This window comes from Zootoca vivipara, chromosome 2, assembly GCF_965207765.1.
Source record: "Zootoca vivipara chromosome 2, rZooViv2.hap1.1, whole genome shotgun sequence".
In the NCBI taxonomy this organism is placed as follows: domain Eukaryota; kingdom Metazoa; phylum Chordata; class Lepidosauria; order Squamata; family Lacertidae; genus Zootoca; species Zootoca vivipara.
The window spans coordinates 76,851,003-77,139,360 of record NC_142584.1 but is presented as its reverse complement, the minus strand read 5'-3'; the positions used below and the strand labels follow the sequence as shown (position 1 = coordinate 77,139,360).

The following is a 288,358-nucleotide window of genomic DNA, read 5'->3' as shown; positions in this document are numbered from 1 at the left end:
AACGTTCAGTGGCTAATTCAAGTAACTGACCCAAGTAAAGATGTGTACTAAAACATTCTGTAAATCCCTTTATTTCACAATCACATTTTTGAAAAAGATATTTCTGGTTCTTGTACAGGCCACAAGTCCCATTTCTCCACATCAGCGAGGAACAATAACCTCAGCATTTTCTAAAATTGAGACTTTTTTTACATTCAACACATGCCACTGGATTCTATACGAGATATGCTAAGCATATTTTTGTATTTTGAATTCTAGGTTTAAAGTAGAATGTGAGTTGAAATGTTATCAAAACTGCCAAGTTTTCTTTTTTTCGGGAAGAGTATTGAAAAATAAATATTCCTCTTCACTTTCTACAACATACGAATAAGGAGTATGTATTCATTATATTTCTGGATATTTCTCAAGACTGTTTCAGATATCAGATCAAATGAAGCCATAAAGTGTCTTCTACCTCTGCCTACAATCATAAACAAGAAACAAGCTTGCACATGATCAAGGTCCATGCTTGCCAAATGGTACTAGATTACTCTGAAACTGACCCAAAAATGTCAGACTTTTCCTATAGTCTACGTTATCTATCAAGAAATATACCATTAATGAAAAAGAGTTACTATCCAATAAACAAATTTTCTGTAAGAACATAACATTGAATGTTTCAGAGATGGGAAAGCCTCTTCTAGTTTGGTTACATTAAATGTTAAGCATTCATCCGTAAAGGGGGCAGTATTGGAAGGGCGAGGAATGGCTTCTCTCTCATGGTTGCCAAATACACTCTCGGTTGTAAATGCACTGATAGCTTGCTTCATGCAACCTTTTGGTAGTTCTAGTCATAGAAGAGCCTAACTGAAGCTAAGTGGATAGAAACAATTATCTCTGAATGCCCCCAAATCCAACTATCCAACTATTCTGGACAACAATAATACAAGAAATATGCAAAATAACTAAGCAAGTATTAGAAGCCACTCCAGAACTGACCCTACTAAACATCTTCCAAGATGATAAAATCTCTTCCGCCCTAGCAGGAGTAGATGTTGTGGGCCCACAAGGCCTTCACGTGGGGGGGGGGTGAATGGTTGCCATCCCCCCCCCAGCCCATTGGTCGGCTCCCTGCCACGGCGCGCCCTTGGCTCATCCAATTAGGAGGTTCCAATAAAGTTGTGGCCTTCTACGCCCATTAACCTTATGCAATGTGTCCTGTGTCTTTATTTCTCTCGTGGAGGCATCAGGGTATCGCCACACAATGCCCACTCACATCATAAAGAGCTCGTAACCCACCTACTCTCAGCAGCCAGAAACATCATAGCTAGACACTGGAGAGACCTGTCAGGAGTAAGCATAGACCAATGGTATCAAATAGTATAGGAAGCAGCCTTATTAGAAAAACTAACCAATAAACTGAAACTGACACGTGGACAAATAGAAGAAGATGCCTTCACCCCAGTATGACTCCCCTTTATCACATCACAGCCCAACAAGACAGCGACAAGAATCCACCAACAGCATACGAATCAATATGGCTAACCTGATACAAAAACATCCACCCACCCCACTGACACATGAAAACAAAGTTCACCACATCCAACCACAAACAAATAAACACACCCTAGGCCAACCCCAACCTCTCTCACCACCAAAGGAACACAAGCAATGCTGACACAAAACCCCACACATACACTAAGTAAAATAGAAACATTGCCACCCGACCCGACCCCCACTCACCATGGCCCCCTCCACCTCTTCCCCCCTTTACTTCCTAATGTAACACTAATGTGTTCCTAATGTAACACTAATGTCTCAACACATGAAACTGATCTGTAGAAAATATAACTTGAAAAAAGAGACATTGCACATACTTTTGTAAACCAAGAAATCTTTAATTAAAAAAAAGTTCTTTAAAAAAGAAACAATTATCTCTCATATTCTTCTGGCTCTTCAAATCCAGTCTTTCATTTTCCAAGACAGTTGCTTCTCTCAAAATAGCTTTGGCCCACCAGAGGTGGCCGAGGGCAAGCAGCTGGTCTCTTTCCACATCTAGCATCCCCATCAAGTCTATTGGGTACCAGTCACACTGGGTGGTCCTATTTTTACAGTGTAGGACAGGGGTCAGCAAACTTTTTCAGCAGGGGGGCATTCCACTGTCCCTCAGACCTTGGGGGGGCGGACTATATTGGAGGGGGGAATGATGCAAGAGCAACATGAGCCCCGGTGGCTGCTTACCTGTGTCTTGCAAGCGGCAGGGGCTGGCGGCGGTGGAGGGGTGATGAGTATGGAAGGGCTCCAGAGAGGGGCTGCTTTAAATGGCGGCCACTCAAGCGCTGATGATGATGATGATGATGATGATGATGCTGGCACCAACAAAGCCCAGCCCCCTTCCTCCTCTAGGCAGGGCGGGGAGACGCCGGGAGGGAGGGAGGGAGGGAGGAGGCACCACTGCCATGTGAGGGAGACGGAAGGAGAGGGAAAGAACGTGCACGCTGGCGATCCACGCAGCAATTCCCAGACCATCCACGGGCCAGATCCAGAAGGCAATTGGGCCTGATCCGCCCCGTGGGCCTTAGCTTGCCAACCCATTGTGTAGGACCTGAGGATGAGGGACAGTAATTGGCTCAAAAGTGCCAGTATGTTTATGTAAAAACAAGGATGTGGTGCCAGGTCCAAAAAGGGCTGGAGCAGGGGTAGGCAACCTAAGGCCCGTGGGCCAATCACCTTCTAAATCCGGCCCTTGGACAGTCCGGAAATCAGCGTGTTTTTACTTGAGTAGAATGTGTCCTTTTATTTAAAATGCATCTCTGGGTTATTTGTGGAGCCTGCCTGGTGTTTTTACATGAGTAGAATGTGTCCTTTTATTTAAAATGCATCTCCGGGTTATTTGTGGGGCATAGGAATTCGTTCACACACACACACCCCAAAAAATATAGTCCGGCCCACCACATGGTCTGAGGGACGGTGGATTGGCCCACGGCTGAAAAAGGTTGCTGACCCCTGGGCTGGAGATTGCTTTACAATGAACCAGTTTTCATTCACAATACTTTGGCTAGAGACACATACTGAGATGCATCGAAAGATGTCAGGACTAGACTGTAAACCCCAAACCTTGATCTTGGTTTGGCTGGAAGATTTGAACTACAAACAAACTCCACACAAAAGCTAAATCAAAGCAGTCTGGGACAGTTTGGTTTCTGATTTCAAACCCTTACGTTCTCAAGTCCTTGGATCTGGAAGTTTTGGTGTGTGGTTTGGGCCTTTCCCCCATAAATTGCCTCCTCTAGGCAATTCTAGCTTTTGCTTTCCAAGTTCACAGCGATTTATCAAAAGAGCATTTACTCATTGTATTTTTTAAAAAATAGGAAGCTTTCAGACATTAAAGTACTTTTGGAAATCAAATGGAAGCTGCAGTTCTGATCAAGAGTGGGTTACAAATATTATATGACCAAGCTGTATGGTTCCCTAAAAGAGAATGTTGATGTCCGAAAAGAGAACAGTAGCATTTATACCCTTTCAAAGCAGCCCCAAATATCTCATAAACTGCCTCCTTCCCTACAGACTCTCTTCAGTTTTACAGATAAAGATTTGCTTTTTTAAAAATTATTGTTTGTTTGTTTTGTCAAGCTGAAGCCATTACCAAAGATAAAATACATAAAACAGAATAAAAACAGAATAAAATGCATTACACATCTAAAATAATTATTAAAATCGGACATACTGCCCGATAAGAGTTTGTTCCCCTGAGGAATTTAACTTATCAACCACACAAACATTTCTGCTCAAGTCCCTGCAAATAGGCACAATTTGGCTTGGTCAAATTCTTACAGCCCTAATTATTACGTTATTATGTGATAATGCCCTGCCACGCGTTGCTGTGGCTTAGTCTGTGAAATGGGCCCTCAGAGTCCCCCTTCAGACTCCCCTGTAGGCCCCACTGAGCTGTTTCATGTCGGTGGGGAGATCTCTGCGGAGGGCAGGGATCGTGGAGCTGTTTCATGTCGGTGGGGAGATCTCTGCGGAGGGCAGGGATCGTGGATCGGGCGAGATATGAGCGGAGGGCACAGATTGTAGATTGGGTAGGATGGTGAAGGCCGAGACCTATGAGGAGGGATCTCTGGGGTAGGTACCTCCGTGGCGGGAGGGGGTCCTTGGGGAGCGGGCTACTGTTGGGGTGGCCTGGTCCCTGGCACAGGTCTGTTCTCCAGGGTGGGCTGTGTCCCGGGGTGGTGGGGTGGATGGAGAGTGGCCGTTATTTTGCCAGTGGGCAGGATTTTGGGTGTATGTTTGATTTTGTTTGGTGGGGTGGATGGGGAGTGGGCGGGATTTAGGGTGTATGTTGGATTTTGTTTGGTGGGGTGGATGGGGAGTGGGCGGGATTTAGGGTGTATGTTGGATTTTGTTTGGTGGGGTGGATGGGGAGTGGGCGGGATTTTGGCAGTATGTTGGATGTTGTTTGTTGGATGTCCACTGGAGAGGACAATTTTTTGTATACAAATCCAGGTTTCTGCCTGTCCTAGGTGTGTGTATGGACAATGTAAGTGGATAGAGACACTCTCACATGTGCTCCCGACGTTGTGGGCAAATTTGAGGACGATCGGGTAAGCGATTGTGGAGAAAGGTTCGTTGGAACAAACATGCACCCTCTACATTTTTATATATATAGATTCATCTTGAGAGCAGAGAGCTTCTCGGAAGATAGAAATAGAAAGGAAGGATAAAGATGCTCCAAATTAGTGATGGGAAATCTGTGGCCCTCCAGTTATTACTGGGCTTCAACTCCCACCAGCCCCAACCAGTATAACCATTGACCATGAATGATCAAAGTTTGAGTCTACCAACATCCAGATGACCATAGGTTCACCATTCCTGTTCAAAATAAATATATTTCACTAGTATCTTGAAGCCCGTTAAAATAACGGGTGCTAGAGCAGACCTGTTGCTCTAGCAACCTCGGGGACATTCGTAGAGGCATCTTTGGGGCCTGATCCGGAGGCTAGGGGTTTCCCCGCTGCCCCGATTCTGGTGCTCACGATCCCTGCATCACACGCAACCCAAAGCCTCCTCCTCTTTGCGACACATTGGCTCCCTCGCTTCCCCGTCAGTGCAGAAGGTCCACCTCGGGAGCCCAAATGCCAAGGCTGCTCCTCCCTTCCCATGTGTGCTACCGGCGGAAGGGAAGCAGCGCCCGCGTGCCCGAGTAGCGTGGAAGCGCGGCCAGGGGCCTGTGTAGGAGTGGCGCCGCTACTTATGGAGTGCGTCCGTTTGTGGAGCCGGCGGCTGAGGCCCGTCGCGCTGCGCGTGTTCGCCTCAGGGATCTGCTGCTCCCCGTCTCCCTCCCGCCCCTGCGGTAAACCCCGTTTAGAACCAGCCAATGGCGAATAGTGGGAGGAGCGTAGGGGGGGAGGGAAAGAAAGCAGCCTTCTCCTCCTCGCGCTTTAGCGCAAGCACAGTGAGGCACTGTCCGGCTGGGAGCGGCGGTTGGTGGCCGCAGGGAAACAGTAGGCAGAGGGTGGGGGGGAGAGCACGCATGTGTGTGCATCCAGTCTCTGCGTCCAGTCCCTGTGTCCATGGAGCACATGTGCAGTAGCGCAAACCCAGGGACACAGGGACTGGACGCAGAGACACTTGGACTTTATTATATAGGATAAGCATGAGATATTTCATGCACCGAATGTAAAACAGAGTAGGCTGCTGAACCTTGAAGAAAGATGTAGAAGACAATACTGTATTTGGGACATGTACGGCTGGTAAAACTCCTTCATAACTATGGAAAGTAGTGAAGCAGAGACCCTTCTTGGCCATTTCTCCTTCTAGTGTAGTACTTCTATATTCTACATCCTCACAAGATCAGATGATTGTAAATGGCAAGTCCATGTAGCGGTTATGTAAGGAGAAATGCTTCCAGAAATCCAACAGAAAACAATTGCCCTAAGCAAGGAGCATTCTGTTATCTTGGCGATATTCTTCCATGTTAAGTATTTTGCACACAAATTGCAAAGTCTTAAACTAGAAAAAATATTTTTCCTACCTATTGCAAATTAGTACTTAATTTGGCTCTTATGGGATACTTCAAGATGTTTTATTACCACAATTGTTAATTGCTCCAGCTAGAGAACAACATTCTCTTTCCAGTGCATCCTAATTTCCAATTGCCCCGAGAACTTTGAGTAAGTGCCATATTTCTCCTCGTTTCCACAAAGTCTAATCATTACTGTGCATACAAAGCTGGGATTGTTTGGTAGGCCAGCTTATTTCATTTCACTTTGCCAGAGCCAAGCTAAACACCAGCTTTATTCACACAAAGTTGAAATAGTGGCACCAATGAATGAGGGAGAAAAATAGTTTCACTCCCTTGGTTTTACACTTTGCATGAGGCTTACATCTTCGCAGCTCTCCGTGTGCTTTGCAACGATTTTGCTTTCAGTTCGACAGTCTGGATTGCATTTGAAATGAAAAATGTCAACCTTCTAAAGAAAATGTCCGGGTCTGAGCAACAGGAGAACAGGTTTTTAAATCATTTGGTTAATGGGTTTGAGGAACGCAGCAACCTTGTGGGTTCCTCTGAACGCAGAGCTGCTCTGAAAACCTGCTAGGATACCCCAGGTCATATAGAGTACAAATAGAAAGTGGAAAGTCACTAAGTTGAATTCGCTGGCACTTAAGACTTATTCCTAGGCTCGCTCCTGCAGCTGAAACAGCACAAAGGGAACACCTGAGAGAAATGAAACCATAACCAGCAGCCATCCAATGGTGGCGTAAATGGTTCTCTGTCTCCTCATTTAATCCCCACAACAGCCCTCTGAGGTAGATTAGACTGATTGGCAGTGACTGGCCCAAGGTCACCGGGTGAGCTTCATGGCCAAGTGGGGACTGAACTGTGCTCTCCCAGGTCCTAGTTTAACACTCTAACCCAGGGGTCAGCAACCTTTTTCAGCCATGGGCCGGTCCACCGTCCCTCAGACCATGTGGTGGGCCGGACTATATTTTGAGGGGGGGAATGAACAAATTCCTATGCCCCACAAATAACCCAGAGATGCATTTTAAATAAAAGGACACATTCTACTTATGTAAAAACACTGATTTCCAGTCTGTCCACGGGCCGGATTGAGAAGGCGATTGGGCCGCATCCGGCCCACGGGCCTTAGGTTGCCTACCCCTGCTCTAACCACTACACCACACTGACAGAAGAGCCACAGGCAGAAGAATGGTCATCACCTGACTCTCCATAGGCACTAGCAAGTAGGAGCGACACCCACTTAAGGTATGGAAGAAAATTCAAACCCAAAGAGTGGAAGGACTATCTCACACAAAAGAAGCAAGAAATTCGCCTGGTACCTGCCTCTCCACTGGAAACATCCAGGGATATTTTCATTTAATGCTTACTGGTGGAGATAATAGCTAACACAGTCAGCCTGGGTTTCCTGATGGCAGTGTGAGCAGGACCAGCCCACTCATGAGGCAAAGTGAGGTGACTGCCTCAGGTGGCAGGATCTACAGGGGAAGCAGATCCAACCTCCAAGGAATGCAGCTGCAGTGCACCCCTTGGAGGCTGGATCTTCCGCTTCCTCAGCTCCCCACTATACTAGCTGCCTTACCAGCAGCCTCTCAGTGAATAGTGGGCATTGCTGGTCTCCTATTTGATATTGATCTTTAGTCTCTCCTACCTTGCTCCTGATGCAGATCTTCGCTCCCCTCTTCCCTGGTAGAGGCAGGGCGCCATTTTGTGGTTCACCTCAGGTGCTAAAATGTATTGGGCCGGCCCTGCATGTGAAAAACTAAAAATGAATTGGTTCTTCTTCAGTTTCTCTCTGGATGATGAAGTTAAACAGAGCAACTAGTCCCTGGGACCCCACTTACTTCTCTCAGACTGAAGGGTTTGGAACAATACCAGTCCAGCCTGAAGTGGAGCCAATATGGCGCACACAGAAGAACCTTGGTAAGGGCCAGTTCTTCAAAAAGCATTGCTGTAGCAGTGATTTTAGATTGATGCTGGCAAACCGCATCAGATAAAAAGCTAGCTATCAAAACCCTCAGCTATCAAACACAACGTACAGTGCTGGCAAACTTTCCTGTACGTCAGTATGCACAAACACGCATCCACAAGTTGGGTCAGGGAGACATTAGAGGGCAGCAGGTCACTACTGGGCTGGCCAGAGTTGGGAGGATCCTGATGGAACCGGTTAGAGCAGGTTAGAACAGGGGAGGCTGGTCCAAGCCTGAAGGGTCAGACCCAGGTGAGGAGAAAGACAATGAGAAAATGGCAGAGTGGTGGAAAAACCCCAGGGATCACGAGTTAGAGAGGAGGGGGATGTTTGAGGAGTGGGCAGGTGACAGAAGCATGATCATGGTGAACGTGAGAAACAGGGACTTCCCTTATGGTGGGTTTTTGGGGTGTTGGCAGGATGTGACCTATGCAAGAACACCACCTCTTTGGGGCTTGACCAATTGTCATTGGATGAAGGATGCACCTCTGGTTAAACATTGACAGTTCTTAAAATTTTCAATAAAAGGGGGCGCCTTTCGTTCTGGGCGACCTTCCGGATCCACATTCTGTCTCCCGCTGTGTTCTTTATTGCGATCTCCCCAGATCTCCCCACACATTGCTGCACCATTCAGACATTTCTGTGATCCTCTGTCCCACCAGAGTACCACTGGAAATTGATGGCTTCACCCTGCTACATGGCAAAGTCAGTCCTTCTTGGGGAACTCGATGTCTTGGGATGTATGGTTTACATCAGGCACCCCCAAACTGCGGCCCTCCAGATGTTTTGGCCTACAACTCCCATGACCCCTAGCCCATGACTCCCCAGGACCAGTGGTCGGGGAAGATGGGAATTGAAGCCCAAAACATCTGGAGGGCCGAAGTTTGGGGGTGCCTGGTTTACTTGCTGTATCTGAAACCTTCTTGACTGTTCAACAGTATTACCTACTCTGGCATCCCTATTTTTCTGGTGCTGGGCTTCTCAGGTAAGTGACTCCTGTCTTTTTCCTCCATGTTTTCTTAAATATTCTCTACGTTTATTAGGTGTAGTTTTTTTTTTTTAGTTTTTTTTAATGAAATCTAAACCTCGGGATTCCAGCAAGAGTCTTCATAAGAAAAACACTTTGGGGATTATGTGTGGCTTATTTCTTCCCACCACTCATGCAATCTAAACACCAATTAATAACTCTGCTTTCCAGGTTCATTTATTTAATAGTTTATGGGGAAAGGCAGAAATATTATATAGTGAATTGTACCTCAGAGATCTCCCTGCTTACAAGCCTTGCCTCCTTATGCAGCTGCATAGTAAAGGATCTTGCCTCAGAATGGGACCATAGGTGCCGGATTCTGGGGGCTAAGGCACTTTGCCCCCCAAAGCTTTTTTGAGGGGCATGCCCCCTCAGTGTTAAGAGGGCATTTGGCTTCACCCCCGGCTCTTCGTGATGTTGCATTTGCAACATCAGGACGTTGTATCAGGCCCTCTCAATCATCTTGAGAAGTTGGCACCTCTGAATGGGACTCTTATAGAATTGGCATCTTCTTGTTAGGCTGATGAGACCTAAAGCCACCAGCCTTAAATGGAACCTCCCCCTGACCAAATACAGTTTTTACAACAGGTTTTGACCCTTTTTATATCTCTTGTTCTGCTTTGTCCTTGACCATATTCAACGCTTAACCATATTTTCTGGAGGTCAACTGACTGGGTCACATGAGGGTCCCTTGACCACTTGCTACACCATATCTTCCTCCTATAGGCTCACTATCTGTATGACTGCATTACCAGTACTTGGAAAATTCAGTTCTAAAAGAAACTAACTCCAGTTTCAATTCACCCACACAAAAAAGGAATAAGTTCCCATTCTAGTTCACCTGTTCCAGAAAGGAATTAGTTCCTATTCAAGTTATCCCCATCCAAAAAGGAACTAATTGCATTCCACTTCAATTCACAATTCATTCACCTGGTGCTCAGCATGTTGTTGTTTTTTTCAGCTTTCAGAATTTTACAATCTGCTCTGCTGAAGAATATAATATATTTAAGAAGAAAGAAAACATCAAAACAAAACACACAGTGTAATGTGAACAATAGTTTTATTTATTTTTCACAACAAGTATGATATTTAAGGTTAAACAGCAGCCAGCATCAATTTTCAGATGGGTAAAAATCAAGCACAGAGTTAAGTTCAATTAAACTTCTTTGTATATATATAAATTGTTAAATTAAAATTGAATGGAATGGAATTTTAAAAAATCAAGTTCCACCACAAAAGGAGTTTAGTTCACATTCTGTTCACCTGGAAATTATAAGAACTACTTGCAGGTGTAATTCTTTATTAATCCAGGGAATTAGTTAATCTGAGTTAGTTCATTCTAATCACTGTGCATTACACATAGTGGGGAGTAGGTTGAATTCCATTCCCAATCAAAGTCAGCTCATAAATGAAAATGATTGCCATATTTACAAATACTACTAAAATGCAGCAAAACATATTTCCTTTGGACTCCTTGAAATAAAATGCAACTCATTTCCACTGACATATAGACATTTGTATTGCCACTGAACCATTTCTGTAGCTGGAGGGATATTTATTTATCAAGCATGTCAGAAATGATATTTAAAGGAAAGATTTGTTTCCATAAATAGTGATCATCTTGATGTTTTAATAGCCCCATGAAACATTCTTTAAACTGGAGTATGGAGAAACTGTGGAAAGATGGTTGTGATTTGTATCATTTGAAAAAGCAAATCATTCTTCAGCAAATAACGGTTACTTATAAGTGCCAACCCATCGTCTGAAATGGATGAAAGAGATTTATTTGAATTAATATGTTTTCATTCAGGCCCTGGAAGAACAAGGCTTGTATGCATAAATGTTTCAATGGATGCTTCTTCAGCAAAATGCTGGAACCACATGTTTCCCTTTAAATTGTATGACCAAAATTCAGTGTGTAACGTTGCTCACCACCTGGGAGAACAAATTTTTATTTGACACCTGCAGTGACATACTACAAACTCTTACAGAGGCCTATTCTTGCTTTTTCCACCGGGTCAAGTTATTTCATACTCCAGATAGGAAGTTGAACTCTAGAACTGGATGATGAGGGTGTACGATACCTTTGTGATTCTGATTATGTGTTCATCCATCCATTTACTTCCCATGAACTATGATGCTGGCACAAGTGGTCTTGGTTTTTCAGGTCTAGCTTAACCATGCTTATACCCAATATCTGCAGTGCTTAATGGATCTCCCTTTTGATTTTGGTAAATTTTCAAAGGATCCCTCCCTCAAATCAATATGAGTGGCTCACATAAAGTACTATTTGGTTCTATTCATTCCTTGGATAGCCCCTTCTCCCCACTACTGCTCTTTGTTAGGATAATATTGACATGACCCACCAGTGCCAGATTTACGTATAAGCTAAACAAGCTATAGCCAAAAAATTCAAAGGGAAAAAAACTGGATGTACATTTCCAAAATATAAGATAAAAATAAATAAATAAACCTACATACAGCAACAGTGTTTTGTGTTGTGTAGGCTCCTATTTGTTATGTGCAAATGACTTTAGATACCTATTAAGTTCATAAATTACCATATAGCATATATAACAACAAAAAACAGCGACAATTTGTTGTTGACAAAGGACAGCTGGGCATATAAAGGGCGCCATTACCTTCAGTGGCTTAGGGCCTCATCAAAACTAAATCTGGCCCTGTGACCCACTAATAACTCCCCACATGCAGAATTAAATTTGACGAAATGGCATTCTGTATGAGTTTACTATTTTCTGACTCACTTATTTATCACTTTCCACTTAAAATAACACTCAAGCAGCTTACAAAAACTAAGACAACACAAAAATAAATATATATAAAAGCAGCTGCCTAAAAACTCATCAAACAATTGCAATAGCATTCACATCATCTTATATTTGAAGTATTTATCAAATGCTGGGGTCAGGCTTAGAGAGGGAAGGTACCTAAAACTGCTGCCTTCAACTCACCTTTTCCCACCACTTCTTGTTTTGCCATTGCAGCCATCTTCCTGCCAGCAATTATGCAGCTCCTCCCAGTGGCCGTCAGCCATTTTGTTTTCATCTAGAAGTTCCTTCAGAATTGTTATGTGAGGCAGTGGTCGGGGGGGGGGGGGCATAGCCGCCATGAGAGAATTGCTGCTGTCAATAGATCTCACACACACACCAATTGTTAACCATTTTCACCATCTGTGAATGGGAAAATGAAATTGGTGGGTGCATTTCAGCTCAGCCTTAGCATGAGTGAACACAGCAGACTTTTTCCTGGTGCTTAAAGCACAGTAATGATAGTATCAGGCAACTTTTCCTGAGGAGGAAATTCCACAGCAGAGACTCCATCACTAAAACATCCCTCTCACTGATTGCTACCACCACCTGTTCCCACCACAAACCCATCATCAGTCTAGTATTCTTTCCTCGAAGAAAAAAGGGGCTGTTCTGGAACTTCCTAGCACTAAAGGGAAGTAAGAAACACAAAATAAAGGATTTGATGTTCATGAAACGTTCAGTCTGAAAGATCAGTAGCAATTTTCCCCTCTCCATACTAAAACATTTCAAAATCAGACATCCAGGCAGAAAGAGGGGCAGCCTCTGCCTTCATCTGAAATAGCAACTTAAACAAATATTAGGTAACTTTTTTGTATATAAAGGCACACAGGAAGCAGAGGAGGGCAGCCCAGAACAGCTGACCCAACCTCCCAGTTGCACTTTTGCCACAAGAAAAGGTTAAAAACCATACCCGTTTGGCTGTTATACAAATAACTTTGTTTCAACACAGTATGTAGGTGAATAAAAGAGACTGTGTATGCATGGGGGGAATAAATGTGATGTTAATTATTAATTTTGACAAGTCTGTATTTCTTCATAATTTTTTCTGCAGGGCTAAAGTTTCAGGAGGGAGGAGGAGGAGAAACCTTGAAGCTGAATGAGTCCCACTTGTGGCTTGGACTCTCACCACTCAGCATACAATAAAATGGGTTGTGTTATGAAAATAGGTTGTGACAGACCATGGTAAAACCATGGTGAGTGTGGTCTCATTTGTGTAATAAAGGGGCTTGCAAATGTGGTATTAAAACGGGGAATCTACAAATGCAAAGTAGGCTAGGGAGGCTATTATCTAAAGGTTTCTGTATGTTAACTAGCTTCAAAGGCACACAAGACATTTTCAGCTGGTACACCAGTTGTGGTAAAAGTGTGATAGAATTTCATGAGGTTTGCCGTTCAAGATGAAACCCGTGGTTTATTTTTGACAACCACAAACCTTTTTGTCAAAACCAGCATGAAACACACACAAATGCTGCTTTATTCTGTGTCTCCTTCCCTTGGGGAAGAACATTTGAGGACCCAACTCGATGCCTAGATCTCTCATCTCTTTGAACCTCCTTCAGCTACTGTTTGCCAATCTGGACCAGGACTGCGCCACTGAGGAATTTACTCTTTCCACGTGCACCATTTTCTGAATGAAAAACATCCCCCTGATATTTGGCCCTATTAGGGAAAAGGGTGTTACACAAAATGGTAAGCAGAGGATGTGATGGGGGACAATGCTTTCAGGGTCAGAGGAGGGACACAGAAGGCCACTTGGCCTGACCTTCACTCTCAGAGGGGGTCTCAAATTTAGGCATTTGTTGATTTAGGGGCATGTGATAAGTTTCACAACTTGTTCTTATGTCCATCAGACCAAAATATGACACACATTATCTTCTTAGAGCCGCACATTCAAGCAAATAAGATCAATAGGGATCATTGAGAAAAGGATGGGAAATATAACTGCCATTATCTAATTCTCTTATCTATGGTGCTTGGAAGACTGTGTGCAGTTCCGGTTCCTCATCTCAAGAAGGATATGGTAGAGCTGGAAAAAGTTCAGGAAAAGACAACTAAAAATAATGGAAGAAGAAGAAGAGTTTGGATTAGATATCCCGCTTTATCACTACCCAAAGGAGTCTCAAAGCGGCTAACATTCTCCTTTCCCTTCCTCCCCCTCAACAAACACTCTGTCAGGTGAGTGAGGCTGAGAGACCTCAAAGAAGTGTGACTAGCCCAAGGTCACCCAGCAGCTGCATGTGGAGGAGCAGAGACCCGAACCCGGATCACCAGATTACGAGACTACCACTCTTAACCACTACAAGTGGAGCAACTCACTTCCTATTCACATTCTCCACTCATCACTCATATTTGCCTAACCATTGAAAGCAACACACCTTTAAAGCTTTTGCAACCTATCAGTTTATCATCAAAACACACTCTTTCTGGTATCTCAACTATGGGAAGCTTTAAAGCAGGCAGCACTTGTAAGTAGATACAAAGAACAAGGTGAAGTTTTGCACAAATTCTCTTGAACGGACTGATACACAACTCCTGAAGTACCCATGAGGTGGGCCCTTGTTTATCCAGATGTGTGTCATCCTAATTTCTTCTATAGTAGCTGAAAAGCATTGTCTATCCTTGGGAGATTCAGACAGTCTGAACTAAAAGCTTACAGACTCATTAGAAACATTTTAAACTGAACCAAGAAATGTTTGAAGTCGTTTTGTGGCCAATATCTTTTTATGATAGATCTGTGGGTTTTTCAACTTAATCCCTCAAATCCCTGCTACCCCAGAAGTCATCTGCAATATATGCGCCAACTTTTCTATGTCCTCCCACAGCTTCCCACAATCCCAGTTATCTTTTATAGAAAGGAATTTGTCGTGAGTGTGTGCGTGTGCATTCAATTAAGGGCAACTGCCAATTAAAAAAAATTAATTGTAGTTAGCGAGAATCCCTAACATAACAAAATTATTAATTAGAATTTGATTTCTCTCCCCACACACACATTTTTGATCATAGTAATAACATATTCCCAGTCCCATCTGTGAAAAATATATTATAAATGAACTAAACGCATGTTCATCTTTCCTGAACAATGCAACATTCTTGTGATGTTTTCAATCATGCTTCAAACATGCTGGGAGGGGGGGAGGCTGCTCGGTCCATAAAATAAGCATGATTTTCTCTTTAAATATATTACATAAAGAAAAAGAAAAATGAAATCACAGGGGCCTGTGTGGTATGCATTAAGTGACTCATATTCAATTGAATTACATCCCACACATGAGGAAAAATGGTCTCCACTTGTACATATGAGCCACAGCTCACAATATTGCAAATACAGCTTCAGATGGTAGATAAATGTGTTATCCATTACTATGACATACAGTGCTGTTGCCATAGCATCATATGGACTGCAACTCTCTCCTTACACTATGGTGCCATTTAGGTCTTTATGATGTTGTATATTTTATTGTTTGTTAAAATTGTTGCATTTTAGAAGAAGAAGAGAAGAGTTTGGATTTGACATCCTGCTTTATCACTACCCTCAGGAGTCTCAAAGCGGCTAACATTCTCCTTTCCCTTCCTCCCCCACAACAAACACTCTGTGAGGTGAGTGGGGCTGAGAGAGTTCAAGGAAGTGTGACTCTAGCCCAAGGTCACCCAGCAGCTGCATGTGGAGGAGCGGAGAAGTGAACCCGGTTCCCCAGATTACTAGTCTACCGCTCTTAACCACTACACCAAACTGGCTCTCCTTTTGCATCTTTTAAATTTGTGTGACTCCCCTTGGGACTATTTTTGTGTAAGGTGTCTGCTGAATTAAATTAAAGAAATAATAAAATGCAATAGTATCACTTTTACTACCTGTCTGGCATCCTGGTGGCTTGTGCTCCTTTGCTTCGCTGCTTCAATTCCACTTCTCAGTTCATTGTTTTGGTCCCTCAGTTGCTGGAAACTTCTTCAGGGCGATGCCTTTGTCTGAGGAACGCCCTCAGAATGGTTGGATTGAGTAAGGAAGAACTGAGATAGAACCCTTCCGCTTCTCTGGTGCTGCTTGGCCACTATTCAGAATTCCCAGCTCACTCTCCAGGTTCTAAATCGACACCCATTAACAGGTGGGCTGCAGATGGCCTAGCAGTTAAGTGCGGCTCCTCGTGTACACCTTATACAGGTGTTTCATTTTGTTCTGCAGTTGTGCAGCCGGAAATCCAATACTGGAAAAAGCATCTCATTCTCTTTGAAAGCAAGGAGAAGGTTTGCTGATGCGCTTATCATTTATCTCTTTCTCTCCCCTCTTCAATTCTACTTGCAGCCTGCTCTGTAAAAATGGGCAAGGTGCACAAGACATAAAATCCAAATGAAAATAGGAAGAATGGACAACTGTGGAAGTTCCACATCCTTTCTTATATGTGGCCAACCTCTCTGGAATTGGCACAAGAGTGATGATATCCAGTGATTTGTCTCCAGGGAAAGTAGGAAGGTTAGGTGATGGTTAGAAGAGTCTCATCCAGGTTCCTCCTCTAGCCAAAGGGATAGCGTAAAAGAACAATAGGCTGGAGTTCAAGTGAAATGGCAAAAAACAGGAAGCTGAGTTTACCCCCTCTAAGCATCTCAGGGTGCCAGCTATGTCCAAAAAGCTGGTGTGGGAGCCCTGGACTTTGGCATGTTTGTGTGTTTGAGCTGTGTCACCAGCTATGTATATTTATAAATAAATGTGAGTCTTACCAAATGCTAATCAAATTCAGGTGATCTCCTTCTGAAGGAAACCAAACCAGGCTGCACCCCTGGATCTTCTGATCACGTGGAAAAACAGGGAGTGAGCCAACATAACAAGACTTACTCTTTACTATGCAAAGATGTGAATGACGCAATCAAAGAAGTGCCAGAAAGTCACAATCCAGCAAAGACATCTCTGTCTTTACAATGCACCTAGTTCTTTTGCTACCCATGCATGGCTGCTCCAAATAGATGATAGGTAGATAGATGATAGATAGATAGATGATAGATAGATAGATAGATAGATAGATAGATAGATAGATAGATAGATAGATAGATAGATGATAGAGCAAACTGATGTGCATGTGAAGCAAATTTGACCCATTCACCGATCAATATAATAGTGGGCCGTTTGCATTTCCATTCCATCAATTCAGTCTTCCAAAGGCTCCTGGGAATCATCAACACACTTGCGTAGTCTAAGAACATTAACAATTATCTTGCAGGATCAGGCCAAGATCTGCCTTCTCCAGTATTCTGTTTTTATTCACTCAACCAGCCAGCAGGTTGCAGTTGTGACTGGTTCCCACTGAGCCAGAGAGAGCAGAGGGCAGGGAGCCTAAACAGAAACCAGAGCCAACTGATTTCCCCCCCCCCCGCCCCCTCCCTCCTTGCTGAGTTCTTAAGAGCAACACGGAGACTGAGAAGGAGGAAGCTGACAGGCAGCACACCATCCCCTTGACTGGTTGCAAGTAAGAAGGCAGGCGGGGGCGGGGGGGACTGTATGAGAGCAGTGCCCCATTTGTGCTAATGGGCCAGCCTCCACTGGCAGGTTGTGAAGGTGCAGGCCCGGTGGTCTTCCCCTGTTATACTGCCTCTGTGCATGGACTTTCCATTTAGCTGTTGTGACTTGAGAGCTATTCATAGGCCCACCCTCCAAGGAAGTGCTTGGTTCTTTTTCCAAGCCATCTAAACTTGCTCATAAACAGCTTCCAGGACTTCTTTAACTCCAAGGTGTATATGTCGCCCGCTTCAAGGGAGAGACGAGATAAATGCTACTGTGGTTCCTTGTGCTTATAAATGGGCCATCATGTGATGAATGAAAGACACAACCAAATGCAAGGTTTGTTGTGAGGGAAGAGGCTGGATTTCATGTGGCTGGATTTCACTACATGTGGGTGCATTTATAAAAATGAGTCACCCTATGGGAATTGAAGGAAATAATGGAATATACTTATGCTACCACAGCACATAGCATTCTTGTTCCAGGGCCAAGGAGGCAACCTTTCTCCATAGGGTCTCTGAATCCATCACCTTTTATAAACAGTGAACACAATTTAAAAATAATGGAAATAAAGCAAATTTAAATAATTGGCATCCCGTTACATCCTCTCCAGCTGTATCACGAAGCTTGGAAGCTTGATGTGCTTTTCATTGGCTGAATTTGCAAACAAGCGACAATTATTTGCTTACTATAGTGGGAAGAAATCAGATTTTCCAAAAGCTAATATGTTGCCTGATGCAAAACAGAGTCCTCTTCCACAATGACTTCGCCAGCCGTCACTTTAGTCTCACGCGTAGAACTTGTTTCCACATTGCTTTGTTTATATTGACTTGCATTTATGATGCTTCAGAAGTTGCCAGTAAAATATTTCTTTAGCAGTTAAAGCATTCTGCAAATGATTTTTTCTGTCTCAAAAGATAAATATGCCCAGGCTGCTCAAATGAGACATTAGCGTGCTTGTTAAGGAAATTGAAGTTTGATTAAAAAAAAATCCTCTTGAATTACAAATAGCCATTTCTTTGAATTTGAAGTGGCAACATTCATTTGGAGAGATACTATTTATAATTAAAAGTTGCTCTAAGCTTAGAGACATTATGTATACTGCTAAATATACAGTCACAAAATCAAGCATAACAAAGGATTATGGAACCAGTCTGTAAAAGGAAATGTTTAGCCACAGTGGGCATGATGAATGGAGCAGTAAGTAATGGCTTTATTACAATACCTTTTTCTTAAAATGGCCTAGTTGAGTTTTTGCTTAGCTGTAGCACTATGGGGCTGTGAAGTTGTAGAAGTGGGGCTGAGACCAGCATCAAAGATGGGGATGCAGGAATGCAACTAGCCATGTTGCAAAAGATCTGTGATCAGGATCTCCCCAATCTCAAAAGTAATTAGTACCAGCCACAGGAGAATTAGATCAGCACCATGGTGCTAGGGAAGGACAGAAACCCTTTCTCAATACTTTTCTCCCTGTGAGAAAAAGCACTATGTCCCTGTAATAATAATAATAATAATAATAATAATAATAATAATAATAATAATAATAATACCCCACCCATCTGGCTGGGTTTCCCTAGCCGCTCTGGGTGACTTACAGCATATACAAAACATAGTAAAATGTTAAACATTAAAAACTTCATGATACAGGGAAGTATCCAGTTCACCAAGGTGTTTTCTGTGTTTCCCCACCCCCAAGATCACAAAAATTGTCCCCCCTCCTCTATATATATACATAAACACGAACATATATATATATATACACATGAACAATGGACAGCACCTTTGGGCTCCCCACTCAGAGGCCGTTATAAAATAGTGTCAGGGGAGCATTTGGATTTGGAAAGACAGCATGGAGGCTAATCTTCCCTTATCTCCACCCCCCACCACATCACCATCCTGATCCAATTCCCCCACCCCCTTGCAGCTTTGATCTAGTTTTAAATGCAAGAGATCCTGACTGTGGATCTTTCATGTCATGTCTAGTTTGGTTCCGGGACAGAATTCCATTTGCCCAACGTCAAGCTTGTTCTCATCACAGGAACAACAAAATGTTAGCCCATTAAAAAGAATGTTCAAAGAATGTGACGTAAGCATGATAATTATTTTCTCTTTTTATGCTTGAGTTCATTAGTTTTGACCTCAGAATCACTTTGTCCTGACAGCAGTTTGAATGTGAATGATTTTGGACACATGGGGGGAAACCTACTAATATCTCATGTATCCCTTGGGGAAAGAAGTGTGGTTGCTCTCCGTACGAATGTGCAGTCAAATTCCGTCTTCACTACAGTGGATGTGGTAAGATCATTTCGATATGGTAACAATAACCTTGGCAGCAGACAAAATTTTCTGTTTTCCAGAGCTTCACCATTTACTTTCAAGTTCCTTTTCCGCCATCACTCCTTCCTTCCTGCCCACCACTCTCCGTCCCACATCACTGTCCTTATCTGTCGCTGCCACCCACACAAAAAAAATATTTTCTTCAAGTTGGCACCTCTGAATGGGGTGCTGCTGTGGTGGCGGCGCTGTTGGAATGGAGGAAGGGGGAGACAGGCCTTCTCCACATCCTACCCTGCTCTGGTGCCTGAAGTGGGTGAGGAGGAGGCAGAGAGGGAAGATGGAAGCTCTTTTCCAAATCAGATTGAAATCTTCGCCAAAGAACTTTTGGGGTTTTAACATTTGCTTGTCAATGCAAGCTACTGAAATTGATATTTTGAAGCCAGGAAATATGAAATGTGATAACATCGCCAGCCTTAAATCCAAGACTGTGAGTAAGTCTCCTTGTGCTGCTTGATAAAGGCAAGCATATCCCTTGAAAATTGTAGTTTTGATTACTGGCAGCTGAATCTGTAGACCCGGCTCTTTTGAAAAGCACTGCTGTTTAAGGTGAAGTGAGAAGTTCTATTTCTGGAGGTCTGCATTGCCTGCTTCACATTGCCTGATAGGTGCTGCAGTCATCAAGTGGGGGTACGAGCTGGTGCTGAAACAAGCAGAGTTTTGTTTTTGCTGAGCTGAAAACATTCTCCTTTTTAACCCTGGGAGAAAACAACTTCTTCTGAACGCCCCTCCCTCATACTTTACCCCAGAAATGCAACAAATAATAATTTATAGCTCAGCTCTGGTTACTTAGGCACAAACTTCCTTTGGCGACGGTGAGAATTTTACATGAATAAAGATTTTTTCAGTCTGATCCATAGTCCATTCCCAAGAAATCTAGCGTCCTATTTCTAGCTCATATTTCAAATGTGACCCTTTGTCTATTGCACTGACTTTTCAGCACATTTTAATGGTGTGCTTCTCACACTGAAGCTTTCCCCTAAACCGAATATTATCCGATAGACTGTATAGTGGAGAGAGACTCCATAGGACAGTCAAGGTCATGTTTACCAAAAGCACACTAATAAAAATATCACTGGGAAAAGTGAGATATGTAAACAAAGGGTCAGAGAAGGGAATCCTTGTGGGTTTTGCATGCCTGAGCCCAAGAAAAATAGCGTCGGGCATTTTAAAAGGAAGGAAACATAGCACCGTGCCAAAGTCTTTGGTGCAAAATTGGTAGCCTCCAATTACAGGCTCTCTGGTTTAAAGGGAATTTTTATTTTAACCCAGCCCTCATGTAGCTAATGAAAAGTCAAATGCTGATAATACTTCTGCAGAAGCCTTTTTCTCCAGATATATGAAAGCATTGGGGATAGAATTAATGTTTGTTTGTTTTTTGAAGAAAATATCTTGATCTATCTGGCTTTCGCAGCTCTCCACTAATGAAGCGAATTGAGTGACATTGCAGGCTAATAGGGAAAATGTGTTTCAGAATTACCATGCTAGTTACATCACTTCATTCTGATGTGATTCAGGCACTTATTGGATATAGAGTATTTGATTGTCTACACTATATTTGTTGCTTCTGAATTTGTTCCACACCTGTGAAATATTTGCAGGAGCAGTTTTCCCCATCTGTGCCGACTTGACCATTGAGATCTGCAGAGGGGACTCCACTTGTGGTTCCATTATTGGATGATGCCCAAACAGCTGTAACCCAAAATAGGATATTTTCCATCCCAATGCCCTACCTATGGGACTCCCTGCCTCTGGAGTCATGACAGGCATCTGCAGTACCTAAGTTCTGATCCAGTTCTCCCTTGCTTTTGGAACGTAATAAGACCATATGGCCAAGAAGTCGATGTTCTGTTCTGCTGTTATATGATCATTTGTTTGAGCCACTCCTCTATTGTGTAGTTTGCATTTTGACTATTTCTGCATTTTATGTAGATTTTAATTACAGCTCTTAATCAGCCCTTTATCATTGTACTGGAGTGTTTTTCCTCATATAATTTTCATTGGACTTTTGAAATTATAAGGGGGGAAATTACAGAAGGAAAACTAATAAATAAAAGAGAAGTTTGCAGAAAACAAAAAACAAAGCATGGTGCAGGGCCAATGCAGACATGGAATGTGAGTAGAGCAAAATATTGTAGAGTTTTAACAAGTCCTTCTACATATTTGAAAAAGAAAACACAGAAATAATTACCAATATGTTGAACTCGAGGTGGTTCAAACAAAAATATTAATATTAATTCCCTTGCTTTCTTATCATGTGTGCACCATATGAATAGATATGTAATAAGAGTAAAATAAGATAAAATAAAAAGGCATGGGTGAGTTTATCTTGCTGATTGTATTTTCATGAAACTCATACTTTAGACTGGAGAAACAATTCATCCATCGGCCTCCTTATTCATAAATGATATTAAATCAGGCCACTCAGCAAAATCCCCCTACAGACTCATAGTTTATGGGATATTTTTCCTAACAAGGCTATCTGCCAGACCCTCAAGTACCAGTAAACCAAACTAACGCGCTCAAACATTTTACAAAACCTCTGAGATTTCTGTGAAGTGGAATACAAGTGAGAATATTTATTTATTTTACTGCTACTGCTACCTGTAAACTTGATTGCTCCCAACTGGAAAGTATTGTTTAACCCAATGATACCTAAGTTCTGCCTGTAGTGTTTTCAGTTGGTTTTACACAAATGACTCACTTGATGTTGTATTATTCATCCATTCATTTAAATTTATATCATATCCCTTTCTCCCAAAGGCAGCCATCAAGTATTGCCAGGCATATAGAAGTTCATTTCTGAGTTCCATTCCCTTGTGGGTCTCTGTGCACATTTATTTGTTTGTTTTAATATGGCGCTTCCCCACCCAAAGTCACCGATAAGGCTTGCATAGCTGTCTCTTATTATTTTGCTGGCTATCTGGACTGCCGGAGGTTGGCAAGGCTGTTCACAAGTGAAAATTATGGCCATGACTGTGAGGCATAATTGTGCATGGTTGCTGACTAACTGCCTCCAGTGGCCCGTGCAAAGGGCTTCTAGATAGTCAACAGACATGTGTTTTTGTAGTGCTAAGCTCCTTCCCTTATCATCTCAGATATCTCCTCCCACCTCAGACTTGATCGTCATTCTATAGCAGGCATGGGCAATCAGTGAACAGTCCCACCAGCCACTGAGGATTCTGGCTTTCTGCTTGGGACAGTGAATGAAGACCATGTGATGATGATGGTGGTGGTGGTGATAATAATAATAATTGTAGTAATGGTTAGATCCAATAACGAGATGAGACAAGGCTGAGTTCCCCAAAGGCCAACCCCAGGCAGAACTCGGGGGTCTGTATTTATTAGCAGCAGCTTTGACAGGTAGAACATTAACTCACGATGTAACTTCCAGCCAATCACAGAGCACACTTCATGCATAAACATGTACAGGTCACTTCCTGCCAACACCCCAAACTTTCCGCCATAGAGGAAGTGGTGGACTGCACATCCCACACATCAAGTACCTGTCACATGTCTTGCTCTCTAAACATCCCCCTCCTCTCAATCTTGTGACTCCCAGTACTTTTCCCCTGGCTCTACCTGCTTACATTGTTTCTCCCTAACCCAAGTTTGACCCATCCTGGTCTCCTCCTGTAAAACCTACTTCAGCCAGATCTATCCCAATCTTTCCAGATCCACCAAGCCTCACCCAGTACAGCAGAACCCATACCTTCACCTCCTGACCTGTCACCGTACTGGCTTGCCAGTATTACTCTTCCTAATCCTAGAGGATTGGCGGGTATGCCACGCCATGTTTCTAAATCAACCCCACAAATAATAATAATAATAATAATAATAATAATAATAATAATAATATAATTTATTTATACCCCGCCCATCTGGCTGGGTTTCCCCAGCCACTCTGGACGGCTTCCAGAAGGATATTAAAATACAATAATCTATTAAACATTAAAAGCTTCCCTAAACAGGGCTGCCTTCAGAAGTTTGGTAGTTGTTTTTCTCTTTGACATTTGGTGGGAGGGCATTCCACAGGGCGGGTGCCACTACTGAGAAGGGCCTCTGCCTGGTTCCCTGTAACTTGCCTTCTCGCAGCAAGGCAACCGCCAGAAGGCCCTCAGCACTGGACCTCAGTGTCCGGGCAGAATGATGGGGGTGGAGACGCTCCTTCAGGTATACTGGACCGAGGCCATTTAGGGCTTTAAAGGTCAGCACTAACACTTGAATTGTGCTCGGAAACGTAGTGGGGGCCAATGTAGGTCTTTCAAGACCGGTGTTATGTGGTCTTGGCGTCTGCTCCCAGTCACCAGTCTAGCTGCCGAATTCTGGATTAGTTGTAATTTCCGGGTCACCTTCAAAGGTAGCCCCACGTAGAGTGCATTGCAGTAGTCCAAGCGAGAGATAACTAGAGCATGCACCACTCTGGTGAGACAGTCTGCGGGCAGGTAGGGTCTCAGCCTGCGTACCAGATGGAACTGATAAACAGCTGCTCTGGACACAGAATTGACCTGTGCCTCCATGGACAGCTGCGAGTCCAAAATGACTCCCAGGCTGCGCACCTGGTCCTTCAGGGGCACAGTTACCCCATTCAGGACCAGGAAGTCCTCCACACCTGCCTGCCTCCTGTCCCCCACAAACAGTACTTTTCTCTTGTCAGGATTCAACCTCAATCTGTTAGCCACCGTCCATCCTCCAATGTAACAGCTCACTATATTCTGGACCTCCCACAAAAGGTTTTCCATATATATTGGCCCCATGTGTGACATTAAGCTGATTCCTGCTTCTCGTACAAGGTTCTTCTTCATGTTAGTGGTGCAGATTTTTTTTTGCAAATTATTAAAAAATTGAACTAGCACATGCAGATTGTATTCAGATTGATAGCACAAACTACTGGGTGAATTACTCACTCGGTTCCTTTTGATACAATTTGCAGAGTCAGAAGGCAGGGTGGGGTGTGCAAACAACTTGTGGCTTTTTTGTCTGCTTTCTTTGAAAATATGAAAATATGGTAAACTGTTCCTTCAAAGTACAAAAGTAAGAACAGAGTGATCAGGATGTCTATAAAACCGTGGAAGATGTTTCAAAGCAACCTGATAGCCCAAAAACTCTTTTATTGGCAGGTCTGAAGGATCAATAACCCTTGGAGTGTCTGGATGTGTTGAATCCACAGGCCTTATGTGTGGGGTTAGCAGGCAAAGGGGAAAATATAAGGTCAAAATCAGGCATCCCCAAACTTTGGCCCTCCAGATGTTTTGGACTACAATTCCCATCTTCCCCGACCACTGGTCCTGTTAGCTAGGGATCATGGGAGCTGTAGGCCAAAACATCTGGAGGGCCACAGTTTGGGGATACCTGGTCAAAATGAAGGGGCAACTTTGAACTTGCACAGCTTTCTCCAAATGAATTAGAAATTTAGAGACTGGAAAAGATAAGTAGTTTCTTTACTCTCCAATTCAACCCTATTTTTCATCTGCTCTGACCCTGCCTGAAGATTTATATGCAGCCTGCATAACAGTTGCACATCTATAGATGTGTATTATTGGGGAGACTGAAGACTTTGAAAGACATAATTCATGCAAGAAGGTTGCGGTCATGAAAGCATTCATTTAAATTGTGAGGCATTTGGGAATACATGTTACGTGCCTGGAAGAAAGGAGAAAACCTAGAGGTTTAATGAAGCATTCTAATAGAGTGACTCATTGACTACTTACAATGGTGTAGGTCTATGTAAATCAATGGGACTATGCTGGAACTCATAGTTAGTGAATGAGCCTAGATTTTTTCTGTGTGATTTTTTTTTAACTTTGCAAATAAGTATTAGTCATCTGAACTTTCCTTGATCAACTTTGTTTACTTTTGTTTCTTTTTATCTTGGCAGAATTTGTATGAGGTTTGGGACGCTCCACCAAGCATATTTTAGACCTGGTGTGTAGTCAGAATGGAAACAATTTGGAGAGAAATTAATTTTTGACATTGAATCCATAATTCTTCACATAAGTGGTGCTTAGAGATCCCTTGGGAGGGGGAAAAGAGGGGAAAGACCAAGATAAAGTTACACATTTCTGCTCCAGACATCCCTAACATTATCTGTTATGGACTTTTCCAGTGGCATTCCCCAACATAATCTTCAGTATAAATCAACGAACTTCTTTAAACAGCTTCCCAGATTGCAGCCTTGTACAAGAAATGCCCTACAACAAAATGTTGTAGTGAATCCCTGGGGTGTGTGGGGCTGACACATTTCTGTCACTGATGGGATTGGGAAAACAAACATTTGCATCCAAGACAGGATTCCCTGCTCTAACTTAATGTGCAAAAGGTGTTTCAGTTTTTGAACATTTAAAAGTCCAACCCATCTCACTCAAGTCAATCTAGCGGGAGGAGCAACAACAGTCAGCAAGGTAAGGAGGTCATACTCACCTGGCCAATCACCAGCTTCCTTGTGGCTTACCAAGAGGGGCAAGACACAAGGAGGTTGGCTCAGTGCAAACGCAGCAGCAGGAGCACAAGATTGGCTCCGCCAAATACATTTTTGTTTCCTTGTGCTCCAGCATGATATCACATACACAGCCCAACAAGACAACAACAAGACTCCCCCGACAGCATATGAATCAATCTGGCTAACCTGATTCAAAAATACACTCACACCCCGCTCACACACAAAAACAATTGTCACTGCAGCCAACCAAAGACAACCAACCACACCCTAAGCATCCCCCTACCTCTCTCGCCACCAAGGAAATACAACAAGTGAATAGTAAGAGAACCCTTACAAGTAACGCTGACACACACACCCCCACTAAGGAGAATAGAAGCATAACCAGCTGACCCCACCGCACCCCTCCACTCCCACTCCCACTCCTCTTCTTCCTCTTCTTCTTCTTCTTCTTCCTGTTTAAACCAATTCATAAACCAAGAACTTTGACCACTAATAATGAAACATATGTTTTTCCACATTTATTATGCTATTTTTGTGATATACAAATGGCATGAGAAAACTTGGTGTGCTTGTTTGTATAATATTATTCTTGTTTATAAAACCTAATTATAATAATAATAATAATAATAATAATAATAATAATAATATATTATACTGTTAAATCTGTTTTAATAATGTTCATGTGATTTTATTATTGTATTTTTACTTTGGTTGTAAATGGTTTGAGGACCTTTTCAGTGCAAAATAATCTATTTAAATAACCCTATAATTTTATAGAACTTGTAAACCACCCTGTGATCTTTGGATGACTATATAAATTGTTTGTTTGTTTGTTTGTTATGTTCGCCAGAGACTATACACACTTACTTGGGAGCATTGAACTCAATAAGGCATACTTCTGAGTAGACCTGTATAGAAATGCACTATAAAAATGCCATTATGTTCCCTTAAACACCCACAAACACCAACACCTTTTGGGCTCAAATTATATCAGTGTTCCTTAATAATGTAAGCTAGAAAGAAGTTTGAAAATCCAGCACTCCATCTGGCCAAGGCTGTGTTGACATTCCTGCTCAAAATGGTTGCTGTTGGTTTTACAGATGGATTTAATGTATTCTTATTTAGCTTTGCATTTTGTTGGTATTTGCTTTTTTGCTCTCTTTTTTTTACGCTGCGAGGGCGTTTTTTAATGGTGGGCAGTTGATAGATTCTTTAAGCAAACCAAACAAACTGCGGAGCAACAGCAACAAGGAACCCCGCCCGGCCTAGCGGAGAAGTCAGGTGAGAGAAGGAGGGCGCCTCCCGGTCGCGCCAGGTGAGTCCAGGCCGGGCCACCTTGTGCCAGCAGGTACCGTACCTTTCTGCGGGATCTCCCTGGCTGGTTTCTGCAGGATCTTTCTGCAGCATTGAAGACCTCCCTCCCCGACCCCGCAGGCCTCCGTCCCGGGAGCTCACCTGCGGCACAGGTGGCTTGCGCAACCGAAAAAAACTGGCCCTCAAAGACATCCCATGGCAATCGGTGTTAGGATGAGGAGGAGAAAGCGCCTCCTTCGCCGCTAGAGAGGCCCCATCCTAAACCTGCGCTCACACACATTACACGAGGCGGCCAAGGAAGATCGTGAGTGAGAAAAACCGGGATGTAAAGAGATGGTCCAAGCATAGAGCAGCGCATCTTCCAGAGCAGGCGGGTCCTGCAAATTAAAGCTGCTCCAATCTGATCTCAGCTGGGGAGGAAAGGACCTTGGGAAAGAGCCAGAAAGTCTCCTGTTTAGCTACAGGTAGGTAGCCCTGTTGGTCTGGCGTAGTCGAAACAAAATTTTAAAAATGCATGCACACGAAAGCTCAAACCAATGACAAACTTACGGTAGTTGGTCTCTGAGGTGCTACTGGAAGAAAAAAATTATTCGTGTTTAGCTGTTACTGTTTTTCCATCTTCCAACGTCGCTTCTCTTTCCTATAAAAACATACCCGAGGCAGCAACCTTTGACGTTGACAGCCCTCTAAATGTAATTAGGCTCCTTCCATCCCAGGCCTCAGTGGATGATGGGAGTTGTAGTCCGGCGACATCGGCAGCCTTGGGTACGTTTTTAATAAAAAACGAGAGCTATGGAGAGGTGTAAAATAACGACCATGAGGCATCCGTTGTCAAAACTGCTCATCGGCATTGCAAATGCCTCTGAACACCAGCAAAGATCAGATTGTCAAAACATCGTTAGCTGTTTGCAAGACCCTCTCTGCCTTAAAGGAAGCTACGATTTTCTTCGGTCCAGTGGGTTCAACTGGACTTTCTCCCATGTTCAGTGTGTATGTGTGGAACGAAAGCGGATGGGGAGGAAGGGAAGAGGGAGGGAGAAGGAGCCTTCAGTAGACCTCTCTGGGTTTGTTTTTGCTTTTTTGGCAGGCAGGAAATACGGAAAGAGAAGGTGCGCTTTTGCTTCTCTTCTGTTCCTTTGGTGAGGCTGTCGGCCATAACAAGCACCACTATAACATTCTGCGTTGATTATTCCCAGGACCGCGAGTGGCTACTGGGATTTGTTGCAGCCCTGTCGCTGAAACCAAGAGGAGGAAAGGCAGCTGTCAATTTCGGTGGGAAGAGTTCATGGGTTTTCAAAGCTACTTTGACAATGAAAGCGCATGCGGAAAAGCCGCGCTTCCCCGAGGAGTCACGAGGAAGGAGGGGCTTTTCATTATTCAGCATCACTCCTGCAGCTTCGGTCAGAACACAATGCAATACAAATCTGAGGTTCTGCCCTCCCTCAACCAAAATCCTGGCTACGCCCATGGTCATTACAATTAAAACAGCAGGGCACCAGTGCCAGCCCTTTCATTAAAGGCAGCCAATTCACCAGACAGCAAAGCAAAATCCCTGGAGTGGAGAACGTGCGCCTTAAAGCAGCGGTCCTGCTCTGCCTACTTACGCGAATACAGTATTAGCCTCTCGCGGAACACAATGGGGCGGAACTCGCGCGTAAACAGAAACACCCGCAGTCCTGGGAAGTGAAGAATCATTGAACTCCAGGAGACTTGCTGCTGCGATTGGGCTGCGTTGGGTGAACCCCAATAAGTCCTACTGAAGTCACTGAGAAATGCTGCCGTCCGTGTACATTTGCGCGGGATTGTGCTGCACTAATTTTCAGAAGAAGCAACAGGGAGGAGGGAGAGAGAGAAAAAGCAGACAGTTTCATTCGTCCAGAAGAGAAGGGAAGCCTTTTTGAGCTTCCCCTCGCCCACTCGTTCTTCCCAAAAGAGTGGATTTCTGTTCTATTTTTGTTTTTGTTTCTTCCTCGAACAAGGAATATAATTGCCTGCTTCCTCAGCCACTCGGTAATTTGATATGGAAACAGAAGTGGTGTGGGGAGAAAAGTAACACAAGTCCACACACAGAGACGCACCAAAAAGTCTACGTTGGAATACCTTCGTGGACAGCTGGAGATTTCGTCTGCAACCCGAGGGTGAAAACAATCAGTTTTGTGAGTTTGTTTTGGAAAGGAAGGAAGGAAAAGGAAGGGCTGACATTTTAAAGGGGTCCTGTGCCACCTACCTTGCAATGCTCATTTCTTATGTATTTATTTAATATTGTCCGCCCCTTCCATTCTGATCAAATTGTGCACCTTTCTGAAACACTCCAAATGACAACAAAAACAACCAACTTGCGTTCCCTTTTTGATTAGACCCCTCGGAAGGGATGTGCTTGAACTCTGGGCGACAAAGTCGGCCTGTGGGGTGGGAGTTTTTTGCGAGTGGGGCCTGGGAGGGAGAGCAGGGAAACTAGCATTGCGCGCAAAGGAGCGCGAGCGCGCAGAGAGCCCTTCGGTTCTAGCCTGAGAAGTTGGGAGCTGGCTTTGCAAAGATCTCTCCGCGCAAATGAATTATTGTTTGTAAACAAATTAATAATAATAATAATAATAATAATAATAATAATAATAATAATAATAATAATGGTAAATAAAACAGCTACCAGCCAAGGCTGACTGAACTCCTGGTTCGCCTGGCGGTCATGACTTGGAGGTCAACCCCATTGATACCACCACCGAGAAACCCCTGCATATTATAGAGGAGGTGCAAATCGGATCAATCTGGGTGGCGGATCAGGGAGACGGAAATAATACAGGCGCATTGATAACTCCAGTATGCAAGTCCAGATTGGCAAGGCTGGGATAGGCCTGCATTCTGGCGCGGAACTCCACTGTAGATGAAGCTGAAAGCAATTCCAAAGCAAAGCCACCTTCCCTCCCTCCCTCCCTCCCTCCCTCCCTCCCTCCCTCCCTCCCTCCCTTCCTTCCTTCCTTCCTTCCTTCCTTCCTTCCTTCCCCAACCCACCGTGCTCAGGACAAGAAGGCGGATGTCTCTCCTAGGGGACCATTAGCGAAGTTGACTGGGGCTGATGGGAGATGGAGTCTAACCGCATTTGGAGGGCCAGGGGGTCTCTCTCCCCCGGGCTAAGGGAACAGCAGCAGCCGGGGAACTGCGAGGCGACGGACAAAGGAAAGGTGTGTCTCGTTCAGGAGGACGCCGGCTTGGCACACGAAGAATAAGCACCAGTCCCTCCTCTTGCCTACTACTTGCCTCTAGGCCTCAATCACGCCCGGATGGAATAGGCGGGGTAATAGGTTCAAAGCTACCCAGAAAGAGGATCCTCTGACCTGAATGCTGGGGCAAGGATGAGGGTACTCAGCGGCGGCGGCGGGGGGGGGGATCAGTTCACACGTTCCAGGAATGGGCGTTAGTCCATTGAGCTCAGAGGGACCTAACTTCCAGCAGACACGGTTAAGATCTTGCTGTTCATATATTTTTGAGTTCCAAGGTTTTAAAGCGACTTCTGATGCCTCTCTTTGTTGTTCTAGGAAAAAGCTAGGATGGGATGAATAATAAAAACCAAAGCAAATAAAATCGAGCTTTGAAATAACGGACTGGCTCTCCCTCGCCTCCTTTCCTTTGCAATATTTTTCCCCTGGGAGTTGAGACTTCCTTCGCTGTTTAGTTTTATCAAAAGTTTGGGAGAACCAGATTTCTAGGTCTTGCTCTCCTTTTTCATTACTTTTCCAGCTCATCCGAAAGCAAAACTCAAGGCCAGGCACCAAGCCGACCTGGTTTCTTGGACGGCACGTGTGAAAAGGGAAGTTCATGGGATGGGAAAGAATTTCACCATTAAAAAAGAACTTCCAGGCAGGGTAGGGATTTAGCTTTATACTTCAGCCACGACCCTGGTGTGGAAGGTGATTTGAGACAGTTTTAAAAAATGCTGCCTACCAACGCGCAGCCGCAGTGAATTTCAGTGGAAGCCAACCAGACTTCCAGTAAACGTGTTTTGGTCCGGGTGCCAAAATATACCTAATAGACCTGCAGCCCGAATCTGTCAACAGCTGGTGCAAATATTCCACTGAGTTCATGGAAGAGTTCGTTGAAATAGCTTGAAAAAAATGTGCGGCTCACTGGCGCTTTTCCCCCAAAGTGGTTTGAACAATCGAGGAAATGCTTAGAGGAGCTCACGCCAGCTCCATCATGACTGTGGAGCGCCTCTCTCCAAAGACACCCCTGCGCAATCCTAAAGAAGCTCTCCTTGATTTCCCTGAAATCCGCTCCTTGTATCTAGGACTGCGACTTTAACCACTTTTTTTCTGCTCCAGGTGAAAAAGAGGCACTAGATCGTTGAAAGGGATTTGGAGATCGAGCAAACGGCCGAGATATAGTGGAATCGAGGAGTGGCAGTCTTTGCAGCGTAGGGATAAGTACTGAGCACATAAGGGGTTCTTTTGAATGGAGTGGCCGGGAGCAAATGCTTTGAAAGAAGTCGCCTGTGCAACGACCCGCCACTGCGCACTCGCCCAGCCTCTGCGCCTGAAGTCCTATCCCTCAGGGAAAGACTGCGTGCCCGCGCACAACAGGTCACATTATTTTTATTCCTTTTCCAACAGGAAAGACGTGTCATTCCCAACGCGAAGGCTAGTTAGGTTCCCCCTCCTCCCAAACACAGCGTCCTTCTGAGTATGATAGGCAGGTTAAAGTGTGAGGGCTCCATAATCCACGCTAAGTACGAACCTTGAGTGGGCGCCCTCACAAGTAAAGGGCTGGACACTCCGCAGAACTCAGGAGAGATTCTTTCTCCTTCCCCCACAGAGTTTTTCAGCAGTCCTGTCTCAAGACCCAAAAGCAGAAGCAATCTATTGGTCCATTCACAACAAAATAAGCGTCAACAGCATCTCAGTGCTTTGCCAAGGACTGGTATCTGAAGAAGTGTGCATGCACACGAAAGCTCATACCAAAATAAAAACTTAGTTGGTCTTTAAGGTGCTACTGAAGGAATTTTTTTATTTTAATTTTAAAAGTTTCCCGTTTCACAGAATTCTTCCTTAGGCTGGACAAAAATGAGGAAGAGTTCTGTCAAACAAGCAACTACTTTGGATCATAAGCAAGGTATTATTGCTTATGTTGTTATTCTTCGGGTTTTACACACCCGTCCAAGGACCAACATTGCACTTTTGTCTCCTTTCCTTTGGAGAACTGAGCCACCCACATGGGAACCCCAAAACTGGAAGTTTCACTTTCTACCATGTAACGTGAGGTCTTTGCCTAAGAAGAAAACAAAATCTCTAAACAGTGGGTCAGCTGTGGCTAACCCCTGATTCAGCCCACCAGACTCGCCGCCCCCAACAAAGTCCACCGATTTGGGCGGTGGCGGCTACAGTATTTTTTTTTTTAAGCGAGCATAGTGGCGAGGCGCACATCGCCCCCTTCCCCTCCGTCGGATGGCCCCTCGGAGAAGCGGAATGTGGGAGATAACAACCTCTCTTCTTACCTGATCTGCGCAGATCAGCTGATCCCTCTCTCTATATATCTTAAAAGAAAAAGAAAAAAAGATAGCCACCGCAGTGCTAGTTATGACCAGCACTCCCTTGGGCTTCTGCTGACTCTATCCCTGTTGCCTCGTCTGAAATCGATCGCCAGATTTGCCACCACGTTTTTGTTAAACTCTGCTGGGTGCCTCCCTGCGCAATGCGAAAAAGACAGATCAATCGCATAGAACGGAGGGACTATTGTGCAACTTGGACCCCTTTTTGCTCTGGGCGCAAACTAAGTTCATGAACCCGCAAGACACTTCCTGGGTCACATCATAGGACATAACATATTACAGGCAGGGCCTCACCGGGCTCTTCACCTTTGTCTTCTTCTCCACCATCAGCTGCTTTTGGTTTTGAGATGGTGGTTCAATGTCCAGTTTTGACGAAGAGATCTGTGAAACTCGAAAACACTGCTCCCTGACTTTCAGTTGGTTCCAAGAAAGCTGTTATATTACTGCAGCTGTTCCATTTATTTATTATTATTATTATTATTATTATTATTATTATTATTAAATAAAATCCGCAGTTTTAAGCTCCACCCCTGCTTTCACCTGTTCTGATCAGGTTGGCATCTGTTTTTGAAAGCCATCACCCACTCTCCTCAGAAGACGATGCCTGTCTCAACTGACAGGAGCCGGCCCTGGTTTTCCACCTTCTCCTTCCAAGGGCCACGAATCAAAGAAAGTCCTCGGATTCAGCTCGGATTCCATCACATTTTAAAGCGGCGGAATCCTCCTGCTGTAATCAGCTGCTGGCAGCATTTAGTTCCCCCCCCCCCCAAAAAAAATGCGCTAGATTGGGGCACTAGTTTTAATTAAAATCCAGATGTGCTGATTTTAGAAGTATTTCTCTGGAAGAACTTAATCTTCCGAAGCGCCCTTTCCGCTGAACTAAATGGGACTACCGAGAAAAATATGCTGGGGAAATCGGGCTGTAGAGACACGGAATTACGGTTTCCTATCCAGCACGGGAAGCCTCGCCTATGTAAAAGTCACCTAAAAGAGGAGCACTAATCTGACCTATGCACACTTACCTAGTAGGAAGTCCCATTAAACTCTGCGTAACTTATTGCTGTCGGGGCAAACTATTTTGGCAGCTGGTGTTAAATGTCTCCTGGTGCATTTTAATCATTGTTCCTTTCCTAACTAGTTTGTTTTTCTCATTCTGTATTTTACAACGACGTTTTTAAATGTTGTAGGCCGCCTTGAATCCCAACGTGGGAGAAAGGCGGGATATAAATATAGTAAATACACAAACAATAAAATTGCAGAGGAAAAGGCATAGTCAGGCTTCATGTCCGAATGGACATGAAGACGAGGCCCAGGAGCAACTACCACAGTCCTAGACACCTGTACTTTTAATTTATAACCAGGGACTACAGGAGTCAAGGCTGAAGTCAGGAGATGAACAGAGCATTGATGGCGGGTGGGGCTGCAGCGGTAATGAGGCGGGGCGGGTCTTAATTACTTTTATATCTCCACTGACCACTCTGATCAAAAGTCCTGGCTTTAAGTCGCTCTTGTGCCTGACGTACTTCTCCTTTTGGGTGTGCCTGAAGGCTAGGCTCCTATGAACAAGTCCATTCCTACACTTACCATGAATGCTGAGGCGAAGGGCAATACCACCTTCCCCCACCCGCGCCCACTCCACACTGGCACTGAAATCTTCCTGTGGGGCAGGAGGCCAACTGGAGGAGGAGCAGGGCAGCCAGGCTGCGAGGCACACCGCTCTGCCCTCCAGCATTTTTCTGCAGTTCACCTAAGGCCGCTCGCTCCCTCCCTCTGCCCAATGACAGGGCCGGGCAGTCCAGCGCCGTCCAGTCTCAATCCTACTAGGCGCGCTTCCTTGGGAATGAGCCTCGCCAAACACCGACCGGCTTCCGAATAAACACGTATGTGCAGGGTGGCCACGCACCGCCACCCAGTTTCATTTGGCTGACAAGATTTAACTGCAGGCCAGGCTGAATCCCACATGCACTCGGTTGGCAGCGCCCTATTGAGATGGCGGGGCCTGGCATCTGAGCTTTGGGTTCAGGCTGTTAAGGAGAAGCCGCGGAGTGGTTAGATCAGAGATAGGAAAGCTCCAGATTCAAATCCCTCCTCAACCATGAAACTCACTGGGCCATTCTTTCGGGCTAGCCTACCTCGCAAGGTGGTCGTAAGAATAACATGAGGGGAGGAGGCAATGTAGGCTGCGTTGCACTCCTTGGAGGAAATATTGTTTACAAGTAGAATTAAAGCCTTAAAAACGGGCACTAAAAGTAGTACAGCTCTGAGCAGCTCGATCCTGTACACTGATAACTGGGCTCACTCTCGGGAAAGAGGTTTTTTTTAAGGATCGCGTCCTCCGTTTCCCCCGCCCGCCGCCCGCCTGTAGCTGCGAGAGGTCCCGATATCCTTCAGAACTGGATTAGAGACCCTCTCCACAGAGCTCGGATTCCAGCAGGTGGGAACAAGCGACGGGGAAAGCAACTCATCCCTGCAACTCCATACACGCCCTGCCAGCCAGGAAAACGCGGCTCGGATTGCGCACCCCGCCTCCATCCTCCGCTGGATCCGACAGCCAGACCAGAGCAGCCCGCAGCCCCACATAGCTGACGGGCAACTCGAAACCTACGTCAGTTTCCAAAGCTGCGCAGACTGCTTTGGGGGAAGCTCTGAGCTGACAGTACTGCAGAGCTTAAAGAGTGTGCAAGCTAGAGCGGAGTATTCTTTAAGCAGGGGCAGCAGTTGTCCCGCTGGCCCGGGGCGTTACTGGAACATCCCAGACGCATCACATTTCCTGGGGCAATAAGCTCCACGCAGCCCCTAGTCAAAACTAGGACAAAGTAACATAGAATCATAGAATCGTACAGTCGAAAGGGACCCCAAGGATCATTTAGTCCAACCCCCTGCAATGCAGGAATAACAGAGTATTAAGCACCTTTAAATAATGATTAGCAGTGCGAGATCAAATTTTAGCCAAAGTTCAGCACATGGCAGTACCGCACAGTTCAACCCGCGAGCGTCCAGCGGGTGCTTAATTTGCGCCCACTTGAGAAGTTCGGCCAGATTTGGTGCATGTTCTACCAATTAACAGAAGTTCACAGAGCATGCTTCAGACATGCCTAATTAAGACCATAGCCCAAAATGTCAGCCATTAAATGATAGCTTTCTGACTGGGCTTTCTCATTTCTTAGTGTAAAAGTCATAGCTGCCAAGTTATCCCTTTTTTTAAGGGAAATTCCCTTATGCTGAATAGGCTTCCTCGTGAGAAAAGGGAAAACTTGGCAGCTATGGTCAAAGTATGCCAGCTTCAGGGTATCACAGAAGCCTGTGCCAAGCGGATGGAGACACCTGTGTGCCTTAAAGGTTTGCATACTGTTGCCTTGAAGGAAAAGACCAAGAAAATGCGTCGCTTCATAAGGGATCTTGGATCTCTATATTTAGTCAAGCTTGCTTCGCTTGATACCACTTGGTCAAAAACTACGCAACGAGCCTTTCTAGCAGGGAAGCTGCGCTGATGAGGCAGGGAAAACAGGAGGGAGCAATAACTCATTCGAAGAGGGCAACCCTTTATTTAGTCTGTCTTGCCCAGGCTTCCTCAAACACGGCCCTCCATATGTTTCTGGCCTACAACTCCCATGATCCCTAGCTAGCAGGACCAGTGGTCAGGGATGATGGGAATTGTAGTCTCAAAACATCTGGAGGGTCAAGTTTGAGGGTGCCTGGTGTTGTCGCAAGAGAGCAACGAAGAGCCATGTGGCACCTTAAGGACTAACGCATTTATTGCGGCGTAAACTTTCCTGGACTCCGATGCACTTCACCAGATGCATGAAGTGTGGGTTCCTAATCGTAAATCCTGAGATCTAAGCGAAAGGAAATGCAGAAAGCACACTGTGGCAATTAACGTTATTAACAATGGGAGCAAGACAGGAGTGCCTGGCGTGCTCTGGTCCATGGGGTCACGAAGAGTCGGACACGACTAAACGACTAAACAACAACAACAATGGGAGGTTTGTATTCTCGCGAAAACTGATCTGCGAACACTGTTAAGAATTGAGTTGCCATTCGGCTGTCTTTCCTGCAGGGGATTGCCTCGTATTACCGTAGTTGCCTGAGCGTTTCCTGCTCCCAGGAAATCTGCCTTTGCACAGATCCCTGGGAGTTAGCCCCATTGAACTGGGAGAGGATTACTCTCGGGGTAACGTGAGTTGTCCATTGACTCTCCTGAATCCTTCTGTTGGGCTAGCCCCATTGTTACTGGAATCCAACTCCCACGCTCTCTGGGGCTGCTGGGAAATTTAAATTGCGCAACATCTTGGGGGGCGACAGGGGCATGGGTGTAGCCAAGGGGGCAGGGGGCAGCTGCCCCCAATCAATCAATCAATCAATACAAATCTGAGGTTCTGCCCCCCCAACAAAAGCCTGCCCCCCAACAAAAGCCTGCCCCCCAACCAAAAATTCTGGCCACGCCCATGGGCCAACTTATTTGGGGGCCCAGGTAAGCCCCACCCCGCTTAATCAATCACATTATGTGGTGCACGCACACCACTTGAATTGCAATGCCCATCAACTTGGGGGAGGACCCCTCAAATAGTTCATGGGGGGCGAAGCCCCATTGGCTCCTAGGGGGGGGCCGGGGAGGCGCCTAGCTTCCCCATTCCTGGCCTCGACGATTCTGAGGAAATGAACGCATGACATTGCTCAGGCCAGTCGTCCATAAAATACTTTATTGAAATAAAATCAATATCTTCATGTTAATGGAAACCGTTTGTAAAAGGCGTCTGTCTGTCTGTCGAATAATTTGCGGGACCCCCACCCCAACCCCACCCCGTGTCTGAGACAGCGAAAGAAGAAAAGAGCCCCCCCCCTTCTGCCCAAATCCTTCTCACTCAACGCCCACCCAGCGCGAAGGCGACGTTTTCCTTACGTGTGCACAACAGGGACGGAGGCGGGGGTAGCTCAAACGCGCAGTAAATACAACGGATTCAACTGAGAATAATAGTCCACTAACCATTTTGCCACCCATCTTCTTTCACTTTGCAGCTTCTGAAAAACAAAGTCAGTAGCGCGCCCCTCGTCTGTTTTGTGCGCCGACTCCTCTTTACGCAATAGGCAATCCACTAGGTTTTTAAAGAAACCACGTACGCACAAGCGAGCGCCTCAGCGAGGACTAGTCGATTGGCAAGGCGTACAAGCCTGCAGTTCAAGCCGTAATGGCTGGAAGTTCCAACAGGGCGCGCGTGGATGCGAGAGGAAGGATTTCGAAGGCGTCGCGGATGGTGATCCAGCCTCTTAGGCCGCTCACTGGGGAAGCAAGGCGCTTCGGCCGCGGCCGCCTTTGCAGTACCGTAAGTCTCCGTGTTGCAAGGCATTCCCTCCGAGAGGCCTCAGCCTGCGACGCACCGTTATTCCTCTTGGCTGACTTGGCAGGGGGAGCCCAGGCTTTCCGCTTGTTTCTCTGCTTCCTTCGCTCGCTCTTGCTCGGTCAGCTGCTCGCTGGTAGGAATGGAGTTTTTCTTCGGGCGGCCTTTGGGCTTCGTGGGAGATTCGAGCCCTCCGCCTTGCAGTACCTGCAAAAAAGAAAAAGAAAAAAAACGGGAGAAGAAAGCAAGAAGGCCCGAGGAAGTTAGCCAGCTTTTGGGGGGGGGAATTACAGGCTTATAAGGAACCCATCCTTTTTATTTTCAATAGGGGGGTTAAAAGTAAAAAAAAAGCTCCCGATTTCTAATAAGCATCGGTTCCCCAGGATTTTAAAACCTACCCTGACCCTCCACCAGGCTTGCCCGATCCAGTGGGTCAACAGGCACAGGACTTCCGCCTAAAGGACGCTGCAAAACGTCCGCCAGTTTTTGCCAGATCTCTGACAGATGCTGGAGGCCACGACAAGAGACCCTCACTCCGTAAAAGGCAACCGCACTGCAATCCTGTACAGCAGGCATGTCAAACATGCGGCCCTCCAGATGTTTTGGCCTACAACTCCCATGATCCCTAGCTAGCAGGACCAGTGGTTGGGGAAGATGGGAATTGTAGTCCAAAACATCTGGAGGGCCGCATGTTTGACATGCCTGCTGTACAGGATCCACAGGGTTTCTTTCCGGTAGAATTTCCAGGATGGGAGACCTGTGGCTTCCCAGAGGTCGCTGGACTACAATTCCCATCATTCCTGTGGGCCACTGCCCATGCTGATGGGAGTTGGAGTCCTATGAGCGCTGGAAGGTGTACAAGGCTGCCACTTTATTCATAACTACTGCGCGCAAATGCAATTACAATGTGTGGCCAGGCTTTGTTTCCCTTCGAAGCGAGACTCCTTGACACTAACGAGAATGCCTCCTAGAAGCATAAAATGACTAGATGCCGGAGGTTCATGGACTGAACTGCCAGTAGCTACTAACTGTGTTTGAGCATATCAGCCGTGTTAGTTTGGTGCTGCTTTTCCATACTATTGTTTGAGTTCTGCAATGTCCGGGTGTTTTGACTACTTTGGGTTCCCTTGGGAGGAAAGAGTGGGATTTATATTTAATTAATTGACTGGTTCGATTTAATGGTGAGGTTTTTCTAAAACGCTGCGCATTGCCCTGCGCTCTTTCAGTAGAAAGGGAAGTACAGTATACAAACACAATTAATAAGGATTATTATTATTCCTTTACCCTTGCCTCTCCCGCTTTCCCTTTCCTCTGCGTGTCTCCCCAAGTTGTTTAATGTTCCTTTGTAATGCTCCGTGCACACTGATGGAATATGACTACTGTAATATTAAATCACCGTGAATGTGTGTCAGGCCCCACTTATTTCAATGAGTTTGTTCCCTGCATTCCTGTTGTGAGAATGTGGGTGTAAGTAAGATCAACTACCTATCTCGATTTTGAAGTTGCGATCAGGATCAGCGTGGGAGAGACTGGCTTTAAGCAACCCAAATTCAATCTGACATAATCTAGTTCAAGTTCCACGTGAGGAACAGGGCAGCCTCTCTGTCCCTTGAATATCCTAGGCAAGGTCTTCTTCTGGGATAACAGCAGGTCGAAGGCATCGGTGTGGACAAAGCTGCACCGATTACCATCCCGTTAGAACTCCACATTGAAATCCACGAGTAATCCATGGATCGATGCAATTCCACAGATCACCAGTGTCAGGCTTCCTGCCAGCAATGGGAGGTGCGGGTTCGCAGCGGAGGATCCTGAGTGTTTCTTATACATCTTGGGACCGAGGAAGTGGGGTCGACTGGCTCTTCCCCGCCAAGAGTACGTTTTGCCCGGGGAAGCCCTGAAGGTTTGAGTCGGGTTGGAGCAATAGCAAAGATACAGTCTTTGAACGTGCCACAATCCAATGAGATGGGCCCTATCGCTTTCCGTAGTGCTTGTTCCGGGCGCTGTATAGCCTACTGCAGTCCGCCATATGTACGGTAGCTGGACTACAACTCGTATCATTCCTGACCATTAGCCATGCTGCCTGGAACTGATGGAGTTGCGGTCTAACGTCTGGTGGATCGAGGTTCCCCTGGAAGGGAATCCCTTCTGTCTGAAGCCTAAGGAAATCTGTGGGTTGGGGGGTGTTTTATTTTTCATACAGAGGAAAGGGTTGCAATTGACTAGCATTTTCTTTCCTTTACGGCTGGGCTGGATGCGTCCAGGTCACACAAATGCTTGGAGACAGGCAGGAGGAGAGAAAACAAACCTTTGCCATTATATTCCTATCAGTGCCTAAAGATGCACGATACTGGCGTCTTCTTTCTCCCTTTCCTAGGAGGTCGAGAAAAGCCATTTGGCAATGGCTGAAACAGTGTTTTTTTTCAGCGGTTGCCTATCTAGGTACATGGGGTTAAAGGGGGGGGCACCGATTTAAATGGTTGAACTTCCAGAAAGCACACTTACTATTTTCTTCCATTTCATTCGCCTATTTTGGTACCAAGTTTTCACCTGTAGTTGACTCAGGCCCAGGGATTCCGCCAAATCTATCCTACAGGGAAGAGAAGAGACGGTGCGCGTGGCTCGAGATCTCTATCTCCAGATCCTCCTTCCCTCGCGCAAACTGCGCCGCTATCTACCCAGCATCCCTTTCCCTCTGCGTCCACCACCCACCCTCTTTAATAGGGTCAGGACCTCTAGTTATGGGAGCGCAGCATTTTCGTATATAAAGTGAGCAAATATGACGACCCGGAGAGGTTGGCTCGCTAAAGAAAATAAATAAATAAATAAATAAATAAATAAATAAACAAGCCATTTATCAGGTCCGTCCGCTTCATGAATGAGTAGTTATGTTGTTCTTTTCAGAAAGAAAGGTCATATATATGTATCTAGAATTCCACACTGGAATGTTTGGTGGATCACCCATAAGCAAAACCAAAATGAGCCATATTTGCAAGCTGGTGGCCTCCGCATCCTCCTGCGCACACAATTAAAAATTGCAGTGATGTGGGAAACGACCCTAGGTGCTGTCCTGATGGAGAAACGGCGGCCAAAGGAAGAAGGGACTCATTCCGGGTTTGGACCCCCGTTCCCATTGTGGGGAAGAAGGGTTCAGCGGGGGTCGGAGGCTTCTCAAGGTGGGGTCGCTCGCGGAGCGCCTGCCCCATCACCTTTGCGGATTTTGAGCTCTGGTGGGGACTGGGGGAACTGATCCTGACACCTGTAAGAGTCCCCGGGGAAAATTTCCCGGTCTGGTTTTCTCCGACGTGCGCTCTCCCGCTCACTTTTGGCAGGAAGGCAAGCCGATAGGATTCCCCTCAACCACCCCACAACGATCCCCACCACCGTGTACTGTCCGGCTGTACGCCCCGTCGGGGGGGGGGGCTGCCTCTAACTCCCACTCCCAGGGCTCCCGTTTCCTCCCTCTCCCTGGGCGAGGGCCCACCTGTCGGGCGTGGAGAGGTATTTCTGCTTCTCGAAGCGCTTCTCCAGGCCCATCAGCTGCAGCTCGGTGAAGACGGTGCGGCTCCGACGGCCTTTCTTGGCTTTGCCTCCCGCCTCCGGAGTCCCCGGCTCCAGCTTCCCGCGGAGGTGCAGCTCGAGGGGCAAGTGAGGAGGCCCCGAGCCGCCCTGGAGCCCGGAGCCCGCCGCTAGCAGCGCCGAGCTCAGGCCTGAGCAGCCCAGAGGCGCCAGCGGGAACTTGAAAACCGCCGCCTGCTCAGCCTTCAGCACAGCTGAAAAGAGAGAGAGAGAGAGTCAACAACTGGGGGGGGGAATCCTCGACGGCCAGGCAAGCTCTAGCACCCTTGCCCGACCCCCCCCCCCCAACTTCTGAGATAGCAGCGTTTGTAAGCAGGAAAGCATCAGGACAAAGATCCCGGGGAAGAAAGCTTGCTGTCGTGCCTGGTAGATTCATAAGCTCGGTACTCTCCGGCCCCTCTTCAGGGGATTTTTCCTTACCCACAGACAAAAGGAGCATTGTGGCGCCTTAAAGGGGAGCAGATGAATTGTTGCTTCCCGTAGCGCGACGGCGCACAGAGACATTGTCACAGGAAGAGCCCTGCCGGATCAGGCCCAAGGCCCAGATAGTGCAGCAAGCATCCTGTACCAAGAGTCTCCTTAACCAGCGAGCCCACGAGCAGGACGTGAGTGCAGCAGCAGCAGCACTCGCCCCGCTTGGGACGCCCAGAAACTGGTATTCGGGCATAACCACTTGGATCACTATACTGTAAATCTGCTCTCCACAAAGTTCTTTACTGCAGGGATTGCGCGGAGGCAGACTGTGTCCTTCTAAGACCTCGCTAGGTTACAACTCCCATCATGTGGCTGCCTGATTATTAATAGAGTCCTAAGACAGAGGTAAGGTCTCTCCAGGCCTCTAAGGTGGTAAAGAAGCTAAGAACCCGCTGAGATCTCGAGTCGCTTGAGCTATATATGTATTTCCTTTATTTGCGTGGCAACTTTTCTTAAGGGAACTCTGGGTGACCTGCGTGGCAGGTAGGTCCCGCATTTCATCTCCCCACCCAGGTGAGGTAGAATATTAGAGTCACTGCCTCCAGATCACCGAGGAAGCCTCGGGGCGGAGCGGGACCTGAACTCAGAACCTTGAGATCTAAGGTTGCGCTCCTCCTTCTCCTCCTGCTCTCCCTTCAACTCAATCTTGCAGGAAGAAGCTGAATGTGAAACGGGAAGTCTCTTAGCTAGGAGGTGTCCTAGAGTGCCAGCCAGGAGGAGGCAGTGGGTGAAAATAGGAGCAGCCCGGGTTTATAATAATGAACGTGTTAACTTGGCAGTTAAGCCGCATTTAACTAAACTGCATTACTTCCGAGTTAACAAGGTTGGGATTAGGCTGCAGGAGAGTCTCTCCCTGCGCGGGAAATCCTGCAGCGCGATCTTTTCCTTCGAGGGTGATTTAGGATTAAGTCCAAGCGTGCCTGATTTTGGCTTAAAGGTGAATAGGGGCAGGTTGCACGATTTGTCGGAAGTTTACTGGAGAGCGCTGGGAAGGAGAGCCGAGTAATGAGAGCACCTCTTAAAGAGCGGGGGAGATTGATATGAAAGGATTCCTTTCCTATAAACCCTATCGGTCATCCTGCTATTTCCATAACTAAACTGGTTTAAGTTTCGATCCTCAGCTGCTGTATTTATCCGAAAGCCATTTCCAAGGAAACTAGCGCCCTGGTGACTTCAGTGGCGTTGCCATTTCAATCGTAAACAAATTAAATCGAAACTTCCATTGATTATGACGAAGGTGAATTAGGCGCTTCCTATGCTGTAAATAGACGTCGATGACGTCAGTCGAATTTAGGTAACGTCTTATTTGGTAATACTTCGATTATGGGACTTACTCGCAAGTTGCGCTTGTTTGCATGTTATAGAATGGCACTACCACTGTAAAGCTTTAAGACAGCGGCAGAAATTGACTTACAGTATTTGAAAATGTTGCCGTTTTATTCAGCAGCTTGTGAATCTAGCATTCTGCTCCCAGTGATCATGTTTTATATTTAGTTTTCCCCGAGGAGCAGTAGAACATATTCTATCGTTTGGAAAGAAAGGGGAAATTGCTGCTGCTAAAATATTTACAGTATTTTCGAATCATATGAGCATCAGGAATAGGCTTTTAAAAGAATAAAGTAAAGTAAATAAATTATAACATTGGAAGCACAATACATGTATTAGACAAAAAAAGTCCCTTCGATTTTACCGAAACTTACTTTCAAGCAATGCGTCCAGCAAACGGGTGAAAACCTTTTCTTAAAGAATTCAAAACTACATGCAGCCTGTATATACTATTGCTCAAAAACTTTCCCCATGTTTGTGGAAATCTATTGTTAGTGAAGCAGTAACTCAATATTTCCCATAGAACAGGTAAATAGAGAATGATATATAGCCTACTGCTCTGCTTTTGGGAAGTCTTTTGTCTAGCAGCTTATGAATGTGATTTTAAATGTGATTTTAAATTTATTCCACTTTCACAGGCCGATTCTCAAGGCAATGGAAACGTAACCCGATATTTAGATTAAAGCTAGATTCTCAAAAAACACTTATCTAGGAGTAAATGCTATTGAAATCAATGGAACTTACGTCTGAGTAGACATGTGCAGGACTGAGCTGTACATAACATACACATTGATTTGCAAGCAAATACATTAAAGGGCGTGTCAATCAAGCTTCTAAGACAATGCCAGCGATGTGCATTTTTCTCCATAATGAAAAAAGTGAAAATAGAATAATGAAAAGATGTAAACAACTTTTGCTAGATTTGAGACAACCATTGTTTAATGCAAAAGCATCATAGCTTACACCCCCCAAAAAAACACCCAAACTAAACCAAACCAGGGACAGGATCCAAACATAATTAAGCACTGAGTGGAGAGAATTCAACATATGCTTAAATCTCCACCCATTAAAAGTAATGGCATACAGTGTTCGACTCTCCCCATCCATCTATATCTGTACAGCACCTTCCTAAGCATGTTTACTCAGAAGCAGCCCCCATTGAGTTCAATGGAACTACCTTCCCTATCAAGCATGCGGAGGAGACCTGCCGCCTTCAACGATTTCCTCGCAAAACCGTGGAGGAATTTTCATTCGCTCCATCCAGGCAGGAGGTCATTTGGGGGGCACTTTTTCATCTTGCCCAGGAAACTCTAAAGGCGGTGGTACATTTGCATCCGCTTGCGAGTTACAAATTCATCCGCACTCCGCATGCCTTGGGCATAGCTGTCAAGTTCTCCCTTTTTTTAAGGGAAATTCCCTTATGCTGAATAGGCTTCCTCGCGAGAAAGGGGAAAACTTGACAGCTATGACCTTGGGGCGGGGAGGGAAAAGGTGCTGGCAGCGCTCGAGAGCCAATGCATACCAGCTACAGGGGGGAGGGGATCAGTTAAAAATAGACTAAGACGCAAATCGCTTATAATTTCAGATTTCCCCCCCCCCCCCTGGCAGAGTAAAAAAGAGGCTCCCCAATGAGTGCCAGTTGAGCAGCTCTCCTGGACCCACCGGCCCCTCTCCGCGCTCCTATTTTCTTCAGCCTGCGATCCTGAAAGGTGTCGAGTGTGGCGCTTCACTCTAAAGGGCAAATCCGTAGTGCGCGCCGAAGCGATAGAATCCGCGCGTCTCTCTTTTGGAACATCCACGACGCTTCTCTCCCAAAGGAATCCTTGGACCCACCCTACTTCGGCTGAAATCGAGGCGCAGCGGCAGCGGCTTCCCGCTTAGCAAACCGAACCCATTCCGCCGCCTTTGTTGGTAGTTCAGTAGGTCGAAGATAAGAAGGGCCTTGAAGGCAACCGGGTCACCCCGCTGGGAGGACGAGCAGATCGAAACGAGCCGGCTGCCGCAACTGGCTTGTTAGGCGTTTGCGCACAGCGTTTACAAGGATCTAGTCCCCGCGGAAGAGGCCCCAAAATAAACAGCCGACGTGGGCTCAAGTGCACACTGTTTACCGGGCCAGCATGTCCGACAAGGATGGGTCTTTTGGTTTTGTTTTAGCAAGCCCATCCTGGGCCGCTTTCTCTAACGGTGGGACAATCTGCTCCTACCGAGTCGCAAAAAGAGCTACTCCTAGACAAAAAAAAAAAACCCAATCGCAGATGACCCTCTGATGTCCGGGGGAGCTGTACCGGATCCGAATTCCACTCCTGACATAAAATTAGACCTAAAAGATGATTTCTGAGGCCAGTGCTTGAAGACAGACATATTCAAATAAAAAAAGGGGAGGGCGTGTAAATTCAGCGAGCAGGGCACTTTTTGGCAATTCCATTGCTATCTTATGACTCTGTTTTGAAGACCCGTTGGTGATCGTGTTATGCTCGTCTTAATTGTGGGCCTCGTGCGAATCACAACCGGCTAAGAGAAAATAGCTGGGTTTATAAGGCTATGGATCCTTTGCATGTACACGGTAAATGTGCAGAGGGTTACCCTGTTAATCTGCTTTTTGTGCGCCCTCGGATCCTCGTTAACATTTTGTGGCCTATCCCTTCCCCTTCCCTGCAGTCATGGGAGATATAGATACTAAGGTATATTATACATTTTCCCACCGATCGCTCTTGCTATTCCATGTCAATTCAGGATTTCTTAAAAAGCAAAAGAGGCTCGGCCAAACGCAGTTCCATGAAAGGCCTTTGAAATCGATGGGCTTGTTCCCGCGTCAGCTCAGCGCTAGGGGAGGCATGCAAATTTGTTCAGCGCTGGAGTCCGAAAAGGGAACCGTTTTGCACTGAAGAGGGAAGGGAAAGTCTCTCTCGGAATCCTTCCGGCTTGAGAGCCTGGTCTGTGCAGGCCTCAGAGACCCACAAACCCGCCGCTCCTTCCTTCCTTCCTTCCTTCCCTCCTTCCTTCCTTCCTTCCTTCCTTCCTTCCTTCCTTCCTTCCTTCCTTCCTTCCTTCCTTCCTTCCTTCCTTCCTTCCTTCCTTCCTTCTCTCTCTCTCTCTCTCACACACACACACAGAGAGAGAGAGAGAAAGAGAGAGAGAGAGAGAGAGAGCCCCGCCAATAAACTGTAAGGTTAAAGCGTCTCGCCCCACCTGGTTTCCAAGCAAATTGCAAAAGGAGAGTAAGTTTGGTTCAACTTCTAGGAGGCCCGGGTGGGGAACCAGGGGCAAGAAAACCCGTCATCGGATGAGAAGGGATCCTCTCCTACACAGAAATATCACACACACACGTTTGTCATGTAGGCGCCATTTCAAGTTTGGGGGCACAGCGGAAGGCGAGAGCAAGATTGCAAGGTCCAAAGGCCCGCTCTACAAGACGGAATGGCACGGAAAGGAAACATTTTACGCATTTGGATGCAGTTACTTTAAAAGCAAAGCAAAGCAAAGCAAAACCACTCGTAGAAACATGGGCGATTGATCTAATACTGCTGAGGAGAGCGGGGTGGGTGGGCCTGAAACGGCTCTCCCTCGCAAGAAGGTCCGTTTCACTCCCCCCATGCTTTGTAGGGGGCTCAGGGTCGCTCTCTTCGGGAGCAGTGCGCTGCCACTCGAGGACCCTATTTTTGGAGGAATCCTTCCCAGTCTTTGGTGCTCTGGAGGATGACGACTGAGCCGCCCTTCTCCGAAAGCTTGGAGTTGGTCCGATCGGGCGTGAAGCGGAGCGAAGCAAGAGCTAGGAACCCAAGAGCTGGAAACCCACCCCTTGCCCAAATTGGCTCCCTCCGCCGGTTACCCGGGAGGAAGAGGTCCTAAACCACTAGGGAGTTAGTTCCGAACAACCGGAGACCAATTCCTTTCCCCTTTGCCCCTCGCGTCCAGGCCGCGGCTCTCGAGGTGCAAGCCTGGACTCTTTCGCTCCATGCCATTCCGCAGGATCTTGGGATCTTTTTATTGCAAGACCCACCCATAACACCGGCTCTGCTATCTCCGCCAGCGGTAGATTCATCTGGATACAAGGGCGGGGGGCGGGGGTGTCAAAGAGAGGCACGATCCGTCCCAGTTTACTCAGAAGTAAATGTCACCGAGCTCAACGGGCCTTCATAACCCAAAACGCATGTCCCCCCCCCTGCACCCCACAGCCCCAAAAGCTCAGGGAACACAAGACTGCAGCCTTAAATGCATTCCCTTTCCATTGATGCCATGCCAGTGGAAACAACTGCTTATCTAAAGGCATCGAATTAAATGGGTTGTGGATCGGGTTGTTTCCTTCTCCTTGCTTGGACCCAGCACAGATGAGCACGCCAAAACTCTGAACTTACTTATTCAAACCGATCTACTGTACTGTACATGGATCGGAATAGGAATCCTCCGAATTGTGTTATGTACGGATATACTGTAGGTGGTGGGACACGCTGACCCTCCCAAAGACAACAAACTTGCTCTCAGTTTCTGGGGCAAAGTTATTTAAGTAAAACGAATCAGCACTACGAAGCTTATGGGAGATTACTCCCTAGTTAGTGTATCGAGGACGGCAGTCGTTATGCCTCTCTGCAGTCTTACTCAGGAGATATCCCCACCAATGAAAGACCTTGCTGTGCCACAGGCCCGTCCATCTCTTGAGCTACAGCTCTGGCGTGCTAGCCCTTTGGGGAGCGGGTCCCCTCGATTTCCACGGAACGAAAGGCGCGCGTGTTTTGGGGATCGCAGCCCAAGGCCCTGATCCGTGGCCCTGATCTGTGAAGCCTTAGCCATGTTCGGCGGAGATCTGCCCCCTTTGAAAGAGGTGGGACTGGCCTCGACTCCTCCATACTCGGGGAGTCGGAGTGCTGAACAGCGCCCTCGAGAACGGAGTTTCACTGTCGCTGGCGCGCCACCTCCCTGCCCTGCGCCCACGACTTTAGCTTGAGGAGGCTGAGCCCGGCCCCCAAGGCACCCGCCCCACCGCCTCGGCCAAAGATGGAAGGAGAAGCAGATCAGTGGAGCTTCCAGGCGGGGAGAGTTGACCTTGAGCAGGGAAATGGGGGAAAGCAGCGTCCAAGCCGCTCTTTGCGCGCGGACAAAAGAAGGTCCACGTCTATTTATTTCCGTTTCAGTCCCCACCTTCCCTCTCCAGGGGGGGCAGCCGAGCTCTCCCGCCCCCCGCCCGACGCCCCACAAACAGCTCGATCCGGGGAGGGACAGGATTCGGTTCACCCACCTGCCCACAGACCTACCTAGGGGGCTGTGGTAGGGCCGCGCCGAGAGCAGTGCTTTCACGCCGAACTTGAGCAGCTCTCCGGCCGGGGCAGAGCCCTTGGCGTCCGGGTGGTCCGTCAGAATCTCCTCGATCATAAAACTCCGGTAGCGGTGCGATCGGTGGTCGACGAAGGGGTCGGCGGGGAAATAGTGCGCGGCGGCACCCAGCTCCAGCGGGTGCTGCATCGCTCTGCGCGGCCCCCGGAAGCCTGGTCCCTCCTCGGCCCGGCTCCGCTGCGCAACCCTCAGCGCGACCTCTCCCCGGACGCCTCTCCTTCCCGGACGCGCGCAGGCCTGGCGGAGGCAGAGACCATCCTCGCGGCCTCGGGGCGCCAAGCCCCTTCTTCGAATCCCACTCGGAAGGAAGCAAGACGGGGCGCGGCCGGTCTTCCCCGAGGGCCGCCCGCGCGTCTGCCCGCAGTTGCCGCCGAGGACCTCCCTGCGGAGTGAGGCCAGGCAGCCGAGCGCGCCGCGTCCGCTTGCTCGAAGGCGCGGCCTCCTCCGAGGAGCCCCTTCTCCTTTCTCCGCCCCAGCGCCGCTGCAGACAACAGCCTATTATAGGGCTGACGCGGGCTGGAGCGCGGAGGGGAGGGGAGAGAGAGATGCCCGGGATGAGGAGGGGCGGGTACCTGGGAATGGGCGCTTGATCCTGAGCCAATGCAAGCAAATTAGTCTCCACGCTGGACGGCTGGAGAAATCCAAGCCGTCCTCCCGCCCCCCCTCCCTGTCCAGCCACGAAAAAAGGTGCATCTGCCCTACTTTGGGGGCCAACTCCGCCTGAAGTGGAAACGACTCTCTCTCTCTCTCTCTCTCTCTCTCTCTCTCTCTCTCTCTCTCTCTCTCTCTCTCTCTCTCTCTCTCTCTCTCTCTCTCTGTGTGTGTGTGTGTGTGTGTGTGTGTGTGTGTGTGTGTGTGTGTGTGTGACAAACACACCCCTATTTTGGGAGCACGCTAGACCCAAGGCTGGCTCGCAGTGGTATCTTCACAGTGACCGGGACTCCGGGAGCAAGATTTCTCGCAGGCATTTGATCCAGGACCGCAGCCAGCGCAGGGCAGCCAAGCCGGACAAGGCGGCGACGGTCCCTGTCCAACGCTCTTGCCTTTATGGAGCTAAGCCGGCATTGGTTCTCAAAGGGGATGGCAGGAGGCGATGGCAAATGTGGAGGGAAGATTTCAAAAAACAACAACAACTGCAGAATATGGATAGAGATATTTTCTAAATCAAGGACTGTTAGAAGGCGTTTCCTTTTGTTTTCCAAGGTATTTCTTCTCAATTAAAAATTCGGTGTGGCGCAAGCAAATTTTTATTCTGAAAGTGTGGCCCAGAGAGAAAAGTTTGAGAACCACTGAGCTAAAGCATTTTCCAGTCGTTCCCACCTGAGGGCCAAAGGGTACAGGAATAAAGGAAATAAAGCATATACAGTAACCCTGAAGCCAGCAAGCAGCCCTTCCTCATTTCCACTCATTATCAGACACAGCAAAAGGCGTTTGCTTTTGGCTCTTATTGCAATGGTTTCTTCTTGCTTCCGTATCTGGGACGATATTTGTAGGCTACTGCCGTCCTTATACCGCATTTGCCTGGGCATAAACGTCATTCAGCTCGGCGGGATTTGCCCTTCTGAAGACACCTGGCTAGGATTACACTGCAGGAGAATCGGCATCCCAATAAAAGAGATTTTAACAACCACAGCCTCAATCACAATAGCAACAAGAGCCCTTTGCCGAGTCTCTGATTCTGAAAGAAACACAATGCACGGCGTATATGTGGCTCTCGAAAATACTGGGCTCACACATAATGATTTAGGCCTTTTATCTTTCTGTAAATAGGAATTATAGGACCTCTATACGTGCTGCTGGAAGAGTGATCAACTTAATGCAGATCTCATGTACCGAATGTACCCGCAATGCAAGCAATCCATTTTCTGTATTCCTCAGTAATAGGCCGCTTGAGAGACTGCCAGTGCAATTTTATGCGTGCCTATCCTAGAAGCAAAAGCAGCATCTGATTAAGTGGACTGCTCGTGCCCTCGGAAATAGGTTAATGCTTAGGATGCTACGTGACTCTTTGCTCTTTCGCTGCTGCTGCAGCAACAAACAGACACAGCTAACCCTCTGGAAATCGTTACTCGGGTGAAGACAGTGTGAAGTAAGTTGCTGTCCTCAGAGCGACTTGCCTCGAAGCAGACGGGCTTTGGAAACTGCTGAACTGCAGTCCTAGGCTCACATGTCCGGGAGTAAGTTCCATTTCCCTCAGTGGGGGCTGACTTCTCAGTAGTAGGCGCTAGACGTTTGCACGGTCGAGTCTTGAAAAGCAAAACTGAGTATGCCCCCCCCAATAATTAAATGCGTCAGTAGAAAAGCATCTCCAAGCACGGCAGGGAATAGTCGCTGCCTATAACCCTGGAGAGCCGCTGCCAGTCAGTACAGACGATACTGAATTCCATGGACCAATGATCTGACTCAGTAGAAGACATTTTCCTGAGTTTGCCGGGAGAATTCCGCAGATGAGGCCAACCAAGCCCCTCTCCCATTGTAGGCAATGGCGGAGTCATCCGCCCTTGGAATAAATCCCAAAGGAATTCGGCCTTACTTCGGAGTAATCGGAGCAGGGTTAACCAGTGCTTCATTTAGACTAGACGTGCCAAATGAGAATATCACGTTCATGTCTATAAAACACCTGACTGTATATCTTTACTGTTGCTTTATTGGAACAACCATTAGTCAACTGCGCAATTAAGAGAGTTTACCAAGAGTCTGCAGACGTTTTCTGCATACAGACGTGGAAAAACGAAGTGACCCCGTCTGTGGCTTGGGCTTCCAACATGATTTGGAGCCGGCACCGAAAACCGCCGAGAGCCCCTGGACCTTGTGAACGTATGGGGAATTGCAGCTGGCCTGATATACAGCATATCTGAACTCCAATGACTCCGGTTCGATGGCGTCCAGGTTAATAGGCGGCTATGTCCCGCCAAAATAAGCACGACGCCTAATAGCTTTGCAAAAGAAAATGGGATACTTAAGGCATTGCCAGCAACAACTGACTGATTTAAAGTCCTGGCCATTTTAACAGGGGGATTTCAGCAAGTGTTGAAGCCGCCATGCTTACTTGGAGTACCGCCCTGTTGACCTGTCAGTGGGACTTACTTCTAAATGTCACCAGCAACGCTTCAAAAAAGTGTTTAATATTGGTTGGACCATGTCCTTATTTCGCAAGTGGAGTAGAACTTTACTGGGGGGTTTTTTCGCCTTTCCTATTTTGGGGGAGGCGGGTAGTTTTGTTTGTGGCTGTTGTCCGTAGTGAAACTTATAAATTCAATAAATAATAATATTACTAGCGAAAATGGACCATAACGTAATGCCGATACGTCTCTGATTCCTTATCGGTGGTGAATGGCACCAAGCTGTCCAACCAGTGGCCTCTGTTTGATTGGCAAGGGCGCTCGTGGGCGCCTCTCCTTGAACTTGGGAAAGAAAGGATGTCCAGATTTGTATTCCTACCTCATTCAAGTTAGGGGAAACCAACCCTACGAGTGACCTAGGGCCGGTTCATACAGGTGTGCTCCTTACCTGGTGTCAAGGACACAAGGACCTGCCTTCTTACAGAGGTTTTGTTTTGTTTACACAACCAGGAGGTGTATGGATTTAGTCTGTTGTCTACACTGTCTGGCCAGGGTCTCTGCTAACACGGAGATGCTGGGGGTCGAACCTATTACCTAAGCCAGGGTCGTTCCCCTCTGAAGGGGTCGTCGCAGATGCAACACCGCAGACAGACCTTCCACAGGGCAGTCAGATGCAGTTTCCTTCCTCGTCGCCATTAGTTCACACCCTGCCTTGGCCAAACCATTAGCCCATCTTACGCAGCACTACATCAAGGGTAACCAACGCGGTGCTCTCCAGATGTGGTCTCTTCTTCCCATCAACCCCTGGGTCAGCATCGCCAATGTTCAGGGATGGTGGGAGCTGGCAGAGGAAGGGCATAACTCTTCGGGGCCTTAAGCATGAAAGACAACGACGGTCAATAATTTGGGTGGGGGTGTGTGTGCTCACCAGAGTTAGGCCTGATGGAGAAGAGGGAATAGTGGTGGATATAGGAACACATTGTGGATAGATATAGATATAGATTACGATTTCCTCTCTCTGGCACTGCAGCTCCGTCCCAGGTTACTATACTCATGTGTAGATCGCATTGGAAGGGACTCCGCTTACCTCTGACTCTCCTCTAGGCTTGCAGACATTACACTGCAATCATATGCAAATTTACTGAGAGGTAAGCCCCACGGAGTTCAATGGGTCTTGACGTCCGGAAAGTGTGCATAAAACTGCAGTTTTGCACTCAAGGGAATGGCTTTTTGGAACCGCCACTCGTGAGCTACAACGCTCGCTCCAAATGCAGCGTTATCTGATCTGGCTTGGTCCAATAACTCGAATGCGACGACTTCGGAGTAAAGGGGTCATGGATGGCAGCCAGGTCTAGAAGTCCATAGCAGTACAATCAACATAGCGAAGATTTGGAGTGGATCCAGACGACCGTTTTACCTGGTGATGATATATGGTCGTCCGGATTCACCCTGAACTTCAGAAGGGTTGGGAGTCAGATGTGGGCTACGAATATGCTTGTTGTAGGAATGGATATAGCTAAATAATAGATCCTCTCCTAGTGTCTAAATTGTGGGAATGTTCAGGGATGCAGGAGAGGATATATTGTTTTATTATATCCTTTCCAAGTTGTGTTAACAAGTTCCACAATTTAGCAGAGTAACATTCCCACAATTTAGGCACTAGGAGAGGATCTATTATTTAGCTATATCAATTCCTATAACAGGCTAAAGCCTATAAAATACGTTTCGTTGGCAATTTCCCATTTAGTCCCTCATAAAAAGATAGGCACAACACCCATAAGGAGAAGAGCCAAGAGAGCATCTTAGGCTGAGCAGATGTTGCTTCTTCAACGAATGTAGTCAGAGAGAGAAAGATGGCTGACCATTTTCTGCTCTTTTGTTACCTGGGCAGGTGAGGTCATGCCCACCTCTAGTCACATGCAGAGGACGTCTGTCCCAGCCTAGGAGAAACAGGAAGTTCCAACTGGCTGGTCCAGACATCCCCTTTTATGTCCACTCTAGGGATGTTGTACTTGACTGCTACAGTATTGTGTTTCTTTCACATCCCACATAAATCCATTCCTACACCTGTAACATCTGCTTCTCGGGATTCCTGCACCTCCAAGGCGGCTGCGATTAGGACCTGCCCGACTCATCGGACGACAAAGGAGGCTCCTTGCTTCCGAACTGTCACGCGCAAACGCAATCGACCCCTCGAATCATACAATTAAGGAATCGACTACGGTACTATTTCTTAAATAGGAGGATGGCAACATTATGCACATCCCTCCACCCCCACGCAGTGAGAGGTGTACAAAGCAAACGCGGCGTGGATAGGAAGCACAGGAGAGAGAAAACCGAATTAAGGAAGGCTCAGAGGCTTCCCAGTGGAGTCGTAAGGTCTGGGGGCCGACGCAACTCCGCCTCAAACTGTTCCACACAAGCACAGGGTAACACACTCTTGACTTGGAAACTCCTTAGGATAGGGAACCCAACCCTTTTCCCAGCTCAAAGAAGCCGCTGTTCCCACAGGGCGGACCATGAGGGGAGGTAGTCCCCATTGGCACCAAGAGTTCACCGGCGAGGAGGACGAAATTCAGTTTCAACAGAGTCGATGCATGCTTAGTTCGACGGAATTTAAGCGAGTGCCATTCCCAAAACATCGGTTCTGTTGGCCTGGATACCTCGGCTCGCCCGGTGTTAACCAAGGTAACACGTATCTAGAAAGACAGAATATTGTTGGGCAGGTATTTGGAGCAAGGTGCACACAGACATGAATTGCGATTAGAATTACACTAGATTCCACTTTTGTGTGAACCAAACTGGGGGGGGAGGCATAACTGACGGTTGCCTATGGCAAGACTGAGACCCACATTCCCTTTGGAGAGAGAGAGAGAGAGAGAGAGAGAGAGAGAGAGAGAGAGATTCTTCATTTCCATCTATTTATCTGACTTCATGTTTATCTTGGGCATTAGCCACGTCCTCTAGGCGCTTCGCAGATTAAAATCAATAACATGTAAAGACAATGAACCATCAACTCAAACAATCCAGGCAGAAGCAGCATTTGGAACCAGATTTGTTTCATAATCAAAATAGGCCAGTGAGAAACTTCGCTTTGCTTTACGCACATCAAAACAAAAACAAAGAAAATCCACCGCGGGACTGGATATAAAGAATATCAGATTTATTACAAATGGAATTCCCGGGGATATTTCCTCCCTCCTGAGTCACAAACCACAGCCAGATAACTTTGGGGACTAGGTAGAAGCGACTGCAGATTCGCCACAGAGTTCCTCTGAAAGTCGTGGCCATGCCACCTCCCAGTACCTCCATCAACTTCTAGACCAGGATTTGAGCACGAAAAGTGTTTTGTGGGGCGCGCGGGCAGGGAGCGCAGAATTCTGCGTGTAGTGAGTGAAACCCTTAAATGATCCCGCTGTGCCAGTAAGCTGCTGGGTTGCATTTTTTTTTAAGCCTTGTAGTGACCCACTTTGTAAAGAGTCAAAGGAGGCTGGCAGCTCCCGCGCAATAAATTGCGAAACTGTCTTTCGTTTATCAAAAGCCAACTCGTTCCAGGACCAGGTCGCCAAAGAGACCGGGCTTGCTTAGTTAGTAGCGCCCGAGTAGTATGTGGTTAACCTCGAAACCAGTCAAGGGAGAAATCCACCGATTTCAGTTTCCTAACCGAGTCTACTTTCCATTAGCGGCGAGAGATTGCCATGCATATACAGTCTAGCAACCCGATCCTAAGCGCATTTCCCTTGGAAACAGGGTCCACGGAAATCCCTTCTTAGTAAACTGCACACTTTAGGAAATGCAACCGAGCTTCGCCTTGAGATCTGCTGATCTGGGCAGGTTCGTTGAAATTAACGTAACTCACTGGAGGATGTGAGTTGGGGATCGAGATTGTCAGAATGTCAAAGTTTAGTCTCGCCTTCAGTAGGAAGTAAGCCTCGCTAAACCTGAACTTACTCCTAACTCATCGCTCTTCATGGCCTCTGATCAAACATCCGAGAACCCCGACGATCAATGAATGGACTTAGTAGTTAAACGCCATTGGTTGCCATGAAATTTACTTTCGAGCGAGAGTGCTAAATATCACTTCAACAGGGGAATAGCAAACAACGCCGTCAACTCCCAGGAAATTCTAGTCTTCTTCCCTTCCCTTCCTTTTTTATTTTCTTCCTGTTTTTTTTGTTCATCTGAAATGAGAAGCAAACACACACAGATAAATGATATTACTGTAACCACAATCTGATAACACAAAAAGATTGTCCAAAGAACAATCGTGCGCTCATGGAGGACTATTGTTGTCTTGCACTTCGTCGCAGTTATGTATTTATCCTGCATGGCATTCAGCCGATCCCTCAGCTCTGTAGCTCAGCGGCAGAGGACCCGTTTGACATTCGGAAGGTCCCAGGTTCAATCCCAGGCTTCTCCTGCCTCCTTCTCCAGCTGTCAGTCAGTGTAGACAGTACTGAGCTAAATGGACCATTTGACTCGGCTTAAGGCAGCTTCCTATGTTCTCGCTGAAGATCAACCGGGGAAATGGCAGGTTTTCTTTGGGGAGAGGAATGGAGGGCCATAAATCAGGAATAAACCAACAAGTAAGGGCGCCAATGGGGCCGAAGAGCCTTACAAGCTGTCCGTGGCGTTTTGTTATGCGCAGGCTTTTCTGGGAGAGGGTAAAGCGGGGCTTACTTCTAAGCGAGCATCCATAGCCGTCTGTTTTGCGGCTTCGGGGGTCGAGAGTGGCCTCTTGCGTTGCGCAGAAGTCCAAGCCAGTCATCTCATAGAATCATAGAATTGGAATGGACCTTGCAGATCTCATCTAGTCCAACCAACTGTATTGTGGGTCTATGGGCCGCAATAAAGACATTTGATTTGATCTAATCCAACCCCCTGCAATGCAGGAATACAGTATATCCAGCTGTGCCATACAGGGACCTGCGACCTTGGCATTATCAGCACCACGCTCTACCCAACTGAGCTACCTCAAGGAGCTGCCAAGGAAAAGCACTGAAGGAAGCCAGGAAGAACTGTCACTGTCTTCCAGGCCAGGGGCAGCCCAGGTGTCAGCCTTGCCAGATCTACTTCTCTGTGTGTGTGTGTTTTCGAAACTAAAAACCAAAGATTTACCAACCAGAGCCAGGTGAGAAAAAATACATACATTATATAATTAAAGAAGGGGGTGTGTCCCTCTGAGCATATTCTAATCCAGGGGAATCTCAGGCTACAAGGCAAATGCGGCCCTCCAAGGCTCCCTATCCGGCTTTCAGGCCCTCTCCCCTACAACACACCTCCCACCGCAAAGGTAATGCCTCTCATTACCGCACAGGTAATGCCTCTCCTTCGCATCTCCCTTTAATGTTTTTGCGTGTTTGAAAATTGGGTTTGAACTCTGAGAATGCCTCTCCTTTGCCTGGCTGCCGGACAGAGGAGGCGGTGAGAGTGCTGGTGGAAACCAACCTCCACTAGGAAAATAGACATTTTATGTTCTTTGTTCTTCTTCCTGCTTTCGCCTTAGGCCCCGCCCACCACGGGGATGTGGCCCCCGGAAGGTGCACAGAAGGGAATGCGGCCCTGGGACTGAGAAAGGTCCTTCCGCTTTGCTCTCTTTCCAAGAATTCGCCTACAGGACCGGAACTGAACCGAGTTCACAACCCTTTCCCCACAACATTAACTTTATTCACTCCAGCAGCCTCATTTAAGCTGGGAAAGTTGTTTTATGGTGCTGAACTGGGAGTCAGTCAGAAGCCCGCCTCGATCGACTGTAATCACCCAGAGATCTACTAGTAGGCCCCGATCCACCTTCTGCCCACCACCCTCGTAGAGTGATCTTTGGGAGACACACAGACACCCTGGAGGTGAAAGGGAGGGGGAAGCGTGTAAGAAACGAAAGCCTTGAAGAAGGAGTAAGAGGAGTTCGGCGACGCTCCTTGCATTTGGAAAAAGGAGATGGGCGAATTGACCCATCACCGCGTGCTTAAAACGAGCCTAGGGCACCTTTTACTGGAAATCAGAGGGAATATAGAAATCCCTTGAGAGTTCCAATGCGTAGCAATGTTGACTGTGCTCAAGTAATCTGTGTTTTGCATTGTTATTAACTATTATATTATTATTATTATTATTATTTTATTATTTAATCTGCCTCTCTTCCACGTAAGCCGCTTTGATTTTTTTTAAAGGAGAAAGCGTCGTATAGCAAACCTGTACATGCCTACCCAGAAATAAGTCTCGCTGACTGCTGCAGGAATGGGTTAAGATGAGTTTAAAAACAACAACTTAGGTTAAAAATAAAATAAAGAGTGAAGACTAAGTCTCTTGGGACCATAGCTGCCAAGTTTTCCCTTTTCTTGCGAGGAAGCCTATTCAGCATAAGGGAATTTCCCTTAAAAAAAGGGAGAACTTGGCAGCTATGCTTGGGACACATTGAGACTTACTTCGGTATAAACGTGCGTAGGATACCGCTGCATTTTTGCTTAGGATCTCAACTATTTCCTGCAGCCGGATCCTACCCATGTTTCCAGTCATTCCCCTGACCTACTCTCAAGTCAATTTTAGCAGCCTTTCAGCTGCGGAGCCTTTCAACACAGGGCGATTATTCCATCTCCTTCACAAACATCTAATTGCATTTTCTCCTTATCGTTCTTCTTCTTGCACTTGTATTGCTGTTGCTGCTGTTGCGTTAGAAAAAAAGGAAATAAGAACTATGCCTCTGAAAATAAAATAAAAGACAAATCATTTGGAGGTCTAAACTAACTCATACTCTGTTGAACTCAGAGGATCTTCCATCCCAGTAAACGTGCATAGGATCTGGGTGCGCATTTTTTCAGGCGCGCATAATCCAGTGTGCAGACAGGCATGGCTACTGAGTCAGAGTCAAGACCTACTGCTTTTATTGCTTTACAGTATTGATTTTCGAGGGGGCTTCATTTTGAGCACGCACATTTAGGATTGGGCCGCCTGGGAACTAAAGCAGTCAAGTTTTTCAGGGCATTCCTTTGGATGGAAACTCGTATCCAGCGAATATCTCTAGGAACAGGGAGGTGGAATCTGCTACTGGTTTGAAAGCCGGTGATCAATAATAGAAGGCTAATTGAAATGACACACCCGAAACTTCCCTCCGCCCACGCGTCACTTTCTATCCTGCGTAGCTCCGCTTCCTTCCACTCCAGGGGAGACACTTCTGTGCCCTCCGTGGCTGTAGGAGTTCAGGTCAGAAAAGGCAAAAAAGTTAATCGGGAGACGGTTAATCTTCTTAAGGGTGAAAACCAGACATCTTTAACAGATTTATTCCTTTCGATAAAACACTTCCTTCCCGCTTCTCCGCTGTTCTTCTTTGCTCCTCAAACACAAGGCTAGAATAAAATTCGACATGAGGTTTTGTTGTTTTTAAGAAAAACAGGGAGCCTATTTCCACTTTCCGCACCCATGAAGCGCGAGTTCTTCAGAGTAAATGCGCACGTTAGCGTTGCGCGGTGCCTGCAAAGTCCTCTCTTTTCCTACCGGGGCTGTGCGTATGTAAATGAATTCCTACCGGTAGCAGAAAATAGACACCGCTTCTCTCTATTATATGTCACTTTTCTAACCTTTTTACGAAGAACTCAGAAGTAACTATCTGAGCCTCGCCCCTTTTGCTGCCTCTGCTGAATTTTGGAACCGAAACGTGGACTCGTATTTTTCTCCTTCCCCATTATCTGGATCTGACCATTTCTTGCCAAGGAAGCGTGGATGGTTTTCTCATCAGAAACCGCTCCACATCCTGCGATTTATCTGAAAAAAGCACAAAGCGCACGGCGAGAACTGGAGAGCTGTCAATAGAGCCGACCTGGAGCGCGCAGCTTTTCACTCCAGCAAAGAAAGTCGAATTCCCGAGAGAGAGAGAGCGCTCAGGATCCGACCCTTCAGCCTTTGTAGAGAAGAGCGAGTTCAGCCCACTGGCAGTCCCTTTGACATCTTCGTCGATTTCACCCCAGCTGCTGTTGGAGAGGCGGGATCTGCTAATCCGGGCTCACTTCTGCCGCTCCTTAACAGCCACAAAATTCGCCCGGACAATTGCGTGATTACTTTTCACACACTCCCTCTTTTTCTCCTTCTTCTCCCAGAGGGCTTTTGTGCTGGGGACGCCTCCTCTGGATGACACACCCGTCTTTGGACTGGCCCCCAAACTGCTTCCCAACGGACGCCCCGTGCGCCTGATGAAAATGGCCCATTTGGAACAAAAGGGAAGCAATCTGCAGCCTTCCTGAAAACCCTTTGCAGATGCGAGGCAGGAGGAGCTGGAGAAGTCAGGCGGAGGAGGAGGTGGTGGTGATGATCATGGGGGCAGCCAGCAGCCCCACTTCCTGGCAAGGGAGTCCTGGCTCCCTGGAAACCAGGGGAAATTGCTTCCGAGTAATGCGTGCAGGATTGCGGGGCAGAGGCTCGACGGAGTCCAGACGGGGAGGAATTGCCCGACGAGATCTGGCCTCTAAGGAGAGGAATCTGGCCTCTAAGGAGAGGAGATCTGGCCTCTAAGGAGAGGATTACAGTCGGGGAAAGACGGAGCAAGTGAGAAATGCGGGGCGTGGGAAGATGTCCTCACCTTCCCCGCGAAGACACCTCGTCGCTGCTCCTGGTGCATTTGAGCGCGGCGGAACCGGCCAGAATTAAGCTATTTCTAAGTCCTGCTTACACGTGGTTAACAAGATAGTTGACCATACACAGTACTGTATTTAAATAGCTCAGGTCGAAAACTATGAGGGTTTTTTTTAAGTGCTGGACTTTGGCTGGATCGTTGTCATTTTGTTACAGAAAAAGTCAAGATGTAGCTCCTACATCCTTTCCCCGTTGCTTATTCCGAGCTGCGCTTCCACCATTTACCGACAGAGAACTATCACACCATGCATCTGCATTCTTTATATTTTTATCTCTCCGATTATATCTAGTGTGTCCCCTTTTTTAAAAAAAACCAAGCGGACACCGTGCTTCTTGCTGCTTTACATTTCACAGACCTTTATAGAACTGGTCGCGTGGGAGGTGAGGCAGGTCTAGGAACTTGGTGCAACGAGTTCACAAGATCTTAATGTCGCGACAATTGACATAAACATTACATTAGGCAGAGTTAATGGCCAAGGGGCACTACAGAAGAACGATCTGCCTGTCTTATCCCCAGCTACATCAGTGCTTAAAAAGACCGATGAACCATAGTGTAGAACAATAGCAACGCACAATAATTTATTTTTTATTTTATTTTATTTTAAAACCACATTTGAAGGGTTGAAGGTGCTCCATTCTTAGTTAGACGCATTGAGAAGGAGTCTCTGCAGATTTCAGTGGGGACCTCACCGCAAACTGCAGCGCGTGCTTAAGACCCAAAAAGCAAGATCCGTTTTTCCTTCTCAGACACGCGCGCGCGCTCCTTTACCTTTACTGCCCGCCTGTTCTGGCACTGCTTAAGAGGGCGGATCTGTGATCATATTCTTTCAGGGCAACCTTGTAAATGGATGGGTGGCTCTTCAAACTGCGTACGTCAGCGTGACTAAAACTCAGACGTGTGCCTTACTCCGTATTCACTAAATCCGAATTAAGAGGGTCCGAATTGAGTGATCACGTGAGCCAGCAGGCTAGAAGGCCACCAGGTCGCTAGCTGAACCCTTCCGCCACCTATCTCATACACACATAACCCCGCCCCCCGTCCCTTCCTGCAACCTAGAGATTTTCCAGAGAAGAAAGAAATCAAGTCAGGAATCGTCGACTACTCTGTAAGCTGGACGTCGCTCGATTAAAAGCTCAGCTTTGTCACTTGTACCCCTGACATCAGCTGGTTGCGGGAGAAGGGACCCCGAAGTGGGAAAGAGTTGAAAATCAAAGAATGTTTCCATCAACTTCTCACTTTCCCCTGCACAGAGCAAATGGCCAACTCCTGGGCCTCGGGAAGGAGGCGGCGAAAGTTGCAGCCTGGACCATTTTTGCTTTGTAACTGGCCCTTCCGGGAGGAAACGAAAGAGCTGTCGAGCAGGGGTAAAAGATGGATAAGCGGGCGGAATCTGCAACAGCAGCAGCAACGATAGAATTGTAGTTTTTCACCTCCTTTTTTAATTTAAAGGATAAGGGAGGAGGATTGGCATCCCTGATCTTAACAGAAGTGAGATAAGTGACGCTGAACTCTCATCTATGCAAACTTCTGCGAGTTTGACCGTCAAAGCGCCCATTGGACTTTTATCTATGGGCCTCAATTCACTGTTAGCTGATACAAACCTGAAAGAGCCTTTATTTATTTGCTTATTTGCTTATTTATTATTCTTACATCTCTACCCCACCTTTGTGCCTTGTCCTCCCCACTCTATTTCATCCTTACAACAACAACCTTGTGAGGTAGGACAGGCTGAGAAACTCTGATTGGCCCCAGGTCATCCAGTGAGCTTCATGGCCTAGTGGGGGCTAGAACCCTGAATCCAATGATATGTGGTGGTCTTGTAGTAAGGTTAAAGCTTACTGGGAAATGACATATAATGAATTAAAAAAGTTTAAAATACCATTTGTAAAAACAAACAAACCCACAACACCCCAGAAGCTTTCCTTTTGGGAATTATAGGGGCAGAACTACCCAAACTGTATTGAAATAATTCATGTATGCGACTACAGAGGCAAGAATGTTATTTGCCCCAAAGTTCTGATGAAAGAAGAATGGATACAAAAACTTATGGAATATGCAGAAATGGCAAAACCTACCGAAAAAATAAATCAATGAACTTTTTATAAAAGAATGGAAATGATTTGTTGAATATTTACAAACAAACTGCAAACAGATAAGAACCTTATTGTGATAGCCTGCAGTTTTATAAGGGTATACATTTAAAGTAGATGAGTAAATGATTAAGTTAACTTGGAATATGCAGAAAATATAAAATAAAATAAAAATAAGGAAGCGCAGAAAGAGGGGGAAGGAAGTCGAGTTCCGAAATGTTAAAATGATTGTAAAATTATTGAAATGTATAAAATTGAATATCATAAAAAAATTAAAGAGCCCTGGATCCAATGACGAACCATTGAATCTAGTGAGTCTGTGAGGGGCCCTTCGGGGAAGGGAACCTACCTAGCTCAGTAGGCAAAGTGTCTGCTCTGCATGTGGATGGTACCAGGTTCAATCTCTGGCATCTCCAGCTAGGGAGGGGAGAGATTCCTGCCTGAAATTCTGGAGAGCAGCTGCCTGTCAGATTAGGCAATAGTGAGCTAGGTGCAGCCATGGGCAGCTTCCGATGGTCCTAAACACACTTCCTAGGGAGTGGATCTCTGTGGAATTTGCCAGTCGGGAAGAGCAACATATAAAAATTAGGTCCCATCCCCCCCGCATTGAGACTTTTAAACATAGTATGAACTACAGCGAGGCTGGGATATTGCAGCTAAAAGAAGATCTGTATAATTGGGTGAACAGTGGAAGTAAATTGCAAACACTCGATTACATGCCTATCCTCTTCATCAGTCAAGAATAATCACCAGCCTGCTGGTTTCATACCAGCAACAATTTTAATCTTCCCTTTGCCCTGTCTAATCTCATGCCCACACCATCTCCTATGTTCTGCTGCTAATGGAGGGGGACTGCCAGCCAAGATTTCCAGATATTCCACCCAAACTGGCTCCAACCCCCAACCTCAGTCATTCAAAACTGTGGTTTTAACCACACTTTAGCTACTCTTGTCAGTGCGTGCGTTCATGAGCGCGCGCGCGCACACACACACACACACACCACATTCCAGGAAGCCTATGTAAGAGAGGGGGGTTCCCTTTTCCCCTCTCATTGTTGATTGGGCTGGGAGATTCCTCAGGCATATCATCTTAACTGTAGAATTCCAGATGTGTTCATCATTAGTCATCCTCAACCAGGAAGCTTGCCTGTCTTAATATTCTCACGAAACCCAGGGATTTCCCACCAAAATGATTCCACAGCCACATACCCTGTCTTCTTTTAAAGCCATTGGACTATATGAGCATGATACCAACTAGGTCAAGATAGGCCAGTGTGTGCATGCAGAGAGATAATGGCATCTCTCCCTGCTCCCCAGCCCCAAGCATAATTTATTTGATCACCCCGTTCAATAGGAAAGAGATGGGTTGTGAGCTGCAGTGCCACCTTCTCTCTCTCTTATTGGACAACCTGCCCCATATGCTGCCAACCTAGCAGTTTGAAAGCATGCCAGTGCAAGTAGATAAATAGGTACCATTGTGGTGGGAAGGTAAATGGCGTTTCTGTGCGCTCTGACTTCCATCACAGTGTTCTGTTGCGCCAGAAGCAGTTTATTCATGCTACATGACCCGGAAAGCTGTCTGCAGACAAACACTGGCTCCATCAGCCTGAAGGCGAGATGAGTGCTGCACCTCATAGTCACCTTTGACTGGACTTAACCGTCCGGGGTCCTTTACCTATATGCTGACAACAACCTGGGTGAAACTGTTTCTGCCCAAATTCCCTCGTTTTTGCCATGATAGTTCATTAGTCTTGTGGTATCCCCAGAAAGACTCAATAATAATATTTCTGGCAATCAGGACTTCCTCTGAGTTTGGGTTTAAATGTATAACCCAGGGGTTCCTTACGCAGTTCTTGTGGCCACCCTTAGGGTCCCCTTCCCTTGCTGAAATTAGGCTTGAAAGGAGCATTTGAGTGCCCTCGGTAGATCAGGTAGCCAACATAACTTCCCAGGACAGTTTGCAAATGCACCCATGGGCCCCACAGCTTGGTAACCTCTGGTGCCACTTGCTTGCATGGTTCCTGGACTGAGTCAGCTTTGCAGCATGTGAAATGAGTAAGAGGAGACTGAGCATGTGCAGAAAACCTTTTCTTCCCCAGGAGAAACCACAGCCACCCTTCCCATTGTGAGGATAGGGGAAAGGGCAAGACCCTCCAGGATCAGAGAGCCTGACTTCCAGGGGTGGCACCTCTCTTTTTGGAGAAGCAGAGCATAGCCCCGAACTCTCCTGTCATCCAGGAAGCTTCTGCAGAGCTGAATATGCCACATTTAATATTATGACCAGCTGCAGCACTACTAGGCAATGTTAGGAAGCCATCCAAGAAGATTCCTTAAGAGAAGATAGTTTTGCTGCAGCAGCTACAGCAGCTGAAAGGGATTTTTCCATCTCAGCACTGTGTGTGGCTTTTCTTCTTCTGCTTGTCAGGATCAGAAATAGGAAGTGTGAGAAAGAGAGGACCCCTGTCAGCAAAGTGGCAGGGGTGGGTGGAGGAACTTGGAGCCTAAAGCTCCTGGAGATCCAGACAGCCAGAGCTTCTAGCACGGAATGGCTAGAAGGTGCAGGCAGGAAGTAGAGGAGAAACAGAAACAGCAGGGCCAGCCTAGGATATTTTGCTGTCTGAGGGGGAAGGAGAAGATGGTTCCCTCTCCATTCCACATACAGATGCGGATTGGAACATAGGAAGCTGCCTTACACTGAGTTGGCCCATTGGCCCATGGAGCTCAGCCCTGTCCTTATCTTAGATTCATAGAATTGTAGAGTTTGTTGAACGTCTTTATAAATGACTTGGAAGAAGGAATTGAGGGGATGCTCATCAGATTTGCAGATGACACCAAACTGGGAAGGGTAGCTAATGCCACAGAAGACAGAATCAGAATTCAAAATGACCTCAACAGATTGGAGAACCAGGCGCAAGCTAACAGAATGAATTTCTATAGGGACAAATAGGCAGGAAGAATCAGGTGCACAAATATAGGATGGGGGACACCTGGCTTACTAGCAGTACATGTGAAAAGGATTTAGGGGTCTTGGTGGGCCACAAGCTTAACGTGAGTCAACAGTGTGATGCAGCAGTAAAAAAGAAGAAGCAGCAGCTAATGCTATTCTAGGCTGCCTCAACAGAAGTCTAGTGTCCCGATCAAGGGAAGTAATAGTACCACTCTATTCTGCCTTAGACCACACTTGGAATACTGTGTCCAATTCTGGGCACCACAATTTAAGAACGGTGCTGACAAGCTGGAACGTGTGCAGAGCAGGGCAACCAAGATGATCAAGGGTCTGGAAACTAAGCCTTATGAGGAGCGCTTGAAGGAGATGAGTATGTTTAGCCGGAAAAGAGGAAACTGAGAGGAGATATGATAGACATCTTCAAATATCTTAAGGGCTGTCACATGGAGGAGGGAGCATGCTTGCTTTCTCCTGCTCTGGAGGGTAGGACTCGAACCAGTGGCTTCAAGTTACAAGAAAGGAGATTCTGACTAAACATTTGGGAAAAACTTTCTGACAGTAAGAGCTGTTTGGCAGTGGAACAGACTCCCACAAGATGTGGTGGACTCTCCTTCCTTGATGGTTTTTAAGCAGAGGTTGGATGGCCACCTGTCATGGATGCTTTAGCTGAGATTCCTGCATTGCAGGGGGTTGGACTAGATGACCATTGAGGTCCCATCCAATTCTATGATTCTATGAAAAGAACCTGAGGATCATCTAGTCCAATTTCCTGCAATGGAGGAATGTGCAGCTGTCCCATATGAGGATCGAACCTGCAACCTTGGCACTATCAGTACCATGCTCTAACCAGCCAAGCTTTTGTAGCTACTACACTAAATATGAAAATATATGTAACTGGATTGTAGCCAATGTTAGTCTTACCCAGAGCAGACTCATAGAAAATGATGGAGGTGACTAACATAGACCCATTAATTTCAATGGGTCTACTCCAGGCACCCCCAAACTTCGGCCCTCCAGATGTTTTGGACTACAATTCCCATCTTCCCCGACCACCGGTCCTGTTAGCTACGGATCATGGGAGTTGTAGGCCAAAACATCTGGAGGGCCGCAGTTTGGGGTGCCTGGTTTACTCTGAGTATAACTGAGTGGGAGACAACTCACTGTAATTAATTATTAAATCAACCAAAAACACACACCCTGAAATGGTTTGATTGAGGTCTTTTTATCTGGATAACAGCTTCAAAAATATTACATGGGGGTTAACCCTACTACGTGCATTTTGCACCATACTAAAAATTATGCAATCTGATGGCTGAATGAACTTTTAATTCTTTACATGCTTGCTCAGAAGTTCAATGGTACGGACTAGGGCATTGTTGTACCTTAGCTTGTTGGGTACGAGGAATACAAAGGAAGCCTCATTGGGAATTGGCAGCAGAAGCCTATGTGGGATAGTTAGGAAGCGAAAACAAACACGGAAGCTTCAAGGTCAGGTGCAGGAGGGGGGACTGTTGTGATATGTCACTCAAAGCGTACCCTTTGCAGCAATCACATTAGCCCTCCACTTCCTCAGCATTTGTTGTGGTTTCATCATGCCAGTTTCAATATAGGGGAACATGGGGCTTTAGAGGTGATTGCAGGATCTGTGCATAGCGATTTGCTCTCGAAAAAGATTAAGTTACATACACACGTTGCATCCAAGTTGAATAATTAATTGAAACAGGTTATTTTTCTTGGTGCAGAATCTGGCAGACCTTGGGGTTTTGTGTTTTCAGGAGTATACCCAGCATTGTCTAGAACAGGGGTTCTCAAACTTGTTGCAGCGATGCAGCCCTTCACTTTAATATTTTGCAGCAAAATATTTTAAAATGATTTTTTAAAAAATGGTTACTGCTTATGGTACCAAATAACATAAAGCTGATCTTTTAAAAACTTGCCTTTACAGATCAGTTTTGTTCTGAATTTAACAATGTTACAACACACCATTTATTTAATGAGAATTATTAATGAAATGTTACGAGTGACAGGATGGGGGAGGGAGTCAATTACTGAGCAAGGGAGAACCAGTCAGAACAACTTTTAAAAGCAGCAACCTTGAGACATTGAAAAACCTAGCTGTCAAGCTCCTGATCTTCTCCTTTGTTTTGCTTTGTTTGCCATCCTTAAGGGGTTGGCCCTGATGGGAGAGAGTTCTTCTCTCTGTGTTGTTAAAGGAACAGCAGATTTCACCCTTCTGATCAATGGAAGGTGCAAAGAGGGGATGAGGGACCCCCATGACCAGTGCTTGAGCCGCACATTTAACCCAGTGGTGCAGACAGGACAGCATTGCTTTCCTAAATACAAGTCCCATAAGCCAGAACTGCCATGCTGACTGGCACTGATGGGAGCTGCTGTCAAATAACATGTCCTCAAGGTCAGGAAAGGTTCTCTAGACCATCAGACCCATCCGGTGATCTCTCCCCATATGCTCGAGTTGCAGCAACACATAGTACTTTTTGACTTAGGTTAAATTCCTGCCTTGACAGCAACCAGCTGGATCTGCCAGTGGTCTGATCCTGAACACATCATCTGCCATTATTTCTGTGGGATGTGTATTCAGAACTTGTAGTCCTGGGTTGCATGGGTTGAGTTCTGCTTGCCCCCTTTAAGGGTAAGGCCCAGTGTGTTGCTTCTTGTGTTATATAATGGATTCCCTGGGTGGGACAGGACCAGGACCAGCTTCTTCCTGTCAACCTTCAGATGTTTGTATTTGGTGGAGACCTTCATGCCTTGCAAAGGACACAGCCTCTTTGCCTCTCCCTCTTGTTTAGTCGTGTCCAACTCTTCGTGACCCCATGGACCAGAGCACGCCAGGCACTCCTGTCTTCCACTGCCTCCCGCAGTTTGGTCAAACTCATGTTGGTAGCTTCAAGAACACTGTCCAACCATCTCATCCTCTGTCGTCCCCTTCTCCTTGTGCCCTCCATCTTTCCCAACATCAGGGTCTTTCCCAAGGATTCTTCTCTTCTCATGAGGTGGCCAAAGTATTGGAGCCTCAGCTTCACGATCTGTCCTTCCAGGGAGCACTCAGGGCTGATTTCCTTAAGAATAGATAGGTTTGATCTTCTTGCAGTCCATGGGACTCTCAAGAGTCTCCTCCAGCACCATAATTCAAAAGCATCAATTCTTTGGCGATCAGCCTTCTTTATGGTCCAGCTCTCACTTCCATACATCACTACTGGGAAAACCATAGCTTTCACTATACGGACCTTTGTCGGCAAGGTGATGTTTCTGCTCTTTAAGATGCGGTCTAGGTTTGTCATTGCTTTTCTCCCAAGAAGCAGGCGTCTTTTAATTTCGTAACTGCTGTCACCAACTGCAGTGATCATGGAACCCAAGAAAATCTCTCACTGCCTCCATTTCTTCCCCTTCTATTTGCCAGAAGGTGACGGGACCAGTGGCCATGATCTTGGGTTTTTTTATGTTGAGCTTCAGACCATATTTTGTGCTCTCCTCTTTCACCTTCATTAAAAGGTTCTTTAATCCCTCCTCACTTTCTGCCATCAAGGTTGTGTCATCAGCATATCATGCGAAAGGCTGGAATGGATGAATCCCAAGCCGGAATTAAGATTGCCAGAAGAAATATCAACAACCTCAGATATGCCTCTCCCTCTGCAGCAGAGTAACTGCAAAGGGGAGATCAGCTGCTCTGATTTCTACCTTCCTTGCTGGTTACTGCGCTCAAACATCCAGGAGCATGTGAAATCATGCTCTCATTCATACAAAGCACCAGAGCTCTTGAAGGCATAATTTGGGCCTGAGTAATACACAGCATTTCATGGCTGAGTGAAATTTCGTCAGCTCCGAAACATGTGGCCCTCTTCCCCAAATGATTTTTCTGCAAGCACCTGGCCATCTCAGGCAGTTGCAACATGAGGCTATCTTTGAAAACGTGCAGTGAGATCACATAATTGGCATGCCATGTGAGCTACATCCTCCTGCACTCTGATCCTGTGATTTCCTCTCCAATTAAAATGGATCACCTTTTCACCACCATCTTCCTTTCCAGACACTCCAAATAAAGAGGGCTCAGTTCCTTCTACAGATTTCCATAGCTGTAAAAGGCCCAGAACCACCCACGTCTAAAAACTTTTGCAGCATCAACATTTGATTCTACTTTTGCTTTTCTGCCTCGTTCTCAGGGCACTTTAGAATTTCTTTTTAAAAAATTGTGTGTGTGTGTGTGTGTAGTTTAATTTTTCATTGCAAGGCATTCATGGGTAGTGTATATATCTTTCTTTCATGTAAACTGTTATCTAGCACTCTGCAGCCTCCCCAGCTGCTTGTGCTTTCTGGTCTGAACAAGCCCTATAAGGAGGAGCAACTCTGTGATACCTCCCCCTGGGCTTTGATGGAAGTGAGGTCACCCAGGAAGGCTGCAGCCTGCAGACCACCAGTAAAACAATTTGCAAAATGAAAGAAATCCACACACACCATTTCTGCCAGCTCAAAAATAGAACAAGTGCAACAAAGCTATACTAATGATGTAAACCCATTAACCAGGGCTTGTGGTGAAGGGACAATCATGCAAGGTAATAAGCTCTTGTCCTTGAACACTGCAGTCACTCACCTCATGTGTGTGGATATTTCCTGACATAATAATAATAATAATAATAATAATAATAATAATAATAATAATAATAATATATTTCCCCAGCCACTCTGGGCGGCTTCCAACAGAAAAATAAAACACAATAATCTATTAAACATTAAAAGCCTCCCTGAACAGGGCTGCCTTCAGATGTCTTCTAAAAATCTGGAAGCTGTTTTTCTCTTTGACATCTGATGGGAGGGCGTTCCACAGGGCGGGCACCACTATCGAGAAGGCCCTCTGTCTAGTTCCCTGCAACTTGGCTTCTCGCAATGAGAGAACTGCCAGAAGGCCCTCGGTGCTGGACCTCAGTGTCTGGGCAGAATGATGGAGATGGAGACGCTCCTTCAGGTATACTGGACCGAGGCCATTTAGGGCTTTAAAGGTAAGCACCAACACTTTGAATTGTTCTCATGGAACCAAAGTCAATGCCCGTTGCTGAATTTATGCACAGGTCAGTGAAGGCACACAAAAGTTCCAAAGAACACACTAAAACACACAATAACCTAAGATTATTTCAGATTCAAGGAAAGCTATTGATCTCAAGGGAGAATATTGTTTGTGTCATAATATTTAGGAAATATAAACAGTAGCTTCACTAATTGTTGATTTTGCCTCATGCAAGAAATTATAACCATTATAAGCTAGCATGGTGGAGGTAGAATGCTCTCTGTCTACATAAATCACAATACAAATTTGATGTTAGTATAATGTGCTGCCTTTGTTCAGATAAAATATTTGGGAAAAACCATGAAATTTTGAATGAATTGTTGTTTGGCTATTACATTCTGAACCTCATTTGCAGGTAATTCAAAAAATTGGCTGGAACAAGTAGTCACAGCAGTGTTGCTATTAAATTGATCAGTACACTCATATTCATATCAGACTCCATGTTGCAGGAGCATTTAGCGATTACGCTCAATCTCTGATCAGAGACCAAGTTCACAATCTGAGGGTGGAGACATTCAGTGGAGACTAACATTAATCCACTCCCCGTGAGCTGCATTTTCTCATCAGCAATTACTTACTGCTTGCTCACATGCAGTTTGTATCCTTTTCCTGCTAAATAAATAAATAAATAAATAAGATTATTATTATTTTTGCACATCTACAGTGCTGGCCAGTGACAGGTTTCTTACAGAGCCACTTGGAGGTGGAAGTAAAATGATGGTGGGCCAATTCCTCATGCCCTGAAACAGCCCGTCAGCAAATTCTGTTGGGAAGAAACCACAACACAGTGGTAGGATATATATTTTACAGCTAAAAGCCCCCCCCTTTACCCCCCATAATCTCCAGTTTAAAAGATTAGGTCACTAGTGATGGGACAGATGTCTTTCAGAGACAGGCTGAGCTAGTCTAGACCAGTGCTATTCAACCTTGGATCCCTAGATGTTCTTGGACTGCAAGCCCCTTCATCTCCAGCCAGCTTAGCTAATGGTCAGGGACAATGGGGTGTGTAGTGTACTAACATCTGGGCACCCAAGGTTGAAGAACACTGGGACAAATAGTCTGATCTGGTATAATGCTTCCTGTATTGTGTTGCTGCAGATTTTTTACTTCTATAAAGACAATTGGGAAAGGGGTGTGTAAGGGAGAGGGATTATAGAGAACCCCCCCTCTCATCAGGAGCAGCCCATCTCCAAGCAGTCATGAAAGCGCGGGGTCTGAAGGGGTGAGTCCGGAGACGGAGAAGGAGTGCCAGGGCTCTGGCAGCATTGGAGAGCCCCTGCTCCACAGGCAGGAAGAGAGAGAGGCAGGAAGGGTGGACAGGGAGAAGGCAGACCGTAGACCCTTCCCCCCAACACCGGTATTGAGGAGGAGGAGAAAGGGGAGGAGATTCACTGTCCCGAGGCTTTTATGTTGGTCAAAGTCGCGAAAAGGGGCAGTGCCGGATTCTGATACAGAATGAGAAGACATGAAACCGACAGCTCACTACACTGTAAATAATGTGCACCAATTAAGGCTTTTGAAAGACAAGTATGTGGAAGGTCGTTACTCAGGAGTAGTCTGAACAACCCTGACAGGGTGGGAGAAAGTTCCTTTTTGGTCAGGAATCGGCCCAGGGGAAAATCAGTTCCTGACCTTTAGTCTCTAACTATCTCCCAGTCTGTCCCTCAAAGCTGCTTTCCAACCCACTGTACAAGGCATTACCTGCCTAAGAGGTTATAAAAACACTACTTAGAGCAGAATTCAAGAATGATCTAACCTAATTATAAAGTGACCGGAGTTGTAGTGGCCCAAGGGGCAGTTACATGGGGGTGAGCCCTGCTGAACACAGTGGAACTTTCTTCCCAGTAAGCATGCATAAGATTGTCTGTCCCAACAGTGAACAAGTCCAACTGCTTTCAGTCGCAACTAACTTCAGCTGAATAGGAATAAATGTCTTGCAATTCAGTGTACCCACTTGCCTGGGATTAAACTCTATTGAACTCAATGAGATGTACTTCTCCTGAATAGCATGCATATGATCCCACTGTCACTGTTAGATATAAATGAATGAAAGAAAGAACATCAAATCCTAGGTTGCTGGGAAGACACATATCTCTTACATGGCTCACCCCCTCTACTCAGATGTAGAGAGCCTTAAAGGTAAAGGACCCCTGACGGTTAAGTCCAGTCGCAGACAACTCTGGGGTTGTGGCGCTCATCTCGCTTTACAGGCCGAGGGAGCTGGTGTTTGTCCGCAGACAGTTTTTCTGGGTCATATGGCCAGCATGACTAAGCCACTTCTGGTGCAACAGAACATCGAAACCAGAGCATCTCACGGAAACGGCGTTTACCCTCCCACCAGAGCGGTACCTATTTATCTACTTGCACTTTTGGGTGTGCTTTTGAACTGCTGGATTGACAGGAGCTGGGACTGAGCAACGGGAGCTCACCCCATCGTGGGGATTTGGACTCCCGACCTTCTGATTGGCAAGCCCAAGAGGCTCAGTGGTTTAGACCACAGTGTCATCCGCATCCCTTAGAGAGCCTTAATGTGGTTAGGAAAGAAAGGAAGAAAGGAAGAATCAGATGCTTAGAAGCACATTTCTCCAGGCTACTTGCAGAAAGATCTTTATTTGGAATAACAGCCACCAAGATACAACTGGGAAGCTTATATGTGTGATGTAATGGAGATAAACTCACACCCCAAAAGTTTCGGACCAGGGTGTGTGGATGACCACTTGCCTCATCTTCTGGGTGCCACACATTCTGAGGTCAAGTGGGTGGTGACAAGAGGCAGGATTTCTTACTGGTAGTGTCCTCATTATAGACTGCTCCCCCAGAACACACCTGCCTGGTGCTGACCTTATTAAGTGCAAGGTAAGGAAGTGAGAGCTGGACCATAAAGAAGGCTGATCGTCGAAGAATTGATGCTTTTGGATTATGGTGCTGGAGGAGACTCTTGAGAGCCCCATGGACTGCAAGAAGATCAAATCTATCCATTCTGAAGGAAATCAGCCCTGAGTGCTCACTGGAAGGACAGATCGTGAAGCTGAGGCTCCAATACTTTGGCCACCTCATGAGAAGAGAAGACTCCCTGGAAAAGACCTTGATGTTGGGAAAGATTGAGGGCATAAGGAGAAGGGGACGACAGAGGATGAGAAGGTTGGACAGTGTTCTTGAAGCTATCAACGTGAGTTTGACCAAGCTGCAGGAGGCAGTGGAAGACAGGAGTGCCTGGCGTGCTCTGGTCTATGGGGTCATGAAGAGTCGGACACAACTAAACGGCTAAACAACAACAACACATAGTATTTTATTTTCTCAAGTTCTTAGAGGATGATCTTGTAATGCTGCTTTATTGTTTTCTTTGTCACTGATGGTTTCAACGTTGGCCTCCTCTTCCTGCCATTTTAGTTTATTGCTGTATTAATTGGGTGCTTGTTCTTTTTATTGTGAGCCACATCGGAAGTAGTTCTACTGAAGCACAGGCAATAAATATTTTAAATAAGCGCCATTGTTATTTGTCTATAAAATCTAGCACAGGCACCAGGCCTAACACACAAGCCCTATGGCCCAGAAGGTGGATTGTGAGCCACCCACCCCCCACATGCCACAAGAAGGGCCCCCCACTTCATGAGCAGCAACACAGCTTGTGGGGAGGGCCACCTATTTCCTTAGAGGTGGAAACCAGCTTTTATTTACTATTGCTGATTCCACCTTCTAACTGCTGTCACCAAGTATCTGAACCTGTTTACTAATTCATTTAGCCGTATCCCAATAGCTCCAGTTGGAGAACAGCCTTTATCAAAGGTGTCATGGGCTTTGAAAAAACTCGATCTCAAGCGATTGCCAAAGAAGAAGGAGCTATGGTAATTTAGGCATGGAGTAATTTAGGCATGGAGCAAAACCAGCCAGACACATTTTAAAAACTAAATATAATAATGAATTTTAAGCTTTAAAGGTTGATAACGTGAACACCAGGTTTCAACTTTTTACTTTTAAGACTTGCATTTGGTATAATTAGGTTACAGCATATCTTTAAATGAGTTACAGAGGTTTACATGAGTCTGGCTGATAAAATTTAGTTCATAGTCCCAATTAACTCTTCCAGAGTCGATCTCACCACTACCAACGATAGACTTCAGTGGGCTTCCTTTGAGACAGGTTTGCAGGCAGTTCTCACTCTGGTCTGCTCCTCAAGTTCCTTGCTGAATTCTGCTCCACTGCTTAATGCGCTTATATGGCCCCACTGCCAATCTTCATCTGAAAATGTATTTGGTAGGGACATATGAGAGTGGTGTGGCAAAATAACAAAACAGCTTTCTGTTTCTGTTATTAGTATGTGCACGCCTAGGACCAATGAGCCAAAGCACTCAGGGTTAGCGGAAATAGCACCAGACTTTTTTCATAGGCAATACTGTCCTCTGCTGGCTTTGATATGCTTTAGCACTCAAAGAATAACAAAGACTTTTGCTTAGTTATGGAAGTGCTTGCAAGTGATACAGATATTGCCTTCCACACATTTCTTTATTATAGTTTTCCAGTCTCTTTATGTCAGAAGTATTTAAAATTTATTGGTATACTTATTTATTTGTTTACATATTTATATACACAGTGGAACCTCGGTTTACGAACACCTCGGTTTACGAATTTTCGGTTTACGAACGCCGCAGACCCATCGGGAACGGATTAATTCACTTTCCATTACTTTCAATGGGAAAGTTCACTTCAGTTTATGAACGCTTCAGTTTATGAACAGACTTCCGGAACCAATTGTGTTCATAAACCGAGGTACCACTTTATAGAATTCTTGGGCTGTGCTCCTGAAATGCCTTAAACTGGGCCCAATTCAGCCAAACTTAACACTTGGATATCAGTAGTTTCCTTATTGTAAGGAATGGATGAAGGCAATGGGATTTTTGTATTTTTTTTACAGTGAGATTTTGGAACAAATAACTATTCTAAATTGTGTGAAACTGTGATTTGCCATGAGACTTTGGGATAGAACAATCCTATTCACATCTACTCAGAAGTACTGTAAGTACCATTGAGTTCAAAGGTCAGGAAAGATCATCTGACCTTTCTGTAGCTGCTCTCTCCAGCATCCAGTTTGAAGCAAGGAAATCTGCCGTGTGAATGTGTGCTAAGTGATTTAGATTGCAGAATCAGATATGAGATATTTATTTGATGGCAAAATAGCTATTACCAAATGCAAGCTCCTCAGTGTTTTACAGAACATCTGAATTATGTGAATAGAGCATGCCTGATTTATCCTCAATATAAATGCTAAGGAGATGGAGCTTTTTTTCAGCAAGTTAGGAGCTTTTGCTCTACACTGAGGTGAACTGATAATTCTTTCACAAAACTTCCAATTCATCTGCTGCTTTAGTTGAGGATACAGTTGTGTTGTTGGCACCTTGTTTGCCATGGGACACAATAGAAGAGTGTGTCTTTGGGGGGTCAAAGTCAGCCGTTGGAGAGTTACAGTGCCTCCTGTGGCTGTAGAGACCAATACAGTACAGGTAAAACATGTTACACTGCAGCTGGAGCAGAGGAAGGCATTCTGATTTGCTGCTACAGGTTCACCACAGCAATTCTTCTCTCTGTGCTCCTCCTAGCAGCCATTCCTTCTCTAGTCACTGCTGCGGCTACACAGCCTGACTGTCCTGTTTCCAGGCACTGTGACCATAGGAGCCAACTCTAGAGGGCTGTGAGTGCTTGGGCACCAACCAGGGCCATCTTTAGCAAATGCACCACCGGGGTGCAAATATCCACCCAGGACCCCCAAGTTTAGCCGCCCCCAAATTAACTGTTATTAAGCTTTTTGGGGAGGGCGGAAGTCAAGGTTGTTGACCCTTTTTTAGGGGTGGCAAACTCAAAGTTGTCGAGCTTTTTCTGCTTTTGTTTCCTGACTCGTCAGGAATATTTGACGCAACCGAGTAACAGAGCGACAGAGGAGGGGGGTGGGGACTTTTGCTCCATTGCTTTTCACTGCTGCCGATTGAGATGGACTGGTATACAGTAGGTATACATTTGCCGCCCCCCAGAGGAAGAGGAGCCGCTGCACCGGCTGCCAGAATGCGGACATGCAACGTCACACGCACATGTCCGCATGTAGTGCGTGTGACAACACACACACTACATGCAGGCGTGTGCATGGAAAGTCACATGTCCATGTTGCAGCAGCGGGCACCCACAATCCTGAGGGCAAGTTGGCACCCCTGACTGCGATCATCTGCAAGGGATTCCCATACAGTGGGTTTAATGTTGCCTGTCTTTATGTTGCATTTGTAGACATCATTGTAATGCGGAGTTGGTCCACCTGAAGCCAGCTCCCCGTAGACCACATCCCTGGGAATCCTGCCATCTTCCATTCTGTGTACACGACCAAGCCAGCATAAATGTCACTGAGATAGAAGTGTGAACATGCTGGAAATGTGGGCTTGGGAGAGCATATCTTTGTTTGAGACTCTGTCTGGCCACCACTCGACACATCAGCATTGGCAACCATACACTTGAGGGACAATTATGTCTACCTGGGCCCCACCATAACCAGCAACCTCTCTGTCAATGCTGATCTGGACAGGCGTTTTGGCAAGGCAGCTAAGGCAATGGCTTGCCTCTCCAAAATGGGAGACTGTGATGCTTACTTCCAAAACCAACAGGCTTGCATGTTGAGTGTGCTACTACTTTATGGAAGTGGCGGGATTTCCTTTCTCAAAAGAACATACCCCAATTATCTTGCTTCTTCTATTTATTTTGTTCATGCATAGATGTAAGGAAGGCATATATGATATCTAACATTTTGTCTCCCTTAGCCGCCTGGGATAAATCAGGTGCAATCAGACATACGGTAGAAATTCCAAGGCGCATCTGTGAAGCCTTTCAGGTTGCACGAGACCGAGAAATAACAACTGTGGCCAGAAGAGGGCTACAGAACACAGTGGAATGGCAAAGGGAACACAAATAAAGTAGACTGTTCCCACACACCTCCTCCTGTTCCATTAAAAACATCCAGGATTCAACATTACTGTATTCACAAAGTGCCCCAGTATGGGCCAAACCTAACTTATCCACAGACTTAGACAGGCTGCTCATCTTTATTTCTTTATTTAGAACAAAAATATAAATGGATTCATTAAAAATAAAATCTCTACAAGAATAATATATAATAATTATCATGGATTAAATCAGTTAAAATATAAAAGTAAAAATCAATAACTAACTTATGAATAGGCTCGCTAGAATATATTATTATTATTATTATTATTATTATTATTATTATTATTATTATTATTGTTACCCCACCCATGTGGCTGCGTTTCCCCAGCCACTCTGGGCAGCTCCCAACAGAATATTAAAACATGATAAAACATCAAACATTAAAAACTTCCCTAAACAGAGCTGCCTTCAGATGTCTCCTAAAAGTCAGCTAGTTGTTTATTTCCTTGACATTTGATGGGAGGGCGTTCCACAGGGCAGGTGCCACTACTGAGAATTCCCTCTGCCTGGTTCCCTGTAACTTTGCTTCTCTCAGTGAGGGAACTGCCAGAAGGCCTTCGGTGCTGGACTTCAGTGTCCGGACTGAACAATGGGGGCAGAGATGCTCCTTCAGGTATACAGGACAGAGACCGTTTAGGGCTTTAACCCTATTTTTTTTCAATGAATCCGGGAACACTTTTCAACTTCCATGGATTTTGTCAGGGGACTGATTTGTAAATCCGGGGACTGTCCCTGAGAAATGGGAACGTCTGGTAACCTTACTTTAAAGGTCAGCACCAACACTTTGAATTTCAGTAGACATCTAAAACAATATATTGGGGGTGCCTGCCTAAAATATCCAGAATAATGTTTTTTAAACAGCTTTTTGGTTGTTGCAACTGTGATGTATGTGAACGGTTTGTCCACCTTCTCCTCCATGCACTGCATTGCTCCATCAGACGAAAACGGTATTTATATTATTCCATTTCCCCCCTCTCCCAACACACATTCATACTTGAGCAAGAGAGAATGAATGACACTGGCTCCTGGGGAGCTTTGGTGCTGAGCAGGGGATTTGAACCTGGGTTTCCCCAGTCTAGATCAAGTAGTATGATCTAGCACCACAGTGGTATAAGTCCACACCCACACCATACATTGATACCACATTAATGGTTGCTTGTGGTATAATCCTGGGAACTGTCTTTTCTTATGGATGGTGGGAATTGTAGCTCTGTGAGGTCAATACCCTATACCTGATTACTATTGAACCCAGTAGGGCTTACCTCTGAGTTGGCATACAGAGGTTTGTGCTGTGAAGATCCCTCTGGATGAGAGCCAGAAATCCCAGTTGGGACAGCCAGGTCATAGCTGCCAAGTTTTCGCTTTTCTCGCGAGGAAGCCTATTCAGCATAAGGGGAAATCCCTGTAAAAAAGGGATAACTTGGCAGCTATGAGCCAGGTGAATGAGCCGACCACGGTGCCTGCATATCTGTGGAGAAGAGGATATTTCTGCAGGTGCAGCTTTTCACATGTGGCAGATAATGTATGTATTTCCATGTTTTGTTGTGTTTAATGTGCCTGTTTTGGTTTTAATATAGTCCATGAGGCTAGTTGCCTTGGGGAAAACAGGGGTTAAGTGAAAATGTAACTACAGTACTTGGGAGTGAGACAGTTCTGGGGAGTCTTGCCAAGCATTGCCAAGGGAGTCAGAAGTTTGGTTGTGGGGGAGAGAAAATGGAAAATGGTCTCATGAGGAGGAATAAAGGGCAGCTGTGAGTTTGTGAAGCAGCAAAACATGAAGGAGGACAAGCAGGCCCCGAACTCCAAAACTGAACTCAAGCACTGAGTTGGGTGAGGGGGAAAAATGATACCAAGTATAAATGGTATGGGAGGGGGAAAAAACTTCAATCCATTTGTTGAGTACAAGGAATACAAAGGAAGCCTCATTGGGGACTGGCAGCGGAAGCCTATGTGGGATAAGGTAAAGGTAAAGGGACCCCTGACCATTAGGTCCAGTCATGACTGACTCTGGGGTTGCGCGCTCATCTCGCATTATTGGCCGAGGGAGCCGGCGTATAGCTTCCAGGTCATGTGGCCAGCATGACAAAGCCGCTTCTGGCAAACCAGAGCAGCACATGGAAACGCTGTTTACCTTTCCGCTGTAGCGGTTCCTATTTATCTACTTGCATTTTGACGTGCTTTCAAACTGCTAGGTTGGCAGGAGCTGGGACCAAGCAATGGGAGCTCACCCCGTCACAGGGATTCGAACCGCTGACCTTCTGATCAGCAAGCCCTAAGTTCAGTGGTTTAACCACAGCGCCACCTGGTTAGGAGCAAAAACTAACACAAAGGCTTCAAGACCAGGTGCAGGAGAAATGATAGTCTTGCAATGGTATTATATGCTGGGGGAAAGTCATTCCTTCCCTCATTTATAGTAAAAGCTGTTTTAACAAAGGTCTTTGTGTAAGCTTTGAAATGCTCTTGCTAGAGTGCAAACGTGGAGTGTGACTCTTCTACCTTTCCCATATCATTTGGCACCATGTGCCGCATATGCAACCACCACTAGCTGACATGCCCACTTTCTACACAACTGTTAAGAGGTGCAGGGGGCTTGTCCTTCCTCTTTTTCACCTTGGCACCCTGCCTTAGGGAAACTGCACACTCATGCAGAGCTCTATGGCACTCAGGTAAACACAGTTTAGTATTGACTTTGGTTAAAAATAATTTGGGATGACATTTAAGCAAATGTGCAAGTGACCTTTGTAGACACAATGGCTTCACGCAGCTACCCACCACCGGAAAGCATGCTGAGTGATAACATAATTAACTGTTGACAGTGTTGCCTTGCAACACGAAATCAAGTGCAGCAACTGAAGCTTCAAAGTGATAGACTGGTTTGCCATCCCCCTTTGGAAGTACAACATCGGTGGAACAAGCTGTTTTCAAAACACAGTGCCTGGCTCTTTGTCATTCTCTGTATCTGTAGTTCTGCATCTCTTCCAGCTGTTTTTCACAGGAAATGTCCTAGAACCTACCATAACCCATTGGCAGTCTCATTCTGAATGTTGTCCCTGAGATGAGAACAAACTACACAGGACATTAAATGTGCTCCCCAGCACTTTCTCTACATTTGGGGAACTCAGATGAATTTTGTGTCTCAGTTTAATGGCAGATTCAAGCTCAATGATCACAGGGACTAAATCCAAGTTCCATAGTGCAGCCATCAGAAATAGGCCATAAATATTTAAGAGAAGATGAATTGTGAGTTAAAATTGTCTGTAACTTTGACTATTGTTTTATTTTTTATAGATTTTGTACTACTCTCATTTATTCTCATGTGTGCATGTATGTACATCATGTGTCTTTTCTTGGTTGCTGTGGTTGTCTTGTTAGCCTTACACTGTTTTTGATGTTCATGGCCTCTAAACCAAAGAAAGTGAACTTGAATGAAACATGGTGCCACTCAAACATTTGATTCAATTTCCTCTCTGCCTCCAAAACATAGACAGTGGCGGAAGAAGGGGGCGGTGTGTGTGTGTCTGCCCTCGGGTGCCATCTCTGAGGGGTGTGTGACAAGAAGGCACCCCACGGGGGGCTTGCCCTGCTGACCCCGGGCGCGGCGGTGCTAGCCACCGCCATCCTTCCTCCGCTGCTGCAGCCGAGAGGATTCCTCCACCGCCTGTACTTTGCCTCCGGAGAGAGCAGCAGATGGTGCTCTCCCCAGTCCAGCTCAATCAAGGTGCATAGTAGTTTATGGCTAGCCAAGTTATTTTTGCTCCCGAGACAGAAAATTCCATCAGGGTCTCCATGGGAGTTTAAATGCAACAACATTAAATTCATTCTCCTGCCCTTTTATGAGACTCAAATTCATCTGCTTCAGGTGGCTACCTCATCGTGCCTAATGGTAGGACCAGCCCTGTCAGGGCCGGCCCTACGGCCAGGCTGGGTAGCGCAGGGCACCACGGCACCGGCCCGCCAGGAGGGCGCCGCGAGCTGCGCCCGCCCGCTGGCCGGCCTACTGCGCAGCTGCGCGCGGCGCCCACCCGCCCACCGCGCTGGGAAACGGGGCAGGAGGGCGCTGGGGAGATCGCGCTGTGCCTGCCCGCCCGCCCGCCGCGCAGCAGTGCCCGTGGCAGCTGTGCTATGCCCACCCGCCCACCGCGCTGGGAAATGGGACGGGAGGGCGCCGGAAAGATCCGGCGCACCATGGCGCCAGGGGCGCTTAAGATGGCCCTGAGCCCTGTATGGTGGGAGAGAGGGGTTACTGAACACATGCTGGTTTGGGTGGCAACCACACACCTAATATAACACCATTTTGACATGATTTGGGCTCTACATCCAGATTTTGTGCATATGAAGTTATTGCCTAGCCTAAGGAGATCCAAGGGGTTGCATCACAAGGCTGAGCTAGCTTCTGTTCTTTCTTATTTTCTTTTTAAAAAATACAGCTCAGATGTATGGAGAAAGGTGCCATTGCAGCCGTACAAATGGTGGCAGTGCCTATACCTTTGTGCAGCCCAGCTCATGCTGATACTTCTTTATGTGCTGCTGTACCCAAGAGAAAATAAATGCTCAGCTTGCCAATGTGAACCAACCTGATGTCTCCATAGCTGGACAGGAGGTGCAATAGCTGGCCTATATGAGAGGAAGGAAAGTTTCTGTTGTGAGAAGAAAATAGGAAACATCAAGAGTCATGGGACTGGGCAATGCAGGCAGGAGAAAATGCCTGGAATGGATCTACAGCTTTTGCCTGCATCTGTCTCTAGAAGTGGCAGCAGTGGGGTGATTGACAGGACTGGTGCTTCCAGAGACAGGTGCAGGCAGAAGCTCCATCCATTTTCTTCTGCTTGCATCTCTTTCTTCAGTTTTTCTCCTCTTGCCTTTCGCCTTTGTCTCTTCCCCATTGCTGATTCCTTGTGGGTCATGGCAGCTGAGAAAGTCAGGTTCTCTGTACTCTTTCCTGTCTCCACAATCCCTGTTTTTGATTTTTAAACATTAGGGTGTGCCTTGGCCCACACGAAACACCCTGTGTGCACTCTCAGTGATAAAGAAGATAGCATGATATTATTAAAACACTGTGACGCTACAGATGGTTTGGTTCTCATGAAAGCATTTTTTTTTACTTGCAACAATGGTTGATTAGGCCTCAGAGGGTTAAAATATTAAGTGCTGTGAGTTTACATAATGTTCACTCATAAGCAGATTCATTGAAAACATGGTAGATTTGCGGATTGCCTCCCAAACCTTTGGATTGCAGTTCATAAATGGTAATATAGTACCAGTTTGTTTCTTTGCATTCAGCTTTAAAAATAAATAAATCAGCAACTGCTGAAAAGGTAAAAATGAATCTGATGTGACCAAACAAAGGAAGGAGGAGTTCTTGGGGATTATTCATTCACAGATAGAGTGTATGATTATTTTAAATAAGAAGAGTATGGTACTTTGTGGTAGAGTCCTACAATATTAGAGAAATATTTATTATACAGTTTCTGTGGGAATGGCAGATCATAATCAACCAGTGTTGCTGCCTATCATAGGCTGTGCCTTGCTGTAACGGCTGACTAGCCTTCTTTTGTTCCGTTCTCAGTTTTGTCACAAACAAGACAGTTATTGTATAATGTGTGATGCGTCTATGTAAACAGGGTAAGTGAGAGGCCTCTAGTGAGAAGCAATGTTGTCTCTGGAAAGGCTTTTATTCACTTAGGTAAAGAGCAGAGATACATAACTGTTGCTAGTGATAAACAGAATTAAAGGAGAAATAGCCAGAAAAGGATGTAAATAATGTTCATAACAGAGTCAGAATGAATTGTGTGTTGACATTTGGAATTAAACTGCTGACAGGAACTGAACTAAATACTGAATCCCTGCTGGAGGAGCACAATTTACCCTGGATATAGTCTCTGGTGCTTGCTTTGGGAAAATAAGAAAGCTACATTTATTGTAGGAAATACATGCTTGATAGGAAAGACCCATCTAGACTTCTGGTCTGCCACCATTGCTGACTGGTGAGAGAATCCCAAGCTCCGGGATTTCCTAGTGTTGTGAGGGAGGGGGGAGCCGTGAGAGCGACGTGGACCCCCAAACAAGCCCCAGAGCGTTCTGGGGGATGTGGGGACTCAGCTGCACTGTTTTCCGTCTCCTCCTCCGCCTGGTAGCCCTAATAAGGGCGCTGAGAATGAGTGGAGTGGAGACGGGGTGCCTTGAGTTAAACTGCTACCCTCGCAATGCGAAGCTCCGTGCCAGCAGCCTGGAGCAGTGGATTCTTCTAAATTAGTTATATTTGAGAACATTGGATACCGTAAGTAAAGAAAAAGACTTTGAAATAATTTTTAATTGGATACGGGAGGAGATTTAAAGAGGAAGTCGATCTCCCCCATTGAGTGAATTAAGACGCAGTTAATTTGCCCAAAGCCGGAAAGACTGACCGGAAGCATTCAATTATCAAAAATTGGAGCTAAAACCTTCCCCCTAAGGCAGGTTAAAGGAGAGGGGGATTGAACCTAGTAAACACCCTGTAAAGATCTTTATTCTGGACTGGGGAAAGTCCCCCTGAAAGCTGGAGTCGGGTCCCTGGAGGGATCAGCGAGCCGCCATTATGACATCATAATAGAAAGTAATTTGCTTGCCTATTTGAGGCGGGAAACTGTCAGCAGTGAAGAGAGCACAAAATATAAGGCTGTGTACATTAAGTTGGACAATGCTCTTTTCATAAATGGACACAAGATTTTTAAGATATGAAGAAGAATTAAAAACGAGAGTTTGCAACCAGATCAGACATAACTTTTGTTTCTGAACTTTGGAAATAAGAACTACGCCATTTCCTGTCTAGTAATCTCTGCTTTCCCAGGAAATTTGAGATGAGCAGGATGTCAGTAGACACATCATCATCTGACTTGGACTTTCAAAAACAACTTCTGGAACTTATTGAAGATTTAAGATGTGACGTGTATAAGAACACAATACAGATTGCAAAAATGAAAAAAATAATTCAGAACTGTGTGGAAAATGAAGAATTATTCCCAACTGAGAATTTAAACAAGAAAGACCTACAACCACCAGTCCTGGACAATGCAGAATTAAAAGAAGAAAAGGAAGGTGAAGGGAACATTGTTCCCCCAGTGAGAGAGAGGGAACAAGATTCATGTTTGATTCCAAGAGCTTTTAAAGAAGAACCAATATGGAATAAGGCCCTCCCAGTGAGTGAGAGAGGGTGGAATCCATACTGGGGCCAGAGTTTAAGGAAAGAAAAATTGTGAAAGGGCTAAAAAGTGGGAAAGCAGTTGGATGGTGTCTTGTAACATTTAAAGAATTGGGGAGGCAGCAGGGGATGACCAAGCAAGAAGGGTGAATAGGAAGGGACAGGGTGGGAGTGGGGTGAGGAGCAATAATAGATGTTACTTTTTGATTGCTTTAGATGGTCCGAAACTGGAATGAGCTATGGAACTCGCTACTGAAGGAGTAGCGTTATATGTCAGGGATGTGTATACCTGTGAAGAGTGCCTGGCATGCTATGGTCCATGGGGTCATGAAGAGTTGGACACGACTAAACAACAAGCCTTATCCTCCATAAATTCGTCTCTCTTTTAGAACCACTCAATTTAGTGCCCATTACTGCATCTGGTGATAGTGAATTCACACAGCCCACCATTAAATGAAGCAAAAGAACACTCTGATCCTGTCCACTGACCACATATGCCACCAACAGCTATTATCAGCAGGGGAAGATCAGGTGGGCCTGAACTGGGTATAAATAAACACACTTCTCTGTGCTTAGATCTGGCCTTCAACTGCTCTCCTTCTTTTACCTTTCCCCTTCCTTTCTGTGTCTTTGTAAGCCTGGTGACAGTGCTTTGTCTCTCTCTCTCTCTCCTTGTTAATTGATATGAGTCGCTTGGGACATGATAATAGTCTGAAAAGTGGCGTTCAGAATAAATAGTTGCAAAAACACAGTTGGAACCCGGCATGAAGTGGCAGCTTAGAGATCAATTTGAAGTGAAGTGTTAGGCAAGGATTGGAATGAATTTAATGGCTAGCTGATTCTCCACTCCTGAAGCGGTAAGGAAAAGAAAATACATTTGGGTTTGTTATACATATTTGCAGATACTGTTTAGGCCATAAATTGACCCAAGAGACAGAGTACCGGCTCGGAAACCCTAATTTTAACTGATGGAATAAAGAAAGCAGTGTTCTTTCTTCATCTCTTGTGTTGACTTGCACTGTAGAGGAACAATGGAGCAATTCAGTATCCCAGCAACATTTTGTATCCCTAGAAGACCTTAAAGCTTGGCATAGTACAATGGGACCCTATTCCCTTCCTTCCCTTTTGACCTGCTTGCTACTGGGCTGAGGACAACAATAAAGTCTCCCACAAGGAGAAAAACTTGTAATTATTTGGCATATTTGTTGGGGCTATTGGGTTTCTTTCTCTTTTCTTGACTCGGGGAATTTCAACATCATATTTATTATTAGAGTTGATAATAAATAAATAATAAATAAAAATTGTATACAACTTATTGTACTAACCTCCAAGGAAATAATTCCAATCACACCACACATTAAATATATCAATAATAGACAGTTAAAACAGATACTTAAAACATTAAAAAACAATTAAACTCAACCATAAGCAAAATAAGAATTTATAAAAATATTTGTATACTGCTATACATAAAAATATATCTAAGCAGTTTACAGCAGTTAAAAACATAAAATGAATAGTCTGCAAACATTGTTTAATGTTCTTCCAAATGGCAAATGAACTAGGATGAAAACTGATTTGCAAACACAAATTTTCAGGGCATCAGTTACTTATTGAGCTTTCTGATTTGCCACATAGATTCTATGACATTGCATCAAGCAAATTTGTACCCCACACTCCCCAGTCCATTTTCTCATGACTTTCATTATTGCAAAAAAGGGTCCGATTTTTGTGTGCGGTGAGGGAAGCATGTTTTCACGCAACAATGATAAATCAACTTTTAATAGCACAACCTGAGTTTATATACACACAAACACATATACTTTTTATTATTTTTTTAAAAGGTTATACAAGATGCTGCAACCTTTTAAAAAAGGTTATACAAGATGCTGCAAAACATGTTATGAAACAGGATCTGGTGACAATTATTTATATGTAGTTTGTATGCAAATACTGATAGAAAAGACAACTAAATGAACCATGGCTATGTTAATATGTGGAAGGTAGCGACTAGAACTGCATTTTGCACAGGAAAGCCCTCTCTAGCTGTGCAGCCTCGATGCTGTGGGATATCTATCCTATAATGATGGTGATGATGTTGATAATGGTAAGAGCTGTTTGACCAGGGGTAGGCAACCTAAGGCCCGGGGGCCGGATCCAGCCCAGCTGCCTTCTAAATCTGGCCTGCGGACGGTCTGGGAATCAGCATGTTTTTACATGAGTAGAATATGTCCTTTTATTTAAAATGCATCACTGGGTTATTTGTGGGGCATAGGAATTCATTCATCCCCCCCCCCAATAATATAGTCCGCCCCCCCACATGGTCTGAGGGATGGCGGACTGGCCCACAGCTGAAAAAGGTTGCTGACCCCTGTGTTTGACGGTGGAATGGACTCCATCGGAAAGCGGTGGCCTCTCCATCCTTGGAGGTTTATAAGCAGAGGTTGGATGGCCACCTGTCATAATGCTTAAGTTGAGAGTCCTACATTGCAGGAGTTGGACTAGCTGACCCTCGGAGGTCCCTTCCAAATCTACAGTTCTTTGATTCTAAGGGCAATGAGGCCCACTTTAAACTTACGAGCGCTCTTACTTTTTGCCGTGAAGCTACAAAGCACCGCTGGACGAAGCGGGAGACAGTCAACCAAACCCCAACCCCCCCCCCCCCCGTGCCGTTTCCCCTCCAACAGAGCACGGGCGGCCAGCATCTGGCGCTGAAGGAAAGGCCTCCCTACACCCCTCCCTCCCCGGTTTCGTTTTTCCCGCCGGGCTGTCACCATGGCAACAAGCCCAAGCAAGGCCTGGCCTGGAGGGCCGCGCAGGCGCACCCGCAACGCTTTTTTTGTTTTTTTTGTTCGGAGGCCGCTCCTCTTGGCTTTGCCTCGCCTTTCCAAGAAGCCGCCGCCTGGAAGGCGGGACGGGCCCTCCCATCCCTCGGGCCTTCCCCAATGCCGGCCGGGCCCGGCGCGGAGAGGAGGTCCGGGAGCGCCGGATGGGGGGTTTCTCCGCCCCGCTGCCGCCTCAGAAGCCGACCGTGACGAGGTGGGTTCGTTTCCGCTGCTTCGCAGGATATGCTCCCGCGGCGTCCGCCCTCCTTCTCTCTCTCCCCCAAACCGGAGGGGGCGGCTCTCCGGGGAGAGGCTCTCCCCGGCCAGCTTCGCAGCTCCCCCGGTGCCGCTTCCTCAGTTTTCGGGGCCCTCAATGCACTCCCCCCTATAAGCTTTTCTCCCACCCCACAGACGGCTTCCTCCGCTGCCCCGGTGTGCTTCTCAGGTGGCCTTCAGGGATACTGCTGTGTGGGTCACTCACACGCTGCCTGGCTACCTGCCATGGATGCTCGAGTTGAGATTCCTGCATTGCCGGGGGTTGGACTAGATGACCCTGTGCTTCCCCTTCAAACTCTACGATGCTGTGATTCCATGACCCACCCACTCATCTTTCAGGCTGCTTCCCCACATTAGGCAGGGTTTGCCCATAGTTCCTAGGCAGCGTCTCACTCCAAATAGGGGGGCCCTCGCCCCTTCAGTGATATGCTCAAAAAAGCTTGGGGGAAAACCAAACCCAAACTAAATCGGGAAATGTGGAGACAAGAGGATGAGGGTTCCTCTCCTTCTAAAGAGGCACGGTGGCTGCTTGGACTCATGCACTTTGGCAATCAGGTGCTTCAGGCTTTTTGTGTTGTTTCAGAGAAGTGGTCACCAGATGACAGTGGAAAGTAAAAACCTTTTCAGACAACTTAACACTCCCAAAATACTGTCTCCTGTCTGATCAGAAGGTACTTCTTGTCAAGATGCAAGGGATGTAACTTGCATTAAACCTGGGCATTTAGTGTGGATAACCTAGGCATTTATGGGAAGTCTTCTACAGACAAAAATGCTGTGTAATCTTTTATGTGATGAAATGATAGGAGGGGGTACCTTTTTGTATTACTGTACTTGCAAAAATATCCAAGCACTGAATATGCAGTGCACTCCAAGGCAGGGATGGGGAACCTTTTTGAGCATGAGGGTTCCCTACCCTCATGGGTGAGGCTTTTGTGCTGGTAATGGGCAGAGTAACTAATATAAATTTACCTTTCTGCAGTAGAGTAGTTTATTTACATAAAAACATATGCAGTTCTAAGAATTTTGTTGGAGTGTTATTGTTTAGTCGTTTAGTCATATCCGACTCTTTGTGACCCCATGGACCAGAGCACGCCAGGCACTCCTGTCTTCCACTGCCTCCCGCAGTTTGGTCAGACTCATGTTGGAGTAGAAAACTTATAACTGCCTTGAAAAAAATAACTCTGATAATTACTGTTTCTTTAAACTTTAATACCTATGCATTTCTAGAGAAGCCAAGATAAATGTTATGGGTGATATCCAACTAAGTCATACTCAGAATGGACCTATTGAAATGAATGGACTTGATTAATTTCAGTGGGTCTACTCTGAGGCCGTGTACAATGTAGCCTTTGCAAATTACAGAGTTCAAATGTGATACAACACAGGCAGAACACGAAGGCACAGAAATAACCAAAGTCTAAATGTATTGACAGGAAATAAGGTGAACGCAAAGTACATGCAATACAGGGTGGGTCAGCAACGACGCGACAGACAGGTTGCCGGCGTTTAGGACCTGTTTCGCCCAGTAATGGGCTTCTTCAGTGGTATCTTCTTCTTTAATGAAAGTACAGTTTCTTATTTAGACTTAGGCCACAGTGTTTTCTTGTTAATTTTTCAAATTCAACATCTTGTGTTCTTTATATTCTTAGTTAGAGTAGAATATGGTGGCCTATATATAAAGATGTTTTGGCAGCATTGGCTCATTGTTTTGGCTTTGCAAATTACAGGGCTCATTTTCTCACAGTGTTCCTTTGTTGTTGTTTAGTCGTTTAGTCATGTCCGACTCTTCGTGACCCCATGGACCAGAGCACGCCAGGCACTCCTGTCTTCCACTGCCTCCCACAGCTTGGTCAGACTCATGTTAGTAGCTTCGAGAACACTGTCAAACCATCTCGTCCTCTTCTCCTTGCGCCCTCAATCTTTCCCAACATCAGGGTCTTTTCCAGGGAGTCTTCTCTTCTCATGAGGTGGCCAAAGTACATAGTGGTTTGCAATTGTACACACCTTCCTGTGATAGCATCATCTTAAATGACAGCTCCTATCTGTGTTGTTTGTACATGTTTTCAAACTAGTGTGCAAACTATTCCCTTCCCCTCATTTGGTATTTTAATTTAGATGAAACTGGTATATTGATGTACAGATGATATATATTGGTATACAGAGGCAGCTAATGGGAGGTGTCCTGAGCAGATTAAAAAACCAGATAGTGGCATAGCTGCCAAGTTCTCCCTTTTTTAAAGGGAAATTCCATTATGCTGAATAGGCTTCCTCGCGAGAAAAGGGAAAACTTGGCAGCTATGGATAGTGGCCACTAATGAAAAACAATGGGTTGTATTCAATGAAGTAGCCCTGCTCAGAATAGCCCTACTGAAATTAATGGACCTAATTTAGTCAATGTTCTTTAATTTCAGTGGTTCTCATCTGCACTTACCGGTAAGTTATTAGTCAGCAGGACAGAGAGAAGGGCCTCTCTAGAAGATCTCAATGCCTAGACAGGCTTGCAAGGAACAAGATGGTCCTCCAGGTAGCTGTTGAGAAGCCTTTGGACATACTTGGGAGTTATTTCTTACATGCTAGCAATTTAAAGTCATCTAAAAGCTATAGATAACTCTTGGTGGTTTTTCATCAGTTATGATAATATAACTTTTTTCCAGTTTATGAAGGAAACGGGCTTAGGTAAGGGAATTGATTCAAACAAGATCAGTTTTTACTTCTGCGTATTTGACAGCTCACAGCTTTCCTGGCAGTGTCAAAAGCCTGAGTTTATTTGTATCTCACTAATGGCTATGGGAAGTGTGTTCTACTTAAGTTAAAGCTTTTCCTTTACATGTCCACTGATTACACTTGTGCTTTTAAAAACAACTTGCATCTGCCCAATTCTGCCAGTAATGTTTCCTCTAGCAGAAGCTTTGTAACTTCAGAACCAATCGTGCTGACATTAGACATGTTAAAAGTCCCATGATTTCAGTAGGAGATAAGCATATGTTTTGTTCTCATGTTGAGATAAATTAGATTTAAAGGTAAAGGTAAAGGGGCCCCTGACCATCAGGTCCAGTTGTGTCCAACTCTGGGGTTGCAGTGCTCATCTCGCTCTATAGGCCGAGGGAGCCGGCGTTTGTCCGCAGACAGCTTCCAGGTCATGTGGCCAGCATGACAAAGCTGCTTCTGGCGAAACCAGAGCAGCACACTGAAACGCCATTTACCTTCCTGCCAGAGCGGTCCCTATTTACCTACTTGCACTTTGATGTGCTTTTGAACTGCTAGGTGGGCAGGAGCTGGGACCGAGCAACGGGAGCTCATCCCATTGCAGGGATTTGAACCGCCGACCATCTGATCAGCGAGCCCTAGACTCTGTGGTTTAACCCACAGCGCCAATCTGGATTGAATAGTACCGCTGTTTGGCAATTTTAACGATGAGTTACCATGGCCTCCCAATAGGGTTAGTGCCTGCACTGGTGGGATTTAGCAGCGCTGAAGTATTGTGCTTACTCAAATAAGTAGCTATGACCTAAGACACAGGGAGTACACATCTTGGATAAGCATATGTGGTATTATTACATAATAGCTTTTCTTCTTGAATCCTTACTTTGTTCTGGAATAAACCATGTTTTTCATTCATTGATATTTGTGTTTGTGGTATTTGAGCTCTTGAGGCTAAATGTTGTGCTTACTTAACCTAGTTTTGTTTGACAGAGCTTCTTAAAAATGTGGTTCAAATTAGAAAATAAATAAAAAGTGAGTGTTTTCACATATACTTTTTTTTTACTAATTAATAACAAAAATTAGTTACAGTATCTGGTTTTGGTTTCTGCCTTGATTTTTTTGCTGTTGTGCACATAATAACAGCAATAAAACTGATTAGCTTCCTAGCTGATTATGTGAAGCTAATTATTTTTTTCCTTGACTCCTGGTGCTTAGAAAGAACTTATTGTTTCTAGCAAGCTTTCATCTGTTAGTAAAAATTGGGCCCCAGGCCTGAGGGATAATTAATCCCAGGGTGATATATACAAGCAGTATATATAAGGTGATATATACAATGGCTTTTGAAGCAATTTTCTTTCCCTTCTCTCTCTTATCAACAATTTCTGTAAAGTCCTTTATGGTAGCAAGGGAATATATAAACAAGTGACGCAATGCTTCAAATTTCAGAATTGGCTGGATGCAACCAAAGTTCTGAAGTGCATTGTTAGCTCTCTTTTTTTAATCCATTTTTTAAAAAGTTGAAGGTTATTTCTGTATGCAGTTGACTGTTTTCATTTTAATATGTTTGAACTGCATAATTATTTCAAAGAGAATTGGCATGTTCAATCTTGAAACTACTGTGTTCTCTATGTGTGCCATATGCTTTGAAACAAACCACTTTGTCAGATTATTCAGCAGTGACAGTGACTTGCCTTGTCTTATTCAGGTAGCATTCTGTAAGGTTCTTTGCTCCACATAAAAAAGCAACCTTTTTTTTTTTTTACACAGTCATCAGCGTGCCTGATTTAGGACCAGCTGTTATTGTATAACATCTTAAGTTGTGTACATATACTACCTAACCACAGTCCCTATGTTATACCTTCACTGTTGGAGGCAGTATGCTTCTAAGTACTAGTAGCTGGGAATACTTTGAGACAAGTTTATATAGTTTTTGATATTGTAGTATAAGCAAGGGCTTCAGCTGGCCTCCATGGCATGATTTTGCTATAGCCCCAGATAGTAGCTTTAGACACTTTCCCCAAGAGCAATGGTCCTGAGACATCTTTTAAAAAAATTAATCATTTGTATATATTACAACAATTATTCAATCATAATTTTAACATTTCAAATTCTGACACCCCCCTATTTCTGTGGTTCTTTACATTTCTTTTCATCTTCCGGCATACTCCAAATCATCTCAACTTATTCTTTTATATATCTATTCCCGTATATATCCCATATACTGTATATATTGAAACTGCAGGTTTTTTACATTAATTCTGCCAAGGCCCTGAGACTTCATTGCTCATAAGTAGTTAAATGTACTTGGATTGATTTTGTTTATTGATTAAGGAAAATATAAAGCAAGAAAGATCCCTGAATTGTTTTTCTTCTAATATTTCACTTTCCAACATTATGCATTGCAAATGTATCTGAATACAACTACCTGCATAGTCATAGATTAATGGCCCAATACAGTGGTACCTTGGTTTAAGAACAGCTTAGTTTATGAACAACTTGGATTAAGAATGCTGCAAACCCGGAAGTAGGTGTTTTGGTTTGTGAACTTTGCCTTGGAAGCAGAACATGTTGAGTGTGTTCCATTTGTAAATTGAGTCCCCCGCTGCTATGTGAAAGCACACCTTGCTTTAGAAACGCTTTGGTTTGAGAACGGACTTCCAGAACAGATTAAGTTCGTAAACCAAGGTACCACTGTAATTTCTTTTTTAACATTTTATTTATAAAGTACAAAATACAGAACTGAAGAATAAAAGAAAAAAGTGAAAGAAAAAGAAGGGGGGGAGGACCGATATTTGATCACTATCCTGTTTAGGTATAAGTGCAATATAAGCAATGACCCAATAATTTCAGTTGCTTATAATCCCAGTGTTTTTTCTGGCCGGTCAAATATGTACAGTTAAGCATTTAGCTGACACACTATTTTCCAGGCTTATTTGCTGTTCAGGCTTAGGTCTTGGGCAGGAGTTGCCTCTAGAGCTTTCTTGCTTGCATAAATTGAATAGATATCTCCTCCTAAAATTCTGTGAATATATGTTACTTTATTCCAAAGAGAGTAGGCTATGGTGCATACAGTCGCAACTATGTCCTGTATCAGCTGTAGAAAAGGAGCAGACGGAAGGTCAAATAAAACAGTGCAGTAAAGTTCAGCCAGTGTGTTGTAGGAGTTCAGACTAGGACTGGGGAGACCCCAGTTAAAATCCCCACTGTGCCATTAAGCTCTTTCTGAGTTGCCTTGAGCCAACCACTAGCTTATTTACAACAAAATAAAAACATGCATCATCTTGGACCATCTTGATCTAAAACTTGGCCATTTTGGCTGTGAGTCCTGGCAGTCCTGCTCCATGCCTTGCAGACCTTTTCCCATCTGGCCTGGGAGAGCAGGGCCCTGACTGATTCCAGCTACAAAACCTGAGGCTATTGAACAGACTCTTGGGCTGGGGTCTTGTTTAGGGAGTTTTGATGGTTTTTTCAGCTATTGCTGTTAATTATTTGTATCTTTGTTTTAGATCTTATGATTTATGTGGAAATTGTTTGATTTGGTTGTGTATTTTTATATTTTATTTAGGGTTTATGACTACTTTGTTACGTTGTAATTATGTATTTTTTTCACATTGTAAGCCATCTTGAGCATGGGTTGAACTATGGAAAGGCGGCATGCAAATAAAATTATGTATGTATGTATGGAGACAATTCTGTTTTCTGAGGCTAATTTGGCTAATACCTGCTCTGTGTTTTATCTGCTGCCTCATATTGCTGGTGACGTTTTGGTTTTATTGTATATTTTACTGCTTTATTTCTTATACCACCCTGGAATGTAGTGAATGAAGGATGGTATACAAATGTTTTTAAAATAGAACAGAATGAATTAATTAATTTACCAAAGGGATGCCTTACAAACTTGCCTTAACAGATGCTGGCAGCTGCAGTTAAAAAAAACAAAACAAAACACTAGCCTGTTATTTAAGCAGCTGCTAGTAGCCATGAGGTGAGTGAGTGGGTTAGTGGAAAAGGGAGGACCCTTTTTATGCTCAACAGACTAGTGAGCTAGGCTCAGCTTTCTGCAGTCACTATTTTAAGGGTTAAACTTTTAGCATTGTTATATAATTAATAATTTTCTTTTAAATCTTGTTCAAAGCGACTTTTATACGTTATGCTCCCGGAAACTGTTTTTTCAAAGGGATCCGTTTTATTTTTATTTTTATTTTATTTTACTTCTAAGAGCTGGTCCTCGACCGTAATAATAAATAAATGCTCAACAGACTGCTGGAAGAGGGTCTGAGCTCTCCATTGCTCCTGTGCCAGCCTTCAACAGGCAAGTAACATTACAGTATAGGGATATATACAAAGTTGCTTTTACCATGCTCAACCTAGTTAACTTAGCTTTATCTTCCAAACTCTGTGTTTAAAAAGTCACAGGAGGAAGCAAAACACTCTAGAGAGGTAGTACGAAAACATAATCTGTTTTAATATAAATATTATATTATAAATATTAGAGTGTGAAACTATAATCACTGTTCCAAAGTGGTAAACTTCATTTACTTCTTAAGAATAAAGGGGTGCTTTCTAGATAAGAAAGGCATTCTTATTTCAAAATGGTTAACTTCATTTTCCTTTTCATTATTAACTTTTAATATAAGTGTTCATCAAGAAATGCTTGTCGGATACCTAAAATTGCTGAATTAAGGTGTGTATCTTAACTGGCAGTTTTGAATTAATTAACTTCAAAAATAACAAGGAAGAATACTGCATTGCAATGGCTTACTATGACCTGTTTGTTGAAAACCTATTTATAATATAGGCCAGACCCAAGAAAGCAGTATTTGGGATAATTATCTGCATAGCCCATTTAGTGGTCCGCATGTAGGTTGAAGAGAAAAAAGTAGGCTGCTACTGGCTCCTCCCAGATTACCATTTACAAATCCAATTAACAGCAGCAAAAACTGCAGCACCCAGCAGAACTCTTCTGTATTTCTACACTGCTGTTCTTGTGATTGGTCAAAACTGGTAGTAATGAAAGGATCAACTAGTATTACCAATTCTTTTTACTGGGTTACAGGTAAGGCTAGCAAGCTGCAATTACTGTGAATGATCTGCTTGTAAAATAGGAGGTTAACTTTAATTCTGGGCATTTGAAATGTTCAAATACAAGAGAACTGTAAGCATAGAGGACAGCTCTAAAACAACTGTAATGATAAAGCTATTTAATACATTTAATCATAGAACATAATGATTCTAATTCCCATTTAAAACTGGAAAAGGTGGAAAATGTCAGCTTTTTTTGTTTGTTTTTGAAGCAGTTAATGTATTCAGTTTTCCACACTCTTTTGTTATAGTTTTCTGTGTTAATTACTGGCTGGAAGCCTGTTCAAGATACTGTAAAATATCTGAAAATTGTTACGTTGCATCCTGCCATAATGATACTGACAGTGGATTACTTACTGCTAATTAATTTCTGTCATTTAGCATTCAAGTTTTTGCCGTTAATGCATGGCAGTTTGAAACACTGAACTACCATAGAACACCACGTATCACCAATTAAATTGACTGTCTTTATTCCTTTTGTCTGCATTTATAAGCAGCCCTGGCTCTACCTAAACATGGTGCTTACTGATTAAGTGAAAATCAGTTGTGACTAAAAGAGATGGTGAATGGTTTTCAGCAAATCAAAGACAATTTTCAACTTTTCTTCTGGTCCTTGTCTTACACATAGTGATTATTTTTCTGCCACCATCTCACATGATTAACCTAGATATTTAGTCTTGCACCTTGTCTTTCATCTTCGGACAGGGATTGTATTGTGGCTGGAATGTTCCTTTTTTTAAAAAAAAAGTTGGGTACATAAGCTTCAAGAATTGTAGTTTATGTACTTCCAGTTTTGTAACTGTGAGACTGAGGGGCTATAGCTGTGTATATAGAGCTTGGGTACACTGGTTCTTTTGCTGACCCTCACCTCAATACACCAAGATTTCTGCTCTAGAAATGGATTTTTCTGACAGATGTGGCACAACAACTATTAGCAAGCCAAGAAAAGGACCCAGGCAGTTCACGTTCCATTTACGTGTGTCCTAGTGACCTTTTGGCCAGTATTGAGCCAGCTATGATTCTTAAGCTCACTTTAACAGCTGGCAGGCAGCGTTGCAAGCGTGCACCTTTGGCACTTGCCTTATTTAAACTGCTGTTGCTATAGATGTATCACCATCTGCTCTTTCCATCGGTTGCAGCTGTATTAGCTCATATCTTTTCAGCGAATCTCTCTGGCAGCAGAATACTGTGTCCCCCTAAAACTCTGGAAGGCCTTCCAGAGCAACTTGAGAGACTTCTGCCAGAAGGAAAAAATAAGTTGCTGGGGTGAGAAAAGGCACCCGTGGATTCTGGCACTGGCTTCCCATTGCCTGCAGCAATGGTTTGAGGCATAGCTGTCAAGTTATCCCTTTTTTAAAGGGATTTCTCCTTATGCTGAATAGGCTTCCTCGTGAGAAAAGGGAAAACTTGGCAGCTATGGTTTGAGGCAGCCCTGGTGAGATGCCTTATGGTGGCTTCCTCCTTCTGCTGCCATGGCTTTGCTTCTCCCCATTTGCCATTGTTTCAGTGTAACTGCCCTTTCCTGCTCTGCTTGTCTACCCAACTGCTTGCTTGGTGAATGGAGCAGCTGGCCACACTGTTCTCTAGGAAAGTGGTAGTAGCTGTCTGGGTGCTCCACTACCAAATAGAAAATGGCGCTGGCAGGAGTCAGAGAACAACTCTGTGATGTGATCACATAATGCATAAGTTCCTTTCCCACTTCCTGTCAGTACCATTTGCGGAACAGATGACAAGTAGTCGGTTGCTTAGTCTGCAATATCAGTAAAACCACTATCTGAAGCTGTGCAGCTGGATTTTAAATTGCATTCCTTGGAACTTCATCACTTCCAAGCCGTGGTTTTCCTGAGATACTTAAGAAAAGAACATAACAAGACCAAAGGCCCATCTGGTCTAGCATCCTGTTGTTACAGTGATGAACCAGATGCCTATAGAAACCTGCAAGCAGGATAAGAGCCCCAAAGCACTCTTCCCATTTGTGTCTTCCTTTATTTTACTCAAATTAATACAGTATACACAAAACAACAACAACATGACATTATTCTGTGAACTGTCTTTAGACCTCTGGGAATAGTGAGGTATATAAATAATAAATAATAAATAATAAATAACATCATTTTACATAACCTTAGAGCATTAATAGCCAGTATAGGCTCTCTACAGACATGTTTGTGAAATTAGTGGAAGAGATTTGCTATCAACTTCCCTTATGTAAGAAAAGAAGGGGGACCAGGTTTCATCATTATAACACCTTTTGCTACCCTTCTAAGCCCAGTTAATCGCTCTGAAACAGCCACGTCCCGGATATTTTTGAATCAAACTGGGATTTTCAAAAATACACTATCACCAAATGTGCAGCCGTCAGTAAAAAGAAAATTAGATCTTTATGTTGAATAGTAAGATCAGAATCTAGATTTAATGAGAGCAGGGCTAAAGCTAGATTTGGCAAGAGAGGTTGTGTAGCAATTTTAGAAATGATACTGAAGACATTTGTCCAAAATGTGTGGACAAATTTACATTCCCACCAAGCATGAAAATATGTTCCCCTATTCCCACATCCCCTCCCACAAAGAGGGTATAAGGATTTGTTGATTTTTGCTAAGCAAACCGGAGTCCAATACCACCAGAGGATGACCTTCAAAGAAGCTTCTTGAAGGCGAGATGAAATGGTTCTTAAAGGTGGGGTCCTTCATATGCCTTCCCACTCATTATAATTGATTTCTTTGACTATTTCAGTCTCTCATACTATGTGCAAAGCTTTTGCATTCCCGATATAAGATTCCATGAGCACACCATAAATCAATGAAACCACATCTTTCATATCATAGTGGGATTCAATACACCTTGTCTCAAATGTCATAAGAGAACAAACAACTGCAAATGAACAACATTGGAGAATCTGGAGCCAATTGTGGTGCAGATCATTTCGATTTTCCTTTAACCTTTCTTTACCTATTGCTTTGCCTTTATAGAGTAAGTATAAACCTCTGTTTTTCCATTCTTTATATGCCAGTATTTATCTTCTTATTTAAAGGCAGGCTGGTCTAGAAATGGCCTAGGCATGGCGGGGGCAAGTTTGATATGGACCCAGGGATCTTCTGTTTGGTCCCAATCAGTGGGATTAATGATTTCATTTGAAATGCCACTTTATCTACAACATGCTGTTACATGTGTAGAGTTTGTGTGTTCTTCACACATGACCCTAAAACATTCTTATGGGAGACAGGGACTTCTGCAGGAGTCACAACTGAGTGCTGTTCAAAAGATCTGTTTGAACAGTTCATTCATACCACACAAAAGGTTTTTTGGATGCTCAAGAGAAGCTTCCATTTATTATATAAACAACAAAAGAAATAACGGTGCAGCATAAATATAAAATCACAGGTGTTTTTGAACCAATGTCTTAACACATTCATACTCTAAAGCAGGCATCCCCAAACTTCGGCCCTCCAGATGTTTTGGACTACAATTCCCATCTTCTCCGACCACTGGTCCTGTTAGCTAGGGATCATGGGAATTGTAGGCCAAAACATCTGGAGGGCCGCAGTTTGGGGATGCCTGCTTTAAAGATATAAGCAGCCCTAATCTACAATAGAAATAAAGCAGTGAACCAATTGCCCAACTCAGTAAAAGGCAGCTCCCTATGTTACTTGTTCTTCTATATGCTTGGGTTATTATCTGTTTGTTCCTATTTTACTAGGAACAGCCTGTCATTTCCTGGATCTTCCCTGGATCCCTTTTTTAAAAAATTGGTTCTATATTGGCCACTTTCCAATCCTCAGGTATGGAAGGTGATCTTAGGGATGTGTTACTTTAAGAACTCTGAGGATTTGTTCATTTTTAATTTGTCAGAAAGGTGAGAACTGCTTACTACTGTTTGCCTCAGTTCAATTCTGGCCTACGTTTTCTGCAGTGAAAACAGATGCAAAGAATTCAACCAGTTTCTGATTTTAGAAGTAAAAATTTAGAAGTAAAATAAATAGCTATGGCTATGGACTGGCCAGTACAGTTAAGCACACTTAAGCCCATTGAATTCAGTCAGTTTAAGCAGGCTTAACTCTGTGTTGGACTGTAGCCACTGAGACTTGCACCCAAGTCTTAGCAGCATCCCATGATATGACTTGTATGATAAGGCTGCACTGTTTTATTGCCTAGCTACCGTGTTTCCCCCTTTTTAATACGTAGTCAAAAAGTAAGCCATGGCAGGGTTTTTAATCATTTGAGAAATGTAAGACATACCCCGAAAATAAGACATACTTCCGCGACATGCAGAGCAAGACCACCAAGCGCCTCAGCCAGCTAGCGGGACCCAGCATGCCGGCCGCAACAGGAGAAGGAAGCCTGCCGGGTTGGGTCAGTGCCCGGAAGCGGCGGCTCCTGCTGCAGCGCCGATAAAGCGTGCAGCAGTGCCGCACGGAGCACCAAGGGCACAAGCCAGCAGGACCCAGCTCCTGCAATGCCGGCCGTGGCAGGAGGAGGAAGCCTGCCAGGTCGGGTTGGCGCTCGGAAGCGGCAGCGGCTGCAGCGCTGACAAAGCGCGAAGCAAAGCCGCACTCTGTGTGTGCGTGTCCGTTTCTCTTTCTGTGTATGCGTGCACGTCTCTCTCTCTCGGGTTGGCGCTCTCTCTGTGTGTGCGTGTCTGTTTCTCTTTCTGTGTGTGCGCGTCTCTCTCTCTCTCTCTCTCTCTCGGGTTGGCGCTCGGACAAAGCGCGAAGCAGCGCCGCACACTCTCTCTGTGTGCGTGTCCGTTTCTTTCTGTGTATGCGTGCACGTCTCTCTCTCTCTCTCGGGTTGGCGCTCTCTCTGTGTGTGCGTGTCTGTTTCTCTTTCTGTGTGCGCGCGTCTCTCTCTCTCTCTCTCTCTCGGGTTGGCGCTCGGACAAAGCGCGAAGCAGCGCCGCACACTCTCTCTGTGTGCGTGTCCGTTTCTTTCTGTGTATGCGTGCACGTCTCTCTCTCTCTCTCTCGGGTTGGCGCTCTCTCTGTGTGTGCGTGTCTGTTTCTCTTTCTGTGTGCGCGCGTCTCTCTCTCTCTCTCTCGGGTTGGCGCTCGGACAAAGCGCGAAGCAGCGCCGCACACTCTCTGTGTGTGCGTGTCCGTTTCTTTCTCTGTGTGTGTGTGCGCGTCTCTCTCTCTCCCCCCCCCTGTGTGCGTGTCTGTCTCTCTCTGTATGTTTGCGATCGCGTCTCTCTCCCCCCCCCCAGGACAGAAAAAAGGTGCCGCACAGGTTCCTCTTCGGCTCGTCATTCAGCCACCCCGGCCTCCTTGCCGAGAGCTGACGCCGCTCCCCTCACCCTCCTTCCCTTTCCCCCCTCCCTTCCCTTCCTTCCGTCGGTCCGTCAGTTGGGGTTGCGCACGCCAGAGGCGCAGACCCAAGCCTCGTCCCCCTCGCGCTTCCCTCACGAGTGTCTCGGAGCGGGACGGGTCCCGGCCTCCTCATTCCCCGGCCGGTGTGAGAGAGCCCAGGGAGCAGCCTCTATACCTCCGCGTACGCACACACCCGGCCGCCTCCTCTGAAGCCATGGCGGCGAGCGCCAAGCCGAAGCAGGAGGAGAAGCAGTCCCACCTACACCGACATGACGATGGGCAGCTTTGTGTATACCTCCTGCTCCGGCATTCTACGAGGTTTAAATCCACCTCACAGAGTGAAGTCCCCCCCCCCTGTGCACTGTCTCCTCTGCTTAGAAGCCTCCAAGGAAGGAGAACCCTTGACTCAGGATGGGGAGGAGGGGAAAGGGAGAGAATAGAAGAGGCAGAAAATGTGCACGGAAGAGAGCTCCGAGCGTCCTGAGCCAGTGGGACCCAGTTGTACCGGCACTAAAAAAAAAAAAGACACCCCCTGAAAATAAGCCACCGTGTGTTTTTTTGAGAAAAAAAAGTTGTAAGACGGTGTCTTAAAAAAGGGGAAACACGGTATATTAACAGCAAGGATACTCCTGCATAGTGCTAACAAATTAAAGCTACTTTAAACTTGATATTTGGAGATTTAATTTAAATTATATGGTTATTAATGGTAAGATAACAAGAATGGATTTTGTAAGTTCTTGCAGTAATAAAGAAGAGCCTTGGAGGATACATAGTTACATACCCAGCATTTATTACGCAGTGGTGGGAAGACCTTAATACCCTTGCTACCTATTTGGATGGCTTATATTGAGTTATATGTGTAAATTAAGATGGGTGTATTGAAAGTTATTGTATTGGTTTCCTTTTGTTTCCTTTTAGTAAATTTTCAATAAAAAAGCAAAACAAATTACTTTCTTGTGTTTTAAATAGTATCCCATATGACCTATTTTGATTTCTAAGATTGTGTGCAAGCATTTTTTTTATACTGTCAATGTGCCAAGTTTAATCACAGAGAGTAAGTGGAGGTATGTAGACTTGACCCAACCATGGAGTAAAAAAAAAAAAAGTAATGAGATTTATTTATTGTTTTATTTTCTTACATTTATTTCCCACCTTTCTTCCATCATGCAACCCAAGATAAAGTGTGCGTGGTTTTGAGGTAGTTTCCCAATCAGGCACTGATCAACCTCAGTCCTGTGTGGCTTCACCAAGGTGCCTTCAGACCATACCCTGAGAACATCATCATTCTTGTCTGTTATATATAACATCTCCATTATTATTACCCAGAATGTTAGAGATTGATAAATTGTGGATTTATAATTTGTTGAGATAATCAGTAGATAACTGAAAATAAATTCAGTAATTTTTCACCAGTTCCATTTTTGTAGGGTAAATTCTGACTCAGATGCCTTTCGCCTGCTAACTAGCACTCTCCTTGTGCGCCAATCCAGCCAGGTGCTCCATGCTTGTAGAAGCAGACTTCTGTGTTGTGCATCACTTGTAAGAGAGTTGTCAGCAGATGGACTGAGGAGGAATGGTGGGGATTGCATCCCCCGGACCTTCCTGAGAACAGGAGGACAGTATAGATTTACAACAGTGGTTTGCAGAAGGTCATAGTTCAGAGACTGCAGAGGGGAGAAGCTGGGAAATAATGGGAGAGGAACAGCAGGAAGAGTATGCACCAGGGGAGAGACAGCTGACAGACAGTGTCTTTAGAAAGCATTCCTGACCCCCCCCCTCCCAGGACCAGGCAGGCATTGAGAGTAGTAGAACAGAAAGCTCAGAGACAGAAAATTCAGATCAGCTGGCGCAGGGATGATGTAGAATAGAAGAGATTGAGGGGGTGGGACTTTACTCGGAGCAACACCATTATCTGAGAGAAACTTTTTTCTAAGAACTCTTCTTGTTTATCTGCTTCTTGGCTGCTACCGTGGGAGGGATTTGATTCCCTGAAACCTGACAAGAATTGTACTTGTGGCAGAGGAATTCAAACCCCAGCCAGGCAGGGGTGGGAGATGATGCAGTGGCATAACCACCACAGCATCGACAGCTGCACTGCTCATGTTGACTAGGGTGGAAGGCAGGGTAGGCAAAAGCCTGCTCTGGGCAACACCAGTCTGGAGTTGGCATAGTCATTGGGCCTGGTGCTGTTGGGTGAGGGCAGTGGGGCTGGCTGGGGATCAAGGAAAGCCCATACCAGTTCAGCCCCATCCCCGGGGCTTTCCCATAGGCTACTGCCAGTGGGAAGCCTGCCAGACAGTAGAGCAGCAGCTGGAATGGGGAGCAGGGAGCAGTGCAGTAATCCTGGGCTAGGTGGAGGGAGACCTCCACTCCACCCACATGCATTCTAACCCAGATGATCATGGTTTTGGATTGTAGCCTAACTAGATATTGCATCTGCAATCCGCCCAGTCTAACAGCAGAGCAATGTATACAGCCCTTTCAAAAAACCACAATTCTACTGATCAGGTCAATGGGTTGTTGAAAGTTCCCCCTTTCTGTGCCTAACAGCAGATCAGTGGAACTTCGCCTATAAAGGCACAATTCGGCTGCTCCTTGCAGATTCTGTTGCATCAGAGAACTGGGACACATGTGGACCTGCTCTGATTGAAATAAATAAAGCAAGGCAAAATAAATAGAGCCTTGGTAAAATCTGTCAATTTACAAAGACTGAACCGGAGTTTCCATTAAGCAATTGAGTCTTGAATCTTGTTTTTTGACTCATTGCTCTTTCAAAAAAATACTCTCAAAATTGTTCGCTAAATGGATGAGGGATAAAGAAGGAAGTGCTATCAGTAAAGAATTAGGATTAGAACAGTTGACCACTTGTGCCCCTGCTCAGAGACTCTTGCCTTAATATATAGGAACCTCTCAGCATCATTTGCCACAGAAGCAGGGGTAATCTAGGATTTAACATATAACCTCTTTAACTATTGGAGTGAATCATTAGTTTAGCCCAGCAGCCTATGCAAAACCAGGAAATTATCTGGCTAGGCAATGACGTTTAAGACCAATTGTTAAGAACAAAACAAACAAGGAGTAGTGAGTTCATTATGTTGTGATGAAGTAATAAGAGCAATGCCAGTGCTGTAATCTTTATATTGTTTGGATATTCATCATCAAGAATGATGAAAATAATCTGAAGATTGTAGATTGTCCAAGAGGGAGAACAGCCACCTGATACAAACTCTGTCCATTAATATGTCCCATTAAGTAGTTCCTAGGAAGAGAGCAACATGTTAGTGAAATGTTTGCTGAATGGTAGCCAGACACAAGCAGTGCAATAATGTTCTATTACAGGTGACACTTGGAAAATTAGAATATCGTTGAAAAGTGCATTTATTTCAGTAATGCAACTTATTACTATTTATTTTTCTTTAAATTTTTACAAATGCTTTCTTTTGGAAATTCCACAGTAATAAAAGAAATAGTTACCATAATACAAAAATAAACACAAATAAACATTGCTATTACATTTCATTAATTACATTCCATTTATAATTGACCCGCCTAACGACAAATAATTACAATTACAACAAATAAAGGCTTGACATATCTTGCTTTGCATGTCATGCATCTATCTTATATATTGGTTTCACCTTTTAAGATGCATTACTGAAATAAATGCACTTTTCAACGATACTATAATTTTCCAAGTTTCACCTGTACAAACCATTTGATAGTATGCTGTTTCTTCCTTAAGAATAGCACAATAGGTGCCTTGACCATATATGATGTGTTTGTTCATGAGGTAAATACGTAAATGCATATACGTATTTGTATGCTTTATTTCCATTACATGTGTTAAATCAACAATGCGGGGAGGGTGTGGTTCAAAGTGAGGTGACACGTTTCTATTTAACCATGCTCCCGAGATTAATGTTTCTTAACTGTCATGGCAATGGAGGTGCATGTTGCATGGATAAATGTAGTTGATCTGATTAGTCCAATAACCTGCCTATCTAGAGCCATGTGGCTTTATTAGCTCTGCAGGAGAATTAGGAACATGGCCTGAAATAACATGGAACATTGTTGTCTAATTATTCAATACCTTCCAAAATTATTTACATAAATATGTAATGAAACATTTGTTGATGCAAGCCTTTTGTTGGTAAATATAAATAATAGCTGTTTATACTCTTTCTGTTCAAGAAAAGACTCTTTGTAATGTTAAAAAAAGATACTTCATTTTATAATAATAAATAAATGCAACTTGCATTGATATCTTCCTGGCCGCCCCAAGAAACCCATCATCCCTCCATTTCTGAGATTGGGCTGGCACAGTCCATTTTCCAGCCACTGTATGATGTTCATAGAATTGTAGTGTTGGAAGGGACCCCAAGGGCCACCTAGTCCAACCCCATCTAATTCCCAAATCTCAACTAAAGCATCTATGACAGATGGCCATCCAACCTCTGCTTAAAAACCTCCACTGAAGGAGAGTCCACCACCTCTTGTGGGAATCTGTTCTACTGTCAAACAGCTCTTACTGTCAGAAAGTTCTTCCTGATGTTTAGTCAGAATCTCCTTTCTTGTAACTTAAATCCATTTGTTCAAGTGGGAGAAATCAAGCCTGCTCCATCTTCCATGTGAGCAGCCCCTTACACATCTCCTCTCAGTCTCCTCTTTTCCAGGCTAAATATACCCAGCTCCTTCAATGGTTCCTCATAAGTCTTGGTTTACGTTGTCTTATGCAGAGTCAGACTATTGGTTTTTCTAGCTGTATTCTGACAAGCAGTGGCTTCCCAGGGTCTACTGCACAAGCCTTTCCCATCATCGTGTACCTGGCCATTTACGTATTCAAAACGAGAGCTACCTGGACACCAAGCTGTATGTCCCCTACTTCAGTCTTCCCTTGTCTTGCCCTGTAGTAGAGGTTGTTAAGTTAGTGTTATTGTGTTAGCCCAGGATATTTTGCTGCATGAAGCTGAGTCCAAATGATGCCTCTCCTCTTAGGGCTAACACTTCACAAAGTCTTGCTGCAATATTCAGGCACTGGTTCTTGCCTGGATCTTTGTCTTGCCACCACTGCCACAGTGCTATCTGAGATAGGTTACTTCACCTTTCTGCATAACACGGCCTGCCCCTGAGCCTTCATGTTCTCCATCTGAAGAAATAAAAAATACCCCTCCCAGACTTTACTACCCATCAGGATTTTTCGATAATACTTGTATCATATTTCAGCTATGCGTGTTTGAAGAAATGTAGCAATTTTGACAACTGTTAGTGAGGATGAAACACCTTTATATATAGATAATAACTGAGCAATGCTACAAGAGGGGGGAATTGTGTTTCCTGACAATTTTTGATGTGGATATGTAAGTGAAGTTCTAAAGAGCTCTTGTTTTCCATTGTGATTAGTCATCGCACTTTCCTTTCTCATATAAATGCAGAGGCTGAGCATTACTCATAGTACAGAAATTGGAACTGACTTGACAGTAAATTCATCTCTCTCTCTCTCTCTCTCTCTCTCTCTATATATATATATATGTATGTATTTTAACCAAAACTTCGTAGGTTTGTGGAAGCCACTTCAGAATGACCTTAACAGATTAGACAACTGGGCCAAAGCAAACAAGATGAATTTTAACAAGGAGAAATGTAAAGTACTACACTTGGGCAAAAAAAATGAAAGGCACAGATACAGGATGGGAGACACCTGGCTTGAGAGCAGTACATGTGAAAAGGATCTAGGAGTTTTGGTTGACCACAAACTTGACATGAGTCAGCAGTGTGATGCAGCAGCTAAAAAAGCCAATGCAATTCTGGGCTGCATCAATAGGAGTATAGCATCTAGATCAAGGGAGGTAATAGTACCACTGTATTCTGCTCTGGTCAGACCTCACCTGGAGTATTGTGTCCAGTTCTGGGCACCACAGTTCAAGAAGGATACTGATAAGCTGGAACGTGTCCAGAAGAGGGCAACCAAAATGGTCAAAGGCCTGGAAACGATGCCTTATGAGGAACGGCTTAGGGAGCTGGGTATGTTTAGCCTGGAGAAGAGAAGGTTAAGGGGTGATATGATAACCATGTTCAAATATATAAAAGGATGTCATATAAAGGAGGGAGAAAGATTGTTTTCTGCTGCTCCAGAGAAGCGGACACGGAGCAACGGATTCAAACTACAAGAAAGAAAATTCCACCTAAACATTAGAAAGAACTTCCTGACAGTAAGAGCTGTTCGGCAGTGGAATTTGCTGCCAAGGAGTGTGGTGGAGTCTCCTTCTTTGGAGGTCTTTAAGCAGAGGCTTGACAGCCATCTGTCAGGAATGCTTTGATGGTGTTTCCTGCTTGGCAGGGGGTTGGACTGGATGGCCCTTGTGGTCTCTTCCAACTCTATGATTCTATGATTCTATGATTCTATGAAATAGCATTGTCTGCATAAAAGAAAATGTATGTTCAGGAGTGAGAATAGAAGAAAATAAATCCAAATTTATGTAAATCTTATTTATTTATCCCCTGCATTTCCAAAAGTGGCAAACGATACATAGGCCTAGTTTGCATGACCCAGTATGTCTCCTTTTACATAATGGGACGACACAGAAATGCAGGCTTCTGGAAGGGAGTTCATAGAAACTTTGCTCCCCCCCCACCCTTTTTCCACCTAGCCATGCTGCGTCTGTAACGAGTTGTCCGAACCAGGGTTTTTGGTTAATCTCTCTCCTGACTAATCATGACCTGCCCTCAAGAAGAAACCATAGTTTGGCTTACTGTGTTGTGCAAATCAGGCCAAAGTAACATGTGTAATTTTCATTCCAGTGTGGTGTAGTGGTTAAGAGTGGTAGACTCGTAATCTGGGGAGCCGGGTTCGTGTCTCCGCTCCTCCACATGCAGCTGTTAGGTGACCTTGGGCTAGTCACACTTCTCTGAAGTCTCTCAGCCCCACTCACCTCACAGACTCCTCCTCCTCCTCCTCTTCTTCTTCTTCTTCTTCTTCTTCTTCTTCTTCTTCTTCTTCTTCTTCTTCTTCTTCCAACCCATTAGAGAACAAACATGCAAAACGCTTTAATCAAATGTGTATTTTTCCATGGAACTAGTTGTCAGCACTGAGAAATGCACATTAAATATGATTTTGGGTATGTAAACTATTCTGGGTACTTCTACTGATTTTATGGTTTATTCACACCCATGCTTTTTTAATCACATGTGCACCCTTCCTTTCCTCCAGAGGAGCTTTCAAGTGCCTCTTCTTTGTTCTCACATGTATGTAAACGTGACAGAGCGGCTCTTAAAGAGAGCCTGCAAACTTGTTGCAATATAACGTGACTCTCTCAGTAGAGAGCAATTGACTGTGTTCTCCGCTGTGGGAAAAGCTTCCATGTGCAAGTCCTCTGGAGATGTGATGTTTCAGTTGACAGGACCTTTTTTTAGATGCATCTAGATCAGATCTAAAATTGGCATTAAATTTGCCTTCTTAAGAGACTTTATTATGCCTTACCATATTTAATTTGGAATCGCAGCTCAAACCTCACACTTTCTGAACTAGCGCAGAAGTGCTTCTTAACAGTTTAAGAACAGAGTGGTCATCTACTGCATTAAATTCATTGGCAGTAGATTCATGACTGAGAAAGTACTTCTTCCTTTAACACAAGTCATTTACAGTGGTACCTTGCAAGACGAATGCCCTGCAAGACGAATTTTTCGCAAGACGAATGCGTCTTGCGATCTGATGGTGACTCGCAAGACGAATTTGTTTTGCGAAAAATCCGTCTTGCAAATCACAGTTTCCCATAGGAATGCATTGAAATTTAATTAATGCATTCCTATGGGCAAAAAAAAAGAAATTTCAATGCATTCCTATGGGAAACCGCGATTCGCAAGACGAATATTTCGCAAACTGAATTGACTTGCGGAACGAATTAAATTTGTCTTGCGAGGCACCACTGTACGTGGTTTCACTCAGCAGTTTCTACACATTGCACCATCTGGTGCTTATAGTATTGATATGAGTTTGTAGGTGCCATACACCCATAATCATAAAAAGGTAAAGGGACCCCTGACCATTAGGTCCAGTCGCAGACGACTCTGGGGTTGCGGTGCTCATCTCGCTTTATTGGCCGAGGGAGCTGGCGTACAGCTTCTGAGTCATGTGGCCAGCATGACTAAGCCGCTTCTGGCGAAATCAGAGCAGCACACGGAAACGGCGTTTATCTTCCTGCCGGAGCGGTACCTATTTATCTACTTATACCTTGACATGCTTTTGAACTGCTAGGTTGGCAGGAGCTGAGACTGAGCAACGGGAGCTCACCCTGTCACGGGGATTTGAACCGCCAACCTTCTGATCAGCAAGCCCTAGGCTCTGTGGTTTAACCCACAGCGCCACCATAATCATAGCAAGTGTTAACAGCTAATCAAGCCAGGCTAGCTTCCTGACGAGGTAACCGCCTGGGTGATGGGTCATTAAGAGAACAAAGAAAAGAGTCCTCTGTGAAAGAGAACAAAGTAAAGAGTCCTCTGTGCCAGATGACGAATGGGTGGGGCCCCTCACCCAGTGCTTAGACCAGGGGTCAGGAACCTTTTTCAGCTGTGGGCTGGTCCACCGTCCCTGAGACCGTGTGGGGGGGCAGACTATATTGGGGTGGTGAACACTTTCCTATGCCCCACAAATAACCCAGAGATGCATTTTAAATAAAAGCACACATTCTACTCATGTAGAATCACCAGGCAGGCCCTACAAATAACCCAGAGGTGCATTCTAAATAAAAGGACACATTCTACTCATGTAAAAAAACACTGATTCCCGGACTGTCTACAGGCCAGATTGAGAAGGTGATTGGGCCGCATGCGACCCCCGGGCCTTAGGTTGCCTACCCCTGGCTTAGACAGTTGGAAAAACAAAGCCTGAGTCTTTGAAAGAAGAGTTGGCTGCGATGTGACCTAGAGGAAAATGAAGCAGGCTGGAAAGTCAAAAGAGAAAGTCATGGCTGATTTCTGCTGGAATCCAAGGCTGTGGGACCAAGACCCTTTTGGGGTGTTGATGCTGTGAATCTCTCCTTCGTAGGTTCAGGTTATATATGTGTGTTTAAATACCTTGTATCATAAAACCACCAGTCTCTGCTGTGCCTCATTCCAAAGGAGACACAGATCCTGGGTAAGCGCCTGGACCCCCTGGATCTTGCACTGCTCAGAGATTTGGGGGGGGGGTTGCAACAGTATGTTCCACCTTGGCTTTCCTCCTCTGGCTATTTTTGAAGATATGCAACAATCCAGAACTAAGGCTACTGTGGCAAATGTTGTTTCAACAGGTACTGCGATGGCTGCAGGAGTTATGTTGCAAAATGAATTACCCTACTGTTCTCTGGTATCAAGCAGTGCATATCTTGCAACCATGAGTTCAGGTAAGTGGGCTTGGGGGGAGCTATTCTTAGTAAATTAAAATGTGGGATAAAACAATGGGAAAACCCCAAGCTATTCTTGCAAAACCTAGATTTGAAGAAACTAAGGGCATGTCCAAATTTGAGCATTATTTAGCTTTCAGTTCATTTTCTCCTCTTCTTTATATTAAATTGGAGCAGGGGCTAAATTGCCATATCATTGAGTACCGGTATTGAAATAACATTATGATAAGTGTTTCAACAAGGTAATATACCGGTGAACAAAAGGTGGAGACTTAACAGCTTCGGGTGGGGGGGGGGGTAGCTCCTAGCCATAAGAAATGGCAATAAGCCGTCACATAAACCAGAAAACTCTTTCAGCTTCACCCATATCTTTCCACTTAGAGCTCAGCTACCTACTTATGCAGAGCCTGCTAATAATACAGGAGGACCCCCCCCCCCCATGGCTAGACAATCACAGATTCTGTGGCAAAGTAAACAAAAAACTGGAAAGCACTTATTTCTTCCTTTACACTCACCCCCACCAGTGAAAAAAAGAAGAGGAAGAGTTTTTATTTTCTTTTGCTGGTTGTGATGTTGTTTGTTCCCCCTAAATAGCTTTCCTCTATATTAAAAAGGAATGTTTGTTGTTTGTTTATTGGGTACTATATTTTTGCTTGCTTGTCCTCCCTCCTTCCCTTTGATAAAAAGGGAGAGATCGGTGGGATGAGGGCTTTGGGGGGGGGGGCTTCTGTGGGGCGGGAATGTTGGGGAGAAGATTTAGCTGACTGCCTTCTGCTAAAATGGGAGGTTGTATACTATGTGAGAATGATGGGGAGGGTGCTTTTCAATAAGCAGTGCAGGCGAATGCGTATCTACTCACAAGCAAGCCCAATTCAATGAGCCTTACTCCCAAGGAAAGTAGAAATAAGTTTAGTTGAATTCAGTGGGGCTTATGCAGACATAGATTCCACTGAGACCTCTTGAGTGGGAAAGCAGATGCAGCTTGACTAGTGAATCACTTAAACTACTCATAAATTAGTTGAAAATATATTAAATCTATTATATGGAAGTTTATTTAATTTTTTTATTAAATCTACTACTTCCTTACATTTTAAGGCCTTCCACCGCTGCAGGGAGCCTTGTCAAGGCCCTCTGCTGATGCAGGGAAGTGTGGCCCACCCTCTGTCACCATGAGGAGGTACGGTGGAACCTTCTGTCCCCGCGGAAAGGCCCAGCAAGGCACTCCACTGCCACAGATCTATATTGTGATATATCAAGATTTTGTGATGTTTAACTGGTGATATATCGTGATGTTGAAAACCAGATATCGCCCAGCCCTAGTCCCACACCCACACATAACTTGGATTTGTATATGAGAAGCAACATTGGTCTTTCCCATAGATGTTCCTATTTGTGTTTCCCTTGCTTTTAAATTTGTTGATTCTAATCTGCTGAACCTGGTTTAAAATAAAATAAAAACAAATCCCCGCCCCAGAGGTGTGCAAAAGTACACAAGTCAAGCAATTGTAAATTTGCTTCTGCAGTTTTCTGGTTTTGTACAAGTTTAGAGATATAGCTATAGATATTACCCAGTGGAGGAGGTTCCCCCTGTTTCTCCTCCGATACACTTCATAGGAGGGACTAGGGTGGAAAATTGGCAGTTGCACCAGAAGCAGTGCTAGAACAGAATGTAACAGTGGGATGATATTGACAATGCAGGATAACAAATGACCATTGTCATGACTTGTAATTCTGATTCATCATTTTGGCAGAGTGCTTTTAAGGTCAGTGAATTAAGAAAACAAAAGTTGCTGAATGTGATTAGGCCTTTTTTCTCATGTCCAAATCTCATGTTCCTAATTGTCAATAAATAAATAAAAAATGATCGGAGACCTGGGATGAGAACTCTCTCCACCTCGTTACCACAAGGAGCTACTTTGGATAGCACTGTGATCACTATTTGCTGTTTCAGCAACATCATGCCAGGTTCTGGGCACCTCTAAATATTACAAATAAATGTTTCTTTTAATGTGAAAGAGAGAGATGGTTTTGATTCTGTGGAGGAGTCTGTACCTTTTGGATTTCTTTATCTATTCTTTCACCTGATTTCTGTTCCTTCAAAAAGGTTGGGCAGGGGGAGAAATTACATAAGTAGGAGCTGAGGATTGGGAACCAGTATGGCTGCTCCAGGTTATGCATGACTTCCTACACATGGCTGTGCTGAGAGGGCCATTTGGGTTGGGAAATGTATAAACTGGGGTGTAGACAAAAAGGAAGTTGAAAGCTATGTGAACCAGTTGGCACAGCTACAAGATTTCCAGTAACTCCATTTGTGATCAAAATAATAATAAAAAATCCTTCCAGTAGCACCTTAAAGGTAAAGGGTAAAGGGGCCCCTGACCATCAGGTCCAGTCGTGTCCGACTCTGGGGTTGCGGCGCTCATCTCGCTCTATAGGTCGAGGGAGCCGGCGTTTGTCCGCAGACAGCTTCCGGGTCATGTGGCCGGCATGACTAAGCTGCTTCTGGCGAACCAGAGCAGCACACGGAAATGCTGTTTACCTTCCTGCCGGAGTGGTCCCTATTTATCTACTTGCACTTTGATGTGCTTTCGAACTGCTAGGTGGGCAGGAGCTGGGACCGAGCAACGGGAGCTCACCCCGTTGCAGGGATTCGAACCGCCGACCTTCTGATCAGCAAGCCCTAGACTCTGTGGTTTAACCCACAGCGCCACCTGGGTCCCAACTAAGTTTGTCATAGGTATAGAGTATAGGTAAGTTTGTCATAGGTATAGAGTATAGGTATAGGTATAGAGTATAGGTAAGTTTGTCATAGGTATGAGCTTTCGTGTGCATGCACACTTCTTCAGATACACTGAAACAGAAGTCACCAGACCCTTATGTATAGTCAGAGGGTGGGGGGCGGTGATGGGAATGGGAATGGGGCTGATAGGAATGGTAAACCTGTGGTTGACTGTTAACGACTGTTAATGACTGCAATTGGTCTTGCAGGAAAAAGCAAGGGCTGAGGTGCTAAAGAAAGCTTGATCATGTATAATGAGATAAGAATCCTATGTCTCTGTTCATTTGTGATGTAGTCCAACACCTTTTAAAACGACTTGTCCTGTTTTGCCGTTAAATTATAGTTAAGAACCTCAGTTGGACTAAAAGAATATGAGTGACTTCTAGTGGTTTCTGGTGGAAATATAAGGTATATTCACAGAAATACTCTGGTGGTGCAATGTGCTGTGACAGGCATGTACTTAAGAGTGCAGTCTGTTGTGTATCTCTTATGCATTGGGAACTCACAGTGTAGAAATTCCTGCTGGAGACTAAGTAAGTAAATGAATAAATCCATTTTTGGATTGCTGACATATTCTTTGATGATAAGTGCTCCCAGATACTGGCAGGACCTCTTTGGATTGCTTTGTTGTTGTTCATACAACGAGGAATAATTTTATCCCTCATCTGTTTCTTTCACCCTTCAAGTAGTATCTATACATTCTTTTACAGATCTCATAAATTAGCAGGATAACTTTTTTTGATAGAGTAGTGTTGCTTTTTATTCCTGCTGATAAAATACTTTACAGATCTTAGTGTTTCTTTAGAAAGCTTTATTTCTACACTAGCATTAAAATTAAAATGCATGATAGTTATTTTGCTGGGGAAATGAGTGTGTTATATAATTTCTCTCCAAGAAAAGGTTGATTCCCCTTTTCATCCTTTTACATAAGGCTCTCCACGCACTTCTGATTTTCATCTTCCAATCCGGCATGGTATGTTCGTTGACACCTTAGTCATGATTTCTTGAATTGTGTTAATTTCTGAGGTTTTTTTGTTTTTGTTTTATTAAAAAGAAGCCTCTTCTTGTCCTGGCTGTTGAGGTCTTTACTTCAAATTCCAGAAACCTGTCCTGTTCATGGTAAACTATTTGGGAGTCCTGCTCCAGTTTGGAATTATCTGCTTCAAGTGATTCTAATCCTCATCGGCAGTGGAACAGTTTGTCCCACACAGAATCAATGTATATGGAATTCAGTTGCCAAAAGGGTAGCTGCCACTAGTGAGTTCATTGTTGGTTTCTATGGAGACAGAGCAGCCTATCCTGAACAGCTATTAGATCATACAGAAAGATGCATGTCTCTGTGCAAGTTCAGTACTGAGCAAGTCAGACTTCTCATTCAGTTTGACTTCCTACAGCATTTCTAAACTGCTTCAAGTAGTGGGTGACCATGCAAGGCTCACCCAAAAGACGCTTGACAGTGAATATTTTTAGCAACTTTTTTCAGGGCCGGAGACATTCCTCCTCTGATCCTCTTCTCCGCATACTCCAAAGGCGACGGAGCTCTGTTGTAGAGGTCCTCTCGACTTCTACGCATAGAGTTATGGTGGCCATTTCCTCTGTAAGCCCCGAGGAGCTAAGTGCTGCTTTCCATGAGAAAAAAAGTAAAGTATTGGCAATTTCCTTTATATAAACCGGACGGGTTTTATAGCAATGTGTTGAATCTTGTTCTCATAACTAATCATAGATGAAGTTCTTGACTCTTAACTTACCAGTTTATATCCTCATAAAAGCTTAATGTTATTTTTCAGGCATTTTAGTTGAGAAAAAAGCATTTGCTGCTTCTAGATAATGACTGACAATTACTTTATTCAGGGGCTGCTACCGTACATACAAAGACCCTTGAGAGGGAAACGTTATGACAGAAGCCAGTTTCCAGCAAATGTTTTCATGATCCTGATTGCTTTGCCTGTTTTGAAATATATACTGCATACATTCATTTTTATATGATTAACAAAAGTTGTATAATGAAATATTTTACTTGGTCTTGCCTTTTGTGTTGCAGGAAGGTCTAGGCGTCCGACTGCGAAATACACAAAAGTTGGAGAACGCCTTCGCCATGTCATTCCTGGTCATATGCAGTGTTCTATGGCATGCGGTGGTCGTGCTTGCAAATATGAAAATCCAACTCGGTGGAGTGACCAAGAACAGGCTGTGAAAGGGCTTTACTCTTCCTGGTAATGTGAAGCAATTAGCTTCTACTAGAGTTCTAAAACTGTTGCTTTTAAATGTCAGAGGTTACCCAGAGTTACTTGTGAGCAAGTCCCATTGAATTCCACTGAACCTCTGAGTTAACAAGTTTAGAATCAGGCTCAACAGTCAGCGAAAGAGAACTAGTTTTATATAGATTTAGATACTTTATGTTTTAGATGTGCAGACCAGCTTAAATACAGTGCCAGTAATCATATTTTACATGAACTACATATGTGGAACAGGTAAGGTTCCTTTTGAATTCTGTGTCTTTGACTTATATTCAAAATGTGCATGTTAAAATGCTATTGGTAGCATTGACTTTTGCTTTTTGTAACAAACCATATTTTAATTTAATTGAAATTTTATAATTGAATAGTAAGATTTACATGTAATGATAGCATTCCCAAGCACTAGAGTGCTATTTTATAAAGCTGTTAAAAGAACATTTTAAAGAAATGTGTAGTTATTTTGTGCATGGATATAGAAATAGAAATCTGCATATTCTGTGCTACCTACATTATTATCACAGTATCTTGCATCATAATGTAATTTTGTTACATAACGTTTTTCAACTAGAGATAATAGACATTAAATGGTTTAAAAGCACATAGTTATGTAAGGTGGCATGGTTTGTTATTAGAAAATTACAGCTGAACACCAGCTAGGAAGTATTTTAACCCATAACTGCTCACTTCTTCTCTCCCTGCTCCTTTGCAGGATAACAGATAACATTTTAGCCATGTCTCGACCATCAACAGAACTTATTGAAAAATATAATATTATCGAGCAGTTTCAAAGGTAAAAGAAATAGACTGGTAATGAATTATTGCAGTTCTTACAGCTGTAAAGCTGACCTATTATTTCTTTTCTGCGTTGGTTTGGAACTGTTCATAACAACTCTGAAGTAAGAAGGAACGTTGGTGGGGATATTGATTGTGAAAAAGCATGCAGAGCTCAATAATGTGCCTTCTTTTTCTTTGCCTAAGATGTGGCATAAAAACAGTAATTAACCTTCAGCGTCCTGGAGAACATGCTAGCTGCGGGAATCCACTGGAACAAGAGAGTGGTTTCACCTACCTTCCTGAAGCTTTCATGGAGGCGGGAAGTAAGTTTGCTCCTGCTGTTGTTCCTTGTTAATTATAAAGTGTTGTGCTTACAGGCTGTTTCTGCCACCTACTTCTTGGTGGCAGCTAGCTGAGAAATGTTTGCCAAAGAAAATAACTTGCACCTAATGAGAAAGTTGAAGAAATACACCGCTCCACTATAGAGCATTATTGATACTAAATCTCATAAACAGCCATAAAATAAGCAGCTGAGAATGGATAGCTGTCTTTAGTATCCGCAGCTGTGCATTTCGCACATTGGCAAAGCAATTAATTTTGCATGTGGATTTTATTGCCTCCGCTGCAATCAAAAGACTTTCCCTTCCAACGAAAAGACACTGTTGCTCATTTCGGTAAGATTGACAACTGCTATGAAAGATGTCATTGAAAGTGGGATGCTGTTACTTCCCAAAACATTACGTTACATTGTTCGTGTGTGCGTGCGCGCGTGTATGTGTGTGTGTGCGCACGCACACACACACACACACCCCAAAATCCTTACTTGTTACAGGTTTGATATGCCATGTTTGTGTGAAATATCTTGACTAATTTGCAATGTGGCATTTGCAGTTCTCATAATACGACATACTAAAATGGAGGAAGACAAATACAGGCTAAAAATTCTGAAGAGCTTTCTTAAAACAGATCCTAATATTTTTGTTGCAATATGAATACTGTGTATGGTCTTTTGATAATAATGATGTTCTAAACTGTTTTTTCTAGTTTATTTTTATAACTTTGGATGGAAGGATTATGGTGTGGCTTCTCTCACTACTATCCTCGATATGGTAAAAGTGATGACTTTTGCCTTACAGGAAGGGAGAGTAGCTATTCATTGTCATGCAGGACTTGGCAGAACAGGTAAAAATGCTCAACTACAAATTCACTGAGAATGTATTGTTATAAAATGCAAAATAATGATAATTTAGATTCCTTGATAGATTCCTTGATACATTCATATAATGAAGTCTATTCTGATAGAAATGCTAGCACAACAGCCTCATTGTTTCAAAGGCTGCATGCATGCATTTTCCACAATTTTCTTCTCAGATGGGCCACACAACTCCCAAACTGGTCTTTGTGTTCAAAGGATTTGGCATGAGAGCTTTTGTGAAGGTGGGGATAGCATTTCTAGAGGCACTTGCTATTTAAGAAGCTTTTGTGCCAAATCCACGAAGTGCCTTTCCAACACCATCCCACTTTCCATGCTCATACTTTAAAAAACCCTACTTAATTATTTCCCAAAGTATCCCTCAGGCCTAAGTGTATTCATCTAGCCCTTTTTGTAAAAAACCCAAAATGTGGTAACAAGAACAAGGCCACTCCCTCCTTCCCCTCATAGGCATCAATGCCTTGCAATTTTTGCAGATCTTTTGCTTTGTTGTTGTTGTTGTTGTTGTTGTTGTTGTTGTTGTTGTTGTTGTTGTTGTTGTTGTTGTTAAGAACTGCTTTCTCCTTCCTCTAAAGCAGGGAAAGCACAACTAGAAAAGCTCAGTATGTGCCTTCCCTGAATTCCATTCATCCGCTAGTAAAGACCTATTTGTTTCCAGAACAATTTCCCAATTTTTTTCATCTCCCGTTTTGGGTGATGATGTAATCCTTAAGTCAATTTGTTGCCACCTGTTTAAGTGTAGATGTTTCAAGGTTGTTGGTTTCTAATAATTTTTTGTTTCGGAAACTGTTCTATGTTTCTATAGCAAATAAATGTGCAGTTCTTTAAATAAATAAACAAGTATGGTGCAGTTGGGGGGGGGGGGGAAATAATCTGGAAGAGCTCCTACAAGGCTGAATTGATTTTCATAACTTGTGTCAGCTTCGGCTAGCCTGCTTTATTGGAAGGAACATGAATCTGCATCTGTACGCTCTGTGCTATTTTGATAGTTACATTTTTATTTTCACCTCACAAATTTAACATTTCCTTCTTTTTTGTCCTTTACTTACCTTCCAGGTGTTTTAATAGCTTGTTACTTGGTTTTTGCCACACGAATGACAGCAGACCAAGCAATCCTTTTTGTAAGGGCGAAAAGGCCTAACTCTATCCAAACCAGAGGACAGCTGTTGTGTGTACGGGAGTTTTCGCAGTTCTTGATTCCTCTCAGGAATGTGTTTGCATCTTGTGAACCCAAAGCGCACGCCGTGACTCTTTCCCAGTACCTGATCCGGCAGCGGCATTTGCTCCACGGTTATGAAAGCAGGAACCTCAAGTATGTGCCAAAGCTTATTCATCTGGTTTGCAAATTGCTGTTGGACTTGGCTGAAAACCGGCATGTGATAGAGGAGAAACTTTTGGACCTTCCAGACCTGTCCGCTGAGATTGAAGAGACCGTTTCTCAGCTAGCTTCCACGCAGCTTGATAAAGAGCTGACAAGGCAAGACAGTAGTGCTTCAGAGCCGTTTTCTCTCTCGGGAGCCAACCCTCTTCATCCCAATGAACATGAGTGTGATCCTCTTTGGAAGAGGAGGAACATTGATTGCCTTCAGCCTCTGGGTCGTGCAAAAAGGCGCCTGAGCTACAGCAACTCAGATTTGAGAAGAGCGGTGTTTGTCTGTGACCAAGGAGAGACCCCCTGGTCGGTGCCTGTGCAAATGCCACTCTGCAACAAAACAAACCCACCGAACAATTGCCAGACTCTCAAGGTTGATTTAACCCAAGAACTCTTAGTCCGTAGTACATTTACTTTCTCGTGTCAGGACAAGACGCCTTTAGATGGAAAAGAAGCTAATTCTCCATTTTTCCATAAAAGCAGGTATCCCGGAGAAGTACAGCGTAGCCAAACTTTTTCTTCGGGCCTTTCGTGTGATCGGAAGGAAGAGGAGGCGGAGGAAGACGAAGAAGAGCTAAAAGCACTAAACTATAATTGTGGCAGGAAAGCTAATAGCTATGGCAAAAAAATGTGGTGCTCTGAGGACTCGGACTCTTCGAAAGCAGAGCCTGAGATCCGCAATATTCGGGATCTCTGTGAATCGATCCCCCATATTGTTGTGCAGTCAGAACTAAGCCTGGAGGCACGAAGAACGTTGGCAGCCAAGGCCCTGGCAAATGTGAATGAGTTTATAGGAGCAGAAGAAATAGAGCAAAAAGTGGAGATGTGGCAGGTATTTTTGTTTTGTAACTATTGCCCACGTGTCTAGTTCAGGAAAGCACCTCCATTAAGGGGGGGAGGGGGAAATCCTATAACATCTTTGCTTTCAGAGAGCATAAAGTCATACCAGTAAAGGCCATTCTTCCTACTGAAGCTTATGCTATCAAAAATATAAAGCTATAAAGAGAACATACTCGGGGATGCTTACTATGCCCTACTTCATGCCCTTCAACGATAAGACGCTATAGCCACTAGCTTTGTTATATTTGCTTAATCTAGGGTCAAGCAGGTGTTCTTGTTGTACACATGCAATTAATGTGCAAAGCTGGGCTAGAGAACCCGACTTATGGCATCTGTAAAAAGATTGCTGCTCTTTCAGTTGCGGCAAAGTGAGTACTTCATCAAACTGGTGCACACTCCCCTTCAGTGGTCCTTCATAATACTTGAGCAGATATTTTGAGGAACATGGGAGTCAGCTCTTTACCAAAACACAGCCTGAAACCAAAATGGGCATGCAAGTGCAAAAGGTTTTAAGCAGTGACAAACCCTTCGATTTTTGTATGAATGTAATGCAGTCTAAGGGCAAACCTCCTGCTTATGAGTCAACACAGGGTCCTAAACTCTCTGCTTACATTAAGTCCTAAAACAAGAGCAAGGCATTTGTAAGAAAGACTCCGTTTGAAGCAGCAGGTACTTTAACACATACCTCCTGGCCATTCCCCCCTTGCAATTGTTCTGGGCAGTGAGGTAGGGACTTGAAGGCCAGTCGTGGGCCTGTTGCCCACCAGCATTACCACTTTGCATGGGGTACCCAAGAAGGTAGGGACGCAGGTGGCTCTGTGGTTTAGACTAGGGCTTGCCAATTGGAAGGCCGGTGGTTCGAATCCCCACAACAGGGTGAGCTCCCATTGCCCAGTCCCAGCTCCTGCCAACCTAGCATTTCGAAAGCACGTCAAAACGCAAGTAGATAAATAGGTACTGCTCCAGTGGGAAGGTAAACGGCATTTCCGTGTGCTGCTCTGATTTCGCCAGAAGCAGCTTAGTCATGCTGGCCACATGACCCGGAAAAACTGTCTGCGGACAAACTTGGCTCCCTCGGCCAGTAAAGCGAGATGAGCGCCGCAATCCCAGAGTCATTCGCGACTGGACTTAACTGTCAGGGGTCCGTTTCCTTTACCTTTTACCCAAGAAGGTCAAGGGCACTGTGCCCTTGGTCTTACATGACTTGTCTCATCCAGGTCAAGGAAGCCTACTAAGAATGCATTGGCTGAAGGGAGCCCAGATCCTGGAACTGACACCACAAATGCATCCAGGGGTGTTGAATCTGTTTGCTTCTAAAGTGGACCCAGAAAGTGGAAGGCTTTGGGGAAACTAGTTTGACAATCCCCAACAAACGCTCTCTGCCCCATATCCCCATTACCCCCCCTCTCTCTCTCTCACACACACACACAGAGAGAGAGAGAATTTGGGACTACTGTACATAAGCTGCCTGAACACATTATTTTCCATACAATTGTAATCGCGTGGAGAAAGAGAGCAGGTCTGCTTCTGCTGCTCCTGTCACATTCCCAACAACCCCCCTCCCTGAAGACCACGGTTACATAGAGTTCTAAATCACAAATGGAACACAAATGCTCTTCAGACATTTCCTCCCCCATGCATGCGGGGCAGGCAGGCATTTGGGAATGGGACAAAATTGGGGGGTGGCACAGCCTTGCTGTTCGCAGAATTCTACCCTAACGTTACTAAAGCAAAGGCAATTTATAGAAAGCTGACAAGGATTTCTTTCTTTTTTTATCTTTAGAAAGAACTGAATTCTCAGAATGGAGCCTGGGATAGGATATGCGGCGAGACAGATCCTTTTATCCTCAGTAGTTTGATGTGGTCCTGGATAGAGCAACTTAAAGAACCTCTTCTAACCAAAAATGATGTAGATGTGTTAGCAAAAAACAACGTAGACCCTCAAGAAGCACTTAAATTATTAGACAAGGTAAGCATTTAATGTATGAAGGCAGTTATATACCACTTTTCAAGAAGACCTCACAAAGCATTTTGCATAAGATGACACAAATGCGGCATACACATCTCCTTGCCTTTGGTTGCTTCCAGACGTCATGATTTATTTGCACGTAGTTTGCAGGGAGTTTGTGATGTCAGCTATTTATTGAGCATTCATTCTAATTTGTTTGTTCAGAGGTTATACAATGTTGCATAAATAGCTACGCCAGTGCATTTTCCTGTCACTTTCCTTATCACAAAAAGTACAGCTTAACAAATGTACATTCACTAAGGCCTCTTCTTTCATGGTACTTGTATCTGTCCATACATTTCTGCTATCCTCTTTCATATTATCCCAATGTGGGTTCCTTTTTTATCTTTTGCATGACCCTTAAGAGTAATGTTTGCATTTCTCCTTCTCCTGTGTATGTCTACACCACTATGAAAATATGTCCACCCTTCATTTTGCCTCCTATACTATGTCACTCTCTGCCTTTAAACATGTTCATGTTCTCCTTTTACTAAGAGCTTTTACTTTCTTTTCTTGGTAACTTATAATGGCTAGGTAGGAGAGCCCTATAAGTACATGCTGTATTTCATATTCCTTACCTTACCCATTTCATATCCCTTACCCTACCCATTTTTTGCTACCGATCTAGAGGTCTTATAAAAACTATTTTTTGTCCAGTCTACTGGGTGGCAAATGTTAGTGGGGCAGTATTTAAGAGAAATGTTCTTTTCCATGTATGCTAGTCCCCTGTGCTCAGGATTTGTAAATTTTTGATGGGAAACCTTTTTGTTTGTTGCGTTTGAATACATAATTCAAGTGGACATAATTTACTGAAGTAGCCTATATTCAGGGCTGGATTAAGACCCTTAGAGGCCCTAAGCATTTAAGAGATTTTGGTGCCCCCATATATATCAAATTCAAAATATAAACCGCAGCAAACCATAAAATAAAATTTTATTTTTCAAAATGAAATGGAACCTACAGTAAGATGGAAAATAATGTTTATAGTTTTTTATATTTGTATAAATAATGTTTATCTTTGTTCAGATGGTAAATCTGGCAATGGGAATTCTCTGTGGTGCCCCCCTTCCCTTGATGCCCTAAGCATGTGCTTATTTTGCTTTATGGTTAATCCAGCCCTGCCTACATTTGCTATGTGTGAATGCTGTTGATAAATGGCACTGACATTAACAGGTTTAAAGAGGAGGAGCACCTGCGGCTCTGCAGATGTTCCTGGACTACAGTTCCCATCATCTCTGACCATTGGCCATGCTGGTTAGGGCTAATAGGAACTGGAATCCAGCATCCTCCAAAGGGCCACAGATTATCCACCCTTTTATAGAGGACATTTTGTGCTTATGCAGAAGAGGGCATTTCAGCAGGTGTAGTTTGCTCTTGCACTAGTGTCAATCACAAAGATGATTGTGAAGGAAAGAGTTTGCACTCTTTATAGAATTGTATAGCTTAAAGCGTGCCAAATGTTGTTGGATTATGGTTGATATATCTTCCATGTTGGTGTCTCAAAAATATTTCCTACCTAACAATGTTTTTCTGCTCCCCATCAGGGAAAATATCACACTATACTGTGCATTTTAAACTGTGTGGTGCAATTGGAGACCATACCAACGTACGTGGAGGACCTTCTCCTTGATCGTGCCATTAAAGCATTTACAAAGGCAAGTGGAATGTGAAATTGTGATCTTTTGTAACTCACAGACCAGCCTAGAACGCTGACAATAATTAACCTGATGATAAACTATTTCAAACATGGCATTTCATGCAAAGAATCTGAACCAAATGTACTGTACGCTGGAACCAATTAATGTGTGGGTGCACACCTACAGAGGGCTATAGAATTCTGGTGTCAATCAGTGTCCACCCGGAGCTTGCTTGCTTGCTAGGGTTGGACACCACAAAATGAGATTTATTTTGGACCTTGATCTGGTGATTTGGAAAGCAAAGAGATTCATCTCCGACTGCTTCAGAAGCCACCCACTTGGCCTCTGCTCCAAATTACAACCTTGCTTTTGGGGGAAATGAAGCTCTGTGTCTCCCTATTCACTATTATGGGAACAATTGGGGAAAACAACCACAGCTGCAACAATTTACTTTTTGACAAAATTGAAGGAAGTTGCACCCATAGCAGCCCATTCTGAGTGGATAAAGTCTGCCAAATCTCAGACAATTAGGTCCAGGGTCTGTTGTTTTTTGAGGGAGGAATTCAATGTTGCACTCTCCTGACCATTCCGGTAGGGCACACATTTCTGCTTGCCAGATGGAATGATCCCGCCTCTCCTCCCAACCCTCTAGAGCAGACTTGTGGGAAGAGTGAGGGAAGTTTCGTTGCACTAGTGGAAGGCCTTGCACTGGCTTCTGCTAGTAAGCCAGGTTTAGCTGAACCCAGCCCTTAGCTGCTGTAGTTGTTTTAAAAGGAACCTTCTATAAGGGATTTTTAGTATTAGTTTGGGCAGAATTGGATGGAATGTATATGAAAACAGCAAATACAACCCCCCACAAAATTTCACGCAGAAGTGTAGGTAGTTTTGTGCTACCTTTAAGGCCGAGTAGAGCAGAGTGAACTAAAAGGAATCCTCCCCTGCCAAGATGTTGTGGGCAATTGGTATGAAAATAGTGACCCCAGGTGAGTAAAATTTCAGAAGGATAAGTGCAGGAACTAAGGAGTTAGGATGAATAAAAAACACATTGAGCCTTGTTTGTTTTCTGCACAGAAAATGCTTGAATAGATGACAAAATACATGCAAGTTTACATTATGTAAGGCTTGTATACACTATATAATATAATGTAAAGGGAACCTGTTTTTAAAAAGATTCCCTTCTTTCCGCTGGTTTGTGTGTGCAGTGCATGACTATTTATATACAGAGAGAGTGAGAGAGTTAGAGAAATGCAAACTATGCTTGTAAAACATAGTTTGTAAAACACCCCAGATTCTCAGACTGCAGTGGTATGTGCACTTACCTGACTTTAAACCACACTGAATGCAGTGGGGCTTTCTTCTGAGTAAGCCTTCAGTGATCATGCTGCTAGATTCTCAGATAAAACCTCATTCCCCACCCCCACCCCCACCCACTCAAGCCAACTAGGGTACCATGCAGGCACAAGATTGCCCTCATCACTTTCCCCCCTCTGTGCTGACAATCACTAATGAGGATTAGAAGACCGCAACTTCCTCAATAAACAGCATAGGGAAAAACAAAAGAGGCAAATCCACTTTTTACCGACCCCCCCCCCATGGAACACAGATTAGCTAGCTGTTCAATTGAGAAAGTAATCCACATTAATTAGTCAAGCGGCCCACATTATGTCCCCCCCCCCACTCAACAACTAATTTCCATCCAGGGTTAGCCAGAGAACAGAAATTCTCTTTTCAGCCAAGCAAGAAATCAGCTACCCCTCTCCATGTCCTTTGGCTGAGATCTTCACAGCACAATCCTAAGCATTTGTGTTTGGAAGGAAAGACCACTGAGTTAATGAGACTGACTTCTAGGTGAATGTGCATAGGAAGACTGCAGCCTTAGGAAAGGGCCATAGCTTCTGCTTTGCATGCAAAAGGTCCCAGGCTTAATCCCTAGCATCTGGGAGAGCAGCGGCCTGTCAGTGTAGACAATACTGAGCTAGATGGACCATTGGTCAGACTTGGTAGAAGGCAGTTACCTCTCTTCCAGTTACCAATGAAGGGTCGGCAGGTCCAACAAGGCAAAGGATGCAAGAGTCCATTCAGAGATGCTCCAAATGGTGCAGGTGGATATCTGCAAAAACTTATTGTACCCAGCTGTGTATTTGAGATTGAGAGGCTTGTGCTCCTTTCCAAACTTACGTTCGCCTGCTGCAAAACCATCCTATATCCCCAACAACACAGCTAATACCAGCGGCAGAGGCTTTCTTCATACACACACACCTGGCCCCCAGTAGCCCCCCACAGGCTTGGAAAAAAATAATAGGGTGACGCCCTATCGGGGATGGCTTAGTAGTGGCAGGGATTGGAATAAATTACTTCCGAGGTACCTTCTTCTCTACATGATCTTTGCTTGCTCACTTCCTTCCATCTTCCATGTTTCCTGCACTGCTGGTTTGAGGCAAATCAGGAGTGGTGCTTATAGCATCAGAGGCTGAGCTGGGCTTCACCTGACTGCTGTCTTCTTTCTCCTTCCTCGGTCCCTCCTGTGGGAGTGGAGAACTCAACTTGGGCCGCTGCTGCCAGGCATTCCTCTGAACAGTTTACAATAGATTTGAGCAGCTAATTTTGCAAGCGCTGTTCTCTATTTAGCTCCTGCTGCTCCATTTTATAAAAGGGACGCGGGTGGCGCTGTTGTCTAAACCACAGAGCCTAGGGCTTGCAGATCAGAAGGTCGGTGGTTCAAATCCCCGCGACGGGGTGAGCTCCCGTTGCTCGGTCCTTGATCTTGCCTACCTAGCAGTTTGAAAGCACGTCAAAGTGCAAGTAGATAAATTGGTACTGCTCCGGTGGGAAGGTAAATGGCATTTTCATGTGCTGCTCTGGTTTGCCAGAAGCGGCTTAGTCATGCTGGCCACATGACCCGGAAGCTGTATATCAGCTCCCTCGGCCAAAAAAGCGAGATGAGCGCTGCACCCCAGAGTCGTCCTCGTCTGGACCTAATGGTCAGGGGTCCCTTTACCTTTTTACTCCATTTTATACCTGGAGAAGGAACTGGCAAACCACTCCAGTATTTTGCCAAGAAAACTCCATGGACATAAAAAAGGAGACACTTTGAGAAGAAAGTGAGTTTCCAAGGCATGCTCTGGTTCATGGGGTCATGGAGAGTCGAACACGACTAAGATGACTAAACAACAAACTCCATTTTATAAACTACATCTAATAGCCATTGTAGTTCAAGTGGTAAACTTTAGATATTATTCTAGTACTAGGTAAAATGAGACAATCTGAATTTCTATATGCAGGATTCTATATGTAGGATTTCTATTTCATTTTCTGTAGACACCATTGTGTTTTGAATTAGACAATATGTACAGTACTGTATTTTGATAAAGCCTGATATGTATGTGTTATAATTTTATTAACTTTAAGTTTGCTTCCGGCAGGCGAGTTCTGATTCGGAAGGTGGGTTGGACATTCTGAAGAATATTTTTAAACAGATATTGGAACACCAAAGACAATACTCCAAAGACCAAACAGAAACCCTCTTTTGATGTTTACGTGCTAAGCTAGTTTTCTGCAGCTTTCCAAGACTATCTTTCCTTTACCATCCATTGTTATATTTTGTATTCCTTGGTTCATGTTAACTAACAACGTTGGTTATTAAATAACCACAACTAATTCTATCTAGCTGTGTACATAAGTTGCCATTTTGTGTCTGTACTGTGGCATTTTGTATTTAATTTATTGATTTTAGAAACTTTATCATTAATAAGCTGTTTTTTTCACACTGAGCTATTGCCATAAATTCAGTGCCATGATACGCAATGGTTTATTCCGTTAAATGTTTGCATATTAACACTAAGTATACAAGATGAAGTTTACGACAATGGTATTACATTTTATTTTGTGGTGAGTAAACATTGGCTTCTATTAATGACTGTTGTACAACTGTACAGCTTTCCCTCTGTAATGCCAAAATAAACATGTAGGGGGAAATAGAAACTTGACATGCAGCACCAAGATAGGCAATCAATTGCTCATAGATCCTTTTTAGAAAATTGGGAATTTTGACTTTATAACACCATATAAATTTATAATTCTCACATTTGTTGGGAAAACTGAAATGTGAGACCTGTATTATAGTGTCATGGAGCCCAGAAGATAAATAAAAAAGAAACAGTTTTTGTTTTAAAGTCTCTTCATTTCCTACATAGATTATTGACTGGGGAGGTGGTAAGTGTTGCTGGTGACTCTTAAGAAAAAATTGTATGTTGTGAACATACAAATCAAATCAATCAATTAATCAATCAATAATAAATCCAGACCCTTAAAACTGGAGTATTCCAGGATATCTCATTCAGACTTTATTGAGGCAGAATAAGATACAGACAATTTTTAGCTATCCTCCTGTGGTTAGATTGCTGCTTGAGATTTTGAGAGGTTCTGACGCCTTGACTTAAAAGAAATATTGTTTAACAGAAGATGGATATTAACATGGACTGAAAGTTTTAAATATTTTTTTTTTAATGAAACCAGCAGGTGGAAAATCAGAAGTTTTCTTTTTGCATCTTTATCTAATGTCTGTCTGTCTCTCTCCCCCCCCTTTTTTTATTGTCCCTTTCCGTTTTCTGTTTTCCTTCTTTGTTTCTCTTCTTTTTCTTTCTTTGGAGTCCAATGTTTGGGGGTGGTAGATTGTTGATGGAGGACCCTGGGGAAAAGACAGGAAAATGTTGGTCTCCCAGTATGAGAAGCTGGGATGAGAAAGGAAAGATCCCAGGTAAGAGCTGGGAGAAGCTACTGTCCTCTGAGGGTAAAAGGTAAAGGTCAAGGGACCCCTGACCATTAGGTCCAGTTGTGACCGACTCTGGGGTTGCGCGCTCATCTCGCATTATTGGCCGAGGGAGCCGGCGTATAGCTTCCAGGTCATGTGGCCAGCATGACAAAGCCACTTCTGGCGAACCAGAGCGGCACACGGAAACGCCGTTTACCTTCCCGCTGTAGCGGTTCCTATTTATCTACTTGCATTTTGACGTGCTTTCGAACCTCTGAGGGTAGTAAGGACTAATAATTACTTTTAAGAGAAGACTCTATTCTACTTATTCAATTCCCACTGCCCCCACCCCTGGTTTTTTTGTAGTTCTAATTTGACTATATTGTGGGGAGAAATGAATAGTTTTTTGTGTTTTTTAAGGAGATCATTTTGAGAAGCTTTTAAAACTGCCACTTGTGTTTCCATGCTATTTTACTTGGCAGTGGGGGTAGGGGTGTTGCTGCTGCAGTGGAATCTGCTTATCATGAAAAATCATTGTGAGAAGGGTCAGCAGGCAGAGATTAAAATGGAGAGAAGATTATCGGGCATGGTGTGTTCTTATGTTTCTAAATCCACCAATCAGGGACTCAAGAACTTGAGCAGAATTGCCTTACCTGGCTGATGAAATAGCAAACAGACCCTGTGGCTATGATATCCATTGCTATGCTATCCATCCAGAGCAATCATTAGTGGTGAGGTGGGATTCAGTAGTCTCTGATTGCTGTGGGTCAGGGAATAAGTCAATTAAACTGAAGCAGTCAATTACCTCATAAGCAAATTGTATTTTTTTCAACTCTTGGCTATGGTGTGTGATTCTATGCCTTGCTAGATGGGTGGTGAGGGCAGGAGAGAGAGTGAGTTATATCTTCCCTTTGCTGGGAGGAAATGCAGATCTTCAATTCACCACCCCCACATCATCATCATCAGGACTTCAAAGCAAACATCAATTGTAAGTTTCTCTGCTGGAAATAAATCTAGAACAGGAACTCTTGTCAGAGGCAATGTGGTAGCTCTTTTACCAGACAAAAACAGCACCGAAACTAGCCCTTCATCTGTCCGCAGGCCCACTGCTACTTTGGAAAGAGAATGTACCACTAAGATGTTAACATGAAATTCATCTGACTTTACTGAGATACCGAGGTGAATTTAAAACTGCAAATTGATCAGTGCATCCTTCCCTTGTAAAAACTTTGGCCAAATAAAAACAAACCATTGGATTGTTTGATTGGATCTGTAGTCCTTTCTTTCTTACTGAAATCATGCTAAACGTCCCAGGAATATATTAAACTGGTAATATCACTACTGTACCAGAAAAATATGAATATTGAGACAGATTTAAATGGGAGGCATTTGCAAGTAATGTGAAATAATTGTTTTCAGCACTTTTGTTGAAGCATATGAATCTGCTGAACATGAAGCACCATCAGAATGACTTTGTTAATTCCCACAGAGGTTTTCTGACAGTATTGTTAACAGTGATGCTATTAATTTTGAAGGAGTGAAAATGAACCTTCGTGAGAAGGCCTTATAACGGTATTGTTGGCCGTTGCACTCACAAATTTGAAAACAGATTCAGGGAGAAACAATTCTGTTATAATAGCATCTTGCAAGCATTTGCTCCAGTATGGGAAATATTGAAATGTTAGGCAGACAACTGCAAAAAGCTAGGAAACTTAAATCCCGAGCTTGAGTTGGCCAAACTCCTTATTAAAGGAACATTTGCTGTGGATGAGCTGTGGATGAGCTCGCAAAACTTGTCTTTTGGTCAAGACTCTGTTGGCACTTTCAAACAATACTGCAACCATCAAAAGCTGCTTTTCAAAGTCAGTTTCAGGCCCACAGTGATGGTCAATGCTACATGATGAATATAAACCAATCTTGTTCTTTTAAGTTAATAAATTAAATTTGAAAACTAAGGGTTATGGTCAGTGAAGTCCTACTCAGAATAGACCCATTGAAACGAATGAACCTAAGTCCTGTCCATTAATTTCAATAGCTTTACTTTGGGAACAGCATTGGATGCGACCATAAATACTGATAGTTTTGTGTTTCCATGGTTTGGCAATGACGGACCACAATTCTCAAAGATGATCTGCAAAAGTGTGAAACTCTTGAGTTTATGTTGCTATGGAGCTGCTGTGACATGCCTCTGGAAAGGCATTCAGTGCCATTCTAGAACTTAAATGAGAATGTTGCTAGAAGAGAAGGCAAGTTGAGGCTCTGTTCTTTTGAGTGCAGCCATGTCATGGAGGCATTAGCACAGGTGCTTTCATGTTCGGTGTGCTTAGAGTTGTTCACTCCCCCTGTGCTGGTCCTATCCTGCGCTCACAATTTCTGCAAGAAGTGCCTGGAGAAGATCCTCATCAGCCAGAACTGTAGCCATGTCAATGGACAGTTCTCCTGCCCAATGTGCAGAAAAGTAAGTTAGAGAGAGAGCTTTGTTTTGCCCTCTGCAATCTGCTTACAGATTGCCCTGTCCGATGGTACGTGTGGGTTTCCCACTGCCCAAATTCACGCTACAAGATGAACGGCGAAATATTAAAGCAAAAGCCGGAAGTTAGAGGTATAGCAACTGGGCAGACATATATAGCAATAACACTCTCGCAGGAAACATACTGCCTCTGCAGATGGCGACATTCCTCATGTAGCAGTTCTAGAGCTTGGTGCAAGATCACAGGGATCTGTATGACTTTTTCATTCCTGATGGGTTGTGTCCCCTGCAGTGCTCAGGCAAGGGGGATTCCATGCGCCTCTCCACCTCACTTCAGACCCCTGGCATGCCCTGTGGGAGCAGGGATCAGAGAGTATTGGGCATGAGAGAAGTTTTTGGGGATAACAGCAAGAGCCATGGTAGGGAGCAGGGGACAGGGGACACCCCCTTGGGCATATGCTGCAGTGGATACAACCCAATATTTACAAATTGCATGTACAAAATATATAACCAAAGGCAAAAAAGGACCAAAAATAGAATCACATTGATCTCCCCACTTTGCATGCCCAACAAGCTTGTTTTAACTACAGTGGTACCTCTGGTTAAGAACTTAATTCGTTCCGGAGCTCCGTTCTTAACCTGAATCCATTCTTAACCTGAGATACCACTTTAGCTAATGAGGCCTCCCGCTGCCACTGCGCGATTTCTGTTCTCATCCTGAGGTAAAGTTCTTAACCTGAGGTACAACTTCCGGGTTAGCGGAGTCTGTAACCCGAAGTGTTTGTAGCCCGAGGTACCAGTGTAATACATATGCCAATGGCTACATTTTAACATATTATACAAATCTATCGTTCAAATAAGTCTATTTGAAAAAGACCACATTTCATGTCAAACTGGGATTGCCTTTAATTGGGCTAGTTGAGAGAGTGTCATTACTCCCTACCTTGTTCCCGATCATGGCATAAAATATTTTGTGTAGCCACTCCTGTAAAGATGGAACTTTACTTGGTTTTCCTGTGTTTTGCAATTTATATTATTGCTCCTGCTATCATGTAGATCAGGAGTTTATCTCTATTACCTTTAAACTGACCTCTCCAATCATTTATAAGCAACATTTAAGCTCACAAGAATTGGCAACCCAGAAGGATACACATACAGTAGTACTAAAAAGAAACTGATGTGCACACCGCATAGTTGCAGCATTTAATTTACTTTCACATTATGCCGATCGATAGAAAATCGGAACAGAACAATTATGTCATTTCCCCACATTAAACCTTCGAAGCAAAATGCTACAGGATGTATTTGATGATTTCATCTCACTTTCAGATCATACCCTTGAGAGGGAGAGGAATCGTTGGCTTGCCAAGAAATATTCTGGTGGAGAGTATCTTGGAAAAATATAAGTATGAGCTTGAAAATGTGCATGCCAAAGAACAAGACCAATTGTCCCAAATATGTGAAGAACATGGAGAGCGTATGAATTTGGTACTGTATAACTCCACCACTCCTTCCCCCCCTATTCCTTATTCCTTAACTGCAGTGCTTTGCTTTACTGTATTTTCAGTTGTTAATTTGGAATATGTATAAACTGCTAAACATTGCAAAATACCGCATCAGTGTATAACAATAAAACACATCAGATAATAAAAAGAAATGCAATTCTCTAAAGAGAAATCTGATGCTGGCTGATTAAAAGGCACATTTACTTCAAGGCAAACTCAAGATATTCTGCTGCCTGAGGCAAAAGACATTATGGCGCTTTACAATTTTACAGAAGAGAAGCTGACTGTTGGGGCACAGCTGGGCCTGTCAGCATTGTCCCCCAGTTTCTGCTGCCTGAGATAGTCACCACACTCTAAAAGTGGGGCCCAGCCCTGGTTAACTCTAAAAGTGAGGGCTTTCCCCCTGCTCCTTCCAATATGATGGAAATTTACATGATCATAGAATCATAGAGTTGGAAGAGACCACAAGGGCCATCCAGTCCAATCCCCTGCCAAGCAGGAAACACCATCAAAGCATTCCTGACATATGGCCATCAAGCCTCTGCTTAAAGACCTCCAAAGAAGGAGACTCCACCACACTCCTTGGTAGCAAATTCCACTGCCAAACAGCTCTTACTGTCAGGAAGTTCTTCCTAATGTTTAGGTGGAATCTTCTTTCTTGTAGTTTTAATCCATTGCTCCGTGTCCGCTTCTCTGGAGCATAGCTGCCAAGTTATCCCTTTTTAAAAGGGATTTTCCCTTATGCTGAATAGGCTTCCTCGCGAGAAAAGGGAAAACTTGGCAGCTATGCTCTGGAGCAGCAGAAAACGTTTCTCCCTCCTCTATATGACATCCTTTTATATATTTGAACATGGCTATCATATCACCCCTTAACCTTCTCTTCTCCAGGCTAAACATACCCAGCTCCCTAAGCGGTTCCTCATAAGGCATCGTTTCCAGGCCTTTGACCATTTTGGTTGCCCTCCTGTGGACACATTCCAGCTTTTTTTGATCCTCTAGGTTGGGTGAGAAACTACGCAAAACGCATCAAGCTGGGGAAAGTGTTCTCTGCCAAACATCATCCAGGCACCAAGGAATTGCTTCGGTTGTGGTCTATTGCATTTCTGCAGCTAACATAGCCACTGCTTTTTCAAGTGATGTCTCGACGATATGCAGGCATTGTGCCATACTGCACCTATTGGGTACTCCTTGTGACATCACAGCTCCTGACTGTGCCCATACAATTTGGTGACCTTTTAAAAAGGTGTCCTTGTTCCTTTAGAAGTCAAATGCCCCTGTAGCAGCCAACTACAAGGCATTTAATGGAAAAAGGGGGGGAGCATTAAACACCAGCATTAGCTGCATCCCCTCCCCTCGCAGCGAGTCACGTCATTTAGCGATCAATTTGCTTAGAAAAAGAAGAGAAGACTGTATTGAGCTAAGCCATAATCAGAGGAGACCCACTGAAATCAATGGACCTGGCTAACTTAAATCCCTTTATTTCAATGGGTCTTTTCTCAATATGACTTGGTTGGAGTCAACTCTTTATTTGAACTATATGTGCTTCCATGTTCAAACATGGAGGGTCATTTGTGCTTTAAAAATGATAATAAGTATCTTTCTGCAGCAATATTACAGGATATAATTCAGTGAGTAGTAGACTGATGCAAGAGTAAATGAAAATTAAATATGAGCCTTTTTAATTTTAACAACAGAAACAGAAGAAAGCTCCATTAAGTTCAGTAGGACTTATTCCCAGGTTAGTATGTAAGGATTGCAGCCTAAGATACAGTTAGTTAGCTCTGAGGCAATGTTCTATTTAGATGCTTTAAAAGTAGTGTCACTTTTTTGCTGTGCTGGACGCTGACATGACATTTGTTGCCCATTCTCATCCAGGTATGCCTGACTGATGATAAGCCGATATGCGCCATCTGCAAACTCTTTGGAGAGCATGAGTCCCACAATGTAGCAAAACTATCTGAAGTTTACTCAGAGAGGAAAAAGAGATTGATCAAAGATTTAGATTGGGTAAACCAACAATCTGAACATGCTGAACAAGCCAAGAAGGTGCAGTAAAATAAGTTTGATTTTTTTTTAAAAAAAACACACACACTCACCTGCATTAACAAAAACAAATTTTCATTTTCATGCTGAGTGATTTTTCCCCTTTACATTTCCAACAAGGCAATAATAATTTGATAGTCTTTTTTGGTTTGGCCCTGAGTTGTAGGACTTTCAGTGTTAGCTAGAGCTAGTATGCTATTTGTTCTTTTCCAAAAGGTCACACTTTTAATGCCTCTGAATGGATACTCGTCACAGATACCAGGTTAACAAGTTAATTTTAGTGTGCTGGGTAAAATTGTCCTGACTATTTATAAGAACAGATTTTAATATGTTCATAAGAGAGAAGTTACCTTCAAAGAGTATAGGTAAATGTGGCCAAGATTTCTCTAAGGCCACAAGTAGGTTATTGGCCTAAGTTGATGGAAAGCCATGGCTGCCACCTGGCCATTTAGAGCAATAACCAGAACTAACACCACACATGTGAATTTTATCCTAATTGGGGTTGGGTGTGTTATCATATCCACATAGTGCTCCTTTTGTGTCTGGACTGAGATTCACTTGCAGCCCTCACCCAGTCCAGTGCTGACCTATTTTCAGAACTCCCAGTGCTTCATCCATGTCCAATAAAAAGTAAAAAAAATAGAAATGGGTGACGTCAACGTATTTATGACACTTTGCCTAATTCCTCATACAGTCATACCTCGGTTTAAGTACACTTCAGTTTGAGTATTTTCAGTTTAAGTACTCCGCGGACCCGTCTGGAACGGATTAATCCACTTTCCATTGCTTTCAATGGGAAAGTTTGCTTCAGGTTAAGTATGCTTCAGGTTAAGTACGGACTTCCAGAACCAATTACACTCATACTTCGGGTTGAGTACGCTTCAGGTTGAGTACTCCGTGGACCCGTCTGGAACGGATTAATCCACTTTCCATTACTTTCAATGGGAAAGTTCACTTCAGGTTAAGTAGGCTTCAGGTTAAGTACAAACTTCCAGAACCAATTGTGTACTTAAACCGAAGTACCACTGTATCTGTATATTGCTTGTATGTCAGTTTAATTACCCTCACACACCAAGCTCCCTGCAAACCTGGAAACTGTAGTTTGGTGAGCCTGCAGAGAATTCGCTTTGAGAGATCTCTTCACAATTCCTGACAATCAATGGAGAAATGGAATGGTTATTTCTGGCCACTCCCAGACTTGCTATTTTGTGGGTGGAATTCAATCGCATACTGGCAAATTCGTGTTTCCACAATTAAAGTGGATTTGGCACTTCCCCCTAAACGTGAACTTCTCATGTGGAGGAAAGGGTTGGGAAATTGTACTGTAATGTGTGGGATAACAGTTGCTTGACATGATGCAAGCAAATCAAAAAGAACGCTCGATAAACAAACCATCTGGAAGCAACTGAAGTCTGTAGTGCAGGTGCAGCCCAGTAGCTCAACTCCCTCTAAGCCTCTTTGGGTATTACGCTCCTTGTATGATGAGAGGGAGAGAAGAACTACACATGCTAGTTTTGCCCGCTCTGTTGTGTCACTGTGTCCATCCCTATCAGGATGATGGTACCCCCCTGGCAACTGAAATCTGTGCAAATCCAGGTTTCTGTTGTTTTTGAAGAGTAATGTCCAAAATTCAGCTGTGCTCCAAAACAACTGCAGTAGAGTTCTGGTGCACTGAGAGCATACCTGCCAAGTTCTGGACGGAAAGATCCGGGATCGGCAGCCCGCAACACCGGAAGTTACGTAGACGCAACTTCCGGTGGCGCTTTGCCCTTCTATGGGCACCAGAAAATGGCGGCGCCAGCACCGGAAGTCGCTTCCACGCATGACCGGAAACACGTAAAAGCGACTTCCGGCGCCGCCATTTTCTGATGCCCATAGAAGGGCAAAGCTCCACCGGAAGTCGCTTTTACGCGTTTCCGGTCATGCGTGGAAGCGACTTCCGGCGCCGGCGCCGCCATTTTCTGGTGCCCATAGAAGGGCAAAGCGGCACCAGAAAAATGGCCGCCGGCAGAAGCAGTTTTAAGGGACAATATCGGGATAAAAAGCCTAACGGGACACCGCCGGGAAACGGTAGGAAAAAAGGGGTTTTCCCAGCGGAAACGGGATACTTGGCAGCTATGACTGAGAGATGTATCCAGGCTGGTGCCCTTAATCTGTCACTCCACTGCTTTCATGGCTCTAGCACCCACTTTGGGAATCTTCGCTTTAAGGTGATGCGCTAAGCTGGCTACAGGGATATGTAGACCCTGGAGAGGAGAGTGGCCATGCGATAGACCTCAAGGTAGCTGGCGTTGCTGAAGCCACACTGATTGACCCTAGAATCGTACAGGACTGAACTGACTCCATTCGCAGCTTCAGAACATTAAAGCTGAAAACTGGCCATTGAAAGAACTTGTCAACACCGCTTGGTGCCCGAGCTTGCTAGTTTTTGTCTCCCCTCTCCAACCCTTGTTCTCTCTGTGTCATGTCTTTTTAGTCTGTAGGCCTGGGGGGGCAGAGACTGTGCTATTCTGTTTTTCAAAATTGATTTGCAATCTGCTCTGGAAACTTTTCCAGCTGAAGTGTGGGGGGAAACATCTTTTGAATGAAAGAATGAATGAAATTGACTACAACTCTTAAGGTTAGTTAGGAGAGGAGGAACTGGTGAAACTGGATGTGGAAGAAACTGGGTGTCTGTGTGTGAAACTACAAACAATATGATTACATGATCATATTGTTCTAGTGATAGGGGGAGTGTACATTACCACATTTGTGGTTTGCGTTGGGCCAGAAAAGTGATGTTTCCCCCCTTTTCATATATAGTGTCATAGCGCCTTCATTAAAAGCCATTTGGAGTTTTGTTATGGCAAAATATCAACCCATGAGAAAGGTAATTGCTTTGCTGCTGCCCCCTTACCTCAGACCACCCCATGTGAGAGAGAAGCAAAACAGCAGTATCTGCAAAGCTAGGAGGAGGCTCAAAGCAAAAACGAAACCAAACTGGCAATAATAATAATAATAATAATAATAATAATAATAATAATAATAATAATATTCCCCAGCCACTCTGGGCGGCTTCCAACAGAAAAATAAAATACATTAATCTATTAAACATTAAAAGCCTCCCTAAACAGGGTTGCCTTCAGATGTCTTCTAAAAGTAGCTGCTTTCCTCTTTGACATCTGATGGGAGGACGTTCCACAGGGCGGGCGCCACTACCGAGAAGGCCCTCTGCCTGGTTTCCTGCGACTTGGCTTCTCACGAGGGAACCGCCAGAAGGCCCTCTGTGCTGGACCTCAGTGTCCAGGCAGAATGATGGGGGTGGAGACACTCCTTCAGGTATACTGGGCCAAGGCAATTTAGGGCTTTAAAAGTCAGCACCAACACTTTGAACTGTGCTCGGAAATGTACCGGGAGCCAATGTAGATCTTTCAAAACCGGTGTTATGTGGTCTTGGTGGCCGCTCCCAGTCACCAGTCTAGCTGCCGCATTCTGGATTAGTTGTAGTTTCCGGGTCACCTTCAAAGGTAGCCCCACGTAGAGAGCATTGCAGTAGTCCAAGTGAGCGATAACTAGAGCATGCACCAGTCTGGCGAGACAGTCTGCAGGCAGGCAGGGTCTCAGCCTGCGTACCAGATGGAGCTGATAGACAGCAATGCCATTGTTAGGCAACACCTTGGGAACATAGAAGTCAGCTTATTAAGGGAAGGGGATAAATAAAAGCTCTTGGACACTTGGACAGCTGTCAGGAAACATAATCCAAGTCCCTTTCTGGATTTTCTTGGGACTGGATATGAATAGGGATTGGTGGGTGAGGCATACCCACCTGCATCCATCTCACTGACCCAGTCCCGTGAGTCCAGGGATTCTTCCTAGAAGGCAGCAAAACACACTTCTTCTCTGACTATTCTGGTCTTTGAGTTAGAGGACAATAACAGCGGCATAAAGTTAAGATTTCTCAAATATTGGCAACTTTTCCTTCTCCTTTTGTGAAGATTTCATACATTTTCTGCCACCGTAAGCCATTCCCATATATGGGCAACCACATAGGGAGACTGCACAAAGTCACAGTTGACTGTAGGTGGCTATAGAGTACAACTTCTAAGCTTACTCATGATTGTTTTGTTAAAGAACAGCATGCTGCCTTTTCAGTAGCAGAATTTGAGTGTGCAGTCTTTTAGAGACTCATAGATGCCTCCAGAAAAGATTATGTTATTATATCCTCGATAGAAGCCAAAGGGCTTTCTTTGCAATGTATCTGGGGATTACCATTTACCAATAATTGCTTTGAATAATGAAGCCGCAGTAGTTTTAAAAATGTTTAAATTGTACTTTCTGAGCATTACTAAGAAATTTTATATCATACTTCAACAGGAAATTGAAATGCTGATCAATGAACTTACAGATACTGCTGCAGAAGTCAAGGTTGTTATAGATTCCACTGGAGCAGGCTTACTGAAAGGGATCCGACGGAGAATGACTGAACTCAAAGCAATATTAGGCAAAGAATATTCTATGAAAGTAGAAAATCTTCAGCAGCTGGCAAATGAGCTTGAAGTCCCAAGAAACCTTTATCACCAAATGAAAACTCTCCTGGAACAGCATTCAAATTCAGTGCATTTTCTCCAAGAGGATAAAATACTCAGAAGCAAGATAGAGAAACTTGCAAAAGGAAATTCCTTATACCCTAACAAAAAAGATTATCAGATTTCCGTTGGGCAATATTTTAAAGATTTGATCAAAGCCACCCATATCAACAACTATGTCTCCTCTAATTCCAGTGAAACACCTGCAAGGTCAGATGAGCTCCCTGACGTGTTCAGGCCAGAATGTCCCACATTTTCTTTTTCTGATGAAATGTCTAACGAGTCCTTCTATGAAAAATTGATGGATTTTTTCCAAAAAGCAAACGAAACGAAGCAAGATCCTAATCAAAATGTCTCCCATAGGGATAACAATAGTACACCAAATAAGAAGGACATCTAATTGGAAACAGAATCAATATCAAGGCAAGTCATGGAAGAGGTAAAGCTTTAGAAACAAGACCTCCAAGAGCAAAGTAATTTATTAAAAAAGAAACAGAAACAAATGTTCTTCTAATCGATTTTCACTACTCATTAGTAAATAAAATATTTATAGATGCAACCACATGGCATGGCATTTGACACATATTGTGTTGGGCCCTGCTAATTAATCATCATCACCCTTACATAATTATTTGAAAGTTTGAAAGAAAAGGTCACTGGTAAAATTCAAAAGGAGAATGCAACAATGCTTAAATAATGGGGACAAGATTGTACTTTTAATATTACTGTCGTCTGGCCTCACTAGTTAATTTGTAGACTAATTGTTAGAAACCCAAACACTCTACAACTCCAGTTTACTTTGCCTAGAAGAACCTTCCATAGCCAGGACTATGACCTTGAAGCTTCTACGTAGAAAACTTATTTTGACAGATAAATTTGAGTAAAGAGAATTCATTTCACATATGCTTTAGGACATTTCCACACAAGACTCAGTGTGATCTTAACGTGGAATGCAAAGTGGAAGAGATGTTCAAAATTAAAAGATAGGCTTGGGTCAGGATACACTTTTTATTCTCACCACACAGTGATTAAAGACTCATCATTAGCGGCAACCGTAGAATGCCAGATAAAATCAACTCTAAAGGAAATAGACAAGTCAGTCATATGCTGCAACATCATAGCCACACAACATTTTCAGCATTTCAACATTTGCTGCCAATCTCCCTTTGGGTGATCTGAGGCAACAAAATGGTTTTCTGTTAGTCTGTTTAGGTCTTCAGTGAGACAGATGTAGTGATTTACTGGTGAAGGGAACATTGAAATTGTAGTGAGCCAACTCATTATTGTCTCAAACATGTGGTGCCAAGGTTTTCAGGTGCAAATGACATTTTGAGGCATAGCTGCAGTCACAAAAATGCCACTGATGGTTATTCATACAGATGTCCTGTATTTCACAAAATGAAACCACAATTTAAAAAACAACTATTTCTGAGCATTGTATGAAAAACACTTGGTCTCAGTCCTTTCTTAACCACAGCGTAATAATTTTCAGGGGAAGAGGGGGCTGTTTTTGTGTGTGCACGATTGTACAAATCAGATACAGCATACATATTTCGTAAACCAAGCTTTGTTTTATTTGTACCTTCCAGAGCTGGGTCTCCTGTTCAAATACATGAATGCTGCAGACATGCATAAATTAATTTTCCATTTAAAATGCAATTTATATTTTCTTGATTACTACTTGCATGCATCTCAAAACTAGAAGTTGTGGTTTATACGCAAATGTGTCATTCATGACAAATATGCTGGTCATGATAAGACACAACTCTTATTCCCAAAATGTGGCAGAATTTATGGAAGTTACCGTTGACAGTAAACCTGATCTTTTGGCTAGCATTTTATACATAAAGCTGAAAAGCCTAGTTATAAATCCTACCTTGTCCATGGCAATGGACACACCATTGGCTTGGTTCTTAATATACCTTCTATGAATGTAACACAGTTCATGTTGGCAGAACAGGACTTTCCCCTTCTGCCCCTTACTGTTGTAGCCCCCTGCCCTGCCCTGCCCCAATTCCTCCCCAACCAGATCCTGGGGATCCAAGCCATTCTTCCACTTCAATTCTCCGCCCTCTACAACAGAGTACTGATCTAGTTCACTTGACTGCTGTAAGGCTGAAAGATTTATGGACTGCAAGAGCAGCAATGGAAAAATATCAAAATTACAAACATGGTAATGTTTGTAGCAGTAGTGTGGCCTGGGGCATAAAAATACTGAATTGAGTGGTCAGGATTAAAATAATACTATGGGGTTTCTTCCTTTTTGAAAAAGAATCCTTGGTCCTCTATTTGTAAAGTGACCACCTGAGAGATTATTACAAACATTGCTGCAACAGCTGCAAAACAACTGTAAAATGCTAGTTAAGCAATTAGGCATAACAGTGGCTGGTACAGTATCCATATTGAGAGAGAGAGTACCTAGGTTTTAGACAATCCACTCTGCCAGAACAGCAGATTCCATGTCAATCTGTGTTAGTACAGTACTTAGTCTGCTGTTTCATAAAAGCGAACCAAGCAGTTTTTAAAACAACTGATTTCAAATATTTATTTTAAAATTACTGAAACTTTAGTAAAACCCCTCAAATTATATGAGCAACTATATTTTAGAACGAAAGCATTACTACTGCAGATTACTTTATGACTGGGCAAGGTACAGAACAATGGTGTATATACAACAGAAATAGAGGTTCTATTAATTCAATAGTGACTAATTGTCACTCCTTGTTGAGTCAGCTTCCATTCATCTAATTGATAGGCTCAAAATAATATATTCAGTGAACAAAAATATTCCACTTCAAAAATATACTGTTACCTGTTACTCTATTAATACTGTAATTCTTTTTCTCTAGTTACAGGTAGGTAGCCGTGTTGGTCTGAGTCGAAGCAAAATAAAAAAATTCCTTCAGTAGCATCTTAAAGACCAACTAAGTTTTTATTTTGGTATGAGCTTTCGTGTGCATGTATCTGAAGAAGTGTGCATGCACACGAAAGCTCATACCAAAATAAAAACTTAGTTGGTCTTTAAGGTGCTACTGAAGAATTTTTTTATTCTTTTTCTCTAGTTCAGCATGTGATATGGTAACAGGAAACCATTTTCCTATTGTACCAATTTGTCACTGGTGCTATAATTTCATAGCCAAAAGATAATTTGGCTTATACTATCAGCAAAATTTACTAACATGCAGTAAAATGATATTGCTTAGTATATAAAGCATTATCTCTTCTCATTCTGGTACTTTAGTAAAACCCCAAAATTAGGTACAAATGAGAATATTTCTGCTTGTAGGTGTTTATAGTTCTTCTTAGCGTAAGGTTCAAGGTTCAAGTCTGAATCAGAATCATTCAGCTGAAATGATCAGAAGCTCATCACATCTAACCCAATCGATCCAAGGCATGATCCTTAATGAACAAGCTCTTCTCTACATGCAGCTACACACCTCTTCAGCAATATGGGACTCATGCTCCCTCTTGTGATAGAAAACAGAACTGAAGTTGCAGGGTACTGGTAGTTTGACCCACTCCTGCACTGACACAGCAGTTCATATAATGAAATGGTCCCAGCAGGGACACAAGAGTGCGGCTTACGCAATAGAACCAGACCAGAGTCTCACTCAAGACACAAGAATGAAGGCAACAATTTGTATTAAATTATATCAGGAGTGGGTATGGTCAGGTAGCCATACTCCTTAGAATCGTAGAATCATAGAGTTGGAAGAGACCACAAGGGCCATCCAGTCCAACCCCCTGCCAAGCAGGAAACACCACCAAAGCATTCCTGACAGATGGCTGTCAAGCCTCCGCTTAAAGACCTCCAAAGAAGACTCCACCACACTCCTTGGCAGCAAATTCCACTGTCAAACAGCTCTTACTGTCAGGAAGTTGTTCTTAATGTTTAGGTGGAATCCTTGCTCTTTGGTTAACTGATTTAGATGATTACCCAGCTATTTGATCTGATTAATAAAGACTTTTGGAGGAGGCAGACTTCACACCTACTGTGGATCACAGAACCCTCATACTATACTAGTTTTGTTCTCCCTTGCCTTGTATGCTGCCCCTAGGAGCTATTTCAGAGAAGTTTGTTTTGCCTGCTGATTCTTGCATCTATCCTCAAGGGTTGAGGCTATTTCCTTAAGTATCTGTTAAAAGATGCTCAGAATAGTAAATCATCCTGAAGTCCTCCTACAGTGTTTACATAAGTGGCTTTTTAAATGTCTTTTTCTTATCTGGTCCATGTCTTGGCCTGAGCTCAAATCCAGTCCTAGTCCTAAACTAAATCCTGCTGTCAATCCAATGTTTTCTGTTCCCAATTCTATATTCTTGTTTTCTGCAATTCTCAGCAACTCTGTTCTCTCAGCAATTCTGCAGTAGTGAGCCAACACCTCATAATCAATAAAGAAAATGCCACAGAACTGCTGGTAAGATCGATGGGGCACATTGAGCCTCACATGGAAATGACAGATGCAGTTCAGCTCTCCATAACCAGATAAAAAAGACGGACTACAAGGTTTCACTTTAATGACTCATTAACTTAAAGGCAGAGGGGAAACGGAAATTAATATATGGGGTGGAGGAGTGCACTTTACAAAAAAAGGGGAAGGAGGTAAATCAAGGAAGCCCAACCACATGTGTTCCCTCATGTGAACTTCTGCTTCCCTGCCCACAACATTTTGCAGACAAAATCCCATATTCTGGGAAGTGAGCTTGGAACTAAGAAATAATGTTGGTTTCTTTTGCCCTTAACTGTTGCATGAAGTAGAGCAGCGTTTCTCAACCGCTGTTCTGCGGCACACTAGTGTGCCGCGAGACGCTGGCTGGTGTGCCGCGACGTGCGGCGACGAGAAGGGCGATTTGCATTGTCACGTGCCTGGCGGCCGCCAATAAACAGTACTGACCCGCCGGAAAGGAACCCGGCCGGGTCACGACGCGGAGCGAGCGCAGCTCTCAACAGCCACCACCACGGGAGGGTGGTTTTAGACAAACTTAAAGAAGCTGGCTGGATGAGCTCAACCTGAAACTTGCTGAGCAAAGGATTGTGCTGGCAGAGAAATCAGTGGCTTGTGAAGCCTTATTACAGGAGATTGCAACCAACACAGCAATTGGCAAGTGTTTCTTACAGTCATAATTATATAGTCAATATAGGGCGGCACAGAGTTAAATTTTTTAACTTTTTTAATGGTGGTGTGCCTCGTGATTTTTTTCATGGAACAAGTGTGCCTTGGCCCAAAAAAGGTTGAGAAACACTGAAGTAGAGCACTGGCAGGAAGCATGAAATATAAAGCACAAAAGTCATGCGGTTCGAGGATGGGAAGAGCACCAACCTTTAGACTAACAGGGAGAATTGAGCTCATAAATATGATACATAAGCAGAGTGTCTTTACAATCTCCGAATTTGCCATGTATTAGGTAAGCTGTAGGTGGTGCTGTGTATCTTTTAAATACCAGGTGCAAAGAATGGACACAACAGACATCCTCCTCAAAATGTATCACGTATGAATGCTCAAAGTATTCTCTGCTGATTAATTATTCTCCTGCAATACACTGGCAGAGCTGGCACCCCCCCCCCCCGCCGTTGCCTTACAGATTAGGCAAGTGGAAGAGTTTATCCTTAGGCAAGTTACAACAGAAGAGATGGCCTGCAACCCCTCACCACCTGTGACCATTTAGATTCCTCATAAGATAAGATATCTTTATTGTCATTCTCCCCTTGCGGGAACAACGAATTACTATTGCATTGACTGCAGCCTAAGTGTCTTGCACTACTCGAAAGGCTAACAAATTTAAAGCTGCATCTCTTCACTTCTGATGAAACATGCATAGGGTCAAGGCTCCACGACTGCTTCAATCGAACTCCTCCTTAGCACAGCCGGCTGCCCAAAGCCTTTGTCAGTGAGAGCAAAGCTGCGGCGGCTATCAGTTCTGGCGCCTGCAGACTTGAGAGGAAGGTGGGCGGGTTTTAGCTCCGAGGAAGGACGCAGAGAGGACGGCGAGGAGGCAGTACGGTACGTGACTCCCCGGCCCGTCCTCGTCCCCTCCGAGTGAGCAAAGCCGAGAGCGCTCTCCCATTAGGAGAGGGCGGAGCGGGGGCTAAGGAATTTGAGCACCAACCAGGTAGGGTAGGGAGCGCGCTGGCTGACACAGGAGTCCCGACTCCTCCAATCAGAATACAAGAACTTGCACTAGGGTGGGGACACGGGCTGCGTACTCCAATAACAGTGGACAAGCGTGGGTGACGGACGGGTCACGCTCCTTCCCTTAACTCGGCACACGCCGCGGAGGCGGAGCTTTTCCCATTCTTCTGAGGTGGGGGGTGCGGCGTCATCAGTTTTTTTCCCGTGATCCACTGCGGGGAAAGGCGGTAGCGCTGCTGCAGGAGCAGCAGCATTGACGGCGGCTCTTCCATCCGGGTCTTCGGTGGCGCTGTCCCGGCTGGGTCATCCTTCTGCAGGTACCAGTGTGCGTGTGTGTGATAGAGGGAACTATGAGGGAAGAAGCAGCGGTCCTTCCATTGAGGGAGCCGGCGCTGTTCTCGTGCGCGCGGGAGAGGGAACAGCCCCTCAGTTTACCCCCGAGCTCCCCGCTACGGAGGAGCGGGAAAGAACCTCCGCATTCCCTGCTCGCGTTCCAGTCACAAATCCTCTCCACCCCCTTCTTGTCAGCTTCTCTAGCCCGCTTCCCCGCTCTCTTCCATTCTCTCTCTCTCCCCCTCCACCCCTCCCATTGCCGCCGCGCCTTCCCTGACAAACCTGAGGGTCCGGGAAACCCCGCCCACTAAGCGACCGCCGATTGGCTGCTAGGCGGTCACCCTCCGTTGCTGTTGGCCGAGGGTGCTTGGCTTGTACGTGTCGCGTCACTTCCCGTAGCAAGTTCGCAGTGGGCAAGAGAGAGAGAGAGAGAGACCTTGGCTTGTGAGGGCGGGATGGAAAGGGAAGAGAGAAAGTGGGTGGGGCGCGAGGTGATGCTGCGGCTGGGACTCCCGAGTAAGATGGGGGAAAGCCCCGCCCCATCTCTCTGCCTCTCGGCACCCCTTTTTCCCGCCTACTGCCGGCCGAAAACCGTCGCTGCTTCCTTCTCGCGCTCATCCTCCTGCGTCCCTCCCCCCGCCGCTTCAACGTTCCCTCCCTCCCTCCCATTGGCTGGAACGTTGGGCCCCGAGAGCCCCTGGGCGAAGAAAGGCCTGCAAGGCGAGCGCCCTCCCCCCCCCCGGCATTCTACGGTGGACGAGAGGAAGGGAGGGAAGCGGGGGAGGAGGAGCAGGAGGTGGGCTGTTTCTTGGCAAGCGGCTCCCTTACCACGAGGCGCGCCGCCTCTCCTTCCCGCGCGTTCTCCTTCCTCCCTTGTGCCTGGCATTGCAGGCTGAGGGCAACGATCGTGCGCCCGCCGGCTTACCTCCGAGTAAACCGCCGGCCTAGGGCCTCACTAGGTCAAAGGCTCGTTCTGAGACTGGCAGCAGAGCAGGGCGGGACTGCGGGCTGGTCTTCTGCATGTCCTTGGGGGCTGGAAGACTGTATTAACTTTGTATGTGTGCATGTATATTAACTTTGGAAATCGGGTAAGGTGAGTGGCTTTCCCATGCTGTGGCCGCTCTTTTGGTTTTACCACCCAGTTGCTGATGCTTAGGAGGGAGAAAGGGTAGGACGGATTTGGAAGGTGGCACCTCTGGCTCAGCTCAATCCCCAAATTCCCAATTTTAGATATTGGCTTATGGCAGTTGTTCGAGCTACATGTTCCAAAGCTTCAGACCTCTACGATATAGGGTGGATGTGTTTTGTCCCTTGCAATTCTGCTTCTGGCTTGCGTTCCTTGTTATATCCCGTTTGTGGGTAGGTAAAAAGGTTGCAAAGCGACTCATTTGCTTTCTCTGGCAAAACATCAATTACATGGTAGGAAAATATGACCATATAGATTGACCGTCTGTAATAATATCTGCTTCTTTACAGTTGAAGGAGAAACATTGGCCTCAGATGTGGTGGCTGGACTTGGCATTGAAGATGATAAAGGAAAGTACTTGGAAACAGTTTTATAGGGTTTGTAAATCCTTGGGGGTAGTTGGTTTGTTAAGCAGTTTGCTGAACTTCTCCAGCTGTCTTGTGTGTGGGAAAGTGGGAAGACAGAAAGCACAAAGTTTCAGGAGAACGGAAGGAAGCTCAGAGATGGTAGACTGCCTTCTGGGGTACCTATTAATTGAATAAACATACTGTAGATTGATAGAAGCAATTTATTTTTTTAGAATTTGATTTATATTTAGTTGTTAAAATTGATATTACCAAACTACGTTTCATTAATGGGCATTAATCAGTTGAAAGTGTAATCTGTGGTTAACATTAGGTCAGATAAATTTGAGTTTATGAATGGCATTGATAAACAGTATAGAGGAGCTAGTGATATATCTTTTATATACTTGATGCATTTTGTAGTAGTCCTCCACCAACCTGATGTCCTCCATATGTACCAACTGTTTCAGCTATAACTCATTGTCCCTGACTAATGATTGTGCTGTTTGGGGCTAATGTGCATTGAGAGTCCAAAAAATCTTGAAGGACACTGGGCTGGGGAAGGCTGCTGTAGTGCTACACTGCAGTAAAATTTGTATTTTGCTAAGATGCAAGTGCTGATCTATGTAAACATAATAAAATTGGCTTTGATGCTGGAGATGTTCATTCAGTTTAAGAACTTGCAAAACTGAATTTAGGGTGCTTGAGACAATTCCATCTCTGACTAAACAGGGTTGGAACTGACAAGAAGCTAAACAGAAGACTAGAGAATAAAGTTTGTATAGTTGGGTCATTAAATTATGTGTGTTTCAAGAAATAATAAACTAGTGCAAAGTACGATAAAACTATGTAAGGCAAAGTAGGGCCAAATTGTTACTTTTGATTTTAATGTGAATGACACCAGTGCTGCATCCACTGTTTCTTCTTGTCTGGTTCTTACTGCTGTTAAATTTCTTGGAGTAACACATTAGGGCGTTGTGGGAAATCCAAATGGTGAGTGTTTCACAGCCACTTTAGATTATTCCACTGCTACTGCCAATAAACCTGTTTTGGGTGTGTCTCCATTGGTATACTTCACCCATCTTCTTCCCAGGGCATGTGTGGCTGGCAGGAGGCATTTTTAGGTCTTAGCAGATCAGCGCCTCTTCTCATCTGCCCTGTGAACACTCCCCCATTTTCCTCTCTGCCATTAGAGTACCGACAGTGGAGGCCTAATACTGATAGTCCTCTTCGTAAGAGCTAGGAGGGGACTTTTATTCTGGGAATGGGCCTCCCTCTCCACCTCCACCTGAAACTTTTTATGGCTATCCACACAAAAATACATAATTGCTTTAAAATATTTTAGGTGCTATTATTTGAGTCAACATCAAGGCCCAGTGCTTCGATTTCTGTGCATGCCTAATGAAAACAATTTAAGAAAATGCACAAGAAATTGTAGATGTTTTAATTAAAAAAGCAGTTGTTTAGTAAGGAGATGTGACTGAATCATACTGTAAAATGATATTTTTAAAAGTCATTTTAACTGCATATGATAAATGCTTCCAGTTATTTTTGTTCCAAGTACTACTTATATGGAGTAGGCTTTTTGAGGTTTAGATACTGCTGTGATATAATGCTCTAGAAATTTTATTTTAAAATTATATTTCCTTGCTTTGAGGGTAGTGGGTTGCTTGTTTCTTCTGTGAATGGGAGAACTCCTTACATTAGTGCAAGGGATGAATATGCAGAGAAGGCTCCCAAAGAAGAAAGAGGAGGTAATTTTTTGCTGAGTCTTTGTAACCTCGCACCACCTCTTCCACTGTTCCAGAAGCTCTCTGAAAACCAGAATTTTGTAGAGGGGAATAGTAAAAAATCATCTTGCCCCCTCATCTTTCAGTGGGTGTATCCTGTGGATAGAGTTCCACTCATGGGAACTCTGGATCCAAGCCATTATAACTAATAACCCCCCCCCCAAATGAGATAGCAACATCATTCTATTCTCAGCAGTAAAGAGAAATTGAACCAAATTATACCTTCTTTTTTGTGCTGATGATTCAGCCATTCAGCCATGTGGGATGATATTTCCTAATAGCTTATCCCTGAGTACATTGAACATAAGCCAGTCCCCCCCCCCCCCCGAAGCCCTCCTTGGTATGTCATGAAGAGCTTCATATAGCAATCAAAAAATTTTTAATATTCAAAAGCTAATTACATCATGGAGATTTTTGGCTTCTTCCAGTAAAGGAGTAAGAATGTTCTTGAGTTCCAAAAATGTAGGGAACTAAAAAAAACAACTTGTTGCATTTAATTACATTCCAAAACTCACTTGTCAAATTCCGTATTGATTTCTGAACTGCATCTTCCTTTAGAATAAGCTGGAGGATTGATTTCCTGCATTACTTGTGTAATATTATGACACTTACCATATAGATGAAATTTATATATTTGGAGGGTTTTTCATTAACATTTCTTCCTCCTTTCAGGTTTGAGTGGGGAACAGGAAGAAGAATATTGTATTGTATTTCCTTTGCTTGAACATTTACAGTCTACTGAATCTTGCTATCCAGAGAAGTGTCTACGGTTTAACCATTCTTTTATCTATCAGCTATTTGTTTTGTGTGTGTGTGTGTGTGTGTGTGTTAAAAAGTATTTAAATGACTTTACCTGTTAGAAGCATTCAGGTAAACCTGTTCTTTTAAAGAACATAATCAACATATCTTAAGTGAAGATACCTGCGCTGTGGGATGAGGTAGTAGGTTGTATAGTTTTTAGGGTCATACCCACCACTGGGAGATAACTATACAGTCTACTGTCTTTCCTAAAGAGGCAGACAATCATCAGTGACATCTGTATGGCTTTGTTACTGGCTATATGATTACAACTGGGAGGCCATAATGATGGCTCATCAGACACACTTGTCAAGGAAATGTGGACTCAAAGAGTTGGATCCTGAGGAACATGAATGGAAAGAAACTTTTGGAAAGGGACTTCTATCATCTCCTCCCCATCTGTTCCTTCTTAGTCAGGGGGCCTCCTGAAAGGTGTGAACTATAATGTGGAGAGCAGACCTGAATTGGCCAGGGGCACCTTGTGCAAAGTGTGCCTTTACCCAATGTTGTTGTTTTGTCTTCTCTGAGCCCACTTGTGCTCTATTCTGCACTGTTCCGGATATCCTTCCAGAAAGGCTTTTTGTGAAGCACAGGTGAGAGGAGATGGAGATGTCCCCATCTGCAAGTATGTTTCAGGATCCAGTCCATGGGCAGGTAGACTCTGAACAAATTAACTGGAAATAGAACCCTTCTAAATACATTTCTCTTATCAGGTTGAGGTAGTAGATTGTATAGTTGTAGGGCAGTTATTTTGCCCTCTTCAGGAGATAACTATACAATCTATTGCCTTCCTTGAGGAGTAAAATTCTGCAGTGTTTTTGCTGAGTTTACCAGCAACCTTAGTGGGACCTCTCTTAATGGAAAATAAATGCAATGATTTGCACAGAAGATCTGTAACTAAATGAAACTCTATTTTTCAGCATTAATTTGATCGTTTCAGGTATCTGCATCTTGAAAATATGTGCTACTTGGTTTGAGCTGAGTTGGATAAAAAAACAAGTGTTTTGTTTAAGTTTAATTGGAAGGATATTAAGTGTGTATACTATTAATGATATAACAAAGGACTAACAGTGAATGGCTTTGTACTTACGTAGCAAGTGGTTTACTTCTATAGTAACTGAACATTTGTGATACAACATCTTGCCTTATGTTGTATAAAGTTTGTCTTTCACTACAGCTAATCTTTTTCTTTTCTTTTTTGAAGGATTGCTGAAGACGTGGTGGGTTCCTAGGAAGAGGTAGTAGGTTGCATAGTTTTAGGGCAGTGGTTTTGCCCGCAAGGAGTTAACTATACAACCTGCTGCCTTTCTTAGGGCTTTAATATTACAACAGGATGATATTGGCTCTTCCTCTACTAGGTTGTGGTTTAAGGTTTGGAAGACTTGCTAGAAAAGTTTTGTTCACTGAGTAAGCCAGAAAATGTGTGGAAACCTTGAGCTACCTTTTAGCCTACAGAATGTATCCTTGGCTTTTTTGCTAAGAGAATTCTATTGTACAAAGTATTCTATCCAAACTGAGTAGAAAAGAGAATGGTGTAATGGTTTAAACTCTTAAGGCTCCAAAGTGTCATATGTTTAAGAATTACTTAAGAAAGTAAACTAGGCTGCTCAATAAATTGCTTTGTAGTAGTACATGCTGTTTCCTGTCTTATGTTGCCTTTCTCCAACACCCCAGTAGATAAAACTGGAAAATGAGATTTTAATGAACAGTGTTGATTATCTAACTGTAGTGTTCACATGTGTCCAATTTTTGAACATGGCATTTTGGTAAGAGTGTGTAATTCTCCTTGAAGCAGCTATTCCACATAAGCTGTGCTGACCTTGCCAGGGCCTTAGAAATTGATTGTGTGGTCCTACCCCCACATTTAGGAGTTCTCACATGTCTGTATTGTTTAGCTGTGAAACCAACTTTGAATGAGGGTTTTGTCCAATGCTGCACCTATGAAGTTTTGCTCAGGCAATTGGAATTCCCTTGCTCTCCTGCTGCACTCTCAAAATCTCATCTGGAGCAGATTGAGAGTGTACAAGCACTTCGGTATTTCAAATTTCAGCAGTGCCCTGTGCAAGGTCAAAATTTGGCACCCCACCTCTAGCCTTCTCTTCTGCTCAATTCACTACTTCATAGTTGTGGTGCCCCCCTGGGCGCCCTTAATCTGCCTCTAATGCAAGGAGGCTGGGGGAAAACTTTCAGTTCTAGCAGAGCAGCAATGTTGGATACGACCTTGAGTGCTTTATCTTAGAAACTGAACTGAGGTGTACACTATGGTAGACTGGACCCATGTTATTTCCCCTCCCCCCCAAACTTCAGAAAATATTTACTAATCTGGTCCATTGTACACTCACATTAAAGGTAAAGATAAAGGGGCCCATGACCATCAGGTCCAGTCATGTCCGGCTCTGGGGTTGCGGCGCTCATCTCGTTCTATAGGCCGAGGGAGCCGGCGTTTGTCCACAGACAGCTTCCGGGTCATGTGGCCAGCATGACAAAGCTGCTTATGGGGAACCTGAGCAGCGCATGGAAACGCTGTTTACCTTTCCAACTTGCACTTTGATGTGCTTTCGAACTGCTAGGTGGGCAGGAGCTGGGACCGAGCAACAGGAGCTCACCCCGTTGCAGGGATTCGAACCGCCGACCTTCTGATCAGCAAGCCCTAGACTCTGTGGTTTAACCCACAGCACCACCTGGGTCCCTACACTCACATTATATCTCAGCATTTAGTAAAATTACTGCCATTTTCCAGACTGAGATGGGATTTCATGAAAGTCATGTGTATTTTTAAAGAGGAAGGAAAAAGATAACTGACCACCACTTAAATAGTTTATTGTTGATATAAAAACATCTAAGCTTGGATTTCACTGCATGCTTTTGTTTTCAAGTGGCATAAAATGTTATAAATCATACTGACATTTTGTCTCTAGATTACACATGGGCTGCATCATGTGATGATGAATTCACTTTAGAGTTAATTGACAGGCAAACAAAACTAACATGAGACTGTAAAAGGAGAGAAACAACATGTCTTACAAGTTAAAGCAGTATGCTCTTAAGATGTCTCCATTTCCAGCCACCACACCAACAATGCTCACATCATCACAAGCCACACTTCTAAAGCCACTAGGAGAGGAAAAAATATATAGCTCACAGTACTTGGCACAATTCAGTACTTAATTTAACTACTTTGACATATTGAAACAAACTCATTCTGTTTTAGTACGAGAAGTTAAATTGCAGGTTTTTGAAATATTGCAGTGATTTTTTTTATGTTGCCCTGCTAAGCATAGCCCCAGTTTTGCCCTGTTTTCAAAGCTGTTACTACAGTCTTTTTTAAACCTGAGTAGTAGGTTGGTTCTGTGTTCATTACAATGGAATTGGTTTATCCCTTGGCTGTAAGCTTCACTGCTTATAAAGATAAAATTGGGGGATGAGGAAAGCCATGGATGACACAGGCAAAAAACAGTGCACATAAGAAGAAGAGGAAGAGTTTGGATTTGATATCCCGCTTTTATCACTACCCTAAGGAGTCTCAAAGCGGCTAACATTCTCCTTTCCCTTCCTCTCCCACAACACACACTCAGTGAGGTGAGTGGGGCTGAGAGACTTCAGAGAAGTGTGGCTAGCCCAAGGTCACCCAGCAGCTGCATGTGGAGGAGCGGAGACACGAACCCGGTTCCCTAGATTACGAGTCTGCCGCTCTTAACCACTATACCACACTGGCTTTTATCTACCCCTCATGGTCAAACCGGGGAAATGATATGTTGAACTTTGTGTCAAGGGATCCAGTCATAAGGGAAAGCAAAGCAATCCCCAGAGCCTCTATATAATTCACATATCGCTGTCTTTAAACCCTGGCCCATAGCTCCTATGATGTAGTATCACTCTAGACTGATTTTCAGAAAGCAATTGAACTGAAGTCTTCCATATAAATACAGTTCAAACTAGCATTTGGGGTCACAGATGTACTTTTAGTCTCAAATCTGCCTTCTGATATAGATGCATTTAGCAAGAAAGTGATAGGTGCTCTGATCTTACTGCAATTTGAAAAATGTTTTAAACTTACTTTGACCATCTGTGGGATCCTCCTAGTAAGTGGTAGCGACCGTTCAGCAAAGAAGATTTGTTGTCATTTTTCCAGGAGTACACACGAAGTGAGAGGTCCATGGATGATGTGACAACATGAAAAGGATCCTGGTTGGGAGTGGGTGGATGCATATTAAAGCCTTTTAGTTAAAGAATATTTAGTGTAGAGAACAGAAATAAATAATAGTAGTAAGTAATAGTAACTGTATATACCACCCATATTGATGTAATAGAATTGTGGTGATCTTTGAAAGCCATTAATTCAGTTCCTGACAGAGTATATAATTTCAGCTCTGGTCCAGTTGCTAAAAGAATAGTTTGTTTGCCAAATCCTTTCATAATCGTCTCTCCAATCCGTAGTTGTGTTGGTAACGTGAAGTCTGCAACCTGTTGAGCTTTTCATAAAAAACATTTTAGCACTGAAATTTCTGCTCTGTTTACTGTGAAGAGTACTGCAACAGTGCTCACCAGTATATTAGTTAGGTCACGGTTCTCTGAATTTTGAGCTACATATTGTGTATCGAGAACATCATGCTGATTCAGACCAGTTCTGTCTACTGTGCTACTCTGGACAGGAATGAAAACAAGATAGGGAACACTGATTAAGAAAACAAGTTGCCTAAAGAAATAAATTTGTCAATTGGGTATTATCTGTTGAGCTTGACAAAACATGGGTATATAAAATTAGGGACATAGGAAGGCCATTGGTCTGTCTAGTTCAGTGTTGTCAACACTGGCTGGCAGCATTTCTGCAGATTTTCAGGCAGTTGTCTCTGCCAAACCTAAGTGGAGAAGTTGGAGACTGAACCTGGACCACCTACTTCCACAGCATATGCTCTAGCACTGAACTGTCCAATGCATTTTGTTATTCAGCTTTGACACAGTGCGGCCAAGTCCCTGCTTTCATGGTTTACTGTGCACAGAAAGACAAAGGCTGAAATCCCTTCCATGTCTATTCAGAAATAAGCCCCATTGAATTTAGTGAGCTTATTTGCACATAAGTGGGTAGTAATAATAATAATAATAATAATAATAATAATAATAATAATAATAATAATAATAATAATTTATTTATACCCCGCCCATCTGACTGGGTTTCTCCAGTCACTCTGGGTGGCTCCCAATCGAATATTTAAATCACAATACAGCATTAAACATTAAAAACTTCCTATACATGGCTGCCTTCAGATGTCTTTTAAAAGTAGGATAGTTGCTTATTTCCTTGACATCTGATGGGAGGGCGTTCCACATGGCAGGCACCACCACCGAGAAGGCTCTGCCTGGCTCCCTGCAACCTTACCTCTCACAGTGAGGGAACCGCCAGATGGCCCTTGGAGTTGGACCTCAGTGTCTGGGCATAAAGATGGGGGTGGAGACGCTCCTTAAGGTATACTGGGCCAAGGCCATTTAGAGTGTTAAAGGTCAGCACCAACACTTTGAATTGTGCTCGGAAACGTACTGGGAGCCAATGCAGATCTCTCAGGTGTTATAAGTCTCGGCCACTCCCAGTCACCAGTCTAGCTGCTGCGTTCTGGATTAATTGCAGTTTCCAAGTCACCTTCAAAGGTAGCCCTACGTAGAGCGCATTGCAGTAGTGCAAGCGGGAGATAACTAGAGCATGCACCACTTTGACGAGACAGTCTGTGAGCAGGTAGGGTCTCTGCCTGCATACCAGATGGAGCTGGTAGACAGCTGCTGTTGGAATTGCAACCAACATTTAAAAACATGCTGTTCCTCTTCACCTATACAAGAAAGGTCCACCTGACTTATTTCCTTTTCAATAGCAATTGAGTTCAGGATGTTTTCTGGATTGCTACTAAATAAAAGGATAAATTACCTTCTGCTACACAACAGTTTGAAGAAACTTACCTGTAATACTCATTTTATATTTAGACTTATTCTCAATGTGTATATCTAAGCTCACAATGTGACAATTCGTCTCTTCATCATGCAGTGCTGCTACTCTTGCTGGTTCTGCTGGTAACCAGCAGGTGTCAAGGCACTGCCCTCTGATCGGAAGAGGACTAGATAACTGTTCATCATCTACAGAATTAGTTGCAGAATGTGTATAAACCACCTGTTACATATACAAAAACAAGCATTAACACACACAAACTGGGATCCAAAGAGCTGCTTATGATATACTTGTATAGCCCAAGTGAGGATTTTCACTTTGGAATTTATGCAAAAAATTATTTTGAGCTTTGAATTACAGAGCTTCATGGCACATCACAAATGGTGGTTGATACTTCTTTCAGGATGGTAGTATCCCTACAGGCCCTCCAAGTGTCTTGCCACAGGGATGGAAGGGGAAAATGACTTTGCCATTGTGGGTCAAACCATACAAGGTTCAGCCTCTCCCATTCCCCATCTCTCTGGAGAGGCAGGAAGGGGAAGCTCTGTTAATGGGACATTTTTCTTTTGCCCAAGCAAAGATTGCTCGTTATGTGGCATGGAGATTTGAGTGGAGTTTCGTTGACAATAATAGCAGGTTTATGAGAAAAAAGAAGCCACAATATAGTGGTAACTTTGCTAGGACCAACTAAATGTCACAACACAGCGAGCAAGTTTTCAAGCTCTCCAGAACTCTTTAGGCTAGATGGGAAGCCTAAAGGTGTAACCTCATGGAAAGGGGGAGGGAAGGACACAAATACTAGGCAAAATGTTGACACACCAAAGTACAGTAGTCAGTTTGTAACGGTCTTAGTCCAAAAATGATGGGTTAAATCTAAAATTGCATTCAGCATTAAAGATTGTTTCCCTTTTAAATAGCCATGTGGAATGGTAGGAAATCAACACTGCAGCATGCAGGAAAGGAGGAATTTAACCCTTTCTCCTGCGCCACAATCCCAACTGAATCCCCACCACCACCCTGAAGTTGATGTCAGTCTCGACAAATGGTCAAATGCTGCAGCATAACAGTACCTTTGGTGGTAAAGCATTATCTGTAGGACGAGCAACTATCCATAGACCATTGGGTGAACAAAGTAATGAATCTATGCCACAGTTTTGGAACAGTTGTGTGGATGAAATTTGGCTTAAATCGGCAGCTGCTAATGTATAGAGTTTACCTCCTTCGGTGCCTACCTAAACCAAGGAAGGAAGCACAGAAAGTATAGTTAACTAGTGTCATTCAGCCCGTTAAATAAATGGGCGCTAGAACATACCGGTATGTGAGAGGAGCGGTGGGGCCGCGGCCTTCCCTCACTTTAGCAGTGGGCACTCCGCTGAGCCCAGCTGGGCAGCGGGAGCCCAGGAGAAGGCCGTGATTCTCCTGAGGACTGTGAGGGAAACGGTAGGCAGGGGGTGGGGGGGGAGAGCGTGCGCGACGCCCGCTTGCTGCTGGTCGCCGGGGTGGGAGCGTAGGGGGTGGGAAAGGAAAAGGAAGCAGCCTCCTCGCGCAGTGAGGCGCTTGTCCAGCCGGGAGCGGCGGTTGGTGGCCGCAGGTAAACGGTAGGCAGAGGGGTGGGGAGTGTGTGTGTGTGTGTGCGTCCAGTCTCTGCATCCAATCCCTGTGTCCGTGGGGCACATGCGCAGTAGCGCGGACACAGGGACTGGACGCAGAGGCACTTGCACTTTATTATATAGGATGATGATTATTTCGCAGCAACATGCAAAATATTCAACTGTGGATTACCAATGTCTGTTGAGTCTCTGATTGCTGGATTTCTTGCAAAAACAATGGAATAGTTCTGACCCAGCCCTGAGTTGCAACAACTTTAAAAACTACTATTCCATATTTTTAAGCAGGCTTTCGGTAAGCTAACAGGAAATTTGTTTCAAACTGTCAGTCATGCTGCACTTACCGTTAAGAATGGCTTGCTGTTTATTGTGTAGACAACCACAGAGCATGATGAGGATGATACTGAAAAGGTTGCAAGCTCTTCCCCTGTCTCTCCATGCCAGAGTTTGATTATCCCACGACAGTCTATTGTAGTCACCAATTTATATGAAGGAAATGTGGCAATGTTTTGCAGTCCATTTTCCTGCTGGGGACTTGACCAAATCTCTGTACCCTGTTGAAAAAATACAACGTTGTGCCATTCGTGCCTAACTTATTTCCAATTTATTTCCAGTTCTCTATTGTCTTCAGACCATTTGATTTAACACATCTGTTTTATGCATGGCTTAAACTGCAGTCTAACCCCATTCACCCAAGACCAAGGCTACATATGCTTCAAACCTTTAAAGCACACACCCCCACCTGAGAATTCTGGGAATTGTAGTTGACTTCTACAGACCTATACTTCTGAGCACCCTTAAACTCAACTCTCAGGATTCTGTGTGTGTGCAGCAGGGGGTACTTTAACAGTCTGGTGTGTATGTTGCCTGAGACCCAATGAAGTAGACATGGTCATAACTGCACAATAAGTATAGTGCCAACTTTACAGATTTTCAAGTATGTCCTATACGCCAACTTTTTTCAGTGTGGAGTTGGTAAGAAAAAAGAAAAAAAGGAAAATAAAACATGCTATAGAAAAGTTTGTGTATTTGTTGCTTTCTTTCACCTTTACCTTGTTGAAACATGTTCACTTGATTTATTTGCACATCAGAACATAATGAGTCAGTCTCCTTCATTGTACAGTATTTCAAAGTCCTGATCTGCAGCCAAAAATATCCTAACAGAATTCATTTCAAATCAATGGATGCTTCCTTTGTATCAGACTTTGGTCCTCCATATTGCCATCAATGTCATGCCAACAGCCTTTAAAAATGTGCCATGTCAATTTCCGGAATTTTAGTTTTCTTCCTTTCTGCTTTCATTGGGCTGCACCCAGCTTTGTCTTCCTGTGAACAGAAGCGCTTCTTCCAGGAAAGGGGCTGAGATTCAGCAGAGGCTCCCACTGAAGGACAGGAAGATGCAATTTTCAACCATACCCTCCCTTGCACTCCTAGAAGTCATGGGCATAGCCAGGGGGTACAGGTAATCAAGTAAATAAATAAAAATACTTACTGTAACTAAATGACCAGTTGTGTCGCAGATAACCAGTTGTGTCTGCCCCCTTAAAATAAATCCTGGCTGCGTCCATGCTAGAAATGCTTTTCCTGACTGCAGGTTCCCTTAAACCCTTTCTCCAGCAGGATAATTCCTTTCCCACCCATCTCTTTTTAAATATCTCAAAGCCACTACTGTTGTAACTTAAGTAAATAAATAAATATCAATTTGAGCTACCTGGGCTTTCCTTCCTTTTCCTCTTTGATGTAATTCTGAATATAAGTGTAATCTCACCCCTTGGCACCAGTCAGAAATATTTTCCTTTCTTCTTAAAATCCACCATTTATTTTTTACACATTCTTTTGTCCTACCTCTTGGACGTTCCATGCCCTGACTGTGCCATCGGAAGAAGTGGTACACACAACAGACTTGACATTTCCTGTTGCAAATGTGTGTTCGTTCTCTGATAGGTAAGCCATACCAGTTATTGTTCCTATAACAACATGAGCAGAATTTTATTTGGAATTTTAAAAAATTGAGCATAATTTCATCATGAAAACAACCATCAATCTAGTGGGTTTTCTGATACTGCAGACATGTGGCATATTATAAATCTGCAATAAACACTCAACATAATTTTATTTATTTAAAATCTTATTTTAAAAAAACCACACACATGCATTTATATCTCTATGCCCCTCATATTTTTAAGAAAAACCCTCAAAGCATGCATTAAATATATACTCAAAAACAGTGTAAAAAAATAAAAATGCAATAGATAATAAAAGCAACATAAAACAAGACCATTAAAATTCAGTATAGTTTCTACAATTTACACCAAACAATATCAATTGACAAATATCAATAATCTAGAAGTGATTGTACAGTATGAACAAAAAGGACTTCAGTATATGCCAAAAATGTAAACACCGTTGCCTAATCTTCAATTACAAAAGAGTTCAGGCACATGCAATATACCAAACAGAAACAACGGTTTATCACGTAACTCTAAAATAGCATCTTGAGAATAAAATTATGTACTATTCAAATGCACTATTCAATTTATTTCTCCCCAAATAAAAATAAAAGACAAGCTGCATATAATAATTATTTTAGTATACCATCATTATTCCATCCAGTCATATATTTCATAACTGTTTCATTAAACTCAAGTATTCACGATTTCAGCAGTGAGAAGGGATTTATTTTAAATACTTGCTTCATATGCAGATAACAAAGAGGGACCATGTTTTTCCTCCTAATCTTCCCCCCACCCATTTCACCTCCCCTGTCAAATTCGTAAGTTTAGGCATCATTACTGCATATAAAATCTTTTTTACCCACACCATTATGGTAGTTATTTTCAATGATTATCAAAGTAAGTGGAGAGGGAGTGATATGTGTTTCCTATTCTAGGAAATTAAATTACGAGTTTTTATCATGCTTATCCTACCTGTATGTCCTCTCATCGCTTTACATGTGTAGTCAACTGAAGGTCGTCCAGATAGCTTTTTATGCTCAAGATTAGAGCGGTGGAGATAGTACTTTTTCCATGTCTGCATTCCTGGGATCACTGAGATATTACAGAAGGCCCATCGTCTTAGACACATATTTCTATAAATTTAAAGAGTGGCAGATTTATCTTGAAATTTTAAAATCCTTCCTCCAGAGCAGTTTCACAGAAACGATTGACAACCATAATCTGTCGTCATTAGATAAAAAGCAATAGGCTACAAAGTCTTCAGCTGGATTTCATTCATTTACATATTTTTACAATATACGGCATGGCAAAAATCTGCTCCTTCCTCCCCGTCGCCTCTCAGCTAAAATTCTGATTCCAGCTCACGGCAGGTTCTGATTCCTGCCTTCCTCATCTTGAGCTTTCCTACATCCTCTTCAGTCCTTTCTCCTCAATGCAGAATTCTGCTGCCAAATAATTTATCCCTTTCATATCTAGCACAAACTCTTGTCTGCAAGTTTAATGCAGTGGCAGAGAACCTCAGGTCTGGGGTCAAATACAGCCCTCCCCCCACCTCTCCCCCCAAGCCTGATCCCTCACTGACCCTGCTGCTATGTATCTTGCCCTTCCAACCCATGTTTTCTGTAGCTATGTACACACTATACATTTTAAGCACATTTTAAGCATGTCCCCATCCCAAGAATCATGGCTGTAGCTTTGGGAAGGACAAGCTATAGTTTCCAAGATTGAGGAGTGTGTGTGTGTGCTTTGAATGTACATTAAATGCATGGTGTGTACCTATTTATCAACATTATCAGCTGTAACAAAGTTCCTCACGTCCATTGCCTACCACCCTTGTTTTGACTTTCCCCCAGATCTCTTTCTGTCTTCTAGCCATGTCCGTTGGGATCACCAGAGGGGACTTGGCTATGTTCTCCTTATCGATCTCTGCTGAGTTCCATGTATGCGAATGATGCTGTGTTCTCAGTACATGTAATAAGTAAACTGAATGCACCAAACCCAAATATTAAAATAGATAAGAAGTGTACTAACCTCCAAAGAGAAGAGGTCTCTGCAGCTTCATTCCATGTCTAAAAGGGGAAAGCAGGACAGGTTATAGAGGCAGTTCTTCAAGATTCAGGGGACTGAGTCACACTGAGTCACACTGTGCTTGAGCACAGGGCTTGGAGTTTCATTCAATCAATCAGTCTATTATTTGTCTTACCTCAAAGTCCCAGGTGACTTACAATAAAAGTAATAAAATACCCAACACACCACAGTAACAAGCAATAAATATAAAACAGAGCAATGAGGCTTACTGGGCATCAGATTGCAGCCTTAGGCACGTCTTACTTCAAAGTACTGTACTTAGTTGGACATTTAAGCGTTTGTAAACCCCCCCACCCCCCCAAAAAGAGTTCTGCTTTAAGCAATAATAAAAGTGATATTCATTCAGTAGGTGAAGTTTTTCGTGTCATGCAAATACAATGAAGGGGAAAGCTTTTGTCAGCTTAACGCCTGCTTGTCACACAGGTGGCAAGAGGCCCCGAAGAGGCTAGGGAAGGCGGGGACACACGGTTGCAATCCTAGAAGCTTCCTATTAACATCTGCAGAAACAGAAGCGCCGGAAGGACCATCGCTTGGATCAGCGCGGCTTGCGCTCTTACTGGCTGCATTGCCAGCACTGCAGAAACGTCGAGGGTGGGGCCGGCTTGAAAACAGAAAGCAAAGAGCTCCCAGGAAGCGCGCAGGCGCACGCGCCTGTCTTGTTCGTGGGATTTCCACATCGACCAGGGATACTGTTGCGCGCTTTGTTGAATCCAGTGTGTTGCTGCAGGATCTTCTCCCCGCTTTAATGACTATTGTGTCACGACGCTGGACGGGGACGCGCTGTCAGAATGGGACGTCCGGAATTCGGATCTCGTCCTCTACAGTTCGCTCGTTAATAAAAGCAAAGGGGGAGGGGGGGTGTACAACGGGGAAGAGGAAGAAGAGGAGGAAGCTGGGGGGAGAAGGGTTGCAGTGATTTGGGACGTTGTACATCCATTAAAACCGGAAGATCGCGCTCCAAGTATTTGAAGAGGTCGAGAGAAACTTGGAGCAAGCGCGCCTGCTACTGGCGCACCTGGCTCGGAGAGGTCGTTAAGGGAAGCCCTCTTTCCCCACTTCCCGTGATCGAAGTGGAGAAAGAAAGATGTTCTCTCCACCCGGGCGCTGCAACGCACCTTATTCACTTGGGCTGCTCTGAGTAGATCCGGTGGCTCCAGGTATGAGAACAGGTGGATGATGCAGTCCAGGGTCAGCGTCTCAGCGCTCATCTTCCCTCCGAGATCCCCCGCCACGCACAAGCGGAGTCCGGACGCTCCTCTTCCCTCCCCGCCCCTGTCCGGGCAGCCTGGTAACGAAGGCGGGGCGAGAGCGTCACTCACGTTCCGTCGCTGCTGGCCTGCCGGCTGCTTGTCAGCACTTAAAAGCAGGCGGGTCTGAACGCTGCTCCGCTGTTTTTGTCCCGGATCAAGAGGCATTAGTTGATTCTGGGCAACAGAACTCCTGGCACCCGCGCGCATGTCAAGGAAGCAAATATAAGGGTTTTTTTATTTAAAAAATCAATGGAATTTATTGTATAGTGAACGTGGAATGTTAATACTCAAGGAGGTTTCAGTCCTATATACACGAGGCCAGCAAGCCGTACGGGCAGGGATAATGGGAGTTGTAGCCCAACAACATTATCCCAGGGTCCCTATGTCTGCTCTACACACTTCTCTGGGAATAAAGCCAATTTTTTAAAAGTGGGACTTTTGAATAAGATTGAGCTGTACATCTCATAGAACTCAGAAGCTCCCAGTCTTTTCTAGACACGCATAGGATCGCGTTGGATTGGATCAGCTTCCTATGGATGGTTAATTGGAAGCAAGTCTCACTCTGCAGGGGAGAGACTATACCATTCACTGTAACTGCCTCGCACAATAATAATAAAAAAGTTGAACTTAGTTGGTAATTTAAACCAATCAGAGACAAAGATGTGTTTGTTCAGAGGGTTTTTGCATTCGTAGACATTCTCTGTTCCAGGTATCTTCAAGCTTTTCAGACCTAGTTACAGGTAGGTAGCCGTGCTGGTCTGACGTAGTCGAAACAAAAAATAAATAAAATTCCTTCCAGTAGCATCTTAGAGACCAACTAAGTTTGTCATTGGTCTGGTGACTTCTGTTTCAGTGTATCTGAAGAAGTGTGCATGCACACGAAAGCTCATACCTATGACAACTTACTTGGTCTCTAAGGAAGGAATTTTATTTATTTATTATTTTCAGACCTAGGCACTATTTTTAACCCAAACATGCATTTAGGGACTTATTTCTTAAACTTTTACCACGTGTTTGCTCCTGTGGCGATCCACCTTGGATCAGGCCGCAGCCCACTAGTCACTAGTGGACTCCCCGCCCCACTAGCTGAAGACGATCGTTCTACACACTATGGAGAACATCATTGTTTGAGACTCTGTCCTGCCATCTGATGCCCCCAAATCTTCCTGATGCAGCACACATAACGCTCTTCTATACAGCTACTACGGCGGTAAACAAAAGGCATGAGATACAATTAATGATGCCCAAAATACCGCACTGCAGGGGTTGGATCAGATGAGCTCTTTTTGGGATCGTTTCCAACTCTACTAATACAATAAAGCAGCACCATGATAAACAACCAAGAAGCAGCTTAGAACGAGCACGGGAGATTTAGCGATCATCTGAACTCTGGGCAATGTCCCGAGTAAGCAAGCGAGATCACCCCGCCTCCCCTGCGCTCTTTCGCCCCACGCGCAGAGAAACTTGCGAACTGCACCCGGGAACCGGAAGCATCGCAACACAAGCAGTGAGGCGGCGTCTCTGCCTTGTGCCTCTACGCGCCCTCCCTTTCCTCTCCCCGGCAGACAAGTGATTAGCGTCTCTTTCGACTTCTCGAGTCACCGAGGCCCGACGAACATTTGCCGTGTTCGCAGAGCATCATGGGAAGTGTAGTTCTTTGCCGAATCGTGGCGCTGCTTCATGCACCGAGATGTTGGGATGCTACATATGGAATTAAACATTTAGCTCTCGGAGAGTGTTTGCTTGGGTGCTTCGACGACCTGCTTCCTTTCTCGGTAGCTTTCAGAGCTAGGTGCCAGTAAGCTATTTTATAAGGCATCCCCGGCAATGGAACAATTTTGCATCCCCACCTACCGTGTTTCCCCCTTTTTAAGACACCGTCTTATTACTTTTTTTTCTCAAAAAACCACAGGGTGGCTTATTTTTGGTGGGATGTCTTACTGGTACCGGTATTTTTATTACGAGTCTGAGGGAAGGGAGGTGTGTGCGTCCCTGGTGCAGCCCTCTCTCCCCGGCCCTGGGATGTTCGCGAAGGGCTGCTCTCTCTCTCCTCCAAGGTGGGGACTCACTTAATAGCAATCTGCTACACTGGAGCTTCTTAAATCTAAACCAGTATAATGGAATCTATCTGTGTGATACAGTCCTAGCAGTAGCCTATACCTAAAGCAAGTAAGGATCTCTACCAGCCAGCTGCCCAAGACTGCAAGACTGTCTGAAGTTCCAACAACATAGCACTTTGCAGTGCTATCACTGATAGCAAAGAAGCTACCTGCTGAGAACAAAGAAGCCAGCTAAGCAGCAATTAAGATTGCTGACTTGGTAAATGGTAGCAATTGAGAAGCAATTGAGCCAGCGAGGTGAGGAAGCACGTGTTGTTAGGACCGGCAGTTTAACTTTTGTGTAAAGCAGCGTTTAGCAGCTCCTTTTAGCAGCTCGCAAACAGCGAAGGAAAAAGTCCTTAATAAATAAATAAAAGTCCCCAAGGCAAGGACTGCGATCCAGACTACTTACAAATCCTTAAAGGGGCAGCTCCACAGACAACCAAGCAGCATAAGGTAGAAAGAAAACTGCAGCAGGATTTTTAAAAGGCTGCTTTATGCCCGGTAAAAGCAATGAGACAACAATCAGACACGGGAGATTCCCGTTAAGAGGAAATCAACGTGCATTGAATGGAAGGGAATTTAGGGAAAGGTGGGGGGAAGCGAGAGGTGGGCTGTGTGTGTGTGTGTGTGTGTGTGTGTGAGAGAGAGAGAGAGAGAGAGAGAGAGAGAGAGAGAGAGAGAGAGAGAGACGCAGGGGGGGGGAGAGAGACAGACGCGCGCACGGAGGTCTCTCCCTAAAAGGGAAAACAGCCTTTGCATTCTTCAATCGCCCCTCTTTTCTTCCTCGTGCCTTCATCTCCTCCCCACCCCACTTTTCTCCCCTTCACCAAGTAGAGCTTACACAGCTTGGCTAAAAAAATTATTTTTGGATCTTTTTATTTAAAAAAATGCTCTCAGAAACGGGGAAGGGAAATCACAAGGCTTCGGCAGCCAGCAGCTACGGCTGTTCGGTGCATTTTTACAAGCTTTTAAAGGAAATACGTGTCTGTGGAGCGACAGCAAAATGGGGAGAGATTTTTAAGGGGGGAGTTGGCTGGCAGGAGGGGGGTTATTGCTAGTGGGTGAAGGGTCTATCAGTATGTCTTATTTTCGGGGTATGGCTTGTATCGCGCAATTGCTTAGAAATCCTGCTATGGCTTATATAATGACTACGTCTTAAAAAAGGGGAAACACGGTAGTGCTGTATTTCCACTTAAAACTGTCACGTGGCAGTGATTTTCTTTTTGTACGGCTCTTTATTTAATTACAGGAAAGAGCCATTGCCCTTTTCCTGAATGGCATGCAATCTGCTAACTTTGGCTACAAATTTACGGGAAAAGTAATTTTTTAAAGATTTTTTCCCCCGTCCAGTTTGGCCCCCGAGTTGGGACACCAGCACACGTGTGTGTAAATTGCTTAGTGGTGGGTCGTTTCAGAGTCACAGATGCTGGACCTTGTACCTTTTCCCAAACTCCACATTGGAGAACAATGTTACCAAAGTTCTAATTCACTGTCGATTTATTTATTTTTGAGGTTGCAATATAACCCCGCTCACTAGGGAATAAATTTGAATGAACTGAGAATTACTTCTGAGTACAGTAAACACATGTATGATTGCCCTTTATAGTATGCAACCCTATTCACTGTATTAAAGGCTATAACATTAAAACCTGTGTTATTTTTTCCCTTTCTATAGTGATATGTGATGGAAACAGGAACAGAATCAAGGTCTACTGATTTTTATTGCACTTAGTCATCCTCTTTGTCAGTGTAAGGTTTATTTGAGCTAAGTATATTTTTTCAAAGTCTTGAAGGTGTGTCTCAGTCTGAACGTTTTGGGGGGCGGGAATCTGAAAGTTCTTGGCATCCCAGCATAAAGTTTCCTTAAATAACTGCAACTCTCTGGAAGTACCCTTAGTGCTTATTGTGCATTTCTAAGCCAGTGCTAGACAATAATAAATGAGGCAAATTACATGCCAGGATGTGTTAGTGATAACTGTTTTCCACTAGAGACAGAAACAGTGAAATTTTCCAGCACAACAGCAGTACTATTTTCCCTTCTCCTCCCTCAGTGAGACAACAGTAAACTCTGCCTGGCACAGACAATCAGCTGCACCCCTGAGAATATTCACTGAATCTGATAACATCCTATTAGTAGCACTTGGAATGACCTAGCAGTTGAAGTGGGGGAGGTTCACCTAGGGAGGTCTAAGCATTTCACTTAATCTTTTCTTGTCTCTGTGTCCAAAAGGAAATCACATGTGTGGCATGAGCCTGACCCAGAAATTATTGCTGGGTGTAGGATATTTTGTGCAAATAAGGAAGGGCAGGGTCTGTAAGATGAATCACCAAAACAGCCATTATCCTGAGGAAAAACCTTTTGTGGGTGGATTTACGGTGATAAGTGCCCTTACAAGGTAACAGCGTGATCTGTCAACTCCCTTGAGCTGCTGGAAAGCCAAAATTCATGTGCTACTGTAGATATTAATGGGAGGGTATTTAAAGGTAGAGAGGTTCTTTCGAAGCCCTCATAATTCATATAAAGTTAAGAAGTGATTGCTGCTTGGAATTGTGTACAGAAAGCTAAAAGAGTGTTTCTGGAACTATTTTTAGGACCTTGCGCAGAGCAAAAATAAATAAGAGAGGCACTTGCTATAATGGCAGGAAATAAGCTCTTACCACTATTTAACTTTTGGCAAGGCAAAGCTGTTGAGAATTCCTGAATGTGCATGATGGTCTTAGATAAGGTCGGATCTCAAGGATGATTTCTCTTCCACCTGCCCCCGCTGAAAGCATGCGTAGGGGAGTCTTAGGAGTGAAGTAACTTAACAACCAAACACTTGCATTTCAAGTTCTTTAAGGCCAAGTCAGGATTTCAAAGCTGAGGCATGCAATAACTGGGAGATAGGCTGGCAGCATTTTGTTGTTGCTTTCCCCCTTTCTATTAGATAAAATAACAAATATTGCAATTTATGTGTATCCCCAACAGTATTACAATAATAATAATGTAAGAAACAGTTGTGAATATAACAAATACAAAGTAAAAGTCCAACAGAATTAGTCAACTGTAGCGATTGATATGAGTAAGATAAGGTAAGACAGGAGAATATATCAGGGTATTACAGCAGTTCTCATAATTTTCATTAAAAATACTGTGTCGAGTCTTGAAAATTAAATTTCATCCAAGAGAATGTAATTTAATTTATCTTGCATTCCAAGAGATGTCGTTTTACTTTCCAGTGCAGTTATTGTCCTGTTGTCTGCCTTCTCCCAGCTTTGTCAGAAAGAGGAACAACAGAAATAAGAGGCTAAGTGTCTCCAAATTTTTGTACAGTATGCTTAAATGCGGATCCTGATAGGGTTTAGGTCAGCATTTAGGCATACCAAAATTTGAAACTCTGTACCGCTTGTTTTGTCCTAGGCACAGATGTCAAAATGGGCTATCCAAGCCAGTCATCTGCTTTGGCTTCCATGATGAAGTCAGACGAACAGCGACTATATCAGTGCAAATGCTTGCGTCTTAAAATCCTTCCACCTATTATCTCCCTTTAAATGCAGAGCATTGTCAGGAGGTAGATGCATTTTTTGCCACAATGAAGTGCATCAAAAAATCAAATCAATAAAGGCCTCCAGAAGTCCTTGTTGGAGGTTGTCCTCTTTAGATTCTTTCCTGGTTTCCTTCCAATCAGCTTCCCCTGGATGAGTAATTTTGTTGTGTCCATTGTGATGTGTCTGGATCATTCAGTGACTTGTGCAGAGATTGTGGCAGAATAACCTGCCCTCAGCGGGGGTTGCACCCAGAAATGATTCATGCAGGAGCACAGTGGGTAGATTCCTCAGGCATGAGGTAGAAAAGCTTTATTTATTATGATTCATGAGAAAACTGCCTCTGTGAGAGACAGTGTGAGGTAGGGGTTAGAGTTCTGAATTAGGCACAGGAAGATCCAGGTTCATATCCTTATTCAGCTATACTGACTGTCACCAGACTGACTGTTCCTTCCTCCTGGTTTACCTCATGGAATCGTTCAGATGCTAAGAGGGGTGGAAGAAACATATGGGCCACCTTAAACTTCTTGGAAGAAGAACAGGATATATAAATTGGTTAAGCAGCCGAAAGTTGAGGGTAGGAATACATGGACGGTTTTCTGAATGGAAGGTTGTAGAAAGTGGAATCCTCCCCGCCCCGGCCCCCCGGCCCCAGAATCAGTATTGGGACCTGTTCATAAATGATCTAGAGTTAGGGGTGAGTAGTAAAGTGGCTACGTTTGTACTATGGTATCTTTTGCTATTTATTTTTAGAGTCACTTTAAAGGGTTGGTTATTCGAGGCATCTGGTACATCATAAATACACACACTCCAAATTTTAAATTACCAACATGGTAAAACTCAGGTCAGTTAAAACAGCTATTATACTATCAATCTCAGTAGAAATAAAAAGTTACCCATTATAAAAATGGTGCTCTAAAAACAATACCATGACTAGTAATAGTTTCCAGAGGATAGCTATGCTTACAGAATGAGAAGGTTGAAATGTTCTCCCAACTTGCTTTTACTATTTCTAATGCCAGAATTGTACATCCATTTTATTCTTTTATGTAAGGACTGACCTGCTTCCACTGGCGTAGCAAGGGGGAGGGCAATGAGGGTGGGCCGCCCCGGGTGCCACCCTGGAGGGGGGACACTCGGCGTGCCCCCCCCGTGACTCCCAAGCTGAGCGGCGCCGCTCCAGCGCTGTGCAGGGATGGTGCCGGGGTCCTCTGCTCGCAGCTGTAGCCGCGAGCGGACGGTCCCGGCGCTGTCCTCGTGCAGCACTGGAGAGGTTTGCCGGCACCGGCGCTGTGTAGCGCACATGTGCAGCATCACCACACCTGTGCGTTGCGTTGCGGTTTGCTGGCGGCAAGCCGCTCCAGCGCCGTGTGGGAACGCACAAGGACCCTCTGCCTGCAGCCGCAAATGGAAAATCCTCCGCTCGCAGCTGCAGCCGCGGGCGGAGGGTCCCGGCGCCGTCCCTGTGCGGCGCTGCAGCAGTTTGCTGGCAGTGCTTCTGCATGGCGCGTGGCGATGCTGCACATGCACGCTGCGTGGCGATGCCCCGCCCCTGGGTGTACACCCCTGGGTGCCGCTCTGGGTGCCCGACGGGCTTCCTCCACCATTGTCTGCTTCTCCTATGCAGAATGAAGGAAGGGACTGCTGGCAGACAACAACAACAACAACAACAACAACAACATTTTATTAATACCCCACCCTCCCCAGGCAAAACCGGGCTCAGGGCGGCTGACACCGCCCTGATTGCATGAACGGCATTGGAAGGTGATCAGGTGAATAAAAGCCTGATGTTGTCCCAAGCACTTAATATATGTGAGAACATAAGAAGAGACTGCAGATTCAGACATATTCCACCCTGCCCCTGTCCCTCTGCCACATGACCCTGCAGGAGAGTGAGTAGCCAAATGTGTAGATCCGGCCCTGATGTTGTCTAGCCTGCTTGCAAGCAAATCAGAGTGAGCGCTCATGGACTAGCCGTCATCTAGCTTCCCTGAAAACAAATCAGGACGAATGCTCAGTAAACATGCTGTTGAGAAGTGCCTTAAGTACCCCCTCCTCAGTGAGAGATGGATTCCAGAGCAAACACCATAGTTTGGTTTAGGCGGGTGTGGTAGTGTAAACCTGAAATCTTTGCAAGCAAAAGCCCAGATTGTTCTTGAGATGTATGGGAAAAACAACATAATTTAAAGTGATCAGAGGAGGAATAAATAAATTGAAACACTAGCCCCAAAGTCTCCTCATTCATCCTATTCCCTTTCCCCTTTGTTCCTTTCATTTTCTTTCTCTAAATATTCCAATTTCTTCTGAAGAAGTGTGCATAAAAAGCTCATACCTATGACAAACCTAGTTGGTCTCTAAGGTGATACTGGAAGGAATTTTTTCATTTCTTCAGACATTTTGGTGTCTGCCCAGGATGTGTTTTGCTGAAGCATTGCATAGGCTTCATGAGTAGCTTTTCCTGTGTAATATGTTTCACAAGCATAGTTTCATTGACATGAAGGAAAGCTCTCCAATGTTGAAGTTAGAGGCTGTCTGCCAGTATTTTGCTGTTTGACAGTCTTGACACGAGACATCAAAATGTGACACCTTTGTATCCTGATAACTGGTTAACCTTCCTTGCATTCTCTGAACTTAAAATGTTCTCTGAACCACAAAGGGGACATGCCGGTACTTGGTCTATTTTCTAAATATGGCATTAAACTTGACAGCGTTCACAATGATAGGTGTGATGCCTTTCCTTTCATTTACTCCTAAATTATAGTTTGGAAATATGTCTTTTGCAAACAGATGTCTACACAAGTCACACTTGGCATAAACAAAAATTAGCTTCATAGCTTCGTCCAGAATTTCCAAGACACACATACTTCGCTGACTCAGCAAGGCTTGCTTCCATTAAAGCAAGATGCTCATTTACCTTACATCATGGCATAAGCGTTCAATTATACAAAAATACAGAGTGCTCCTTTTATACCAGACATACAGATCAAAACTTATTTTGATTGTTTCTAGTAGCTGGTAGAGCTAGATCACTTAGAACTCCACTGCATGAGCGTACTTGTACCATATGTCCAAATATTTGGAAGAAAGAATTATATGGGAGCTGGATCTTTGACCTGGGCCAACAATTTTTCATGGATGAACGTCAGCTTATTGGGTGATATCCAAAGATGTCTGCCTCCTTGCACAACCTGATTTCTGGTTTCACTTCTCTTCTCTCCAATCTCCCATCCACCCCCTCCAAAATCAGTGCCAAAGAGTTGTGGGACCTTCCGGAGCGGATTTTTTTGGGGTGAAGGGGTAGTGGTGAAGAGGAAGCAGAAGCCTTGTTATGCCAGCAAACACCAACTCATGTTATATTAGATCTCCCATTTTTATTTGCCACACTTATGCCCACTTTTCCTTTTTTAAAAAATGTCCAAAGCAGCTAGCAACAATAACACAAATATAATGTGACAGTGGAGGCAGTGAGAGATTTTACTTTCTTGGGCTCCTTGATCACTGCAGATGGTGACAGCAGTCGCGAAATTAAAAGACGCCTGCTTCTTGGGAGAAAAGCAATGACAAACCTAGACAGCATCTTAAAAAGCAGAGACATCACCTTGCCGACAAAGGTCCGTATAGTTAAAGCTATGGTTTTCCCAGTAGTGATGTATGGAAATGAGAGCTGGACCATAAAGAAGGCTGATCGCCGAAGAATTGATGCTTTTGAATTATGGTGCTGGAGGAGACTCTTGAGAGTCCCATGGACTGCAAGAAGATCAAACCTATCCATTCTTAAGGAAATCAGCCCTGAGTGCTCACTGGAAGGACAGATCGTGAAGCTGAGGCTCCAATACTTTGGCCACCTCATGAGAAGAGAAGACTCCCTGGAAAAGACCCTGATGTTGGGAAAGATGGAGGGCACAAGGAGAAGGGGACGACAGAGGACGAGATGGTTGGACAGTGTTCTCGAAGCTACCAACATGAGTTTGACCAAACTGCGGGAGGCAGTGCAAGACAGGAGTGCCTGGCGTGCTCTGGTCCATGGGGTCACGAAGAGTCGGACACGACTAAATGACTAAACAACAACAACAATGCGACAGTGTCTCTAATGAATAAATTGTAGTAAGTATGTACATGTGTGAAGACTTTTGGAATATTTTTTTCTGCAAAAAGTATTTACATATCCTGCATAAATGCTCCCCTTTCTTCTATGGTCTTGTGGCAATTTACTTTCTATATCAGGGCTGGGATCCTAGCAGTCAGCTTCATCCTTGTCTCCTCATTCCCCCTGGCTCATATTTCGCGGCCGCCCACCTGTCAGTCACCTGACATCACAATGACACCAGACGACCAGTTTTTGCCTGGGTAGGTTGAACTCAAAGCAGTGCATGTAAAAGCACAGCAATCTGCAAGCCCCAGCAATCAGCTGATCACCGGGCCCTACAAGGCACCATGCACAAGGCCGAGACCCAACACCAGGTGTGTTGGGCGGGTGGGTGTGGCATGACCAGATTGGCCTCACGTGCTGATTAGACCCACAGGCCAGTTTTCCCATCACAGGTTTACAATTAGGCCTTTCAAGATACATTTCTGGTCCTAGGAGAGAGAGTGCTCTGAGAGTGATCAGCTTCCCTCGTGTCATGCTCTGGAGCTCCACCTCTAGATTTCATACTACCGGTATCTTTTCGTGGATTACTGACCTTTCCCACTTTTCTCTTCTTTCTGTCCTGCAATGAGGAAAGTTTGGCTTGATCCAGTCTCTTCAGAGCAATGTTACAGAGACATTAACAGACCAGTAAGATTTTTTTAAAATAAAAAAAAAGATTTTTCATTGCAAGTAACAAAACACATCCATACAAGGACCCATAAGATTTGTTCTTCTCATTTGCATTTCAAAAATCTCAAAACCAGACTGGCGTTCTTCAGAAAGTATACACACACACTTCTGCAGATTACGATGCAGCTTCCCTGAGTTGTGGTTCTTGCATTTTGCTGGTATGGAATTGAATATGGAATTGAAGCTCTGTTTGAAAGTATGTAATTTGTGTTTAGATAGGTGGTGGCGGAGAAATAATTCAAACACTGATATCTTCTCAAATCCTGCCATTGAAAAGACTTTCAAGGGTGGCTGTTATGGAGGTGTTTTGACAACAAAACAGAGCAGCTATGATTAGCTGGATAAAAGGGAGGGCTATTGATGGTATGTATGTCTAGGATCTAGTTACAAAATGGGCTTTTAACATTTGAATTCAAATTGTGAGAGGCTAACGTTCCTGAAGCCTTGTTTCGGGAGGGGGGGGGGAGTAGGTGTTGTTGCTATTGCTTGAGTAACCCTTTATACATATGAAAAATGAGACATTAATAACCCTGACCAGAGCCAACCATTGTGTGTGGAGGCATTGTGTAAGCTTCCTTGCTTCGTGCTGCCAGTGGATTTGAATCTTGACACTGAAAGCAAAACTGACTCTCAGTGAAAGTGGAGCGGCGGCAGACCGTCTTGCAGGCTAGTTTTCCGGTTCAGAAGTGGACTTTGCGGAGACCTCTTTTGTACCTTCCAATATATAACTCATAATTAAACCGCATCATTCGATGCTGACCTAACCGGGTACTAAACTGTCAGCCAGCCTTGCTGCAAAGGCAACCCTGATAGACAATTAACAATAGGAATACAAATGTGGAAACAAATGACAAATGGCTTTTTGGGTGTAGCTTTAGCCTGCTATCTTTGTTCAGGAGAAGATTGCTGCTGCTAAATAAAGAGATGGAAAGGCAGCCTCCTCCGGTTAGCATCTGGTGAGTGAGAATGAATATCTCACATTGGGAAGAAACTGTTGCTCTCCTTTGCAGCCCATCTGCTTTTTAAGACGAATAAACATATGGGAGGGCAAAACAAAGGAATTGCCCTGGTGTTCTACATTGCTGACTCCACACACCACTTCCTTCGGTGGTCTTGAGCAAAATTTCCTAACAACCTGATCTTCAAAATTTTATTTCAGCAAATGCCCCCCCCCTGCCATGAATAGGTACAAGACCACCACCATGTCAGGGGGGGGGGAAAGCATATGGTCATTGGGAGGCTGCTGGGCTCCAACTCCCATCAGCCCCAGTCAGCGTGGCCAACGGTCGGGGAAGGCCAACATCTTAAGGGCCACAGGTTCCCCAGCTGAGTTTTAAGTCCTTCCGATTTCCATGGGTTAAATAGGTGTTCAAATTTACCTCACTGATATGTGTTTAACTTTGATGGAATCAGACACAGTGAGATTTGCACCACTGTAAGAACTTGAAGCCTCTGACTGTATGACTGGGATTGGCCACCAAGACCATATAGCACCAGTCCCAAAAGACTTGCATTAAGGTTACCAGACGCCCCCGTTTCCTGGGGACAGTCCCCGGATTTACAAATCAGTACCCCAACAAAATCCATCTATTTAGTAGGAAGTTGAAAAGTGTCCCCAGATTCATTGAAAAAAAATCTGGTAACCTTAACCTACATTGTTTCCCAGTACATTTCCGAGCACAATTCAAAGTGTTGGTGCTGACCTTTAACGCCCTAAATGGCCTCAGCCCAGTATACTGAAGGAGTGTCTCCACCCCCATTGTTCTGCCCAAACACTGAGGTCCAGCACTGAGGGCCTTCTGGCGGTTCCCTCGCTGCAGGAAGTTAGGATACAGGGGACCAGGCAGAGGGCCTTCTCAGTAGTGGCGCCCGCCCTGTGCAACGCCCTCCCATCAGATGTCAAGGAAATAAACAACCATCTGACTTAACAACCAGAAGACATCTGAAGAAAATCCTGTTTAGGGAAGTTTTTAATGATTGATGTTTATCGTGTTCTTAATATTCTGTTGCTAGCCACCCAGAGTGGCTGGTGAAACCCAGCCAGTTGGGCAGGGTATAAATAAATTATTATTATTATTATTATTATTACTCCATCCTGTTCCACTGTTACATGTTCCGGATTATGATTCTAAGTCGTTTTTTAGATTTCCAGATATCGGGTCCTTGGGCAATACTGACAAGGAAGTGCTCTGGTGCAAGTGCCCTTGAAACGAACACATGCTTCTGGAAGGCCGTAGCTCAGTGGCAAAGCTTTGTGCTCAAGTCTTGCTTGCAGGGTTCCCATCAGCATCTGGGCAGCTTCTGTGTGAACTAGAGGGGCCAGTGCATGGGCGTAGGCAGGGGGGGCAGGAGGGGGCAGCTGCCCCCCCCCAGAAGCAAAAAAATTAATGTATTTTACAGACCATAACCAGCACTTTTCCCCTCCAAAAACTGAAGTGGAAAAGGCTTTGCTTTAGCAAGAGCAGCTAAGTCTCTGCTTGCTGGGGGGGGGGCACAGCAGTAACAAAAACACATCAAATAAATATAGCAAAGTGGCTACCAGTAGTTAAGCAGTTAAGACAATGGAGCATATATCCCCAGGCAAGATTTGATAGCTGACCATTTCACCCTATTGTTCTTAAGTGGGACTTGTTAATGAGCATTCAGGAGCATTAAGAGTTCTATTGGCGATTTAATGAGGGTGCAGACTCAGAGGATTCAATTTGACTAAGGTGGCTCTGCAAGGCTAAAAGGAAGTGAATAAGAAAGGGGGGGCTGTAGCTTTGATAGACACAGTGATGTTTATAAAAAGCATTGGTGTTCCAGTCTGCCCCTCCTCCTGCATCTGTATACTGTAAATCAGGGGTGGCCACCTCCCAAGAGACTCTGATCTACTCAGAGTTTAAAACTGGGGGTGATCTACCCCCTTTTGGGGAGTTCAGGTCAAAGCTGTTGAGTTTTTTTTAAAGGAAGGGAAGCCCTGTTTTTTTTGGGGTTTAGGTCAAACTTGTTGAGCTTCTTTTAGGAGGGAGGGAGGACCGTTTTTGTTTAGGGCTTCAGGTCATAGTTCATTTTTTTTGAGGGAGGAGGAAAATTTTGGGTGAGCTTTTTTTAGGGGTGCCAGTGACCTACCAGTGATCTACCACAGACATCCAGTGATCTACTGGTAGATCACAATCTACCTGTTGGACGTGCCTGCTGTAAATCAAGCAGAGAGAAAGCTGCTTACAAGGCTCCTGTACATGCAGAGTTCCAGCATCACAGCGTCACCCAGAGGCACCCACAAATATGAGTTATCCCTCTCTCTATTTCTTCCTTCCCTCCCTCCCTCTTCCATCCTTAATAAAATACGGGGGGGGCAGATAAGCCCCACATAGAAAACCCATCAACATGGGGGGATGACTCTTTCAAATACGGTATTTACCAGTAATTGGGGGGGGGGGAGGCACCTAGGCCTCTAGGAGTTGGCTGCTATGCCTAGGAGTAGGACAATTCAAGAAAGCAGAACGATGCATATGGTATGGTAATATATCAATAGAATCGTAGAATTGTAGTCGGAAGGGACCACAAGGGTCATCTAGTCCAACCCGCTGCAATGCAGGATTTTTTTCCTAAGGTGGGGCTTGAACCATGGTTGAAATATTATGCTGATATGCAGCAACGCCTCGTAGCTGTCGTAGCTGCGGCCATGCCTTGCCCCGCCCTCACCCGCCCTTCCACCCCCTCTCGCCTGCCCGACCCTCCTGTCCTCTTGCTGCAGAGTTCCAGCATCACAGCGTCATCCAGAGACACCCACAAATATGAGTTATCTCTCTATTTCTTCCTTCCTTCCCTCCCTCTTCCATCCTTAATAAAATACGGGGGGGGGCAGATAAGCCCCACATAGAAAGCCCATCAACATGGGGGGATGACTCTTTCAAATACGGTATTTACCAGTAATTGGGGGGGGGCACCTAGGCCTCTAGGAGTTGGATGCTATGCCTAGGAGTAGGACAATTCAAGAAAGCAGAATGATGCATATGCTATGGTAATATATCAATAGAATCATAGAATTGTAGTCGGAAGGGACCACAAGGGTCATCTAGTCTAACCCCCTGCAATGCAGGATTTTTTTCCTAAGGTGGGGCTTGAACCATGGTTGAAATATTATGCTGATATGCAGCAACGCCTCGGAGCCGTCGTGGCTGCGGCCGTGTCTTGCCTCGCCCTCGCCCGCCCTGCCACCCCCTCTCGCCTGCCCGACCCTCCCGTCCTCTCCAGCCAAGCAGGGTAGCCGCCAACGCTACCAGCCCCAGAAGCACAAGGTGGCCGCTGCTGCCGCCGCCACAATGTCATCAGGCCCGCTGGCCCTTTAGCCCCGCCCACTTTGTGGCCCCTCCCCTTCTGTGCCTTGGCCCCGCCCCTGAACGACCATGGCTTGCCCCCCCCTAGTTTTGATCCTGGCTACGCCCCTGGGCCAGTGGCATGAATTGTCAGGGTTCATCTTAGGTTTGTATGCATGTTTAATTCAGGTAGGGCTGAAAAAGAAGACTCTTGTCTGGAACCCTGGAAAAAACACTGGTGGTGATGACAACATTGAGCTGATTCTACTCAGTGTAAGGCAGTGTCCTTTGAGGGTGCCATTTGAATTCCAAAATGCTTTTCTCCTCTTGATTCTCTCTTGAATCCTTTCTAGCAAGGCAACATCCTTCTTGGACTATGATGCCCAGAGATGAACACATAACTCAAAGTGGGATTGCCCCCCCCCCTTCCCCGCGGTGCTAAGCAGAGCAGTGCTACAACCTCCGAAGAGTGGAGTCATCGGGGCAAGACTTTGGGGGCAGGCTCACAGAGCCCCATTCACAGAATGAGCAGGAGGGCCCCGAAATGCAGCAGGCCTGCCTTACTACATCTGGAACTAAGTGGCGTAATACTACCACCTAAAGAGCCCCCTCCAAAGACCATTAAGTCCAGAGTCTAAAATTACCTTATTGCATCGCTGCTTCGCAGGCTGTGGAAACAACCCTTCCATTGATGCAACCTAAAATGGTGGCTCCATTAGCTTTCTGGACCGCAAGATCACGTTTTACTTCATTATCCACCCGGACCTCCCCCCCCCCCTCCCAGCCCTGCTATCTAGCCTAGTATTTCCCATCTTATATTTAAGCATTTTCTGCCCTTGTCTTAAGCAAGGTTACTTTTCTGCTGCCTTCTGTGTAGGCTACAGCCTTTTAAAATCCACTTCAAGTGAGCTTTTAACTGGGGGTGGGGGGGGGAGGGAGAGGAAGAACAACAGCCAGATGGGCAGAGTATAAATAATAAATAATAATAATAATTACTACTACTACTACTACTATCGAGTTACCTTTCTATTAACCATGGCTGGAAACAGACAATTAAATGTTTCCCCCCAAAAAGCACAAAAAACACCAAACCTGATCAGAGTTCTACGTGCTAAGGGTTTATAATTCGAGGCATGAGCTCATCCAACCAACCAACCCTCTTTTCTACGATGACGGCGTTCACCCAAAGGTCAATTCGACCATTATTAGTTCATCCTCCGTTTACTGCCGTGGAACTCGCCTACCACTAGATGGCGCATTGACAAAGAAAACAGAGCAAACTTTCGGGCGCCTGATCTGCACCCTTCCTGGACTACCTGGCCAGTTTTTGGTTTGTTTTAATCCCACGTGGGATTTCTCTTCGGTGGCGGAAAGCGTGATCGCCCCACACCTCACACTCTCTGGCAAAATGTGGGGTTTGGATTGTCGCCTGAAATAAATTTGTTTTGGGAGAGGGGGAGGGGTTAGAATAAATTTATACCCTCCCGCGCGCATAATACATACCGTATATATTTATATATATATTGGATAGCGTTTAATGCACGTCGGACGAGCGGATCGTGGTCGCCCACTGTCCCCCTCCAAAGGAGGTAGCTCCCTTCCGAGGAGACAAGAGCGCGGGGCGGGGCGGGCGGGCGGGGGACCGACCTGCTGCAGTTTCATAAGCCTCCTGTTTTGGAATGTGGATTTCTACTGTAGTAAACAGCTCGTATTGCCCTCGAGGGATACAGCACCGCGCTCGGGCGTTTTGTCAGATCAGTGGAATTAAAAGTATTTGCAAATTGCTTTTCTACTCATAACTCTGTCAAATGTGCTAAGTGATATTTCGGATCACCTGTTTGTGCAGGGCATATGAGACAACAGCAGCGCTCTTTTTTAAATGCCTTTTTTGCGTTTATTATGATTGTTCTAGTATCACCGGCACCATCACGGTGATGATTATTATTGAAACCCAAAGCTGCTGCTGCGCCGTTTCCAGCACCGCCACCACACCCCTGCTGTTATCATTGGACGAGTCCTCCCTTGTGCGAGTGTGATAAGGGGATCATAATAAAACCGTCACCCACCCACCCCCGACCCCCCAGCAGTGTCAGGTCCCGCTGTTAGGATCACACAAAAGCCCTCTGCAACAAAGCTGGCGTGTGTGTAAGGGCAGGTGGTCAAGACACCAACTTGGCGAAGGCTGCAAGGCCATGGGTGGGGGGCAAAATCCAGGTTGGAGGAGGAGGAGGAGAAGCGATCCCGCAGCACATGGAATCTAGAGGAGAAGGTGCCCTCGCTCGGAATCGTCTCTCCCTCCAGACCTTCGCTCGGCACTTTCTCTCGACTGGGAAGGGGAGAGGTGGAGGATGAAACAACCAAGCAACTCAAAAGCACCCAACAACAATTCCCCCGCCCGCTTGCCTCCCCCGGGCCTTGCCACACACAACGCCCCCCTCCCGAAGCTGCAGGGCACCTGCCTGAGCACGGGGTGAGCAGCTCGGCCTCCTCCCGCCCCTCTTTTGTCCCGGAATAAATCGATCCAAAAGAAGTGGCGTCGCGAGCGAGGAGGGGCGCGGGGTGGAAGGCAAGCCAAGCATATAGGCAAAAGTGGCGAGGCAACAATGGTCTTTTTCTTTCGGGGGCTGCTGTCTGAGAGTCTAGCCTCGCCGTCAATAGCGGCCGATAGTATCTAAATTGTCCTGGGCTCGAGGCTTTCGCTACTGGTGCTGAACAAAACAGAGATCTATTTCCACGGCAGCCTCTTGCTGGCCCTGCCGCCGATGGAGCGCCCCCTCCCTTCCTCCCCGCTCCCCCTTCTCGCTATCCCGTTTAGCTGGGAGATGTTGCTCCTGCTGTGGCGGAGAGGCGAGGGTGGTGGCTTCTGCGTCTGGGGCCGTCGGCGCATCCCGAGGCAGACACAAAACACAAACACGCCGGGGGGGGGGGATTGCTAGATGGAAGGAAAGGAAGTTGGGTAGGCACCTCAGAAAATCCCTCTGGAGAATAAGGGGGGAATCAGCTGAATAGCTCAGTTGGCTAGAGCGTGGTACTGATAACACTGTGGTTGCAGGTTCGATCCCCGCAAGGGACAGTTGCATATTCCTGCATTGCAGGGGGTTGGACTAGATGATACTCAGAGTCCCTTCCAACTCGGTGAGTCTTGTTTAGGGTTCGGTATGTCAAGCACCCTGTCAGACCCAAGGGGAACGTAGGCTCCGATCCTGCCCCCTCCGTCCCCCTTGAACTGGGAACAAGCCGCACGGAACTGCGCGGGACCTGCTTTGGGCTAGACAGGTGTGGGACGCCAAGGTGTGTACTGCGGGCCAAGCGCGCTTCTGCGCGCACGAACCCTCCCCACGCGCTCCAGCAGGAAAGTTCCGCTCCGCTCCCTCCCTGACAGCGCGCGAAATCATCGATCAGGTTTGGGGACGGGGGAGGCGGAAAAAAACCACGCCGACCTGAACGGGCAGAGAGGAAAAACAGGAGCAACGAGGGAAGCGGAGCGTCAGAACAGGGAGGCGAGGGAACCGAGTAGGAGGTGGCGGCTGCCCTGGCGAGCCTCTCTGTCAAGGGAGCCTTCCCAATCTGAGCAAGTGGGAATTGATCAGGAATTGATCCTGCGCTCCGGACTGCCATTCAAATCGCGGGAGGTTTGCCTGCTGTAAACCCTCCTTCTTTCAGCGGGGTGGGGTAGAAGCCAGTCAGCTCCTGGAGGGATTTCTCCTCCTCCTCTCTTTTGGCAAACAGGTGATCTCTTTCTGCGTGCGATTCTTTATTCCCACCCCCTCCTCCCGCCGTCCCGTTTCGCCCCCATCCCAAACCGTACACTTCTTTCCCTTCCCACCCCCCACCCCAGCTGGACTACTCCCTCCTTTGGAGAACACGCCCAAGTAGGCTGAAGAAGAGAGAGAGAAAGAGAGATACACATAGAGAGATAGTAACATTGAACCTGAGGGGAAATCCTCCAGAGCTGCTGCGCGCTGCGAGAGGGAGAGAGATTATTGGAGCCTATACATGTGGTGTGTGGTGTTCTCTCCCCCCACCTCTCCCCTTCTTCTCTTCCCCCAGCGCGCTCTAAAGTGTTACGTGTGACAGGCATACAAATCCGGGATAGAGAAGGAGTGAAGAGAGAGAGAGAGAGAGAGAGAGACCCAGCGGAGAGGGCGATGGTGATTGTCTCTTGGGATTTACAAACACCCACCGCTCGCTCCGGGTGGCTCCGATCTCAGGAGGGTTGGACTGTTTTGTCTGCACTACTTTGACCTGGCGTTGCACTGTCTGAGGCACCGAGAAGTTAACCAGCGCGCAAAGAGTGTGAGGGAGGAATTACTACTACTATTACTACGGCTGCTGCTGCTGCTTTTATTATTATTATTGTAAGAAAAAAAGATACATAATTTCGCATGTTGATCTGAAACCCAACAACCAACGAGGAATATGAACAGGAAAACCAGGCGCTGGATATTCCACATCTTTCTGAGCCTAGGGATTGTCTATATCAAAATTGGGTAAGTCGCCGCCCCCCGTCTCCCCCCCCCAAACGCAAACACATCGTGCCAAACCTGCCCGGACCTGTTAGCATTCAACTGGCGGGGGGGGGGGGGAAGGTTGAGTCTGCAAGCGGTTCTTCCCTTTTATTTAAAGCCAGGGTAGGAATATGATTTCTGCTGCTGTTGTTCCCACATTATATACTAAGTGTGTGGCTCGCGAGGGGGGGGCGTGTTGGGGAGAGAGAAAACACTTGCTGTGGATGTGCGAGAGGCATGACCAGAATGGCAAGAGGCGGCGGGGAGATCTCCGCTGCCGCCGGGGGCTGGACCTCCGCTGCCCGCTGAAATCCATCCAGGCTTTGCTTTCTAATGCGCGGAGAGGAGCGCTTGAATGAGCTCAGGCGAGACAGGCAGAGAGAGCGCGCGCGCTACCTGCTTCAGCCTCCCTCTTTTCTTGGGCAGACCCAGCCTTTCTCAGAGCAAATTTATTTAAAGTGTTTATATTTTGGGTGGGGGCTAGGGTGAGTTGGCTGGGTTCAAAAACCCCGCCTGATCCCGGATCGATGGGTTACGTGGGGAAAGGAAGCAAAAGCGCTCTGTACATGCTCGGCAGCACGATATCTCCCAGGGCTGGAATATAACTTATAAATTCCAGAGCTAAGTCTGCGAACTTCGCCCGCGTTTTGGGATTCCCTTGATTTCCTAAATCCCTCCGGGCTCCGGCCCAGGTCAAACTCCCGTCCCGCAAACTCTTTGTTTAGCCCTTTCTCGGGATAACTGGCCTGTGGAATCGCAGACACCCCAACTCCTCCGTCAACACCACCGTCAGCGCAAAAAAGTCGGCGCTGCTACAGCCCACCGCTTGGTACCGCGCAGAAAGTGATGCTTAGGACGACGCGCGATCCTAAGCAGATGGACCTGCAGAAGGGTCTCATTCATTACATCGGAACTTGCTTCCGAATGTGAGGGCTCCTAGAGCGCAGATTGACGCAGGGCAGTAGCGTTCCCCCAATCCGGACAGCGCGCCTGAGATATGGTTTTTGTATTCAAAGAACCACGGAAATGACGTACAGTTCAGATCTGGCTTGTGAAGTTGGTGAGAGTTAGCCCATTATTGGATAATTCTCAGGTAGGTTTGGCCCTACTTGAAACTAGTAGGTGCGTTAACTTATACCCGTGAGTGTCTAATTGAACAGGAGTGCGCCACGACCAGGCTTCCCAAGGCAGCGCTCACGTGCACTTTGCGAGATGTTGGAAGGCGTGTGCGAGCAAGGCCGCTCGGGTGGGGAGCTTAGTTTCTAGACAGAAAAGCACCGTTTCAAACGGTGAAAGCTTCTTGATCCCGAGTCTGTGCGCTTTAATTTATATATCAGGAAGTTGGATTGCGCTCTGGGAAAAGCCCACGTGTTCCTCCTTATCCTTGTTTAACACTCTTATCTCCCGAGATCTCGATCTAATTATTGACCCAAATCGCTCCTTTGACTCTTTTCACCCGCAGGCTCCCCGGGGGACTGCTGGGGCGGGCAAGGCAAGCCGAGCCGCGTCGGGCTTGTCTTGGCCACGGGCTGGTTTAGCAAAATGATGTTTTCGGTTCTGCTCGAGTATGTGCCGCAACCTGCCAGTTGACATTAGCAAACAGCACCCGGAAGGGTTGGAGCATAAATGCTACGTGAAAATGCCTGGGAGAGAGAAACGGGAGACGGGCACGTTCGCTCTGGTTCGACGCCCCTTACTTAACCCGTGTGTGTGTTTGTGTGTGTTGGTTTTGGGGGGCTGGAGGCGGAAGGAGAGGGAATCGTACTAACCAAACTGCTAAGCGTTTGGCTTGGTGAAAAGTTAACACTGTGTAGCATCAGCTGCTGCCAGGCCTTGAAGGGCAGATCAGGGGCTGAAGAGGGCTTTAAAGGCATCCGTGTAGTACTTAGAAGGTGAAAAGACCTACCACATCCAGCTCCTTCAGAAGACCTGTGTAAACGATTGACTGTGGCACTGACTTGGTGCTGCTGCCGAGCTTGGTCCAGCCTCCACCTTCCTTCTCTCTCTCCTTTTCTCGTCCTAGGGGCTTCTCCTCTGTCGTGGCTCTGGGGGCCAGCATCATCTGCAACAAGATCCCGGGCCTAGCTCCTCGGCAGAGGGCGATCTGTCAGAGCAGGCCCGATGCCATCATAGTGATCGGAGAAGGCTCCCAAATGGGCATCAACGAGTGCCAGTTTCAGTTTCGCAATGGACGGTGGAATTGCTCTGCCCTGGGCGAGAGGACGGTCTTTGGAAAAGAGCTGAAAGTGGGTATGTTACCGCTTTACTATAAAAGCTGTGGCAAGGTGGAGCCTCAAGTCCACCGAAGAGTTACGAAAGGAAGTGTGTGTGTGTGTTTGTGTGATAGGCAAAGGGTGTGATGGCATCTGCAGGAGGCTGCTTAGGAGAACTGGCTTCAGCAGAGATATGCAAAGCCCTGATGTATACTCATCCTTACTAGGTATGTAGCCGTTACTCCACTCATAGGCCTACTCCCCTGTGGGAGCCAGTATGCCTCTGCTTACCAGTTGCTGGGAATCACAAGTGGGGAGAGAGAGTACTGTTGCAGCCAGGTCCTGCTTGCAGAGGTGGATTTAGGGGAACACGGCTGGTTCACTTGCACTGGGTGTGGAGCTCCGGGGGCGCCCCAGGGGATGCCACAACTACGATTTAGAATGGAGCATGAGAGGCGGGGAGGGGCACTGAATTTTGGCGCCGCTGAAATCTTGAGACTCCAAGGTCCACCACTGCTGCTTGAAGGCTTCCCATATGCCTTTGATTGGCCACAGTGAGAACAGGATGTCAGACAGCAGTGGATTGCATGGTGGGGCAATGGCAAATACTTGACCTCTAGTCAGCTGCATCACTGCTGTTTACTGGGTGGTAGAGGGCAAGGCAGTGGTGAGGTCAGCAGGGTGCAAATGGAGCAGCAGAGCGAATCCAGCCCTCCTATTGGTGCATTTGCACTGCACCCAACTCCCTGCCGCCTCACCCCTCCCGCTCTAACTCCCAGTAAGCAGCACCAAGTGACCTACTGGAGGTCAGGTGAGTTATAGCACCTCACCCCACTGTCTGTCTGTGGTTGTTGGATTATATAAAACTCTGGCCTGATCCAGTGGGACTTACGTTATGTTTTTATGTTATCCACGCCCCCTCACCCCCACACATATCACAACTGTTTCTACTGTAAGGCTGCAACCCTCAATACACTTCCTAAGAAATGTCTAATTGAAATCCAGATTTGTTTAGGATTGGGTTTCAAGTCTAAACCCAGTTACTAGGGAATAGGTTTCATTGGACTCAGTGGGGCTTACTTCTGAGTTAAGATGCCTAACAGCATGCTATTTAGGCATTTCAACTCATAGCACAAGAATATGCTCTTAACTCTGTTTCACAGTTTATTGTGCAATGTGCAAATATGGTGCATGTGGGATGGAAAGCCATTTTTTTAAAAAAAGCTGAGATGGTTTCCAGTGTGTGTCTAGGTTTTACAATCATGTTTCAGACCAGTTTAAGGTGGTGATAGGAAAGGTGTAAGCTCTGGATGTGAAAACGCAAGAAAACACTCTTCCACATGACCTGTCAGAGAGCCTCCCATGCACTGTATGGGAGAATGTGGTGGTGGTGGGGTATCTCTTTTAAAACCAAACGTTCATTCTAGCCAATGCAGGTTTTACATCTGCATTACCAAAACTGGTTTAAGAGTGAGGTGTGGAAATGTTCTAAACCCCATGTAAAGTGGATTAATTGCTTTTTGACACTTCTTTAAATCAACTTGTTTTAGTTGGAGTCAAGGTGGTTAAAAGTGTGGATCGTCTTGACAGTACCGATTTTGGTCTACTTAGCACATTGTACAGTAGTGTGGTCTAAGACAGGTCCTATGCATCTGAGAAGCTCACTTAGCCTCTTAACTATTCTACTTTTCTGGGCTTAGGAAGACATCTGTTCCTATGCTTCCAACTCAGAAGTCTTTGAGATTAGCATTTGATGGTGACTAGGAACGGTGTCTTCTGTGGCAGTGATTTCTGAACCATGGCTCAGCAGTCTGGACCCATCAATGAGCTGTGGAAACATGGTATGTGGGTACATTGTCTCTGGGAGGGGTTATGTTTCCAGGGTGTCAAAATTAGGTTCAGGTCAGATTATTAGAGCTTCACTGATATATTTAGGCTTTGAATAAAGAGGCCCTGCGGAGCATCCTGCCCCTATGGGTGGCTAGCCCCGCCCTCGCCCTGCCCCCATGGGCGGCTTGCCCCCCACCCCTGGGTGCGCTGCCCCAGTAGTCCGAGTGGCTTCCTCCACTGCTGAGAGGAAGAGCTCAGCCTCAGATAATCACATTTTGGGAACCATAGTTGTGTGGCATAGAAAACCACAGAGCCACTGTCATTGTTTTTAATCAATGAACGGCAAGAATAATATAGTCAGTTATGATTTATTACATCAGTTTCCCTGCAGTTATGGGTGTTTTAACTGATTTTTACATATTGAATCGTAGAGTTGGAAGGGACCACGAGGGTCATCTAGTCCTACCCCCTGCAATGCAGGGAACTTTGCTCCCTGTGTGGGGCTCGAACCAGCAACCCTGAGATAAAGAATCTCATGCTCTATTGACTGAACTATCCAGAAATGTGAACTAGATCAGAATGATATACACATTCCATGTTGAGCTCTCAGATGTGGGGCATCTGTGTTTTATTGTTTGATTATTGCGCCACTGATAGCTGTTTTGGACTGTGGTCAATCACTTTTGCATTGGATTTGAAATTAAGCTGTTTTATTCATGGTTAGTTTATTTACTTTTTAAAAAAAGTCCTAGCAATTCACTTATCAAATGCATATATATATATATATATATATATATATATATATATATGGATGTGCCTTGGTGTTGTGTTTGGATAAATGAGGAATCAAAATTGGAGAAATAAATAATACAAACTGAATGTCTTCCACAACACTTAAAATAAAAACAAAAACAAATTAACATTATTAATATGTTACCTTATTTTTGTGCTTGTATAACAAAGCTCCCTTGGGGGTGCATCTGAGGTAAGGAGTTATTTGTCAGAAGTTGTGTTGCTTTCTCTCCAAATGTGCAATGTAATAACTATCTTGCTATCCATGATTTTCATCCACTTTTCTCTCATGTAAGTGTAATAGACAGCAAGCCCAACAATATTGACTGGGAGCCCCTATAAGCACGGGGTTAAATATTGACTTTGCTTTTATAGCGATTTTATAGCCACCACCCATACAGTTTATCCTCGTGAAAAATGTGATTTCATGATGGCTTCGCTCTGGATGAAACTTTCAGCGTTCAGTCACTGCACCATTTGTAGTACCAAGCCATTTCTGAACACAATGAGACACATTAAGGGCAGAGTTCCAGGCCTGTGATTGTAAGGTACTTTTAATCCGCCATCAAAACTGTAGCGCATAATGACACAAATTCCGCTTTCAGAGGTGGCATGCGGGCACCTATGACTCCAGACCTGTGGATTGTTGGAATGGAGCCAGTCAAAGTTCAAAGATTCTTGAGGCTTGTGAATGAGGAGGCTGCTAGGCTCAAGAGACATCTGGACTCTTTATTTGTCAGGAGTGGTTGTTGTTGTTGTTGTTGTTGTTTAGTTGTTTAGTCATGTCCGACTCTTTGTGACCCCATGGACCAGAGCACGCCAGGCACTCCTGTCTTGCACTGCCTCCCGCAGTTTGGTCAAACTCATGTTCGTAGCTTCGAGAACACTGTCCAACTATCTCGTCCAGGAGTGGTTATCCAACCCCATTTAATCTTAACCCACCAATGTTTAGCTGTGAATCAAAACCAGGAGTGGTTATCCAACCCTATTTAATCTTAACCCACCAGTGTTTAGCTGTGAATCAAAACCAATGCAGTCGAGAGAGCAACCTTGAACATTTATAGTCTACCTTTTCCTCCAAGGACACCAGGGGGGTACACATGGTCTTCCCCGCTCCACATTTCATCCTCAGAACAACCCTGTGAGATAGGTTAGGCTGAGAGGCAGTGACTTGCACAAAGGTCACCTGGTGAGATTCATGGCTGAGAGGGGATTTGAACCCAGGTATCCCAGGCCCTTCTCCAACACTTTAATCCAGGCACAGGCAAACTCAGCCCTCCAGATGTTTTGGGACTACAATTCCCACCATCCCTGACCACTGGCTTCGTTAGCTAGGGATGATGGGAGTTGTAGTCCCAAAACATCTGGAGGGCCCAGTCTGAGGAAGCCTGCTTTAATAACTACATTGTCTGATGTCCTGATGCTTATTTTTCCCTCCAAGTTCAGTTTAGCCAGATAGCAAGATATTTCTTCTTAAAATGCTCCAGATGTCAATGGAATGGTGGGGTCTTCAGAATCTCTGCAACTCAGGTACTGCCTTTCATGGTGTTAATTCAACAGCAGATGCGCAGAACATGAGGAGGGAGAATATTGTCACCTCAGCTTCAGTGGTGTTGGTCTAACCTTATTGCCATATTTTAAGGACAATTATCTTCAGAATAATAGTAATAAGCGGGTTAGTCATGCTGGCCAATTGATCCGGAAAGCTGTCTGTGGACAAACACCGGCTCCCTCAGCCTGAACACAGAGATGAGCGCCATACCCTATACAGGGGTACCTCGGTTTAAGTACACAATTGGTTCCGGAAGTCTCTCCTTAACCTGAAGTGTACTTAACCTGAAATGAACCTTCCCATTGAAAGTAATGGAAAGTGGATTAATCCGTTCCAGACGATCCACAGAGTACTTAAACTGAAAGTACTCAAACCGAAGTGTACTTAAACCGAGGTAGTCTAATTTGGCTGAACTTAATCGTCCAGGGAACCTTTGCCTTTTTTCAACAACAACAACAAATTATTTGTATGCTGCCCACCTGACTGGGTTACCCCAGCCACACTGGATGGCTTCCAAAAAATTAAAACACAGGGGCAACGGGCAGAGGATTATTGTCCCTTGTACTTCAAACCATGTCTGCTTACTCATATGCTCTCTGAGTCTAAACAGAGAGTGACATTTATTTATTTATTTCATAAAATTTATACACCGCTTGTTTGTAAAACCAACCAACCAACCAACCTTGAAGATAACACAGTAAAATCAAGGAAAAAACACAACCCTGCTTTAAAATATGGAGGACTTTAAACACTAAAACAGATTATATAAACAATTGAATGGATCTCTGTTTTAAGGAAGCCTTGGCAGGGGACCTTAAAGTTAATCTGGAGGAGGCCCTTACAAGAAATTGACTGCATTCTTCTTCTTCTTCTTCTTCTTCTTCTTCTTCTTCTTCTTCTTCTTCTTCTTCTTCTTCTTCTTCTTCTTCTTCTTCTTCTTCTTCTTCTTCTTCTTCTTCTTCTTCTTCTTCTTGTTCTTCTTCTTCTTCTTCTTCTTCTTCTTCTTCTTCTTCTTCTTCTTCTTCTTCTTCTTCTTCTTCTTCTTCTTCTTCTTCTTCTTCTTCTTCTTCTCCTCCTCCTCCTCCTCCTCCTCCTCCTCCTCCTCCTCCTCCTCCTCCTCCTCCTCCTCCTCGCAAACCTGAGCCTCTTCAAGAGCAAGTCTGGTTGTCTGCCATCCCCAAGATCTGTCCTCACACCCACTGACATCTGACAAGATGACCTGTTGGAACTAGGAGTGTGCTGTGCTATGAGTTAGCCTGGGACACACAAGCACAGGTGCACACAAGTATGCAGACAAAGCCATACATACAAATCGTATTTGTACCTGCTGGCCCTTAAAATTTCCCCTTGCTTCAATCATTCTGCCATTCTTATCTGTTCCCAGTTTCACAGACGTGCTTTTAGAAGAGGCACATGTACTCAGTAAGCTGTCATATCTCTTTAAGAATGGCACCTAATGTACAACATGCCATTGCCCACCTCCGTTGCTGTTGGTCCCACCCAATGCATCTTTACTCAGAAGCCAGTCCAGCCAGTTCAGCAGGGCTTATTCTCATAGGACTTCTGCTTTGGACACCACTTGCAGACCTGACTTTTCAGTGGTTTTCTGAAACATGCTGGGAGTTCAGAGAATGCTGCTGCTGAAGAGGCAGAGGCTGGGGAAACCCAGGTCCACAGATTGGTCTGTCAGGCTCATGCTTGCTTGAAAGTCCACCTAAATTGGATAGGAACCCTGTGACTTGACTCGAGTTGAATCTGGGCCAAGCGAAAGCAAACGCACTGGGTAGCTCTTCTGACTTACTATTGTTTATTCAATTTATATCCCACCCTTCCTCTTGAAGGAGGCCAGGGCGGCGTGGAAGGAAGTAGCTTCGTTGAGGTTGGAGATGGAAATGGGAATAGTTTTTAAGAGATTTGGAAGTAGTTTGAGAAAGGCTTCACTTCCCATGGCACACACACACTTTTTGTCGTAATGTTGCTTCTGGTCAAACAGGGTTGGCTGGTGTTTGAAACAACATAGAAATGTTGCAAAACCTGTTTGCAAATGGTGAAAGTGCAGGATACCCCAAGCATGCAGGGGCCTATGGGCAGACCACCCCTATGCATGCAAACCAAGAGCAGGGTGTCCTCTTTTTGAATTGCCTTAAACTCTTCTAGAGCATGCCACCTTCCAAACCTATTGCATCTGTCTCCAGCTTAGTTGCTGAACGGGATCTTCTGGACACCCAAGCTCAAAATCCCGGGCTATTCTTGGGCACCCAAGCCATGCAGGTGCCAGGATCACAATTCATTAACTCCCTCCAAGTTCACAACACTTAGCAGCACTTTCTCAGATTCAAACCTGGCAACTGTCCTCGTTCGTGCCTTACCCTGACGCTGAAGAGTTGGATGGCTGCCCTTGAAGGCTTGTTTGAAAGTTGAGTCATTGCTTACAGAGGCCCTCCAGGCAGGCACGCTTGGAGTGACAATGCAGCAGGCAGACTAGGTAGCTGGCGAGGGTGCCAAAATTAAAGGGATATCTTCCTCCATGGCATCAGTGGGCGAGCAGGATCCCTTATGCAGCCTCAAACATGGATGGCTTTCAGGAGAAACTGAGAGTGTTCTCCAAAACCCACTGAAGATAATAGAGGGATCTGAGCTTGTTCCTGTTCTGTCATATCTGAGATGGCAAAAAGCATTGAGCTTGCTCTACTGATTGATGGGGGAGCATGAAGCATATTATACCAGTGTTGTGGTGCTTGCATTAGCCTACTGGGCAAAATTAATTGTGCTTCCTTGATTGTAATCAAGAGAATCCTACATGGCTTGATGGCTACAGCAGTGTTTCAAGGCTACATTCTTATGTCCCATCGAAGGCCGCAAGATAATTTTGTTTGATCCCCCTTTTAAAGTGAACTGACTTCATTTGCACCTCTCTGGCTAATACACAGATAATGCAATTACCCTTTGGAGTTCACAGTTTTTTGAATTTACTGAACCAGGTTGGAGGGACCTGTGCCCCTCCAGACGTTGCGAGACTCCCATCATGCCTGCCAACAGGCCAGGTTTGCAGAGGCTGGTGGGAAATGGAGCTCAGCAACACCTGGAGAGCTGCAGGTTTCTAACTCCTGTATGATAACAGTAATATACCAAAATGCTTTTTAAAATAGTACTTTAGATGAAAAAACATTTAGAAATGAGATGAAATACACATTTTAAATATGCATCTTCAAATACAAATGGCCATATTGACTCAGACTTTGTTTTGGCAGATGGATGTAAACATGGGAAGGAAGGGGGCATGAACACATGATTGATTTATTAATTGAATTTGTATCCTGCCCTTCTCCCAAAGGAGCCCACACCAAAAAGTTAAAACAGTACAATTTAAAATTAAAACATTTTAAAAACATTGGGGGGGGGAAACCTAAAACATTTAGGTAAAGGTAAAGGACCCCTGGACCGTTAAGGCCAGTCAAAGGTGACTATGCAGTGTGGCGCTCATCTCGCTTTCAGGCCGAGAAAGCCAGCGTTTGTCCGCAGACAGCGCTTTCCGGGTCATGTGGTCAGCATGACTAAAGCGCTTCTGGTGCAACGAAATACCGTGATGTAAGCCAGAGCACACAGAAACGCCGTTTATCTTCCCGCCGGAGCGGTACCTATTTATCTACTTGCACTTTGATGTGCTTTCGAACTGCTAGGTTGGCAGGAGCTTGGTCAGAGCAATGGGAGCTCACACCCCGTCGCGGGGATTCGAACTGCTGACCTTCTGACCGGCAAGTCCAAGCGGCTCAGTGGTTTGGACCACAGCACCACCCGCATCAAAAACATTTTAACAGATTTAGAATGCCTTAAAACATTTAACACATTTACTTGGCCTGGCAAGGGTTCAAATTTGGCCCACAAAGCAGTTTCTCCCAAACCCCACCCCCATGCCCCACCCCCGATGCCACATGTGATGTCAGGTGAGGCAGGTCGAGATGCAATTGCCAATGCACATCTGGGAGTCTTACAGTGCACCCCCAATTCTGCACTGGCAAGGGAAAACAAACTTTGGTTCAAGGGCCCATGAGGAGGATTTCCCCCCACAAAGTGTTGTTCGTGTGTTGCAGTTGGGAAAGGAAGGATTCAATTTATCTGCAATTTTTCTTGCAGATGTTCCATTGAAATGCATGGGAGTTTCACATGAGCATGGTGTCCTTTGAAGCTTCCATTCATTGCTGTAAGACTTGCAGATAAGTTCCCAGTATAGAAGTGCCCCCAATGCCTCTAATATGCTTAACTGTGGACTAGTTTGTATACATTAGGGATGGGCAAATCTGTCAATTTCAGGTCACCAAGTTTTTCATTTTTCCAATCTTAAATTCAGTTCTCCACATTCCCATCACAATTTGTTATATAAATATATCCTCATAAAAATATACCAGCACTTTAGTGCAAGTTGCTCCTATAAACATAGTTTTATATGCAGTTTCGCTTAACACAAACATTTTTCAAGCAATTTCTCCTAATATAATGCACGTTTGCATGCTGCTTTTTTTTTTTACTGAAGTATGCATTTTGATGCACATTTTACCCCAGGGTATGCATTTTTGTACACATTACTTGGCTGGTGAATTGCATTGCAAATTTCAAAGATGGGCAAATTTCAAAGGATGACTGTGTATTGTTCCCCATACTGTTTGTGATTAGTTATGTTCATCCTTAAATGCAAACTGAATCAAATTTTCCCCATCCCTAAATTAAAGCCAAAGGGTTTTTTTTATTTAAAAAGTGTGCTTGTGTCAGTTTCAGCATTTGCTGTATCGCCTTAGTTCCTCCAGTTCTGACCTTATCAGTGCCACTTAACTATGATTAAAAAAAGAACTATGAACATTACCTAATGTGTGTAGATTGATTGTTTTTCTTAGTCTAGCTGTTTCAGGAGGCTACAGGAAACCAGTGGTCTACCACTCCAATTTTCAATAAAGCCATTAGGCCACAAAATCAGAGAAGCACAAATGTTCAGTGATTTCACTGAGACTCTAAAGTAACCCAAGATGAAACCAGAACAACAACAATGACAAGATTTTACTGCATTGTATCGCTGTAATACCATTATTCTGTTATATTACTGCAACAAATGTGTAGGTATCCTAATCATATTCAATAATATTTTGCTATTGGGTTTGTGTAAGATACACTAACATAACCTGTATGCTGATGGAAGCTCTGAGTGTATATATCGTCAAAGGCAGGTCACCTTGAATACAAATGGTACATATTTCCTAAGCATCATTCCTTGAAAGTAAGCTCTACTGGCTTCATTGCAATCTATTTTATAATACGAGCAGATTTGAGAGAGGAAAGAGAGAGAAATGTTCCTTATTTCTTGTTGCGGGAACAATTCTGATTCTCCCAATAGAAGTTGTAAGTTCAGTGTAGATAAAAAGAAAACACACACAATTAAATTAAAGGATTCACTAGAAATGGTAAACTCTAGAAGCTTAAGGTGTTTTTAAAGGCAAAGGGAAGGATTGGATAAATTAAGGGAGAATAGCCCTATTAACAGTTACTAGTCATGATACTTAAATGGAACACCCTTGTTCTGAACTCATGTACTACTGGGAAGCAGTTACTGGTAACAAAGAAGGTGGAAAGAGCATCACTTTTAGGTTTTCCCTAGCTTATGAACATCCAGAAACATCAGGACAGCTCCTTCTGGAAACGCTGGAGTAAGGCTGCAAGGAAACAATCTCTGTTGAACTCAACGGGGCTTAGTTCCAATTATATATCTATAGGAATGCACTGTAAATGAGGCTGTTTCAATACCAGCCCTGTTGCACAAGAGGGCAAAGTGATCTACTTTGAATACGGAAACACTGCTGATTCAGCTATGATCATAGCAAAATGTGTATTGCATATAGATGGGTTTATTTCTCACCAGTGTCCATTTCACATGTAAAGGTAAAGGTAAAGGGGCCCCTGACCATCAGGTCCAGTCGTGTCCGACTCTGGGGTTGCGGCGCTCATCTCGCTCTATAGGCCGAGGGAGCCGGCGTTTGTCCACAGACAGCTTCCGGGTCACGTGGCCAGCATGACAAAGCTGCTTCTGGCGAACCAGAGCAGTGCACGGAAACGCCATTTACCTTCCCGCCGGAGCGGTCCCTATTTATCTACTTGCACTTTGATATGCTTTTGAACTGCTAGGTGGGCAGGAGCTGGGACCGAGCAACGGGAGCTCACCCCGTTGCAGGGATTCGAACCATTCATAAATCCGTTTCCCATCCATCTATGAAAATTCCATTTTTCAACCAATTCAGTTCAAACAAACCAAATGAGCATAACTGATAAGATACATTAGTTTGATTCCTTTTAACTTAGCCTTCCAGATAAGTCCATCACTAGATCTACGTATGGATTACAGTACAATATACGCACATTTTTAAAATTAGGCTAAGCAAAGCTGATCCTAAAATCTTACCTGCATCTGAAAGGTCAGTATCAGGGCAAAGGAGATGCTCTACCCAGGAAAGGTAGAGAATATGCTTTGCATGCAGAAGGTCCCACATTCAATCCCATCAACTTCGGTTTAAAAAAGGATCAGGAAGCAGATGGTGAATAAGACTCCAATCTGAGATCCCGAAGAACAGCTACCATTGAGAGTAGCTGAATTGTAGAGTTAGAAGGGACTAGATGAGCAAATGGACTAAATGGACAAATGCTACCACCTAGAATAAGGTAGCTTCTTTTGTTATACAGAATAATTCAGAAGGTGTTTTCTAGAAGATCAGCATGGGTCTTAAAGGAGGATCTTTGATGTAGTTGGTCCTAGTACGTTTAAGAATGAATGTAATTATGCTATGGTAGTCTGGTTCTATTTGGGACCCAACCCTATAATTTGGTTTCGGTGAAGCAAGAATATCATTGATTGTAAGGTAATGCTCCTATAATGCATAATGCCCTTGAACTCCAAAGAGATTTTTAGACTGAGTCCAAATCCAGTTTACCTTATGTGCTGTGGCTATAGATGGCTTTGAATTCAAGGACTGAAGAATGTGAATAGCTAAAACTGAAATCTCTGTGTGCATGCAACATCCTGGATTACAGCCTATCATCATCTGGTGCAATGTAATGTAATGATCTTCACTCTTTCAATTTGCTCTTTTGGAAAAAGTGTTCATCAAAATATATGAGAAGACCAGTATACACATTTGTTGAACTAACAATGGATTAGATGTTCTCTTGTTGTAAAGGACTCTGTGGGTTTTAAAGAGGCCGTACCAACTTGGTGCAGGCAAGGATCTGGCCCAATTCATTAAAAGTCAATTTTAATGATATTATATCTTGAGATTTATACACTGAAATCCTTTCATCAGAATACTTGATGATAATCCCATTACAATTTGAATGGACATGGACAACTAATTTTATTAGCATGCCTGACTGATGATGTGATCAAATGACTCATTTATTAAGAAAATCATAATTGTGCTTGTCACTCAGCATGGCAGAATTGCATGCCACTTTGGGATGACTCACAAAATTGGCTTACCCACCAAAAGCTGATTGACTGGTATGAGGAACACTATTCCATATCTAAGGATGCCTGCATAAAAGGAATTGTTGTCTCATTGACCCAAATACATGTTCCAGGGACATGTCAGGGGAGGTCATGGATCCCCACCCCAAACAGGCCCTCCTAGTAGCCCTGCTGCTGATATGGTTAATTCCCTCCCATTGCAGTCAATGGGAGGAGCAGAGATGGTTGGGGAAAAATAGGAAAAGGCAGATGTGCCCCACTTTATATCTGCCTCTTGGCTAGTCATCAGAGCTTAGGATGTGGCAGTAGTTCTGAAAGGATTCTCCCCCGCCCAACACTCACACACCAACAATAGGATTTATAGGCGCTGGGCTCCACCCAACGTTGGGGCCCCCCACCATGACTGTGGGGAGGCCCAATGGGCCCCTCATAGTGAGGCCTGATGGGGCTTGGCCCCTCAAGATGGGGGGGCTCAGCTCCATCCCAATATATTTTGGGAGTTGGTCCCTATAATATTATTGCTTTTCCCACCTGCTTTCAGCCTGTCACTACTGTTTTAGTTAATTATAATATAATATAATATAATATAATATAATATAATATAATATAATATAATAATATATCCTGCCCATCTGGCTGGGTTACACCATCCACTCTGGGCAGCTCCCAACAGAATATTAAAAACATGATAAAACATCAAACATTAAAAACTTCCCTGAACAGGGCTGCCTTCAGATGTCTTCTAAAAGTCATATAGTTGTTTATTTCCTTGACATCTGGTGGGAGGGCGTTCCCCAGGGTGGGCACCACCACCGAGAAGGCCCTCTGCCTGGTTCCCTTAGTATCCTCCAGTTTACAAGTTTTCTGCTGCATTGTATTCTCTTGTCATAGTTAACAAATTTTAAACTTTGTTTTCTTTTATGTTTTAAGACGTGGTATGCCTTTTGCATACCATGAATAAAACAATATATTATTAGATACCTCCATTGGGCCAATAGCCCTGGCATTGCCAAAATCTAAGGTGGCTGCATGACCACTTCAGTGAATTTAATTTCAGAGACCAGATGCTGAGCTAGAAAGAGCTAGAATGGCACTTGCTCCATACAGCACTTTCAGTTTTAATTGGGGCTGTAGAATTTCTGCATATGTTGAGGTGTACTCAGGAAAGCACCTGATCGTTAAGGTATGATGCTGTGTTGTGACATGCTTTACTTTGACAGGGGGTTTAAATGAGCAGAAGTGTAAAATGAGCCTTAGGCCAATACTGAAAGAATCTCAGTCAGAGATGCTCAGTGATTCAGTGAGTTGGGTTAGGATGTTAATGTCTCTGTGCTCATGCCACATTCTTTTCCAGTAGCAAAACAACACCATAACTTGTTCATTAGTGAAAACAATATCTTATGAGTCTAAAATTATTTGCAAAAATGAAGCTATTTGGAAAACCCAAAGTAAACTGAATTAGAGCAGGTCTACAAGACGGTCATTCCTTCTTCATGGGACACCCTGAAAATTGTAATTCTCTTTCTAAGAGTTTCTAATAATCACCACAACAAACTACAATTCCCAGGATTCTTTGGGGATAAAAAATAGTCTATGCTTGTACTTTGGATATGCTCATAACACCCCCATTTATATCAGGGCAATATAACATTCATCTGATATCGTCTGTAAAGCAATATTTGGTCCTGGATTACTGTAAAGGAACTTTCAAAGATATGAAGGGAAATGTTCCTAATGACTGCTATTGATATTTATTTTAGATGAGTTTGCAACTGCCTTCCCTTCCTTTCAATATGTTTCCTATCCTTATTGGAAACATAGTTTTAAAAAAAGAAGTAGAATTTTAACAGAGTCTCTCCATCCGCCTGCCAACCAAGGATCTTATCTTTTGTGACTGTCCCCTTAACTACTGTTTTCAGAGGGCCATGAGTGGTGCATGATTTGGCTAAATTTGATATGAGATTCAATGCAAGGCATATAGATTTTATTAAGGAACCCCAAGCCTAGGGCTTGGCGATCAGAAGGTCAGCGTTTCGAATCCCTCCGATGGGGTGAGCTCCCGTTGCTTGGTCCCAGCTCCTGCCAACCTAGCAGTTTGAAAGCACGTCAAACTGCAAGTAGATAAATAGGTACTGCTTTGGCGGGAAGGTAAATGGTGTTTCCATATGCTGCTCTGGTTCACCAGCAGAGCCTTAGCTGGCCACATGACCCAGAAGCTGTCTGTGGACAAACGGCGGCTCCGTCGGCCTATAGAGCGAGATGAGCACGCAACCCCAAAGGGGTTACCTTTACCTTACCTCCATAATTTGTGCATTGTAATATGGGCAAGGACAAGCAGGTTAGGAAGAACCAACTATTTCACCCCGCCAACTATATGGCTGGCAGGCGTGGAGCTTCCTTTCCAAGCCTCCGCGGGAGGAGAGCGATCCCCGCAGAGGCTTGGGAAAAGGTTGACAACTCTGGGAAGTGGGGGGGGGAGGGATCTTTGCACCACGGCGCCAGATATCCTTAAGACGGCCCTGCACAAAACTGAGACCCAGTCGGCACTCCATCCAATGAGGCTGCAGAAATTTGCCGCAGGATGGCAAAACTGTCTCCTATATATAACATGCACCGTGCAGCCTTTCTTTTTCACACAGTGTCAATGAATCATCAACATGATGGTCAAACAATTGAGAGCCAATGCTACTGGAGCTGTAGCACCCTTTCTCTTAAAATAACTGTTCATAAGAGTGATCTACTCTCATGGTGTGAGGGCATCGGCGTGCGAGACTACTGGTCCTCTTTTGTGAACAGGAAAAGCCACAAGTTGCCATTTTCATGTTCATGACAAGGAAAGGAAAATATGGTGTGAATTTGCTCTTCCCAAGTAAGGCTCCTCACTTAGATGGAACATGTGTGTGATCAGTTTTTTACAGGGATTGGGAACATCTGTACTGGGTTAATGAAGTACTGCCTCTTCAGGAAACGAGTGAAAATTTTGTTTTGACTTCAGTGGGATCGATATATGTATGTAAATAATTTGTGTACATGGCATTTTATAACTGTAAAGGCACAGGGGCAGAGTTATTGGGAGGTTTTTTTTTTCCTTTGGAGGTAGCTAGCAAAGTAAGCAAAGTATTCTTGCAAAAACAGAAGCCAGGTTGGAAATCTGGCACTGAGTATTTTAAAAACCAGCACGATGCTTTATGCCAGAGAGTCAATCTTTCTAGGCAGTGACTGTCATAGTAAGATAAAAAACATTGCCCCAAGGTCACTTTTGCAGGAATTCTCATTTCATACCTGCCTTCAAAATGTATCTTGTGAGTACATGTTTGGGAGAAGAAACAAAAAGATTACATTACAGTATGTTAGAGGGGTAGAATATCTTAACGTTTACTAAAGTTCTGCTTATAACTTTCTCTAAAAGAAAACAAAAAAATATATGTCACAATGTCATATAAAAGTTTGGTACACAAGGAAAAAAGCAATCCCTCTGTATTGAAAAATGATGTTTACGTGCAGTGAAATAATGATTTTGTGATTATACATGTTTGGGGAATGTAGAGTGGATCTTTCCCCCCCCCTTTTAAAAAAAAACCCCACTAAAGTATTTGGGCTGAAATCCAGCACAAAATTAGGTGCATTTACAGCACAATCCTAAACCTACTTACTCAGAAGTTAGTCTCACTGTGTTGAATGGAGCTTCCTCCTTAAGAAGTGCTTTTAGGAGTGCACATTAAAATGAATGGCAGCGGTGCCAACTCGAATAAAATATTGTTGGGCCCAAGTTAAGTCCCGCCCCACATAATCTATCACATGATGCAGTGCACCCACACCATGAACTTTGTGGGGGCCTGGCCCCCTCAAATATTTTATTGTGGAGGCGGAAGCCCCCACAGCCCCTAAGAGTTGGCTCCCATGATGAATGGACTTAAGTATGTGTAAATCTGTGTTCAGTTACTTAGTTATTTTTTTCATCTCCCTTCACCAAACATGTTCACAGGCCAATTAACAAAATAAAAATAAAAATGTGGTAATAGAAAACACAATAAACTAAAAACGAAAGGCCATTCTCATAAATTACATTAATAACATAGCATCATCATTAAAATGACGTAACCCACCAACCTCTAAAAGCCTGACAAAAAGCGAGTTGTCGTCTGGCAGGTAAAAAAAGAAGGTAAACTTGAGTCATGGTGACCTTCAGTTGGGAGTTCATGCCATAGACTCTGAGCCACTACCAAAAAGGCCCTTTCACAAGCCCCTGCCAGGAAGTACCAGGAGTGCTTCTTAATAATCTTAATATGCAGACAAATTGACGAGACAAGGCTCCTTCTGCATTGCAGGAGGTTGGACTAGATGGCCCTCGGGGTCCCTTCCAACTCTACTGTTTTATGATTCTATGATGTTTTAGCTTTCTAAGTTGGGTAGAAAGTTCAGTACTAAACACAACTTTCAGTTGGGCTTGTTAATTATGGAGATTCCCCCCCCCCCTTGCATTTCCTCTCTCACTTGCCTTGCTCCTCTTTCTGAAACATAAGAAAACAGGCAAAAAATCCATTCATGCATTCCTATCCATGAAGTTGGCAACTGTTTCATAGCGAACACGTTTCAAAGGCAGTATGTTTTGGGAGGCATTTTTCTGCTTGATTCCACAAGCTGAAGAATAGACTCCCCTCCATGCCCAATTGAATAACACCAGCGAAATGTGGTGGGTGTTCTGCATCTTGCAGGATCTAGCTATTTATCAGAGCAGTGGGTATCTTATATAACTTTCAAGGCCACCATTTTTCATTGCAAGGGTTTTGTTTAATGGTCATGTCTATAGTGAATGATGGAATAGAAGGAGGCAGATCCAGCTAATCGGGGAAAAGATGGGTCCTCGCCTCCAATTTGCTGCCTATGAATTATGACTTCTATGGAGATGTGAAATAATGCAGCTTATGGCACATAATTGGCAAGCTCTGCTGTATTTTCCATCTTTATATTTTCACAATCAACATATAATTCAACACATGTCTTTTCAGATAACTCCCTCCCTGACCTCTTGGCTTTAAATAGCAGAAAATGCAACGTATGTTTTCCAGGGAGATTAATACAAATTTGTCTTTTTTATTTCATAGAATACCTAATTTATGGCACAGCTGGTTTGGTGGTTCTAAACATTTTCAGAGCCTAATGTCCACTACGATATGAGTTGTTCTATAGAGGAAACTCCCTCCTTTCTCTTTCCTTCCTTGAGACTACTGAATGCAGGGCCGAAGTGAGGATCTAACCTATGTATATTTACTCATAGGATCATAGAATTGTATAATTGGAAGGGGCCATCATGGCCAATCCTCTGCAGTGCAGGGATCCTTCACCCAATGTGGGGCTCGAACTCATGACCCTGGGATTAGGAGTCTCATGCTCTACAGACTGAACTATCCTAAGTAACTCTCAGAATTCAATGCGATTTATGCCCTAAGTCTCACTGATGTCCATGGGGTGTATTTGAAAGCAAATATGAATACAGTCATACCTCGGTTTAAGTACGCTTCGGTTTGAGTTCTTTCAGTTTAAGTACTCTGCGGACCCATCTGGAACGGATTCATCCACTTTCCATTACTTTCAATGGGAAAGTTCGCTTCAGGTTAAGTATGGACTTCCAGAACCAATTACACTCATACTTTGGGTTAAGTATGCTTCAGGTTGTGTACTCCGCAGACCCATCTGGAACGGATTAATCCACTTTCCATTACTTTCAATGGGAAAATTTGCTTCAGGTTAAGTACGCTTCAGGTTAAGTACAGACTTCCAGAACCAATTACACTCATACGTCGGGTTCAGTACGCTTCAGGTTGAGTACTCCGTGGACCAGTCTGGAACGGATTAATCCACTTTCCATTACTTTCAATGGGAAAGTTCGCTTCAGGTTAAGTACGCTTCAGGTTAAGTACAAACTTCCGGAACCAATTGTGTACTTAAACCGAGGTACCACTGTACTGTTTGTAAATCTCTTGTCCAAAGTAACAATGAGTTTTATTAGGGCAAAGGAACTTTCTACAAATAGTTTAATATTTATGAAAAATATAAAACTCTTTGAAAGAAAGCTGCTCCTTATTCCACCCATCCCAATATATTTATCGTATTCCCTCCCCTGCCCCCGTTGATAAAGTATTGCATACTTCAAGAGAGGGTGTGTACCACTGCTCTTATACAGTGTCATTTATTTTCACCCACTCACGTCAGTCAACTTTTTGTGACAATAGCTCTGCTACTCCAGTTGTTTTTGTACAGATGCAGAACATGAACCAATAACAAGCAATTGGCCACAAAGCAGGCTTTTCTGCTCTATGGATTGAATGTGGTATGGACTGCTCTCATATTCTCATATTGATTTTAGTAACCATCAGAACCAGCCAAATCTTAACCAGCCAAAATTAATAGTTCCACGATTGAATTAACAGAAATTGACTGTTGTGAGTGCAGCATAAGATACCTTGTTTTGTGCTTTCTGGTAGGACTTCACATTTCCAACTAATCCTGTAAACACAATGACTGAAAGCAGTTTTTAACCAATCTTCAACCCCTGCTCAGGCAGGCGCAACAATCCCCTCTTTAAGTATCATCATTTACTATTCATTATTCTAACTTAGCTTTCTGGGCTGTATTCTTCAAGGATTAGTTTTTCTTTTCCATTGACCAGATTCACATGAAAATGGAAGGGGAAGGGAAGCTGCTCATGTAGTCGCCTCAAGCATTCAGATAAAGTGGGATATAAAACTTTTAAGAACAGGGGAGCAACAGTTATGATGAAACCGATCATCTGTCTTAAGGAAAAACAGAAAATCGGGTAACAAGTTCTTAGGAGGAAATGATGTTTGGCATGTACTAATGCAGCACTTTTGAATACTATTGGCTCATGCATTAATTTACTTTGTTATCAATACAAAAGGGGCTAGCCAACTTAATTATTGTGCATCTGGAACAACTTCCCTTCGCACCCCTGCATTGCCGCCACATTTGCTCCGGAGGGTTGGGGGGAAACCCAGAACAGTTTTGGGGGTGCACACAGGAGAGGAGTAGTTTTCTTGTGCTCACAGAAATTGTTCTGTGCACGCAGTGATTTAGTTTGCTTCCACCCATACACACAAATAAATATACAAGGTTGAATGAATATATAGACATAAAAATGTAAACAAGTTAAAGTTAAAACAAAACAAAATAAAATTAAAAAAATTCCTTCCAGTAGTCCTTAGAGACCAACTAAGTTTGTCATTGGTATGAGCTTTCGTGTGCAATCCTATGCACACTTACTTGGAACTAAGGTCCATGTAATAGAGTTGAGCCTGCAAGTTCATTAATAAAGAAAATGTATTGCATGGATCCTTAAACCTTTGTTGCCGTAACTTTGGGTGGTGCTTAACTCTCCCCAGTCAGCCATGAAATTCACCAGATGACTTTGTGTCAGTCACTATTTCTCAGTGTTAACTTTAGCTGAGTTATTATACCCCCACATGTCAGTTGACAAATCTGGTAAGGAATGAGCAGTTGCTGCCCAGAGCAGCCATGGGAGAACTAGAGAGGGGATAAGAGTCGTGCTCACGTGACCGGCTGACATCACTGTTGGCCTTGGCCGGTCATCGGAGCTGCTGGGACGTGACTGCGACTTTTTGAATTCTGTGGGCCAATCAGGGCTCTTGCTCTGGCGGCAGACCTGTCAGAGTCAGACTTCTGCTTCCAGAGCATAAAAGCATAGCTGCCAAGTTTTCCCTTTTCTCGCGAGGAAGCCTATTCAGCATAAGGGAAAATCCCTTAAAAAAGGGGATAACTTGGCAGCTATGTAAAAGCCAGCCACTCTGAGAATAGGAAACGTGGTTGAAAATCAGACATCCGACCCACCCTGTGGGCTATATGCTGGCTCTGCCCGGAGGTAAGTGGGCTATACATATATATGGCCTTGCTGTGGAACTAATGGGTCGCCGTATTCAGAGCCAGGGAGGAATTTGCCTGCAGACGAATTGGGCCTGTTTGGGGTTTTTGCCTTTCTCACAGGAACTGCCACAACTTTGGTGGAAAAGTGGCATTGGGTTGGATCCTTAGTCTAAGCAGGGTGTGTGTATGTCTCACTCCCCAATCCAGGATCAAATGCAGGGGCTAATAGGCCATAGAAGTGGCAACCAGGCCGGTTTATCCCATTGATTTGCATCATGGATTGACCCTGATGGAGCATCAGCCAGCAATCAGGTTGGCTGATTCAGGATATACAGTATACCCAATGCCTATGCCAAAGCCCACTTACATCTGTAATCAATAAAAAAACAACTTGTGGCCACTTCAATCCCAAGATGGTGTTTTGTCTTTCTTTACTGTTCCTGCTCCACCTACCCCCTCCCTGGTGGCCTTTTGCCTGCTGCATTTGGGCAAAGAAAACATAAGAAAATTAGATCAAAGATCTATCCAGTTCAGCACTCTGCTGTCCTCAAGTTGCCAACCGGATGCTCTCTGGGAAGACTACAAGCAGGGCCCAAGGGCAATGGTTTTCTCTCAATATTGCCCTCTAACAGTGGGCATGTGGTACATGCTGTCTCTGGAATGGGAGATTCAATTTAGCTGCCATGACTAATAGCTAGTGATAGACCTAATCCTCATGAATTTGTTTAATTCCTCTTTAAAGCTGTCCATGGCAGTGACTCACTTTTTGAGGAGCGAATTCCGTATGTTAATTATTTGAAATATGAAAAGTGCTCAATTGTCTGTTCTGAATGTACTACTAACTTGTATTCTTAGTTTTCATTTCTTCCAGAGTCGTTTCTTTTAACATGACTTGTATTGATAATGGAAGTACTTGATCATACTTTGGGATGGCCGTATCTCATAGACAATCTCCTTCCTTATGTTCAGTTGTGGTTTAACACTGTCTTTTGGGTATTGGACCTATGAGCAAGGTGTCTTCTTGGTGGCAGGTGGCAGAAGCAATGTATAAGTAACAGAGTACCTTCTTGGTGACATTTTATCACATTGGGATTCCTTTACTCATGACGGTCCACCAAAACATGAGCGTTTTTAGGGCATGTCTGGTGGCCACAGATTAAATAAGGATTGTTTTAGCAGTATCTAAAATATGATATAGTAGGAAGAATGTTAACAAAGATTCGTGAAATAGTAAGTTAGCAATCCCTTGCGGTTTTTCTTAAAATTCTTTCACCTAATTGTATCCAATGGCTGGCGTTGGAACTTATGCACAAAATGTGCTCTGGATCAGAACTGTTATTTCAGGGCAAAACAAGTTTTCAGGGGTAAAATGAATCTCTCAGATACAACAGAGTCTTAAAATAACCCAATAAGAAAAAGGGAATTACAGGCACCGAGGCCAGACTATTTTCTACTTCATTTACATTCTAAAGAACAAATACTATCATGCTCAGGATCATGAGTCATCAGCGAAAACCACAGTGTTTTTAAATTTAATGAGGCAAGAGGATGCTGTTTCATCAATATGGCATCAAGCTTTTTATAACTCTGGGCTGGTAAATTGCTTTGGATTTTTGTCTGTTTGCTGCCCTTCCCTCTGTCCTTCAACACTGGAGAAGATTCATTAGCAGTTTTCAGCAAAGAAGAAGGAAGAAGGCTTATGGTTTGATTAGTGCCATTTAGTACCATTTAACACAATCTGGGTCAATTCTAATCCCAGGATATTGCTTTTATGTCACACAGGAATCCCTAGATTTCTTAGCATTTTTCACATTGTTTATGGGGTATACAAATAAAAGTAAAATAAAATAGCATGCCTTTGTTTGTCCTCTGCAGCAAGAACAACAGAGATGTTCTGCAGCACCTGAAAGACAAAATAAACTAAGTAGCTAATGGCCGATCACAAAGCCATCTAAGGCTGCCATTCTAACCATGTCTGTTGTTGTTGTTTAGTCGTTTAGTCGTGTCCGACTCTTCGTGACCCCATGGACCATAGCACGCCAGGCACTCCTGTCTTGCACTGCCTCCCGCAGTTTGGTCAAACCATGGTCTAACCATGTCTATGGAGAAGTAAGTCCCATTGAATTCAGGGGGCCTTACTCCCAAGTAAACAGAATTAGGTTTGTAGCCTTTCTCGTTAGGCTGATTTCTCAGTTCAGTATAAACTTGTAATTCTATATAGCTTCCCTTACTCAGACATCAGGGAGGGCAAGTTTTACACCTATCTGATATTTTGCTCTTTGTGTGCTGGATAGTTGGAATTACTTCTGCCACTTAACCACATACGAGTCCTTTTAAAAACTGCATCATTAGCCTTTCCTTAAGCATTTGGTTGGCTACTGTAAGAACAGGGGGCTGGCCTGATCCAGTAGGGCTCTTTTTATGTTCTTATGAAAATAATGAGCAATGCATTCAACTGGTTTTTAAAATTCATTGTAAGAAGAGGATTAAGACTGCAGTCCTAACCTCACTTACCTGAATTCAGGATTCAGGTAGGTAGCCATGTTGGTCTTAGAGACCAACAAAGTTTGTTCTGGGTATAAGCTTTTGTGTGGTATCTGAAGAAGTATGCATGCACACGAAAGCTTATACCCAGAACAAACTTTGTTGGTCTCTAAGGTGCTACTGGACAATTTTTTAATTTACCTGAATTCAGTGGGACTTACTTCTAGTTAGGACTGCAGTCCTCATGCAAATATACAGCCTAGCTATTGTGCCAAAGATGGAGAGGCCTTGATGTTACAAATGTGTGATGTCACGTACATGACGTCGTGTGGTTGGGAGGAGGAGAGCACAGAGCTGAGCACAGCATGGCCTCAGTGGCTGACCGCTCCTCTCTCTCTCTTGGCCTCTGTGATGAATGACCCACTTTGAAAAGTGTCGTCAAAATGGGAAGGTTCAGAAACTCAAGCAAGACCAATTTCCATAAAAAACATACGAGAAACTTTATTAAAACAAAACTCTGCAAAAAGGAAAAGCTTCAAACAATTACACAAATTAAGACTTTCAGAGGCTTAAAAAATAACAAAACTATCTTATCCTAGCTAGCTGACTGAAACACTTACGCATAAATCTTAGCAGGCAAAATACCTTCTAAGGTCCAACAGGTGCTGACTGTCCCTGCTGAGAGCTCCTTATGCTCCCCCCAACCCAAGTTTTAAGGGTACCGAGGGCCTTCTGGCGGTTCCCTCGTTGCAAGAACCCAGGTTGCAGGGAACCAGGCAGAGGGCCTTCTCGGTGGTGGCGCCCGCCCTGTGGAACGCCCTCCCATCAGATGTCAAAGAGAAAAACAGCTACCAGATTTTTAGAAGACATCTGAAGGCAGCCCTGTTTAGGGAGGCTTTTAATGTTTAATAGATTATTTTATTTCATTTTTCTGTTGGAAGCCCCCCAGAGTTGCTGGGGAATATTATTATTATTATTATTATTATTATTATTATTATTATTATTATATGGGCATTCACCCCTTTTGCCCAACAAAATTGGCACCTGCTCCCATTACGTGTCTTTGATTACTGTTTGACACTGGCCTTGAGGTCTTAATGAGAGGCTCATTATTCCAGGAATTCTAACAAATTCCCACACAACCTACAAGCTAATCTTAAAGGGACTAGATCACCACAGCCTCCTCTGCTCCCTCAACATTGGCCCCCGTGAGCCAGCGCCCCTGGTCTAGCTAATAAAAGACAACAAACAACACTTCAGAAAAAAAGGAAAAGCCACAAGGCACCTGCTGGATATGTATCTATTTGCATATCGTAATGTATGAACTATCCTTAATCAGCTGGCACGCATCCCATTTAAGAGAAGCAACTATGACCCTGGAGGCCAGCTCCTAGAGAGCTGGCTCAGAGGTGTAGCCTCGCTGAAGGAGTTTCTACTCTGTGCAAATTTGATTTACCATTAACTCAGCTTGTAGAGAGTTCATATATAATGTGTGCGTGTTTTTTAAAAAAGAGAAAAACTTTTGTTGCAGAGAAATCATTCATAGCAAGAATTTATGCCAAGATGGGGGTTGACCACCAAGAGCCCTCCTGCTCTCTCTTCTTACGATTCTTATCCTTAAGGCAGACTTGGACCAGAGAGCCCTTTAAAAAGAGGACTGTCCTCTGACAACTTTAAATAGAGGACTGCTGTCTCTAACACAGGGGTCAGCAAACTTTTTCCGCAGGGGGCCGGTCCACTGTACTTCAGACCTTGTGGGGGGCTGGACTATTTTTTTGAGGGGAAAATGAACGAATTCCTATGCCCCACAAATAACCCAGAGATGCATTTTAAATAAAAGGGCACATTCTACTCATGTAAAAACATGCTGATTCCCGGACTGTCCGTGGGCCGGATTGAGAAGGCGATTGGGCGGGATCCGCCCCCCCCCCGGGGGGCTTAGTTTGCCTACCCATGCTCTAACATAAAACACAGCGGTGTTCTGAGCTCTGGAAGATAAGGGCATATTGATCTTCTCAAAAAATTGTGATGTGAAATTGACAGTTCAAAAGTGAATATGTGTATATTTAAAAACACATAAAGTCTTGCAGGCTAAAACCACTTCAGCATTCAAAGGCTAGATTTATAACATAGAAAGGGTTTGGTAAAACCCTCTAGTTTCATACTCCAGGACACATTTCTCTAACTGACATGAGGCAGCCATAAATATTCACACACAAAGGTAGGCAGCTTTCCTTTTTCATGCTCATTCAGCTGAACTGCAGGTATAAAAACAAGGCTGTTTTGCAAGAATCCCAGGTAACAAAAGTTGAAGGGCTTAAATTTGGTACAAAGAATTAATTTAATAGAAACCTGTACAATGCAAAGTTACATTTCAGGGCCTGCAGTGTTTCTTAAGAAATAAACATGCAGATACCCTCTGTACCTTCTCTGGAATGGGAGCTGTATTTGTTTATTTTGCTGCAGCAGACACGTAATGGTTAATAGCGCCTTAAAGACTCTTTCATTTTGTTATGGCATAAGCTTTTTTTGTAGACTTGAGGTCACAAAAAAAGAATGCATTTGTGGCCCACAAGACCCTTTGTCAATTTCATCCGTACCACCTGTAGCACATGCATTCTGGAAGGTTCCAGTGACACTGAGGGATACAGGTCAAAGGGAACTGAATTGGATAGAAAAACTGAAGACTATAGCCAAGGTGCAGTAGCATAGGAAGATGGGGGCGGTGAGGGTGTGCTGCCCTGGGCAGCGCGATCCCAGGGGCACCATCGCGGCTGCCCCCTGCCTGGACTGGGCGCCCCGCCACACAGCTGGCACGCCCCGCCCCCAGAATGTGTGCCCCGCCCCTGCACGCGGCACGCCCCGCCCCAACACATGTGCCAAGCAAAACGCATGGCACGCCCCTGCACGTGGTGCGCCCTCGCCCCCAGAACACGCACCACGTCCAGGTCCGGCTCTAGGGTTAGTCTCGGTGGCACGGGGCGCCAGGGCGCCAGGCCGGCAGGAAGGCGCTGCGCGGCAAAGCCCACCGGCTTGAGACGGCCCTGACCACGTCCCAGGGGGCAGCGCACCTGCTCTCCACCACTGCCCAGGTGGCACAACTTGGCAGCTAATTATAAGGAGATAAAATAATGATAGATCAAGCCATGGCTGTGTGGTTGATTTAACCAGGTGAATGGTGAACTTTATTGCATATATGGAGTGTGATCAAGGAGAAAAAGGCTTGGTAGAAAAGATGAACATTTTGGTCTTGGACATATTGAGATGTCCATGAAACACTCAAGTGGCTATTTCAGGCAGACTGGAAGGGAAAATGGTCCAAGTACAGCTGGGACTCATCAGCATAGGTGCAGGGGTATTGAAAACTGTTCTAATTTCATGAACCCAAGGAGAGAAGGGGGAGAAGCACACAGCCCATAATACCAAGTGATCCCAACAGAGAGCAGGAGAGCTTTTCCCCAATAGAAATGTTGAATAAACAGTCAGACAGGTAGGAGGAAAAGGAGTTAAGAATGAAGTCTTGAAAAATTAAGGCACAGAGGCAAGCAAGAGAGTTTTGTCAACTGAGTTTGGGCAACTGGGCAATTGCCTGCTTTGGATGGGGTCATTCTCCCCCTGAAGGAGCATATTTGTAGTCTGGGGATGCTCCCAGCTCTGTCACTAGAGGCCCAGGTGACCTCAGTGTCTAGGAGTGCCTTTTACCTGCGTTGGTTGCCAAGACAGCCATGGCCATTTCTGAACTGCAGTAGCCTCACAATTGTCACCCATGTACTGGTAACCTCCAGATTGGATTACTGCAATGTGCTGTATGTGGGGCTGTCTTTGAAGCTGATCTGCAAGCTGCAAAAATGTTGCATATTGATTGCTCACTGCTCACTTGACTTCCGCCACTGCTGATGGAGCTGCACTGGCTGCCAGTTAGCTGATGGTTAGGTTCAAGGTGCTGGTATTGGAGTATAAAAGCCAATCAGCTTGGTACCAGGATGCTTAAAATATAGTTTAGCCCCCTGCATATCCAGCTGATCACTGTGTTCTGCAGGAAAGGGCATCTTGCAGATATTACGGTATCATAACAGGTCTGTTTCACACAATGTCTGGATCAGGCCTCCCTCCAATTGCACATCAGACAGGTGCCTCTTCTATTGCCTTTCAGCACCTGCTAAAAATGGTTGTTGTTGTTGTTGTTGTTGTTGTTTACTGAATTTACATACCACCCTATACCCGGAGGTCTCAGGGTGGTTCACAGAAATCAAAATAAAAACAACAACCAAGCCTTCGAAAATCTTTATCCCAACTGGTATCTGTCCTGGATCTGTATTGATTTTAAGTATGTGTTATTTTAAATGAATTTTACATGTACAGTGGTACCTCTACTTACGAATTTTATGCGTTCCAAACACACATTTGTAAGTAGAAAAAAATTGTAAGTCGAATCCCATAGGAATGCATTGGGAGAAAAAATTCGTAAGTAGAAAATATCCTATCTAAACCACATCCAAGATGGCGGATGGAGCTCCATTCGTAAGTAGAAACATTCGTAAGTAGAGTTATTCATAAGTAGAGGTACCACTGTATAATTGTTTTTTAGTGGTTCTGTATGCAATTGTTTTTAATTGTTTTGACATATGGAACTGTTTCATATGTGCCATTACATTGCAAATTTCATCAAGATGCCTCATTCGTTAATGGATTCATTAATAATAACAGTAATAGTGACTATAACTACCATAGGTGCCAGCTCCGGGGGGGGGGGGGCGAGGCTCTTTGGGTCCCCTCCATTTCTTTTGAGGGTGCTGCTCTCCCCATTGTTGAGGCCGAATGCAGAGTTGGGTACAGAGCGATGTCACATCGGGCCCCCTCAGTGTGATCTTAGCAAGGGCAATGTTGACGGCGAGAAGATGGCAGAAAAGAAGAGTGGAGTTAGAATCATGAGTTGGGAGGGAGCACAGTCGAGAGGGCACGTGGAAAGGCTAGATGAGGACAGCAGGAGAGTCATCTCACCAAGAGATACTGGGCAGAAGAAGGAAAGGCATGACCATTCAAACCTATGCATGTGTACTCAGAAGCAAGTCCCAGGCTCCACTGTTAATGAAGCTACCTCCAAGAGTAGATGTTTCAGAGGATAATATCCATGCTGTTGAAGCTATAGAGAGGAATTGAATGAACATGATTGGCTTCTAGTACTACCAGTCTTAAGGAGAAGCTGTTTGTTTCTTAGGCATCTGTGCTTACATTGAATACTTGGTGCAGTCAGGTGCCACATTTTCAGAAATTAAAAATAAAACCCCATGTTGCCTCATGTGATTCCAAAAAGGCAGTTTTTAATATTTGTTGTTATTTGTTTCTGATTGTTTTTACTGTGTGATTTGATAGGTGGCATGTATGTAGGGTTGCATCCTACGAAATCATAATCAGACTGGTGTAAGTTCACTGATTTCAATAGATCTACTCTGTGTATGACATGGTAGGATTACAACCCTTAGTGTGTAGGATTCTACCATTCTTTTCAAAGGACAGAATCTATCCGTCCCTAATTGGAGTCAAGCATACATTCTACTTTCTCAGTTTGCTCTGAAGGTATCAGCTGATGCTTTTAATGGAGCTTCCATCATTTAATTTTCATCTGATTATTTTCATCTAAGAGTTTAAGTGGATTAATGACATTCTTCTATAGTTAGATAACAAATCTTGTAGATATACATACAGAATAAACGCTGCTATACTTTTGCTGCAGAAACAAAGTCATGTCATGATTGCAGGAAGCCATAATTACGCATATGCTACTATTGCTTGTGCTGTTTTCAGCTGCGATTCAGAAGTCAAATGATTCTTGCATTAGTCTTCAGTTTCATCCCCTCAATAGTGCTTCATCATCACAAGCATTAGAACTGGCTTATCCCAGTTTTGCTAGAGAGTTTAAGATGTTTGGTCTACTTATCTCTGAAGTACTATTACAGTACTTCCACTTCACTGTATTCTTTTGGGTGGGACATAATTAGCTGAGAAGCTGTGTCTTGCCAAATGGTTTGGTTTGGAATTCAGAAGTAATATAAAACACAAGTGAGTGAGAAGAAGATTTTATTCCTAAACAGCAAGCAATATATACATACCAGGGCGTGCACTCAGGCCTGGCTCTAGGTGCAGTCCTGGTGGTGCGGGGTGCCAGGGCACCAGGCCGGCAGGGGGGGGGCGCTGCGAGGGCGGGGGCGCCAGAGCGATCTCCGCACCTCAGTGCCAGGGCGCCCGACCTGCTCGAGACGGCCCTGCGTGCACTTCTATCTGCCACTTGGAAGCCCTCAAAGATGTGGTGAAGTGACTCCCCCAAGTAGCTTTAGATTGCACGGCCCTGATATGTATATATCGCTTGCTGTTTAGGAATAAAACCTTCTTCTCACTCACTTGTGTTTTATATTGTTTCTGAATTCCTAACAAAAGAACCACCTTGCATTTGGCAAGACGAGCTGCTTGCATCTTTTGTGGTGGGATGTGGGAAGGACAGGATATAAGAAACAGGATTTACATCAAGCACATTTTGATGTTTGTCCAATACTACGAATAAGTTAAGGTCACAGCCCATGTAAGTGGCAAAATCTTGAGCTTCTAAATTGTAATCTGCAAAGTCTGCAAGACATCCTGCTAAAATGAAATATGCTGGTACAAATTCATACATTCAGAGCTGTTTAAATTATAAATTATTCTCATGACAAAGGAGCCCCTTAGAAAGTTTAATGTTACTAAAGTACTAAAGAATGTTTACATGCAGTTATATAAATGATAAAAAACTACAACTAAACATTAAAAAGGATAGTATACAATTCTATTAATACATATCCTGCAGCTAAGTGGCCATGATGGTACCTATTAACTGAATTTGTTGATGTCATCCTTGAATCCATTATGCTGCTAGCTATTTGTGGCATATGATAAGGAAGTAGATGTTTTCAGTAGAAGAACCACTAAGAGACAAGCATTAATATATAGATCACTTGTGGTGAGTGATTCTGCTGAGAATAAAGTGCCTGAGTCTTTCTTTTTGGTTTGGTGCTTCTTTTAAACAGAAACATCAGAAATATGCTTGTTCTACAAATCACAATGTACAGGTACCAGAGATTTGGGATTGTATCGTGAAGTAGCTATGAAGAGTTACAGGTAGGTAGCCGTGTTGGTCTGAGTCGAAGCAAAATAAAAAAATTCCTTCAGTAGCACCTTAAAGACCAACTAAGTTTTTATTTTGGTATGAGCTTTCGTGTGCATGCACACTTCATCAGACGAAAGCTCATACCAAAATAAAAACTTAGTTGGTCTTTAAGGTGCTACTGAAGGAATTTTTTTATTTAGCTATGAAGATTTACTTATCTAAGGTCAGCGTTTGAAAAGAATTTCAAGTACCAACCATAGCACATTTGTGCCAAAACATTTTAGGTCCTCAAAGTTTGCAATAACTTAGAATGGGGAAGATAGCTTGCTCAGCCATACGGGCCAGAAATGGCAAGACTTAGGGCTGATATACGGTACGTCTGGATTTTCCTGGACATTACTGTGCTGGGATTTCAAAGGTGGATTTGACGTCTGGGGGGAAATTTTTTGAAATGTAGTGCTTTGTCCTGGATCTTAGGACAAGTCAATTGAAAATTTGTGGTTTTCCGGCATGTTTGTTAAAACTTGCTTAGCAACTTTTGGGAGTTTCCTAAAAAAAAAAAAAGACTCAACAATTTGGGAGCCTTCCTATAAAACACTCAACAACTTCTGGGGTCAGTAGCCGTGTGCATGCACACGAAAGCTCATACCAAAATAAAAACTTAGTTGGTCTTTAAGGTGCTACTGAAGGAATTTTTTTATTTAACTTCTGGGGTGTCCTGGTTTTTACTTTTTGAAATATGGCAACCCTAGCTGGACTAAACTGTATACCTTGGCTGCATGTAAATATCCAATGTTAGTCATATTCAGAGGAGAGCTATTGAAATCAAATAATTTAACTCTATTGCTTTCACTGGAGCTACTCTGAGAATGTCTTAGTTGGCTATCAACCCACAATTTGAATCATTTTTGTGTATTAGCCAGGTTTCATATTAATACTGATAAACATCTCACCACAATAGTCTTATTCAGAAGTTACTGTCTTAGAAGTTGAAAAATATTTATTTATATAGTGGCATCAAATCTACATCACCCTTTACAGGGTGCATCACCCTGACATGAGAGGTTTCAAAGCCAGCACAGTACTCCCTAGGGCTGATGGGAGTTATGGTCCAAAACAGCTGGAAGGCGCTATTATGGTGGAGACCGGACAGAGTTCTAAATGGAAATTGGGAGCACTGTATTTTAGAAGCACCCTCTTCCATTTAAAACATCAAAGTGCCTCATAGTCTTGGCAAGGTCCTTGAGGGAGATGAGTTGGAAGCCATGCTCCAAACTGTGAAACGTTTGTCAGTATCTTATAGTACCTGAAGCAGGAATTCAGAGACGTTTGGTTTACGCCAGTGCATGTTTGTGTACCACAGAATTTGGTGGGATTCCTGCCTTTGACTAACAAGGACTATTTATGATTATTTCTTATCGGATTTTGTCCGAATATAGAACTCATACTTTCACTAAAGCCAACACAGTTGTTTTGACTGTGTGTGCATGCTTGAACTGGGTAACTCACACACACATGGCCTGTGGTTGTCAGGTTAAGTCCAGCCTAGCCAGTGCTCCATTTCATATGTTGCTGTAAGATCAACTGGTGTGCTTCCTCCACAGCTTCTCTGTAAGGTGGGATGGGTGATGGGAGAGCGATATGGCAACTGGGCTATGGCTGCTGTGGTATTACCACACCCAGATCCCTGTGCAGCTCCTTCACACTCAGGGCTGTCTTACCCATAGGCGCTAGGGGTGTGGGGCACCCAGGTGCAGGGCTCTCAGGGATGTCAGGCCAAGAGTCCAGGGCCGAGATTTGGAGCCCGGGGATTGGGAAGAGCCGACAGCTGCTGCAGAGCAGAGCCTGCTGGAGCGCCACAGCTCTTCTGCTGCGGGCGAGCGAGGTGCTGAAGCAGCCGGATGGCTCTGCCCTCCTGCGCGCCTGGGATTGGTGGCCCCTTGAGAGGCCCGCCCAGCACATGCTGCTCACACAGGGTCCGCTTAGTCACCGCCACCTCGGGCTTGACTGTTGTTGCGCTGGGTTCTGCTTGCCCCCCCCCCCAGGCTCCCTGGCCTTGCTCTGTTGTTAGGGTGGCCGGCTAGGCCAACTTTGCCGTGCTCGCCTCGCCAGCCCGCCCTTAAGAAAGGTCAACAACTTTGGGTTCCCCCCTCTAAAAAAGGTTGACAACTCTGGGCAACCAGGGGGGGGGGCACCGGGCGGATCTTTGCACCCCGGCACCACATATGGTTAAGAAGGTCGAGTTCACACTAACCGAAGTGCAGGCTCAGGCCACTATATTTGCACAGGAGCAAAAAGGAAGCTTATGCTGTTGGTCCTGCTCTAGCCGCAGTCTACCAGGTTATAGCCCCTGACTTATCCTGGATACTGCCCAGATACTAGCATTTTTGAAACCAAAAGTTGGCTATCCTTAACTTTTTGCCCAAAATGACTTCAGGGACTCTTAGCGGAAGAATATACTCTCCTAGTCTATATTTTGGTATAGCAGCCCATGGCTCCAATCTACCGTGTTTCTCCAAAAATAAGACACCGTCTTATATTTATTTTTCCTCAAAAAAAAACACACGGTGGCTTATTTTCAGGGGATGTCTTATTTTTTTATTAAGTATGGTACAGTTTAACCTACAAGGTTAAACTGCCTATCACTATGGCTTATTTTGGGGGTATGGCTTATTTTCGGAGAAACACGGTAGTCCTGGGACTTCTCCAAGGTTTAAACAAAGAAAATAATAAGTGTACACCCACAACCCCAAATATACTGGACACCAAACTTTACTGTTGTGATCTTACTCAAGAAATCCCTGGGGCCTGTAGTTCTGTGAGATCCCAAGTTCAAACAAATACAATTCCCTGACTAGTTTGGCTGTGAAAACTAGATTTTCATTTTTGTGTGCAGACACACATTTTTAACGTAACACACTTCTGTGACGTTAGTGATCGCTGCCAAAGCCTTCATAATCACTATGACAGGATGATGCAGAGAACAGAGGCCATTTAATAACTCAGCTTCATTATTTAAAATTCAGCTTGAATTATTTTCACGGAAAGTTTGTCCTAGACTTGCCTAGTGCAGATCTGTGTGGCGGAGAGGTCTGCGCCCTTCACAACCAACACTTGGCAAATAGCATGCAAGTGGTGATCCACACTCTGGATTTCTGTGGGATGGACTTCATCACCATGACCAACGTTAAGTCGACGCCATCAAGGTTTCCTGAATACACATAGCACAAGCTGTGTGGCTGGGTTTTTGAAAGCCGTGGTGAAGTCAAGGTTGCACTCTGACACAGCAGTCTTACCTGCATCATTAAGCACTGATTGATTCGCTTTGGGTTTGGAAACTTTACCTTTATGGACATGGCAAAATGCACTGCCTTCACTACAGCATGTGTATTGATTCTGTTGGGAGTGCCTGAACATCAACAAAAGACCAGGACTTTGAAATGTCAAGAAATGCTTATGCCTGCATATTTACAGCATGTCTAATAATAACCTTGAAGCATATCCACTGCACGGACTTGCACAGTTTCTTTCACCCTCTTCCCCCAAGCCCACCCCCGCCCCTCCCCAACCCTGTTCTTCCGAATGTTGTATCCTTTACTGAGAAATGTCTCCTAATTTCAGGTAGTAGAGAAGCAGCATTCACCTACGCCATCATTGCTGCTGGAGTGGCGCATGCAATCACGGCTGCCTGCACCCAGGGGAACCTGAGCGACTGTGGCTGCGACAAGGAAAAACAGGGACAGTACCACAAAGACGAAGGATGGAAATGGGGAGGCTGCTCTGCAGACATCCGATATGGAATAGGATTCGCCAAAGTGTTTGTGGACGCAAGGGAGATTAAGCAGAATGCAAGGACGCTCATGAATTTGCACAACAACGAGGCGGGGCGAAAGGTAGGCACCTTTGCTCACCTCTGAATATGGCCACCTCAGGTCTACAGCAACATTTATGTGCATATGCTTTGAAGCCAATGTCACTTGCTGGTCCACAAGGTATGCAAACTTGCACTTCACAAGACTAGCAGCCAGTCAAAGGTTTACCGCATCTCGATGCTTTACAGTCATAAAATAGGAAGAAAGAACGAAATGGAGCAAATTGTGCTTTAGCATTTAAAAGTTTCTGGATTGCATATGGCCGCCTCATTATTTATTTGGGGTATACAAAGGTCCACCCTTGCTTTTTATAGAAAGCAAGTAGATCAACAAATAGCCAGAGGGAAATGATGAACGCTGTAATCTAGATTGCCTGTCAACTCCCACCATGTGGCAGCTTCTTTGGCTAGCCTTCACAATACCGGTGTGGTAAGAACTCAATTCTTACTCTGCTTTGGTAACATTTGAATACAGCAGATCACATAGAACCGATTGATTGCATGCTTACTTCCTGTCCTAATACTGCTTCTTTTCCTGGGGGTGAGTGAGAGGCAGCTCTGTTGCAGGAATCCTTCTTGGTTTTGACTCTGCCAGATTGCCTTTTCTAGAAGGAGTGAGTCCCATATTTTTGCAATGTCGTTTGCTTGCAAAAATGTCTACCTCTGCATTTTTAGAAAATAGACAGGTACCTTTAGACAGGACAGGACAGGACTGAAAGGGGTCCTGAATGACCATGTAGGTTGGTCAAGATGGCATCCCCTTCAACATTTCTCCAGTGAAAATAGGGATGTCCTATTCCACAATAATAACAAAAAAGTTATTATTTATACCCCACCCATCTGATGGGGTTGCCCTGGCTACTCTGGGTGGTTTCCCACATATATAAAAACATGATAAAACATTAAACATGAAAAAACTTCCATATAAAGGACTACCTTCAGATGTCTTCTAAAGGTTGTATAGTTATTGATCTCCTTGGTTTGGGGGTTGCATAACTCCATACCCTCTGACATTTCTCTGATGAAAATAGGGATGTCCTAAGGAAAAGTGGGACATTCCAGGATCAAATCAGAAACCGGGATGGCTTCTGTAAATTTGGGATGTCCCTGGAAAATAGGGACACTTGGAGGATCTGACATGGTGTCCTTCATATACTCTTGCACTATGTCTATCATCTCCCATGCTATCTGGGACTGATGGGAATTGGAGTCCAACAACACCGGAGGGCACCAAATTAGTTATACCCTTTTAAAAAACACCACAGTCAGCATATGTTGCCTGAGCTGTATTACAGCTGACAAGGAGTTGGATTTGCTGTTTACAAAATGTTAGATTTCAGAAAACAATTTTACTAATGATGGATATTGCTGCTTAACCGATTCTATACATAATAGCTCTGATAAATTTCAGAGAGCTAAATACTATTCAGGAAAGCCTTACCCTCATTTGACTCTTTTGTCACTGACAGTATTTACTTTGTGCTTTTTTCCCCCTCGCCTCATCTGGAAGGGATTCAAAACTGAATGGATGAGGCTGCAGTGCAAATAGCTTTCAATCACTAATGCTGCTAATGTGGTAAAATAAAGGGTTGGGACCCTCAGTTTGCAATTCTGCAGCCACGTAGTTCAGCTACTCCTGAGTAGGCATGTATAGGATTCAACTCCCAACAGCAAAATGTGGAACGGAAGCACATGGGAAAGCTCATGAATCAAGCAGTGCTAAGATGTTTGTTTAGTCAATTGCTGCTGTTGTAAATGGTCACTGTGTTTATATTTCAGTTTTAATGCATTTGCTACAAGACTCCCCCCCCCATTTCATTTCCATATGACCTCACATTTCTCTCTCTCTACACCCATGTGTATGTTAGAGATGCTGTGAGGAGAGTGGTTAATGTGCATAACAACTGGTCATTGTGGACACACACCACCATCTCATGGATCACGTACATGTAACACACACATTTCCTGTTCAGTATAACTGCTTAGTCTACAATAGGCCTTGAGTAATGTCATATGCCAACAGGTTTTTGTACATTCTCCAAGCAAGATCCATCATCAGCAACAGGCCTTAGGGCAGTAATGGGCAACCTTTTGAGCTTGGTGTGTCAAAATTCACCAAAAACCCAAGCATAACTCGGGTGGTGTGTCACTTCGAGAAAAAAACCCCATAATTTCGCGATATTTATAGTTTAAATAACAAAAATGTATAATTGTAATATATAACTGTATTTAATAAACCAAAAACTAATTATTTAACCAAACCAAACCAAAAACCCCTTATTTATCACAAAGTGCCCAGAGTTGTTGACCTTTTTGGGGGGAGCTGCTAACCTTTGGAGGTTTTTTTGGGGGGTGCAAAAGTTGCTTTGCTTTTTTGGGGGGGATGCCCCAAAGCTGCTGCGCTTTTTTGGGGGGAAAGAGAACAAAAATAAATGATGAATAATACCTTCGCTGGAACTAACACACAGCACTGACATAGTCTGCCAAAGCGCAAAAAACCCAGCACAGAACGGGTTAAAAAATGAATGCTGTTACACCCAATCATAGTCTGCCAAAGCGCCAGAAAAAAACAGCACAGAAAGGGTTTAAAAAACCAATCTCTGGCTACCAGCAACAGACAAGCTGTAGGAGGAGCAGGAGAACAAATGGGGGGGGGGACGGACAACAGCAGCATGAATGGGCCGATGGGGCGTGTGCCAGCAGTGAGGGCTCTGCGTGTCACATCTGACACGCGTGTCATAGGTTCGCCATCACTGCCTTAGGGAATGTGCATATGTTGACTGTATTTTACAGATTCTCTGGGAAACATGCACATTCTCAGGTCAGTATCTGTACTTGCCCAGAAACCTCTTGTTTGTTTCTGTCCCTAGTTCAGAAGTGGGGAACCCAGGGCAAAGTCCTATCTTATGTAAATTGTGATGTCCCTCTGGCAAGCCAGTGTATCTGAAGAAGTGTGCATGCACACAAAAGCTGATACCAATGACAAACTTAGTTGGTCTCTAAGGTGCTACTGGAAGGACTTTTTTTATTTTGTTAGGAAAAAGAGGGTGTGGCTGCAGCTTCCATTCTTCCAGTCCCATCTCACCCTTGCAGCACCCTGTTTTTTTTTTTTCTGCAGGCTATCACTCACAGGGATCCCACCAGTGGTACTTCCACCCATCTGCATGTTCAGCGGGTGGAACAGGGTGAAAGTCAGCAGGACTTTGCAAATGCCCACCTCCATCCAATCCACACACAGAGATACACCCAGCACAAAGGGGGCTTGAATTATAGACTTATTTCTGTGGCCCAAACCCCTTGGTCTGACCTTTGTATTCGGAGCTAATCTCCCTGAAAGCTGGTTCCAAAGGCAAAATCTGAATGCATTTTAAGCGTTTTCATTTACCACATTTGTGGTTCTCCTGGTTTGAAGTAGTTTTAATAACTGCTCCTGAACATTGGATCAGGAACCTGGTTTTAAACTCTTTGAAGTGTGAAGACTCATCCTAGTCTGCCTGTGTCATTTGTGAATCTGAAGGGCCACGTCTGTTGCACCAATTAAACATAATTAAATCTAGCAATTAAACCATACTACTATATGGCACCTGGGTAATTCCCCCCCCCCCGCCACCCCAATTGGCAAGAAAACAATGCCTTTAAAATGGTGTGCAGATATTCTTTTGTGGTTGGCACAAATTACTTAATAAAGTAAACACTGGGGGTGAAGGAGATGTGCATGTATTTCCAGCTTTGTACATTAATGATTGTGTTCCACCTGGTTTGTGAAATATGGAAGCAAAATATCACGGAACTCAAAATGACTTTGAATGCGATGCTGCTGGCGGTGACAGGAAGTGTTCCCCCATCTCTGTTTCATCTAAACTATCTTCTTCTTCTTCTTTGGTGATCACTCGTAGATGAGTAAGATTGTCTTCCACAAACACAGTTTTAGCAGTGAGTCCGTAAGTGACTGTGGAGCAGGGCTGTCTTAATCATGTCGGGCGCCTGGGCGCCGTGGTGCAGAGATCGCTCCGGCGCCCCCGCCCTGCCCCGTTTCTTGCTGTGGCTGGTGGGTAGCTGCACGGCTCCCCCCTGCCGGCCCCATGCCCTGGCGTCCCGCGCCACCCAGCCTACCCCTAGAGCCAGCCCTGCTGTGGAGGCCAATTCTGGATCCACACGTCCTTCTGAACTATAGCTTTAGCATCATCCACACACTCTCACCCAATGGCTGTCCCTGCATGATGTCTCAGGGTAGGATCATGCAACAATGATATTTTGGATGACAGGACGATGCATTTCAAGGCACTTGAGATCTTCACTATCCTACCTCCACAAATGATGTCATATTCAAAGCTGAAAATGTAGCTAAAATCAAGTTACAAATTGAATTTAAAAGGGCTTATTTATGTTGCATATATCAGTTTCTCTACGTGTGAATGTTGATGTGCCTCCTTTGTGCTCTAGGTTTTATTCTGTGATCCATGGAGTGTAACATATGTTTGCTAAAGAATATTTATGTAGGCAAGTAGAATTTCCCAGAAATGAATGAGAAGGCTCCACATGCATTTGACCTAGGGCATTCAGAGTCAGAGTTAAGTGGAACAAGTGATTCTTTATAAATATGTGTGTGCAAAGTATCATGGTGTGCTCTTCCCTAATCTTGCACACCAGAGTTGATCATAAAGACTGTACACATCATTCTCACTCACAGATTCAGTGAACATGTGACGAGGGAGCAGTACTGTATCAGCTGGCTGTGCTCCATATGGTTTTGTACCAGCTGGTCACATGCCCCAGTGCACACATTTGCTAATAGTGTAAAAAAAAGTCACAGGCATACACCATATATAGGGGAACTTTTCATTCTATTGATGAATGTGCAGTCACTAGTGGACATAGTTAACAAGTGCATTGGCAATGCACCAGTGAAGACAATTTCACTTCCTGTCATGCATTTGCTAATCTATTGTGGTGGCGGCAGTGGAGTTGTGTAAACAGACCTATTGTTGTTTCTGTTAGCTAGTGCAAGTTTTAGTGTAGCATTGTGAATCCACAGATTAGCTGATGGGACTACAGTGGAACCTCGGTTTATGAACACCTCGGTTTATGAATTTTCGGTTTATGAACGCCGCGGACCCATCTGGAACGGATTAATTCACTTTCCATTACTTTTAATGGGAAAGTTCGCTTCAGTTTATGAACGCTTCAGTTTATGAACAGACTTCCGGAACCAATTACACCCATGTTTCAGTTTATGAACGTTTCAGTTTAAGTACTCCGCGGACCCGTCTGGAACGGATTAATCCACTTTCCATTACTTTCAATGGGAAAGTTCGCTTCCGTTTATGAACGGTTACTCCGCGGACTGTCTGGAACGGATTAATCCACTTTCCATTACTTTCAATGGGAAAGTTCGCTTCAGTTTATGAACGCTTCAGTTCCGGAACCAATTGTGTTCATAAACCGAGGTACCACTGTATTCATATAGATTCCAATTCAGTTTTGGAAATGGGTGGTTTCAGAGCTCCTTCAATGAAATAGCTCTTCAAACAAGAAATGGGTGGTGGGTGGGGGGAGCTTCAGCTCAGGGTATTACATTTGAATATGATGTATGCCCAGCCCATTCTCATGAAAAAGTGTTCAGAGGATCCATTCCAAAGGCATCCTGGAGATGTAAAACATCATGGCAGAACTGGCTCTTAGGCACTCCGTATGCACCCAACAATCTGATAATGAAAGCTTTCATTTTATTGAGGGTATTATCTGAAGGGATAGGGTATGTGGTGACTTCGTCCACCTGTCATTTCCGCAGCAGGCAAAGAAACTGTTTTGATGTGGAGATATTTTCCTGCATGCCTTGGGTAGAACTGCTGAACTGTTTGGAGTTGTTGTCAATCTATTGGTGTTGTAGTCCAACACTGGACCGGATGGTATTACTGAAGGTCTACAGAGAGGTGGAGAAATTGATAGAAGTGTTGAATGATGCTATTTCATGTGGTATAAATATATCCTCACATAATTTAAGCGTTTGCTAGGGGACACCTAATACGTGGAGTTGACCTCATACTTGCAAAATCTACTTAATAAAAAAACACAGTATAACTTTATTATAATCCACCAGAAGACCAATATCCTAGAACATCTACCAAATTCTTGATTATTAGACTAAACAGTTTTATATAGGCTGGCAGAATAAAGTCCACAGCAGAGGACTGGACTTGCACAGACTACAGCAGATGGTGAGGTGGACGCTTTTGTTTTTATTGTTATTTTCCCCCTTCCTGGTTCTGGAGATGTAGGGAGCTTTGGAGTCAGTGGAACTCCAAGGCTGGATCAGTAAATGTGGGACTTTCTGGCTCCACACTGGGCAGACCTTCATCCTTGGACCTTTCCATCCAACTGTGGGCTTCCATTTATGACCATGGAAATGGAGATCTCAGTATCCAACATTGTCCTACCTGCCCTTCCCAAAAGTTTAGGAGTGCTCCCTTACAACATATTTAACTTATAACACATAGGGAAATGTGTTCAACATCAACATTGATATTTGGGAGTACTTCATCAGAGTGACTCTAATATCATAAGATGTCTTTAAAGCACTTTTAATATAATTTCATAGATGCTGAGGAATGATTAGCACGCTTTAGCACAAAGCCTCGTTGGAATGTAATGGGAAGCTATGATTTACATTAAAGAGAAAGTAGCTGTGGTTAAACCACTGAGCCTAGGGCTTGCTGATCAGAAGGTCGGTGGTTCGAATCCCTGTGACGGGGTGAGCTCCCGTTGCTCGGTCCCAGCTCCTGGCAACCTAGCAGTTCGAAAACACATCAAAATGCAAGTAGATAAATAGGAACCGCTACAGCGGGAAGGTAAACGGCGTTTCCATGTGCTGCTCTGGTTTGCCAGAAGTGGCTTTGTCATGCTGGCCACATGACCTGGAAGCTATACACCGGCTCCCTCGGCCAATAATGCGAGATGAGCACGCAACCCCAGAGTCGGTCACGACTGGACCTAATGGTCAGGGGTCCCTTTAACTTTACCTTAGCTAGTTAATTGAGTGAGGGCAGGTGGAGCATGTGAACACAAAGCTCATCATTAACATAACACCAAAACTTTATTATAAGCAAACTCCAAGATAGCAGAATGACCGTGGACTATATCCAGCAGCCATGCTTGGAGCAGACAAACTGAAACCAATAGACTTAAGTCATGTCTGTTGATTTCGGTGGATCTTCTCTCAGAAAGTTGGATACCACCTCATGATTCTCTGTTGCTCTTTGCTATGCTTTGTATTTTTAAAAAAATGTAATAATCTTGTTTTTAATTAGTTGCCATTTTTCTGATTTTTTAAAAAATCTCCTCTTTTATAATTTTATATAGTTTTATTATGGGTTTTTTTTTGCTGATGTTGTAACATGAATCCATTATTTTCTGTATTTTTTTTATAAAAAATTGTCAGCCTCCTTGGGTTGGGGTATTTTATGGGAACATATACGGTAAATGGCAGTGGAGTAGAATGATGGGTGATGAAGAGGTTCTCTGCCACAAGGTGGTTGTTTGAAAGTCATGCTGTGGTTGAGAAATGCTCATGCATTAGCTTTAGCAAATTTAACTTCCTTTTTACTGAGGCCATGTGAGTGTAGCGGGGAAAGTCTGTCATTTATTAGAGAAAAACAGAAATGCATTTTTCAGACGGTGTTACTGTAGAATAAGATAGGGTGTAAGAAAGAGCCAATACCATTCAAGGAACAACATATTGGTTCCGAGTGCAAAGCAAATGATTGAATTGTGCTCCCGCTCTCTCTTTCGTGACATTGAAATTCACTGAATGGCATTTTGCATCAGCATTACATCATATTAAATATAACACCGTGTTATGAGTCATTGTTATAAATCATGACACAGGCTGCATTAGAAGGCTCCTGCAACCAAGGGCATATCAAGGTGGCTTTTTATTTGATGTGCCTCTTCAACAGAGGGACATAGGTGTGCCGACTTAGTAATCCTATCATGTCCTACACAGGGAGCACTTTGCTTTTCCTTCAGCACTCGAGTTGAAATCTGTGGTATAAAAGAGTTTGGAGCAAATACAACAAAGAATGAAGTCTTACATAGCTGTTCGAGATGAGATCATAAGTTACAAAATGAGCACGCCGAAATAGGAACTGATTTGAAAGGAGATGGAAAAGGCAAGGTCAATGGAAGAATCTTGATTTTTAAACAATTGTGTGAGAGCGGCTGAACATGGAAGCAGCCTCATACTGGAGTAGACCAAAGCTCGGTATTACCTGTTCAACTGACAGAGATGCTCACCAGGGTTTCAAATAGAAGTCTTTCCCAGTCGTACCTGGAGGTGCCATAGATTGAACTGAGGACCTTTTGCATGCAAGGCATGAAACCTGACACTGAGCTACAGGCCTTCCTCTACTTACTCTCTTTGGATATTTTTGCTCGTGAAAATTTGAATTTCAGTATATCACCCCCCCCCGACTCCTCCTCTTCCATTTCTTTTTCCAATTTATATTCCACCCTTCCTCCTGAAGGGAGTCCAGGGCAGTAGCCTTCTTTTCACTAGATCCATGCTAAAAAATTATCTGCCCGTTGCCTCCACCCTTGAATTAGAACTTGAACGTGTTTTGCCATGGAATTATAGAAGGGGCCATGAGGGTCATCTAGTCCAACTCCCTGCAATGCAGGAATCTTTTGCCCAACGTGGGGCTCAAGCCCATGGCCCTGAGATTAAGAGTCTCATGCTCCGCTGACCAAGTCAGGTTACATTTCTCTGCTCTATAAACCTGTGGGTCAAGATGAGGACTCCTGTGCAATTTAGCTTCACAAGTCTTAGTAGTAGTAGCAGCAGCAGCACAAATCAAGATAAAAAGGACAAGGTAAACCTCATGCCTTTTTTTCTCGCGGCACTCAAGGGTATGTAAGTACTGGCAACCTTTGTTCTAGAAGAAAAGCACTGGTTAAAAGTGTGGCAGTTACTGTAACAACTTCATGGTGACTACCGGCACCTTTTTGATAGGAAAAAAAGCACTGGGTAAACCTAAAGATCAAAGAAATGGACTGACTTTCAAAGAATTTCAAAATGACTCTACAGTGGTACCTCGGGTTAAGAACTTAATTCGTTCTGGAGGTACATTCTTAATCTGAAACTGTTCTTAACCTGAAGCACCACTTTAGCTAATGAGGCCTCCTGCTTCCGCCGCGCCGCCACAGCACGATTTCTGTTCTTATCCTGAAACAAAGTTCTTAACCTGAGGTACTATTTCTGGGTTAGCGGAGTCTGTAACCTGAAGCATTTGTAACCTGAGGTACCACTGTACAGGTAGACTCTACATGTAGAGCAATGGCTGCTCCTGCATTTTCAAGTTCCGTAATGTGCCTATTATTTTGTCCTTCTAGGAATACTGATCATTCTTTATTTACCAGTCATTGCAAGTTACCTCCATCAACACTGATATTTTTGTCCTCCATCTTTCCTCATGAGAATTGTGCTTCTAATTTCCGTGGCAAAGTGCTAGGGTGTTGTGTATACCATTTTAACAATGGGGAAAGCGAGCGAGAGACAGCGTGTGGCCTCTTTGCTGATGTGTTGTGTATTTGTGGAGATGACACCTCAAGGAGAAAGATATTTCTTCTTTTACTTGTGCCATTCTTAGTTTGGCCTTGAAGTCAAGAAGCTTTGTATAGAAAAAAAAATCTGATGTACAACCATGGTAACCAAAAATATGTGCTATAGCGCTCAGCTATCTCAAGTCATGCCAGCAAAAAAAGAAAAAGAAAAAGAAAAGAAGCTTTCAATGCCCTCACGTGTCTGGAACTTTTGAAAATTACCATAGACTCCAGGAAGTCTAGAAGAACATCCTACTGTTGAATAATTAAAAACTGACTGAGGCTGCTCTGATACCTCTGGAATCAAGTGATATTATGGTATCAGCAGCAAAGCTACCTAGGCCTTGAAGCTCAGGTGTTAATCTCGCCATTTAAAGTTGTTTTTCTCCCCTTCACTTTGCTGTTGTTTGATTAGCATTGCTGATCTTTGCTTTCAAACCTTTTGAGTTTTATGGCTACATTCCAAAGGAGCTGTAGGCATGTGTATGTTGGAGAACTGCTTGCATAGCCAGAGGTTTATTTGAAGTCTCCCATCTAGCCACTTATATTGCTGAGGAGACAAACCAAATGTCAAAGATGCTGCTGGCTATGTTATCCCCTAGACATATAGGTCCACGACCTTTGTCTTTTTAAGGACTCTGTAAAAAATGGAATTAGGATGCTATTTCAATTTTGCAGTTGCAGACGGAATTTTCTCAGAAGAATCACAGCAATTAAAGTCTCCTCAACATTTAAGTCTTAAAACATACACTTTCCCCCCAATTATGTTTATTCAGAAGTTAGTCCCATTGATTTCTTTGAGGTTCATTTCCAAGTAAGGAGCTCCTGATTCATCTTTGGGAAGACATCCGTATACTGGTGTGCTTGTCTGGCATAAAATATATCCAATCAAAAGGATTTACAACCTCTTCAGTAATTTATTTTCATAGGCTTTCTATTCTGATTGGTCAGAAAATTGCTCTTGATAAGCCTATTGGCTTTTACTTTAGCCTTGGTGGGTATGTCATAGCAGACAACTCTTCACCTTTTTCTAGAAGTTGTTTACATAGCTGAAAACTATTAGCAATATGTCATGATTCATCTATGATAGATGTATATTGGTGTTGGTGGAAGAAGATGACTTAAATACAAACTATCAAAGTAGTAGCTTTTAACTACAGAAAGCAGCTTAAAGATAAATCAAGCTTAAGTAACAAACAGTAGCATTAATATATTAAGAACCAGGGCCGTCTTAAGCATATCCGGCGCTGTTGTGCAAAGATCCCTCCGGTGTCCCCCCCTGGCAACTCCAAAGCTAGGGAGGGGGTGGTAGAAAATGTCCTCTCCCACTGTGTGGCGGCGATCAAGCAGGAAAACGTGCTGGCGGACATGCTCTCCGCCTTCGGGGCGCCTGAGAAGGCAGCCCAGGAAGGCTGCGCGCCGCCTTTCGCCAGGAAGCAGGAGGAGGACAACGACTGGAAGCAGGGCCGTCTTTAGCAGATGCAGAGGCTTGGGAGGGAAGTTGCGTGCAGCTTCCACCCTAAGCCTCTGCGGGGATTGCTCTTCTCCTGCGGAGGCTTGGGAAGGAAGCTGCATGCCTGCCAGCCATATAGTTGGCGGGTGTGCAGGGAAAGGGGAAGCTGCTGGCAAAGCAGCGCAGCTCCCCTACTTGCTAGGGTACCCCTGAGAGGCCGGTGCCCTGGCGCAACAAACTACTAACACCAATGGGAAAGATGGCTCTGTTAAGAACTTGAAAGCTGATTTTGGAAAATGAAGGAACAAATCTATTCCTATTAAAAGTTAAATGCTAAACTTCAATTTCTAATTCATGCTGTATCCATAAATGTAATGGGTTGGATCCAGACTTGCTCCTTCAATTAGCAGAGGAAATGGAACCAGCAGAAGTTCCTCACAGAAAGGGAGTGGTTTTGATAGTTCCCGCTCCAGCCCACAGCATCTCTTTCCATGTTGTCCTACCTAGAGGAACCCTCAACTCTTGAGAAGCTTTGCAGGATACACAGGGGGCTGTAGGGGGTGGAGGAATTGGCAAAAATCACCTCCTCACCCTTCCCCAAGTGTAAGCAGAACAGTACTGAGTTTCTTGATTCAAACCTACTGAAGACATACGTCTTTGCCCTGGTCGTTGACACCTGATATTGACATCTATCTATATCCCTCAATATTATTCTGATTGTAAATGGTTTCAACTGATTTCAATCTTGCATGTTTATATTGTTGTAATGGGAACTTTTAGAAAACATCTGAAAGCAGCACTATTCAGGGAAGTTTCTTTTTCTTTTTTGGTAATATAATCTTTATTGGTTTTCCAAACTTCATACATCCCATATATATTACATTACATTGTACATTTGTAGCTTGCTCATATGAGCTGACTTCCCTTCTTCCTTCTTCTGACTTCTTTATGTCACTTTTAAATTATTCGCATTGTCTTTGTTTGTTTTAAAATAAAAAAATTCCTTCAGTAGCACCTTAAAGACCAACTAAGTTTTTATTTTGGTATGAGCTTTCGTGTGCATGCACACTTCTTCAGATAGTTTGTTTGTTTTGTACACTATTGTTTGTTTACAGACTTTTCGATAAATTGTTTGTAAGTAGATAAACCCTTCTATATATACAGATCTTGTTGTCTGTCTTACTCTTTGTAGATACATTTAATTATTTTAATTACCTTGTAGTTCATGTTGTCATAACTGTTAATCCAATAAAAATATTTATATGCACATTATGAGGTTTAATTCAATTATACTGCTTTCTCTATTTTACACAAATCTTTTCTATATATGTATATCATAATTTCCCCCGTTGTTTTTGAAATATTTCATCGCCCTGTTGTCGAATTTCCTCCATTAATTTAGCCATATCTGCATACGCCAATATCTTCTGTTGCCAATCTTCCTCTGTTGGCACTTGTTGTTGTTTCCACATCTGAGCTAGCAATAGTCTCACCGCAGTTGTAGCATATAGGAACAGTTTTTGATCAATCTTACCAATATCTTCTCCAACCATTCCTAACAAGAATGCTTCTGGTTTTTTCTGGAATGTGTATTTAAGAATCTTCTTTAATTCATTGTATATATCTCCCAGTAAGTTTTCACCTTGTCACATAACCACCACATGTGGAAAAAACTACCTTCTTTCACCCCACATTTCCAACAATTTTTGTTTCCTGTCTTATACATCCTTGTTAGTTTGGTTGGAGTGAGGTACCGTCTATACATCATTTTTAATAGATTTTCTTTTAACAGTGTACGTGCTGTGAATTTTAACCCTATGTTCCATAATTTTGACCATTTTTCATATTCAATATTATGACCTACATCCATTGCCCATTTGGTCAGAACACCCTTAATTTTTTCATCTTTTGTATGCCATTCGAGTAAAAACTCATAGATTTTTAGACAATGTTTATATATTGTTTTGTAATACTGCCATTTCTAGTATTGATTTTGTGTGTTCAAAACCTCTTTTTTATCTTTTAAAAAGCTATCATTCATTTGATGGTACTCCATCCAGCTTGTTAGCTTGTCCTTTAATTCCTCATATGACCTGATCTTAATTGTGCTATTTTCTTCCACCAACATGTCTCTGTAGGTTAACCATTCTCCCTTCATATTTAATTTTTTTACTGAGAAAGCTTCCTGGGGTGACAGCCACTATGGTGTTTTCCTTTCAAACCAATCCTTGTATCTTGTCCATACCTCATACAATGGTCTTTTTATAATATGGTTTAGGAAGTCTCGATGTACTCTGGCCTTGTCATACCAAAGGTATGCATGCCACCCATATCTGTTTCCAAACCGCTCCAAATCCAATATATCTGTACTGTTCAATCTAAACCATTCTTTCAGCCATGTTATACATGCCGCTTCATAATATATTTTGAGGTCTGGCAATGAGAAGCCACCCCTTTCGCTTTTATCCATCAGTAGTTTGAATTTTATTCTAGGTTTCTTCCCCTGCCACACAAACCTAGAAATTGTTTTCTGCCATTCTCCAAATTGGCCTAATCCAGTAATAATTGGATGGTTTGGAAGAGGAAGAGCATCTTAGGTAGGATACTCATCTTGAACACTGCTATCCTCCCCCAGAAGGATAATTTCAATCTATTCCATATTTCCAAATTTGTTTTTAGTTCCTTCCATGTTATTGAATGTTGTTGTTGTTTAGTCGTTTAGTCGTGTCTGACTCATCGTGACCCCATGGACCAGAGCACGCCAGGCACTCCTGTCTTGCACTGCCTCCCGCAGTTTGGTCAAACTCATGTTCGTAGCTTCGAGAACACTGTCCAACCATCTCGTCCTCTGTCGTCCCCTTCTCCTAGTGCCCTCCATCTTTCCCAACATCAAGGTCTTTCCCAAGGATTCTTCTCTTCTCATGAGGTGGCCAAAGTATTGGAGCTTCATCTTCACGATCTGTCCTTCCAGTGAGCACTCAGGGCTGATTTCCTTAAGAATGGATAGGTTTGATCTTCTAGCAGTCCATGGGACTCTCAAGAGTCTCCTCCAGCACCATAATTCAAAAGCATCAATTCTTTGGTGATCAGCCTTCTTTATGGTCCAGCTCTCACTTCCATACATCACTACTGGGAAAACCATAGCTTTAACTATACGGACCTTTGTAGGCAAGGTGATGTCTCTGCTTTTTAAGATGCTGTCTAGGTTTGTCATTGCTTTTCTCCCAAGAAGCAGGTGCCTTTTAATTTCGTGACTGCTGTCACCATCTGCAGTGATCAAGGAGCCCAAGAAAGTAAAATCTCTCACTGCCTCCATTTCTTCCCCTTCTATTTGCCAGGAGGTGATGGGACCAGTGGCCATGATCTTGGGTTTTTTGATGATGAGCTTCAGACCATATTTTGCGCTTTCCTCTTTCACCCTCATTAAAAGGTTCTTTAATTCCTCCTCACTTTCTGCCATCAAGGTTGTGTCATCTGCATATCTGAGGTTGTTTATATTTCTTCCCGGCAATCTTAATTCCGGCTTGGGATTCATCTAGTCCAGCCTTTCGCATGATGAATTCTGCATATAAGTTAAAGAAGCAGGGAGACAATATACAACCTTGTCGTATTCCTTTCCCAATTTTGAACCAATCAGTTGTTCCATATTCAGTTCTAACTGTAGCTTCTTGTCCCACATAGAGATTTCTCAGGAGACAGATGAGGTGATCAGGCACTCCCATTTCTTTAAGAACTTGCCATAGTTTGCTGTGGTCGACACAGTCAAAGGCTTTTGCATAGTCAATGAAGCAGAAGTAGACATTTTTCTGGAACTCTCTAGCTTTCTCCATAATCCAGCGCATGTTTGCTATTTGTTATTTGTTATTGAATAATTATCCTTAAATAAATTTGTATTTTTCGGGGACAGCCAGACACCCAGATACTTTATTTTCTTTGCCACTGTTATTCCCATTTCACTCTGTAACTGATGTGATTGTTCCGCCTTCATATTTTTCACCGTCATTTTTGTTTTATTTTTTATTAATTTTCAATCCTGCCAATGAGCCAAATTCTTCAATAGCATTTATCGCTTCCGCTATTGAGGTTTGTGGTTCCTGTAGTGTTAAAACTATATCATTGGTGAAAGCTTTCACTTTATATTCTTTTACTCCACATTTAATTCCTGTATTTTTTTCTGTTTCTCTTATATTTTGTAACAACACTTCAAGTAGAGGCGACAGTGGGCACCCCTGTCTCGTGCCCTTTCTGATTTGAAAACTCTCAGTCAATCCATTATTTACTATAAGCTTCACATTTTGATCTTTATAGATTGCCTCTATACTTCTCAAATAGTTTATGCCTAAACCCATTACTTCTAAGTTCTTTTTCATAAAGAAAACCAAGACACATCTATGAAAATTAATACAGCTTGTTTGTTCATCTTGGTTTCTAAATATTCAATTATATTCAATATATTACACATTCAGGGAAGTTTTTAATGTCTGACATTTTTTTTAATTCTTAGTTTGCTGGAAGCTGCCCAGAGTGGCTGGGGAAACCCAGCCAGATCAGTGGGGTATAAACAATAAAATTATTATTATTAGTAGTAGTAGTACAACTAATTCTCTGTGAATTGGTTTTAATGGCTTTATTATGTATTATGTTTTGTTGTATTTTATTTTCCATGTGATGGTTGTGGTGAAATACAGAATAAAAACACTTCAATCAATCAATCAATCAATCAATCAAGTAGGATGAAGTCCAGTTGAAAACCATAGGCCATTAGTCATACCTAAATTTAGGAGGACAGGGATAATTGTGTCAAAGGTGTCCTGAAATCCTGGATGGCTAGTTTCAACAAAATGTTTGTTGGTTCTCTCCTCTTTGAGGAGAGATCAGCCCTGAGTGCTCACTGGAAGGACAGATCCTGAAGCTGAGGCTCCAGTACTTTGGCCACTTCACGAGAATACCCTGGGAAACACCCTGATGTTGGGAAATATTGAGGGCACAAGGAGAAAGGGATGACAGGGGACAAGATAGTTGGACAGTGTTCTCAAAGCTATCAACATGAGTCTGACCAAACTGCGAGAGGCAGTGGAAGACAGGAGTGCCTGGTGTGCTTTGGTCTATGGGGTCATGAAGAGTCGGACATGACTAAATGACTAAACAACAACCTCGTTGGGGGAAAGCGGTAATGTTAGCCAAGTGTGTCACCACCACCACTCTTTAGGGATTTCCACCCCCCCCGACATGTAGCTTTGTCCTTTCTGCTTCAAACTCCCCTAAATTGCACAGAGAAGACATGGCTTCCTTGCTGTTGAGCAGGCTGGGATCTCTTCATTAGTTAAGCCACAATGTGGTCATTTACACCACTCCCATTTTGGCCAAAGTGGCTCTTACCTGTCCACGAAACCTGATGTTAACAGACAGGCCCTAAAATATGTGAATTGGCTTTCAATTGAGGGGGATTTGCATGTACAGTACAGTCGTGTGCTGTGTGCAATTAATTTGCACCATTTCAACATTTCAGGTGACTGGTTGCACGCAAGGTGGAGATCTTGAAAGCTCCTATGCTCTGGGTTTTCCCAATGTGGAAAACACTTTTAAGCTCTCTGACTTGCTGACTGGGCTTGGGGAGACTGTTGAGAGATCTTGTGGAAGCTCAGATGGCCCTGCAAGATCTTGCGAGAGCCTCCCCAAACTTAAAAGCTCTCTTTCTTGTTTGGAAGGTAAGGAGCAGTTCCAAGGGGGTGGTTTGGGTATACCCATTTTTGCATGTACTTTTCTTTAGTGGAAGTGTAGTACAGTAGAGAATGCAACAGAAGAAAGGAAGTCAAGGGTTTAAACTCTTGATTTTATGTTCTGAATGGTGATTAGAAATATTGGGGAATCGCTTTGCATTAAGTATAGAATACTATAGTTCAATTTTGACTATTTATAGATAATACACAGTGCACACACAATTTTTTTATGCTAATTAGTTGAGGGGGGAGAAGAGACAGATGGACAGATCAACAAGTGCCATCAATTCATCCCAGAGGCTTAGAGAAAATGTGGGCAAGGTTAAAAAGACTGCCTATATCAGCATTTAGAAAAGACTAAACCTTTTGCTTTCAAACCACAGGTTTGCTGCTGGAACTCTCTCTCTCTCTCTCTCTCTCTCTCTCTCTCTCTCTCTCTCTGTGTGTGTGTGTGTGTGTGTGTAAGCTTGCAATTTGAAGACAGACTGCACATCTTGCTGTGTTTATTATTCTATGCTGGTATAATTTGAACTATTACCTGTGGCAAACTAGTCAAGCCTTTCAGGCTCTGCTGGGACCAGGAAGATAGCAATAATAGGGCGCTGGGTTTGGATTTGGGTCAAAATGCAGCTTAACATTCCTGTTCAGTCATGAAGGTCACTTGGTAACCTCAAGCAAGTCAGTGTCTCTCAGACTAGCCTGTGTCAAAGGGTGGCAGGAAGGTACTTTGTTCTCTGAAAGATACAATAGAAAAGCATAACAATAACGAGCCTTGAAGCATTTTAAAGAGCAACACATTTTTTATGGGCCAAGCATTCGTGAACTCTAGTTGACAAACATTTATGCCATATTGAATGTGTTAAGTCTTAGGGTGCCACGGCACTCTGTTGCTTTTGCTGCAACAGGCTAACACAGCTAACCTTGTGGTGGTGATGGTAACAAAAACAACAGAAGTGAAGTGAAGTGAAGTGTGCATGCACACGAAAGCTCATACCAAAATAAAAACTTAGTTGGTCTTTAAGGTGCTACTGAAGGAATTTTTTTATTTTACTTCGACCCAGACCAACACGGCTACCTACCTGTAAACAAAAACAACAGAAATTGTGTAAGTTGTATTTCAGAAGTCTCTGAGTATATTTTGGCTATTGCTAACTAGGACTGAGACCTGCCTGGAAACCGGTAACCTGTATGTTAGTTCTTTACTCTTGCATATTACCAAGACTTTGAAAAAAGAGGACAGGAACCTGAGAGGAACTTATGTAATGTGAGAAGAATACTAATATGCCAAGCTTTGTTAAAGTTTTTATATTGTTTATCAGACAATATTAACAATGAAGTGGTGGTGGTGGGGGGTGGAAAGAGGAGAGGAATGTTTTCACTGAAGACATCAGGACTTCAAAACTGGAGGGGTAAATGAAAAGGGGAACTTGTGCTAGACCGGGAAGCATGTGTTTTTCAAACAATTACAGTGAGCTTTGAGAACAAACAGAAATTCGATGTGAGAAGCTGCCCTCTGCAAAGGTAGATCTGGTAGATCTGCTGGTAGATCTTCAGGGTGCCAGGCAATAATCTCTCCCATTCCTACTTACTTCGTTGAGCTCCTCTAACCAGAAATCCCTAGATGCAAAATCTGCTTCTAAGTCATAACCTGTCCCTAAAAAAGACAGACTGACTCGCACTTTGATATGAATGAAAACTTGGGCATGGCAACATGTGGCCAGCCCCGCTTTTAGACGAGAAAGGTCTCAAAGCTGGTTCCAGCTGGCATCAAGATCCATCACAGAGAACAGCAAGCTCAACACATGTCACAAGTCCTTTCAGCTGTTGATCCATTGCAGTAGCTTACTCAGCTCTTTCCAATGGAGCTGTTTATTCCCTCTGTGGTCACTGTCTGTTCATGGGCTGAATTGGAACTTGGGCGCTGTAAAAGTGTAGACTGCTCTGAACAAAGCCACATGGCTAGCTAGAATACAAAACAACAGCATTTAAATTTCAGGATAAGTTATACCACCTGAAACAGAGAGATTTAATTTTCAGAGGATGTAACTATGTTGGACTATTGTAGTAAAAACAAAAGCACCTTGAAGACTTCATGGACTAGATGCATAAAGTGCTATCCTCAGTTGGCAGGTTTATTTAAGCACAAACGCGTGAAAAGAAAAAAAATGTAGGCCATGAAATGCAAAAAGTGCAGTCTGTGACAATTTTAAAATTGATGTACCATATTTCCCAGTGCATAAGACGACCCCCAACTTTTCCAGTTAAAATATAGAGTTTGGTATATACTTGCCGTATAAGACTACCCCTCTTCCTACGATCGTCCATGAGCCGGACATGCCCACGCTGCCCATTTCCAAAATGTCCACAGCGCCAGAAATCGCTTCTGCGGCTGCGTATAAGACGACCCAGCGTATAAGACGACCCCCAACTTTTGAGAAGATTTTCCTGGGTTAAAAAGTAGTCTTATACGCAGGAAAATACAGTATGTCAGATTGCTCCTGTCTCCCATTTCTTTTTGCTGAGCTTTTGAAGCATTTTGCAATGCTTGACCGAGCCAGAAACCCAGCCAGATGGGTGTGTGTGTTAAACAACAACAACAACAACAACAACAACATAATAAAATCTGCTTGAATTATTATTATTATTATTTATACCCTGCCCATCTGGCTGGGTTTCCCCAGCCACTCTGGGCGGCTTCCAACAAAATATTAAAATACAATAGTCCTTCAGATATTAAAAGCTTCCCTAAGCAGGGCTGCCTTCAGATGTCTCCTAAAAGTCTGGTAGTTGTTTTTTTCTTTGACATCTTGTGGGAGGGTGTTTCATAGGGTGAGCACCACTACCAAGAAGGCCCTCTGCCTGGTTCCCTGTAGCTTCGCTTCTCGCAGTGAGAAGGTGTGATGAGGCTCTTTTTTGCTTATGTATGCATCCCTATCCCTCTAGATTAGGGCAACACATTCATCTAAACGTTGGTCAAAACACCAGTTGGTAGTTTTTGTAGCATGACTACATAAGGTGTAAGGCTAGAAAAATAAGGGCAAATAAACTTGTACAGAATTTTCCTCAATACCATCTATAAAAAATGGATGTTCTCCAACTGTAGGATTCCTGCAATGCTCTAGTTATACTGGCCCACTATATTGCAAGTGGTTTTGAAGACCTATGATTAAGCAGAGGTGTGGTTGACCAATGTTTCCTTTATCAACAAAAGCAGTGTTTGCTGCATTTTTAGATTAAATGACTCCATAAGCATCAATGTGTGTTTTAAGCCTAGCCTGGTTTTTACCATTTGTTCTTCATTGTAATTATGAAGAAAAAGAGCATTTGAAATTAGAGCTTAGTACAATTGTAGAGGGACGCGGGTGGCACTGTGGGTTAAACCACAGAGCCTAGGGCTTGCCGATCAGAAGGTCGGCGGTTCGAATCCCCGCGATGAGGTGAGCTCCCGTTGCTCGGTCCCAGCTCCTGCCAACCTAGCAGTTCAAAGTGCAAGTAGCTAAAATGCAAGTAGATAAATGTCAAAGTGCAAGTAGATAAATAGATACCGCTCCGGCGGGAAGATAAACAGCATTTCCGTGCGCTGCTCTGGTTTGCCAGAAGCGGCTTTGTCATGCTGGCCACATGACCTGGAAGCTGTACGCCGGCTCCCTCGGCCAATAACGCGAGATGAGCGCCGCGACCCCAGAGTCGGTCACGACTGGACCCAATGGTCAGGGGTCCCTTTACCTTTTACAATTGTATTGTATTGCATATTCTGAAACAGATTTAAGTGCACCACCCTTCTTCTCCATCCTCTCTTGTGGTTTTAAATATAACACCCTCTCCTCCTTTTACTCTAGATCCTTGAAGAGAACATGAAGTTGGAATGCAAGTGCCACGGTGTGTCGGGATCATGTACTACAAAGACATGCTGGACAACTCTTCCTAAATTCAGGGAGCTGGGCTACATCCTTAAGGACAAATACAATGAAGCCGTTCAGGTTGAACCAGTGAGGGCAAGCCGTAATAAACGCCCAACTTTTCTTAAGATAAAGAAACCACTCTCCTACCGCAAACCCATGGATACAGATTTAGTGTACATAGAGAAATCGCCTAACTACTGTGAAGAGGACCCTGTCACTGGAAGTGTGGGAACACAGGGCAGAATGTGCAACAAAACAGCCCAGCAGACCAATGGCTGTGACCTGATGTGTTGCGGCCGAGGTTATAATACTCATCAGTATTCAAGAGTGTGGCAGTGCAACTGTAAATTTCATTGGTGCTGTTATGTTAAATGTAATACGTGCAGTGAAAGAACAGAAGTGTACACCTGTAAATGAAAGTGTGGCTTGGGAGGGGGAACCTACAGCCTTGGAATAAACACATTTCTTTTTTGCACATAAGCTCAGTGCACCTACACACGACTGTAGCAAAGACCCACACTGTTTCCGAAAGGAAAACCAGCAAATGGATCCCATCTTCCCCTCTTAATATATCAGCGCTTATGTGGAGACCCATCAAAGACTTAGAGAAATAGTCCAAAAACAACATCAGACTTTTTTTAAAAAGGAAACAGAAACAAACAAGTCACCTAATACAAAAAAATAAATAAATAAGTGGGGGGGGGGGAGAGATGCTCTCAAATATTCTGCGCCTTCAGAACATAATTTATTGACTGCCTTAAGGGGGAAAAGGCCATGTCCAGACCAAGGCAAGGGGCTCTTGGGGACTGGATGAGCAAGAGATTGAAAGGCTCCACGCAGAAAGTGAGGGCTGGGGGAACAAACAATTCTTAAACATGGTCTTTGCATAGGATGGGGTGACAATGCGCCAGTGTGAATTTCAACTTAAAGAGAGTGGATTAAGCAGATTTAGGGATTTCTACACTTGTGAAAAGCTTCTGCTGGTCCTTCTGTCTTTCCGTTTTTTTCAGACAATGTGCTACTGCAAGTAGGATTGTTGATGTTTTCCATATAAACACTGGTTTATCTGCCTTTTTGTCGTGCTGCAGATATTTTAGCACAGGGATTTGGGACATCTGGGCATAATAATAATAATAGCAATATTTAACAATTTATCCAGATAAAGCTAATATTAATTTATTTAATTAAAAAGAACTCTACCGACATTTTTGAAAACCATTCTGCATTTAGATAGCCTGCTTTTTTTGTGGAATACTTTTGTAGATATGGAAAGGAGGGGACACCCTTGAGCTGTATATATTATTGTTTACTCAGATATTTCTACTAGTTGGAATTGCAGGATGTTTTTTCCCTGCAATAATAGATATTAAGTACAAAAGCAGGCATCTTTTATAATTTGTTTGGCTGTTTGCTGCTAGTTGTCTGGAATCTCAAACTGATATTCATCTTCACCTAGATACCAGTGCATACATAACCTGTCCAGTTTTTTTTAAAAAATTTATTTTAAGGAGCATTACATAAATCCAGTTGGAAATATGTGCATCACACATAAATGCAAAACTCCAGACAAGTTTCCATCTTTGGAAAATGAACCATAGGATAAAAGAGTATATTTTGTAAGAGACTATTTTTATATGAATATTTTATTTATACTATGTCTGCTTGTATAATTCTATAACCTGTACTTTTTCTCAAAACAGGCACACAATTTGTAATTGTTAGGCTATTTAACAGATAAAGGCTGATTACTTTGTTGACCTGAAAGTAGCAAGCTGGATGCATTCAGTTGTTACTGGTGGATGTACAAAATACAGAATGAATTTTCTCTCCGGATGTATGTACAACGTGGCTCTTTTCCTGCAGTTCAATTTGCAGAATATGCAGAACAAGAACAGGGTATGTAGCATCAGTTTTGTCACATGGCTTGAATTCATGGTTGGTATTAACTGGATGCTCCTTTATCCCATTCAGAAAAAAAATCTGAATTAGCTTCCCAGATGCACCAGTCATTAAACTGTGGCGTTATGACTAGCAAATGTGCTGTGTGTGCTGTCAGTTAAACCTCTATATTGTGCTACTGTCAAATTTGATTTTATCAGTGCAAGACTGTAGACTATGACTGTAAAAACTAGCATGACACGCATAGACTGATTCTCATAGATAAGACACAAAGCTTACGGGTTTTGTCCAACTAGTTTTTGGCATTTGCCTTACTCTTCCCCTCTCGGAAGGTTCTTAGTGAAAAAGATCAAGTCACATTTTAGACAAACTTTCAATCACACCCCCCATTGCTTTTTGTGTGTGTTCAGTTCCTGCACTGTGGCATTTCCTTTCTTATCCCTGAGATTTTCTTCTGCAATTATGTTCAATTAAATTGTTTTGCTTTGGGGGAATTGTAGTGATCATACCACCAGGATCACGGAAGATTCGTTCCCCGAATATGTAATTGACTTTTGCTGTTTCACATCCAGATTCCAAGATGAAATTAATGGGATCCCTTTCCACATTATATCCAGAGAAACTTTCATGGAAGAAACTCATACAAGGAAATGTAAAAAAAAATACATGAAAATCTGTTGCATGATGTAAGCCAGGACTGTCCAGCTCCCAAGAGACTGCGATCTACTCCCACTATAAAAAACCCGGCAGTGATCTACCCATTGGATTGACCAGAGTTGTTGAGCTTTTCTTTGGAAAAGCTTCATCAAAGATGTTGAGCCTTTGGGGGGGGGCATCAGGGTCCCACGATCGACCAGGATCTTCCAGGGATATCCTTGATGTAAGCTATTTCACATACCGTGTTTCTCCGAAAATAAGACACCGTCTTATATTTATTTTTCCTCAAAAAACCACACTATGGCTTATTTTCAGGGGATGTCTTATTTTTTTCCTCCTCCTCTTCCTGCCGCGACCGGCATTGTAGCTGCGCCTATCACTATGTCTTATTTTCAGGGTATGGCTTATATTCCTTGAATACTTAAAAATCCTGCTACGGCTTATTTTATGGCTACGTCTTATTTTTCGAGAAACAGGGTAGGTATACGAAGGTTGCTTATGTGAAGTATTGGACACCCATAAATTTTTGTATTGTGCATGCAGCCCTCTGGATTGTAAGGCTCCCAAGAGCCCCATGCCTAAGGAACTTGTGTGTATGCATGGAGGGGCTGCTCATTTCTCTTCGTGGCTGCAGACCCCTCAAGGCACATCAAATGTGCTCTTGTGTGTGCCCTACCTTTCAAGATGTGATGGAAAAGGCTGCCATTTAAATCCTGGGCAGTGTGTTTCAGACTGATGTATTGGAAATACAGGACCTAGTTGTTAGAGGCATAAACATGACTTTATTATGCCCCACCTAAGGCTTTAGGAAGGGGTAGAACATAAAACAATTTTAAAATCAATTGCATCAAATATGACAACTCCTTAAAGCTGCTATTCCAATCACTATTCCAACCTTTCATTTAAAACCAATGAGATTTACTTCTAAATGAATGTGTCTACAGCTGTGTGTCTTGCATCTAGTGTGTCCCCTAATGTGGTTTGGGAACCGGTGTACATATAACATTAGCCACAACCCATATCTATCCTGTGTCTGCCCTGCTGTTTCTTATGAAATACTGTGCTTTGATCTGGGGAGTGGGTGGTGCTGTGGTCTAAACCACTGAGCCTCTTGGGCTTGCTGATCGGAAGGTTGGCGGTTCAAATCTGCATGATGGCCTCCGGTTGCTCTGTCCCAGCTTCTGCCCACATAGCAGTTCGAAAACACGCCAGTGCAAGTAGATAAATAGGTACCGCTGTGGTGGGAAGGTAAACAGCTTTTCCGTGCACTCTGGTTTCCGTAACAGTGTCCCGTTGTGCCAGAAGCGGTTTAGTCATGCTGGCCACATGACCCGGAAAGCTATCTGCGGACAAACGCCGGCTCCCTCGGCCTGAAGCGAGATGAGCGCCGCAACCCCAGAGTTGCCTTTGACTGGACTTAACTGTCCAGGGGTCCTTTACCTTTACCTTACTGTGCTTTGATGTATCTTTCCCCAAAACAGCTTTGATCGGGATTGATTGCTCCATTTTAAGTTGGTAACGTGTACACACTAGGATAGGCATCCCTAAACTCGACCCTCTAGCCTTTTGGGGACTACAATTCCCATCATCCCTGACCACTGGTCCTGTTAGCTAGGAATGATGGGAGTTGCAGTCCCAAAACAAGTGGAGGGCTGAGATTGGGGATGCCTGCACTAGGACTTTAGTACAGTGGTCAAATTGGGAGGTCTTCCTGTCTCATATAAACTATCACAAGAATGCATACATGCCCAGTAGTTTACCTTCTTTAGGAACTATTAGCACTCTAAATTAGTCTTAAGGGCTACATTTGGGAGATCAGAAATGAATGTGAGGAAACACAGCTTTATTAGGAGTCATGATTTAAATCACATGAACCACATAGGGGTCACTTCATACAAATGGTACCATGTATCAGAGCAGGACTTAATTTATTGGTAGCAGACACACCATTGAAGTAATGTTTGAATTGTTCCTTGGCACAACCACTTGGAGTGAAAGAGCAGAAGAGCACATTGGAAGCAAGCCTCCTCCCTGCAACTTCCTCCAACAATGGAGTGGGTAAGTGTAAAAGGAATTAGGGCTAATGCTCACCAATATCCTCAATGGGATAGAGAGTTTCACCATTTAATAACCTAGAGGAAGACAGAAGTTCCTCAGGTGCAGCATCTCTCGTTACAGGGTTGCAATGAGAGCTGTACCTGCTGAATTGCGCAGTGGCACTTAAGCAGAGGCCATTTTAGCCTAGCATGAGTAGTGCAGTCGCCCTGGGCGCCGTTCTGCAGGGGGAGCCGCAACAATGCTGTAGAATCATAGAGTTGGAAGGGACCAGAATGGAGTGAGAGAGGTAGAGGGGCGGTGGCGGTGGCAGGGGCAGGGGTTAGCTTCATCAAATTTGGGAGCCCAAAGAAATTTGACAACCACTGATTTATGGAACGAAAAGCCTGGAACATATTCATCTACATCATGAAGATGAGTTAGAACAGTTGTACCAGAAATTCAACAGGTCCAACTTTCCCGGAATGAAGCTGCAAGCTGGGTTGGCTCAATAGTGTCACACTTTATATACACCCATTTATTACATTCTCTACAGTTTTCAAGCTACAATCTACAAAGCACTGAGGAAGAACACTGGATGAACCATGTCTTTAGATGGCACCTTATGGGTTAGGAAATGTTCAATGAATTGACAGTAAGTAGATTTTCAGTTTATGGCTCATCCACAAAATATGATTTGAGAAACATCTAACTCTACCACTGCATTAATAAGAACTGATTCTCAAAGTTTTACGTAGCCCATTGATTACTATCGTATTAGCTAAATGTCTGTGAAGTGGACGACATGTGGTTTAATAATGTAGACATTGTTCGTGGATTACAGAAAGCGCCAACCGTTACATTTGCAGGATGTTTTTACTCTACGAAAGCATTACATAAAATTTATCTCTTTCTGTATATCTCGACATTAATGATGCACAGTGTATAACTATCTCAATGACTACTAAAGATCTGGTTTCTTTAAATAGATTTACTTGCAACAATAAGAAGCGGATGTGTACAAAGAAAATTCATTTTTAGAAAATTCATAATGAACTAGGGGGGAATTACATGAATATTGCACTAATTTATGTTTAGAAATCGGCTTTAACTTGAACAGAACATTTTAAAAGTTTGGACCATCTATCTTGCTTAGTATTTCAAGTCAATAAAACTTTTATAACCAGCAGTCCTTTTAAATTGTGCAGTGAGAAAAAGGTAGTCCAACCACATCTTCTCTTACTAAGTTCAATCTGATCCATCAACCATGTATTGGGAATTAATTTTTAAATAAATTAATTATTTGGAATGACCAGCATTGCTAAACTGCTTAATATTTGAAAATCTCTAAGCAATATAAAAAATTGTTGTTGTTTAGTTGTTTAGTCGCGTCCGACTCTTCGTGACCCCATGGACCAGAGCACACCAAGCACTCCTGTCTTCCACTGCCTCCCGCAGTTTGGTCAAACTCATGTTGGTAGCTTCGAGAACACTGTCCAACCATCTCGTCCTCTGTCGTCCCCTTCTCCTAGTGCCCTCCATCTTTCCCAACAACAGGGTCTTTTCCCAGGGAGTCTTCTCTTCTCATGAGGTGGCCAAAGTATTGGAGCCTCAGCTTCACGATCTGTCCTTCCAGTGAGCAATATAAAAAATAGAAAACAATAAAAATAAAAGTCTAAATGCAGATTTAAACATAAAAAATATTATAGCAAACAGATTAAAAACAGACATTCAGTGATAACAGGGTCCAATCTTACAAGTCAGGGGAAACCAGGACATCTGAACCAACTGATGGATGATGCCTCAATGGCATGAAAAATAAACATGAAGAAGAGATACCTTTGTATTTTTTAATCTCTCTCCCCAACCTATTATTCACCATCTCTTGGGGTTTTCTTTATTAGGGATTGGCACAATAGCAATTTATGATAGGAATCCCCTCAAAAAAGCTTTTGCCAGATGAACAAACTGTTCACTGAATGTCCCTGTAGGAACCCTGGGGATATTTGAAAGCAAATATTTCATTTAATTTATATAATTTGTGTACCACCCTTCTACTGCATCATATTGAAGGCAGTAGAAATGACCAAAAGTACAAGAAAAATTGCAGTGCCATTCTATAGCAATTCAAAGTATAACTTTGAATGAAAAAACTCCATTCACCTATAGTATTATGAGATGATACGTTGTCATAATAAATAAAATAGTAAATAAAAACAAAGGGAAAAGAATATGGAAACAAACTGGAAGATGCATGTTGCTGCAAAGGCACATGGTGTGGCTTGTATCAGCATAGCTACAGTGCTTTTTCAATGAAGTGTATTTGCCTTGTTGTTCTGATACTTTGCCAGTTACATTCACATTCAGATTACTCCTATACATCAAGGTTCGTGATCCCGAATGCCATAGAAGATGCTCCAATGAAGGTATGAACCTTAGTCCTGGAATTCACAAGCAGAACACAAAGCTGCTCACCTGCTGAGGTGCTTGTGGGCCCTGCTCCCACCTCAAGTGTCATTCAACAAAAATGCTGGTCAGGTGACATGCAGGGAGCTGAGTCATACCCACACCCAGTTGTTAAGTGGGCAAACATTGGGGGAGATCGTGCATGAACCAAATCAATCCTTTACTTCTTTCTTGTTCTCCCTCTTCCTACTGGTGCTTGATGTTACGTAGAGCTGACAGTGCTGATCAGGTGATAAATGTATGGAGCATAAGGTCTCTGTGGAGAAACTTTGCTGCTGGTTGAATGCTGCGGATGGGGGCTTTCCTTTGATTTTACACCTATGTGGAATACTGTGGATATATATGGGTTTCTCAGGACCAGAGCAGTGGAGTTTTCATGTGAATAGGCTCAGATGATTTCACAAGAAATCTCAAGCATTCACTTGGCCAGTCCTATTATTAGGTATACCAATGAAGCAGTGTGCGTCCCAAGGTAAAGGGACCCCTAACCATTAGGTCCAGTCGTGACCGGCTCTGGGGTTGCGGCGCTCATCTCGCGTTATTGGCCGAGGGAGCCGGCGTACAGCTTCTAGGTCATGTGGCCAGCATGACAAAGCTGCTTCTGGCGAACCAGAGCAGCACACGGAAACGCTGTTTACCTTCCTGCTGTAGTGGTCCCTATTTATCTCCTTGCACTTTGACGTGCTTTCAAACTGCTAGGTGGGCAGGAGCTGGGACCGAGCATCGGGAGCTCACCCTGTTGCAGGGATTCGAACCGCCGACCTTCTGATCAGCAAGCCCTAGGCTCTGTGGTTTAACCCACAGTGCCAGCTGCGTCCTGTGTGCATCCAAGAGCCGCTTCCAAATATATTTTGTAACGTGGCAGAAGATGTTGGGACTCAGATTGAGCTCATTTGCACATAATCTGAGTGTTGTTCCTAATGTCTTCTTCAACATTGCAAAGATGTGGGAGTGCATCTCTTGGATCACATAAACCAGCTGCTTGATGTGGCAGAATGTCTTTTTCAGACATGTGTATAAGCAAGTTTCCTATCCTCTTCATTGTTGGTGGGACTCGGTGGGTGAGAGAGGAATGCATACAGAGTGTTACACAACACCCAGGTGACTGAAGATAGCTGTGCATGTGCAGACAACCCATGTTTGCTTAGGTGAACACCTTTACTCAAAACAACAACGCAGTTGGGTTAACATGTAGGTGTGGAGACTTGCACCAATGTGTAGGTCTTCATGGTGGTTGAAATGCATGTAGGTACTACGACACTGCATCGTATATAGTGATTAATGATGGAAGAGTTCATATTGTAGACCAGGCATCCCCAAACTTCGGCCCTCCAGATGTTTTGGACTACAATTCCCATCATCTCTGACCACTGGTCTTCTTAGCTAGGGATCATGGGAGTTGTAGCCCAAAACATCTGGAGGGCCGCAGTTTGGGGATGCCTGTTGTAGACCTTTGCCTATGTTTTGAGATGCCTTATATGAGGAGAGCTTTTTGATCCCACCATGTTAAAGAACATCTGGATTCTGCAAATAAAAGGCATCAACCCCTCTTTCAATTCCAGTTCCCTCCTGCCATAAAGGAGAATTCACATACCAATCCATAACAGATCATTTCAGACATTCCAGACAGCCACAAGTAGAGAACAAGTTCATTAAGGTATGATCAAGATGTTTCTGAGCTTTGTAATTCCTTGGCTCAGAATATGACATTTGGTGACTCATGCTGTTCACCTTGAAAATAAAGTTAACATTAAAACTTCTGAGTTTGCCTCTGGCTTGGATTAAATCAAAGGTGGAAAATATTTGATCCTGCCCTTCTACGATTCAACCACTTTGAATCCAACAGAGGCAACTGTGGCTGCTGCTATGCTACTGATGGCAGGGGCAGGGAGGTCAGGATATCTCATTTCATTCCCTTGCTCCACCGCCCTCCTTCCTCCACTCACCTCTCCTTCCTGCTGCCTACTTATGCTGGCTATATACTCCCTCCAGAACCAGCACAATGCCACTCTGGGGAACAACAGTGTGAGAGGGCTGTTGCTCTTATGCCTTGTGGACTTCCCATAGGCATTGGTTGGTCCCTTTGAGATGCTGGACTGGTGGCATGAGCCAGGGGTCAGATTCAGGGGAAGAGACAGAGGAAACAGGGGACATCTTGTATCAGGAGAAGGATTTGTACTCAGAACGACTCCTTGACATCTCTCCCAGCACTTTTCCATCCTGAAGAAAGTGTGCCATCTTCCTCAGACTCTGAAGGCTCCAGCTGAGGACCATAATAGAATCTCAGCTTCTCCCATGCTGACTGGTTCTGAGAATAGCCTGGGTCCCTTTAAGAGTAGAGGCTCCACTCGTCTGGATGAGCAAGCGGTTGAGCGAAAGCTGCAGTCTGGATTGGCTGCTTGCTGGAGCAGCATTCAAACCTGCCCAGTTGAAGTGGAGCCTATACTCCACTTGGAGCTGTCCAAGGTGCTATGTGCCTTATTTTGGACCTTGACCTTTGCTTTGCCTGACTTTGCTTATCTGGACCTATACTCTGCTTTGGTTGACTGACCTCAATAGACCCGGACCTCTACTTCAGCTGACCCTGTTCATGGAAATCTGACCTTGCTTTGACTTTGACCTGCTGGATCTGGCATTGCTTACTAGAGTCTGAGCTGAGACTAGTGGTTTGTGGTTGGAATCTCTCCCTCAATTGCCTGGGACAGAACAATGGGCTAGGCCTTTGACATGACCAAGCAGAGCTCTTCCTATGGCCTGAATTGGGTTGATGTGATGCTTTCCCCATGCTGCTGCCATAACACTTAGCACCAATAACTATGCTGTTCTTTCAGCTGGAGTGGCACGTTCCCACAACAGTGCTGTCTATTCCTGATAATGGCCGTCATGGATCTTTCCAGGCCAGGTGGGAGAATAATGTGATGAATCACTTTGTCCACATGATAATGACAACAAGACTAATCCAGTATGGGTGCAGGATGAATGTGCTTTTGAACACCAGAGAGCATGCAGAAGATTTCAAAATTTCAGGACAATTTGGACCCTGTCCAATGATCTACTACCTCCTTAAAGACACACATTTATTTATTTATTTATTTATTTATTTATTTATTTATTTATACATTTTACCCCACCTGCTTACAGCATTAGAACCTGCTTGCAATTAAGAGAATTCAAAACAATAATAAGAAATGAGAGAGGAGCAAAGGCAAGCAAACCAACACAATGGAACATCTACCCGATGCGACTTATGAAAACCTCTAAAAACAACCCAAGGATACTGAAGCTGTGCCGTTACAGAACATGTCTACAGTGGGACCTCGACTTACGAGCTATTCGACATCCGAAGATTTTAGAGTTACGAGGGGAAAAAGTGGCCGCGCGCTTACGACTTTTTCGACATCCGAATGGAAAACCCGTTCGCGGCTAGATGTGGTTTCCTTGACTTACGAGTTTTTGGATGCGGTTTCCTCGACTTACGAATTTTTCCATTCCCAATGCATTCCTATGAGAAACCGCTTTTCCTATGGGAAACTCAACTTACGAAGTTTTTGACCTACAAGTGTGCATTCGGAACGGATTAAATTCGTAGGTCGAGGTCCCACTGTGCTTTGAAGTAAGCTCTGTTGAGCTTAATGTGACTTATTCCCAAATAAGGGAGCAACTGAAACCCAAGATCTGCCAGGATGAGCGAGTTTGGATCTCAAGGACCTCCACCTCAGCCGGCCAATTCCTGGTGCAGCCAGGCAGTGCCTTTGTAACTCCCCCATCCTGTCTCAGCTGGAGGCATACTGGCATAACCCTCATCCCAGCTGAGCTGGGGCTAAAATGGCTGAGCCAAGACCTGTGGCTCTTACGCTGGCATAAGCCCTGAAAAATGAGTGTTCCAGGAGAAGGGGGAACTGAGTGCGGGGGACTGGAACTTTTGCTGGATCCTAAATCTGCACTGCTCAGTCACCTGACCTGCCAACCCAGTGGACCTATGCCACAAAAAGTCAAACTCAATTCTAAAGGCTTGTTTTTCTCTCTGCCAGGCTTAGGTCAGCAGTAGCCTCACTCCTGAACAGTTTCGATCTGGTATACTTTATGCTGGCTTACTGTAAACCAGTGAAATTACACTGGCCTTCCATACTTAGGACTGCTCCTTAGCTATTGATTTTGAATTGTTTAATAAGCAGTATTCAATCAGCAAGTAAACGCCCGTAAAATCATAGGCTTACATATGATCTTAACGAGGTCTCTTAACGAGCACCTTGAATTTGAATAGCCATTTACTTTAGTGAATGTGGCACTCTCTTTTTTTTTGCAATGTGAACTTTTAAAAAAATGCACCGGCTTTCAGACTCAGCTTTGAATATTCATCTACTGTATCAGTATTTTAAAAAAATGATTGCTCTTAGGAGCAGAGCTAATCTGAAAAATGTATGCATGAGAGTAGGAGAAAGGAAGCCAGATTTTAGCCTGCACTCCTACTAGCAATGGGTTTGCTTTCAGGCATTTATATGCAGCACATGACAACATGTCGCTCACAGTATTTAACCCAATACTTGGGTTTTTATCAAACATTATGGTCCTATTGGCACTGGGTTAGCGTGAAGGATTCTTGCTCTCTCTTCAAAACACTGGGACCCCTAATTGGCTATTAAGGACTGTTTCCCCCTTAAATGCATATAATATCAAAGCAGGGAAGAAGCAGAACATTCTAGAAGCAAAGATTAGTGTTTTGCAGCAAATTAGCCTCAGTGTAACCAAGGTATTTATTTTTGCTTGCTACAAAGCGGGGGTGGGGGAGGATGTTGTGTTTTCTAGAAAAGTTGCCAAAGGCACACAGCCTGCCAATCCTCTCACCCTTATCATTACAGAGACAATTCTTTTATACCAGAAAGTTTATGCCTAGTGATGAAACTTGCAGCTTTGTGAAAACAGGAATTTCTGTACACTGTGTACTCCTGGAAGTGGCCCAAGGTGAAAGGTTGTGAGGGAAAAGCTAATCACTATAGTGTACTTTCACAAAACTCTTCAGCGCTATCTTACTAAAGAGCCCGTGCCATTGTTAACTGCAGCAATCATGGCTGACTGTGTAATACCTTTTTTCTCAAGGGTGGCTGATGTGTCACTCTCCCCTTCATTGCTCTAGAATCGAATCCACTTGGGAAGAAGTGTAGCCAGGGATGAACTAAGATAATGTGGGGTGGTGTTGCTAAATGGAAGAACAACAGAGAGGAGGGGAACAAAAGCTAACACGCCGAACACCCAAATTGCCTGTGTGAGCTTCTTACTTCATATGAGAACTAGATCCGTCTGCCAAAGAAATCGGAGCAGATTAACCAAACTTGCATAAATTTGCATACAGTAAAACCATTGTTCTGAAGCAATATTTTTATTTGCTTTTAGAGAACGTGTGTGTGTGTTGTAGCATCATCTGAGAAGACAGAGTCCCTCTTCAGGAAGGGAGAGAGAGAAAGTAATATTTATTTATATCCCAGTCTTCGTAAGTTGAATTCAGAGTACTTCTGAGAGTAGGAAGAATGCCTCTTTCAAAATGGTGCGGCCTGATAAACTGAGCTATCTTTTTAGCTGATCAAAAGTTGTTGTGTTTTGGGTTTGTTTGTTTTTAAAGAGATGATCATTAGCAATTAATCAATTTAATGTTGCAGGCCCACTGTTCCACACAACCACTCTACACAGAACCGTATATTTTTATTCCACTCTGTATGTAGTGAATGTGGTTGCCTGAAGCACTCATCATGAGGACAAAGCATTATTTCCATATCATTTCTCATCCCTGCAACAGGGATATTTGCAATAACATACAAACTTACAGTTTGAGACTCCCAGAAAGTTAGGATTAGGACCAGTAGCCACTTTCATGCAAACTTTCACCTTGTGGCAGAAACCAAAGTGCAAAATATAATTCATGATAAAGCCACAGAATTCAATAATCATGCATCTATTTTTAAGTCAACTCTTAAATTTAGAAATCAATGTAATAATTTTAAAATGTCGAGTAATGCTTAATGTGCGATTCTTACTCCTGAGGTACGCAGCAGCACCCTGCAATGATTTTGCTCCTGGATGTTTAGTGGCGTTTAAATTACATGGAAAATGCTAACAGAGTGCAGAAGAAATCACAGGTCTAATGTAAAGAGGACTTTACAGTCTTTAAAACTGACAGGCAGCCATGGCTTCATTCTGTTTAAATCATTGGGACTTAAGCATTTTACTGGGCATCTCAAGCTCATTGATTCATGCACTTTGCTTTCTCTGAATTCAAATTCGCCACCCAGAGTGTGTTCTGTACAATCACCAAATATTGCTTGGTGTTTCGTTGCTGCAAAAGGAAAATGGCAAGGTGGAGTGAGGGTAATCAGCTATGCCGACTCTAAGCACAAGTGGTGAGAATCTCAAAGTAAGAGAATGCCCAAACAGATTAAGCCTTTTAAAAAACAAGAAGTTAGAAAGGCAAATTATCCTCTCTCACTGCCTTTGTACAAAGTATGGGTACCAGTCGGATTATTTCAATGCTTGCCCATGTCCAATTGCATGTTTAATGAACTGAATTCAGATTTAACCCTGGAGAGGGAGATTTCTGAGAATATATATTGGTGTTTATTTAGGCCAGACCCATTTGGATGAAAGTGCGGAATCAATCAAAGCCTAAGGGCAGCTGGCAACGTCTTGCCTCCTCCATGGGAAAGTCACTGGCAGTGAGCTGGCACATTCTTAACATTAGTCGCATAACACCAATTTATTTCATAACGAGAAGAGTAAAGGTGATGCAGAGCCCCTAATTGATGGCTGTGGCACCAACGCTGTCGTTTTGATGACTTGTTTGGGCAGGAGGAGTGGCAGTATCTGGGTGATAGATTGTTCTCTCTTTATCCTGCCACAATGACATCTGCTTTATTCACAGATCAGCCACCAGTTGCTACAACAACGCCAGTGTGCTTTAGAAAATGTTGTTGAGCTGCTGAGAGAATCTTGGCTTCCCATTAGCAAAATGTGAACTATGCATAACCAAAGAGCATTTGGTTTTGTTGTCAAAAAGGAGTCAATGCTGGGCAATAAGTAAGAATGTCAAAAAAGAATTTACATTCAAAACGTAAAAGCGAGGGGGGTGAACCCATGATATCACCATGATTCAAAAATACCCCCCCCCCCGAATTCATTAGGAAGGTCAGAAGAGAAGAGAAAAGATAGAAGGAGATTAAAACAGAAAGAACAAATAAACCGTCCAGTGAGCAAGTTTGTTGCCTGAAGCATGAGGCCATGGACACTGCCCTCCATGTTCACTGAGAGCTTGTTTCCCCCCCTCTCCCAGTCCTTTGCTAATAAGTCTTTTTTGTTCCCCAACAATTAACAATTTTCGGATTTGTAACTTGACAAAGGTCATGTGGCCAACATTAGCTGGTTGCCATAGAACAACTCTTGCCTTTTGCTAATATGGAGGATAGACAATGTCTACAGAACCCGCTTCCTTCCAAACATTGTTGAACTACAGTGCTGTGGCAAGCCTTGAAGCATTGCTATGATATACTCAGGGCTGATTCATATTCTTCTTTTTTGAGGGGTGGTGTGAAGGAATGTCAGGATGTGAACTGACTAAGTCTGTAGCATTTTGTATCCTGGTGAAGAATTGTTCTGTTCCTTACTTGATGCAACCAATTTCTACTGCTTTTAATGTTTTTGTTATTTTAAAAATGGTTTTATGTTGCTGCACACTGCCCTGGAATTTTATGAGAGAGTAGTAAATAAATACTTCTATAAATATGAACAAATATTCCTGAAACTAAAAGTGATCTGAAACCAGGTGTGCTGCCTAAGAAGCCGTTTTAAAACCCTAATTATACATTAGCCCCATCCCTGAACTTTTTTGGAACCAAATATGGGGTGGGGGTGTCCCCCAGATGTACCAAAGGCACGGCATCTTGATGCCCTCCTGTATTGGAGTGACATATGAGGGGATACAATGTTCAGCCCATTGAATTGGTTACAGCTACTACAGAATCTATGTTAGCTTTAAAGGTAAAGGTAAAGGTAAAGGGACCCCTGACCATTAGGTCCAGTCGTGACCGACTCTGGGGTTGCGGCGCTCATCTCACATTATTGGCCGAGGAAGCCGGCGTATAGCTTCCAGGTCATGTGGCCAGCATGACAAAGCCACTGGCAAACCAGAGCAGCACACGGAAACGCCGTTTACCTTCCCGCTGTAGTGGTACCTATTTATCTACTTGCAACTTGATGTGTGTTCGAATTGCTAGGTTGGCAGGAGCTGGGACTGAACAATGGGAGCTCACCCTGTCGCAGGGATTCGAACCACCGACCTTCTGATCAGCAAGCCCTAGGCTCTGTGGTTTGATCCACAGTGCCACCTGCGTCCCTATGTTAGCCTTAGTAGCTCACAATATGACTGGGCAGGTTTTGATAAGCCAGATAATGCACATTCTCATAAATATAGGAAAATAGGCTGGTAGATTTAGAGGTGGTCAAACATTGTTTAGGGAAGCCTCTCCAGACAAGTTACATGTGTCTTATTTCTTTTTAGTTGCTGTTGGTTTTAATAATTTTCTGAATATATATATTTTAAAATACCTGCTTTTAACTGACTTTTTATAAAGAATTTTAATGTTTTATTTTATATTTTTTGTGAACCACTGGGAGGTTTTCTTACAATCAAGCTACATATAAATTTTGTTAAATTAATTCCATAAACAAACATTACTGAGATCTAGCTCCAAGGGCCTTCTGGCAGTTCCCTCACTGTGATAAGTGAAGTTACAGGGAACCAGACTTGGTAGTTGTGCCCACCCTGTGGAACACCCTGTTATTGGATGTCAAGGAGATAAATAACTACACAACTTTTAGAAGGCATGTGATGGAAGTTTTTAATGATGGGTGTTTTATTGTGCTTTTATGCTTTTATATTTGTTGGAAGCCACCCTGAGTGGCTAGGGCAACCCAGCCAGATGGGCAGGGCACAAATAATAAAATTATTATGATTATGATTATGATTATTATTATTATTATTATTTTATTATTATTCAGAGGGTCCTGACAGAGATCATATAAGAGTCTAGGCATAGCATTTGTCTAGAGCCAGTGTAGTCTATGGAAGCCGTTTAGGCAGATAAGAGACTGAGCAGGTCCAGCTCAATACATTTTGCTACCTGAAGCAAAGGCCAAGATGGCACCACCTCAATTTTCCACATACAGAAGGTGACTACAATGGTAGTTGGGCCTATGAGGTGAAAGGGGCCTTTTCATCATATGAACCCCTTTTGAGTGAGTAAGACACAAAAGAAGGCGAATAACCCATTAGGCTTGGACTACGTAAAGGTAAAGGGACCCCTGACCATTAGGTCCAGTCGTGACCAACTCTGGGGTTGCGGTGCTCAACCTGCTTTTCTGGCTGAGGGAGCCGGCGTACAGCTTCTGGGTCATGTGGGCAGCATGACTAAGCTGCTTTCTGGCAAACCAGAGCACCGCATAGAAACGCTGTTTACCTTCCCACTAGAGAGGTACCTATTTATCTACTTGCACTTTGATGTGCTTTCGAACTGCTAGGTTGGCAGGAGCAGGGATTGAGCAACGGGAGCTCACCCCGTCGCGGGGATTCGAACCGCCGACCTTCTGTTGTGCTTTAGATAGTGATGCCCATTTCCAGAACTACTCACATGTGTAATTCCAATCCTTGTAATCTAACCAACATGGCTACCTACCTGAATCTACAATCCTTGAATAATCTAGGTTTTATAAGCTGGAATTCTTATGTAGCATGCACTGAACAATGAACAAGGATGAATGGTTGAGTGAAAGTTAAGATATCAAAGGTAAGTTTGAATGCAGATGCTCATATATGTTCTACTTGAAATATTGTTTTGTGGTGTTTTTTCTTAATTTATCAGGCCACAATCCAATGCACAGCTATGTGTCCAAGGAAATACTTTGCCTTTTTGGTCTGCTGGCCATGTATCTCAAGCCAAGATTTTCTGAAGGCAATATTTATTATCCTTGCCAGAAGATAATGAACACAGAGAAAGTGTATCCAGCCAAAAAGCAGCTAACAAGTAGTTGATGAAGCATGGCTAGCTTTTGTGATCTTGCCAAGCAACTGAAAAAAGGAAAAGAGTCAATCTCAATAAAACATGGGTAATAGGGAAATAACAAAAAAAAGTATTTTTTAAATTCATGTTTAATTGTTTAATAATAACAAGCTGTGCTTACCAGGAAATCCCCTCAATTTTAATAAGCTATAATGAATGTGAGGGGAGGGGGGCAGAAAATACAATTTTGGGTTTTCGGGAGGTGGATAGAGACTCTCTGTGTAGTTGTCAGAGCTTCCAGTGATAAGCAATAATCTGAATTAAATTTGTGTGTAAGTGTATGATTTATGCTTGCAGCAGTTCCCCATTATGCCTGTGCATGAGAAGCCACTCACTAGACTTGGGAAGTCTCCAGAAGGGTATACAATGTGCTGGGTGTGTATGTGCTCTACCCTGGTGGTATATTTGGTGGACCCCATGCACCCTAAATCACCTTACAACTAAACAAATGTCAATAAATAACAACCAGTAAAATACAAATATCACCTCTGATCATGACTCAATTTCAGCATGTTGTTGTTGTTTAGTCGTTTAGTCATGTCCGACTCTTCGTGACCCCATGGACCAGAGCACGCCAGTCTTCCACTGCCTCCCGCAGTTTGGTCAGACTCATGTTGGTAGCTTCGAGAACACTGTCCAACCATCTCGTCCTCTGTCGTCCCCTTCTCCTTGTGCCCTCAATCTTTCCCAACATCACGGTCTTTTCCAGGAAGTCTTCTCTTCTCATGAGGTGGCCAAAGTATTGGAGCCTCAGCTTCAGGATGTGTCCTTCCAGTGAGCACTCAGGGCTGATTTTCTTCAGAATGGATAGGTTTGATCTTCTTGCAGTCCATGGGACTCTCAAGAGTCTCCTCCAGCACCATAATTCAAAAGCATCAATTCTTCGGCGATCAGCCTTCTTTATGGTCCAGCTCTCACTTCCATACATCACTACTGGGAAAACCATAGCTTTAACTATACGGACCTTTGTTGGCAAGGTAATGTCTCTGCATTTTAAGATGCTGTCTAGGTTTGTCATTGCTTTTCTCCCAAGAAGCAGGCGTATTTTAATTTCATGACTGCTTTCACCATCTGCAGTGATAATGGAACCCAAGAAAGTAAAATCTCTCACTGTCTCCATTTTATGGATCACTTTCATGGATCACTGCCTTGTCGTGGCGAAGGGGCTTGAATAACTCGGAGAAGCTATGAGCTATGCCATGCAGGGCCACCCAAGATGGACAGGTCATAGTGGACAGTTTTGACTAAACGTGATCCACCTGGAGCAGGAACTGGCAAGCCATCCATTCCAGTTTCCCTGCCAAGAAAACTCCATGGACAAAGACAACTTCAGCATAGCCCTAGGATAAAAGCATTCTAATTCCCAAAATCATATTCTGTTCCATTAACTGTTACACAAGGACATTTATCTAATACTATTGGAGCTAGCCTGTGTTCACAACAGAGCTAGGTCTTCTAGACAGAAGCAAATGGTATTTGTGGCTCATTCACTTGAGCAGGTGGCACTGTGGGTTAAACCACAGAGACTAGGGCTTGCTGATCAGAAGGTCTGTGGTTCGAATCCCTGCAACGGGGTGAGCTCCCGTTGCTCGGTCCCTGCTCCTGCCAACCTAGCAGTTCGAAAGCATATCAAAGTGCAAGTAGATAAATAGGTACTGCTCCGGTGGGAAGGTAAACGGTGTTTCCATGCGCTGCTCTGGTTCGCCAGAAGTGGCTTTGTCTTTGCTTTTTGAAGCACGTCCTGAAAGTCAAGGGTCCTTTGCAATTTGCAGCAGAGGAGACTGACATTTGCCATTTACTCTCATGTGTTGCAATTATGACAAATCTAAATCTTTTATATAAACACAGAGTAGGCAATAGGACAAGAATTTCACTTAACATCTTAAAAGGCCACTATCATTTGCTATTAATACATTTAATGCTGATGAAGGGTGCCTTGGTTGAATCTCTTGGTGCCTTTGTAGGAATGGGCTCCTACCAGTGGATATTGGTTTTCATTATCTGCCTACAGACTTCTGCTATTTGTATGTGGGAAGATGTCAAATACAATGAATAGAGCATTGTGTGGCTTTGCCATTTTAAACTAATTACACACTTGGCGCATGATTTCCTGAAAATACTGTATTCCCTTACTAACGACCCATGGATAACATCTTAATCTGCCAGTAACAGTATTAGCTTTGACAGCTATATTTGCAAACATAAATTTTATCACCTATTCCCCCCCCCCCACCGTACCTGTGTACACCTGGAATGAGACAGTAGTTAATGATTTATCTTGAACACAGACGATGGCTGCTTTTGTTTGGGGCTAAGCCATAGGTTAGCATCTGCTACGATGCCCTGGTGGGTCAAGGCAGCAAGTATATTCACCACTTAAGTATATTACTTAGCACTTAAACTAACTTTTTCTACATAATATGCAATTACTTCCTTGAGTCAACATTTCATTACATCACCAGTTGTGAAGTTGCTTGAAGTTGTGATGTTGCTTGAAGAATTAATACTGGCTGGCTTCAAATAGCAGCTGTAACATAATATCGGTCTTAAATGCTAGTACAGAGGATGTGCCAGTATTATTATGTTTTGCTTACAATGTATTTCTTTCTCATGCCCTTTTTCCGGCGACTTGCAACATTTAAAATTAGAGTTTCGTAAAAACAATATAAAACAACTAAATAAGAAGAAGGGAAAAGTGGGCAAAATGCAGCAACGTAGGGGGCCAACCTTAATTTGTGAGGCAAGGTGTTTCATAGCTTAGGTGCAGCCACAGAGAAGGCCCTGCCTCTCATGCTACTCATGTAAACTTCAGCTTTAGGTGGACACAGAAGAGACCCTCTCCTGACCCATTCCAGGTAGGATAATATGGAAGGAACTGGTCATGTATCCTGGACCTTAAAAGGTAATCACCAACACTTTGAATCGTGCCCAGAAGCAGATTGGTAACCAGTGCAGCTGTTGCAGGATTGGTGCAACATGGACATGCACCCACCCATATCCTCCCAGCTGCATTCCAAGCCCCTGGAAACTCCCAGAGACTTTCCAAAGGTAGTCAGTCCTATGTACAACTGCAGTAATCCAGCCTGGATGGAACTAATGGATTTGTTCCTGTGCCCAATTTGCTTCCAAATTGATAGGGACTCAACAAATTGAGTTCATTACTGAAGAGAGCTTTGGAAAAACCAGGTAGAGGGTGTCAAAAGAAACCCCCCATTTGGTCAATTATCAGAACAGGGCTTGAAAAAAAGAAAAAAAGGTGCACCCATAATGTAGGGGGCAGGTATAAGAGGCAGAAGGTGGGGACATTATCTATTTCCTCAGCAATGGGGTATTTTCTCTCATCTTGCCTCCCCCATTCTTCTCCAGAGTTATGAGAGATCTTTGCTCTCAGGAAGTAATACTGCCCTGTAACCAAATCTGATTGGCTTCTTGATGTTTGCAATATGACTGGAATAGTGTCATGAGCAAGTTTAAAATAAAATCTAGATGGGGCAGTAGCAGAGTGGGAACTCAGCGACAGCCGCAAACAAACACAAAGATGTACATTTGGAAGGCTTGGGGGGGGGGGTGTTTTCTTTAATTCCCCGAATCTCCCTTTTTTCATGGAGAAAATGTGTTGTAGTCTTGCTCACCGGGAAACTCTACTGAATACACATTTCTCTGGCAACATTATGCCCTGACCGTTAAAAACAATAATAATCAGACAAACCTCATGCTATTTATTGTTCCAAAATGAGACAACCGTGTCACAGAAACCCTCACGATGCAGACTATCACGTCTTAAAGATTTAATTACTAAACAGGAAGTGGTCTTTATTGTCGTCTTTGTTGGCAGGGATAAACGTAGTCTGAATCATCACTACCTGTGACGTGGCAGCTGATGGCCATCAGTGGGAAGATCCACAAATTTACCAACAAAATAAAAATGAGGTCAGGTTTTGGGGTTTTCTTAAAAGAAAAAAAGGTTGCTTGGCAAAGTAATGGATGTGAATGTTAAATGCCTACCCGGGTGATCTGAATGGGAAGATAAATTCATAGCAATTAGATGAGCTGTTCTTTGCCCTTTAGGGCCATGCTGTGATGCCTTTTGAAAGCCAAGGCGGCAACAAGACCTCATCATTCTTTCCCAATTGCTTTCAGACATGAGTTGCATGGGGTTCCAACCCCTAATGAGACACCCTATCCTTTCTGGAACTCTCTTCCTTCTACTGGATAAAGAACTCAGCCCAATCGAAACATAAAATATTGTTGATTTTCCATAACCTGGAAGCATGCTTCTGCTGAAAGTTGAAGAAATGGAAATTGTAAAGAAATTTAGAGGCTCTGAAAAGTGAAGAATCAGCCAGCTGCTCAAAACACATCCTCATAGGTAAAGGTAAAGGGACTCTGGGGTTGCGGCACTCATCTCGATTTACTGGCCAAGGGAGCCGGTGTACAGCTTCCAGGTCATGTGGCCGGCATGACAAAGCCGCTTCTGGCGAACCAGAGCAGTGCACGGAAACACCATTTACCTTCCCGCCGGAGCGGTACCTATTTATCTCCTTGCACCTTGACATGCTTTCGAACTGCTAGGTTGGCAGGAGCTGGGACCGAACAACGGGAGCTCACCCTGTCGCGGGGATTCGAACCGCTGACCTTCTGATCGGCAAGCCCTAGGCTCAGTGGTTTGGAGCACAGCGCCACCCACATCCCCTATCCTCATAAGTAGCATTACCTAATTTGGGCAGCTCCTTGCACTTTTAATTTGTTCACACTAGATAATGCAAACCCTCTCCAGGTTTGCCTCTCCAGGAAGTTGATATTCCCCCATCTGTCTTCCCTTCAAATAAAATTGTAAATTTGCCACACACACACACACACACACACACACACACACACACACACACCACAATAATCTCTGTAACTATTTGTCTGGATTTTTTCTTGTGAGACTTGATCTGGTAGTAGCAGTCCTCACCTGCAGGGATAGGGGACCAATTGTTATGGTTTGTTCCTGAAGACTTGTGGAATCTCAAGGCTTCTGGCCTTGCTTTGGAATGGTGAGTTGGAAAGGGCCATGTGGAAATGTTGCCATATTTGAAGAAGTGTGCATGCACACGAAAGCTCATACCTATGACAAACTTAGTTGGTCTCTAAGGTGCTGCTGGAAGGAATTTTTTTATTTTTTTGTTTCGGCCATATTTTCAGTTTGTAATAACTGGATTTTAGAATGAAGGAATGAACTACTATTACTAAAGTTCTAATAACACATTTTCAAGAGCTACACCTCTATGTGCATTAGAAGGAAAAGTAGGTCCTTGCAGAGGCCTGGGAAGTGCTGGCGTTTTTCTGAGAGCACATTCTAATAAAAGGCAAACAACTTTGGTGGGAAAACTGGCAGTGTCTGCTTCCGTCTTCACTTCCTTGAGACCACTTAAAAGGCCTCACAGAAAGTAAATTTGTTGTGTGTATTTTCTAAATCTCCTTTCAATATCAGCTCTATGGTTGGGAAATTCTCTTTTTATATGCTGCTCTTAGTGTGTGAAACATAATTTGTAAGAATGCACTCCATTTAACAGCCCCCTCTCGTGTGTGTGTGTGAGAGAGAGATAGAGAGAACTTGAATGCATCCAGATTTAATTTGTTTCCCTTTCTCAGTGAGTTGCTGCTTGACAACTTTTGGGAATTAAAGGAGAGGCAGGGAGAGAAATGTGCTGGGTTACCCTGGCAGAAAGCCTTGGGTCTCCACAGAAGATGCATAATGAATGAAATGTTTTCAAAGAAGGGAGGATGTAGGGGTAGCAGTGACATATATTAGTTGGAGGAATTTTCGAGGCTTCTGTCCACCAGCTTTAGCCAATGCTCATTGAAACTTTTTTTGTTTGAGGTCAGGGGGAATAGAGGCTCTAATCTTCAAGGTCTTTCCATCCTTTGGAAAAGATCAGCCTAAAAGCATTATAATACTTGGGGAAGCAACTTCTTTGTGGACAAACTCCCTGCAGCCCCAACAACTTGAATGCTAACTTGGGAACTGTCAGTGTCAACTTCTCTTTTTCCATGTTTATTAGTTAACAAATTCTATATATATATAAATGCATCAGTTTCAAAGATAAAGAAAATGAGAAGCCAGAACAGTTAGATCTGTTGAGCAATTGTTCTTTGGTATAGTTAGCTGGACTTTTATATGTACTTCAACTGCCCGCTAAATGATTAAAACAACATATATACCAGGGGTCCCCAATCTTTTGGGGTGCTGGGGCACATTTGGAAATCTAAGAAACTGATGTGGGCACCATATATTACAGAAGAAAAACTGGTGAGGCTCAGAATCCCCCCCCTAAAAATGCATGCAACCCCCCCAAAACAAACAAAACACAGACTAAAAAGCAATCAACACAATTCGAAGAAGCAGACAGTCCCCAACCAAACAGCCCTCCCACAAGCTAACTGCCTTAATTGTTTTCATTGGAAGAGATAGGGGACCTTAGCACCACGTTGAGAACCCAGATACAATGCCAAGATTTGCAGAAGTGACAAAAGAAAAGAAAACCACACTAGGAAGATTTCCCCTAAACAATCCAGTGACGTGCATGGTCAGGGGAGGGGGAACTGAAGAGAGACTATTATTATTATCATCATCATCATCATCATCATCATCATCATCATCATTCTGCCCTTCAACAAAAGAGCTCAGGGCAGTTCACAAGATTAAAAAAAAGTGGAAAAACGTTAACCCCACCTCCCACAAACACATTTAAAGGGCTGTAGAATATTAATCAGGACGTGGGTGGCGCTGTGGTCTAAACCACAGAGTCTAGGGCTTGCCGTTCAGAAGGTCGGCGGTTCGAATCCCCGTGACGGGGTGAGCTCCTGTTGCTCGGTCCCAGCTCCTGCCAACCTAGCAGTTTGAAAGCACCTCAAAGTGCAAGTAGATAAATAGGTACCGCTCCAGTGGGAAGGTAAATGGCATTTCCGTGTGCTGCCCTGGTTCACCAGAAGAGGCTTAGTCATGCTGGCCACATGACCTGGAAGCTGTCTGCGGACAAACGCTGTCTGCCTCAGCCTATAGAGTGAGATGAGTACGCAACCCCAGTCGTCTGCGACTGGACCTAACGGTCAGGGGTACCTTTACCTTTACAATATTAATCAGCCAAAGGCCTGTTTGAAGATGAACATTTTTGTCTTGCACCTAAAGATAAATAATGAAGGCGCGAGGTGAACCTCCCTGCGGAGAGCATTCCACAAACAGGGAGCCACTGCAGAAAAGACCCGTTCTTGTGTTTCCACCCTCCAAATCTTGCATGAAGGAGGCACATGAAGAAGGACTTCAGACGATGAATGTAGCGTCTGGGACAGTTTATGGTATATGGGGAGAGGCGGTCCTTGAGGTATTGCAGTCCTGAGCCATTTATTTATTAGTCTTGTCGCTTTTTACACAAAGGTCTCCAAGCAATTGAAAAATGTAAGTGTAAGTAATTGAAAACACATTATAATATTGACACAATCACATTAAAACACAGCAATTCATAAAGGGTGTTCTTAACAAAATTTAAAAGTCCTTGTGAAACATTGGGGGAAATGGAGTATCTTTGGGATAAAGGAAAATTAGTGTAAAAATGTTTTTATGGAATAAATTATGGATAGTTGAACAAAACACCAAATCAACTAACAGATCAGCCCTCCAAAACAAGACTTTGCTAGAAATTTACAAAAATTATTTTTGAAAGAATAATTAAGGAAGATTGCCAGTTACCTGAGTAAAGCACTCAGAAAGGAACCTTTAGATTTAAACTGGAAAAAATGTTATTGGCTGATAAATATTCACCACACTTTAACTCCCTGCCTTCAAAACATTGTGCATAAACAGCAGTATTGAATGAAAGTAGGCATTGCAATCATTTATTGCCAGATGTGGAAAAGAGGATGTGTTAATGTATGCAAGAGGATTTCAAGGAAAATAAAAAGGGGAAAGAAAACCACCCAGACAAATATCTTGAGTGCATCCTGTCCTAGTGTCTCATTGCACCTGGCAAATCTGCAAACTAAAGCAAACAAATGTGGGATCTAAGTTCATATTTCTAGAGCAAAGAAAATAAGGCAATTTCCCTCACCTCCCATTCTAAGACTGCATTATTCCACTTTCCCAGGGATATTCCATTTTAGCTGTTACTGTCCCTCACAGCCATTGTTTAGACAGCTTGCAGAGCAATGCTATTTTTGCATTCAAAATGTGGCATAAAAATGCATCTTGTGCCTGTTGTTCTAGTATACAAGATTGGATGAAATGAGATGCATTCCACAGAAATAACATTCAGTTCTGCGTGTTCCCCAAAGCTTCCGTGTCACTAAAAGCATTTTAGCAACAGGCTTGCTTTAATATTTGCTGAAAATGTAAATATTTTAAAGTGCCAGTCTTGCCATACAATTGTTGCAAAGTCATGTAATAGATTCTCAACTATACTTGACTGAAAATAATCTCCCTGGTGAAATAAGAGGTCCTTTTTTATAAGCCCGGGGTCCCCACAGTGCCTTCAGACACCTTCTTTAGCACCTGCCAAGATCCCATGCCCCTCCCAATTTTTCCTTTGCTTTTTTGTTGCTTGTTTAGGGAGTGCTGCCTGGTTTTTTTGGCAGGTGGTCAGACCTGCTTTTTCTGTGTTGCATTTGTCTTGGGATGTGTGGATGTGTTATGCCTCTTTTGGCTATTGGGGGCATTCCGAGCATCAACATTTTTCTTCTTCTGTGATATAGTTTGTCATGATAATAACCTGGATTTCCAGATGGGCACCATTGCCTAAAAAAGTTGGAGGCCCCTTTCCTAAGCAGATATGTTTAGAAGATGGAGATGTAAACATTTATTTTATTTTAGACTTCTGTACTATACCACCCTTCATCCTAAGATTGCAGGGTGATTCACAGGATAAAAATACAAGGCAAAAGCAGAAATAAATTGTTAAAACCAAACCATAGTTTTGTTTTCTAATGACGTACTCTAATGTTACAAGCCAGCACCTTTTTAAATTTCTTACATATTATAAAACTACAACAATGAACTAAAAATATAACTATCTAATTCAAGAGAAGGCATATGACTGCAGAATGTTCTAGGACCTAAACAAGTGTTTTAAGGTCAAACATTTCATTCACTAGAACTATAAGGCTTTCCTTACCAAATAAAATAACTGAATATTAGGAGTTGCTGCATTGCTGCTTACTGGCCATAGCAGCCAGAAAGAGTACTGTCTCAGAAGTAAGAAAAAACAAAGCAAACAACCACCTGGAACCTGATCTTTGTCTCCTGAGAATCCAATGCTAAAACTGCCAATGGGGCGAGATGCAGGCCAAACACATCTCCCCTTTCCTTTCTGGCCATTTAAGAGCTGCACCACAGGTGGATTGTGCGTGGAAGGAACAGACTAACTGAACAGATTGTTGTACAGAAAGTTTTGATCATAATCTGAGCTAAAGAAACAATACTGAAAAGAAAAACCCTTTTTCATTTACGGGTGAGGTGTCTCTCTCTCTCTCTCTCTCTTTATCCATTTCTGCTGAGCCTTTGAAGGACATTATTCTCATTTTTAGTTTATGTTTATAAATTACCTGGAGACTCACGTGAAAGGTGATTCATAAATTAATAAAGTAAAATCAATAACTCTGCAAGTCTTGTTTGGCTAAATGATTAAGATCTTCTAGATTTGGTGCTGACGGTATTCTTATTTTCCTTTTTTCTTTTCTAATAAATTTTAGGGGGAACCATACTGGCTCAAGAACAGCGGTAATCAATTTAAGGCCACTATCCCATTTTGGAGTAGATACTGGAGTAAACGATATAATAGCCCAACATTATGGATTCTTGCCATCTTATGGAAATGTACAAGTGGGCATGGGTATAGCTACCTCTCATTATTTGTAAAATGCTGGGTTTTGCTCTCTCCAGCCCTGCATGCATGTACAGACCATGCTACGGGCCCTGAAGGGGAAGGGGACTTCTATGTTTAATGCACACATCTCCCGCATATATTTCCCTCTCTTTGCAGCACAAGTCTCTAATCCTCTGATCCAGTATACACAGCGACTGGCTGAAATTTACTGTTAGATTATAATGGTAATAGCAGCAGCAGCAGCAGCAACAACAACAACTTATTACTTATACCCCACCCACCTGGCCGGGCCTCCCTAGCCACTCTGGGTGGTTTCCAACAGAATATTAAAAACACAATAAAACACTAAAAACTTCCATAAACATTAGGGTAGGCATCTGTGCCTTCAGAGCAGGACTTCAGTGCAAGTGCTCAGGTTCCCTCTCAGCAGGACTGGCTTACATCATTTTGAAGTACAGTCCTACCTTGGTTTAAGTACATATCGGTTTGAGTATTTTCAGTTTAAGTACTCTGCGGGCCTGTCTGGAACGGATTACTTTCAATGGGAAAGTTCACTTCAGGTTAAGTACACTTCAGGTTAAGTACGGACTTCCGGAACCAATTACACCCATGCTTCGGGTTAAGTACGCTTCAGGTTGAGTACTCCGCGGACCTGTCTGGAACAGATTAATCCACTTTCCATTACTTTCAATGGGAAAGTTCGTTTCAGATTAAGTACGCTTCAGGTTAAGTACAAACTTCCGGAACCAATTGTGTACTTAAACCGAGGTACCACTGTATCTGTATATTGCTTGTATGTCCGTTTAATTACCCTCACACACCAAGCCTCCCTGCAAACCTGGAAACAGTAGTTTGGTGAGCCTGCAGAGAATTCCGGAACCAATTGTGTTTGTAAACTGAGGTACCACTGTAATACAAATGATCATCTACAGAGGAACGGGACCCCATAGTAAGACCATTAAGTCCAAGATCTACAATTACCCAACTGCACCATGGATACAGGCCAGTGTTTTTTTTAAAAAATGTTAATCTGACATGACCAAGGGAGGGGACTCATCAACATGACTTTGCTTTTATTTGGAAATAATGATAATAATGATAATGATAATGATAATGATAATGATAATAATAATAATAATAATAATAATAATAATAATAATACATCCTGCCTTTTGCCCAGTCCAGGGATATATATTGCTTTTAGTCTCTGCCCTTTGCTTGGTCCTTTCACTCCCGCTGATGTTACATGGGGATAATCCCAGACAGTGGATAAGAAAGGACAGGGATTCTTACTCCTCCTGTTTCCCAGCAGTAGAGGGAAAATCTAAATGATTTCTCCTAGTCTTAAAAGACTTAAAGGCATAGATGCACGAGCACAGCTTATAACTGAGTCTGTAACACATCCCGGTGGTAGATTCTGAAATGTGCATATAAGTAAATTCTTCTGTAGAGGACAACCACAACCATTTCATACGTAGTTTAAAGTCCTTTGCACACTGATAACTGGATGTAGAGTGACTGGTTGTGCACGTATCCAATATGTTGGTATGTACGTACAAACTTTCTATTAAGTGATTACCTTTTGGCTTTGTTAACATTGATGCATCTTGTATCTGATTTAACATGGAAAGTGTGACCTATGAACCTAAGTAATAGACAACAGCAGAAAGGCAAAGCCTACACATCTATATGTGACCGTACCGAAACTGGAAAGAGATGTGCAGCCAATGTGAAATGCCCATCATTTTATCCACCCAAGAGATGATAAGCACGGGCTTAAACTTGAATGGCCCCATTGTTTAAAAGCAATTGAAATGATAAGATTTGAAATCCTTGCAGAGATGTGTGGCCAGGCTACATTACGTGCTGGACACAGCTAAAAATGGACAAAAATGGCAAATTACTTACTTGGCAAATACAGAAACATAACCCAAGCCTCTGCCAGCTCCCAGTCCCATTTTTTACTAAGGCAGGCGAACAAAGGCCTTTCATAGGCAGTGTAATTTAGGCTACCTGAGTTAGCAAGAATGGTCAGGTGTATAAAGAGGCCTCATGGAACACTAAACAGAGAGAAATTCACATGGAGTAAGTGAAGCACTTTGCTGGCATGTGGACATCGGTTCCAGGGGCTATTCCCAATACAGAAGACAATCACTGGCAGGTAATAAAGGAGGCATTTATGTGATATGTCAGCGGTTAGTGCAAAGCTTAAAAGAAATGAGATCATGTGGCAAGATAGCATTCTCTGCCTATCCCTGAGGGGAAGGAGCATTACTGTTATTACTATAAGCCATTGTTAATGCTACTTCTTTGAAATAAAATGTGACGCAGTATTGTCAGCTGATACTTGTGCGATCCTAGCTATCATAAATTGTGGTTTTCCAGAATATTAATCTCTGGTTACACTATGCAGCTACCATACAGATACTGTGTTGCCGACGTCAAAGTAGCTTTTCTGGAGAGGGAAAAGTAGGGCCTTTTCATTTGATTTTTCAGAACTGAAAGACTATGTGAACCAGAGATCTGCCTGACTACTATTGCCTGCATTTCTTTTTGTTCTTGTAGATAATGGCTTAAGTGACTGGATATAATCCATATCTCACTAAATGCCTCTTATGCACGAAATTCATACAAAAGAGCCAAAGTGGCTGGTTAAACTAAGACCATTAAAAAAAAAATGCTTCCACAAGTTATGTTTAGACTCCTCTCTCTAAAATTAAGTGGCATTAATCGGAAGCACTTGTAAGTCTATCTTTTGAAATATTGTTGGCTGCTCGCAATGACAGCGAAAGTTCCTACTTGTAAAACTGCCCCCCCCCAAATGCATGGGTTTTTGTACATAGCAATGTGCACACATGTAAAACAACATGATGTTACTGTTAGATAGTGACGTGGGTTTGCACAAAATCACATGAGACTCATATAATGTTCTTTTAAAAATGTTTTTTAATATTTTGAATTAGGTATGCTTTTATTATTGTAAGTAATTTAAAGACATTTTTATGGTAACGGGCAGAAAATTTTAATATAACAACAACAACAACCATAATAATAGTAATAACAACAAGAAGAGTAAAATATGGCAGAACAATGAGAGCACCATCCACGGAAACAATGTGAATACTGTAAGTTTTAAGTCTCACACTTTGGCAGACAGTACAGTTCTACCATAGGAAAATGGCAAACTTGCCCCATTTCTGTTTTGAGTGGAATTTTGAGCAGCAACCCTAATTAAAATGGTGTCAATGACGGCTACATCAAAATATGATAAAAGGTTAGTCAAAAACACAGTAGCACTAAAAGATCAAGCAATCCTTCCTAGTGCTTGTACAGTTCAGTAAATACTGGCATCACCCTGCATACCTCAGGTCCAAATACTGCTTGGCTGACAGCCGCACAACAAACTCCAGGGCTACTTGTGACAAGCTGAAACCGCTGTGCCAGTTCCCAGCCAGAAACAGGGCATCACAGGCTTCTGGTTTCTGGCTAGGGCAGGCACCTTTGCTATTGTCACAGCGGAAGCAGAGGTGGTTGTATGGGACGAGGGGACAGTTAACTAGGGCTGTCATTTTCCCAAAGGTGGTGCTTTGGCAACAACTTTTTGGGTGTCCTTTACTCATTGAAATATGGGGACCCCAGGTTAGTACCAAATTGAAGGTTTGTGCATCATGTCTCAAGGCAGGGCCAGCGTCAGCACCAGGTATCCTTGTACAGCTGCCAGGACCCAGCATCCAGTCAAGGTCCACCAGCAATGTATGCTGTGGCTCTGACTCACTGATGTTCTGTGTATCACCAAGCAGCTGAGTTTAGCTGCCATTTAAATTTCTCACAATGCCAAGGCAGAGTCATTTTGGGAAATTAAGATGGATGCCATCAATCACCGAATGCTGTTCAGAACACAGAGGCATCTTTGCCATAGGGCCTAGTGGTGCATTGCACTAGGGCGCCAGTCTCTGGTGGGTGCTGGTGGGGTGCAACTAGCCACTAAGCTGGCCCCACCGCTGCACTGCGCCTCCTCCTCCTCCTTTTCCCCATGCTGTGTGCGTGCTGGTGGTGAAGCCTCTCCGGAGGCTGCGCTCTCCCCTTCCCGGCCCTGCGGCTCTCTGCGCGGCGATGGCTCAGCTGAGGCGGAGCATCGAGGCCTCCCGGTGAGGGGGAGGCGGTGAGCACAGCGGGCCTGTTGTGGGATGTGGCGGCGGCAGAGGACGAGGCACTGTGGTCGGGGCCTAGCGGGAAGGCACACCGTGCTCCCCAGGAGGCTTCGGTGCTGCTCTTCCCCGGCCAAGGCAGCCACTGAGGAAAGTGCGGGTGAGGTGGCAGGCGTGCGTGTGGGAGGGTGGGGGGACTCCGGGGGGCGCCCTAGGGGTTCCTGCACCAGGGCATGAGACAAGCTTAAGACGCTACTGTCAGAACATTGCCACCTTCAGTTAGGCTCCAGCACTGTCAGGTAAGCCCTCCAGGGCCCAACAACAAAGGAGGAGACCCACCGGATGAGATGTTGCCCAGGGCCCTCTTAAACCCCGAGGCAGTTCTCCTGTCGCAAAGCCATGTCGCAGCAGAGCTGGGGAAAGTCATGCACTGTCCTTGTGAGTTTTCCACAGAAATAAGGAACCTAGAAATAAGAACCTCATGAAAATCCATGTGTAGGAGATATGGATTATAATGATCCAAAAATGCAATGCATATTTCTTCTTTAAGCCCCTAGCAACTCCCCCCCCCAAAAGATGGGGGGTTTCTATGATTAATAGGTTAGAATAATTTATCTATTTACTTATACCTCACATTTCCTAATGAGTTCAAAGTAGCTTCAAATAAAAATACAGCAAAATGCAGTATAGTGAAATACAAGAAATATAATTAAAAACAACACCACCACAATAACTAAAGAAAACAGCAGAACTAGATACAGAAAGTTAAAACAGGAGCAAAAAAGTACCAGGTAGTAAGAGGCAGGCCTTAAAAGGCCATTCTAAACGGAATAATTTTAACATTAATGCGAAAGTCCAAGGAAGAGAAGTCAAAGCAGATCTCTCTGGGGAGTCAGTTCTAAGGTCTGAAAACAACAACTGTATTTCATATGAGGTAGCAAATGTTGATAACTGAACCAGATTGAAGAACAGGATAGATTTATTTCAGAGGAAAGATAGAATATTAACTGACGAACTGCGAGTTACAATCAATAGGTGGATCAGTGCTTGCCAAATTGGTCACTTATACATCACCTAAAAGAGTAGGCGTGCATTACCCAAAAGAGGATACACAGGTGCATGACCTTCGTATAGGTCAGTTTATGTGTGTGATGCAAATTCAGAAATAATCACTGTAACATAAATGGAAAAACAGTGTATGTCAACATAATGGAGAAGACTCTGAATAGCAGGTGATTTGTGTGCCACTCTGTTCACTGCCCAGGTGCGTTAGGCCTTGCTCTTCCTTGCTTTGGTTCTTTATCTTTAAATCGATTACGTCTTAAACAAAGACAGAATTCATCTGGCAGATCCTACAGTGAAGTGTCTGGAAAGCTGCCCTCCAAATCTAACCCACCCCAGCCAAATCTACCCTTCCCAGAGCCTGTGGTCTAAGATATCTGGCAATTTATAACTGCCAAATATAAATATGTCAGATGGCTCTGATAAGGAAGTACTGCTCTCTAGTGAGGTATATTAATCAACAATCATATTAACCATAAAGCATTTTAACATTCATTGCACATGTGTTAAAATCCCTAAACATGGGTGTTGAATGATATACTGGACTCAGTGTCAGGGAAGGAAAGCCAAAGATCATCTGCATGTGTACACTAATCTCACGCTTATCTCTTGACATGCAACCTTATATAATAAAAATCTGTTTGTTTCCAGTTTCTCCTATATACTACCAGGAAAGAAAAACTACATCTATCATAAAATGACTGCAGCACTATAGTTACAGTCAGTCTGAAACAGACAGCAATGATATATATTAAATACCAAGTAGCAATCTGCCCCATATGCATTTTTTATATATTACTAGGATTTAGAATACTGATAATTTCCCTGTTATTAAATAAATATGTTTGGCACCTTACACAACCTCAAGGCAAGTTGCAGAAATAAAGACATAAAAAATCAACAACATAACCTTAAACAGCGATTTAAAACACAATAAAATACACACAATAAAAATCCCTGCAGAATATCACCAGCATTCAGCAGAGGTTGGATGGCCATCTGTCATGGATGCTTTAGCTGAGATTCCCTCATTGATGGACAAGGGGTCCCTTCCAACTCTAGAATTCTAGGATTCAGCTGAAAAATTATGATTTTCAGACCACCAAATACCATCAAATGCTGGGAAACAGAGGTGGCAACAAAAATACAGTAATGTCAGTGCCAGGTGGGCCTTTTTTGGGAGAGACTCCCGGAGGTGAGAGACCCCAACTGAAAAGGGGTCCACCCTCCAAACCTTTCTTGGAGGGGGTACCTATGATGACCTTTTGTTGTTTAGTCGTTTAGTCATGTCCAGCTCTTCGTGACCCCATGGACCAGAGCACGCCAGGCACTGCCTCCAGGGACAAAGACAACAGGCATATGATGACCTCACCTTCATTGTTATTGTAAGTAGTACTGCCAGACAAAGTACTAGAGAACAGGTGCCTGTTGCTACCAGAAGAAGGGTGAGAGTGGAGGGAAGACAGAACAGGGAAAGGCTATTGAGTTTCAGTTCAGTTCCAGTGAATTGCAGTAAGGGGATGGAAGCCTGAGGGTTGTGCATGTTACTACACAAGTAGAACAACATCTGCTTGTGCAATGGGAGATCCCTTCCATCTCCTGCACCTGTGCACCCCCACTTCTTCCCAAATCTGTACTGGAGCTTCACTCAATCCTTCAGAGCAAAGTTGGGGGCAGCGCAGTGGGTGTGCCATGGGAGGAGAGGGAGGGGAAGCTCTGCTGCACGAGTGAAAGCTGCTTCACTCAGACAACAATATTTTAGAAAATGCTAAAGATAATTATTCTAACAAACTACTACCGGTACAGAAACACATTCTTCCCTATGTTTACACAGTGAGTTTATGTTCCATTGGACTCCAAAAGGGTTTCATTTCTATTCTGTCAACGCTGCAAGTCTAAGTTCATTTCGAAAGTGAATCTTATCTATAAGCCTGTCCATTTCAGCACTTTTACCTTTCACAACCAATGTGTTAACTGCAGGAAAACAGCTGATTTTCAATTCTTGGCACAGACAATCATAGCACCTTAAAGAGGATTTCAACTGAGTAATTTGGTGGAGAGCAGATAATGGTCCTCAGTATGATTTAGTAAGCCGTGGACATCTTTACCAGTGTTTCAACTCACCATCTTGGCACTAAATGGTTTTTTTCACATGCTGACACTGAATATAGTATCTCATTAAAAATGAATACGTAAATGACATACTGTTAAGTGAACTGTTAAATTTAGGTAGTTAGCAACAATCGTCTGGATCCAGACCACCTTTTGTGGCTGGAGAGCCTCCCTCTGTCCACAGAAGGCTTTTGACCCCCCCCCCAGCAGAAGAGGTAACTTTGGAAGATCCCAATTCCCTGGTACCAACAGCTACATCTCCTGTATTTTTTCCAGAAGGCCTTCCACCTCTCCAGAATGCCCCTTCTGCCGTAGAAGGAGGGGGGGGTTGTGGGCACCCCGAGGCATTCACGTGCTGGGGGAATGGTTGCCATTCCCACCAGCCCAATTGGCTGGCTCCCGGGAGTGGCGCTCCCTTGGTGCGTCCAATCCGGACGTTCCAAGGAGGCGTGGCTTGCTGATTTAAGCGAGCGTGGCCGGGAGTCTGCCTCTCTTTCTTTGACCCCCAGCCGCTTCGTTTTCCCGCCCACCCTCCCTTTGGGCAGGGCTCTCATTTTGACATTGCTATGGACCTCGGTCGGTCGCCGTTGAGGGGCCTGGTAGGAATTTTCCCACTTGGCAAATTGGCTCTGGCCTTGTGGTTTTCACCTACCTCATAGCAACTCGTCACAACTTTGGTTTTTGGCGGTAGGCATTGGATTATCTCTGAAAGGTTACAGGTGGTGGTGGGGAGGTTGCTGCCATCACCTCCCCCAAAATGCTGAAGGGTACTCCCTTAAGGAATCTGGGGGCGCGGCCATGTCCGAAGCCGTGGTAGGTGAGGGCCTAAGGCACGCCCCCTGGCGGTGGCCCCAGGGTGAGTTCCTAGTTGATCTGCATCGCAGGGCTCACCCAACGGTGGTTAACCCTTCACAGACTGCCAGCACAGCGGGCTGGAGACGGATATAGACGGTTAGATCCAATGCCTATGCCAATACCTCTCTACATCCGTAATCAATAAAGTTGTGGCCTTTTTATGCCCATTAACCTTATGCAATGTGTCCTGCGGGAAGGATTGGGGTATCGCCACACAACAGCATGGAAGGTGGCACTTGGCAAAAGTTGCCTCCCTCCTCTCTGCTAGTGGGACTCGATTAGTTTCAGCTCAATGTATTTTAATAGAACCATAGAGTTGGAAGGGACCTTGAGGTTCAGGTTCAGCAAACCCAGTCCACCAGATTATGAGTCTACCGCTCTTAACCACTATACCACACTGACATTGAATGCCAAAGGCAGTTTTTGACACGAAAAACCACATTAAAATCAGTACAACTTTTAAAAATGAATTCATTAGCATAAAATGCACACAAGCCAAAAGGAGTCGGCAGCACAGTTAAAAAATATAAATAAATCAATAGGACCAACCTCATTGTTCTCCAGAGGCCAATACAGATAAATATTACTGCCTGCTTGTGCACAGCATGGGGGATAACCAGATCTATACTGGGATGGAGTTCCATAATCCTATGCAAATCAATTTAAAATTATACTTGACTGAGCTCAATGGAACTTCCTCCCAGGTAAGTGAGTGTAAAATTGCAACCAAACTTTATATTCACATTTCACTGACATTTGTGGAGTTTTGCTATGCCTGGCTCTCTTTGGTTTGTGGTCCTTGAATCCATTTTATGAAATATGAGTGCTATGGGTCCAACTAAGGAGACGACCCACTGGAATCAATAGACTTAAGTTACTTAATGTGATTAATTCCAATGGGTCTACTCTGAGAATGATTGACATGGGATACAACCCTATCTGTGCAGGACCCATCTATTTTCTGAAGGGTATCTGTGTTAGTATTTTGCAGAAAAACTATCCATAAATAAATCTTGTCAGTCTCTATACATTAGAGTCAAAATAGATTTAGTGATTTCTTGACCCGCTACAGGTATTAACACTTCCTTTTAGCAATGCCAGCAAAATTACCATCAACCTACCGCTCTAAATGGTTGCTGTAGCAATATAGTATACATTTCAGATCTGATGGAATTACCACTGATTGTACTTCCTGCATCTTGTTGCCCTTCAACTCCACCTTACATTTCTTTTCTTTTACACCCTTGCATATTAATTCTACCTGTCAAATAAGATTTCACTTCATGTGCTTTGGTCCAGAAAGGCGTGCCATATAAGTGAATTTATAAGTCTTCAAGGTGATACAGGATTCTTTGTCATTTCTCTTTTTGCTGCTGTTTGCTAGGAACGCCTCCACACACACACCACTGAAATAAAGGTGGCACAACAGCATTCCTTCACAGACCATTCCCTCAAACAGAGAGGGAATTGCCTGAGACTTGGACGGATGGAATTAAAATTCAGATTAACAAAAGAAAGAAACCCCACTGAATAATGATGAGTTAAGTGAAGCTAATCTGAAGTTTGCTGTTCATGAAACATTTCATCTCTTTAAAAGGTGAAAAATGGCAAGTTTTAAAGAAGATTACAGTCAGAATGCAGACCTGTTAGCAAGAGACTCGTTGTCTCCTTCTGCGTAATAAGTACTTTCAGTTTGGGATATATAACTCATTTTGTGGTCAATTATCTTTCTCTGGGGTCCACAGCAGTGGTTTATGTACAGAAACCTTGTGGATTTATTAAGGTTACACAGCACAGAGCATGAAGTACTCAAGCCTGTGCAGGGAGGCACTTAATAGTCCACCCAACATAATTACTGAGAAAGCTATGTGGGCAAAACACCCCCACCATCCCCGCTGGAAATTGACTAAATTTAAGTGGATGCTTCTAAGATTAGAATAACTCCAAAGCTGCCTGCACATCAAGGGTACATTTCTGCAATCTGGACAACGTTGTGTGTGGGTTTTCTATTACACCTTTTCCCTTTTATTGATTTCTCCTCCTGCTGGCCTGTTTGCCAGAGTGAATTGCAATTTTTATTTTCAGCAGATGACAATTTCTAAGGGAGTGAGAAACAAACAGTTCAATCCTTTAAAACGTTCTCTGCACAAAATATATTCTGTGCCACATATATGGTCTTTGTGCGTGGTGCAAAGATCCAGCTTGCAACTGTTTCTAGCTGCAAACCTTTGCACCGGATATGATGTTTCAAATTCGATCTACCAGCAACAGCACAACCCAGCGATATTTGACAGCTGACTGGTGCCTGTCATATCCTATTTTGATTATTTATTTGCTGGCACAGGTCTTAACACTGTTACACTTGTTACAAGCATGCAAAGACATCTACTCCCGACCCTCTTATACATACAGAGTGCTCAGTCAAATGCTACATTAATCAATTCAAACTACAAGAAAGAAAATTCCACCTAAACATTAGGAAGAACTTCCTGACAGTAAGAGCTGTTCGGCAGTGGAATTTGCTGCCAAGGAGTGTAGTGGAGTCTCCTTCTTTGGAGGTCTTTAAGCAGAGGCTTGACAGCCATCTGTCAGGAATGCTTTGATGGTGTTTCCTGCTTGGCAGGGGGTTGGACTGGATGGCCCTTGTGGTCTCTTCCAACTCTATGATTCTATGATTCTATAATTCGGAGGCAATATTATTACTGCATGTGGTCAGTAGTAAATAGTGGAGCTTTTGTTGGAGGACCGTTGTTAGAAAGAAGGGACAAAAAGATGAACGCTCTGCTATAGACATAAAACCAATCGCTGCAAAACTTAAAATTCAAATACCACATTTCAGTATATGGATTTGGACAGGTTATATGATAACCATGTTCAAATATATAAAAGGATGTCATATAGAGGAGGGAGAAAGGTTGTTTTCTGCTGCTCCAGAGAAGCGGACACGGAGCAACGGATTCAAACTACAAGAAAGAAAATTCCACCTAAACATTATGGCCCTTGTGGTCTCTTCCAACTCTATGATTCTATGATTCCTAGGTTTGAAAAGCTGTTGCTTGCTTTTTTTTGTTAAATAGTTTTTTTAAAATTAATTTTCAGTTACAGAACTCCAATGTAAACCTTATTATATCAATTCCAAATTGCAGTATCAAATACAAATACAAATCAATCACACGAAAAGCTTTCTTAAGTCTCTACTGACAAATTTGGTAGTAGTGGAGGGAATCCCCCCCCCAAATGTGGTATGTTTAATGATTTTTATAACTCATTTTTAGCATATATTTTATAGTTTCCCCTGAGGTTGTTTATTAGGAACTTGATAATCAGACTTTGATCTAGAAATGGAAATAACACTGGCCTCTTGCATAATTCTAAGGATACTATCAAATTCTCAATAAAGGGAAACCATGTGACTACCTGAGCTGCCAGAAAGTCAGGAAAGCTATTACTCCACCTGTTTTTATGAAGCCTGTCCAGCACATCAACTTTAACGGGGGGGGGGGGGGACACAGTCCTATATCGTAGCATTAGCCTATCAGAGGCATACATTGGTTCTGAGCATGCTCAGAGCTGTTTCCCTGAAGACCAAAGAAGCAGCAGAGAGTATTTCCTATGTTTGTGAACATTTTTGAAAATATAGTTTTGTGTTTGCTTTGTGACTATTATTTCCCACAATAGTTTCTCAGGTTTCCAATTGTGACCATGAATCCAAAAGAAGTTGATGCCCGCTCACCATATCGCTAAAGAAGTAGACATTATACATAGCACCAGATAGGTGCTTCCCTCTGCAAACATTGAAGTAGTGACAGAAATCTTGTTTCAAAATCTAACTCCACCCCATATTATTTTAGCAATAGTTGTCGTCATAGACTTTAAGGGGCCAGGAAAAGCTGAATTGCTTTAGAACTGCTGCTCAGAACCCCATGAAACCAGTGAAAATGTTCCTTTCTCAACAAGTCTGAATGAAATACACTACGTAGTTGCTTTCACCAAAATTTAAAAGAAATATATGATAGGCTTGTATAAAAAAATTGAACTAAAATGAGTAAATAAATGTGTCCATTTTGAGCACATTTTAATGTGCCATGCCTGTTGCAATTTGTACGGGGTTGGTTTGAAATTTGGCACATTTGTAGATCTCAACAGGTAGATCATGTGTCAAGATTCAATTTCTTTTTCCATATTTATAAACAATAGAAATTTGAAGGTTATGACAGCAGAATTTTATTTTATTTTATTTTATTGCTGTTTGCCTAAACTACAGGGGCACTCTTGCCTCTTCAATCAATTCAAAATTAATCTTGTGTTATGTTTTCAGGACATATAATAACTCTGACTCAGAGAAGCACAAACAGAATTTTGCTCATGCAATCGGACCTTTGTGACCTCTCCTTCCTCACTCCGTGTCCCACCAAGTCACTACTTAGGATTGAGGGGCTTGTCGGAATATCATGGTATAGCGCATAGGGGCCTGCAGTGGGCCAAAATAAATAAATTGGGAGAATTCAGCAGCTGTCTTTCACAAGTGGAAGTGCCTTTCCTCCAGCATAAGGCATCCCTGGAACCAAACAATTAAAGATGCACATTGTCTTCACCTAATGACAAAGATTATTGGCACAGTTATCACTACCAACATGTGTTTTCAAAAAACAGTTGAATAGCAGATTTACAGCTGTGTACAAACCAATCACTTACACAACAATTTTGATAAAACCCAGTAACGACTTCACATTTTAAATATGGCATTGGTTAGCTGCCATCTCTGATTCCTTAGATCATGACTCCGTTCATAATATTATATCTGTTGCCTACATATACATACAAGTGCAATATGTGTATCTTATGCTATTATGACATTTATCTAATACTTCGTTTACTACAGTAAAGATTATGCCTCACTAGCTTCTTTCAGCATCTAAAACGCTGTCTTCTCTTACTGCTCGTTTATATTTCAGATACTTCCTACTTTTTTTTTCAAAGCAAGCATGAAGGAAAATGCACTTTGGCATTTGAATTTTAAAGCACATATCATGGACCTTAGCAAAGTCCTGTGCTGGCTGCCTTGTTCTGTCTTTGAATCCTCTTAGGAAAGTCAGGGATACCCACAAACAATAGAATTAAAAAATCTGTCTTTGGGACTGGCAAACCATTCAGAGTTCTGTCTAGCTGCTTAGCATAGACTATGCTAGGCCTCAGTAAAAGAATAGCCTCCCAAAGAAGCAATAATTTTCAGATTGTTGTGTACAATGCAGTGATAAAGCTCCCTGTCACATTTTTCTTCCCAGTTACTGAAGTTCCCATTCAGATGAATTGTCACAGCTTCTTCAATCCAAACAAGTACCCTTCCGGCCTTGTTTGCATTAAAATGTGATAAAACTAAAGGTGACTTTACCACAGCTGTGCAGAAAACTGGATTAGGTCAAAGTGACAGAGTTTGTTAGGGCTTGCCACAAAGGTGGTTCAAGATTTGTCTAGAGTGCTAATGTGGGAGAAGCAGAGGTTTCTTAAACCCAGACATTTGTAATAAGGCTACAAACAAAAAAAATAGTTTTTTCTTTCATCCAAGCAGAGTAGCCAGTGGCAGTCAGCCTGTTGACCTGTTGTCACACAAAAAATTTGGAACAAAGTGCTTTGTAGTTTTTTGCCCCCACGTTCTTTCTTTCTCTTTTTGGAGTACTATTATCAATAAGCAAAACTACACACACATCCCCTCCCCCATGTGCCAAAAAGGCCAAGGTCTAGGCAACCTCAAAGCATGCTTCCTTTTAGAGCTTGCAAAGATAAATACTGGCTTCAGGTTACTCTGATGAGTTTTAAAAATGTGAAATGTTATGTAAAACTTTGTTGGATGGAGAAGTAAGCAAATAGCATTTTGTATGCTCATGATGAATTATTGATAGTCGGCCTTTCAGCAAGATGGCATTTGCACCTAAGAATCTTTTGATCTCGGATTTCTGCGGTCTCAGGAGAAAGGAAGATTTCCCCCACCTAAAGATAATAGCATCTTTTGAATGCCACCTGCTGGCACCTGGTAGAGGGCAGTTGAAATTATCTCTTTTTCACTGAGGAAGCAAAGTTTTACTGGGAAAAACCATGGAGCCAGGTGTCATGATGCTTTGACTTCCTATGCAAGGTGACACCTCATTGAGGATGCTACTATGATACCCTGGCTGTCAGCAGTTCTCTTAAGATCTTTGCCATCAGACTTGGACACCTGTTATCTCGCACCAAGCACCACAGTACCAAGACTGGAGATGGACCCACTTCTGGGTTTTCGGCATTCAAAAACTGAAACGTTCGGCTTCCGAAAACCAAGGTTCCACTGTACCTCTCTTTCATTATTAAATAGCATGGGGGAAAGATAGATCTTGTGAGACCCCACAGCTGATCAGAGGTCATTCAACATTACTGTCTAGTAGTGGTCCTGTAGGTGGGAATGGAACCAGAATAGGCTCAACCCCCCCCCACAAAAAAACTGCCCAACCCCATCTCTTTCCCCCCAAAGGTAAGCAGCCATGGTGACCAAGGTTGTGTCGGTACCATACCCAGGTTTGAGGTCAGACTGAAATGTAGACGATCTACTTCATCCTGCCATTGGCTAGCCACCACATACTGGACTTCTTCTTTTGCTTTTAAAATTGTGACTATTATTAATCTGGAATTCAAGTCAATATATATTTACTTGTAAGTAGGTCTCAACATATTCAGTTGGGCTTACTTCTGCTTATGACTCAGTTTATATACTGCAAAATGAGCTTTACTAGGCAAAAGGCTCAATATCAGAGAGATTTACCCACCAGTGATATCTGAAATATGTTCTGTTCCTCTAATTCTGTTTACATATACACCTCTAAATCAGATATTTTTACTTTTTCTGAGCACATATGCTAGGCAAAAAAGAAAACAAATGTATCATCTTAGCTGACTCTTGCCTGTTAATGCATGCCCTTAGGTCAGTAATATACATGAGCTCCAGTCACGCTGAGATGACTCAAATTCTAGTTTTCCAACCCTAAGGCAAAGAATTGTGTTATTTCAGTGTGATCAAGGCTAAATAATACATACTTGAGAGGTATCTCAGTATAGAAGTTAGGGTGTAAACGCCGAGTGGTTTCAGACATTATAAAATGCACTGACAAGCCCATGCATGCATCAAAGCAAGTGTCCAAAGGGGAACTAATGCAGAGAGGGTGCAAAGGCATCAAACACAGCCTTTGCCTCTCCCCATGTCAGATACTACACTGTCTGCATAAATGTGAAAGGTGAGGCTCCAGCACAGCTGTTTGTCATTAACTACTACAGTATGTGGCACTGGCAGGCCCATCAGAATTGGTGGACCAATTCTGCTCTTCTAACTTCTATCATTTGCAATAGTAGCAGCAATACAGGACTGGTCTCCACTGTGTCTTGTTACAGTTTCCAGGATTCTTGGTGGCTTCACTCCTGTTTTCCAGTATGAGTTTTCCCCTTCATTATAGCCAGACTTCTTGAAGATTCTGCAAGGGGGAGTAGAAGTAGAAGTAGTAGAAGAAGAGGAGGAGGAGGTGGAGGAGTTTGGATTTGATACCCCGCTTTATCACTACCCGAAGGAGTCTCAAAGTGGCTAACATTCTCCTTTCCCTTCCTCCACCACAACAAACACTCCGTGAGGTGAGTAGGGCTGAGAGACTTCAGAGAAGTGTGACTAGCCCAAGGTCACCCAGCAGTTGCATGTGGAGGAGCGGAGACATGAACCCGGTTCCCCAGATTACGAGTTTACCGCTCTTAACCACTACACCACACTGGCTCTCAGAGAGACTTTTACAAGGTCTCACTAGGCCCAACATATTGCAAGGCCATACAGATTGAGCTGGCTGGAGCCTCCATAACAGTAAATGCAAACAGTAAGCTAAAACTTAAACATGTTTTACAGAGACAATAACCATTTTGTCACACTCAAAAAGGGCAAGTCTTGGGTTCTGAAGGAACCTTCTCCTATTGGCAGAGTTACTCACATTTTCTTCACCCCCCCGGGTTTTCTCATTATTCCTTCCTACCTTCCCTCCATCTATTCATAATAATTTCTCCTTCCACTTTTCCTGTTACTGAAAAGTTTGCCCAGAAAAAGATGATAGCACATACATTTTAGGCTTTTACAAAACTGACCTGGATGCTTCTTGAGTGAGTACAGAGTCATTGGAATAGGACAGGCATCCCCAAATTGCGGCCCTCCAGATGTTTTGGCCTACAATTCCCATGATCCCTAGCTAACAGGACCAGTGGTTGGGGAAGATGGGAATTGTAGTCCAAAACATCTGGAGGGCCGAAGTTTGGGGATGCCTGGAATAGGATGTTTGATATCACAAAGGAAGGAAAAAGTTAAATGTTCAGGATGTGGCTGATTTTCTGAGTAGGAATCAAGGAAAACACCTGCATTAGCTACCACCAAAATTGCACACCCTATATTGTACACCAGGGAGATTATTCTCATGCCTTTGTACAGGCATCCCCAAACTTTGGCCCTCCAGATGTTTTGGACTACAATTCCCATCATCCCTGACCACTGGTCCTGTTAGCTAGGGATCATGGGAGTTGTAGGCAAAAACATCTGGAGGGCCGCAGTTTGGGGATGCCTGCCTTTGTATAATAGAGGCTTGTCTATAGTAAAGCATTGGGCAAGCCAAGCTCCATCATATTGCTCTTCTATGTGGACTTAGGAGGATCTTAATGTTATGGCTAATGAGTTCATCCAAGGAGAACCATTTAGAAGAAATACACTGAGAGTGAAAGAATTCTACCAATGGGTGCCAGTACACATAGAACTGTAGACTTAATGTTAGAGCTTTGTTGTTGTTGTTTAGTCGGTTAGTCGTGTCCGACTCTACGTGACCCCATGGACCAGAGCACGCCAGGCACTCCTGTCTTGCACTGCCTCCCGCAGTTTGGTCAGAGTCAGACTCATGTTTGTAGCTTTGAGAACACCGTCCAACCCTCTTGTCCTCTGTCGTTCCTTTCTCCTTCTGCCCTCAATCTTTCCCAACATCAGGGTATTTTCCAGGAAGTCTTCTCTTCTCATGAGGTGGCCAAAGTATTGGAGCCTCAGCTTCAGGATCTGTCCTTCCAGTGAGCACCCAGGGCTGATTTCCTTCAGAATGGATAGGTTTGATCTTCTTGTAGTCCATGGGACTCTCAAGAGTCTCCTCCAGCACCATAATTCAAAAGCATCAATTCTTTGGCGATCAGCCCTCTTTATGGTCCAGCTCTCACTTCCATACATCACTACTGGGATGTAGTTAGAGCTTTACAGCGGTCTATTTCCTTCTCATTCTATTTGAATATGGCTCTGCTCCTTTATGAGAAAAAATGTGGCGAAAACTTATACATTGATTCTAGCTCAGCTAAGGGTCAGATAAACATTGCTTTGGAAGCCAAGTTTGTGTCAGTTTGGAAGCAAGTCCCCACTATTGTACAGTATATTCAACCGATTCACTTCCAGTTTAGGATGCAGGTGTTGCTTCCTGCTGAAAGAAAGCTTTAAACGTTTTAAAAAAGCCTGCACCCACCTTCCCCCAGATTTTGCCCAACCCCTCTCCTGGGAAACTGAAGACACCCTTGTCTTTTATAAAGCCTTAAGGTGTTCAACTTGCAATCAAGATTTTCATCATAAACACCCCCCCCCCTTCCTGCTCCTATTTTCAGCTCACGAGTCACATATTCGTTAATGATGCTTGTATGCTGGAAAGTTTTTTTTAAAAAAAGTTATATTTTCTCTGCATGAGAAACTCAAAAACATCTGTATCATGAGTGGCTTTGGATATCTGGTATAGCCCATGGGGTGGCAGCAGGAAGAAGGACCAGGGGAAGGAGAGTGTTTGAGGTCAAGGGCTGGACTGGAACTTGCCCAACCTTCTGAGGACCACATAAGATTAAAAAAACAACAACAACACCTTCCTTCATTGCCACAAATGCATATGCACACATCATTCTCTGTCTCAAACACACATACATGCAACAACACACTCACACACATACACTTTTACACACCAGACATGCAGGGAGTCACACATACACAGTGATTCAGACAGATTTCCAAAGACATGTTAAAGTTCGAAAGCATGTCAAAGTGCAAGTATATAACAGCACATCAGGTGATGGGAGAGAGAGTTTGAGGTGGCCACCAGGCAATGGCTTTCCCCACCTACCTTGCCCCACCCTCCAGCCCTAGGAGCCTTCAGAAGGAGCTGCTGCCATGGGCATTATGTGTAGGTGTCTTTTAGTGAACTGAAGAGAGTGGAAGATTATGAGTCACAGGGGTGGGGACAGTGTGTGCATCAATTCAATAGCGCTTAGTTTATTTTTTGGTTGCTATTTTGATAATGTTGCTAATATTGTTTTATAGATTATGAATGCTGTAGTACTTTGTGACTCCTGTAGTAGTGTATGACTCTTGTTGTAATTGTGCTGTTTAGCTTTGTTAATAGTGTTTTGTAGATTGTAATTGCTTTAATGAAGATTTGTTAATTATTCTATATGATTTATGCCATGTTTGTGATGTCCTCTTATGTCACTGTCATTTGAAAAGCAGCATGGAAATATAATAGATCAAATCAAATCAAACCAATACCAATCATTCAAAAATAGCCCCTTTGAGAAATTTAAACCAGAGGATGCCATGAAGCAGCATGGTGTTTTCCACTGGTCCTTGCCAATGCATAAAATAGGGGAGAGATTTGGAGATTAAACCTAGGTTGTTTCAGTAACTTCTGAGTAGAAGGAAGCACATTGCAAAGACATATGGCCATTCTTAATGGATGGGATTACTTAGAATCGGCTCCCCTCTGTACTCCTTCCTTCCCCAAATTCTACCATTCTGCATTCATTGAAGGGGTAAAATCTCCTTGGATCCCCATCTGCATATGTGTAATGTTATTGGTGACCTCTGGGTGGCTGTGCAACACTGGAGCAGGGTGAATTCCTGTCATACACTGACATTGCAGCCTACTGAAAATCAGGCTACTCCTCAAGCATTTGTTAATTATCTCTAGTCTGCTCTAAAGGACTTATCAATTATATTTATTTCATAGATTATTCTAGTGTCTGACATTACATCCTATTAAAAGTTAGCACGGCCTCTTCATAAATAATGGAAAAAAGATTGAAGTGAGCCAAGTGAACAGCTCACAAAGTCATTTTTTTTTAGAAACAGTTTAAAACAGGTTGATCATGTTCATTAATTTCAACAAGTATATTTTGACCAAATGCAGTCCATCATATACAAAAGGTATTCAGCCTTGAAAACATAAAGGTAAACTTTCAAAGCAATATATGGCAGATTTAGCCACACAACTCCTATTAACATCAATGACTCACTCAGCTAAATCACTGTGCCTTGCTTTGAAAATTTAGCTTAAGGGGTTATTCTCTTCTTGATACATGGGGGGATTTATAAGTCTTGCTCCTATTAATGTTAATGGAAGTTGAGGTACCGTAGTCTCTCTTCTGTTCACTGATCAGAGAATAGGGTTGTTGTTTTTTTGGTGATTTTTGACTGGTAATTTTTTAAGTCTTGAAATGAAATGCCTGTTTGGCTTTAGGGAAGGGAGGATCAACAGTCTCAGAATATGTTTGTCTTGAAATGCTCCCTCCCATTTAATGCAAGAATATCCAGCATAAGAACTTGGAATAGTGCTGCATTTGGTACTAAGAAGTCCAAGAGACACATAAAAAGAAATTCCAATTCACATAAGTTAACCAAAATTTCGAAATCACTTTAAATTGAAGATAAATAAAAAAATGCTTGCATTTAAATAATGCTCCTACAGTTCATTGCTTAATCTGGAGTAAGGCTTCTTGAGCACTTCTCTGGCAATAGCGTTTAGAGTTAAATATTAAAAAGAAGAAGATAAAAATTAGTCCCAAGAGAGAGAATATCTTTGGATTCATGTAATATCTTTGTATTGTAGTTATATCTGAATTCTTGTCCGTTACAACCCTTTTTGAAGTGTAGCACAAAATAACTCTCAAAATACCCAGGATCTGAATCATTCAGGTGTTGTTAGCATTTGAATAAATTATATCGCCAGCCATTTAGCTGATTGTTCAGTAAAAGTACAACTCTCCTTTACATTCCATTGCATTCACCTTTTATTCTGTTTGACTTGGCACGCACAGTCACGTTAAACTTGCTGTGACCCATCAGCTTTTCAAATCTTACGTTCACCCAGGAATAACAGGTAGAAGCAATTGTTGATTTAGCCATTAGGTAAAATCGGGCTGGATAACCTGTATGTTCCAGAGGGACTGCAGTGCCCAGAGGGAAGGACACTGCAAAGCAATATGCACATCTGGACCACAAAATGTAGCCATACTTTGCAGTCACACTGGGAGGCCGCTCATAATGTTTGACCGCTTCCTAGAACCATGCTGTCCACATGACCTGGAAGCTGTACGCCGGCTCCCTCGGTCAATAACGCGAGATGAGCGCCGCAACCCCAGAGTCGGTCACGACTGGACCTAATGGTCAGGGGTACCTTTACCTTTACCTTTACAGACCAACTCTTCAAACTGTTTCAGATCCCTAAACATTTAACTTCCCCTTTCTGTACCTTCACTGGACAATTTTCTCCAGTAACTGTTGGAACGAGGCAACAAAACAGGACACAACATTCTTCACCAAATGTTTATGCAATGATATCAGAGCGTTTTATGCCTCTTCTGTCCTTTTCCCTGGATTATAACACAGTGACTCATTATACCTGGGTGGGGAACCTTTTTCAGCCCAAGGGAAAAGCTTCTTAGGAAACCTTCCAGGGGGTGTGAATGTCGGTGGCGGGTGAATCAATGGATTTCACTCTTACCATTGTACCTTAGGTTACATTCCAGCCATACAAGAGCCAGAGGTTTTTACAGCTCCTGCCTACTTCTCCATCCAAGCATGAAAGAAGCATGATCACAGTTCAAGGAAACACTCTAGCTGGGCAAAAGTACCTGAGGAAGGTATGGAGTGGTGTGGCCTGGGGAGACAGGGTGTATCTTGGGGAGGGGGGTATACTGCAGTGAGAGTCCTGAAGGCTAATCTGGAGGGCTACAGTTGACCACCCCCTAAGTCCCCTCTTCATGAATAAGTACAATCACTTTGTAACCAATCTATTTGAACATTAGGTGAGGATTGCAACCCCACCCCAACCCCAACCCCAAATACCCATACCTCTTTATTGTTTCCCATTCTGTTACCCAGTAATCAAATTCAGAAATAACTTTCTGGAGCTGTCTCCTAGATTTTTATATGCAAAATGGTAGATCAGACCAGATACTCATTTCTACATTATGCTTTTTAAAGGCTGCCCTTGAAACTGCTTGTCGATCCTGGTCAATCATGGCATCCATATCGATTGCGGGATTGAAAAAATGGGGGAATGAATGTTCCTCCGTTGTGTCAAGTGGGCAGACGTTTAGCATTTGTTGATGTTGGTTGTGGATATGATGATTGTCTATTTCGGTGCGTGCGTTTGTTAGCTGTTGATTTTTCAGTGAGTGATGTCTGGCATTTCCCCTTAAAGAAAGCTCAACAACTCTTTTCAATCCTCCCCCCCCAAAAGCTCAGCAACTCTGGTCAGTCCTCCCCTTCCATCCTTCCACCCACCCCACACATGCTCCTCCTCCCTCCAATGACAATGGGAAGATTACTGCCAGGTTTTTTTTAACACTGGGAGTAGATTGCAGTTTCTTGGGAGTTGGACGTGCCTGCTGTAGTTAATAAATGAACAAATTTATAAATCACACTTTAAAATGGGATGCTGCTGTGCCCCCTTGTCACTGTGGGGAGAGAAGGGAGAAAGGAGATCAGTACATGTACAGGAACAGAACCATTCGGGCACTTCTGCCACTGCCCACACGACACGGCTCCAATTTATCTACCACCTTGCCCCTCCCAGTAAGCACAATTGATGCAATTGAAGGAGGCGGCAGGTGTGCAGTGTTGCCCTTCCCTCCTGGTTAGCAAAAATGCTCAAATATCTGCAGGAAGTACTATGCAACGTTGCATACAGAAATGTGTACTTTAGAAGAAATAGGCACTAAAATGCTGATGACCTTTTCCTGCAAGCCTTTAAAAATATGTGCAAACTGATGTGGAAATGTAGAGAAGTGAACTTAAAACTGGAAAAATGTTAGAGGGAGAAAATGAATTTTTTAAGATTTGTGCACCCTGAATTCTGAGTAGTTATGCATATGTTACTACTGATTGTTATATCATATTTGGTTTGTGTGCTTTTTGTCTTTTTTTGTTTTTAATTTGTCAACTTCCTTTGGAAAGTAGAAATTTTCTTTAATAAAAAAGAATTAAAAGTTCAAAAGATGACTGTTGTCGACCAACTAGTTGTTGCAGTCTCCTTAATTCTTTTATTATTATTATTATTATTATTATTATTATTATTAATTCAATTTCACACACACGCTTCATCATAATCTCCAGCTCAGTCTAACAGTGCAGAAATACAATATTAAACTCAACTAAAGTAATTTACAACCAGTCATTCACCTCAGTTGTCAAAGGCCAGGATAACATATGTATAGCATATGTTGACAGCTATACAATGAGGGTGCCAGATGTACGTCTCTGGGGAGGGAATTTCACACTTTAGGGGCTGCCACAGAGAAAGGCCTCTCTTAGGCCACCCCCCAAAAAAAATCTAAAGATGGTGGAACTACCAAGATGGCTTTCCTGCCAATCTTAACATCTGATAAAGCCTGCAAGAAAGGAGCTGGTCTTTCAGCTATTTAGGGCCTATGTAATTTAGGACTTTAAACTCGCATTATGATCCATTGTGATCACCAGAAGAGATGGGTTTACTTCCTGCATTCCTTGAATTTCTGTGTGGCTATAATTACTTAAAAGTGCAACATCCTGCCAGACGTTTACCAAGGAGTCCCGATACCAAATATTAGTCATACTCAGGGACAGCAGGTCTACTGAAATCAATGGAGTGAAATAACTTACTGTCTTCAGGTACTTTGTTTTGCTGGATTTCTGCAGAGGATGTGGAGGAGAAAGAAGCGACTTCTTTCTCTGGCACTGAAAGCAGCAACATGGATGTGGAGAAATTTTGACAGGCTTGCATGGAACGGGTCCCGTGCAAAGTGCTGTGTAAACTGGGGTAATTTGTTAGTGCATTTAAAGCAGGCGCATTTCACAAAAGAGAACAATGCTGTATCCATGTGAAAATCCAGCTTGAAACGAAATGTGAAACATTCCCTGAGCCAATCAATGGAGGCAAGCGGCCAAGCTGAGTGGGGAACATGCCATTTGTCTTTGTTTTATGAACTTGCCAGCTCAGCTTTCATAGTTTTGGTAGCTCTGTTTAGTTTTCTTTTGCTGTAATTAGCACCCGAAGTACAGAGCCAAAGGAGCAATTCCAGATCCATTTCCTTGTTTGCTCTGAGTATTTGTGATGGGGGCAGTTACCTACGGGAGGCTGAGGTTCTGGGCTGCAGAGACCTCCACTGATTTCACCAGCCAATTTCAGCACAGGTGTGCTGGTAAAACAACAGATTAAATTTTTAAGGCTTCAGTGTGATTGTAAAATATTCAGGAGCTTGAAAAACAAAATTTTCAAAGATTCGTTAAAAAATATTTTTGAGCACTAGCCAGAATGTAGTTGACACATAGGAAAAATACACCTGGAAAAGGTTAACTAGTTGATTTTTTTTAAAAAAGTATCTATCCCTCAAAGCACTAGGAACTGTGTCCATAGCAAACCAAGATATAGGAAAGAGTTTGATTATAGAGAGAGTAATGGAGAAGGGAAAAGAGACATATTCACAACCCTACAATTATTGATAGGATGGATATTTCTCTTTTTTGACAGAGAGCGAGATACGC

At 43.8% G+C, this 288,358-nt stretch overlaps 5 protein-coding genes and 2 long non-coding RNA genes across 16 annotated transcripts; 4 read left to right on the top strand and 3 right to left on the bottom strand.

Moving 5' to 3' along the window:
- Positions 1-37,622: 37,622 nt before the first annotated feature.
- On the bottom strand, positions 37,623-49,444 carry BARX1 (BARX homeobox 1). The gene is made up of 4 exons (XM_035108070.2): positions 48,898-49,444; positions 41,754-42,042; positions 40,775-40,859; positions 37,623-38,479 (listed from the first exon to the last, which is right to left on the bottom strand). The coding sequence occupies exons 1-4, from the start codon at positions 49,103-49,105 to the stop codon at positions 38,315-38,317; spliced, it is 747 nt and encodes a 248-aa protein (XP_034963961.1). The 5' UTR covers positions 49,106-49,444; the 3' UTR covers positions 37,623-38,314.
- Positions 49,445-87,718: 38,274 nt separating this feature from the next.
- On the top strand, positions 87,719-127,516 carry PTPDC1 (protein tyrosine phosphatase domain containing 1). Of its 5 annotated transcripts, XM_035106297.3 has the most exons (10): positions 87,762-87,968; positions 110,403-110,495; positions 115,316-115,487; positions 116,221-116,301; positions 116,490-116,608; positions 117,330-117,467; positions 118,555-119,702; positions 121,494-121,679; positions 123,263-123,373; positions 126,778-127,516. In XM_035106297.3, the coding sequence occupies exons 2-10, from the start codon at positions 110,411-110,413 to the stop codon at positions 126,883-126,885; spliced, it is 2,148 nt and encodes a 715-aa protein (XP_034962188.3). In that variant the 5' UTR covers positions 87,762-87,968; positions 110,403-110,410; the 3' UTR covers positions 126,886-127,516. The 5 variants fall into 5 exon arrangements, with proteins under 5 accessions (XP_088518344.1, XP_088518345.1, XP_034962188.3 ...); XM_088662218.1 differs by lacking the exon at positions 110,403-110,495 and having other exon boundaries at positions 87,719-87,968; XM_088662217.1 differs by lacking the exon at positions 117,330-117,467 and having other exon boundaries at positions 87,829-87,968.
- A 2,737-nt stretch (positions 127,517-130,253) lies between these two features.
- Positions 130,254-139,247, top strand: LOC132591644 (tripartite motif-containing protein 54-like). The gene is made up of 4 exons (XM_088662220.1): positions 130,254-130,563; positions 131,905-132,063; positions 133,956-134,126; positions 138,477-139,247. The coding sequence occupies exons 1-4, from the start codon at positions 130,390-130,392 to the stop codon at positions 139,086-139,088; spliced, it is 1,116 nt and encodes a 371-aa protein (XP_088518346.1). The 5' UTR covers positions 130,254-130,389; the 3' UTR covers positions 139,089-139,247.
- Positions 139,248-144,573: 5,326 nt separating this feature from the next.
- Positions 144,574-148,721, top strand: LOC118080689 (uncharacterized). Of its 2 annotated transcripts, none has more exons than XR_004692000.3 (2): positions 144,574-145,133; positions 146,626-147,335. It is a non-coding gene; the product is annotated as an uncharacterized LOC118080689 (long non-coding RNA). The 2 variants fall into 2 exon arrangements; XR_015948225.1 differs by lacking the exon at positions 144,574-145,133 and adding an exon at positions 145,805-145,945 and having other exon boundaries at positions 146,626-148,721.
- A 3,349-nt stretch (positions 148,722-152,070) lies between these two features.
- Positions 152,071-162,142, bottom strand: FBXW12 (F-box and WD repeat domain containing 12). Of its 3 annotated transcripts, none has more exons than XM_060271457.2 (10): positions 161,965-162,142; positions 160,793-160,830; positions 159,734-159,853; positions 158,652-158,773; positions 157,151-157,360; positions 156,270-156,431; positions 155,214-155,421; positions 153,558-153,739; positions 153,325-153,452; positions 152,071-152,381 (listed from the first exon to the last, which is right to left on the bottom strand). In XM_060271457.2, the coding sequence occupies exons 2-10, from the start codon at positions 160,821-160,823 to the stop codon at positions 152,288-152,290; spliced, it is 1,257 nt and encodes a 418-aa protein (XP_060127440.1). In that variant the 5' UTR covers positions 160,824-160,830; positions 161,965-162,142; the 3' UTR covers positions 152,071-152,287. The 3 variants fall into 3 exon arrangements, with proteins under 3 accessions (XP_060127440.1, XP_034962186.1, XP_088518342.1); XM_035106295.3 differs by having other exon boundaries at positions 159,734-159,894; positions 161,965-162,140; XM_088662216.1 differs by lacking the exon at positions 156,270-156,431 and having other exon boundaries at positions 159,734-159,894; positions 161,965-162,141.
- Positions 162,143-180,311: 18,169 nt separating this feature from the next.
- WNT7A (Wnt family member 7A) lies at positions 180,312-239,342 on the top strand. 3 transcript variants are annotated; one of them, XM_035106293.3, is made up of 4 exons: positions 180,312-181,336; positions 183,378-183,604; positions 216,385-216,656; positions 237,244-239,342. In XM_035106293.3, exons 1-4 carry the CDS (start codon positions 181,266-181,268, stop codon positions 237,721-237,723), a joined length of 1,050 nt encoding a protein of 349 aa, XP_034962184.1. In that variant the 5' UTR covers positions 180,312-181,265; the 3' UTR covers positions 237,724-239,342. The 3 variants fall into 3 exon arrangements, with proteins under 3 accessions (XP_034962184.1, XP_088518341.1, XP_088518340.1); XM_088662215.1 differs by lacking the exon at positions 180,312-181,336 and adding an exon at positions 182,315-182,447; XM_088662214.1 differs by lacking the exon at positions 180,312-181,336 and adding an exon at positions 182,918-183,035.
- Positions 239,343-241,690: 2,348 nt separating this feature from the next.
- On the bottom strand, positions 241,691-287,617 carry LOC148686924 (uncharacterized). Its single transcript, XR_015948224.1, has 2 exons — positions 287,477-287,617; positions 241,691-243,525 (listed from the first exon to the last, which is right to left on the bottom strand). It is a non-coding gene; the product is annotated as an uncharacterized LOC148686924 (long non-coding RNA).
- Between the last annotated feature and the right edge of the window lie 741 nt (positions 287,618-288,358).

What these genes read in the sequence shown, in the direction of transcription:
- BARX1 (XM_035108070.2), bottom strand. Translation starts at nt 49,105, where the DNA reads ATGCAGCACCCGCTGGAGCTGGGTGCCGCCGCGCACTATTTCCCCGCC. An exon ending in TACCTCTCCACGCCCGACAG is followed by an intron (nt 40,860 to 41,753) that starts GTGGGCCCTCGC and finishes TCTTCCCTGTAG; the next exon opens with GATAGATTTGGCGGAATCCC. An exon ending in GAATGAAATGGAAGAAAATA is followed by an intron (nt 38,480 to 40,774) that starts GTAAGTGTGCTT and finishes TCTTTTTTGCAG; the next exon opens with GTACTGCAAGGCGGAGGGCT.
- PTPDC1 (XM_035106296.3), top strand. Translation starts at nt 114,701, where the DNA reads ATGCAAGGCTCACCCAAAAGACGCTTGACAGTGAATATTTTTAGCAAC. An exon ending in AAAGGGCTTTACTCTTCCTG is followed by an intron (nt 115,488 to 116,220) that starts GTAATGTGAAGC and finishes GCTCCTTTGCAG; the next exon opens with GATAACAGATAACATTTTAG. An exon ending in AAAAAGTGGAGATGTGGCAG is followed by an intron (nt 119,703 to 121,493) that starts GTATTTTTGTTT and finishes TTTTATCTTTAG; the next exon opens with AAAGAACTGAATTCTCAGAA.
- LOC132591644 (XM_088662220.1), top strand. Translation starts at nt 130,390, where the DNA reads ATGGAGGCATTAGCACAGGTGCTTTCATGTTCGGTGTGCTTAGAGTTG. An exon ending in ATGGAGAGCGTATGAATTTG is followed by an intron (nt 132,064 to 133,955) that starts GTACTGTATAAC and finishes ATTCTCATCCAG; the next exon opens with GTATGCCTGACTGATGATAA. An exon ending in ATGCTGAACAAGCCAAGAAG is followed by an intron (nt 134,127 to 138,476) that starts GTGCAGTAAAAT and finishes ATACTTCAACAG; the next exon opens with GAAATTGAAATGCTGATCAA.
- FBXW12 (XM_035106295.3), bottom strand. Translation starts at nt 162,057, where the DNA reads ATGAGCGCTGAGACGCTGACCCTGGACTGCATCATCCACCTGTTCTCA. An exon ending in ATAATGCTTTACCACCAAAG is followed by an intron (nt 155,422 to 156,269) that starts GTACTGTTATGC and finishes TATATGTAACAG; the next exon opens with GTGGTTTATACACATTCTGC. An exon ending in ATATAAAATGAGTATTACAG is followed by an intron (nt 153,740 to 155,213) that starts GTAAGTTTCTTC and finishes TTTTATGAAAAG; the next exon opens with CTCAACAGGTTGCAGACTTC.
- WNT7A (XM_035106293.3), top strand. Translation starts at nt 181,266, where the DNA reads ATGAACAGGAAAACCAGGCGCTGGATATTCCACATCTTTCTGAGCCTA. An exon ending in TGGAAAAGAGCTGAAAGTGG is followed by an intron (nt 183,605 to 216,384) that starts GTATGTTACCGC and finishes TCCTAATTTCAG; the next exon opens with GTAGTAGAGAAGCAGCATTC. An exon ending in ACAACGAGGCGGGGCGAAAG is followed by an intron (nt 216,657 to 237,243) that starts GTAGGCACCTTT and finishes CTTTTACTCTAG; the next exon opens with ATCCTTGAAGAGAACATGAA.